General features: G+C 40.7%; 2 protein-coding genes and 1 non-coding gene across 4 annotated transcripts; 2 read left to right on the forward strand and 1 right to left on the reverse strand.

Moving 5' to 3' along the window:
* Positions 1-46,504: 46,504 nt before the first annotated feature.
* Positions 46,505-128,161, forward strand: LOC126187328 (importin subunit alpha-3). Its single transcript, XM_049928345.1, has 11 exons — positions 46,505-46,812; positions 52,401-52,503; positions 52,759-52,954; positions 72,521-72,681; positions 76,884-77,110; positions 94,082-94,207; positions 101,407-101,541; positions 101,715-101,819; positions 110,680-110,914; positions 125,250-125,341; positions 127,548-128,161. The coding sequence occupies exons 1-11, from the start codon at positions 46,750-46,752 to the stop codon at positions 127,641-127,643; spliced, it is 1,539 nt and encodes a 512-aa protein (XP_049784302.1). The 5' UTR covers positions 46,505-46,749; the 3' UTR covers positions 127,644-128,161.
* Positions 127,889-188,548, reverse strand: LOC126187329 (uncharacterized). Of its 2 annotated transcripts, XM_049928348.1 has the most exons (6): positions 186,487-188,548; positions 185,896-186,088; positions 185,618-185,814; positions 185,405-185,546; positions 185,124-185,207; positions 127,889-129,064 (listed from the first exon to the last, which is right to left on the reverse strand). In XM_049928348.1, the coding sequence occupies exons 2-6, from the start codon at positions 185,965-185,967 to the stop codon at positions 128,861-128,863; spliced, it is 699 nt and encodes a 232-aa protein (XP_049784305.1). In that variant the 5' UTR covers positions 185,968-186,088; positions 186,487-188,548; the 3' UTR covers positions 127,889-128,860. The 2 variants fall into 2 exon arrangements, with proteins under 2 accessions (XP_049784305.1, XP_049784304.1); XM_049928347.1 differs by having other exon boundaries at positions 185,896-188,548.
* LOC126189823 (U6 spliceosomal RNA) lies at positions 145,307-145,410 on the forward strand. Its single transcript, XR_007538233.1, has one exon. It is a non-coding gene; the product is annotated as a U6 spliceosomal RNA (small nuclear RNA).
* Positions 188,549-210,104: the final 21,556 nt, after the last annotated feature.

Genomic DNA, 210,104 nt, shown 5'->3' on the forward strand with positions numbered 1-210,104 from the left:
AAGAATCATAAAAGAAGGTTTTATACCTGGAAGAATCCTGGAGATACTAGTAGGTATCAGATAGATTATATAATGGTAAGACAGAGATTTAGGAACCAGGTTTTAAATTGTAAGACATTTCCTGGGGCAGACGTGGATTCTGACCACAATCTATTTGTTATGAACTGCAGATTGAAACTGAAGAAACTGCAAAAAGGTGGGAATTTAAGGAGATGGGACCTGGATAAACTGAAAGAACCAGAGGTTGTACAAAGTTTCAGGGAGAGCATAAGGGAACAATTGACAGGAATGGGGGAAAGAAATACAGTAGAAGAAGAATGGGTAGCTCTGAGGGATGAAGTAGTGAAGGCAGCAGAGGATCAAGTAGGTAAAAAGACGAGGGCTAATAGAAATCCTTGGGTAACAGAAGAAATATTGAATTTAATTGATGAAAGGAGAAAATACAAAAATGAAGCAGGCAAAAAGGAATACAGACGTCTCAAAAATGATATCGACAGGAAGTGCAAAATGGCTAAGCAGGGATGGCTATAGGACAAATGTAAGGATGTAGAGGCTTGTCTCACTAGGGGTAAGATAGATACTGCCTACAGGAAAATTAAAGAGACCTTTGGAGAGAAGAGAACCACTTGTATGAATATCAAGAGCTCAGATGGCAACCCAGTTCTAAGCAAAGAAGGGAAGGCAGAAAGGTGGAAGGAGTATATAGAGGGTTTATACAAGGGCGATGTACTTGAGGACAATATTATGGAAATGGAAGAGGATGTAGATGAAGACGAAATGGGAGATAAGATACTGCGTGAAGAGTTTGACAGAGCACTGAAAGACCTGAGTCGAAACAAGGCCCCGGGAGTAGACAACATTCCATTTGAGCTACTGATGGCCTCGGGAGAGCTAGTGATGACAAAACTCTACCATCTGGTGAGCACGATGTATGAGACAGGCGAAATACCCTCAGACTTCAAGAAGAATATAATAATTCCAATCCCAAAGAAAGCAGGTGTTGACAGATGTGAAAATTACCGAACTATCAGTTTAATAAGTCACAGCTGCAAAATACTAACGCGAATTCTTTACAGACGAATGGAAAAACTGGTAGAAGCCGACCTTGGGGAAGATCAGTTTGGATTCCGTAGAAATGTTGGAACACGTGAGGCAATACTGACCTTACGACTTATCTTAGAAGAAAGATTAAGAAAAAGCAAACCTACGTTTCTAGCATTTGTAGACTTAGAGAAAGCTTTTGACAATGTTGACTGGAATACTCTCTTTCAAATTCTGAAGGTGGCAGGGGTAAAATACAGGGAGCGAAAGGCTATTTACAGTTTGTACAGAAACCAGATGGCAGTTATAAGAGTCGAGGGGCATGAAAGGGAAGCAGTGGTTGGGAAAGGAGTAAGACAGGATTGTAGCCTCTCCCCGATGTTATTCAATCTGTATACTGAGCAAGCAGTAAAGGAAACAAAAGAAAAATTCGGAGTAGGTATTAAAATTCATGGAGAAGAACTAAAAACTTTGAGGTTCGCCGATGACATTGTAATTCTGTCAGAGACAGCAAAGGACTTGGAAGAGCAGTTGAACGGAATGGACAGTGTCTTGAAAGGAGGATATAAGATTAACATCAACAAAAGCAAAACGAGGATAATGGAATGTAGTCAAATTAAGTCGGGTGATGCTGAGGGAATTAGATTAGGAAATGAGACACTTAAAGTAGTAAAGGAGTTTTGCTATTTAGGGAGTAAATTAACCGATGATGGTCGAAGTAGAGAGGATATAAAATGTAGAGTGGCAATGGGAAGGAAAGCGTTTCTCAAGAAGAGGAATTTGTTAACATCGAGTATAGATTTAAGTGTCAGGAAGTCGTTTCTGAAAGTATTTGTATGGAGTGTAGCCATGTATGGAAGTGAAACATGGACGATAACTAGTTTGGACAAGAAGAGAATAGAAGCTTTCGAAATGTGGTGCTACAGAAGAATGCTGAAGATAAGGTGGGTAGATCACGTAACTAATGAGGAGGTATTGAATAGGATTGGGGAGAAGAGAAGTTTGTGGCACAACTTGACTAGAAGAAGGGATCGGTTGGTAGGACATGTTTTGAGGCATCAAGGGATCACAAATTTAGCATTGGAGGGCAGTGTGGAGGGTAAAAATCGTAGAGGGAGACCAAGAGATGAATACACTAAGCAGATTCAGAAGGATGTAGGTTGCAGTAGATACTGGGAGATGAAGAAGCTTGCACAGGATAGAGTAGCATGGAGAGCTGCATCAAACCAGTCTCAGGACTGAAGACCACAACAACAACAACATATATACACTCCTGGAAATTGAAATAAGAACACCGTGAATTCATTGTCCCAGGAAGGGGAAACTTTATTGACACATTCCTGGGGTCAGATACATCACATGATCACACTGACAGAACCACAGGCACATAGACACAGGCAACAGAGCATGCACAATGTCGGCACTAGTACAGTGTATATCCACCTTTCGCAGCAATGCAGGCTGCTATTCTCCCATGGAGACGATCGTAGAGATGCTGGATGTAGTCCTGTGGAACGGCTTGCCATGCCATTTCCACCTGGCGCCTCAGTTGGACCAGCGTTCGTGCTGGACGTGCAGACCGCGTGAGACGACGCTTCATCCAGTCCCAAACATGCTCAATGGGGGACAGATCCGGAGATCTTGCTGGCCAGGGTAGTTGACTTACACCTTCTAGAGCACGTTGGGTGGCACGGGATACATGCGGACGTGCATTGTCCTGTTGGAACAGCAAGTTCCCTTGCCGGTCTAGGAATGGTAGAACGATGGGTTCGATGACGGTTTGGATGTACCGTGCACTATTCAGTGTCCCCTCGACGATCACCAGTGGTGTACGGCCAGTGTAGGAGATCGCTCCCCACACCATGATGCCGGGTGTTGGCCCTGTGTGCCTCGGTCGTATGCAGTCCTGATTGTGGCGCTCACCTGCACGACGCCAAACAAGCATACGACCATCATTGGCACCAAGGCAGAAGCGACTCTCATCGCTGAAGACGACACGTCTCCATTCGTCCCTCCATTCACGCCTGTCTCGACACCACTGGAGGCGGGCTGCACGATGTTGGGGCGTGAGCGGAAGACGGCCTAACGGTGTGCGGGACCGTAGCCCAGCTTCATGGAGACGGTTGCGAATGGTCCTCGCCGATACCCCAGGAGCAACAGTGTCCCTAATTTGCTGGGAAGTGGCGGTGCGGTCCCCTACGGCACTGCGTAGGATCCTGCGGTCTTGGCGTGCATCCGTGCGTCGCTGCGGTCCGGTCCCAGGTCGACGGGCACGTGCACCTTCCGCCGACCACTGGCGACAACATCGATATACTGTGGAGACCTCACGCCCCACGTGTTGAGCAATTCGGCGGTACGTCCTCCCGGCCTCCCGCATGCCCACTATACGCCCTCGCTCAAAGTCCGTCAACTGCACATACGGTTCACGTCCACGCTGTCGCGGCATGCTACCAGTGTTAAAGACTGCGATGGAGCTCCGTATGCCACGGCAAACTGGCTGACACTGACGGCGGCGGTGCACAAATGCTGCGCAGCTAGCGCCATTCGATGGCCAACACCGCGGTTCCTGGTGTGTCCGCTGTGCCGTGCGTGTGATCATTGCTTGTACAGCCCTCTCGCAGTGTCCGGAGCAAGTATGGTGGGTCTGACACACCGGTGTCAATGTGTTCTTTTTTCCATTTCCAGGAGTGTATTTGAATTACAAAAAACAAATACTATATATATATATATAATTCCCGGCCATAAGTTGCAACAATTATGCGTATAATAAGTTGTTGAAAGTCGTTTGTCGTGGAAAAACTGGCGACTTCGAACATCATTATGTTTTCCCCAAACAAAGTTGTATTTCACAAAGGTTATTAATTGTCTTCATAATGTTAACCACGTATAGTTAACGGAAGACGTAGAAACGATATTCCGAAACGAATACGTATAGCGTAAGTCAAACGTTCGAATTAGAATAGAGACCCCACGAACACAAACTTGCTGTGGCAGGTATGAAATATAAACTCCGTTACTCGCTCGTTACACTTGAAGGACAGATGTTGAATGGGCCGAAACGAGCCGCCGCATAACAGCGTAGTTGCAAGCTAACTTCGAAAGAAGGTAGATGCGGTCCCTAGCGCAACTTATAACATCGTCGAAAATCAGTGCGGACGGAAGAGCTTTGGTACACACTGTTAAACAAACGGAAAAATGGAGGCGGTACAATTGGAGAGCGATTCGCCTTCACCAACATGGATAAGCAATACATTAATAGTTCATATATATATATATTTGAATTATAAAAAAATAATAAGAAAAATAAATTGCATGGCGCGAGATTCGATCCGGCGACCTTCGGATTACGAACTCCAGCGCTTACCGCTGCGCCCCGACGCTGTAGAAAATCATTAAGCGTAGAGAGTATTTCACCGCAAACGTTTCTTTTAACTGTCGATTTTCTCGACAACAGCTGAGAAGTGCATCTTGGTGCTTTGCCACATTACACCTCTGGCCATGAGCTTTTGTTATGCGCAGTATGAATCGAATCTGAATTTCACAATTGGCGGCCTCCCCTTGTTAGATCGTGAGGACACATGATACCACACGTCGCACACCCTTAGCCCGTCTCTGGGTGCTTCCATCTATTGTACAATACGCATACATTTTGGATCTTAGACCCACAAACTCCACAATCGGCAATCCACCCACCTCATCTTTCATTAAGCCACTACCCTTCTTGTTCTGAGGAACAATACCATAAGGATTATCGGCTGCATATCCTGATGTGTGGAATTCATTACCGTGACACTTAATTACTTCATATGGATCGCAGTTCTTCACCCAATAGATGAAGCTATCTCTATCCATATAAAGTAACTTTGGCTCCACGAAATGAGTTTTAGCAAACTCATACTGGAAGCAGTACATGTGGAGTTTGGACATGTCCAGTATACACATACCCAAATAGATTGGTTTCGTTAACTCTAATGAAACCTTCGACATCTCCACAGCAACAAAGTTCTCATTGAAAATTGTGACCCCCTTTCAATTTTGGTCTGGCGATGCATTTTCTTGCGCCCCTCGGCCTATCCCATTCGGTCCTAATGAAAATATCGCGTTCATCTCTTACATTCTGCATGGTTTTACAGAAAATGGAATTATTCATTAATTTGGTACAAGACTTTTTCGAAATCACTAGTCGCTGCCGCCCTCTTTTCGGTATTTAATTCAGTATACTCCTTCAACCAGGGGAACTGTTTGAAGGAGATAGCCCGCGTTATTCTACCTAGCTCCATCCCTAAGCTGAGACACTGCTGGAGATTACAATAATGAATTACATACCTCTGCTTATGTCCAACAATGGTCATCAGTTTAGGGATAGTGCTTCCTCACAGAACTTGTTGCTCTGGACATAACGCCAAGTCGCTTGTCACTTCATGCAAGCTAACAGTGTATATGAGGTCTGCCTCCACCACATACAATTGGCCATAAAGGAGGTGGGACATGTTTTTGATACATACGTAATGATGATTATCACCTTCAGAGAAGAGCAGTGTGTTAACATGAAGATCACACTCTCCTGCATATTTCGAAAAATGGAGTGGTTCAGCTATAGTATGCTTGTCCTGCTCATCTGGCTTGCTTTTCTGCTTGTTCTTCAGGCCATAAACGTTAACCGATATTCCGGGACTTTGTGCCTCAAATTTTTCTATGTCCTGAATCTTTACAGGGAACTCGATACCATCAAAGTTATAACATCGACGAATGTTAACACCTATTTCATATCCAGGTGTGCTCTGGATGCCATTTAATTTTTCTTTCGCAAGCCAGGATTGACCATGCAAAACAAGCGTTATCTTTTTCATTTTGAACGTTAATGCAAGCCCGCTTCTTCTTAATATCCTCAAGGAGATCGATATAACTGGACCCTCCATTTAATGGATCATGGACATTAATATGGATGTCAGGCGTGGTATTTGGATGAGTGTTTTATCTGACCCTCTTACTTCCATCTCGGAAAACCGGGCCAGTATAGCACCCAAGGCACACTCACGATACCACTCGGCAGTTGATGTACTCCAAGGTGAACGCCATTATCACGCAAGGTGTAGTGTAAGGTTTTTATCTTCAGCAGCACCTTGCTGTTTGGGCGGGTGGCTCAACTCGCAGCAGAGCACTGCATTACATTTAATGGCACTATATCTCAGATAATATAGGGCTTTCAGGATCTCCGTCCCTAACACCAGGAGGCACACTTCTATAAACCTAGCTGGGTCACGATACCCCCCAGCTGGATTCTCTATTCTATTAAATGAGATACGCCCCTCAAAGGCCCTAGCAACTGCCAAGTAGTCTAGAGGGGTCATGATGCCGCTGACCTGATGTCCTTCACTATCAGGATGGGATAGAGCACTACTGCTAGCCACAGGTTCATTATCATTAATAGTACAGCTAGGTGACGACTGTCTCCAGCCAGTGGATGAGGGCGCTGGGGATGAGGCGCCTTCAGGGGGGAGGGGTATGCGCCGAGGTACACGTACCTTGCGTTGCCAGTGAGGGCGAGCAGTCGGAGCGCGAATAGTAGGATGCGGTGGTGGAGATCTCCTATGGGAGCACCCAGGCTCTGGTGAGGGCACTCTTTGATGCTCCTGCATATTGGAGCCTTCACTATCGCAAGCCTGGGGGATGGGAGATCGTTGCTCTGACTGAACCGCCCAAGGACGCCAGATGCTATGTGGTGGTTTGGGGGCAGGCACTGCAGCAGCCACGGCCACCTCCCATGCCTCAACGAGCAGCGCTTTGCATGGCGGTGGGTGCACAGTGCTTGGGTATGTGTTCGACACCCACTCCCAAAACCATCGCTCTAGTTGCATGTGCCATAGCAATCTCCTGTCGTGGCAGTGTTGGTGTTACCTCTGCAACATGTGAATAATGGGAAAAATTAAGCACAATGCTCAAGATATTTATAAATATAAGCTGTAAACAAAGAACGACAATTAAGTAAATCAGCATTCCTCAATAATAATTATATGCTTAAATGATAACAGTCACATTATAATCAACTTTTAAATTCTGGGTCCCAGGATTGAGCAGCTCACCCGATCATTCTGGTAGTTCTCCTACCCAGTCAAATATCTCCATCTCCTACTCCAGAAGGGAGGGATTGCACTGCCTTTCAGCAGCCACCATCTCACGTTCCCACTCAAGCATCTCACCCTCGCCAGAATTGTTGTTGTTGTTATGGAGCCATCGATCCATCTCACAGAAGTCGCCTACAACAAGATATTGATTATTAGAAACAACAGAAAAATTTGTACTGAATTAGACTAGAGCGAGATATTGATTATAACTACTAAAAATTAAATAACTAAGTAAAAAGTTGATACCAGAAGGAAGTGATGACTCCAGGTCATCATTCTCAATGCATACCCCTACAGGAATCTCATTTTCCTCTTGAGCAGTAGCAACATCTAAAACAATGAATTTATATATACCTCATACAATTGTATACGATAAAAATGTCTAATGGCAATATATTACAACTGTACTTACTTTCTTTGTGCATTTCAGACTCCAGCAGCAGCAGCTCAGTGTCCATCAGCTGCTGCTCTAAAGCTGCAACAGCGAGACCAAAAGTTTTATAAACACTTGTTAGGATCTGAATACATCAAGAGCTGTTTTCTGAACATGTAAATTACCTCACAGAATTTGGAGATGTGCTTACATGATGCTAGCAAAAGCTCTTCCACTTGACGAGGACTTTCAGTTTCCAGATGCTGCTACTCTAATGCTAGAACAACAGTAGAAATTTTATAAGGATACAGGATGCTGGCTCAACCTCTTCCACTTTCTGGAGACTTTCAGCCTCCAGCTGGCGTTCTTATTCCAACAGATTTTCGTGAATGAATGCTATAATAGTAAGAAAAAAGAACTTTTATAACCACTGGCTACGAAAATGTATCACAATCTCGAAAAATTTTGAATACTTTGCTACAAAATTTTATAACTGTCGCAATTTGAACTCATAATTTTTTTTATTAACATTTACATGGCAATTGACCCAAGTTTGGCTGTTTCACACCACCACTGCTGCTGGCATCACTGCTGGCTGAGTGTTTCATGGTGCAGTAAACACACTATGCACTGTCAAAGACTGATGATGATTGTGGTTTGGGGTTGGGCTTTATATAGCTTCAGACTCCACCCTCTATTTTGTGGAGGACCAATAGGAACTCAGAGTGCCATACCAGCAAGTTATAGCTTGCATTCTTTTTTTTTTTTCCAAGCAGGCTTGGTGCAGCTATTTAAGGGGCTCAAAATCATGAAAAGTTCAATTTTTACTTTTTTGCGTTTTCTGAATCTGCAGACTATTACCTTTTAATAGATATATAATGTATTCAATTCCGAAGACTACAACTATTTTTAAATTTTTTTTGAAATGTGTTCTACCTGGGCGTTACCCACTGTGGCGCTGTGCGATATGTTAATTACCTTGGTGACAGTGATTCTAAAAGTTTCAAACATGTTCAAGGACTGAAGCCCTATGGTGATGATGTTGTAGTGCAGAAATTTGAGTGTATTGGACACGTACAGAAGCGAATGGGAACAAGACTTCGGCGACTGAAAGCTTCGTACAAAAAACAAAAACTCAGTGATGGTAAAGGGTTGGATGGGAAGGGAAGGTTAACTGACAATGTAATTGACAAAATACAGAACTATTATGGAATGGCTATTAGGCAAAATACACAAAGTGTCGACGAAATGAAGAAGGCTGTTTGGGCTCTTTCTTTTCATACTTCTTCAACCGATGAAAATCCCCAACATAGCTTGTGTCCCAAAGAAGAAGACAGTTGGTGTAAATATAACAAAGGATTGCTAACTGGTGAAGTGTACACTCATAAGCATAGTCCGCCTCATGCAATAATGGAGGTGATAAAACCTATTTTCAGAGACTTAGCAGCACCTGAACTGTTGAAAAAGTGTATTCACGGAAAAACTCAAAACCCCAATGAAAGTGTAAATAGTGTTATATGGTCGAGAATCCCCAAGACTGTATTTGTTGGAATAGAAACACTTCACTTTGGTGTGTATGATGCTGTTGCGACTTTCAATGATGGCAACATTGTATGGTGCAAGGTATTTAGAAATATGGGAATGAAGATAGGTTCTAACATGATACGAGCGATGCTTGCTTTAGACAAGGAACGCCTTCGGGCTGCAGACAGGGCTGTAAAGAGTCTAGAAATACAAGCAAGAGTAAACAGGAGGAGGAACAAGAGGAAGCTGGAGGAGGAGTTTGCAGAGAATGAAGATAATCCATCCTATGGACCTGGAATGCACTAAAAAGTTAATCCAATCTTTGTCGCTCGATTCCCAAAACTTTTATTTTCTCATACTAATTACATGTTTTCTAAGGATCTTCCAAACATATTTGTTTCAAACTTTCAGTAAATGTTACACAGTACCTTCTGCATAATTTAACACAGCCTTTTTCCAAAAAACTGTATATTTTTGAATATATAAATAAAAAACTGCAAAAAAATGTTGTGAATTTTCATTACAATTGAAAAAAAATCATCTTTAATAACTGAACAAAAATTTAGTAAAATCCCTGTTTTAAGTTGTAGCTCATATTCCAATAAATAATCTGTAAAAAGTTCAACTTCCTACCTCAAATACTTTGTGAAGAAAGATGTAATTTATAAGCGTTATTTTAACATTGCAAGTATAGTGCGTTCCGGAGCCCCTTAAGGAAAATATCACATCTGTGGGGGGAGGAAAGAAAGATCTGAAACAAATATCCTGTGTTTGCCTGCAAGTGGGTGGAATATTTGATGCAGCTGCTAACTTTAGAAAAACACTCTTTGTTCATTCTGAGACAGATGGGTAGTCTAACACATCCATTCTGTGTTTGTCAGCAAGGAGATCGAGAAGTGGATGTGGTTCAAAATGGTTCAAATGGCTCTGGGCACTATGGTACTTAACATCTGAGGTCATCAGTCCCTTAGAACTTAGAACTACTTAAACCTAACTAACATAAGGACATCACACACATCCATGCCCGACGCAGGATTCGAACCTGCGACCGTAGCGGTCGCGCGGTTCCAGACTGAAGCGCCTAGAACCGCTCGGCCACGATGGATGCAGCTGATAGCTTCAGAAAAACATTCTTCGTTCAGTCTTAGACAGATGGTAAGTCTGACACGCCCAGCGCCAGCTGCATCCTTTTTAGGACAGAGCTGTGGCGGAAGACGCTAACCTTCGAAATCGGTAATGACCAACAAAGCGTGCCTTGAGAGCAGAATTGTATATAGATTCCAGCTACTGGCTACTGCCCTCCTGATTGAGGTAGACATGTGGTCATCAGTAGAGACCGCCGGCCACGTGGCCGAGTGGAACATGGTTTGCGTTTGCATCATTAGACTGCCTAACGACACTCGCATTAGCTCGCATGGCGCGGCACCTTTCATGTCGCGCGAGGCAGCCATCGTGAATGCCGGTGGGCTGACAAGCTGCTACCCGCTGGGAGGGGGCTGGAGACTGCGCGGAAGCTACAGTGGTGAAGTCCCTATATGAGGCGATGTTCCTACACCTGCGCAACAGCGTGTATACTCAGCTAAAGAATAGGAGGTAAAAGGACGTGATATGCAGTATGCCTTTGAGGCGACGGTCCTTGTCCACACAAAAGGGAAATTAAGTAGCATAGCCCCGCCCATCCAGAGGACACTCCAGATGGCTATTTCAAAAGTCGGCTGTTTGCAAAACAGAGAGCCCCTCCCACATAAAGCGAACGCAGCCATACACTGGCACCCTCAGAACCGTGATAAATGACTGCTATCCAGACTGAGGGAGAGCTATGGCCTCGTAGAGAACTCGCTCGCCATTCTGCGACGGGCTATTTAACATCAATACAGCTTCTATAATAAAGCAACTGTTAAAAAAGAAAAACACAATCATTTTACATTCGACAACAACAGTTGTATGTTATCGTCAGTTTTTGAGCTGTATTGCGGTTTTATGCTTTCCTTGTATAATGCTATGCATATAGTTGTGTAATTAGGACCGATCTTTGTGATTAATTACGTAATTAGGATAGATCTTTGTGTCAGTCTCCCGACCAAAATAAATAAAGTGCACTAACCCAACCCTCCTCTCCCGCATCTGGACAGTTTCCATGTGTTAGGGGGTGTACTTGGCATTCATCCAGTGGAATCAGGGTTCGAGTCCCAGAAAGGGCACAGCCATTTTTAATTTCCTGTCAATTTCAAGCGCCACTGGTGGTTTAATTGTGTTAGGGGGTACACTTGAGCTTTCCCCCCTGGACCAGTGTTCGAGTCTCGAAAAGAATACCACCGGTTTAAATTTTACACCAATTCCCGGGTGGGAGGTGGAGTGGGATGTCAGCACAGCCATGGAACAAAAAAATTCCCACGAAAATTCGAAATTCCCGTCAAATTTCGAAATTCCCGCCAATAGAGTAGGTTGGGGGGAGGGGACAGGGGGAGGAGTGGCTGGGGCACAAGTGCAAGCTGAGGAAAACACGTGACGTCATCTGGGAGTGGGGGTGGGTGGTGGTGGGCGGGGGCTGAGGTGATTAACTGATCAGTTTCATTAATTTACATATCAATTTGATATAAAAAGTGTCCTGACATTCCCAACTCCCTAGTACTCAGGTACACGTCTTCTTCCAAATTTCATTCAATTTCACGCCCTCATCCTTCCTAAATTCCTGGGGTATTTCACAATCTCTATGGCCTCTCCGTAAATTACATAACCACACGGTAGATCACCTAAAGTCGGCCAACATGCTCGCCAGCCGCTGGAAGGAACTGGAATTTATAGGATTCCGTGTAGTTGTAGGGAGGCGTACGTGGGTACTATAAAAAGAACTGTCAAAAAAAGACTCGAAGAGCACAAGGGCAATTGCAGAAAAGGGGAGACTGACGGATCAGCTGTTGCGGAACATGCTTTACAGCCAGGAGACCACCACATTCATTTCGATAGGACTCAAGCGGATACCACGAAAGGCTGTACAGAGAGCCCATAGAGATTGTGAAACACCCCAGGAATTGCAGTAGGAAAGAGGGGGCGTGTAATTGAACGAAATTTGGATTCCGGCGCTGAAGAAGATGTGTACCAGTCTTCCAGAATGATAGCGGGCGACGGCCGTCAGTTTCTCTTGCGTATTCAAAACATGTGACGTCACGCCACTGAGCGGAAGACCGCGGAGGTGGAATTTTGCTGTAGTCAGTAGCGAGCCAGGGTGTGAACTCGACATTCGACAGACCTGCGATCCCCCTTGGAAATTTCCTCCGCAGATGAGGACGAAACGTCGGGTTTTAAAGTGAAATCCCTTCGACCATGGCATAGTAGCCCGGAATATTTTATTAATTGTGACAGTTCCAGCCGTGAAAGTTTACATTTTACAATCAGAGTAGTCGTTTCCCTCTTTGACAGCTGATTCTTCTGGCGCAGGTTGAGGGAGGGAGGTTAATATTCTGCAGTTTTGTTTCACCATCTAATATTTTCCAGTGCTCCGCTGATGTCAGACAAAATTCCTCTGAACAAATATGACGCCAAAAATCCGCCAGTGTCTTCGACATCTAAGGAAGTTTCATTTGACATAGGAATGTTATCTTCATTGTACCCTACGAGTAGCAATGGAAATCGATATTTTACTTCTATTGGATTAGGATTCAAGAGCAAATGACCAATTCCTCTTACCTGTGAGAAAAAATTTCCAGTGTGTCTTGGTTCAATTGCGTAGTTAGAATATATTTCATCTGCAGCGGCCGGAGGTCTGAAAACAGTCCGACTAACGAGCAAACATATGTAATTATGCCTTCCTGGAATGGGAGCAAACGATTTGTACTGCCTAAGTGCTTTTTATGAGCACTCGTGCAGAGCCCTTAAAATATTTTTCTGGACACCCTTGTGCATGTCGTAAATGCACGACGACACAGCCTTGTTGTCAATCTTTTGGCATTCTGGATGTCAAATGAGTCACTTGCAAGTTGAAATAAATTTGCTTCTTCCTCTTATCTGTGCATCAGGTATCTTATGGCTTTAACCAAGGCACTCGAAAAAAAGTTGCATTACTCAATAAACCCTTTGACGTTCCCTCCCTTTGAAATTGAGGTGAATTTATAACAGTTTAAGACACACCTTCATTTCACTACTATCTAATGTGAACAATCTTTCTACAGTGGATTTACTAACAATTTTTCCACCTGGAACCCTTAGTCAGTAGTCCAGAATGTGATTCCTCATTGATTTAAGTAAATGTGGAACATCTGAAAACTCCCATGTTTCTTTATTTTCATAATGCAGATTGGAAAATAGCAATTTGTCTCTGTCACTTTAAGATCTTTCCACGCCGATCGATTCTTCTGTGCACACTACTGCAACACTGTAGCCAATGTACGATGGTAATCCCAAAAGTAAGGCCTCCTATTTTTTTTTATAAGTACAGAACTCTGTTTTTGTGGCAGTTGGTCACACTGTTATGAAGAGTGCTTCAATCGGTGCGTATAAACATATGCACGCCGCGCTGAGGCGCTCAGTCTTGGCTTGGCAATCGCTGAGAATGGAGCTCCCGTTGGATGTTACCGCAAAGTGCGCAAAGGGTACTGCGCCGATTCAAGTCCATGGCCAATTGACGGAAGTGTATGGTGAGTCATGCATGGATGTCAAAAATGTTCGTGAGTGGTGTAAAGAGTTTGCAGCTGGTCGGACCGAAATTCACTATGAAAAAAGGAGCAGGAGACCGTCAATTTCTAAGGAGACAGTGTTGAAGGTTGAGCAAAACATGCGTGAAGATCGGCGGATTACCCTGGATGATCTCTGCACGTTGGTTCCTGAGGTTTACCGAAGTACCGCTCACAGAATTTTAACGGAAATATAGAACTACTGGAAGGTGTGCGCAAGATGGATGCCACGCATGCTGACTGAGGACCACATGCGGCAACGAGCTGATGCTTCCCGCACATTTATTCACCGCCTTCCAGCCGAACAGGACAACTTTCTGGACTCAACTGTCACGGGTGACGAAACCTGGGCATACCACTTTACACCTGAGACCAAGCAACTATCATGCCAGTTAATAACTTTCTGAACAGCATGGCGGCGAGCTGGCGTGACATGGGCATACAGAAACTGCCACAGCGTCTACAAAAACGCATCGACAGAAATGGTGATTATGTCGAAAAATAGCTAAATAGTCAAGTTGTAAACTGATGTAAACCATTGTAGAAATAAACAGATCTATGTACTTATAAAAAGACAGGAGACCTTACTTTTGGGATTACTCTCGTATAAGTACATGATGAAAGCCTCCCAGCATGCTGCAAAGTTAATAGTTATCTAACAAAAACATATAAATGAAACCCCGATAGTAGAGGGATGATAGGGTTCCCAATCCAAATCCAAGATGGCGTCCATGACGTCACAGACACACCAAGATGGCGGCCGTGACGTCAGAGACACACCCCCAGTTGGCGGTCGTGTTGTTGCATGATGATGCAAGTACTGTTACACCTGTAAAGTCACAGACACACTGATACGGTTCCTACATCAAATTAAAGATGGCGACCGTGACGTCACTTGGTGGCGCAAGTACCATTAGACCTGTGACATCACAGACACACTGCTAGGGTTCCCACCCCAAAGCCAAGATGGCGGTGGCAGCAAATTCAAAAAGTGCCATGCCCCTCTCCTATAGGGAAATACAAATGTTGTCGGATTTTCGCGAATGCCACGCCCACCTGGACTTGGAAGGAAATAGTTAAAGTCTCCACCACGATCCTCAACCGACCGCTATGTCCCCCTACCAACCCATGTTTCGGGCTAACATATACTAACATGTACTTATGTGCACAGTGTATAAAGTCATCCAAGATGGCGGCTGTGACGTCAGTTGGTGACGCAAGTGCCACATCCCCCTGGCGGGAAGTTTGAATTTTGGCAGGAAGATAGGTCAATTGGGCTACCTCCACTAACCTAACCCCCTTCCCTCCCCTCCCCCAGAAAAATGGTGGGAAGTTCAAATTGCAACAGGATAATGCATCACAGCTAAGATAATAGTGGGAAAGAAAGGGCAATTTGGCTACCCCCACTAACCTAAGTCACTCAAATGCCACCTCTTCCTAGGAACTGGCGCCAAGTTTGAATTTTGGCAGTAATGAAAGGTCACTTGGGGTTTCTCTACCAACCTAAGAAAATCGCGGGAAGATAGGTCACTTGGAGTACCTCCACTAACCTAAGTCACCCAAACGCCACCTCTTCTTAGAGATTGGTGAGAGAAGACTCTGCCAGCACTGGGCTGGTGGAGAGAGTAAGGAGTGTACGTAATTTATATAGGAACAATTTATATATGGACGGAGTATATTTATTACACTGATACATAATATACGCTCTGACATGCTTGGAGTCACGTCACACAGTCTGCAGACCTGCAAACTACTCGTAAATAACGCAACAGACACGCTTGCTAATTGTAGACTGTCAAAATAATGCATTCCACAGCCTACACACATGCAAACTACTACACCGAAATAATTTCAGTACAGACTTTGCAAAGTGCTCCTAAATAATGCATCACACTGATGTGTAGACGAGCTCAGTACTTGTAAACTGTCCAAATAACGCATAGTACAACCTACAGACCTGCTAACAAAATAATGCAACAGATATGCGCAGACACCCCCCTCTGCCCCTGTCCATTGGACCGCACATGCTCCAAGAAGTCAGGATGCACTGACAGCCCCTCGAAGTGATGCGGGTGTCAGCTGGAAAATCCACACACAGGCACCTGTTAGGGTCCCGCATGCATGAGGTGACAGCGTCCCTTCCATACTCGACATCTGAGAAATTCCTCTCAAAATACGTTTTCACCTAGGCGCCATTGATGACGCTATAGGACGGGAGCGAAGACCTATATACAAAGCACAGACGCTCCAAGGTGGGCCACACGCACGTGTTCACCACTGCTGGCATGAAGCCTCCCTCTACCTGCGGTCCGGTGAAGGGCTTATTGCCGAGGAACGCTGCAGAAATCCGTTCCAGAATAGCACAAGCTGCTTTATCCCTAGCGATTGTAGCGGACCTTGCATGATATGTGGCTGACGCATCGCCACGGGTAGCTACATACCATCACAAGTGCATCTAGCAACATTCTCAATGTCATACTGAAGCCACACGGCTATCTAAAATAATAACCAAGTAGAACTCTAGTAAATTGTACAGTGTCCCAGAAACACTTGATGTGCACTTTTGTAGGAGTTTTCGTGATATCTCAGCTTGTATGGACGGAAATTCTTTCCCTAACAGAACCTGTTTACGAAAATAACGCAGAATAACATCGAATGCACTCTTTCTAGCGGTCTTAATGTGAAACCCTTCCTGCTCTCAACATACGCAAACGTTCTCACCACTATATAGCGCCTCCTATATCCCAGCACAAAGGATGTCTCGTGAATGAATCAAGCATTATGATTGGCTCTTATCGAATTTACCCACCGAATTACTGATACCGTCTATATCGAAACACGATCCATCTTTTCTTTCTTTCTGCAGACAGGACTTTCAGCGGTAAAATTATTTTGCACAGATCACTAAATTGCATTGACAGTTAAACCCTCAAAGTTGTCTATAGATCATCCGATACATACGAGACTCGCAAGAATATTGGAAGCCAGGAACACATTTACCAGTGTACCTACAATTAAAGATACGATTTCTGCTACAGTCTGACACCGATGGATGTACAGGTAATGTATCCTCTTGATGGCTGTGCTTCTGGAACGAATCTCAGTATCTATAGCGCACATAACTTTCTGTGTAAAAATCTCTCTCATACCCTCATGGTTATCTATGTGCAGAATATATACCTTCCTCACAATGGGACACACAGTCATCTTCTCCAGTCATGCCACAATATAAACCACAGTAACTTTACAGTGTAATATATACACATTTTACACAAACAGTGCAGTTACCTCTTATATCTGTACAACACCCAATAAAAACTGATCGCCATACTGCACGGACAACTAAATCTTGCAAAGTGCCATACATATTGTCAAATACAGAAAGACTCTTACTCATTTACACTGCTCTCCCACTGAGGACAGGTGCTTCAATATTAGAGTGTGAAACCAGTATCCAACCAAGCAATATATCACCGCATACTGTGTCGATGTAGTAACCATACAATTCGTATCCTCCTCCATACAAAATAATATCTTTTACATCAGAAAGCCGTCAGTGGATCGAAGTCACTCTGAGAGTGAATTGTTCTACAAATTTGGCCTCGTTTCCCACTCAGCACAAAGGCATTACTGTTCCTGGTCCAGACCTGCTTGCTTGCTTGCTCGCTTTTCTACAACCACCTCCAGATTCTGGGATTACAAGAACATATCTAATTTCGGATGGTTTGCTAAAATATCAAACAATTTTCGCAGTACTTCTCGATATCAAGCAGATATCAATGTCGCTTCGCTTGCCTAGCAGCACTGCTTGCGCGATATAATTCCGATGATATAGACTGGAAATTATTTCTCTAGAAATCCGAAACATTAGCTCGGTGGGGTGTGCTGCAGAACACTGACTAACTAGAAACCTATCACGTCAGCACTGGGACAACCTGCATACCACCGCAAAGTATCGTTGTCCAAGAAGGCGACAATGACGTCTACCAAGATGGCGACGACGACGTCAATCAAGATGGTGGATTTTGGCGGGAAGTTTGAATTTTGGCGGAAAAATGCCGCCCCCCCCCCCTCACCCAACAAAAATGGTGCGAAGTTCAAATTCCACCATGATAATACATCTCACCCCCGTTTTCTCTACTAAGCAAAGAAAAATTCAGGAAAAAAGGACTTGTCTTTATTATTTAACCAATTTAAAGCAGTTTCAAGCAGGTGTGTTCGCCACTGGGTCTTGACTCCAACTGGCTTAGTTCATATCAGTGCCAGCAGAGGCCACTCTCCTGATGTCAGATCATGACGCAAGTACCATCATTCAAGATGGCTGCACCCAGTGTATCCACCATGAGCTCCAGAACCCAACTGGCTTAGTTCATATCGTGGCCACCAGAGGACGCTACTGTGACGTCGGTCGATGATACAAGATCGTCTGCTGTGTCTTGCGCGTTCCACCAGTCCGCAGGCATCCGACTGCTTACATCAAACACCCTTGGCCGCCACCTCCATACATGCGCCATACATAGTCTTCTGTAAATATGCTAACTAAAATAACACCCACATCGTGCATCTAACCTATCAGTTACCTAAGGACTTAATTCCGTTTCAATTTTAATCATCTTCAATAAGTGAATTTAAAATTTCAATATTCAATTATCAGGTGAGAAGTTCGACATTTTCCCATATCCATTCAAATCAAGCAGCCCAACAGACAAAAATTACGAACTATAAAAGCTCATATGAATTAGAAGTCACCAAGGCAGCGATGCAGGCGCAGTGACGCATAGCTGCGCTCGCCCTCCAGTGCGGCGACATTGATTTCATAATACTTCCCACAATAGCGTAGTGTGCAGCCATCCAAGCATTCCTAACCGTATAACCCCTTCCTCACCACCTCTCATCTCAAACTGCTACTGCTACTGCTGCTGTATGTATGACACGATTCTATTAACTATACAGACACCGCTGAGGCCATTTAAAGTTTGATCACCTATACTCTACGGGGATTATCATATGACACGATCCCTCTGGTCCTGTTTAGTTGTCTCAAACACTGTTTTCTAACACGCTTTTGTACAACGCCAATCATTTCGTTTTTCTGCCACGACTTCGATGCCTGTCTCATCTTCTAAACTAACATTAAGACGCTCTGATGCACGACCTCTCAGAGAAAATAATTTGCTTACTGCAACTACCGTAACACGCCAAACAGCTGCTTATTTTAAATAAAAAAATCCACTTACAATATAACGAAAGTAGAAGACTTTTACAGTGTTGGCGTAGGTCTCCAAACTGATGTCTGAAAGCGAATGACGACCTATACATTTAAACTCGTCTCTCACACTGACGGAATAGCTCACGACTATGCGTTCCCTTTCAACTCATTCCTCATATTGCACTCATGTACGCAATCACTGTTTCGCTGCTAGCAACCTCCAGACGTTGCTGTCCATCCGTGAAATTTTTTTCCCCAACTCAAACAAGCCATATCAGTCAATCATTACTGCTAACCAATGCAGGGATGGGATGGAAAAGACACCATCCATGTTCTCTAACAATAAACATGGAACTTGACAGCATGACCAATTTTACACTAAGTTCAACACCAGCCAATGATGTGACAGCATGTTTTCACAATTTCAGTATCATAGCTAAATCATGCCCTCTCCACATTGCGAGTATCATTGCGAACATGGATAGATTACTGAGCAGTACGTCCATTCACTCTTGGTTCTCGAACACATAAATCATCAAAGTGTACCAGTCAGCTCTCCACATATTTCTACCACCTCGAACTTAGTCTTTAATTTACGATCTATTTCTCTGTGTATGGGGGTCACAGAGCATTCTCGCTGTCTTAGGGCAAAATTAGAGATTGAAAGATCCTCATCAAAATGTCATTGACCAACCAGCCCTGCAGCACAGTTAGCGAATTAATATGCAACCGACCAGAAGAAGACCGCTACACTCCACATCTCGTGAATGAATTGAGCTTTCTGAGTCCTAACGCGTCCAAGTGCACGACATTTCTCGAGATGTGACCATGTCGAGGAGCTTAGCACTCCTTATCGATCTACAGTAACAGATTTCAAAGTGCCGTCATGTAATAGCAGACAGTTAAGAAGAACAAGAAATTAAATTATTTTTATACACTATCGTGCTATAGACGGCTGGAGTTCGGGGCATTTTTACCTAATCCAACCAAGCTATCAACTCTAAAGTATTGTTCTAGTATCTAGGATCGGTATCTAGAAGGTATTGCTAAGAGAGAGAACATAAATACAGGCACTCCCAAGGCTACGACGTTTCTGCACTTAAAAATGGACTATAATGATAGATCGCCTGAATTTCAAACCTATAAGACGTATCGAATGTAGCGCCTTTAATGTTTCATTGTGTGAAATATATTTCACGCGCATGACGTACATCCTTCTTCACGGTTTCTCTACGCTGAACTATCTTATCGAATCGTGAAACGATAAAACTACTTCCGTAAAACATTATCATTGCATGATACCAGCACAATATAGCTTTCCGGAGTTGTATAATGCACACTGTTAACATAAAATCACGGTTCACTAATTATACGATGCCCGCATCATGCCTATATAAAATGATAGTTAGTAGCGGGGGATACCTCCAACAAGGAAACAGATAAACGCGTAAGAGCAGCGTCCGACATGTGAACATTACAAGTCTTTCCGTCACTAAATCTGTAAACAGCACATCTGTTGGGCAAATGTGTACACGGGGATTTCAACATCTTACAAGGTCCTATCGCTAACTTAGTTATTACGCTGAAGTCTCGATTTTACATCCAAGATGCGACATGGGGGGATCACATAAATCAAAGTACGTTAGAGGAATGTGTCAAGTTTCATCACACAAGAGATGGAAGTCCTCTGATGACAGACAGGCTTACCGTTAACGATCGCAAGTAGACAGTGCTTTAAAGCAAAGCACATATGGAACACGTATAGTGAATGGACATACTGCTCAGTAATCTATCCATGTTTGCAATGATACTCGCAACGTGGAGAGGGCATGGTTTAGCTATAATACTGAAATTGGGGAAACATGCTGTCACATCACTGGCCAGTGTTGAACTTAGTGTAAAATTGTTCATGCTATCAAGTTTCATCTTTATTATTAGAGCACGTGGATGGTTTAGATTAGATTAGATTAGTTTTTCGTTCCATAGGTCCGTGCTGAGGAGATCCTCGTGGATGTAGAACATGTCAGTTTTTCTTTTTGTTTTTTTCGGCTGAAGTAACAATACTAATAGTATGAATATATACAATACATCATTTGTTTCTATTAAAAAAATCGTCAATGGAGTAGAAGGAGTTGGCCACTAGTAAGTCTTTCAGGCTCCTTTTAAACTGATCTTTATTTGTAACTAAATTTTTTATGTTTGCAGGCAAATTATCGAAGATGAGTGTTCCTGAGTAGTGGACCCCTTTTTGAACTAAAGTAAGTGCTTTTAAGTCCTTGTGCACATCATTTTTGTTCCTGCTTTGTATGTATGAACTGAGCTGTTTGTTGGAAAGAGAGGTATATTACTTAGGACAAATTTCATTAAGGAGTAAATATACTGACAAGGGAACCTCCCCATCGCAACCCCCTCAGATTTAGTTATAAGTTGGCACAGGGGATAGGCCCTGAAAAACTGAACACAGATCAATAGATTCCTATTTTCTGATCGTATGCGACCTCGGACCTTCCCTCAATAGAGAAAACAGGAAGAAGGTATGTGGAACTACGAAAAAAATAAGTAAACTATACAAACTGCGCAACATAGGTAACATCAAGGTAAATATGGGCGCATGAGCGCCGTGGTCCCGTGGTTAGTGTGAGCAGCTGCGGAACGAGAGGTCCTTGGTTCAAGTCTTCCTTCGAGTTAGGAGTATAATTTTTTATTTTCAGACAATTATCAAAGTTCAGGCACTCACACATAATCAACCTCGCTCTCCAAAATTCCGGGACATGTTCAGATTTGCTTGGACATTTGCAGGATTTGACGGTCTACACACGTAAAAATTTGAAAACGTTAAAAACATACCTTTTGACAAAGCACAGGGAAAACTGTCCGACTGTGAAACTGTTGCATTCATTTGTTGCAGTTTAGTGACAAACTCTTATGTTTTCATTAATTTTTTGGAGTGATTATCAAATCCACATGAAAACCTAAACCGGGCAAGGTAGAAGAATCTTTTTACCCATCCGCCAAGTGTACAACTTAGGTGGGTCGACAACATATTCATGTCATGTGACTCACATGCCGTCACCAGTGTCGTATAGTATATATCAGACGTGTTTTCCTGTGGAGGAATCGGTTGACCTATGACCTTGCGATCAAATGTTTTCGGTTCCCATTGGAGAGGCACGTCCTTTCGTCTACTAATGCGGTGCGGTCGCAAAACACAGACACTAAACTTATTACAGTGAACAGAGACGTCAATGAACGAAGGGACAGGTCAAAACTTTGTCTTAAAATAAAAAATTAATCTTCTCACTCGAAAGGAGATTTGATTCAAGAACCTCTCATTCCGCAGCTGCTCACGCTATCCACGGGACCACGGCGCTCCTGTGCTAATACTATCCTTGATGTTGCCTATCTTGCTGATGGACTACTCAGTTACATATTTTGCTTATATTTTTCATAGTTCCACACACCTTCTTCCTGTTTCCTCGATTGATCTGTGTTCAGTTTCTCATGGCCTATCCACTGTGCCAACTTATAACTAAATCTGAGGGAGGTTCGATGGGGAGGTTCCCTTGTGAGAGGCAGTAGTTAGTATATCCAGTTCTTTGAAGAGGTTTCTACAGGACGTCCGTGAATTTACTCCACAAATAATACGTATTACACGCCTTTGGACACTGAAAACTCTTGTTTGACTTAAAGAGTTATACCAAAATATTATACCATATGACATTATGGAATGAAAGTAGGCAAAGTATGCAAGCTTTTTCATTTTCATGTCGCCTATGTCTGCTAACACTCGAATTGCAAACACAGATTTGTTAAGGCGTTTCTGCAGTTCCTTGATGTGCTCCTCCCAACTGAATTTATTATCAAGTTGCAATCCCAGGAATTTAAGACTGTCAACCTCTTCTACCTCTTGACATTGAAATAAGTGTCCAAGGAATAGAAAAGCAACTCGAATCACTCAACAGAGGAAAGTCCACTGGACCTGACGGGATACCAATTCGATTCTACACAGAGTACGCGAAAGAACTTGCCCCCCTTCTAACAGCCGTGTACCGCAAGTCTCTAGAGGAACAGAAGGTTCCAAATGATTGGAAAAGAGCACAGGTAGTCCCAGTCTTCAAGAAGGGTCGTCGAGCAGATGCGCAAAACTATAGACCTATCTCTCTGACGTCGATCTGTTGTAGAATTTTAGAACATGTCTTTTGCTCGAGTATCATGTCGTTTTTGGAAACTCAGAATCTACTATGTAGGAATCAACATGGATTCCGGAAACAGCGATTGTGTGAAACCCAACTCGCTTTATTTGTTCATGAGACCCAGAAAATATTAGATACAGGCTCCCAGGTAGATGCTATTTTTCTTGACTTCCGGAAGGCGTTCGATACAGTTCCGCACTGTCGCCTGATAAACAAAGTAAGAGCCTACGGAATATCAGACCAGCTGTGTGGCTGGATTGAAGAGTTTTTAGCAAACAGAACACAGCATGTTGTTCTCAACAGAGAGACGTCTACAGACGTTAAAGTAACCTCTGGCGTGCCACAGGGGAGTGTTATGGGACCATTGCTTTTCACAATATATATAAATGACCTAGTAGATAGTGTCGGAAGTTCCATTCGGCTTTTCGCGGATGATGCTGTAGTATACAGAGAAGTTGCAGCATTAGAAAATTGTAGCGAAATGCAGGAAGATCTGCAGCGGATAGGCACTTGGTGCAGGGAGTGGCAACTGACCCTTAATATAGACAAATGTAATGTATTGCGAATACATAGAAAGAAGGATCCTTTATTGTATGATTATATGATAGCGGAACAAACACTGGTAGCAGTTACTTCTGTAAAATATCTGGGAGTATGCGTGCGGAACGATTTGATGATCATATAAAATTAATTGTTGGTAAGGCGGGTACCAGGTTGAGATTCATTGGGAGAGTCCTTAGAAAATGTAGTCCATCAACAAAGGAGGTGGCTTACAAAACACTCGTTCGACCTATACTTGAGTATTGCTCATCAGTGTGGGATCCATACCAGATCGGGTTGACGGAGGAGATAGAGAAGATCCAAAGAAGAGCGGCGCGTTTCGTCACAGGGTTATTTGGTAACCGTGATAGCGTTATGGAGATGTTTAACAAACTCAAGTGGCAGACTCTGCAAGAGAGGCGCTCTGCATCGCGGTGTAGCTTGCTCGCCAGGTTTCGAGAGGGTGCGTTTCTGGATGAGGTATCGAATATATTGCTTCCCCCTACTTATACCTCCCAAGGAGATCACGAATGTAAAATTAGAGAGATTAGAGAGCGCACAGAGGCTTTCAGACAGTCGTTCTTCCCGCGAACCATACGCGACTGGAACAGGAAAGGGAGATAATGACAGTGGCACGTAAAGTGCCCTCCGCCACACACCGTTGGGTGGCTTGCGGAGTATAAATGTAGATGTAGATGTACCTGCTCTTCTTCATACTTTATGCATATGCTGGGTGGAAACCTCATACAGGTTTTGAATTTCATATAGTGAGTCTTTTCGAAGTTTAATGCCAGTGAGTTGGCTTTAAACCATTTATTAATATCCATGAAAATATCATTAGCAGAACTTTCTAGAAGCACACTCGACACACTATTTATTGCAATACTTGTGTCATCTGCAAACAAAACGAACTCTGCTTCTGGCAGTGTAACTGTTGAGAGATCATTAATGTACACAAGAAAAAGCAATGGCCCTAAGATGGATCCTTGTGGGACACCACATGTAATTTCTTCCCATTCTGATGATGACTGATGACTTAATTCACTAGTCCCTTGCACCGACACCATTTGTTTCCTGTTAGTGAGGTATGACTTGAACCATTTTGCAGCACTGCCCATGACACCATAGAATTCTAATTTATTTAAAAGGATGTTGTGGTTCACACAATCGAATGCCTTTGACAAATCACAGAAAATACCTGCTGCTTGTAACTTGTTATTTAATGAATTAAGTACATTTTCACTGTAGGTGTAAATAGCCTTCTCGATATGAGAACCCTTCAGAAATCCAAACTGTGTTCTTGATAATATGTTATTTGTGGTCAGATGGTTGAGAAGCTGCCTGTACATTACTTTTTCTAAAATTTTTGAGAATGCTGGCAAAAGGGAAATCGGTCTGTAGTTTGATGGTATCTCTTTATCCCCTTTCTTGAATAGAGGCTCAACATCCGCATATTTTAGCCAGTCAGGAAATGTCCCAGTTATAATTGACTGGTTACACAAGTAACTTAGAATCGTACTAAACTCACAAGAACATGCCTTAATTAACTTTGTTGATATTTCATCATAACCACTAGAGTGCTTTGTTTTTAAAGATTTTATTATGGAAGTTATTTCTTTTGGTGAAGTGAGTGACATATTCATGTACCTGAAGCTATTTGTAAAGGCTATTTTCAGATATTCAAGGGCATTATTTACTGATCCTGACAACCCATTCTATCAGTAATGGATATAAAGTACTTGTTAAATAGATTTGCCACACTATGCCCATCGGTTACTAATGTATCATCTACCCGTAGTGCTAATTGCTGCTGTTCCTTTCTGGTTCTACCAGTCTCCTGTTTCACAATATCCCACACTGTTTTTATTTTGTTCCCTGACATTGCTATCTTCTTCTCGTAGTGCATCTGTTTAGATGTCTGAATTACTTTTTTTAATATTTTAATAATAATAATATTTAATAATATTTAATATTTAATAATAATAATATTTTTAATATTTTACAGTATTCCTTGTATTTAGCTAAATCATCAGCATTGGAGCTATCCTTGGTCGACAGATATATTTTCCTTTTTGTCTTTTCCATCCCATCTCTGCATTGGTTAGCAGATCATGATTGTCTGATATGGCTTGTTTGAGTTGGGGAAAAATTTTTGCGGATTGACAGCAACTTCTGGAGGTTGCTAGCAGCGAAACAGTGATTGCGTACATGAGTGCAATATGAGGAATGAGTCGAAAAGGAACGCATAGTCCTCAGCTATTCCGTCAGTGTGAGAAACGAGTCTAAATGTATAGGTCGTCATTGGCTTTCAGACATCAGTTTGGAGACCTACACCAACACTGTAAAAACATCTGAAAAACCAGCGGCATGTTTTCCACAATTAGTCATATTAAATAGTTCAGAGATGAACATAACCGAAATGATAAGTGATAGTGAACTTTGACAGAGTTCTAACTTTGATGATACGTTGATGACACTAGATGAAACTACATCACGTATCTCTGTGAGCAACATACTGTTCTCACAGGAAAACATAGAAGGCGCAAATAAAATTATTATTGATTTGCAGAGAACAGTTTTCAACAACCAAAGTACATTAAATAGCAGCCAAAATGACGCACTTGCTGCGATACTTCAAAAACTGGATAGTATGAACACCAATTACACCAGTTTGCGTGCAGACATAAAAAACATATAGACTAATTTGCGAATGGACATAAATACAAAATTTGACAGTTTGTCACAAAGCTTTACCATAGTCACACAAGACATAAACCACATAAAAAAAACAAAAGAGATTAAGGGAGTTTCAGGATACAGTCACACAGCAGATCAGTGATTTGACAAAGGATTTTCGCAAGGAGATGAATGTAAAATTTAAAGACATGGAAAAACAACTGAAACAAGATGTACTTTCCGAAGTAGACAATGACATTACGGGTTGTTGTTGTGGTCTTCAGTCCTGAGACTGGTTTGATGCAGCTCTCCATGATAATCTATCCTGTGCAAGCTCCTTCATCTCCCAGTACCTACTGCAACCTACATCCTTCTGAATCTGCTTAGCGTATTCATCTCTTGCTCTCCCTATACGATTTTTACCCTCCACACTGCCCTCCAATGCTAAATTTGTGTTCCCTTGATGCCTCAGGACATGTCCTACCAACCGATTCCTTCTTCTAGTCAAGTTGCACCACAAACTTCTCTTGTCTCCAATCCTATTCAATACCTCCTCATTAGTTACGTGATCTACCCACCTAATCTTCAACATTCTTCTGTAGCACCATATTTCGAAAGCTTCTATTCTCTTCTTGTCCACACTATTTATTGTCCATGTTTCACTTCCATACATGGCTACACTCCATACAAATACTTTGAGAAACGACTTCCTGACACTTAAGTCAATACTCGATGTTAAGAAATTTCTCTTCAGAAACGCTTTCCTTCCCATTGCCAGTCTACATTTTATATCCTCTCTACTTCGACCATCATCAGTTATTTTCCTCCCCAAATAGCAAAACTCCTTTACTACTTTAAGTGTCTCATTTCCTAATCTAATTCCCTCAGCATCACCCGACTTAATTCGACTACATTCCATTATCCTCGTTTTGCTTTTGTTGATGTTCATCTTATATCCTCCTTTCAAGACCCTGTCCATTCCGTTCAATTGCTCTTCCAAGTCCTTTGCTGTCTCTGACAGAATTACAATGTCATCAGGGAATATCAAAGTTTTTATTTCTTCTCCCTGGATTTTAATACCTACTACGAATTTTTCTTTTGTTTCCTTTACTGCTTGCTTGATATAGAGATAGAATAACATCGGGGAGAGGCTACAACCCTGTCTCACTCCATTCCCAACCAATTCTTCCCTTTCATGTCCCTCGATTCTTATAACTGCCATCTGGTTTCTTTACAAATTGTAAATAGCCTTTCGCTCTCTGTATTTTACCCCTGCCACCTTTAGAATTTGAAAGAGAGTATTCCAGTCAACATTGTCAAAAGCTGTCTCTAAATCTACAAATGCTAGAAACGTAGGTTTGCCTTTCCTTAATCTTTCTTCTAAGATAAGTCGTAAAGTCAGTATTGCCTCACGTGTTCCAACATTTCTACGGAATCCAAACTGATCTTCCCCGAGGTCGGCTTCTACCAGTTTTTCCATTCTTCTGTAAAGAATTCGCGTTAGTATTTTGCAGCTGTGACTTATTAAACTGATAGTTCGGTAATTTTCACATCTGTCAACACCTGCTTTCTTTGGGATTGGAATTATTATATTCTTCTTGAAGTCTGATGGTATTTCGCCTGTATCGTAAATCTTGCTCACCAGATGGTAGAGCTTTGTCAGAACTGGCTCTCCCAAGGCCGTCAGTAGTTCTATTGGATGTTGTCTACTGCCAGGGCCTTGTTTCGACTCAGGTCTTTCAGTGCTCTGTCAAACTCTTCACGCAGTATCGTATCTCCCATTTCATCTACATGTACATCCTCTTCCATTTCCATAATATCGTCCTCAAGTACATCGCCCTTGTATAGACCCTCTATATACTTTTTCCTCCTTTCTGCTTTCCCCTCTTTGCTTAGAACTGGGTTTCCATCCTAGCTCTTGATATTCATACAAGTGGCTCTCTTTTCTCCAAAGGTCTCTTTAATTTTCCTGTAGGCTGTATCTACCTTACCCCTGGTGAGATAAGACTCTACATCCTTACATTTGTCCTCTAGCCATCCCTGCTTAGCAGTTTTGCACTTCCTGTCGATCTAATTTTTGAGACATTTGTATTCCTTTTTGCCTGCTTCATTTACTGCATTTTTATATTTTGTCCTTTCATCAATTGAATTCAATATTTCTTCTGTTACCCAAGGATTTCTACTAGCCCTCGTCTTTTTACCTACTTGATCCTCTGCTGCCTTCACTACTTCATCCCTCAGAGCTACCCATTCGTCTTTTACTGTATTTCTTTCCCCCATTCCTGTCAATTGTTCCCTTATGCTCTCCCTGAAACTCTGTACAACCTCTGGTTCTTTCAGTTTATCCAGGTCCCATCTCCTTAAACTCCCACCTTTTTGTAATTTCTTCAGTTTTAATCCACAGTTCATAACCAATAGATTGTGGTCGGAGTCCACATCTGCCACTGGAAATGTCCTACAATTTAAAACCTGGTTCCTAAATCTCTGTCTTACCATTATATAATCTATCTGATACCTTTTAGTATCTCCGGGGTTCTTCCATGTATACAACCTTCTTTTATGATTCTTGAACCAAGTGTTAGCTATGATTAAGTTATGCTCTGTGCAAAATTCTACCAGACGGCTTCCTCTTTCATTTCTTCCCCCCATTCCATATTCACCTACTATGTTTCCTTCTCTCCCTTTTCCTACTGTCGAATTCCAGTCACCCATGACTATTAAATTTTCGTCTCCATTCACTACGTGAATAATTTTTTTTATTTCATCATACATTTCTTCAATTTCTTCGTCATCTGCAGAGCTAGTTGGCATATAAACTTGTACTACTGTAGTAGGCATGGGCTTCGTGTCTATCTTGGCCACTATAATACGTTCACTATGCTGTTTGTAGTAGCTTACCCGCACTCCTATTTTTTTATTCATTATTAAACCTACTCCTGCATTACCCCTACTCCTGCATTACGGGTATGAAACAGAAATTAGACACTCTTAACGAGCAGAATGATACAGTAGAGTGGCAAATAAAAGCGATGAAAGACACACACACGAACCTGGAAGCTACATAAACACAATTAACTTCCACAGTAAAGAACATCTCTACTGAAGTAAACAAAATGCACAAGGATTACGAAAATATACCAGCAGCAATAGATGAACTCACTTTAAAAGTAACATCACTTGAAATCAAATCAGTCTGTGCCAAAAATGAAAGAGACAAAATTAATGAAAATTTATCTGACGTAATTTCACGAGCTGAAGCAGGTACTTTAGACAAAACCAGTACCGCAGAGCAAAAGGTAGTGAAGGAATGTAAATTAATCAATGATTTGGTTGAAAGGGTTATTCAACAAAAGGAAAATGACATTATCAACAAAGTAACACCAATTTGCAAGCTACAGAGCACAGGATACGCAATAACTTAGGTGAAACTGATATAGAGACACCAGTTGTACACATAAACAAAGTGCCAGCCACAGCAAACCAAAGTAATGTGTGCACACAGATCATTGCAAACCCTACAAACAATGCCAAAAGTAATGACAGACCACAAAGCGTAAATTTACATGGCATAACACCAGAACCAGTACCTACGAGAAGTGCAAATAATAATGACAGCTATGTAAACACAGCACAATATGCAAACAACTTGTCCACTATAGTTGCTGACGAAGGTCTATTAAGACACCGTCAATTCCCAATGTTTACGAGTGAAGGTAAGAAGATGAATCATGTTGTCTTTATTAGTGCTTTTCGACATGTGTTTCCTAGAAATTGAAAGATTTGTTGTTGGGTACACGTAAGGCGATGTACTTTTGTGGGCTACTGAGGTAGCTGAGCGTTGTACCACATACTTACAATTTGAACGGGCATTTCTTGACAAATACTGGCCAGAAGCCGTACAGGAGAGACTTAGGCGAGAGGTTTTGACCCCCCCCCCTTTAATAGCAAATATGGTAGCTTGCGAAGATATTTTGAGAAGTATCTCAACAAAACACGTAATTTGACGAATCCTATTTCTTATGTGGAAGTTTTAAAAATTTTAAAAAGTTGTCTGCATCACACATTCCTGAAAAATTAGTTACTACACCTGAGCACGACACAGATTATTTTCTATCCATTTTAGATTCAATCGACGTAATATATGAAGAGAAAGTAGTAACAAATAGGGCGTCAGACAGCCAAACACCACAACAACGTAACTTGAATGGTCAATAGAAAAAGCCAGACACGAACACACTGCAAAGCTGGTACGCGCAACTTAAAGGATACATTAACCATAATAGTGGATACGGGAATGGAAATGGTAGGAACAAGAGATTTAAACAAAACTTTCCGTGTAACAAGAACGATTACCATCCACAACCTAATTTCAATCCCTCCTCTCAAAATTATGCACCGCGCGTAAATGAAAACAGCAGCCGCATCGGTGGCCGGCGCGCGGCAACAACAATAACATACAACACGCCATACAGCAGCTAATCTTTGCGCCGCAAAACCACAATACGGCAACATTTCACTACAGCCACATGAACACACGAGAAAGCATTTTACGAACTGGAAATGATCCACTCTGGAGAAACAATCACGCAATACAACTGACAGAAATTGTCGCGTGTACCGAAGTAGATCAGACTACACCGCAGGAAAACCCGAATCGGTCGTAATTGAGCCCCATACTATAGACCTTATAATCGATGGGGGCAAATCAGATTTGCAGACATGTTTCGTAAGATTCGATTAACAAGGAGACATAAAATACGATCTATACCAACATGAACTAAAATCTGTGAAAAATACACTGGGAGAACAAGTGCAAGCAGTAATCAGAGTGAAAATTTTTGGTATAGACACTCAGTTAATACTTGATACAGAGTCCACAACTAATTTAATGTCTGAAGCGTTTCTCACTGAATTAAATAATGGAATAAATTTCCTGTTCTGCTAGTGCAAAACTGCAAAGTACAAACCGCTACAGGCAGCAAGACCAAATTAGTAAAACACCAAGCTCTTATCACCACGAACAATGAACAATTCTCTGTGCAGTGTAATTTTTTAATAGTAGACAAACTTATAGTCAACTGCTTGATAGGTATGGACACATTTCGAACCCACAAAACTGAAATAGACATAGGTAATGGTAAGTGCCATTTCTTTGTGAAGGACCAAAGATTTTCTATCAGCCTGACTACGACACCGGAGTGGTATGACAAAGTAAATCCAGAACCCCATGTCACTGCACAGTATTCATATCCCACCGTGTATTTTGTGAACAAATGTGATAACGAACACAACAGTGACACAGAAGTTAACCAGGAAATAGTAGAACAAAAATTGAACGAATCAAATATTCTAGATGCTACACAACGACAAGAACTTTCTGAATTACTTTTTAAATGTGCAAGTGTTTTTAATAAGAATCCAGGAGTAATAAAAGATTATGACCATAATCTTAATGTCTATCCTCATGAAAGATTTTGTGTTATGTCTTACCCTATACCGTGGGCAAAGCGTGAAGCAGTTAAGCAGGAAGTCAATAGAATGTGCGAATGGGGAATCATACAGCCATCATTTTCTCCATATTGCAGCCCAATACTACCAGTTAGCAAACGTGATAAATCAGTACGACTAGTTTTAGATGCTAGAGGCATAAACAAAGTTATAGTACCAGTAAGAACAAAACCAGATAATTCAGATGAACAATTGCTAAAATTTCATAACACCAAATATTTCAGCACCCTTGACCTTAACAAATCTTACTGGCAAATAAAGTTACATGAGGAGAGTAGAAAATACACAGCATTTGTCTTCAATGGCAGGAGTTATGAATTTCAAGTTCTACCCTTTGGCTTAAACATTAGTGCAGTCGTATTTACATCAGCCTTGGACAAGGTCTTAGGACCCAAATTGCTCAGTAAAGTTACCATTTATGTTGACGATATGTTAATAGCCACATCGACTTGGGCAGAACACATCAGTATAATAGAAAAGGTATTTAAGAGATTTACAAAGTTCGGAGTAACAGCAAATCTAAAGAAATCTAACTTTGGCAAAGAACAAGTGAAATTTTTAGGACATATCATATCAGAACAGGGTATATTAACAGAGCCAAAGAAACTAGATGCCATATGTAATTGTCCACCCCTGAGGAACAGAAAAAAGTTGAAAGCATTTCTAGGACTAACTTCCTTTTTCTGAAAATTTATACCACAGCAGCTTATGAATAGCGATGCCCTACTTAACCTGTTAAGAAAGAATAAGCCTTGGTTATGGGATGAGAGATGCCAGGAGGACTATCACAATTGAAAATCCATTAATATCAGCAAACATTTTGAGTAATACTGACATGTCCAAAGGGCTGGGGGCATGTTTGTTCCAGATACAAGAATAAAAAGGAAAAACCGGCCCCAAAGTCATCAGCTTTGCCAGCAGAGCGTTATCAGAGGTGGATAGATCATATTCTGTATCAGAACTGGAACGTTTAGCAGTAATTTAGGCGTTTAAGAAATTTGAGCATTTTCTTTTGGGGAAAAACACTTAAGTCGAATGTGATCACCAAACATTATCTTTTCTCTTAACATGTAAACTGTTACCCCAAAGACTAGCAAGGTGGTGTTTGTACCCACAGGAATTCAGTTTTGAAACGGTATACATAAAGGCAGTCAGAATATTATTGCAGATGCATTATCCATATTACTGCAGGGAGTAGACAAGTTCAGTGAACTGTCTGAACATGATTCAGAAATCTGTACATTATTGATGCAAAGTAGTACACAAAAATCAGACTACAAAAAACTTTGTAAACAAATGGAAATAATACAACAGCAAGACAACAGGTGGATAAAGGTAATACAAAATCTTAACTGGAATGCAAACCACAAGGTAAGTAAATTGTATCAGTTATACAAAGGCTTTTTGATCCACCAGAAGCACGAAAGTTCTAACCATTGGTGTGTATACCTTCCAGAAGAATATATTGACGAATTTATCAAACACACACACGAAGTATGGGGACACTATGGAGTAACAAAATGTACAGACAAGATTTCTAAACTTTGTTACTTTCCTAATTTATGATGATGTGTTTCACAAATATTGAGAAAGTGTGCTATTTGTCAATGAACAAAACCATGCAATATGTCAAAGTTTGCAGAACTACACCCTATACTAACCAAAGCTCCACTAGAAATGGTTTCTTTGGATATTGCAGGGCCATATCCTAGAGCAAAAGATGGTGTCAAATACATAATAGCTCTTTACAATATTTTCACAAAATACAGCGAACTTTATGCTATCAAAACCACTACAGCCAGTAGCATCATAAGATGAATTGAAGAGGATTATTTATGAAGAGTAGGGAAACTCAAAGTCATATTAACAGACAATGCAGCCTATTTTGTAGGAAGAAAATGCAAACAATTCATGAGCACACAGGGCATTAAACACATCTTGGTTAGTTTTTTCCAGCCAGAAGCAAGTCCCATGGAGAAGGTGTTTAAAAAATTCAATAGATTTATAAGGACATACACTCATAATAAGCATTCATGATGGACTGAATACGTGACTCCATTTATGCAAATAGTAAACAGTCTCCCCCGGTCTTCCACAGGTTTCACTCCTAATGAACTGTTGTTTAACACAAAACAAACTGACGAATGGGAATCACCCATACCAAAATTACCTACTAAAGAGTTAACTTTACAGAATAAAATCAGACAGGCAGTAACTACACTTGCGAATAGAGCAGAATACAGAAAGAGAATATACAACAAAAAGTTAAAACGAGTTACACATTTTTTTGAAGGGCAACGAGTCCTCTTGAGAACACATCCCAAATCGACAAAGATCGGTAAGTTGAACAAAAAGTGGCAATTACTATACTCAGAGCCCTATATTATTGCAAAAATGGCTTATCCTGAAACTTATAGGTTGGTATATGAAAGAGCAGGGAGAGACAAAGGTCTCCACCCTCACAAAGACTTAAAAGCTTCTCACGAGTAGTGACACAATGTCACAGCAGTTTTCTTGCCATAAAATATACGGTATATGACATTACTTATAAATACACTTCTTCTCCCCAATTCTATTCAAAACCTCCTCATTAGTTATGTGATCTACCCATCTAATCTTCAGCATACTCATGCTTCTTCATAAATTAAGTCAATGGAGTAACATGTACGTGGGATATAAGTTTGCTCCAATACCTCGTTTTAATTATGTGTGTCTGAAAATCTTTTCGCAATCTCCCTTGTTTCCTGTTGAATGGTTATGGGTCAAACATTTTTTTGTTGCAATTGTTCCTAAACACTGATAGATCGAAATTTGTCTCACGTTTTTCTCAAACTGATCATATGACAATGTCCTGCCACATTCACTGACCAGAGCAATGCGTCTGCTTAGGAGAATCCTGTAATGTAGCATATTTTTTTATGATTTGGTCTAGCTACATGGAATTATGTTAACGAATGCTCTTATAAAAACTACTGGGTATACATTACTTGACTCTGTAGAAAACACCTTAAATTGGTGTTGCTTTAAGAGGCTTTCATCCACCAATATTGATGAATGACAGGGTCCTGTTCCCAGTGAGTATGGTAGTGATAGGTGTGCAATGCAAGGGAAAACTCGTTTGGTTTGTCGTTGGGGTCAGCGACTGATTATACATGCTCAAATCTCTCTTTCAGTGGCGTAGTGAAACTATGGAAGTGGAAAGGTATTCGCCTGTTATTCGCTAAACGCTTCTCCTTGTTTCCTATGTTAAAGCTAGTCGACTCATTTGAGCTAACTCTGCCAGTGGACAGTTCAGAATGAATGCGTTGTATAGCAGCCTTGAGGCCCACATATACTTTGGTAACAATTGTAAGTTCCTTTTTGAACATCAAAATTTCGACTATATCTACGTAAGTTCAGTATTGCAGTACAAACTACTCTATGAGTGTGGTGCCACTATCATACACCCCCACTTGGTATGCAGCTATTGAAGTTCTTAACGTCAGTCTCTTCTAACAGTTTTTGCACTTTGTCAGGGAGTTTGTTGCAAACTGATGCAATAATGTCGCTTAAGAGTGCACTGGTACATGTTGAAAATAAATTGATGATTCAACTCCTTATTGCCATTATTACATCACTTACTGTTGTTAGATTATACTAGATGTGGGTACTGAAACAAAAATATAGATAATTCGTAAAAATAGTTTACCAAACGTAATTTCAATTTTGGCTGCATAGATATTCAGGTGTCGATTTTCTGTATTCATTTTTAACTGAAGGAAAATATCAAAGATCATGCTGGAGTTGTTTCAGCAAATGTGTAAAGATTTTCTAATTGTAAGCACTTTCGAAAATCTTTGCATGCTGAATATCATACACCGTAGTAGCTCTGAGATGGCTATGCAACAATTTTTGTACTTTTCAAAGAATGAATTTTATTGCAGAAGAACATAGCCAAATTAAATTAATTGTTCTTTTCATAATTTCAGTTTCAGCTTACCATAAAGTTTTTCATTTTGTAGTTCATTTCATAACTCACTTTAAATATGTTTTATATTAATTTTTTCTGTGTTTTCAGCTCATTTCTCAGGTGTTTTAGGTCATAAACGTCTGAGCCTTGTCATTACAAGTCCTTTTTCATATTTGTGAACTAAATAAATTCTCACCAGGGCAGATGCCCCCACTGGCATCCTCCTGTTGGTGCCCCTGAGCCAGATCTTGATAAGATTTTAAAATGATGCAAAGACTGGCAACTTGCTCGAAATGTTCAGAAACATAAAATTGTGCACATCACAAAAGCAGAATACATTGTATTTTATGACTGTAATATCATGGTGTCCCAACTCTACTCTGTCAACTCACATAACTACGCGGCTGTAATGATTTGTAGGGATATGAAATGGAATGATGAGATAGGCTCAGTTGTTGGTAAAGCAGATGGTGGACCTTGGAGCATTGGGGGTATATTAGGAAAAATTAAGCAGTCTACAAAGCGAATTACCTACAAAACTTTCATGTGACCTATCGTAGAATATTGCTGAATTCTGCGGAACCCATGCTAAATAGAAATAACAGGGGACATTGGACATACATAGTGAAGAGCAAACCAAATGATCGCATGTTTCTTTGGCCAATGGGAGAGCTTCACAGAAATTCTGGTAAAACTGATCTTCCAGGCGCTTGAAGATATATGTAAACTCTTGTTAAAGCATACTTACAAAGTTTCAAGGACCAGCTCTAAGTAAGGACCTCTTATGTATCATTCCCATAGGCAGTCACTCTTCCTGCTCTACATATGTGAAAGTAACTGGATGAAGCTCTAATAACTGGCATAATAGCAACTATCCTGTGCTACACATTTCTCAGTGTTTTGCAGAGTATAGATATACATGTAGATGAAAGCAGTGGACTACTCTGTACTACATTTAATTAGTAACATAAAAAAATTATGTCTTGCTATGAAGTACTTTTATTAATATGTTTGAAAATTTGAGGGTTGTTCAGCAAGTAAGACCTCACAATTTTTTCTCAGAACATATTTGTTCTTAAGAGTCAGAATTTGTTGACAATATCAATCAACATTTCTTTTATATGTACTACTTTTCTACATAGTCTCCACCATGTTCTGTGGTCTTACGCTGGTGTTGCGTAAGGACATGTATTCCCTGTTGGTAAAACCTGTTGCCCTGTACTTGCCATGTTTTCACAGTATAAATTATGCCCTCATTTTCTTCAAAGTGTGTCCCATGTAGACAAAACTTAAGTGGCCCAAACAGATGGAAGTCCAAGATCGCTAGGTCTGGACTATAAGGTGGAGGAGGCAATGATGCCCAACCCAGCTTGGCTACGATTTTTTGTGTTCTGTATACGTGCGTGCGTTTTCGTGTTGGAGTAAGATTTCTTTTGGATTCTTTGTCAGACCGAATCTGTCGCAAATCGTTCTTGTGTTGGTTCAGAGTCATTACATAGATCTCTGAATTAATTGTTGTTCCTTTTCGCAACATGTCCATGCATATGACATTGTCACTATCCCAAAAGACTGTCATAACCATGACTTTGTCAACAAAGGGAGCTGCCTCGTATTTCTTATTCCTGGGTGATTGCAGTTGGTGCCACTATAATAGCCGCCTTTTTGTCTCTGGCTCAAAGTGATACACCCAGGTTTCGACAGCCAGAACGATCCCTGACAGAAATGCCTCCATTGGCATAAAACTGCTGCAGTAGCTCAGATGAAATGGCTTTGCTCTGAATTTGGTGGTCTGTTTGAATTTTTTTGAAGCTCCTCTTAGCACACATACTTCCAATACTCATTGATAACAATAAAGCCAATTCTCGAGTTGTGATGCGTCGGTCTGTATGAATTAAGGTATCTGCATGGCTGACCATGTAAAGAGCAATGGCTGATAGCACATCCCGAATGTGGCGTGTCATGGAGCTCAGTACTGCACTTCCTGATGCCTTAACTCTCTTTTCTTCCATAGCCCAACAACAATCTTATCTACGGCATCATTACCTAATGGTGCACACAAACATTTATGGATGTCCTCCATGGTTTCTTATTTCGCAACCAGTAATCCAGTTACAGCATGTTGGTTGTAATGAACGTCTTGGCAGACGCCATGATGGTTTGTTACAGGTCTGCTGTAATCATATCGATTTAGCTATTCCCACTCGTGCCGAGTGTCTTCAAGGAGTGTGTGAATACTATGCTTCAAGGCTGTGTATGATGCTATGCTTTGGGACACTCATCTTGTACAAGGACCCATACTTCTCTGTACAGGATATAATGTGATCTATATCTACATCTACATACATACACCACAAATCATTGTTTTGTGCATGACGAAGAATACCCTGTACCACTAATACGGTACACATTTCCATTAATTTTCCACATGTGCTTCCCTCATCGATCTTTTTTTACAGATGCGTGAATTCTACTTACTATAGCCTTTCGTCATTTGCGGGTTCTCTTTTGAATCGAGAGTGCAACAGCATTTACTTTCTCAGAATTTTCCGAATTTCGTTGTTAAACCATGGTGAGTCTTTCCCATCCTTAATCCACTTACTCTCCAGAGCACTATTTACAATCCATTTAAACTTTCTCCATGATTCCTGTCTGTTCATCATACTGGAACTAAATTATGTCCGTTTGTTTTCTAACAGTAAGTGGGATGCTAACGACTGCTTATCTGCTCTTTGTAGCAAACACACTCTTCTAGCCTTCTTAACTGAGTTATTAACTTCAGTTACCAACTTCACTATGATGACATCATGGTCACTAATCCAGGTCTCTGCAATGAAGCCTTCGATAAGGTCAGGTGTATTTAGAGAGCCAGAAGGTCTAAGATATGTCCACCATGCATGGACTGTCGAATTAGCTGCTCAAGTCAGTTTTTGGTAAACATGTTAAAAAGTTCTTTCCAAGACTATCAGTCTGTACCTTCTGCAATGAGCACATATAGGCGATATACATGTGTCACTGTGACACTTTGTGAGGGTAATTTCACCTGGATACAAACAGTGAAAGGGTTGTATCATAACCACTATTGTTCAAGTGACAAATGTCAGACTGGCTGGATATGAAACATGTATTTTTATGTTGTACTGCTATTGAACTATATCTACGACGATATATCGATAATTTAAAATGTTAATGAGTGTAGCCAACTTTTCAGAGGTGAAAGATAAAGCGAGACACAGTCGCACCTCATACTCAGCTGAGGAAGATTTTGCATGTTTCTCACTAGGTAATGATGTCGTTAGTAGCTCACAAGGAAACAGATGATGCTTCTGCAGTGTGAATAAAGGTTTTAATATGTGGTTTACAGGCTTTGTTTTATGTAGGCTAGACTATTTATTTAATCGTTATGTCTTTCTTTTGGGGGGGGGGGGGCTCTGAGCAATTTCAATGAATGATAGAATCATGACATTCTTTACTATAATGCATTAGGATTTTTAATCCTTTAAAATGAGCAAAAGCCAGAACTCATAAGAATAATTAATTTTGGTTGAATATTCATATAGTTTCATTATCTGTTATACATGATTCAGTATCTTAGAAGACACCAAGGTTTGAATCCTGTTGCATCATGGAAGATTCAAATCCATGACAGCCAGCTGCTGTCACTATATGTGAAACGTATCCACATATAGAATTGGTCATTTCTATTATGTTAGGTGTTTACATCCATTAAACAATGAAACAAAACTGTGTTTTGTAATCATGTGTTTGTACCTGTCACAATTTCTCATGGGCAGTGTGCCAGCTTATCACGATATCTACTTAGGTTCACCTAATATTAACAGAACTGTGATTTTTAATCATGTGTTTATACCTGCCACAATTTCTCATGGACAGTATGCCATCTTATCACGATACCTTCTAAAATGTGTAAAAATTGTATGTGACGATTTGAGAAAAGAAACCAGGTGCTCTTTTTGACTTACACTGCTACTTTATTCACACTTGTTTTTCAGACACACTATAGATATAATGAAACTCTGAAACTTCCACATCTGCCAACAATTTTTGAGAAAATGATTATTTTGAATACTGCTGTCATAATGATACCTGTAAGGTACAAAAGATAAATTATTTGAATTTTCTGCAGAGAATTATGGTTTGGGAATAGGTACTCCACTGGACTGTCTGACCGATGCCATTGGATTGTCATTGTGGGCGATTTTAGTATCACATGTCCTTCCAGTCTCAATATAATGCAGACTGTCTAGTCTTGTGTTATTAATGTCCTATATTTTTTTACTTTAGATAGTTTCCATTTTGCATCCAATGAATTAGCTTGATTTGGGTGTCGTCTAGACTGCTGCCTCAGTTCAGAAACAGTAAGTCCGTACAACACAAAAGTGCCCTGGATGTCAGTGAAACCAAACCTAGCTTGGTAGGACCATCTCTGCTAGATGCATGAGCACTATTTTGAATCCAAGAAATTAAATCTTATGATAGAATTTAATGAAGAAGGTGAGTGTTACTTCTGTATTAGCTTTTCTCTTCTTAATTTGTTTGTATCTCTAGTGTTCCAGGAGACCAGCGCCACCCAGGTAAGAAAATATCACATTCTGTCACGAGGGAAAGATATGTTTGGTTTGTGTAGAGGAGAAAACTGATGAAGGAAGCAAAAGTACATTGACTGAAGCTAGCATTTATTACATTATTTCTTGATCAACGTTACATCTAAATCTGTACAGAAAGTCAATGGGGAACCTACCTAGGGTGAAATCATGTTGGATGGCAATTATATAGTGATCACTGTATTTCACAAATATTAATTACCATATTTTTACTTGCACTGGAGTGAAGCATTTACACAAAAATAGAGTGACTGGGAGCACTAGTTACAAGACAATAATTAGATTATCACAAAAAATTTGACAGTTATAAATACTTAACAAATTCATATTACGGAATACCTTATCATTTTCTAGTATTACCAATGAAATAAAATAATAATGTGTCCACTAACAACAAAAAAGATCTTAGGGATGTTATGAGTGATTTAATCGTAATTGTTAAGAGAAGATGGAACTGGCAGGCAGACTGTGATGGAGATGCTACATTGGACAGTAAGTGGGCAAGAGCACCATACACTTTATATTGTACTAAAGAGAAATTAGTGCAGACTACCAATGAGTGACACGTTAATCTTAATTTGTTATGTTATTCTAATAAAATACTTAAATGAAATAGTATTGTAAAAACCTTTATTTCCTGAAAAAAAAATAAAAGTAAATTCTGTAGACCCTTCTTGATGCTCATTTAATAAAAAATCTTACCCTGAATCGTTGAACACATTACATCATATGAGAGTTATGTTACTGAAAACATTTAAAGCCTCAGTCTGGGAATTGCAGCAGTCATAGTCAGCTGCAATTGAGAGAGGTAGGAGACCTGATCACTACTGTTGTTATGCGCACTGCTACTTCTGCTGATGCTTTCTGTAGGCTGCTATTGACAGGAATGAAAACACTGATAATTACTTAACTCATTGTGAATCCTTGTATTAATGAAAGTGAAGCTTCTAGTAGATTTCTTGAGCAGACATACTAAGAACCCTCAACGTTTAGTATTTTTAAGTGGTAGAGAAAACAGATTATTCTAATTCATAGATTAGAATGCTGGAACCTGTAGAGTATATAATGAAGGAGGGGGTGTGGGTAGTCCAGGGTGATTAGAATTAAAGTTAAACTTTCAAAACGCTGTAGAAATAATACCACTAGTTAGAATGACATCAAATTGCAACGGAATATTATTGGAGAAGGGGGAAAACGTACGGCAGAAGAGAAAAAATAGTGTGATAATTGTTCAATAGATGGCAGAATATGTAAATGAAAGCACCTGTCATGCGCATGACCCACTGAAGTTGGTATAAACACACTCGGTACACAGCTTTTCCTCCTTTCGCATTTGCAACACTCGCCATGGCTGCCTCATTGTTGTGTCGCGCTCTGCTCATAAAGATGTGTTACAAGAATGATGACTCTGCACACGTCGCTCTGCAGAAGATCTGGACACTGAAGGGTTTGAAAAAAGGCGTTGGTGTGATGACTGCCTTGAGTCTGGAGAAAATGGTTCAAAAATTCGAAAAGACAGGTTGTTTTGGAATGCAACCTGGTAGAGGGAGGAAACTAATTGAGTCGATGTCAGTGGAAACATTCGCCACAGCAGTGCAGGAGGAGACAAGAGATGGCGTACAAACGTGTAGTGCACGGAGAATCGTCTGAACATTGGACATACCAGTGAGCATGGTACGTAAAATCGTTACCCGTGTGCACGAGTTGCTTCCTGTTCACCTGCCAGCAAGAGAGACCATTGCATTGAAGTGGACAATGGACTGGAAGATTTTGGACTGGACTGGAAGATTTTGTGGACAGACTAAGCCCACTTCCATCTGACAGAATATGTCAATACACAGAAATGTCGAATACGGGCAATGGAACATCCACACGCAAATCAACTAGTACCATTTCATCCTCAGAAGATCAGTGTGTTGCTCAGTTTTATGGCATCAGTTATCATAGTGCCATATTTTTTCGAAGAGACAGGTACTTCAGGCCCTGTTACCTGTGCCGTCACTGGTAAGTGCTATATGTGTCTTCTGCGCAACCACATCATTCCAGCTCTCCAATGGCGTGGATGTGTGGATGGGATCATTTTTATACAAGATGGCGCACATTGCAAATCCAGTTAAGCAGCTGGTGAAGCGCCGTTTCGGAAATGTTAGAATTATCAGGTGCCATTTCCCTACAGCTTGGCTGTCTCGATCACTTGATCATAATCCATGTGACTTCTGGCAGTGGGGCTATCTGAAAGGTGTTGTGTTCAGTGTTCCAATTGCAAACTTAGCTGCATTGAAGGCACACATTACACAATACATTCTGAACATGACCCTGGAAACACTTCGATCAGTGACGAAGCATGCAGTTTGTCGATTTCAACTTGTTGCAGAAAACATTGGACGGCATATTGAACATATTTTGCGCCAGTCACACGTAAATTAATAATCCGATTTGATTTTGATTGATGCTTGCCTCAAGACAATTAAAATTTGAAGTGATTGATGCTTTTTATGTGGTTTTTGGCTTCGGGGCAATTAAAAAGCGATTTTTCCCATCCTATGTGATATGACCTTGCCATGGTGGATGGACTTACGTAACTAACAGTATCACACCTGTACTCCCAAGTACACTGAGTTGAACAGTTTGTTTAATGTCAAACGTACACCTTAGGCATTGTTGTATGATTCATTTGTCATTTGTAGTTGACCACTATTAAATTATAATGTTTACAGCGGCATCTATTGCTACATTTTGTAATTATTTATTTTTCTTCTGCCATCCTTTTCACCCTCTTCCAATGACATTCCGTTGCAATTTGACGTCATTCTGACCTGTGGTGTTATTTCTACAGCGGTTTGAAAGTTTAACTTTAACTTCAATTATAATCATTCTGTATATCTTGAAACATGCTGAAGAGTTATCCCCCAGAGGAAGGGAAGGGAGAGAAGTAGAATCTACCCACTGTGATAGACAGACTTACACCACGATTTGAGCCCGATCTAGAAGACCCATTGTCATTTTCTCTTGACACAACAGAACCTAAATTTGAATTCCTCAACAGCTCTGCCCTCAGTTTTATTTTTAGGAATTGGTTATTTTCTTAAATTAGATATTAAGCTTCTTTCATCACCTGCAGTTTAACATAGTAGAACTGAGATATTTCTTCCAGCACAAAAATATGGCAATACTGCACTTTGTGGATGGGAAACTGGCATTGACATCATGGCGGCAATCAGTAATGGTGGACCTATGAGATGTTTATGAATGGACCATAACCCATTTATTCTACTGTTCCAATCATTGACTGGTTGTTATAAATCACGTATTTTTTGCTGCATTGATATGTGAATCAAACCCATATTTAATGATTAATTTTTATGTTTGCTGAATCTCCATAAAGGAATTATTTCTTATAATTTAGCTTCCGATTTAACATTCAGTTCTTCAGCAACAGTGTATAACACTTAGAATACAAAACCGATAGCTTCTTTTCTTGAAGTAATTTGTACCATTGAAATCCATGATCTTACTGAAGCTGAAAAAATGGTTCTCGAAATACCTTCTGACATTCTACCAGTTTTAATTGTAGATGTTTTTACAAGTTTCTCTGGTGCTGTGGTCTGTTATGACATGTTTTCTTTTGCTTATATTGCAAAAGACAGTTACATTATGTGGATATGTGTTTCAATGATTAAAATGTGATGTTAAGTTATGGATACAACAAAAAATTGAGTAATTAACTCATGCTAGTTGCTACTGTTACTTGGTACTGTAATTCACATTTTATTGTTGTTTATTTTAACAACGAGTGGGTCTATCATTAAATAAACTACAAATTTCTGTCACCACTATATTCGTTTATTCATGCTTTTCAGCAGCCTATTTCAGATTGGTTGTTTGTATCTGCATCCTACAAACTACTGTTGTGGGAGCTCCTCAGTGCTGTGATTAAATGAGTAAACTTTGAGTTCGTTTGACTGAAGATGAACGATAACAGTTGTTTGGATGACAGTGGAAAAGTACAAAGTACTAATTGTTACAGATATACCACAAGGCTTCTTCCTTCTCTTTCCTTGTGTACATAAATGACATGCCTGCTTTTTTGCCTCATAAGTCCATAATATAAGCTGATGAAACTAAACTTATTTTTGTGGATAACAGCTTGAAGGAGCAGAAGAAAAAAACAGAAGCAAAGCTTGACAAATCTGTCATATGGCTCTATAATAACAAGCTTTTCCTAAACAATAGCAAGACTGCAACTGTGCATTTCTTCCTGCACAAGCTAAATGAAAAAGTTAATGTGTCTGACTCTGTTAGACCATGCTAATGTAAATTCAAAATTGGAATCCACCTGGATCCAAAAATGAATAGCAAAAGCCCCACTGACCAGATATGTACCAAACTATCTTGAATAATATTTTTGTTAAACAAATTAAAAACCTTAGCTAGCAAATGACAACTACTATCTTTTTACTAAGCTTTGTTTCAGTCACATCTTCAATATGCAATTAAACTGTGGGCAGACTCCTCTGGTGCTCAAACAGTGTTCATGTGACAGAAGAAATCTGTAAGAACAATTACAGGAATTACAAGTCGAGAATCTTGTCAAGAGCGTTGTAAAGATCTAAACATCTTCACTGTACCTCCCCTTTATATTAAAACGTGTTTTCTTTAAGGAGCATTACCTCATAGAGCAGCTATCAATTCCTGTCAAACTAGAAACAGAAATAACCTAGATGTAGAATTTACAAGACTGTGCAAGATCCAAAGTAATTTTAAACACACATGTATGTAGCTATATAATGTATTATAATAATAAAAAATATAATTAAAGGAAAGAATGAAGGAAATTTGATTGGTAATTTTCCTTTTGCTTGCAATGTAAAGAGAATATTGTTATGAAATGTTCTGCGTGTACGAAATTGTGCTATTGTTAATTCACTTTACCTTGCGTCGTTTCTTTTTCTGTTTCCATCACTATATATATTTTAATTGTATTTGTCGTCTTTTGAGGGCTTCTGCTTCTCTTAATTTTACGAAAATATGGCCGTGGACTTCTTTTCCTCCATTTCTATTGTAGATGCAGGCAGCCAACTCCATGGAACACCAGTGCCTCTCAAGATGATATAAAATATGTAGGAATTCTTCTTAACTTGGTTCTATTTAATTTTAATAAAAATACTTATAACTGTTATTAATATTTCTGTTATTCAGAAACACATATAATACAAAACACTCGTAGCCTGTCATACTCCGAGCAATAGGAGAGAGTGAAACAAAATCATGTACCAAAAAAATGAATGATGTTTTATGGTCATTTGTTCACGCATTACAGCACATTCATAATTAATGTCTTTGCCGACGCTTATGGTCGTTCTTTGATTCCGTCGTTATAGCTGTTTCATTTTTTAATGAATTTTAGCCCTACCATATCCAGGGGGAAGGGGGCTTTCACCATGTACCTACACAATAACAAGCTACTATCTTCTATGAAAGAGTTACTTGACGATACCTTCGAGAAGCACTATCATGAATTGTTATTTGAAACGTGTGCTTATAGTATTAAAAGATTTCAATGTGCGTGGTAAATCGCCTCATCCCTTTGTATTGGTCAAACCTACCACTTGCTGTAAAAATTTAACTGAGGAGGAAATGAAAATTCACTATTGTGTATTCCTCAAAATGTTGAAGTGCATGCAAAAACTTCAGATTTGTGTAACATAGCAGTGTGTATAGTGTTGCTCAACAGTTCAATTGTACCACATCAATTTGACAGTTCGAAAGCTAATTTTTTTGCAATTGGATGGTGAACTATTAAATGTGATGTAGAAATTGACATTTAAAATTGCCTGTTTTAACATATGTTGGCGAATGACAAATAAAGTGTGTTTATTAGACATGTAATTTATTTCAGCAGAATTTGAACGTGTAATAAAGTCACGCTTTTTTAAGGAAACTGAGAAAGGTAAAAAAAATTTGTGAAGACGGCTTATGCCGCTGTACATTTCGCTTCCCTCTAGGCCGACCAATAATTTAATCATATTCGAGAGCTGTCGTGTATGAATGACCATCTTTGACGTGTCTGTTTCGATTACTGACTTCTTCGATCAGAACCACATGAAAAATTCTTTGCTGTCCTATTTTGTTCAGATTGTCGTAACCACTATAGTAAGGGTTGGCTCTAATGACATGCGTGTGAATATGGGGGAGTATGGTGACTTTTGAAGATAGGGTGTTTATTCATGTCAGCCAGTGTGACGTCATTGAAGTTTTTCTCTAGTGAGACACCGGCATTTTGAACAGAGGCAGGATTGGCTATCGAATTTGGTTAAAAATGGCGTCTGATTCAGTTAAAAATCGAATGCAAGTTTTTAAGAACAAAGGCAAGGATCAGGATGTAAGTATCTAAAATTAGTTGCGTTTTCGTAGTATTTCACTTGTAATACCCCGTATGTGGCTCACAAGTGGGACGAAAATATGGAGACAACCCAACATCTATACACTATAACTCGTGCAACTGTGTACCTGAGAATGTAGAATATATTGTAAAAGTTTTGTAATAATTGTGGATTACTTCTGTTCACATATGCAGAATATTTTATAGGACTGGATATCGTTCGAGTCTTTGCAACTGGGCAATATAATCTACACGTTTGTAACAGTTGATAGCGATTTATATGAATGCCATGGAAAAGTCAGTGTCAGCTGATCGTAGCATAGTGAAGCGTCATGTGCGAATGGAAAGCTAATAGTGGCTGCTATTATGTTTCTTATTTTCGAAGACAGTGAAGTCACAAATACCTAAACTATTAATGACACTGAGTCACTAAAGCCCCCATATTTCGTTCCCAGTTTTGCAGTGTAATATAAATAATGGAGTTGTTATGACGTAAATGGACTGATCTTGTGGAAATAACTTCGTTTTTCTCAAGAAGGTATAGTTTACGTATCCAGTAGTTGAGGAATTAGCCCCTTACGGCAGAAAAATGGAAAAATTCCAGTGGCATGTGAACAGTAACAGTAGGAGGCCCTAAACCAAGTAAGGCGATACTGTATTTTCGAATGCAGTTGAATGTTAATAAATGTTAACTATTGTGACAGGATGTCTACATCCTGATAACCTCTTAATTTCATGGTTGAACATTTTCAGTTATTTATAGTTAAGAATGAAATATCTGCATAAATAGGTGTCATGAATTGTATAACCATTATTATTAGATATACTGAAATCAGAAATATATGTTTAAAATTGGTATTTCATTTTTAAAGTGGATACTTCATACTCTATCCATATTGTGTGTGCCAAATCGTTCGGATGTCGTTATATGGATTTAAGATCTAATTTTTGTGTAGCAGTTTCATGGGTAGGCCTAATTTCCTTGCAGTGTGCTAGTCCATAAAGAGAAGACATGTTATTCATATACAGGAATAGATCAGTAAACATTTGTGCTGATACTGTATGCTCCATTAATATTTTTGTCTTACCAATATTTAATTAAACAGCAATGGCATAGGTTTCAAGGCAGTCCATTGAAACAAATCATTTGTGGCATGTACAAAGCAATATTATTTTCAGACTGTCAAGAATATTATAGATATTAAGTCAAAACCTGATCACTCCCTGTCAGGCAATTTTTTTGTGTTGAAAATATGGTTTGTTTCATTGGAAAAATACTGTTGACACTTAGTTTAAAATACATCTGAGCTTTTGTAAATGGGCTCAATGAGCAGACAGGTATGTAATTCTTTGATTGTTTGGTATAGGTGTCTCAAGTGTTAAAATATTGGGCATTTTGTTACTTTGAATGTTTTCAGCATTGGTTAATGCTTTAAACAGTGTTCTACCATGATTCGTGTGGCACAGTGTTCACCTTTAATGATGCTTTTAAAGGGGGGAAAGAAGGGTATGGGGAAGAAAAAGCTACCTCAATGTTCATTCACTGTTGAATTGTCAGTCTCTCCTGACTATATAAATATGTAGGCCTACTAGAGTTAAAGGAAACAGCACACCACCTCTAAAAGGGCTACATCTAATTAGTGTGATAGTTGAAGTCTCTACTTTCATGTATTGCTGTACTTTATTGTAAACCTTATAAAGAAAAGAATTAGCAGTGCAGCTGTATCTGTGGTCTGAATAGATAGACTTAAAAAAACCAAATATACCTTTAGTAATAGCGTACCTTACTTACTACTTTGTATATTCACTTTTGACATGTCAAGTATACTGGGGGAGGTGTCCTAAATATTAGACACAAGCACAAAATTTGTTTGTACTGTTTCTTTAAACAAAATACCTGTTAAGGAGAATCTCCTTTAAAATGACAGTATTCTTTATAGTTACAAGTATAGAGTAGGAAAACTATGTATTTTGGACTGAAAATGTTAAATATGGTATGGTTGGTCCAAAATAAGGAGTACATGAGATTTTGTATACACAAACAGAATGTTGAGGTATTAAAAATTAGACAAGAGAAACAAAAAATGTGACATATGTATAACTGGTATTTTTTCTGGGGATATTTATAATATGAAGCTTACACCAGTGAACTGCAATAATTTATTTCTTTTTTTAATGATATTACAGTCAACCAGCATTGGTAGGGGGGCTGTTTTAAAATTACTAGGCCTACCTGCAATGTGAAACTATTATAAAAAGAAGAGATACGTAAAAGAGATTAGCTTTTTTCTTTCTTTCCATGAACATTAATAAAACCATTAAGCACAAAGCAGATTACTCATCTGACATTTCCCATCCTGGAGGCAACATTAGGAATTGGCAATTTTGCCATCACATCACTCTTAACAATCAGAAGTCTTTAATTTAATTTGAAAACTGGTTTGGATTTCTCTAGAGGCTCTGCAGACATAACTTGGTTATTTTAGAGTACTTTCTGCGTGATGCAGACATATGCAGCTGTATGAATTCCTCTTTCCACCTTCAGATTTATCCAAAGTGTTAACTTCTCCACTTACATGTGCTGGTTGGTGATTACAATAGGATGTTGTGGGTCCTGCAAAAGCATTAACATTATCCACACCGAGCGAGGTGGCGCAGTGGTTAGCACACTGGACTCGCATTCGGGAGGACGACGGTTCAATCCCGTCTCCAGCCATCCTGATTTAGGTTTTCCGTGATTTCCCTAAATCGTTTCAGGCAAATGCCGGGATGGTTCCCTTGAAAGGGCACGGCCGATTTCCTTCCCCATCCTTCCCTAACCCGAGCTTGCGCTACGTCCCTAATTACCTCGTTGTCGACAGGACGTTAAAAACCACTAACCTAACATTATCCAGACTGTCTTCACTCTTCAAAGAGATATGTCGGCCTTATTTTCTGAGCCTGACTTATGTAACTGCCATAGCTTTGGTCAGTAATAGCTCTCTGGCTCTTATTGTTTTGACCATCCTCCTCATTTTTTGTTTGGTGACTTTTCTTTTTCAAATGTGAGTTTGCTATATTTGGATGAGATCATTATCTGTGGCAATGGGTGTGTCTGCTTGGTCACAATTTTGTTTTTTAATTTTATGGAGGTGTAACTTCATAAAAACTTTATGAAGATTCACTGCTGTAGATAAATTTGCATTTCTACCTTTAGAATCAGCCTGAAGTTCACTTCCTTCACAGCAAGGCAAAATGCAATCTTTAGAAATGTGGCACAGCTGAAGACTATCGCCAGTGACATACATGGGTTCATTCTTTTTTTAAAATGCATTACACCTGTGAACTTTTTGGGATCAAGTTGAACGGCATACTGTGATCTATCATAGGGATGGAGTGTGGTGTTCTTGAAGCCTGAAATTTGTTTTTAGGCTTGAAAGCATCTGGCAAATTCTGACTTGGGGTTTCTTCTTTGCCACTGAATCAACACATTATTCAGTGTTCTTGAACGGCTTTAAGGAAATTACCCAAAGGTTGCAATTAATCAGTTATGTATTGTGACTGTTACATAATTGCAGCTGTTGTACTTCACTTTCTCAATTGCTTTGGGATCTAAATGACTAAGGTGTCCAACTGGAGGCAAAAGGAAGGGTCTTTCTTTTACAGTAGCACAGAAATGACTTAAGTAGCAGGACAAGAGAGTAATGTCATCAAACCATGAACTGTATTTAAATAAAATGTGCCAAGCACTTTAAACTTGAAAATCTACAGTGTCTGTATTCTTTGGTGCACTAATGCCAACAGCTGCAAGAAATAAGTCTGTATTCTGTGCAGTGTGCATTATTCTCAACAGTAGGAAAAAATACACATTTTAGTGTATGGAACTGCATGATAATAAAATTTAATTTATCTTGTTTAGGAATCAACTGTCATGTTTTGAAGCAGTCTATCATGTTTAAGCAGTAGATTGACTTCATAATTTTATCCGTGTAGTAAATGTAGAAGTAATGAATAATCCAGCAGACAGAGCTGTTATCTGTGAAAAAACTAATTATGACTAAATTTTCCCAAACAAAGGCAGTGTAAATAACAGTAGGAATATTCACGATATGTTAGGTTTACACATGAATTGACTGGGTGTGTAATTTTTTGGAATAATTATGTGTATTAATTTTAGGACACATTACCTACATGCTGTGTTTTATTGTGTGCTCTTGGATATAGAGGAATGTACGATAAGTAGCCAGCTTTGACCAGTGATACAGGAAATGACAAATTCTGTAAACAATATGACAACAGTAACATGTTGTTGATCTTGAAATGGGCTAAGCTACAGATCAGTTTGTTACCCCTACCAGGTTTATTTAGATTCATATTCATTGGCTTTGCCAACTCAAAACGAAACTGCCCTCTCCCAGCCTAACCAGTATGTCATGCTAGACTGCATATTGGTGTGTCACTGCAGCAAGTTTCTTTCTGCCAGCTAACAACAAAACTGTGAGTATTTGCACCAAAAGATGTCAAGACAGCAGCCATTAACATTGTTTCATGAGTCAAAGTCAACAGCTCGTATACTATATTCCTCTTGACATCTCTTTGTTAGTCACACGTTGACTGGACATAATTTAGGTGATTTTTTTTTTAATTGCTCGCCTACTAGAATTGGCAAAAGCTGTTGCTTGCTTTTGGTAGGTGACCTGTGTAATTATGTACACACAAAGCTTATCATTACTGTTGAACCTAGAAAGTGTTTCAAATTTTAAATACAAAGAAGTTCAATGAAAATCTTACTGTTTCATTGCCTCCTTCCTTTTGACACAGTATTGTTACTACAGATTCATCAAACACTTAACTTTCACCTGTATACATTAATATTTAACAATTATACTCGTAGCATAACTTAATGCTTTCCTGGGATCAGAGGAATCTATGGAAACTGGATGACTTTGGGATGGTTTAGATTGTTTCAGCTCATTACCAACCTTGTACAGTTGCAGTACAGCCTTTCAAGAGGCATTGTTATCCGATGCTGTTTCCGATGTGCTCCCTGCCCTTTCAGGTGAGGCTTGTTCGTCCATGCCTCACACCACACCCCATGGCAAGCCCCTACAGTAGTCAATGTCGTAAGTGGTGAACATGTGCTTACACACCCACCATCCCCTAAAAAAGTGCTAAATTATGTTGTGTATAGTAGTGGGCACATTATAAAGCAGTGCATTGCCAAGCTATCAAATTCCACATTTTGTGCCTATTATGTGGATAATTAAACTCAAGATTGGGATACTGAATGGCCCGACATCTGTGGTAGACTGTTTCTGCCTGCTGGTGTTTAGAACAACTACACCTGATAGTATGTAATTTATATCTTTAGTTTTTCAAGACACTACTAGTATAAGGTTTAGTATAGTTATATTATTATTATTATTATTATTATTATTATTATAACTATGTGCTTTGACACACAGTTTTCAAACAATGCCATACTTGCTAATATCATGGTAACTATGGAAAGAATGGAAAGAATTTGGAGTGTTTGTAAACCTGTAATAAAAAGGATTAATTCTGAGAAATGATTGTGATCTAATTTGATTTTTCACTATCTTTCTTAGGAAATGCGGAGGAGGAGAAACGAGGTGACAGTTGAACTGAGGAAAAATAAAAGAGAAGAAACACTCCAGAAAAGAAGAAATGTGCCAATAGCAGACTCAGCAGGTAAACATGTTTTATAACAGAAGGGAATTCATATTATGGAAGGATTTTGCATTTATTGCATTGCACACAGATTAAAGCATTAGGTGCAAAAATTCAGTTTAAGTGAATGGGAGGAAGGTGTAAAGAGTGTGTGTGTGTGTGTGTGTGTGTGTGTGTGTGTGTGTGTGTGTGTGTGTGTGTGTGTGTGTGTGTGTGTGTGTGTGTGTATTATATATATTGTGACTTTGTATTAATACATAGACTTCTTTATTTTAGATGAAGATGAAGTTGAACGACCAATTAATTTGTCACAGTTAGTCCAGAATGCAGCAAGTGACAATCCCACAGTACAGCTAAATGCTGTTCAGGCTGCACGTAAGCTTTTATCATCAGACCGCAATCCACCAATTGATGATCTTATTGACAGTGGAATTTTGCCTATTCTTGTTAGATGCCTGGAGTGCCACGACAAGTAAGTTGTGAGAACCTGATTGTCTGGCAGTATTATTGGTTAGTGTTCTAAAGTCACCAGTACAGGTATTTGATCATATAACTGTCTGAAGACTTTTTAAAATATTTGGTTATATACATTTTATTAATACCATTTTTGTCTGTAAATTAGTTGCTGTATTGAGTTGTTTCCTCCTAACATTACATGAAAAACATAAGAATAGGAACAGAATTTTAAAAAAATCATAGTCTATTAATTTATAACTGATAACATCCTGAAGATTTAAAAGAGCATAAATAACTGTTTCATCCGAAGTACATCTGCTGCAAAGAAAAAAGAGTAGCTACAGTGTTACTGGATTGGTAAACGTTGCCTGTTTTTGTTACAAAATTACTGTTAAGAGAGATACATGGAGACTACAATTTATATTCTGTGAATACTTCACTCCATTCTGTAGTTTTGTACCTTTTGAAGATTCCAGTTGCTTCATTTCATTGCTATCATGTCTGCTGCTCTCTTGGGTAATAGCCATTATTGATATATTTGTTTTTCCATCACACCTCAAGGCAACAACTGCCAACATTGCTCTGCAAAATGTATTTAAGTAATGGTGTGTCCTTTGTTTTAGGCTCTTACTGACAAATTAGTTCTAATTTGTTCCCAGTTTTTGGATACTGTGATCATTATAGTAGTTGATTGGCATGAGATGTTCATTAGCTAATCACACATACACAAGTCGTTCTCTTTCCAGAAATTGAGTTATGCTCTGCAACATTTTGTAAAAAGTGAATTAACCCAGTGTGACAAAGGTATCAGGAATTGTATGAAGTTTGAAATTATTTCTATGATTGTACAATGTAATGAGAATTACAAACTTGCAGATTTTCAGTGATTGTACTATTTAAATTCAGTTTCTTTCACATGTGGTGGCTTGATAAGTGATTCTTGAGATGGTTTTCATACAGTAGTGGAACAGGAATGAAAAAAGTTATATTAGTCATTTAGTAGATAACGATTGCTTTTGATTACTTTTATACTTACGCCGCAATGTGAATTATCCTGATTTTAGTTTATTCCTCCACAGCAAGCAAGTCAAACTTATCCTTTTGAGAAATAGCTATTTAGGGGGAACAAGTTTATTTTTTGTAGATCACACATTTTAGTTAAACTGTATTTATATAGTTAATGAATGGAGAAGATGAAAAGATCCGTACAGCCTGTCATTTCCCTATTCAGTGTTAGCACAAATCTCCTTTTATTATGTTTTCTTTTGATTCTGGGCCTTCTACAGGGTGGAATTTTTTAGAATTCTGGGAATTTTTTAGAATCTGAACATTATCACAGGGAGGAATACGGCTTTGTCATGTGTTGTCACAGGTGACAAAAGATGGTGTCACCATTTTGAAGTGGAAAGCAAGTGTCAAAGCAAGCAGTGGAAACATGCAACTTAATCACCTCCAAAGAAATCAAAGGCTGTGCACACCAGTTCTGGTAAGGTCATGATGTCCTTTCTTGACCACAAGGGCCACTGCTTGTCAAGTTCTTGGAACGGGAAACCACCATCAATGCTCAGCGTTATCAAGCCACTTTATAGAACCTTAGACGAGCCATCAAGTCGAAACGCTGAGGCATGTTGTTGAATGGCATTATCCTCCTGCATGATAATGCCTGCCCACACATGGCCAATGCAGTGAAGATGACACTACAGCAGTTTTGGTAGGAAATGCTGGAACATCCACTGTACAGTCCTGACCTTTCACCATGTGACTTTCATGTGTTTGGACCTCTAAAAGAAGCTAGTTGCAGGCATTGATTCTCAACGGATGAAGAAGCATGTGACTGGGTCCAGGCCTGGATCTGACAGAAGCCTACTAGCTTCTTCAAAAATAGAATTGCCTGTCTACTGTCGCAATGAGATGAATGTACCAACAGTTTTGGCAACTATTCTGGAGTATGTGTACTGTGTATAACTACATTTTTAAGTTTATAAAATTGTTACTATTACTTTACACTAGTGACTAGGATTCATTTGAATGACCCTTATATAAAGTTAATTCTCTGTGACAGGGAGAATTGCCACCAGAATGTTAGTATTGTTCATTTTTAATGATGTTGAGAGCTCTGGTAGTGTATATAATGAGTGGGAACAGCATCAAATGTTCAGTAATCACTGAAGGACACAGAAGCCACACTCGTCAAAGTCTTATCAGCAACTGACAGGAGCCTCATTGTCTGTCTCACTGGCTAGACAAACCAAGCAATATCCAGATTTGTGGGACATTGGGATGTGATAGTGGCCTGATACTGGACTGCATGGGAATATGGGGACATGCAGTTGTTGTCAAGGTTTGTCGACCGTGTCTGACCACAATGGAAGGTTGCTGTATTGTGCACCAATCACTTCATAACTCCCTCACTTGTCATTAGAGAAAGTGTTGAACTCTCTACAACAGTGTATCATCCTGCACCATTGGTTGGAGACTAACAGGACTAAGGAATTAACACTCCAATTGTAGGCTGTCATTAACACAACACCACAAACATCTGCATCTGGAGTAGTGCTGTGACTGGGAAGCTTGGACTGTTGATGAATGCCATTGCATTGTGTTCCAAAATGAATTGTGGTTCTGTGCTGTACAGGATGACTGTCATTGGTGAGTTATGGCAGTGAGGGGGAGGGGGGGGGGGCACAGGAGAGGCACAGCAGTGTAATTTCTAGTTTTGGCCATGAGAAGATTTAAGATTATGGCTGGTAGTGGTTGAAGAAACTGACAGGAAAATGGTAAGTTAATGACATCCCTTGTCCCCATGTGTTACCTCTCATGTGACAGTATCATTGTTTCATTTTTTGTAGAATAACGCTTATTCATACAAGGCACATGGCTCTATGAACAATATCTGGGATAAAACATAGGGAGCAGCTCAAATATAGAATGTGTCCCAGTGTCAGTATTCAGGATATTAAGAACTGTTTAAAACAGTTGTGGGCCAGATTACCTCAGGAGGAGATACAAAATCTTTAACACCCTTCCCAGTTGAATCTGTGCATGCATCCAGTCCAGATGCTGTATGTCATATTGATAAGTGGGCTCATACGTTAAAGTGCTGTAAATTTGACTTAATTTTATAATCACTGAAACATCACATATCCTCTCAACCTTTAAAGTTTCATTTTGTTTCCTTCTCCACTTCTGGGTTCTTTGGTTTATTGTCACACAATGTATTAGTATGCAAGAAATGGAGCAGAGGTGGAAAGGTTGTTCTTATTACATAGATGGACTCCACATCTGAAGGTGATCTCATTTCTCAGAAATGGTATTGTGCTTTCCTGTGAACTGTGTAAGCAAAACAGGGTGGGTGATGTGCAGAGGTTAGTCACTTTCCAAAAGACAATAATATAATGGAATACTTGAAGGTTACTCAGTAGGCTGTATCTAGAGTTAACTAATCTTTAAATTGGTGTTATTTGGCAGCTCCATTTGGACAATTAGAAAAGGCCACAATGATAATTTCCTGCAACACTGATTTGGTAAGACAACTGGGGATACAGACAAACAGTACAGGTAAGGGGAAATAACTGAGAGCTGCTAAACCTGATGTTCTTAGTTTTTCATTGGCTTCAGAGCAGTGCAGACCATTGGTGAAAAGGATGAGACCAATAAAATTGGAATCAGATTGATAGTATTGTAGAAACCAAGAAAAAGGCACCTCATAAAGCTTACACAAGGTGTACTGTATTTACTCGAATCTAAGCCGCACTTTTTTCCTGTTTTTGTAATCCAAAAAACTGCCTGCGGCTTAGAATAGAGTGCAAAGCAAGCGGAAGTTCTGAAAAATGTTGGTAGGTGCCGCCACAACTAACTTCTGCCGTCGAATATATATGTACCACTACACAGGCATGCTTTGCAGGCGCAAAGATAAATACTGGCGCCAAAACCTCTGCGTCAGTAAGTAAATTTTAAAAAAAGTGGAAGACGAGCTTTTTCTCCGTCCCGAGTTTCGACCACTGCATTTTCATACATTATCCAACGAAGTAAATACAAATTCCGTATTGTTCATCTTCGAATATAACAGCATTTCAGTGTACTACGAAAATCCGACTGGCAAGACTGTTTTGGATGTTTTTCAATATGGCCAACTCTACGTTCTGAATTTTTTCCTACCTGTTGGAAGAGATTGTTGCTAAAAGAAACTTTTATGAATTGTGAATCACATGCAGTATTCTCTTGACCATAAGAATAATATGAATTTAAACATTTTGCCATGTATTGTTTCGTGTTTATTGCTATCTCATTTAAATCCTGTCTGCCTAATAAACTACGAAACTAGAGTGAGAAAAGAGCAAATGCGGAAGAATATACATATCATGTCATGTTTATATTCGTATTATTTATAGTGATACAGTCAGAAATGAAGCACGGCAATTGACTAGATTTTTAAATCTAAGGTGACTCTAATTTCTGTGCAGAATGTAATGTACTAAAGAGGTGCCTGCAAAGATTTTCAAACGGAGAAAATTTTTCGCTAAACTGTCGTTCAGAACATCTTCTATCATACGCAGTCTATTATTTGGTTCTTGTTGATCATTATCAAAGAAAGAGCAGTGTAAGTAACAACAAATAGCAGTCTCTTGCCATTGTTTCGCTAATGAGACGATTCCTCTCTCTTTTTTTTTTTTTTTTAATTGTAAGCGGCGGTAGCGCGCACAAAAGCAAGCCATGCTGTGAGCGGCGACAGGCTGTAAACCCGTAAACACTCATTATCAGAATGTGACAAACAATGCACGACACAGTACAGTAATGCATTTTCAGCTTAGTGATGTAAACACCTATAACAAAGAGAATGGCACTTATCAGATCAAAGAAAAATAAGCAATCAATACAAACCAGACGAAGCATGTGAAAAAGGAAGGGTACCCGTATAAATACGGACGGAGTGCCTGACACATAGCAATGGCTACCTGGTAAAGCTTAACTGCTAAGCTTAAGACTCGAACCAAACTACTGTAGCTGTATTTTCATTCATTCAACCTAAATTGCCTCGTATTACAATGGACCAACTTTGTTTCTCTCCCCCCTTGAATTTTGAGTCTCAAATTTCAGGTGCGGCTTATATTCGGGAAAAATTTTTTTTTCCTTAATTTAAAGTGTAATTTTTCAGGTGCGGCTTAGATTCGAGTGCGGCTTAGATTCGAATAAATACGGTAGTTCTGAAAAGTGCACCTTTCATTTACGACAACAGCAAAACACATTGCATTCAGTGATATTACACAGCAAAGACGTTAATATAAACATTTCACTTAAACACCTCTCCTAAATGTAAGTATTGTTAAATAAAATACTTAACACATTCCAATTAATGACTTATAGATATTAAAGCCAGACATCTGGTAATGGTTTGGTGAGAATATCTACAGCTTGCTTATTGGCCAGCATATGCTGAATCGTTAACAGGCCTCCTTCAGTTCTTTCATGGGTATAGTAAATGCAAACATAAATGTGCTTCGACCTCTTGTGAAATTAGATTTTTGGTAAGTTTGGTGGCACTTGCATTATCTACAGGAACACTCTCCTGTGGTGAACTTCCTTGATAGAATTTGAATAGCCGTACTGCTCCTCTTGTTCTTTCACAGGCAGCCACATATTCAGACTCTGTTAAGTGATATGCATTGTCACTTACTAGCTAAGGTAACCACTGCTCCACAAAATATTGCATCTGCTAACTGAACATAGTTGCTGATCACTGGCATAATGAGCATCAGTAGATATCTCCATTCATGGCTAGTGTCACTTTATATCCATTGACACTGAACCCTTCATATACTTTAGAATCCTTTGTATCAAAGACCATTGATTTTATTGAGGATTTTCTAAAAATTTTGACACATACCTCACTTTGTAGGCACTAGTTCTGATATATAATTCAACTAAATACCATCAAGTGAGGTAATTTTGGATGATTTTGTGATTGTTTTCACCTTAACTTGAATAGGTATTGTTAGACTGAATTGTTTGTTATGGGAGTGGTTGGGTATTTGTAACAATTAAAATATCCTAAAAACAGTCTTATTTGAACCCATATTTGCCTGAGACAGACAAAACAAAATGTTTGAAATCATCCATGGATTGGGATGACTGACAGGTGTGGTTTTTAAATCTCTGTCTGAAGGTTTAAAATATATGATTGAATTGGACAAAATTTGATTTTTTTAAAATTCTTTAATATACTTCCTATTTGATTTTAATGACTTAACACCTTCAAAGGTTGTCTATCATCATGAATAAGTGATAAGGATAGATATAATGATTTTTATGTAGTAAAGCTTAATTTTAAAAATATAGGAAAAGGTGAGATTGCTACTCATCATAAAGCAGACACGAAAGCTGCAGACAGGCACGATTAAGACACTCACATGTAGCTTTTTCTCTCTCTCTCTCTCTCTCTCTCTCTCTCTCTCTCTCTCTCTCCACACACACACACACACACACACACACACACACACAAACTCCAGCATCTGTTTTTTCTAACAAAATACATTGCATATTTTTAAAGTTCTAAATTGAAATATTAGAAACACAACGAAGGTATTTTACTAAAAGAGCAAAATGAATTTTCTTACTTGTCATTCAGTATTAAGTTGCAAACACTTAAAACATTGTCTATAAAGTTACAATGGCCTAAGATTCTAATAGTACATCTTCTTTAAAAATAATTGTACATCTCTTGTCAACTGGTGTAGGAAGTACTTGCTAGCAGCACTACCACTTGTTTCCACACTATTTTCTTTTTCCTGGAAGTTATGGCCTTTAATTGATCTCCCAGGAGGAATGTCCAGTTTGAAGTAGTGGGAATTACCTGGCAGTGGCATATTTGGAGGATGAGGAACTTCTTCTAGCAACAAAGTCTGTGTCAATGTTTTGCTGGCTCCCCCTCATTGTCAGACAGTTTCTGTAAGACATGATATGGATGAAACAGGATTAGGCTTGTGGTGCGAAATCCACTCTTTGTTTTCAGTAGAGTTTGCTGAAGTCTTGGTGTCTGCTTCAGCAGAGATGGGAAAGCATCCTTGAAAATGGTCTTGCGAGTGTACCATGTCCTTCAGTTTCCTCATAGTTGATTATGTTGCTTGGTGGAAGATTTTCCAGAGTTGGCTTTATATTGGAGAAATAAATCTTAACTGTCCCTTTGTTTACTTCTGCCTGAGCTTTTTAATATTTTCATTTAAGTGAACGGAGATCTTCTCGATGTTGCTTGAGGAATAAATGCCACCATTCTTCTCCAGGTAAATTGTTTGCATAATTCTTCTCTTTTTGGTCAGACTTATTGAGGCATCCTTTCTCTAAATCTCTTTATAGTCAGTTTAGTGAAAGGAAATAACCAATGTGCAGCCATCAAGATACTTTGCTTGTAAACATTTTTTCTTCTTTCTCATTTAGTAGGTCTACTGGTTTCCTTGCAACTTTTTGGATATATTTCCTGCTCGTTATTTTGTAAAGTCAATCTATGTATGCCATACAACTCGCACACTTTTCTGTATGATAATTGGCCACACTGAATATCATGAGCAGCTTCATGTAAAAGTTCTGGTTCATAATTGCAACATACTTCACCTTTCTACTTTTTTATGTTCTCAGCATTGTCCAAAATCATCCTGCACAGTACAGTTTTGTAAAAACCATTACTTTATAACTTCACACAAAAAACTCGACAAATTTGTGCAGTACATGCATCACTTAATAAAAAGCAAGTCTCCTAGTCCAGACTGTATACCAATTCGGTTCCTGTCCGAGTATGCTGATGCAATAGCTCCATACTTAAGGATCATATACAACCATTCGCTCTATGAAAAAGCCGTACCCAAAGATTGGAACGTTGCACAGGTCACACCAGTTTTCAAGAACGGTAGTAGGAGTAATCCACTAAATTACAGGCCCATATCATTAACATCAATATGCAGCATGATTTTGGAAAATATATTGTGTTTAAACATTATGAATTACCTTGAAGAAAGGTCTATTGACACAGTCAACACCGATTTAGAAAACATTGTTTTTGTGAAACACAACTAGCTCTTTACTCACATGAAGTGCTGAATGCTATTGACAGAAGGCTTTTGACCCTGTATCACACAAGTGACTTGTAGTGAGATTGGGAGCTTATGAAATATATCAGTTGTGTGACTGGATTCGTGATTTCCTGTCAGAGAAGTCTGTTTGTGATGGCAAGTCATAGAGTAAAACAGAATTGATTTGTCATTCCCCAGGTAGTGTTACATGCCCTTTGCTGTTCTTACCTATATAAACTATTTTGGAGACAATCTGATCAGCCGTCTTAGGTTGTTTGCAGATGACGCTGTCATTTATTGACTAGTAAAGTCATCAGAAGATCAAAACAAATTGCAAAAAAGATTTAGAAAAGATATCTGCATAGCATGAAAATTGGCAGTTGACCCTAAATAATGAAAAGTGAGCTCATCTACATGGGTGCTGAAAGGAATCCATTAAACTTTCAAATAAATACCTAGGAATTACAATTACGAACAACTTAAATTGGAAGGAGCACATAGAAAATGTTGTGTGGGAGGCAAATCAAAGATTGTGTTTTATTGGCAGGGCACTTAGGGAATGTAACAGATCTACTTTAGGAAATGTAACAGATCTACTAAGGAGGCTGCCTACACTATACTTGTCCGTCCGTCCTCTCTTAGAGTACTGCTGTACGGTTTGGGATCCTTACCAGATGGGGTTGACAGAGTACATCGAAAAAGTTCAAAGAAGGGCAGCATGTTTTGTATTATTGCAAAATAGGGGAGAGTGTGTCACTGAAATATACAGGATTTGGGATGGGCATCATTAAAACACTTATTTCACTGCGGAGCAATCTTCTCATGAAATTCCAATCACCAACTTTCTCCTCCGAATGTGAAAATATTTTGTTGATGCCAACCCACATAGGGAGAAATGATCATCATGATTAAATAAGGGAAATCTGAGCTTGTACAGAAAGATATAGGGGTTTGTTCTTTCTGCGTGCTATACGAGATTGGAATAATAGAGAATTGTGAAGGTGGTTCGATGGACTATCTGCCAGATGCTTAAATGTGATTTGCAGAGTATACATGTGGATGTATATGTAGTTGTAGATATAGATATCAATGCCACAGGCTGTTGAGCCCATTGACCAATGCAGTTAAAATACTTTGTCACCAATCACAGCAATAGAAAATTTCCACATAACAATACTGTGTAAGTTTTCAACAATGAGACTGTTCATCAGATATTTACCTAGGTAAACAATCCACCCAAAATAAGTCGTGGAACATGATACATACAATCTTGTACTAAAATAACTGGCACACGGAAGTGAGTGGCAATTTATTGCTATGCAGGCAGAAATAGCAAATGAACCATACTGTCCAAAATTCACTTGAAATAACTCTGTTTGAAAGTACATAAGACAGCCAGCTGTTCCTCAATATGGAGCATTAGCTGGTTTATCATTGGTCAGCTCATCTGCCTGTAAATGTTGTTTGATTGCAGTTGACACTGGATTTAGTAGTAGTATTTAAGAAATATTCTACTGGCTTGAAAGTAATCTTCAACTCATCGTGGATTTTCCTCTGGAACTGGCTGGGATCTGCCTTATGTCAGTGAGCCGGGGATTAATTAGGAAGCCCATGAATTGTTGATTCCAGCACCTTGGAAATTTAGCCCATACAAACTTCTGTGAAGTTAGCACACCAAATCAGTTCCACCACTAAATCCCCCAGCTCAGTTCCATCACCAAATTGCTTAGGCTGCTCCAAATATCTCTTTTAAGAAGCAATTCAAAGAAGCAGATTTTACATCACACTGTGCCAAATGAAGATTCTCATTAACAGCAACACACACAATTTCTCATTGTATTTTATCAAGCAACATGTTAAGTTATAGTTAATGTCTTCTTATAATAATAATAAATGAAAAGCACCAGTTTGCTTTTGTAGAACAAAAGAACCAAGAACCGACGGAAGATTCTGTTAATATAATGTCTTCTTGTTGAGAAAATCTGCAAACAACTAGTCTTTCTTTATAGCAGTGAATTTTACCATGAGCTATATACTTAATTCTGTAAACACAACAGTCTGTAAACACAACAGTTTATAATGGCAAAATGTTCCAAAGTCCATGTAGCATTGTCTGCCATTTCTTACCACATTGCTTTTCTCCTTTGTTCTGAGCGTACAGATTTAGTAGCCTGTAGGCTCATTTGTTTCAGCCAACATTATTTCAGTAGGATGATCTGGTTTCTTCAGTTGTTGGCTATTTCTCAATACTCTCATTACAACTAGATTCTGCAGGTTCCTTAAACACACTACAGTTATCTTCATAATGACTCTTAGACTTTTCATTGCCCATTTTATTCAGGATTAATACCATTTTTCTTCCAGTTTTCTCGGGTTCAAAAACGTCCTTACCCTTAATAATCAGTTTTTCCGATTCAGTACAAATTCAAAAATGACAAGTGCTGTCAGAATAACCAACAAAGATTCCTAGTTTTCCTTTAGGATCACATTTCTTTCCCTTTTCCTTCTGGATATGAATTAAACTCTTCCTCCCAAAAACTTGAAGCTTACTTATATACAGTAAAACTTCATTATTTGTTTTTCAGGGGAGTAGTGGGTAGGGGGTGTTTTAAATGTGGAAAAACATATGAAAGGAAGTGCTATGCTCGCAAATTAACTTGTAAAAAATACCAATGGAAAATACAATAAATCAAGAGTTAAATTACAGAAAACCTTATATAGGCCTACTAGATACTTGAAAATTCAGAGAAAAAAGTAAATCTATACACAGAAGAAAATGTAATTTTGTAAAAATTTGTAATTTTGCTTGTTTTACTCTTTGCTGCAGCTATGGTGTTCACTCTACCTGCATAATGGGATAACTGTCATTTTGTTAGAAACATCATAGTGCATCAGAAATGTTTTTTTCTCTAATGCACTCACTGCATTGTTAAGTCACTAAGGAATGTCGAGGCCCTTCTGTATTGTCCTCATCAGAAGTATCTTCCTAATCAGTCCCCCGAAAAGTGCATTTTGAGCTGTCTCAGAGATAGTCATGGTTTTGGTAGTGATGAGATTTTTGTTAACATTGACGTAATCCTCAAATGATTACTGCCCTTAGTCGCTTCCATTCTTCATTATGTGAAATATCATTAGTATCGTTGTTCCCATCATGATCTGGCTTTTTAGAGAAACTTCCAAGCACTAATGTCCAAACCTGTGTTTTGAAGCTGTGATGTAGTGCTTGCCTTTCGGAAGAAACAAATTCAGTAATAATCTCTTGTAAGTGTTCTTTGGCCCCAGTAATATAGGTATTTTCGCTACTTCAGTTTTTATGATATTTACACATCTAATGGTGTGACACAAGAGCGTTGTATGATAATACAACTTGAAATTATGTATTATGTATATGTATTACTCAAAGGTCAAGTGGCAGGTCACTCGTGCAATTTACAGGAAAGAATTCCACAATCACATTTCTAAGATAGGAAGTAAGAGGAGGGTGTGCTACACATCTGCCTACGAACAGTAAAATCTACACACACTAGACCCATTTTTTGCAGCGATGCCTTGAATTCGGCTTTCACACTTTTAATTTATGGTTTCTTGTTATTAGCATATTTTTTGGGTGATGTGGCAATGTTCTCAAAACAATGTGGATTGTAAAGTTCCCCAATCATAAGTGGGAGGGAGCTTTTAACTCTTAGTGCACAACAGAACTGTTATGCATTGTTTACCTTTTCCTCTATAGTAGTTCTTTCCTTAGAATGCATTGTGTGGTCTGTCATTAAACTGTAAAAAAGGCTTGTCTCATTAATGTTGAAATTGTTTTTGGGGTCATATTGGGATGTCAGGTCTATCAGGTGGTTTTTTTCCAATCTTGCACTACCTTGTGATCAACACTATTGCTTTCGCCACCCACATTCTGACTTCTGATGCCATGTCTGATCTGAAATTTATGAAGCATTGAAACATGTTTTACCACCAATTCAGTTTCTTCCTTACAAAGCATTGGGCTGCTAATAGGGATGCCTTCTACTCTGTCACCTGAACAGCTGCAACAAACAGTATACACCTTCTTCTTTCCTGCTGCGAATGCATGTCCGGCTACTAGCAGAAATTCCAAACACATCTGCTATCTTAGATATTCTTTGCCGTTGCTGTGATAGAATTAAAGGTAGACAGCAGTTCCTAATTCCTTGGCAATATTCACTCATTTCCTATTCCTATTTTCCTTCACTACACTCAAAGTTAGTAGTTTTTCAGTGATTGTAATGCTTTCCTTCCTTCTTTCATTCACTCATGTTACCAGTTCTCGAAATAATCAGACACACAGAAATTACAGCACTGCTGCCCATACAGTAGGCCGGAATTAAATAGTTGCCTTTAATATGTGCATTACTTCAGTGAATGCAGTTAAGCTAATGAGCTGTTGATGTGCTTTGAGATTCCCAAGTGACATGCAACAACTCTTGACCAGTTGAGCCCTTCTGGTTTGTCAGAAATTGTATAACTTTGGGGAAAAATGGCTGCTACAGCTAACACCATCATTTCCTTCAGCTATTACCACTTTTAACTGTAAGTTTCAAACTTCATACTTTGTATACTGTACTTTTTAACATTTGGTTTTCGTGATGACTATTGTTGCAGTTTATACTGTTGTAATTTATCTGTCAAGTTATAAAACACTGAAGTCTGTCACATCAAAAATTAATCATTAGTTGGCTGCAAGTGCTTGCAACAATGTGATTTTTGTAGTTGCTAACACATCAGAGGCAACTGCTATTACACTCCTTGTACTACACCCATTCCATCTGCAGTGCCATGTTAACCCCTCAAGCCGGGAGCCCGAGTATGTACTCGCGTGCTGCGAATGTCCGTGGCGGCATCCCGACCATGTACTCGCCAGTTGCAGTCTCGGAGGTGAAACTGTATTGCTCTGCCATCTGTTAACGACAGCCGATGCTACTTCGCCAGCTAACTATAGACACATCTGTGCTGCTCTGCTTCAAATATCTTTGTCATGAAGTGAAGTGAGGCAGTCGGGAGAAATAACGTGTTGTATCTTACAGTCCGAGCGACACTCTTGAACGCATAACGATGCAGCCAAACACTTCGCGCAGTCTTACTTCAGATCAAATTCTCGCAATTCTCAATGAACCGACGAATGGTTTAGACAGTATAAATGACAGCAGGAGTGATCTAGATGTTGACGATGAAAGTGATTTTGACTGTTTGGAAGAAACACCCAAAAGAAGTGAAGAAGAAACGGCGGACAGTGATGACATCGAACAAGGTGCACCAGTGAAACGTGCACGGAATGAAGAAGACTGGAAATGGCAAGAAGTTGACAGCTCTTATGTCTCTCTGAAAACACCATTCATTGGTAAATGTGGACCTGTGACACAGGTAAATTCTGCAGCTGAAGCATTCAGGCTGTATTTCGGTGAAACCAAAGTAGAAACAATCGTGTGTGAAACTAACAGTTATGCTGCAGATTATATAGAAAAACAGACTGTTTTAAAACCTCATTGTAGGCTACGTAACTGGGTAGATATTGACAAAGATGAGCTTTGTGTTTTTCGCACTGCAGATGTTGATGGGAATTATTCAGAAGCCATCCATAAAGTAGTATTTTAGCGAGCATCCGCTTTTGAACACACCGATTTTTTTACCAGAGTATGCAACAAGACAGGTTTGAGCTACTTTGCAGATTCCTTCACTTTGTAAACAATGAAGAACTGAATCCGTTTGAAGGCAATAAGAGATTGTTCAAGTTGGGTTCCGTCATTCAGCATTTGAATGATACATTTAGAAATACATACATCATGGGAGAAAACATTTCTGTTGATGAATCTCTTATGTTATGGAAAGGAAGGCTGGCAATAAAAACGTATATACCTCTAAAATCAGCGAAGTTTGGTATAAAGTCCTATGAGATCTGCGAATCTTCCACAAGTTATTTATGGCAATTTGTTATTTATGCAGGAAGTTCCACAGAAATAAAAACGAAATTTCTTTCTGCAGATACCCTGAAAACCAGTCAGATTGTAGTGAAGCTTGTTGAGCCTCTTTTTCAACTTAGGCCATACGCTCTGGATGGGCAGTTATAATAACAGTGTCCTTTTGTGCCACTTTCTGAAGGAAAGAGGTATGAATGTAGCTGGCACACTTAAACTGAATAGGAAGAATGTACCTGATGCATTGAGACATGCAAAACTGAAGAAAGGTAACTCGTAGCATATCATTCACACGGTGTAATGGTACTGAAATGGATGGGTAAAAAGCAGGTTACCTTTATTTCTGTTTTTCATAATGATTCAGTTCTTATGGCAACCAAAAGGGGCAATGAGGTAACAAAGGCTCAGTGCATAAGAGTAAAATAGTTTTAGGGTGGTGTAGATTTGAAGGATCAGAAACTACAACCTTTCCCCGTGGAAAGGAAGAAAGTTGTTAAGTGGTATATGAAAATGTTTAGAAGGCTGATGAATGCTGCAGTGCACAATGCTTTTATTGTTTACAATGTTAGCGGAAAAACAACTGAAGAAACACATCTAAATTGAAGGCTTGTGCTCATAACACAATTGCTGGAAATTCACGGGAAGAATGTAACTTCACTTCGATGTGGGCGACCTTCAAAAACTCCAGTGCATGAACGGCTCACAGCAAGGCATTTTATTGAGAAGATCCCGCCCACAGAGAAGAGGAGTAAGCCTACAAAGAGATGTGCAGTCTGCTGCAAGAAGACAGGGAAACGTAAGGAAACATCGTTCTGGTGCAAGGACTGTGGTGTAGGACTTTGTTTCGAAGATTGTTTCAAAATATACCACACTCAAAATTCATTTTAAGTGACAATGTATGTTTTAATCATAATAAATGTGTATTAATACCAATTCCTGAAATTTTTGTAACATTTGAACAATTAATTCAATTCCCATCCTAGGGCAATTTCACTGAAACGCTGCATTCTGGGGCCAGGCAGCCATATAAACTACTGCCAGTAGGCTAGGCATGCGCCCGGAAACTACTGGCTTGAAGGGTTAATAGGCAGAGCTTACCGATCCCGATCCCCTTGCCTGCAACCAACCTTTGAAACCAGACAACATAAATTGTGCACTCTGTAGATATTGTACTGTGACCAGGAGGGGGGAGTGAGAAACATAAAAATGTTTTACTTTAGCTGTATCATCTTTGCAGTGAATACTGTTAGTGTGTTGTGCCATTCACAGATCTTGTACTACTAGTTGTGTGTAATACCTGGCCTTTGCAGCCAGAAACAGTGGTGGGCGTGCGTGCGCTCACAATTCGGATGAAGGCCTTTTTGGCTTACTTGTTTGACATTTTTTTTGTGTGTGTGCCTGTCTGTGACTTGACATCATCCACTATATGATGAGTAGCACTGTCCTTTTGTAATATTGTCATAATTCCTTAAAAGCTTTGTTTAGCACCCCTGCCCACATAAACTTGGACAAAGCTGAGCAAGCAACATGGTTTGAGCTAGTTTCACAACAGTTCAGTCATCGCAGATCACATGTTGAGCATGAAAAGTTGTATGCAATTGAATTTGGTACAATCTTTCACTTGAGTATTGTCAAATTCCCATGCACCGTCACATTAAAATTCTATTGATGGTAGAGCACAAAAGTTCTTCGCAGCCCTCAGCATTTCTGCCATTGTCTCGGCAGTGTCAGACTTCTGCCTGAGAGAATATACAATGCATTGTCTTGAATAATTACAGGTAAAGCACAGAAAATATTCAGTGATTTACATTACTTATGTACACATAGGTCAGCATGATTCACTTCTCCAGGTCATATATATTGCTGCTGTCATGACTGAAAATTGCTCCGATGCTGCTGCCCTTAAGACATGCCTCACAAAATTCACCAAAGTCTTCAACTTCCACACTACATTACTCCAGGGATTGTCAAATATGGATTTTGTTCTGATGAGCCAAGTGTTCTGCCAAATTTGCTGATTCCTTCTACCCAAAATTTACCTCAGAACTGAAAGGACGAATTGGTTTTGCCATCATATCTCTCTCTTCAATCAGTTATCACCTTTTACAATGGCATTGTTTTGGAACTCACTTTTGTTTCGATGAATAAAGATCTAATCCCTTGTCATAACAGAGGATACAGAAGACATTTTCTGCTCTTCTGGAGTATACTAAAAATTATCTATATGGCGTAACTTCCACCCTCCATCAACAAAAGCTTCAAAATAGTCCCACTGCATAGTGTATTAATAGTCAAATTATTGCCCATAAATATCTCCATTGGTTTTGGCAGACTTCTGCACACTGTTAGATTTTCTTAGTCGTGGGATTTGTCGCTCTGTAGTCAGCAATCAGTCTTTGTCCATTCCTGCACTCATTACTTCACTGATGGAAAGCCTGGTCAAACAGTTCACTTTGATATTGGTAGCAGACACCTTTTTAACATTTTTATCATCTTTTCATAGTTATTTGAGGAAGAAACATTCCTGCCTGTGGTGCCACCTGCATTTTTCAATGTTACACATTTGCTTTGATAGTGAACAGTACAAATAACTCGTCCGTTAAATGTTTTAATGTCTGTTGATCTTCAGATCTTGTCCATGATGACTGTCATAGACTTTTGTAACTATCAGTGTGTCAAATAGATGCACAAGTAATGATTTATCAGGTTTCACGTAGAGTTGCTGTATGTGAAGAACCGTGTTTTAAAAACGAGCTAGATGTGTCACAGTATCATTGTCTGAAGTCATGTTAAAATTGAAACACTCTGAACAGAATATGCATCTGGCTTTGTTTTTGTTTGAAAAATGCATGTAGCTTGTCCCACCTACCTTGCTCAATCACATGCAACCATTGCTTCAACAATGATGTGACGCTCTGCAGGATCAGCTGTCCCCTAAGTTTTTAGATAGTATTAGTTGTAGTGTGCTCCGCATCCCTGTTGGTACCTTCAAGTTATTCATATATGTCGACAGACTGTAAAAAATAGACAAAATTTTAACTGCATTTCCATTTTGGTAATTGAAATTCTTATATTCACATTTTAACATTGCAGTAGCTTTCGGTTTCAAATTGTGTTCTACAGTTTGTTTTTATTATGTTTTAAATACAACTGAACTATATGTGCTGCATGAGTGCTTAGTGTGCAGGGTTCACCAACTTTTGCCCTTGTACTGCTGCACTGGAGGCCGTTAAGAGCAGTCACAACACTTACTGTACGCAAGTTTTGATTTTGAAATTCCTATTTGGATTATGCTAATACAGTGTTTGGACATTTGTTGCAGTTGTGTAGTCTCCAGCTGTGTCATTTAACTTTGTCGTTAAATGGTATTGTACCTTACATTCTGCATATATTGTTGCATGTTTTTCTAGGTTTTTACCATGGAGTTTCCTGACATCTATGAGGATGGATATCACTGAATAAATTTAACTGTGGAGACTTTTTGAAAATTCTGGAAAAAGTTTCAATCAAGTGATTGAATAGGCTTGTCAGAAAGAAATAGTTATGAAAGAACAACAAAGGAAATGTAGGCAACTAAAACTGTTAAATTCCTAAATGTATTTCTGTTAAGAAAAAAACTATTTATTTCAGTGAAGGATAGAAAACTGTTAGAATATTGCTTAGGCAAGCAGTAGAAATTGTTGATGTTGTGCAGGCAACAAAACGGGACTTAGAATATCATCGTCTAGTGCGGATGACCGTTAAAGAGGTCCTGTGTTATGAAAAGAAATGGCATCTAGATAACTCCTGGTTGCTGTTATGGTGGGTGACAGCTGTGTTGGTATTCACCTCTTTTGGGGCATCTCCAGAGACATCTTCACTGGCAACAGGTCTGTCTGTAGCAGGGCTCATTGCTGAAGATAATTCTACTCCAGTCAATGAGATTATAGGCTGAAGATGTATCTGGAGGTGGCACAGACAACAATGGATACCAGCCTGTCCCCTGCCATATGGCTCGACAGCCAGGAGTGATGGTCTGGGTGTTATTTCTTTCCACAGCAGGACCTATTTGGTTGTTATCTGTGGACCCAAACAGCACGATGGCACGTCAATGTTTGCCCTTTGTGTCAAACCATCCTGGGCTTAAAAAATGACCACCTGCACGTGACGAAAGATCTACTGATTGTCTTCGTGCTTGCTAAACCCTAACTTGGCCAGCAAGGCTGCCTGATCTCTCTCCATTTGAGTGTGTTTGGTGCATTAAGGTCTGGTCCTTCCAGTCAGCTCGGGATTCTTATTATCTAACGTGTCAGTTGGACAGAGTTTGGCATGATCCGTTAGGACATCCAGGAACTCTGTCAATGCCAATTCGAATAGCTACATGCATAATGGTTACACACGTTATTGACTTGCTCAATTTGTGAAACTCACTCTCTCAAATAAATTGCCAATTTTTTCAGAAATTTTAGATTTTTGCTTGTCCATATGTGTACGTCACATCTACAAATTTGCCCCATTTTGGTAACTGCTTTGTGGTGTGACCTCCACCACCCCGAATGTGTTTGCCTAGATGCAGCAAGTATATAATAAAAGATGAATATTGCCTAGCAGATCTCAAGTTTCTTCACCCGTCTCCACTTGTTCAGATGCAAATCCGGTAATAAATGATGGTAGTAAAATGGTAACAATATAAATCATGATCAACGGTAACAATATAAATCATGATAAAATGAAGTTTAGTTAAAGAGAGAGAATTCATATATGAATTATGACTGAGTCAGTTAAAACATGCAGAGGGAGAACAAACAGAATGGACACTGAAAAGAGGTATAACACCACTTCAGAAACTGTTTCTCTTTTGAGGCTAAAATTGAGGCAAACTAAGAAACAAGGCTGTGTAATGTTTTGGGTTTGTTATTTTTAGCCAGGAAGATGTTAAAGATTCATAAGACACACCTGAAGCTTTGAGTGGTGATGTAATGTTTTCTATGCAATTATCAAAAAAGAAGAAAGCATGCTTGGTATTCAAAACATAACTTCAGAGATCTGTAGTATCAGTAAAAAACCTTATCAGTTTACACCTGTTGTGGAACAGAAAGACAAATCTTTGACCTCTAAATTACATTAACACCACAAAATTTAATGAATCCAATGAATCCACAGTCTGTCATTTTGTGTGTATTTTATTTACTCAAACCACATGCGCAATATTGATTGTAATGAGTAAATTACTTTCTGATAAAGCAGTTGAGAACTGAAAATGATTAATTACTTTTGAGTTTCGCTAGTAGACGATTAAAAATGACAACTCATTGTCTCGCGAAAGTATTGTTGGTAGTAATGCATTTGATCCCATTGTCATTAATCTGTAAATGAGTGAGAAGACTATAATATCATTAGTGACCTAGTTAAACACCTAGGATTTTTCTTATTAGTAACCTTTACAGAAACTGAGCAGTTCTTAATGAATATTTTGATGAAATGTGACAATTACCAGGTGTAATAAATGAAGGATTTTTAGCAAATGAGAGTATCTGTGTTTTGTTTGTTCCAGCTATCTTAAGACATTTAATCTCTCTAATTTATTGAAAAATTTTCTTATAGTGCTGCACTGCAGTTCGAAGCTGCTTGGGCACTAACAAATATTGCCAGTGGAACATCAGTGCAGACACAGGCTGTGGTTGCTGCTGGAGCTGTCCCACTGTTTTTACAGTTATTGCTATCTCCTCATCAGAATGTTTGCGAGCAAGCAGTGTGGGCTTTGGGTAAGTATGAAAACAACAAAGTTGAAAGTGATTAGTGGAATTACTTTGCCGGGGAGATTGTTTTTGTGTTAATTTTGGAAGTTCTGTTGTCTAAACAGTAAAATTATGCTGTATTGTGGTGTTGTAAGAAGTATGGAGATTGTTAGATGTACATAAATCATTCAAGAATGTCTGTCTGAAACAGTACTCCCAGTTACAGTATGTAGATAATCTATAAAAGAGCAGTGATGATGTTTTAAGAAGAAAATGAGATAGAATACAGTGGCAGAAAGTTGTAGATTCCCATATTAAATGCAAGGGCTGTTCAAAAAACATTTGACTGTCATTTATAGTATCAACCTTTATTCAGATCAAATTGTTTTATATTAGTCACCTTCTAAGTAGTCACCTTCAGCTTCTATACACCTTTCCCAATGCTGTTGCCACTGCCAAAAGCATTGCTGGAAGACATCTTTTAGTATGGTGTGCATCTGCTCCATCAAATTCTGTGTAATATCTTCCCTGTTGTGAAATCTGGTCACTTTGAGTCTTTAATTTTGAGGAAAAGTCGGAAATCACTTGGTACTGGATCACGGTAATAGGCAGGCTGACAAATCAGTCATGTTGTGCTTGGCCCAAAAATTGTGAATTAAGAATGGGTGCATTATGGTGAAGGGCCCATTGCCCACAAGTCTATGTCTCACTGCTTCATGAAAGTGATGCAGAACCTCTTGGTAGTGCTCCTTATTGACGTTAGTACCATATGGGCCATGGTGGTCCATGCCATAGGAATTACAAAAGGTGGACAGCATGATTGTCAGTGCTGTGCACCTGCCCCTCTTTTTTGGGAAATGGGATGAGGGATGCTTCCGTTATGATGACTTTTTCTGGGTCGCACCCATACACCCAGGACTCTTCACCAGTGATCATTATGTTAAGAGTATTGGGGTTATTGTTCACAAAATCCAGTGTGACCTATGCAATTTCTGAATGAAGTTAACTGTGAAGTTACTTCTGTCCAGTTGTTAGCAAAAGTAGCACAATTTTGCTGAGGTCCTACTGCAGTCAAAATGTTCTATTAAAATGCAGTGAATAGACCCAGTACAAATTTTAACCTCGTCTTCAAGTTCTCTGATCATGGTTAGTGTATTCTGCATGATCAGTCCTTACGTGATGAATGACATCCTCATTTGTGGATGTTGAGGGACTACCTGAACTGCTTCTCTTCGCTGATGAGTGGTCGTCTATGAAGAGGTTGTACTACATCTTTATTTTTGCAGTATCCATTGCTTTATCCCCAAACACTTGTTGATGTATCATTTAAACACGAGAATTATCAAGCTTAAAACAATTACTTTGTTCAAATTTTTCTGTCTTTTGCCCTCAACATAAAATCTGACTGCTACCACTTATACATGTTCACTTGTCACTGGCCAGCAGACTAGTTGTTTACCCAGGTGTAAAAAAAATCAAGCTGTGCACTACGTATGTCCACAAACGTAGAGAGCCCGTGTGACCAGATACAATTGTTGGTTTCAACAATAAAAAATATTGGATTTACAGGATAGTCCATCTGAAGTTTTGGATGAGATTACCTCGAAAACTATACATCGGGAAAAAATAGTGGGAAAGACAAGTTAGTAAGTTCAAAGGGGGACATCAAATGATACTACAGGTAACCCCCCCAGCCCCCATGGGTAGGGCGAGGACAACTTTTTAAGTCTTAAATGTAAACCCCCCATTTTTTATTGCAGATTTGGATTCTCCATAAAAAGTGCAAAAGTTTTGTCTGAGACATTTTTTAAACCATTGACAGATGGCACTGAAATTGAGAAAAATTAAAAATTCGGAAAGAATTCAGATTTATTTAGAATGATCCGAGAAGGATGCATCAAATCGATACAAAATGTGCACCAATTCTTTCATTGTGCCAAATTAAGCTATTTTTTTACAAAATGTGTCCTATCTGACACAGTTTTTGATGGAGGGAGGTGGAATGGTATTAAAATCTCATTAGGGAATTGTTCACAGTTGCATTATTCACCTGACTGGTGCTACTGTGGCCAAACTGCGAATGGTGGCTCAGTATAAAGGTTGGTGCAATGTGATCAGACATCACTTCACTTTCAGATTATGAACCGTAAACATCAACTGACGAAAGTAAATTATTCTTTAGCGAAACATAGCTCACTATCCTCCTACAGAGGTTGTTGATATGATTATAATTTTAGGTGAATGCCATAACAATTACGCTGCAGCTGCACAATTGTATGCAGAATGTTTCCCAAACAGACGACATCCAATTTCCCAAACAGATAACATCCAAGTGGAAACATTATTCAAAATTGCCCTCAGCAATGCACCGTCCACCTTGTTATTGTGAATACAACGAAAATGGCGCTCGTACCCTTACTGTTCTCACCTGTGTTCAACTGGATCCCGAAGGGAGTAGTCGTGCGATTCAGACAAACTGTAATACCGAAATAAACTGTTTTGAGGATTTTGAAGGCACATAAATATCATGTGTATCATATCATACTGACACAGGCATTAATGCTGAAAGATATGCAAATACACGTGCATTTCTGCCAGTGGGCCTTGGAAATAAGAGGTAACAATGATTTTTTATATACGTTATGTTCACCGATGAAGCTGTATTCAAAAACAGTGGTGAATTAAATCATGATTGTCATTATTGGTCCCCTGTCAGTACACACTGGCACAGACCCGTTGACAATCAACGCAAATGGTCATTTATGGGCTGGTGAGGAATTTTAAACGGGTACTTGATAGGACTGTATTTTTTGACCGAAATATTACTGGAGAATCTTATTTACAACTTCTCCGTGATGATTTGTTGGAGCTAATGGAAGATGATGTAGAAACTAGGCAATGGATGTGGTTCCAACAGGATGGAGCAGCTCCCCATTGTGCTAAAAATGTGCGGAACGTTTTCAATTTAGGGTACCCTTGTCGGTGGATAGGATGCAGAGAACCATTTCAGTGGCATCCACATTCAGCAGACCTAACATCTCCTGATTTTATTGTGGGGTTATTTAAAAAATATTGTTTATGAAAGACAGCCCGCAACTGGAAACAATGCAGCCATACCACAGGATGTAGTAATGAAAACTGTGGACAACTTTCGCAGACAATTGACTTTATGCACCGAAGCAAATAGGGATAATTTTGAACCATTTCTTCATGGCTAATTTCATTAATTAAGCACCCCAAATTTTGAAAGGCAAGGGACTCTCACTAATAAAGCACCCCATGAGAACATCATTCAGCTAGGTCCATGTTGTCGTTCCTGGGTAACACTAAAAGTAGGATACAGTAGTTTTTGTACAAAAATAGCTTAATTTGGCGTAATGAAAGAATTGGTGCACGTTTTTATCAATTGAATGTGTCTTTCTCGGGTAATTCTAAACAAATCAGAGTTCTTCCTCACATTTACTTTTTTCTCGATTTCAGTGTCATCTGTCAGTGGTTTATAAAAATGTTTCAGATAAAACCTAATTACTTTTTCATGGAGAATCCGAATCTGCAACACAAAATGGGTGTTTACATTTAAGATTTAAAACTTGCCCCCGCCCCACCCAAGGGGGTGGGGGCTGGAGGTCACTTTTAGTATCATTTGATGTCCCCCTTTGAGCTTACGGACTTGTCTTACACACTATTTGTACCCAATGTATAATTTTCGAGATAATCTCATCTGAAACTTCAGATGGACCACCCTTTATATGAACAGTTGTGTTCATTGTTTTAGCTCTAATCTGTTGTTCAAAATATGTGATGTGTTTGAATTTGCAGTAAGTACAAATATCCTGATCATTGTTGTTGGCTGTTGTGCTGTTAAATCAGATCAGATCTGAAATAAGGAAAATGCTGCTGAATATGTATTCTGAAGAAAAGTTCATATCATGCTTAAGCTATTTTCAGTTTCTTGTTTCATTTAAACTGCCTCAGGAATATGTTGATGACTTAATCAATATGACCTGACAGGCCTTTTCTATTTTGTCAGCAGATAAATTTTTAAAAACATTCCCATTATTTCCTAATTTACTAATTGATGTAGTACATTGTGTAGGTCATTATACCTGTAGTTTCTGGCTTTTAAGTAAGGCTTAAGAATTGCCCTATTAGTACATTTATTGCAACAAAGTTTGCCAATTTAGTGTACATTAGAAAATAAATTTTAATCATATTTTTCTCTTCCACAGGAAACATAATTGGTGATGGACCTAATCTCAGGGATTATGTTATCAGTTTAGGAGTTGTACAACCGTTGCTTCAATTTATTAAACCTGATATTCCCATTAGTTTCTTGAGAAATGTTACTTGGGTGATCGTTAACCTGTGCAGGAATAAGGATCCTCCACCATCCGTCCATACAATCCGTGAGATTTTGCCTGCTTTAAATATGCTGATACACCATAGTGACACAAATGTAAGTTATAGCATTAAGTGTGCCATCAACTAGGCAGTAGTCACGGAACTTTTGCTGTTATCAGTGTTAAGCCATTTGACAGGTAACTTACTTACTATTAAGTGTTGAACTGCTATTTACAGAATTGTTTCTACTGATAGTCCATATTAGAAATTATTGACCTTTACTCATAGACCACTTACCAGTTTGAGTTATGTGCATTGTAATATGAAACAGTGACTGAAATACTCCAGCTGAACTATTACAAAGATTTTCAAACATTAAATATTAATTGCCTCTCAGTATGATGGCCAAAAATTGCTCATCTATGTGCTACATAGACTCTCAGCTTATTAACTCATGATAATCTTCTCAGGTCTGTAGCCAGATCCTGGACATACTATTTCCAGGGTCCATCTGGCTGCAGTCTTCAGGTGGGAGCACTGTTTGCTAATCTTAACAGAAGTGATTCATATCATGAAAGGTGGCCAATTTATATGCTGCTGAAGGCCAACAGTGTGCTAATGTGTAGCCTCTGTATTATATTTATAGTTTTCTATTTATAATGGCTGATAGTCTAATTTCAGTGTATTATTTTACAACGGTTCCAATAGTGAGATGTGGGAGTAACAATTTGAGTCTTATGATAAAGCATTTTGTTGTGTTCCTTTGTGAAACAATGATACGCCACTGCTGATTTCACAGGCTGCAACAGTTGTAAGTAGTTGTGGTGCTCAACATGTCTACAGTGAATGGTACAAATAGTTTGTCAAAAATATTTTTTTCCTGTAGTGGTAAGCGATTTGATAAACTTGGACTTTCTAAATCCTGGGTCACCTTTACCAAGCCAAGAAGTGCAGTAATATATCCTACATTGAAAAGAACAGCAACCCAGTTCATTACAGAGGATCCAAATGTATAAACCATTCCAGCAGATACCACCAATCCCCTTTCAGTGTTCAAATGTTCATTCTTTTGCAGAATAATGATGTAGGCAAAATAAATTTTTACTTAAGGACTTGGGATACCGACGACTGTAGAATGACTCTACTGAACAAATGAAATGGAAGATGCTTCCACTTTCGAAGAATGTCAATGTACTGAAAAACTAGATCCTGATGTTGCTGTTCCACGAAGAATATAGATGACAGAAGCTTATGCAGAATGGGTTCCACTGCATCCAGCTGAGTAATTCAGGTGCACTCACTTGCAACATGGCCAACTATTTAGCATTAGTTCTAGCTCTAATGTCCGAAAATGTGAGCACCATATTTCCAATTCTATGATTTTTACCAGCAGTTGAAGTCTTTGTGTCTTGGTCTCATGTTTACCTGTAATCTTTGATGTAGTGTGTCCTACTTGGGTTCCCCATGAAGAATCCTTGATGTTAATTGTTGAAAAACTAGACATAGAAATGGAGCTGTGCTGTCGTGTGCTAAGGTCTACATATTATTTATTCAGTGAAAAATATTATGAGTGGTTATGGAGAGCCAATTATCCACCATAACCATCATTGTATTTTTGAAGTATTTTGAGGACATCACACTGAGGAAGACTTTTTAAAGCCTGCCTGCTTTTGGAGGTACATCAATAGTAAGTTGTTTGTGGAATGCCCATAAGGAATAGGAAAATTTAGTTTCTTTGATTATTTAATAAAGTTAACAAAAAAATTCAGAGGGATGGAAAACTTAATTTTCTAGACATATTGGTATACAGAAAGGACAAAGGGATTAGAGAGAGAGAGAGAGAGAGAGAGAGAGAGAGAGAGAGAGAGAGAGAGAGAGAAAGTGTTTATATAAACTGATGCACATAGACAGATATCTGCAGACAATGAGTTGCAATCCACCATACCAGTGCACAAGGTCCCTGCAGATGTCAGCAAAGAGGGTGTATGCCATCTCACATGCAGAAAACTTCACACAAAAGCACAAGCTGGACTGCCTTAAGCTTGTCTTAAAGCTTAGAGGCTACACACTCTTAAAGCTTAGAGGCTACACACACAGATCCATTGGGCATTAGGTTTTTCCAAATCCAATGAAAGGTGCATGTAATCAGTGACTTTCCAACCACATGCTGGGACATACCTCCAAAGATAAGACATATTTTAAAAAGATGTGTACTTCATCTGCCAGCCAAGTTTGGACCACCTTTTGGCTTGGTAAAAGGTGATTTGGAATTGAGGAAGCCCAGTGTTTACCAAATCCATTGCCACTGTGGGAAAAGTACGAGGGTTAGAACTTAAATAGTGTTAACTATTTATTCACAACAGATACAAAAGAGTTAAATGTTTTCACCTGTTACTGTCCTTCAAAGTAGTCACCAGTGTTTTGTACAACCCGATGTGGAAGGCGTAGTATACGGTTAGCAGAGTCTGTTCTGTTGATGGTGCAAATGAAGTGGTCTACTGCCTGTCGAATCTCTGGAACAGTCCTGAAGAGAAAGCCACAAAGTGGTTCCTTCATCTTCGAAATCAAATCAGTCACAAGTCCGGGGAGTGTGCTGGATGGTACAGTACTTCCCAGTCCTATTGACCGAACAGAGCAGCCACAGCTTGCGCTGTATGCGCCCGTGCATTGTCGGGATGCTCCAAAAACGAACAGTAATGTGACTTAAGTCCTTGTGACTTCGACTTGATTCCGAAGACGAAGGAACCACTTTGTGGCATTTGCTTCAGAAATGTTCCAGAGATTTGACAGGCAGTAGACCGCCCCACTCGCACCATCAACAGAACGCAGGCTTTGCTAATGGTACACTACGCCTTCCACATCGCCGACAACAGGTAATGCACAATGCTGGTGACTACTTTGAAGGACAGTAACAGGTGCAAATGCTTAACTCTTTTGTATTGGTTGTGAATAAATAGTTGCCACTATTTAAATTCCAACCCTCGTATATTGGCCAAAACTATTAGCACAATTCACGATAGATGTCTTGAATACACATGGCTGTTGCAGCCTGAGAAATGTGCAGTGGTGGAGTGTTGTTTTACTGTGGACACACACTGCTGTATGATAAGATATAAATGGTTTCCCCTGTTCTCACATTTTAAAAGAACCCATTAAAGTTAGACTGGCACACAACATAATACAGACAAGAGTTTCCCATTAACCCCATGACATTGTATTTAAATACCCTACTGGTTGCTATGAAATCAGATGTAATAAAAGAGCTAATATAATTATTTTACATATCAGCTAATAGGATAGATATAGCAAACACAAAATAGTCTTTCGTAATGTAGTGCAATACAGTGTTTTTACACTGTCTTGCACTTTCGCTTCTTTTTCCTCTTGAGCAGCATGCAGCACACCTTTTTGCGACATCGTTGTCTTCTCAGTTGGGGGTATCTGCATTAGATAATGAGTCCACATTTTTGCCTGAAGTCTCATAGGGATGATCCTCAATGAAAAAAGAGGGAGGATAGTTTCAGTGTCCTGTTGATAAAGAGTTTGAGAGATGGAGCACAAGCTCAGATTGTGAAAGAATGGGGAATGAAACTAGCTATGCCCTTTTTCCAGGAATCTTCCTGTCATTTTCCTAAAGCAATTTAGAGTAATCACAGAAAACCTAAATCTGGATGGGCAGACACGAATTTAAACTACCATATTTACTCGAATCTAAGCCGCACTTTTTTTCCGGTTTTTGTAATCCAAAAAACCGCCTGTGGCTTAGAATCGAATGCAAAGCAAGCGGAAGTTCTGAAAAATGTTGATAGGTGCCGCCACAACTAACTTCTGCCGTCGAATATATGTAGCGCTACACAGGCATCCTTTGTAGACACAAAGATAAATACTGGCGCCAAAACCTCTGTGTCAGTAAATAAAATTTAAAAAAAAAAAATTGGAAGACGAGCATTTTTCTCCGCCCGAGTTTCGACCACTGCATTTTCATACATTATCCAACGAAGTAAAATACAAATTCCGTATTGTTCATCTTCGAATTTCAATGTACTACGAAAATCCGACTGGTAATACTGGGATTTTTGTCAATATGGCCAACTCTACGTTCTGAATTTTTTCCTACCTGTGAGAAGAGATGGTTGCTAATAGGAACCTGATGAAATGTGAATCACATGCAGTATTCTCTTCACTACAAGAATAGTACGAATATAAACATTTTGCCATGTATTCTTTCGTGTTTGCTTCTATCTCATTTAAATCCTGTCTGCCAAATAAACTACGACACTAGAGTGAGACAACAGCAAACGCGGAAGAATATACGTATCGTGTCATGTTTATATTCGTATTACTCTTATGCCTAATAGTGATACAGTCAGAAATGAAGCATGGCAACTGACTAGATTTTTAAATCTAAGATGACTAATTTCTGTGCAGAATTTGATGTACTAAAGAAGTGGCCGCAAAGATTTTCAAACGGAGAAAAATTTTCGCCAAACTCTCGTTCAGAACATGTTCTATCATACGCAGTCTATTATTTGGTTCTTGTTGATCATTATCAAAGAAAGCAGCAGTGTAAGTAACAACAAATAGCAGTCTCTTGCCATTGTTTCGCTAATGTGACGATTTCTCTCTTTTTTTAATTGTAGGCGGCGGTAGCGCGCACAAAAGCAAGCCATGCCGCGAGCAGCGACAGGCCGTAAACACGCACTATCAGAATGCGACAAACAATGCATGACACAGTATAGTAATGCATTTTCAGCTTACAGTGACTGACGTAAACACCTATAACATTGAAAACGGCACTTATCAGATCAAAGCAAAATAAGCAGTCGATTCAAACCAGACGAAGCACGTGAAAAAGGAAGGGTACCCGTATAAATACGGACGGAGCGCCTGACGCATAGCAATGGCTACCTGGTAAAGCTTAACAGCTAAGCTTTCGACTTGAACCAAACTACTGTAGCTGTATCGTCATTCATTCGACCTAAATTGTCTCATATTACAATGGACCAACTTTGTTTCGATTTGGAGGTGCGGCCTAAAACTTTTCTCTCCCCTTGAATTTAGAGTCTCATATTTCAGGTGCGGCTTAGATTCGAGTGCGGCTTAGATTCGAGTAAATACGGTATTTCCTGGGTGTACCAATAGCCCTGAAGTAGGTGTTGCAGTTTTTTTCTTTTTCCTACTGACCTTATGATACATTAAAGAGCCATCTAACAGCTAGAAACTGAACTCCCTGTATTTATATAGTGAAGCATGCATTTGCAAGCTGAGCTCATCATAAGATTTGAATGTTACTATTTCATGTGACTATAGCTACTTGTTTGATGTGATAGGGTTAAGTAAGATTTGGAATGCTGTTTCATCTGACCTTGAAAAACAAGGCACTTGACTTTGCTGGCAGACTGTATCAACAGTGGTTCTCAATAATGATACATTGTTTTTGCTGCCTTTCACTGCTGGTGGCACTATAACTTCATTTTTAATAGGTGGCAGCAACAACAATTTCTGGCAAAGGTGCTGTGGGCCTTTTGCAGTGTATAAAAGGGCTGCCATTCAGGAATCAGTCTGGCGAGATCAGCAGACATTGCCCACAACTGAAGATGATGGCCAGGTGGACCATGGAAATATTGTCCAAATGATATCTGGTTGCAGACTGTACAAAAATAACTCGTGTAGTTTGAGACCAACTAGTTCTTCAAAGTGTTTGTGTTTGTATCACTTCCCGAAGGTTTTTCTCTGTAGCCTTAAAATGGACTTGAATAGCATACATCTCAGGGATGTGAACTTGTGAGTTTTGTGTAGAGATTCCACTAGTAAATGACAGATGGCAAAAAGTAAAAAATTGTCAGACTGCAAGAAATGTTGCATTCTGTGTGATTAACAGTATTACAATCTCAGTATTAGTCTGTTGCACCTTGTTAGTAGTTACAGAGGTAAGTGATCATGTCTAAAGATTTTTGTAGTAGTTGATATTCTCATGGGGTGAGGGGTTGTAGTGCTTTTAGTGACAGCCTCCTGAAGGCCATCCACCTATACTCTGCTTATGGTATCATATTACATTTGTTCCATTTATAGGCCATTCCATGCCAGTCTGTCTAATTTTGGAAAAAGTTCCTGCATGACTATTACAGATTTTGTTGACATTTTGTGTATTTTATGTGAACATTCACAAATGTTCCCAATGAATGTTGGTAAATATTTACTTTTACCAATGCAACACTTCCAGAGACTAGTTTGACCCCATAGTGTGGCTATCAACTGCACCTGTGAAATTTTGGCAACTTTGAAACATAATATCTCTGGCAGTATATTCTTGAAAGAAACAGAACTAGGCCATCTTGTACATATTTTTGCACTCTGTTAAACAAAATAATAAAGAAGTTGTCTTGAGCAATTCTCATAAGGATAATTTGAAGCAAAGCCTGTCAAAAAATAATGCCTGAAAAAATATGAAGTTTAGCTTTTTATATCTGAAGGTCTTAGATTACACAAAATTTCTTTCTCCTTCTGCTTTCCAGTAGTTTACAAATTGAGGGCATTTTTTTTGTAAAATGTTGTAAATGGGTATTTTTTGCCCAATTGTATACAGAAATCTGCTGCAAACTCTTAAATAGTTTTCATTAGTATTGCCATATTCTAAACCACCTAAAAAATATGTTCAGGCCCTAAAAGCAACGACAAGGTGGACCTACTTTGAAAATACAACTATGTTCTGCTAGTACTCAAATCTCGACATATTTCATGTTCTAAAATTGTTTAGTACATTCTGGGAAGGGGTGGGGGATAGTGGAGGAGGAGAGGAGCAAAGGAGTTGAGACCTGTGGTTGCATTGGCTGAGTGGTGCACAGTGAGGAGGAGGGGATGTGAATTTAGAGGTGGTGATAGGACAGAGGGAGTGGAAATTGTTGGGTGTAGTGTGTGGAGAGAGTAGGTTATTGTAGGTTGAGGCTGGGATAATTTCAGGAGTAGTGAATGTAAGGATAGCTCCCATCTGGACAACTCAGGAAAGCTGGTGTGATGGGGAGGATCCAGATGGCCTGGGTAGTGAAGCAGCCATTGAAATTCAGCGCATAATGTTAAACTGCGTGCTGTGCCAGCATGTAGTCAGCTTTATTTTTGCCCATAGTTTGACAGGACTGGAATAGGAAGTGGGTGGATGGGTGGATTGGGCAAGTTTTGCACCTGGGTCTTTTACAGGGCTTTGACGTCTGACAGTGGACTGGGAGTGGCATAGAGATGGACCAGAATGTTGTATAGGTTGAGTGGGTGGTGTAATACCACTTTAGGACGGGCAGAAAGGATCTTAGGTAGGATGTCCCTCATTTCAGGGTATGGTAATCGTAGTTGGTTCTAGGGGGTGGTGAGAAGATTGAGACTGTGTGTGATAGGATTCGGGATATTTCTTCCAGACTAGGTCTAGGGAATAGTGCCTGTCTGTGAAGGCCTTCGTGAGACCTTTGACATATCGGGCAAGGGGATTCTTGCCACCACAGATAGTGACCCAGTGGTCAGGCTGTATGGGAAGGATTTTTTGTGTGGAAGGGATGGTAGCTGTTGAAGTGGCATTACTGTTTGTGCTTGGTGGGTTTAATGTGAACAGAGGAGTGGATGGAGCCATCAGAGAGGAACCGGTCAACATCCACGACGGTGGGACACCGTGTTGTGAAGGACTAGCTGAATCAGATGGAAGAGGTGTAGGGAGAAGGGATGAGCACTGGGTTTTATGGCCCCGAGAGTGTCATGTTGGTATCACCAGTCAACCTGGAACCTCTTATGCCAACCTATTTGTGCCATCTATGAGGAACCTTTCCAGCCAAAAACCAAACGCCTGGCCTGGTTCAGATTGATTGGAAATATTTCTGTGATTTGGATTTGGGGCCAAGACACTCTACTCATTCCTTCACAACCTCAACACCTTCTGTCCCATCTGCTTCACCTGATCCTCCTCAACTAAGTCACCTGCCTGGCTGTTGACCATAGACTCTCTGATGGCTACATCAATACTTCTGTCCACATGAAACCTACCAACGACCAACAGTATGTGAATTTAGATAGCTGCAATCCCATCTACACCAAAAAGTTACTCCAGTACAGCCTGGCTATTAGAGGATGGCGTATCTGCAATGAGAACAAATCCCTTGTGAGTATACTGAAGGTCTCACAAAGGTCTTGACAGGCAATCGCTATCCCTTGGACATACTCCAAAATTTCCTGTGTACAATGGAAGTAGACAGATGTGTTTGATGATGTGGCCATTGTTCCACAACACAATTTTGTAAAAACATATCATAAACTGTTCTGCCTTTTCTTATCCTCCCCCACAACTGTTTAATCACTAAGCAACAACATAGACAGATTAACACAACCTATCATTAATGTTTACTGTACCTTAACTGCTAAAAACCAGTTGATTATGCTTTGAACAGAAGTTCTCGCACACTTTAGCTACTGTACTCTGTACATTGAGTGGAAAATTGTACTATCTTCCTGACACTGTGTGGTAGGAACTGGAACTGTCATAAGAATATGTTCAAAAGGAATCCAACACCTGTCTGCCAAACGTGGCCAATGAAATGATCTTGCTGGTCCTGCTGGTGCCATGAAGTTCACAAATACATCACCTTTTGCTTCACAGCACTCTGCACCACATCCTGAGTACCATTTATCATAAACAGCAATAACATAGCAACCTGGTTGTATGTTGCTGCTTTTGCTTCTGAATCTTGTTTCCAGTTTCTAAACAGTTTTTTCTTTTTTATTAGAAAATATGTAAACATGGCTTAGTTGGTTATTGCACCGATGCCTTCAGTTGTATTTTAATTATTTATCTAACTTTGAAAGATAATTAGTCTGGTAACAATTCTGTATTTCGGAAGGATGGGGAAAGACGAGAATATGAAAATTTTGCAGGAAAGTATTAGTTAGATGTACCGTGTAATGGATACACTGTCAATCTGTGTGATTTACCACTGGGTTTAATGTAAACCCCCTCAGGCTTTTAAGTTCTCTAATTCAGGCAGATTATTAATTATTGGCTTACTTGAATAAAAAAAGTGCATTATCTGATTCAGAAAAATTAGGGGATGCAAGTATAATGTCAAACTTGGGGAAATCGGCTTAAGGGATTAAAAAATGAAAGTATTTTTGGATGTGGCAGTACTTGCAGGTAATTACTTAATGAATTTTCAGAAAATAAACCATTTACTGAAAAGTGTGGAATTAGGGATGTTGACTGAGTTAGATCTTTTAGTGAATAAACTGTTAAAGAGCTCGCACCATATTGACAATTGCCCACTAGTGGAACAAAGCCTATTACGGATTTATACTAACGGAAAATGTGTAATGGAATGCTAACAGTGCCATTGGAATTTTAAAATAGTAATCTATATTATGAACAATATTACCTGAAATACTGCGTAAATAATTGAAAGTTTTGTGTACATATGCTTGTGTAAGTTACATAGGTTGAGACAAGAAAGGGGAAAAATTATTTTAGTAGTAGTAGTAATGTGGCAAATGTAGTCAATACATTTTGCTACATTTCAGTGTAGTAAATTTTGATTTGAAGCTGGATTTTTTACTTGTCTAGAGTTTGGTTTTGTGTTCATGTATGAGCGTCATTCAGTAATCAGACAAATTAGTTTGGGAAAAAAAAAACTGTTAGTAGGGCAAGTTTGGTGCTTTTATGGCTTTGAGTTGGCATCACTGGGATGAGCCCTGATCAGCTGATGTATCAACATTTTGATTATAACATCAAAAATTTATTTAAAGATGGAGAGTCCACTTACAACATTCTATTGTTCGTTTTTTACTTGCCGAAGGTGAGAAAACAATGAATATATACTGTAGAATGTCTAAAGTTTATGGTGAAGGTTGTATGAATCATGCAAATTTTTACAAGTGGGTAGAGTGACTCAGTGACAGACAAACGCCATTCTGGCCGACCAGTTGCAGTTTCAACTCCCTCACTTGAAAGTTGAATTGATGACATTATTTGTGCTGACTGCTGTGTGACTGTGGAGATGATAGTTGATAGGGCTCAAGTTAGTATTGGTACATATCATAACATTATCTGTAACATGCTGAAGTATCAGAAAGTGTGAAAGATTGGTCCCAAAGGAGTTGATGCAGCTACACAAGGAATCGAGGTTGAGAGTGTGCACAGAGCTAAAGAAACACTATGAAAGAGAAGGTGAGCACTTCAACAAAATTTAAATTGTGATGACTTGCATTTACTATTACATCTACATACATACTCTGCAATCCACCATAGGTGTGTGGCGGAGGGTACCTCATACCACAACTAGCATCTTCTCTCCCTGTTCCACTCCCAAACAGAACGAGGGAAAAATGACTGCCTATATGCCTCTGTATGAGCCCTAATCTCTTATCTTTGTGGTCCTTCTGTGAAATATAAGTTGGTGGCAGTAAAATTGTACTGCAGTCAGCCTCAAATGCTAGTTCTCTAAATTTCCTCAGTAGCGATTCACGAAAAGAAGACCATCTTTCCTTCAGAGACTCACACCTGAGTTCTTGAAGCATTTCCGTAACACTTGTGTGATGATCAAACCTACCAGTAACAAATCTAGCAGCCCGCCTCTGAATTGCTTCTATGTCCTCCCTCAATCCGACCTGATAGGGATCCCAAATGCTCCAGCAGTACTTAAGAATAGGTTGTATTAGTGTTTTATAAGCGATCCCCTTTACAGATGAACCACATCTTTCCAAAATTCTACCAATGAACCGAATACTATCCGCCTTACTGCCATTACATGTTTGTACCACTTCATATCGCTCTGCAATGTTACCCCCAAATATTTAATCGACGTGACTGTCAAGCGCTATACTACTAATGGAGTATTCAAACATTACGCAGATTCTTTTTCCTATTCATCTGCATTAATTTACATTTATCTATATTTAGAGTTAACTGCCATTCTTTACACCAATCACAAATCCTGTAAAAGTCATCTTGTATCCTCCTACAGTCACTCAACGACGACACCTTCCCATACACCACAGCATAATCAGCAAACAGCCGCACATTGCTATCCACCCTATCCAAAAGATCATTTATGTGGATAGAAAACAACAGCAGACCAACCACTCTTCACTGGGGCACTCCAGATGATACCTTCACCTCCGATGAACACTCACCATTGAGGACAACGAACTGGGTTCTATTACTTATGAAGTCTTCGAGCCACGCACATATTTGGGAACCAATCCCATATGCTTGTACCTTAGTTGGGAGTCTGCAGTGGGGCACAGAGTCAAACGCTTTCCGGAAGTCAAGGAATGTGGTATCCGTCTGATACCCTTCATCCATGGTTCGCAAGATATCATCTGAAAAAAGGGCGAGTTGCATTTCGCAGGAGTGATGCTTTCTAAAGCCTTGCTGATGCATGGACAGCAACTTCTCTGTCTCAAGGAAATTCATTATATTCGATCTGAGAATATGTTCAAGAATCCTGCAACAAACTGATGTTAAGGATATTTGTCTGTAATTTTGAGGATCCGTCCTTCTACCCTTCTTATATACAGGCGTCACCTGTGCTTTCTTCCAGTCGCTCGGGACTTTATGTTGGGCAAGAGATTCGCGATAAATGCAAGCCAAGTAAGGAGCCAATGCAGTAGAGTACTCTCTGTAAAACCGAATTGGAATCCCATCAGGACCTGACGATTTATTTATTTTCAATCCATTCAGCTGCTTCACAACCCCAGGGATGTCTCTCACTATGTCCTCCATATGGGAATCTGTAAGAGACTCTCACAGCGGTATGTTTGTACGATCCTCCTGCGTGAAAGATTTCTCAAATGCTAAATTTAAAATTTCAGCTTTCGTTTTGCTGTCTTCCGTTGCCAGGCCAGACTGATCAGTGAGCGACTGGATGGAAGCCTTCGACCCGCTTACCGATTTTACATAAGACCAGAATTTCCTTGGGTTTTCAGCAAGATCTTTTGCTAAGGTATGATGGTGGTAGTGGTTGTATGCTTTGCGCATCGCTCTTTTTACAGCAGCACAAATCTCTACTAAATTTCGCCTGTCCTCATTCTCCTGATCTTTCTTGTACTGCGAGTGCAACTGTCTTTGCTTCCTGAACATTCTCCGAATTGCACTGTTAAACCACAGTGGATCTTCTCCATCTGTAATCCACTTTTTCAGCACATACTTGCCCAATGCGTGATTTACAATGTGTTTAAAATTTGCCCATAATTCTTCCACGTCCATTGTACCGGAAATAAATGAAGTCGATTCATTTACTAAGTAGGATGCTAACAACTGCTTATCTACTCTTTCTAGTAAGAATACTCTCCTAGCCTTCTTGACTGACTTTTTAACTTTCGTAACCATAGTCGTAATGACATTATCATGGTCACTAATCCCTGTCTCAACACTGACACCGTCAATGAGGTCTGGTCTGTTTGTGGCTACCAGATCTAAAGTATTTCCATTACGCGTTGGCTGTCAATTTAGCTGCTCAAGACAGTTTTTGGATAATGTGTTCAAAAGTAATTCACAAGACGGCTTGTCTGTACCACCTGTAATGAATCCATAGGCATACCAGTCTATACTAGGTAGGTTGAAGTCGCCTCAGACTAATATAGCATGATCTGGGTACTTCTATGATACAGAGTGTAGACTCCCTTTGAATGATTCTAGAACTGTCATGGTGGAACCTGGTGGCTGGTAATAACAACCAACAATTAACTTTATTTCTCCTAGCCCTGTTAAACGTGTCCAGATAACTTCACAATCACACTTTACTTCGACCTCAGTAGACACAATATTTTTGTCAACTGCAATGAAGACACCACCTCCTACGGTGTCTAATCTGTCTTTCTGATACACGTTCCAACCCTCACTAAATATTTCAGAACTTCCTATTTCAGTTTTCAGCCAGGTCTCAGTCCCGAGTATAATTTGCGCGCCACACGCTTCCTGGAGGGCAGTAAATTCAGAAACTTTATTCGGAACACTTTGAAAATTTGCTGCTAAAATCTTGATAGCTGAAGTGTCTTTACACTGAGCGCGTCCTGATTTCCCTGCCTGCACGTCGACTGGTGAGTGTTCATCAGGACACCTCGCACTACTGCCTAACCTAAAAAACCCCCATGTGCACGCTACAAGTACTCTGCTACCCGAGTAGCCGCTTCCTTTGTGTAGTGCACCCCTGACCTATCTAGGGGCGTCCTACAATTCCCCACCCAATATCGCAAGTCTAGAAATCTGCATCCAAGACTGTGTCGACGAAGCCTCTGGTTGAGACCCTCCACTCGACTCCAAACCAAATGACCCCGATCCACTCTGGGAACAATGCTGCAAATAGAGAGCTCTGCTTGCACCCTGCATGCGAGGCCAGTGGTCTTCACCAAATCCGCCAGCCGCCTGTATGAACTGAGGATCGCCTGAGAACCCAAGCGACAGTCATCATTGGTGCCCACTTGAGCTGCTACTTGCAGAAGACTGCACCCCGTACGCTCGATAGCCGCAGGCAGGGCCGCCTCCTCATCTTGGATGAGGCCCCCCAGCAGACCGAGTGCACGTTGGAATTCTTTCCAGCCCTGTACGTTATTTCCCTAAGGGGCTCCATCACCCACCTAACATTAGAGCTCCCAATAACTAACAAGCCTTTGCCCCCATGTGCCTGCTCGGGCCCTGCTGAAGGAGCAGCCACCTGCCCACTGACAAGATGAACGGGCGGGGCCAACCTCCACATCGACCCTCTGCCTCGAGCGACGCGAACACGTTGCAGTCTGCCAGTCACCCTGAGGTGAGGGCGGCCCCAGCGCGCTGGGTACACTAGAAGGTGCCTTAGCAGCTTTATCAGCGGACGCAGCAAGCGACACCTGGGGTGTCTCAAGCGATGCGCCAGACCCTCCGCCGTCGCTGCATCTCGAGGCAGCAGCCTGAAGGCGGCCGACCGTGGCCAACAGCACGCTCAGCTGCTCGCGAACTGCGGCCAGTTCCTCCTGCGCCCGCACACAGCACGAAGACACCCTATCCATCCTACTCCTAATATCTGGACGTATAGAGTTGCGACAAATAAAACAGCAGTATGCGACTGCACAGTTGCGTCACCAGTGCCAGATTGAGCTGCGATATATGAACAATTACTTACGAACTAAACAATCAAATGACCACGACTACGCCACTACACAGGTATTCCAATGCGATCCTACCCCTGTCTTACACGATGTTACACTCTACCATTAATAAAATTTGATACAACCCCTTTCTAATTCGAAAATACACAAAGATCCAAAAAATTTCCCCATGCAAGCACACAAACACACAAAGTAATTTGAATTAAACCTGCAGAACTAATACGAAAAACTGAATATACGACTAGTTTCTGCTGCTACTGCTGCTCGCGCGCGTCACTCTGCAATCGCAGATGAAACTGTACTGGCCTCTGTCTGCTGCTGACTCACTCTACAAAATAAACAGAAAGCACTGGCTGTCCAAAACAAACAACTATCAACTCTGCGAATTTATACTTTACAGCTATCAATAAGCAATATTACTCCTCTCAAATACGAGAATACGCAAGGATTTTATGTAATTAAATATGCAAGCGCACAAACACTTGGGAAGAATGAGCCAGAATCAAAAAGACAAAGCTTGAAGTGGAAGCACACCAACTTACCTGTCACGGAAAATTTCAAAACCCAAACATCAGCAGGAAAAGTCATGTTGACGGTGTTTTGGGATGCTGAAGGTCCATTTTTTTGTGATTCTCAAAGAGCAGTGTAAGATGAACAGCCAGTACTACTCGGATTTGCTTTTAAACAAGGTGAAGCCAGCCATGAGAGATGTCGTGGATCTCAGAGGAGAGGTGTGATTTTCCAGCAAGACAATGCGCGTTCTTGTATTGCTCAACTATTCCATGAAACCATTGACAAAATGGAAGTACTGCCTCATCCTCATCCTCATCCTCATTACAATCCTGATTTAGCACCTAGTGATTTCCATTTGTTTGGTACACTGAAGGTGGTTTTCTTTGCAGCTGGAATAAGAAAGCTTGTAGCCTATTGGAACAAGGGCATAAATGTTCGAGGGGTTTATGTTCAAAAGTAGAAACAGTATTGTTTTGTAAAAATAAACATTTTATTCTCCAAATTTGTCTTCTTAATTATTGAATGACCCTCGTATATATTGTATTGTAATGGCTTTTTGGGCTTCTGCTAAAGTTTTGAGTGATTACAAACTTGACAACCAGATAGAAAAATTTACCAGAAGTCATGAAAACATACTAAAAGCCTAAATTAATGATGTATCACCATCCAATATTTTCAAGGAATGTAAAACTGTAAGCCCAAGGGTTTCAAATTAAAGTTATGTACAATTAATAAAATTTCTTATGTGCGTTTCATAAAGTATGTGCTTAAAAAGTAATTTGATACCATTTACATTTTCATTTTTAAAGTCTCTTAAAGTGTAAAAAGAGGAAATTTGATGTTTGAGTAGGATCTGATACAAGCAGTTTACTAGTGCTTAATTTTCCTGTTAGTATTCCCAGCCAGGATGGCAAGGAGAAACAATTTTATGAAATTTGTCCCATTTTTCACTCTTTTGACGTATGCCATTTGTTCTGAGAATTAAGGTACTGACTGGAAATTTGAGCCAAAGATAGAGGTTACCAGTGTAGTGAGTACAAAGTCAGTGTTGAATAACAATGCTTTGAAATTTATCATTCATAAATTCATAAAAGGTCTTCAACATAATTACTATATATATGATTTAAGCTTAATTACTAATCATTTCATTTAAAAATCTTTTTTCTCATATGTTACGTGCAAGTATGCTTGAGCAACTTCTTCTCTTCTCAAAAATAATGTAACTATAAATGCTTTGTGGGTGTACATGTTAATTCAGTGGATACTACTTTGGGTCTCAGATGAATACTATTATATGTAAGGTAGAGCTAGTTTGTTAATTCAGGAAGATTTGACAGAAGTTCTTAATTTGCACAAATTATTTTAAGTTACTTTGTGGCCAGCTGTACTTGAGAAGGCACATTGCTGGTAATCAGTATTTTGTTGTTGGTTGCAGTATTTTACAGCTTGTCATTTCAAAATTAGATGTCCTGTGTGATGTTTTGGTAGTTAAGAGTAATGATGACCACATCAACATAAGGTGGCCAGTATTAAGTATGTTATAAAATGAAACGCCTGCAGTTGCTTTAATGTTGTTTCAAGGTGTTTTGGTGACTCACTACACCATCTTCAGGCCTCAGCTGATGCCGGGGAGTTAACTCCAATCGGACATTCGCTCCCCCTGTGTGCCAAAAATTTGTGAACTGGCTTCAGTAGAATACTGCTAAAATGATGTTGTGTAGTTGATGGTGGTAGAGACATTGCTTTTAAAGTATTCTACGGAAGCCAGTTCATAGTGTTGGTCACTGATGGGATCATGTATACGATTGGAGTTCAGCCCCTCAGTGTCAGTTAAGACTGGAAGATGGTGTATTGGATCACCAAAACTGGCTGTAAAAAAGAAAAAAAATCAAAACAGCAGCTGCAGGTGTTTAATTTTATTACTTAAGTGAATGGCCAGTCCTGCAGACCATCAGTTACAAGGATGTACATACAAAACATATGTTAGTGTCTCATTTTGTATTGGGAAGACCTCTCTTGACACCCACAGGTGGAAGTGGAAATGATAGACATCCAACAGTAAATATTTTCAATGTAAATCAGTACACAGATGGGCCTTGCCAAGTGCATGTACATGTTGATACAGTATTATTGCACCTGGGAGTGATGCTTTGGTTGGCTTGTTTTGAGTTTTTATTGTGATATTTAATGAGGACACACTGATTGATTTGATAGTATGTGCAGAACTGTCTTGAAATCATTGACAATGCAATGGGTTTTCTTCAGTCAGACTATACTTGTTTACTGTAACTTCAGCAGGTTTCTGATAATGGCCATGGGAGGCCAAATGCAGTAATATTATGGTCAGGTAACACCAGATTTGTGTGAGAGTATTATAATGTATGGTAACATTTCTTCCTTATAAATCATTTATAGATGCAGAGAAATAGTTGTAAGACCCAATAAAATTAAAATAATAATCTTTCAGATCCTAGTGGACACTGTTTGGGCATTAAGTTACCTTACTGATGGTGGGAACGAGCAGATACAAATGGTGATTGACAGTGGTGTTGTACCGAAACTAATTCCATTACTGTCCCACAAAGAAGTAAAGGTGAGATACAGACATTTTATGTTCGTCTGCATAAATATATTTTATGATTTATATATGCAGCTGAGAAATTTCATAGTAGTATTTTGCACTTGCATCAAGTAAAATACTGTTTTTTGATATCTGTGTGCTTTACAGTTGCATTGTGTTAACAATAAATTCATGGTATGCACATCAATACTACTTAATCTCATTTTTCCAGCAACAAGTTGGTTTCTCTCTTTTATTACATTTTCTCTTTTTTGCTGTATGTTGTTAAGGGTAAAGACATTCACATAAAGTTTCTCATACTTCTACAGAGGTCAGTGGTAGGCTTCTATTGTGGGTGGTGGAAGGGGATGGTTTGTCAGGATGTCAATAGTCCAACAGTGAAGCAGAGTGGATGTCTGGTAGTCATCAGACCCATTGTCATAGAAATATCATTGCTAAAACATATAGTGTTCATCAACAAAAATTATTTTGCTGCTCAGAGCAGTCAGCATCCCAGGACATAAGCTGCATGCTAAGTGCAAGGTGGTGCAGCAGTGTCAAGTGGCCAGTGGTAATGACTGCATTCATCCAGCGAGGGTGCAGACTGCAGCAGCGTGTGAGAGATTACCCTATTTACTCGAATCTAAGCCGCACCTGGAAAATGACTCGAAATAAGGAAAAAAAAATTCCCGAATCTAAGCCGCACCTGAAATTTGAGACTCGAAATTCAAGGGGAGAGAAAAGTTTTAGGCCGCACCTCTAAATCGAAACAAAGTTGGTCCATTGTAATATGAGACACAATTTAGGTCGAATGAATGACGATACAGCTACAGTAGTTTGGTTCGAGTCGTAAGCTTAGCAGTTAAGCTTTACCACGTAGCCATTGCTATGCGTCAGGCGCTCCGTCCATATTTATACGGGTACCCTTCCTTTTTCACGTGCTTCGTTTGGTTTGAATCGATTGCTTATTTTGGTTTGATCTGATAAGTGCCGTTTTCTTGTTATAGGTGTTTACGTCACTCTTAAGCTGAAAATGCATTACTGCACTGTGTCGTGCATTGTTTGTCGCATTCTGATAGTGCGTGTTTGTTTACGGCCTGTTGCGGCTCGCGGCATGGCTTGCTTTTGTGCACGCTACCGCTGCATACAATTTAAAATAAAGAGAGGTATCGTCTCATTAGCGAAACAATGGCAAGAGACTGCTATTTGTTGTTACTTACACTGCTGCTTTCTTTGATAATGATCAACAAGAACCAAATAATAGACTGCGTGTGATAGAACAAGTTCTGAACGAGAGTTAGGCGAAAATTTTTCTCCGTTTGAAAATCTTTGCGGCCGCTTCTTTAGTACATCAAATTCTGCACAGAAATTAGTCATCTTAGATTTAAAAATCTAGTCAGTTGCCATGCTTCATTTCTGACTGTATCACTATTAGGCATAAGAGTAATACGAATATAAACATGACACGATACGTATATTCTTCCGCGTTTGCTGTTGTCTCACTCTAGTTTCGTAGTTTATTAGGCAGACAGGATTTAAATGAGATAGCAGCAAACACGATAGAATACATGGCAAAATGTTTATATTCGTATTATTCTTACGGTGAAGAGAATACTGTATGTGATTCAAATTTCATCAGGTTCCCATTAGCAACCATCTCTTCTCACAGATAGGAAAAAATTCAGAACGTAGAGTTGGCCATATTGACAAACATCCCAAACAGTCGTGCCAGTCAGATTTTCGTAGTGCACTGAAATTGTGCTACATTCGAAGATGAACAATACGGAATTTGTATTCACTTCGTTGGATAATGTATGAAAATGCAGTAGTCGAAACTCGCAGCGGAGAAAAAAGCTCGTCTTCCACTTTTTTTTAAATTTATTTACTGACATAGAGGTTTTGGCGCCAGTATTTATCTTTGTGCCTACAAAGCATGCCTGCGTAGCGCTACATAATACATACATTCCTGGAAATTGAAATAAGAACACCGTGAATTCATTGTCCCAGGAAGGGGAAACTTTATTGACACATTCCTGGGGTCAGATACATCACATGATCACACTGACAGAACCACAGGCACATAGACACAGGCAACAGAGCATGCACAATGTTGGCACTAGTACAGTGTATATCCACCTTTCGCAGCAATGCAGGCTGCTATTCTCCCATGGAGACGATCGTAGAGATGCTGGATGTAGTCCTGTGGAACGGCTTGCCATGCCATTTCCACCTGGCGCCTCAGTTGGACCAGCGTTCGTGCTGGACGTGCAGACCGCGTGAGACGACGCTTCATCCAGTCCCAAACATGCTCAATGGGGGACAGATCCGGAGATCTTGCTGGCCAGGGTAGTTGACTTGCACCTTCTAGAGCACGTTGGGTGGCACGGGATACATGCGGACGTGCATTGTCCTGTTGGAACAGCAAGTTCCCTTGCCGGTCTAGGAATGGTAGAACGATGGGTTCGATGACGGTTTGGATGTACCGTGCACTATTCAGTGTCCCCTCGACGATCACCAGTGGTGTACGGCCAGTGTAGGAGATCGCTCCCCACACCATAATGCCGGGTGTTGGCCCTGTGTGCCTCGGTCGTATGCAGTCCTGATTGTGGCGCTCACCTGCACGGCGCCAAACACGCATACGACCATCATTGGCACCGAGGCAGAAGCGACTCTCATCGCTGAAGACGACACGTCTCCATTCGTCCCTCCATTCACGCCTGTCGCGACACCACTGGAGGCGGGCTGCACGATGTTGGGGCGTGAGCGGAAGACGGCCTAACGGTGTGCGGGACCGTAGCCCAGCTTCATGGAGACGGTTGCGAATGGTCCTCGCCGATACCCCAGGAGCAACAGTGTCCCTAATTTGCTGGGAAGTGGCGGTGCGGTCCCCTACGGCACTGCGTAGGATCCTACGGTCTTGGCGTGCATCCGTGTGTCGCTGCGGTCCGGTCCCAGGTCGACGGGCACGTGCACCTTCCGCCGACCACTGGCGACAACATCGATGTACTGTGGAGACCTCACACCCCACGTGTTGAGCAATTCGGCGGTACGTCCACCCGGCCTCCCGCATGCCCACTATACGCCCTCGCTCAAAGTCCGTCAACTGCACATACGGTTCACGTCCACGCTGTCGCGGCATGCTACCAGTGTTAAAGACTGCGATGGAGCTCTGTATGCCACGGCAAACTGGCTGACACTGACGGCGGTGGTGCTCAAATGCTGCGCAGCTAGCGCCATTCGATGGCCAACACCGCGGTTCCTGGTGTGTCCGCTGTGCCGTGCGTGTGATCATTGCTTGTACAGCCCTCTCGCAGTGTCCGGAGCAAGTATGGTGGGTCTGACACACCGGTGTCAATGTGTTCTTTTTTCCATTTCCAGGAGTGTATATTCGACGGCAGAAGTTAGTTGCGGCGGCACGTACCAACATTTTTCATAACTTCCGCTTGCTTTGCACTTGATTCTAAGCCGCAGGCGGTTTTTTGGATTACGAAAACCGGAAAAAAAGTGCGGCTTAGATTCGAGTAAATACGGTATAGTTCAGACTAGATTGTGCAGCAGCCCAGAACGTAGGGCCAGAATCACATACTGGCCTCAGGGTGGATGAGATGGCTCCCAGCAACAGTGGTGGCTTCCCAGACAAGGAGTTTGCCTGCACAGGTAACAGTGGTTTAATGGCTGCACGGCCTGAGGCTCCAGCTGTAGACCTCCAGTGTAGGAGGCTGGCAGCAGTTGAAGTAGGCACCCTCAGGTGGCCCACAGGTTGGAGGGCAGCATTGGGTTTGGCACCAGCAGCTGGGCCATGGCTAGCAATGACTCAGGGTGACTGGTTGAGCCATGTAGACTTTGAGACTGCCATAGGTATACCCCCTCAGGAATGGTGGCTGTCACTGAGAATGTTGACCAAGTATGATAGTTTGTGCGGTCATTGCCCATCCTTGTTCTGCTTCTTCGATTGTGATTGTGGAAGCCAAAAAAAGTATGTGGCTTGGATGTGAAATAACCATGCCACCAGTGTTGTAGTGGCTTTCCATTCTTGCTGAGGTGGTGATATTTAAACTCCAGTCCTTAGGCTGTGCCTGGCGATGTGACAACTTCCCTGTGTTATGACAGCAGTTTCTTTCGTATCAGCAAGCATTCCCTGATGTAATAATGTTTGATCAGCTCTTGTCTCCAAATTTCTGCTCTTGTCTCCAAATTTCTGCTCTTGTCTCCAAATTTCTGCTCTTGTCTCCAAATTTCTGCTCTTGTCTCCAGATTTCTGCTCTTGTCTCCAGATTTCTGCTCTTGTCTCCAGATTTCTGCTCTTGTCTCCAGATTTCTGCTCTTGTCTCCAGATTTCTGCTCTTGTCTCCAGATTTCTGCTCTTGTCTCCAGATTTCTGCTCTTGTCTCCAGATTTCTGCTCTTGTCTCCAGATTTCTGCTCTTGTCTCCAGATTTCTGCTCTTGTCTCCAGATTTCTGCTCTTGTCTCCAGATTTCTGCTCTTGTCTCCAGATTTCTGCTCTTGTCTCCAGATTTCTGCTCTTGTCTCCAGATTTCTGCTCTTGTCTCCAGATTTCTGCTCTTGTCTCCAGATTTCTGCTCTTGTCTCCAGATTTCTGCTCTTGTCTCCAGATTTCTGCTCTTGTCTCCAGATTTCTGCTCTTGTCTCCAGATTTCTGCTCTTGTCTCCAGATTTCTGCTCTTGTCTCCAGATTTCTGCTCTTGTCTCCAGATTTCTGCTCTTGTCTCCAGATTTCTGCTCTTGTCTCCAGATTTCTGCTCTTGTCTCCAGATTTCTGCTCTTGTCTCCAGATTTCTGCTCTTGTCTCCAGATTTCTGCTCTTGTCTCCAGATTTCTGCTCTTGTCTCCAGATTTCTGCTCTTGTCTCCAGATTTACTACAGTACCAGAAATAGAGATTATTGCCATAAAAATGTTGTGGTGCTGCTCATTGCGATACTGCTGTAGATGTTGGAGCATTTGCTCAGTGGTAACTTGACTTTACCCTCTTGTGAGGCTATAAGCTTTGTAAACTGTCACACTGTACTATAGTGTGTGTTGCTCATCCATTGTACATAGTTAACAGTTCTGGACATTCTCGGTGGTAACACCACCTGGAGAAAGGAATCCACATTATTCTCCCTCACCCTCTGACAAAGCTGGGCATATGTGACCCATTACTATGTTACATTGTCAGAATAGCACACTCCCCCTCACTTATAAATTAAACACCTATGACAAGGACATAACAAAACTTGATATAACCCCACTACAATAAGATAGTAACAAAATTATTCAATGTATTTCATGTATCTTGCTCCCCACAGGTACCAATGTTACATTATCCATTGACTGATTCTGTTCTTGGGCAATTTACCAATGCGCCACCCCACTTGCCCTTTACATTAAAGCACTTTCATATTTGTTTTTCTTTGCTCATTTCCAAACAGCCAATAACATCTTCACAAAGATCAAACTCCCTATTTTTCCCCAATTTTATGTTTAGTCACATCAGAAGGCAATGGCATCTTTCTACTATATACTACCTTGTACAGTGAAAGCCCAATGCTTCTATCAGTATTATATACATCTAAGGTGTAAGGTAGGTAAACCTCTCAATAATTGTGATAGTTGTTTACATAACTTAGTATCTTGCCTGTAGTACAATGGAAATGTCCAATTCTTCTGTTTGACGAGGGGGTGGGAAGGGCTAGTTCGGAGCTTCTGGATTTACTGTAGCTGGCATAGCTACATAAAGTTGGAGCTCTGATTGTAAATGTTGTTGGGAATGCCAGACATTAATAATTAGTTGTTTGCTATGGCTCATGGCACTGTATTCACTTGTTGATTCGGGATTGCAGCCATTGAGCTATAATGAGAAAAGTGGTCTATGATGGTTAACATGTAGTGGTTACCTACCAGTATTGGGTCGAATGGACCCAATATGCCCATTCCCACTATATCAAATTCCTTGGTTACTTCCAGTAATATTTGCTGCAGTACTCGTTGAGGACAGAGATCAGCATGTTGTGCGCACAGTATAAAATTTTTTACATATTTGTCAGTGTCCAGCCTCCTCATCCTCCACCAGTATTGCTGAGGTATTTGATGATGAGTTGTCCTTTGTATTCTTGTAATCTACCCATACATGGTCATGTGCCTCCCTTAACACTTCGTCCTTCAAACACTGCTGTTTAACCAAACAGTTTAGATCACTTACTGTTACTTGTGTAGAAAGTACTCGCTGCGTAATTGTTTCATTAACGGACTTTGCCTCTGAATTTCAGTAGATATTATATGAGCTGGCAGAAAAAGCTCTAAACATATTGAAAATGCAATGAGTGTACATTACCCAAAGTGTGCTTATCATTCTGGGTTAAATTCAGGAGAGGTAGAACTAATTTTGAAGTTTTCACAAAATTTAACTGCAACCATTACATCATTGCTTACACAATTATATCATTTACAATAGTTTTGACTATTTGCTGAAAAATGAGAAGCTAAATTTGAAAGATATATTTGATATAGGTAAGTCTTATATAAATCTCGTGAACATTTAATCTGTTTCAAAATGGTTTAGATGTGAAGTAGGCACAATAAGCTTCCAGGTGATGACAGTTAATAGCAAGAGCTTATGGGAACAAAATGCTCCAGAAGAGTGCCGTAAGTAATGCAAATATGCTTCTTCTGAAGTTCTTTGATCTTTCTCTTACAGTTCACATTCACACTTTAACCTCTGATGTCTTTGTTCTGTTCTGCCATACCCTAACTGTACCATGCACACCTTCCAGGATGAACTTGGTCTACTTTCCTATTCTGTTCTGCTAATCTCCCCCCCCCCCCCCCCTCCCCATAAAGTCAGTTTTTTTGGATTTCCAATAGATTGTTCTGTTTCCACATTACAACAATGACTGCTCTGTTTCCTGTGTCCTCCAACACTCTTTTCACACCTCCCACTGCTAGTGCTGCCAGCAGCCACCAGTGATTATTGCACGCAGATGTTGGTCACTATGGTGGTGACACTAATGTGAGTGGATCATTTAATTTTGCTTGTTCTTACTATTTAACTTTGTCTTCCTTTGAGTAAATATGCTTATAATGTTTCCAGTGGCTACGGTGTGATTTTTCTGTCTTGTGCAATAGAATGGTTGTGTAAGCCATGACTTTTTTCCTGCTCCTACTACATTAACTTGATTGATGATAGAAGTACTTTTTAAGACCAGTAGGAAAAATTGTGCATATCATTTTTAGGTCCAGACAGCGGCTCTCCGGGCTGTTGGTAACATTGTTACTGGAACTGATGAGCAGACCCAGGTTGTTTTGAATTGTGATGCTCTTTCACATTTTCCTGCCTTACTCACTCATCAAAAAGAAAAAATTTGCAAGGTAACTAAGTAACTTATCCATAGGAAGTTTTTTATCTCCCTGAATTTAGTGAGGCAAATTCCTACTTTTAGGAGTAATTTAAGTTGTGAATTAAGTATGTCTGGTGGTTGTATTGAAAGTGTATTTTCTGTTGTGTTTAAGCAAATTTTCACAATCTTGAAATGTTTGTATAGGAAGCAGTGTGGTTCTTATCGAATATCACAGCTGGAAATCAACAACAGGTTCAAGCTGTTATAGATGCAGATCTTTTGCCCAAAATAATTAGAAATCTCAGCAAGGTAAGTGTTGAAAGTTTGGTGGTATTGTTAAATTTTTTTATGTTTCTGTCTGTAAACATGTCTTACCTCCTTCATAGAATTAGTTCCTATTGTAAACCATGTTACATCACTGTAATCATCATACTACGTACAGAAGGTTTCTCTGCCACTGGTCTGTAAAGTTCAGCATAATGTTGACTTCTGCCGTAGTCCAGTAATGATGATGTATTCTCACATTTTTATACTTGGTGGTCATTATTAAATTGGGTGTTCTATTTCACTTCAGTTTTTGTAGTAGTTCATGAATAAGGAAGCTAGTGGGAAAACGCTTACTCTTTCAAAATCGGATACTTTGCAATGTTCTAAGCAAGTGGTAATAGATAACCTGTACCAATAACTACTCTTGAAATATTTATAAGAAAAAGCTGCTGTTTTCTCCAGACCCAGTCTGGGTAAAAATCCATTAATTCAAAAAGAACTGACGTATTAAGTTATATATATATAACCTGGCAGGTCGATAGACACACAAACACACACACAAAATTCTAGCTTTCGCAACCAACGGTTGCCTCGTCAGGAAAGAGGGAAGGAGAGGGAAAGACAAAAGGATTTGGGTTTTAAGGGAGAGGGTAAGGAGTCATCCCAATCCCGGGAGCGGAAAGACTTACCTTAGGGGGAAAAAAGGACAGGTATACACTCGCGCGCGCGCACACACACACACCCATATCCATCCGCATATACACAGACACAAGCAGACATTTGTAAAGGCAGAGAGTTTGGGCAGGGATGTCAGTCGAGGCGGAAGTACAGAGGCAAAGATGATGTTGAAAGACAGGTGAGGTATGAGCGGCGGCAAATTGAAATTAGAAATTAGCGGAGATTGAGGCCTGGCAGATAGCGAGAAGAGAGGATATGCTGAAGGGAAAGTTCCCATCTCCGGAGTTCTGACAGGTTGGTGTTAGTGGGAAGTATCCAGATAACCCGGACGGTGTAACACTGTGCCAAGATGTGCTGACCGTGCCCCAAGGCATGTTTAGCCACAGGGTGATCCTCATTACCAACAAACACTGTCTGCCTGTGTCCATTCATGCAAATGGACAGTTTGTTGCTGGTCATTCCCACGTAGAAAGCTTCACAGTGTAGGCTGGTCAGTTGGTAAATCACGTGGGTGCTTTCACACGTGGCTCTGCCTTTGATCTTGTACACCTTCTGGGTTACAGGACTGGAGTAGGTGGTGGTGGGAGGGTGCATGGGACAGGTTTTACACCGGGGGCGGTTACAAGGGTAGGAGCCAGAGGGTAGGGAAGGTGGTTTGGGGATTTCATAGGGATGAACTAAGAGGTTACGAAGGTTAGGTGGATGGCGGAAAGACACTCTTGGTGGAGTGTGGAGGATTTCATGAAGGATGGATCTCATTTCAGGGCAGGATTTGAGGAAGTCGTATCCCTGCTGGAGAGCCACATTCAGAATCTGATCCAGTCCCGGAAAGTATCCTGTCACAAGTGGGGCACTTTTGTGGTTCTTCTGTGGGAGGTTCTGGGTTTGAGAGGATGAGGAAGTGGCTCTGTTTATTTGCTTCTGTACCAGGTTGGGAGGGTAGTTGCGGGATGTGAAAGCTGTTGTCAGGTTGTTGGTGTAATGCTTCAGGGATTCCGGACTGGAGCAGATTCGTTTGCCACGAAGACCTAGGCTGTAGGGAAGGGACCGTTTGATGTGGAATGGGTGGCAGCTGTCGTAATGGAGGTACTGTTGCTTGTTGGTGGGTTTGATGTGGACGGACGTGTGAAGCTGGCCATTGGACAGATGGAGGTCAGCGTCAAGGAAAGTGGCATGGGATTTAGAGTAGGACCATGTGAATGTGATAGAACCAAAGGAGTTGAGGTTGGAGAGGAAATTCTGGAGTTCTTCTTCACTGAGAGTCCAGATCATGAAGATGTCATCAATAAATCTGTACCAAACTTTGGGTTGGCAGGCCTGGGTAACCAAGAAGGCTTCCTCTAAGCGACCCATGAATAGATTGGCGTACGAGGGGGCCATCCTGGTACCCATGGCTGTTCCCTTTAATTGTTGGTAGGTCTGGCCTTCAAAAGTGATGTTGTGGGTCAGGATGAAGCTGGCTAAGGTAATGAGGAAAGAGGTTTTAGGTAGGGTGGCAGGTTATTGGCGTGAAAGGAAGTGCTCCATCGCAGCGAGGCCCTGGATGTGCGGAATATTTGTGTATAAGGAATTGGCATCAATGGTTACAAGGATGGTTTCCGGGGGTAACAGACTGGGTAAGGATTCCAGGCATTCGAGAAAGTGGTTGGTGTCTTTGATGAAGGATGGGAGACTGCATGTAATGGGTTGAAGGTGTTGATCTACATAGGCAGAGATACTTTCTGTGGGGGCTTGGTAACCAGCTACAATGAAGCCGCTGGGATGATTGGGTTTGTGAATTTTAGGAAGAAGGCAGAAGGTAGGGGTGCGGGGTGTCGGTGGGGTCAGGAGGTTGATGGAGTCAGGTGAAAGGTTTTGTAGGGGGCCTAAGGTTCTGAGAATTCCTTGAAGCTCCGCCTGGACATCAGGAATGGGATTACCTTGGCAAACTTTGTATGTGGTGTTGTCTGAAAGCTGACGCAGTCCCTCAGCCACATACTCCCGACGATCAAGTACCACGGTCGTGGAACCCTTGTCTGCCGGAAGAATGACAATGGAACGGTCAGCCTTCAGATCACGGATAGCTTGGGCTTCAGCAGTGGTGATGTTGGGAGTAGGATTAAGGTTTTTTATGAAGGATTGAGAGGCAAGGCTGGAAGTCAGAAATTCCTGGAAGGTTTGGAGGGGGTGATTTTGAGGAAGAGGAGGTGGGTCCCGCTGTGACGGAGGACGGAACTGTTCCAGGCAGGGTTCAATTTGGATAGTGTCTTGGGGAGTTGGATCATTAGGAGTAGGATTAGGATCACTTTTCTTCGTGGCAAAGTGATATTTCCAGCAGAGAGTAAGAGTGTAGGACAGTAAATCTTTGACAAGGGCTGTTTGGTTGAATCTGGGAGTGGGGCTGAAGGTGAGGCCTTTGGATAGGACAGATGTTTCGGATTGGGAGAGAGGTTTGGAGGAAAGGTTAACTACTGAATTAGGGTGTTGTGGTTCCAGATTGCGTTGATTGGAATTTTGAGGTTTTGGAGGGAGTGGAGCTGGAAGTGGGAGACTGAGTAGATGGGAGAGACTGGGTTTGTGTGCAATGAGAGGAGGTTGAGGTTTGCTGGAAAGGTTGTGAAGGGTGAGTGAGTTGCCTTTCCGGAGGTGGGAAACCAGGATATTGGATAGTTTTTTAAGGTGGAGGGTGGCATGCTGTTCTAATTTGCGGTTGGCCTGTAGGAGGATGCTCTGAACAGCCGGTGTGGATGTGGGAGAGGAAAGATTGAGGACTTTTATTAAGGATAGGAGTTGACGGGTGTGTTCATTGGCTGAGTTGATGTGTAGGTGAAGGATTAGGTGGGTGAGGGCAATGGCTTGTTCAGTTTGGAACTGGTGTAGGGACTGATGGAAAGAAGGGTTGCAGCCAGAGATGGGAACTTCAAGTGTGAGGCCTTTGGGGGTAATGCCAAATGTCAGACAAGCCTGAGAAAATAAAATATGGGAGTGTAATCTGGTTAGGGCGAAGGCATGTTTGCGGAGGGAATGTAAATAAAACTTAATGGGGTCGTTGTGGAGGTGTTGTAGGGTATGACATGGTATTAGAAGGTGGAAAGTGTAACATGAGGCTGAAATGAAAATGAAAATAAAATATATGGGAGAGATAACAGTACCTCCATTATGACAGCTGCCACCCATTCCGCATCAAACAGTCCCTTCCCTACAGCCTAGGTCTTCGTGACAAATGAATCTGCTCCAGTCCAGAATCCCTGAACCATTACACCAACAACCTGAAAACAGCTTTCGCATCCCGCAACTACCCTCCCGACCTGGTACAGAAGCAAATAACCAGAGTCACTTCCTCATCCCTTCAAACCCAGAACCTCCCACAGAAGAACCACCAAAAGTGCCCCACTTGTGACAGGATACTTTCCGGGACTGGATCAGACTCTGAATGTGGCTCTCCAGCAGGGATAAGACTTCCTCAAATCCTGCCCTGAAATGAGATCCATCCTTCATGAAATCCTCCACACTCCACCAAGAGTGTCTTTCCGCCGTCCACCTAACCTTCGTAACCTCTTAGTTCATCCCTATGAAATCCCCAAACCACCTTCCCTACCCTCTGGCTCCTACCCTTGTAACCGCCCCCGGTGTAAAACCTGTCCCATGCACCCTCCCAAAACCACCTACTCCAGTCCTGTAACCCGGAAGGTGTACACGATCAAAGACAGAGCCACATGTGAAAGCACCCACGTGATTTACCAACTGACCTGCCTACACTGTGAAGCTTTCTATGTGGAATGACCAGCAACAAACTGTCCATTTGCATGAATGGACACAGGCAGACAGTGTTTGTTGGTAATGAGGATCACCCTGTGGCTAAACATGCCTTGGTGCACGGCCAGCACATCTTGGCACAGTGTTACACCGTCCGGGTTATCTGGATACTTCCCACTAACACCAACCTGTCAGAACTCCGGAGATGGGAACTTGCCCTTCAGCACATCCTCTCTTCTCGCTATCCGCCAGGCCTCAATCTCCGCTAATTTCTAATTTCAATCTGTCGCCGCTCATACCTCACCTGTCTTTCAACATCATCTTTGCCTCTGTACTTCCGCCCCGACTGACATCTCTGCCCAAACTCTTTGCCTTTACAAATGTCTGCTTGTGTCTGTGTATATGCGGATGGATGTGTGTGTGTGTGTGTGTGTGTGTGTGTGCGAGTGTATACCTGTCCTTTTTTCCCCCTAAGGTAAGTCTTTCCGCTCCCGGGATTGGAATGACTCCTTACCCTCTCCCTTAAAAATATTACCAGATAGTGCTGATACAAGAGGTAAGCAGAGTATTGCTGACACGCTAATCCACATGAAATGCAAACACTACAAGAATGTTGCTGCCTTTCACAGAAACATTTGCAGCTGAAATTCAAAGAATACCCTTAGAAGACATATAGAGCACCATATTATTCCTTCCAGGTATATTGCAGAATAGACCAAAATGGTAGAAAAATGAACTTATTTGGAACAGTTATTGTTCACCATTTGGAATGGGAGATAAGCAAGAAATCAGTGTTTTGCAAAGTGTACTCTGACACAGTTGGTAGCTTTCTGGTTGTAGATGTAGGTTTCTAACCAAACAGCCCTGTTTTGAGTGTTGTCCACTTTGAAATTCAACTTGGTGCTATAAGTCAAAATTTAGCTGGGCAGTCAATTTCCAGCATCTCCATGCATTATCGTCTGCTTTGTTTATGGTCCTTTTGATGGAATGTTACTCTCAACATAATGGTTAACTGGTTATGTTAGACCTATTGTCCTATCTGGATTCTTGGCACACTTAAGGAATCATGAACCCATGCTTTCTGCTTACCTGACAAATCACTAGTTGAGTAATTTATTCATAGGTGAGGAATGTTTTGTCCATGTTGCAGTTTTGTCATGATTTAATGATCGAACTTCATGATATGGCTTCTGAGTTACCAAAATGGTTGTTAACCAAATTTATAAGAGCTGCCAAGCAGTTATTGTTAAAGATGTATGGATAGTAAACTTTGTTTTTGAGACATTAACTACAATTTGAAGAAAAAATTTCACATAAGCCCTCCAGTTCCTTTTACTCTTAGTTTTTTGTGCATTGTCCATCCAGTAGTTGCCTTAAAATGTCTAAACAGGAGATCATTCTCTAGTTATGACATTAGGTGTAAGTATATGCTATTTCTCTTCCATGTTATGTCTGTAGTATATTGTTTTATGGTTATTGAACTGAATTTTTAATCCTGCTCCGAAACTTGCTCTATAAAGTGCTTCTACCTGTTGTTGAAGTGTTTATTTGCACTAGAAGCAAACAGTAATGTCATCAGAAAAATGAAGGTGATTCTAATGTATTCCATTAGCACATTTAAATTCGTTGTATTCCCATTTAAAGATACAAAAATTTCCTTTGCTAAAGAGTTTAGGTGATAAAGAATTTTGTTGAATAACTCTGTACTTCAGTTCTGAACTACCATTATCCTGATAGTCTGTTACAGCATTGATGACAAAGTGAAACACCCAGAACACATGGTCAGATGTCAGTATGTAACTTTGTACATGTACGCACCATCTGTAGGTATGTAAATGAACAGAGTTGGAATTATCCGTGACAAGTTGAATGGCCACCAGTATGCTTTAGTGTCCTTGGTTAGTCTTATCAGGCCTGATAGGATATATGAGGCATCAGGCCTGATAGGATATATGAGGCATCAGGCCTGATAGGATATGAGGCATCAGGCCTGATAGGATATATGAGGCATCAACAATGTCAGATGTTGATCACTTTGACCGGTATGGACATGTCACATACCCATGTGAGAAACCATTATCAATAGATGATGGTTTGGAAGGGGGTCTTATTGTGGGTCTCCACTTGTATGGTGGGTCAAATTGTAAAATGTACACCGGCCGGAGTGGCAGAGCGGTTCTAGGCGCTACAGTCCGGAACCGTGCTGCTGCTATGGTCGCAGGTTCAAATCCTGCCTCGGGCATGGATGTGAGTGATGTCCCTAGGTTAGTTAAAGTAGTTCTAAGTTCTAGGGGACTGATGACCTCAGAAGTTAAGTCCCATAGTGCTCAGAGCCATTTGAACCATTTTGTAAAATGTACAAATCTGCTGGGTATTCAAAGCAACCTTGGCCAAATATTGGACAGCTTGGGAAAAGTAACAGGCATAATCATAAATGTTCTGCTCAGCCATGTCTAACAACCACCACAAGGCCCACCGTGTTGTGCACCTAGTGTATTGTTCCTCTTCACATCTGTACCTGCTGTCTGAGAACATGTAATAGACTTCATGCTACATGTCGTCATCCTGCAACATTGGTTGGAGACTTGCGGCAGCTGGACTAGGGAATTATCATGCCATATGTAGGCTGTCATTAACACACCACACAGCTGCATGGCCTGCTGATGAATGTATTGCATTGTGTTCAGCAGTGAATCGTGGTTCTGTGCTACCCTGGATGACCATTGTCTGCGAGTTTGGCGGCGACTTGGGGTGAGGTGCCATTCCTCCACTGTCTTGGAGAGGCACAGCAGTGTTATTCCTGGTGTGTGTGGAGTAGGACTGTTGATATGTTTAAAAATATTGGGAATTTGATATATCGATATTTTAAAAAAATCATTATTGGCTCTCGACATATCAAAAAAAGTATTGATATATCGATGGAAAAAATATCAACTTACCTGCCTAAAAAATAGTTGTTTTTAAGTATTGATTTATTATTAAATATTCTGTACGTCAACAAGCTAGCAGCCTGCCTGTCCCCCTTAAAGCAAGAATTGCAAGTCAAACGATGCACTTTCACACTTGGTGATAACCACTTCATTAACAGTAGTAACTGCATGTAAGAGGCACAGTTAAAGGTTTCCGATGGATCTGTCATTCAGTTTCATGACATATCAGATTTGTCCAGAAAACTCCATGTCGACTTCTGTGTTTTTTCCAGTTTCTGCCAATACTAGCAACATAGCAGTTGTAGTGCCACAATTGCTTGGTTAAGCTAAATATTGCAGTCTGTGGTAGTGCCAATTAAATCAGCATTTCCTCTCACATGTCTCTGCCCACTGTAAAGACCAGTGCTGTCATTTAGATTTTTGTTCACCATTTTCAGCAGCTGATTTTGAAGACTGCTGATGTGAAGAAACAGCGCACTAGATGCATTAAAAATTGTTTAACACAACAGGTATGCTGTTTCGTCACATCGGAAGTCTTGTTATTCCAGTCACACCACCACCACCACCACCATGCAGTGCAATTGGACTAAATCTTTCGCACTATATATACTTGATTCAAGTAGTCAGAGAGAAAGATTGGATGTGATGAAAGTTCAAAAAGTAGTAAGACTCATTCACACAGTAAAAGTAAAATTGTTCTTAAACTTAAAAAGAACAACTTCAAATATTTAATGAAAAATGTGAAAAAATGTAATATAAAATAAAAATACCGACAGTTGATATTGTCATTTTGATGTTGATATATCGGGAAAAAATATTGCTTTATATATCAATATTTTTTTGGTAAAATAAAGCAGCCTGTCACAGATTTCCTGCATTCTTATGTTATCTCTCGTGTGACAATATCATGGTACCATTTTTCTGCAGGGAAGTGATAGTCCACAAATGACACGTGTCTATGGACTGTTCGCATGATGTTGAGGTTCTTCTGTAGCCAGAAAGATCCTTAGATTCTGTCCCTGATAGAACGTGTGGGGTCAGCTCAGATATAATTTCTGTTCCAGGGCCATAACCAGGATATCCGAGGACCCATTAAAACAGCTGTAGGCCAGATTCCCATTGGCTTTGACACCCTTTCCCACTGAACCAGTGCATGCCTCCAGGCTAAAGAGGGTTTAAATGTCATTGTTATAAGTGGGCTCGCACTGCCAAGTTATTTGTAAATTTACTTGAGTTTATCACTGAAATAATGTTTTCCCCGTCCCTCAACTCGTGAATTTTCATTTACTGTCCTCCCCTGCTGGGTGCTTCACCTTATCAGGTAGTGTATATATTGTTTGTTATACTAATATGTGTTGAATCATTGTCTTGTTTCTCAAGAGGCTAACATGTAAGAAGTTTTCTGCAGTGCTCATAATGATTGTGTCGTATTAAGAGTTGTAATAGTTGTATTACCTGTCACAGAATTTTGTGATCATCTTCCGTAATTGTTGAAAATTATACTAAAATAAGTGTTAAATTTTTACACAATGTACTTTCTTTTAAATATAAAATTACAGGGTGAATTCCAAACCCAGAAAGAAGCAGCATGGGCCATTAGTAATTTGACCATAAGTGGAAATAGAGAACAAGTTGCCAGGCTAATTCAAGAAGGTGTTATTCCACCATTTTGTAATCTTCTGAACTGTAAAGATACTCAAGTAATACAGGTGGTACTAGACGGGATTAACAATATGTTGAAGGTCGCTGGAACCCAAGTTGAACAAGTAGCAAATATGATTGAAGAATGTGGTGGTAAGTACTGCACATTTTATTTGTTGTAATATGATTATCTGTTACAAGACAGAGTTCTGATTATCAAAAGCTTTACCCAATGGTAGTGAAGAGTGGCACAACGGTTATGACACTTCTCCTTCTGGAGCACTGTCACTCAAATTTACATGCGATATCGAGATTAAAGTTTCCTGTGTGATTTCCCTAAATTGTAACTTGAATACTGGAGTGGCTCCTTTGACTAGGATGTAGATACTTCAAGTTTCTTCCTTCTTTGGACAAAGAAACTTGCTTCCTAAAAAGTAATGCCTTTCAGAGAGATGGTCTTACAGTGTTCAGTTGATCAATTGAAAATACTAGCCTGTACTGAAATATTCCAGTGGAAGAATCCATGACATTTTCACAAAATAAGATTTGTACAATGTAATGGAACATGATGAAAGTTGCTACCAATACAAACCCTTGATATCGAAAATGTTCAAATTGTTTAGAGAGTGTAGAGAAAGTAAATAAGGAGAGAATATAAATATGCCAGATTGAATCTTTCAGTCTCTATCAATGTGTATGCTGTTTCGAAACTTCTTAGCAGATTGAGAAGCAGCAGATAAAAACCTTTTGCTGGAGTGGGGTTCAAACCTGGAACCTTGCTCTTCATAGGCAATGCTCTAACCAAAAGAACTATTAGAGCACAACTTCAGACATGCTATCACAGCTTCATTCCTTGTGGCATCTCTCCATTACTTTCCTTACTTAGCAAAAGCTCTTTTATATGCCATGCAAAAATTGCTCTCCCCATCCAGCACACAGTTTTAACCAGTCTGAAAGTCTGCAGATGTGTGCTGGATGCTGCAGTGTCATACGCAGTCTAGACTATGGTTGTGTGCTTAAGGATCTATGTGGCAAAGTTACATGAAGGTGTTGAATTTTGTGTGTGACCAAGGCCTGTGGACTTACCGAATGAGTCATTGCTAGCATCTATGTGGAGACTTCAGGCACATCTCTTAATAAAATTGTCCCTCTGTGTAAAGCTGCCTTCTGACAAGTAGTCACAGTGTAACACCCTGTAGCATGACTTGTCATTTACAGTTAAATTTAAATGGATATTGTAGATCTGTTCCAAGAGGAAATTCTTCTGTTTAGTGTAACTGAAGAATTCATTGCTAATAGCATGAGCTGCATCTTTGTTAGGTCCCTCTTAAATTTCTTGAACCCCATTGTGATGTTTACCGTATTTACCCGAATCTAAGCCGCACTCGAATCTAAGCCGCACCTGAAAAATGAGACTCGAAACAAAGGAAAAAAAGATTTCCCGAATCTAAGCCGCACCTGAAATTTGAGACTCAAAATTCAAGGGGAGAGAAAAGTTTTAGGCCGCACCTCCAAATCGAAACAAAGTTGGTCCATTGTAATATGAGACACAATTTAGGTCGAATGAATTAAGATACAGCTACAGTAGTTTGGTTCGAGTCGTAAGCTTTACCAGGTAGCCATCGCTGTGCGTCAGGCGCTCCGTCCGTATTTATACGGGTACCCTTCCTTTTTCACGTGCTTCGTCTGGTTTGAATCGATTGCTTATTTTGTTTGATCTGATAAGTGCAGTTTTCTCTGTTATAGGTGTTTACGTCACTCTAAGCTGAAAATGCATCACTGTACTGTGTCATGCATTGTTTGTCGCATTCTGATAGTGCGTGTTTACGGCCTGTCACCGTTTGCGGCATGGCTTGCTTTTGTGCGCGCTACCGCCGCTTACAACTAAAAAGAGGCGAATCGTCTCATTAGCGAAGCAATGTTAAGAGACTGCTATTTGTTGTTACTTACACTGCTGCTTTCTTTGAGAATGATCAACAAGAACCAAATAATAGGCTGCGTATGATAGAACATGTTCTGAACGAGAGTTAGGCGAAAATTTTTCTCCGTTTGAAAATCTTTGCGGCCGCTTCTTTAGTACATCAAATTCTGCACAGAAATTAGTCATCTTAGATTTAAAAATTGAGTCAGTTGCCGTGGTTCATTTCTGACTGTATCACTATTAGGCTAAGAATAATACGAATATAAACATGACACGATAAGTGTATTCTTCCGCGTTTGCTGTTGTCTCACTCTAGTTTCGTAGTTTATTAGGCAGACAGGATTTAAATGAGATAGCAACAAACACGGAAGGCCCCCCTGCGGGTCTGGGGATTAGAATAGGCCCGAGGTATTCCTGCCTGTCGTAAGAGGCGACTAAAAGGAGTCCATCCCCCTCACGGGGGTAGTTAGCGCCTGCGTCCGGAGACGGACGGTTCCACGACCTATAATCGTGGTCTTTTTGGTTTTTCACTTCTCGTTTCTTCCTTCCTTTTGTTGGTTCCTTTCTTTGCTCTTCTCCACCTCACTGTCTTCCTTACTCTTTCCCTTGACTTCTCCTTGCCTTCTCATTGCCTTTTTCTCCTTGCCTTCTCATTGCCTTTTTTTCCTTGCCTTCTCATTGCCTTTTTCTCCTTGCCTTCTCATTGCCTTTTTCTCCTTGCCTTCTCATTGCCTTTTTCTCCTTGCCTTCTCATTGCCTTTTTCTCCTTGCCTTCTCATTGCCTTTTTCTCCTTGCCTTCTCATTGCCTTTTTCTCCTTGCCTTCTCATTGCCTTTTTCTCCTTGCCTTCTCATTGCCTTTTTCTCCTTGCCTTCTCATTGCCTTTTTCTCCTTGCCTTCTCATTGCCTTTTTCTCCTTGCCTTCTCATTGCCTTTTTCTCCTTGCCTTCTCATTGCCTTTTTCTCCTTGCCTTGTCATTGCCTCCTCCTCATTGCCTCCTTCTCCTTGCCTTCTCATTGCCTCCTTCTCCTTGCCTTCTCATTGCCTCCTTCTCCTTGCCTTCTCATTGCCTCCTTCTCCTTGCCTTCTCATTGCCTCCTTCTCCTTGCCTTCTCTGGTCTCCGCCTTGGCGTTGGAGACAGTCTGTCCTCTTTCTCCCTCTCCCTTCTTTTTCCTCTTCTTCCTTCCTCCCTGTGCGTGCCTGAAGGCCGACCCACGCGTTCGCACGCGTAGCCGGTGACGGGGTAACGCGTAAGTCCCCGCCCTGGGTAGACATGTAAGGCACGCGCGTACCCCCTGGTAAAGGCCAGCCCCGGGGAGGGGTGATTGCCTGAGCTGATACCTTCTGACCATGCCGATTGGTCCCTCCGTCTGTTTCTCGGGAGGTGTGACCTGAGGTGTAAACATTCACCTAAGGCGGGAGTGCCCTCTGAGAGGGTCCCCACAACGAAGGAGCGCGCCATCGGAGACGCTGGCAATCATGGGGGATTCCTCCGCAATGGATTCTACTCCATCTCTCTCGACTTCGACCCAAAAACGGAAACGTGACCAGCCACCAGTGACAAAAGTACTGCCGCCTGCCCCACAGTTCCTCGTAGTTTCTCGATCTGAGGACGGAAAGGATTTTTCCTCTGTCAACCCTTTCATTATTCAGAAGGGCGTAGATGCCATAGCCGGATCTGTCAAATCTTATACCAGGTTGCGTAACGGCACCTTATTACTAGAAACTGAGAGTGCCTTTCAGGCACAAAAACTGCTTCGGGCCACCCTCCTGTACACGTTCCCTGTCCGGGTGGAGGCCCACCGAACTTTGAATTCGTCTCGTGATGTAGTCTATACTAGCTCCCTCGACGGATTGACTGACGAAGAGCTTCAATCTTTCCTCGCTGAGCAGGGCGTGACGGCTGTCCATCGGGTCATGAAAAAGGTCAACAATGACCTTGTACCGACCCGGACACTTTTCTTGACCTTCGATAGTGTTAAGCTGCCATCGCGCATCAAGGCGGGCTAAGAGGTTATTTCTGTTCGCCCCTATGTCCCGACACCTACGCGCTGCTACCAGTGTCAGCGTTTCAATCACACTCGACAGTCTTGTTCCAATGCGGCTAAATGTGTCACTTGTGGCAGGGATGCCCATGAGGGTGACTGTCCACCTCCATCTCCTTGTTGTGTGAACTGTCAGGGTGACCATGCCGCATCCTCCCGTGACTGTCCTGTCTATAAGGAAGAACGCTGTATCCAAGAAATTCGGGTCAAAGAGAAAGTGTCCACCTCGGCTGCTCGCAAGCTATTGGCTAGTAGGAAGCCCGCGCTGCTCCCAGCGGGGAAATACAGTACTGTCCTCGCCTCTCCTCGGACTACCCGGGAGGTAGCAACCCAGACATGCGATCTGACCTTCAGCACCACGGTCGTCCGTTCGGCCAGTGCTAAGATCGCGCGGTCGACGTCTCCTCTTCCTCCCATCACCCCAGACACCAGCCCCTTCCTCAGCTTCTGCTAAGTCGAAGACCCCGAAGTCAGATGCACGGGCCTTCAAGAAGGAACCATCCCGTGCATACTTCCTCCGTCCCTCGACCTCCCGGCCTTTGACCGGTACTTCCACCAAACGTCCTTCCAAAAAGGCGCATAGGAAGCACAGTTCTCCTTCTCCGCCACGGCGCATTTCTTCTCCTGCGCCACCCAGCGGTTGCCGCCCCAGGCCGTCATCCGTTTCGCCTGGCCGCACCGCTGGTAGCCGTACATCTGGCCGTTCACCGGCGGAGGAAGCTCCCCCTCCCAGCCATCCTCCCGAGATGGCCGATGACCCTATGGACCCCATGGACGATGACTGTCCGCCTACTGATAGCGGCGGCAGTGCTCGCTCGAAGCCAGGCCCTAAGCGGCCTTCGAGGTGACCCCTTCTCTCATCTTCCTTTTCTTACGATGGCACTTATTCACTGGAATATTCGCAGCATTCGCTCCAACCGAGAGGACTTGAAGTTGCTGCTCCGCTTGCACCGTCCGCTCGTCGTAGCCCTCCAGGAAACGAAGCTACGCCCATGCGATCAAATTGCCTTGGCACACTACACCTCTGTGCGTTTTGACCTACCCCCTGTGGTAGGTATCCCAGCTCATGGAGGGGTTATGTTGCTGGTCCGGGATGATGTTTACTACGATCCCATCACGTTGCACACCGGCCTGCAGGCAGTTGCCATCCGCATTACTCTCCCCACTTTTACGTTTTTCTTTTGTACCGTTTACACTCCATCGTCATCTGCCGTTACCAGGGCAGACATGATGCACCTTATTGCTCAGCTACCTGCACCATTTTTGTTAACTGGAGCATTCAATGCCCACCATCCCCTTTGGGGCTCTCCAGCATCCTGCCCGAGGGGCTCCTTGTTAGCATACCTTTTCAACCAGCTCAATCTTGTCTGCCTCAATACTGGCGCCCCTACTTTTCTTTCGGACACATCTCACACCTATTCCCATTTAGACCTCTCTATATGTACTCCCCAACTTGCACGCCGGTTTGAGTGGTATGCACTTGCTGATACATATTCGAGCGACCACTTCCCGTGTGTTATCCATCTCCTGCAGCATACCCCCTCTCCGTGCTCCTCTAGTTGGACCATCTCCAAGGCAGACTGGGGGCTCTTCTCTTCCAGGGCGACCTTTCAGGATCAAACCTTCACAAGCTGCGATCGTCAGGTCGCACACCTCACGGAAGTCATTCTCGCTGCTGCTGAATATTCCATCCCTCACCCTACTTCTTCTCCACGTCGCGTACCGGTCCCCTGGTGGACCGCAGCATGTAGACGCTTTACGTGCTCGTCGACGTGCTTTACGCACCTTTAAACGCCACCCTACAGTGGCGAATTGTATTAATTATAAACGATTACGTGCTCAGTGTCGTCATATTATTAAAGAAAGCAAGAAAGCCAGCTGGGCTGCTTTCACAAGCACCTTCAACAGTTTTACTCCTTCTGTTGTCTGGGGTAGCCTGCGCCGGCTATCTGGCACTAAGGTCCACTCCCCAGCTTCTGGCTTGAAGGTCGCCAATGAAGTCCTTGTGGCCCCTGAGGCTGTCTCCAATGCCTTCGGCCGCTTTTTCGCAGAGGTTTCGAGCTCCGCTCATTACCACCCTGCCTTCCTCCCCCGCAAATAGGCATAGGAGGCTAGGCCGCCTGACTTCCGCTCCTCGAATTGTGAAAGTTATAATGCCCCATTCACCATGTGGGAACTCGAAACCGCACTTGGCCGATCACGGTCCTCCGCTCCAGGGCCTGATTCTATTCATATTCAGATGCTGAAGAACCTTTCTCCTGCGGGTAAAGGTTTTCTTCTTCGTACATACAATCGCATCTGGATTGAGGGACATGTTCCCACATGCTGGCGCGAGTCTATTGTTGTCCCGATTCCTAAGACGGGGAAGGACAAGCACTTGCCTTCCAGTTATCGACCTATCTCGCTTACCAGCTGTGTCTGTAAAGTGATGGAGCGAATGGTTAACTCTCGATTGGTTTGGCTGCTCGAGTCTCGACGCCTACTTACCAATGTACAATGTGGATTTCGTAGGCGCCGCTCTGCTGTTGACCATCTGGTTACCTTGTCGACCTTCATTATGAATAACTTCTTGCGGAAGCGCCCGACCGCGGCTGTGTTCTTTGATTTGGAAAAGGCTTACGACACCTGTTGGAGGGCGGGCATTCTCCGCACCATGTATACATAGGGCCTTCGCGGTCGCCTCCCTCTTTTTATTCGTTCCTTTTTAATGGATCGACAGTTCAGGGTACGTGTGGGTTCTGTCCTGTCAGACACCTTTCGCCAGGAGAATGGGGTGCCACAGGGCTCAGTTTTGAACGTCGCTCTCTTCGCCATCGCGATCAATCCAGTAATGGATTGCCTCCCAGCTGATGTATCAGGCTCCCTTTTCGTGGACGATTTTACCATCTACTGCAGCGCGCAGTGTACACGTGTCCTGGAGCGCTGTCTTCAGCGTTCTCTTGACCGTCTTTACTCCTGGAGTGTCGCCAATGGCTTCCGTTTTTCTGCCGAGAAAACGGTCTGTATTAACTTCTGGCGCTACAAAGAGTTTCTCCCACCGTCCTTACGACTCGGTCCCGTTGCTCTCCCAATCGTGGAGACAACCAAATTTTTAGGCCTTACCTTTGACAGGAAACTTAGCTGGTCTCCACATGTCATATTTGGCCGCCCGTTGTACCCGTTCTTTAAATGTCCTCCGTGTTCTCAGTGGTATGTCGTGGGGAGCGGATCGAACCGTCCTACTTCGTCTATATCGGTCGATCGTCCGCTCCAAGCTGGATTATGGGAGCTTCGTATACTCCTCTGCACGGCCATCCATCTTACGCCGCCTCAACTCCATACAACATCGGGGTTTACGACTTGCGATCGGAGCATTTTATACTAGTCCCGTAGAGAGTCTTCATGCTGACGCTGGCGAATTGCCACTCACCTACCGGCGCGATATACTGCTTTGTCGGTATGCCTGTTGGCTACTGTCAATGCCCGACCATCCGTCTTATCGTTCCTTTTTTGATGACTCTCTCGACCGTCAATACGGGTTGTATGTCTCTGCCCTGCTACCCCCTGGAGTTCGCTTTCGTCGCCTCCTTCAACACCTTAATTTTTCACTCCCTGCAACCTTTCGAGTGGGCGAGAGCCACACGCCACCTTGGCTCCAGGCTCAGGTCCGCGTTCACCTTGACCTCAGCTCGCTTTCAAAAGAGGTCACCCCCGGTTCGGTCTACCACTCCCGTTTTTTGGAACTTCGTTCGAAGTTCATCAACATGACTTTCATTTATACAGATGGCTCTAAGACCAATGACGGGGTCGGGTGTTCCTTTATTGTCGGGGCACAAAGTTTCAAATACCGGCTCCATGGCCATTGTTCGGTCTTCACAGCTGAGCTCTTTGCCCTCTACCAGGCTGTTCTTTACATCTGCCGCCACCGACATTCTGCTTATGTCATCTGCTCAGATTCCCTGAGCGCCATCCAGAGCCTCAGTGATCCGTACCCGGTTCACCCTTTTGTACACCGGATCCAACGCTCTCTTCAGCAGCTGGTGGACGTCTGTTCTCCGGTTAGCTTTATGTGGGTTCCTGGCCATGTCGGTATCCCTGGGAACGAAGCTGCAGATGCCGCGGCCAAGGCTGCGGTCCTCCAGCCTCGGACAGCTTCTTGTTGTGTCCCTTCGTCCGATTTTAGCAGGGTCATTTGTCGGCGCATTGTGTCGCTGTGGCATGCCGATTGGGCTGCACTTACCGACAACAAGCTTCGGGCCTTAAAACCTCTTCCCGTGGCTTGGACGTCCTCCTCACGCCCTTCTCGGCGGGAGGAGGTCGTTTTAGCCCGGTTAAGAATTGGACACTGCCGGTTCAGCCATCGCCATCTGCTGACGGCTGCGCCGGCGCCGTTCTGCCCATGTGGGCACTTGCTGACGGTTAGACACATTTTAATGTCCTGTCCAGATCTTAACACACTGCGCCTCGATCTTAACCTGCCTAATACTTTCAATGCCATTTTAGCGGGTGACCCACAAGCAGCTGCTCGTGTTCTTTGTTTTATCAATTTGACAAACCTCGCTAAGGACATTTGATGATGTTGTTTTTTAATCCTATGCCTGTCCGTCTTTTATCGTGTTTTCCCTTTTAGTTGTTGTTGTCAACTTGTGCCTCGCGGTGCATTCTTAGAGTAGTCAGGGCGCTAATGACCATTGAAGTTGTGCGCGCTAAAACCACAAAAAAAAAAAAAAAATCACTGAAGAACACATGGCAAAATGTTTATATTCGTATTATTCTTATTGTGCATGGTGAAGAGAATACTGCTTGTGATTCACATTTCATCAGGTTACTATTAGCAACCATCTCTTCTCACAGGTAGGAACAAATTCAGAACGTAGAGTTGGCCATATTGAAAAACATCTCAAACAGTCTTGCCAGTCGGATTTTCGTAGTACATTGAAATTCTAATACATTCGAAGATGAACAATACGGAATTTGTATTTACTTCGTTGGATAATGTATGAAAATGCAGTGGTCGAAACTCGGGGCGGAGAAAAAAAGCTCATCTTCCACCTTTTTTTTAATTTACTGACGCAGAGGTTTTGGCGCCAGTATTTATCTTTGTGCCTACAAAGCATGTCTGTGTAGCGCTACATATATTCGACAGCAGTAGTTAGTTGTGGCGGCACCTACCAACATTTTTCAGAACTTCCGCTTGCTTTGCACTCGATTCTAAGCCACAGGCGGTTTTTTGGATTACAAAAACCGGAAAAAAGTGCGGCTTAGATTCGAGTAAATACGGTAGATTCCTGAGAAAGTTTTACTGATGATTCTCCCTTTTTTAAATTGCCACAGGGTGTGTATGACCTGGAACAAGCAGGAGATCGGGAAAAAACCTGGGAATTTTTCATCTGGGAGAAAACTGGAAAGAAACTTAGAATTTTTCAGTGTTTTAGTTTTCAGTTAAATTTTTGTAATTTTGACTGGTAACAACAAGTACTCCAACATAGGATATTACTGTATCTCACTACTGCAGAATAATATTGCAGCAATAAAACATAAGAGAGCAAAACAAAAATAAAACTTAAGTTGCAAAGGAAATGCGCACGCCATATACAACAAAACAGTGTTCAGACAAGTGTCTGCCAACAGCAAAATGTGTCAAAGGCTTTAGAAAGATTATGCAACGCTTCGTAACAACAAATTGCTGCCGAAGTGACGTCACAGCTGTTTACATTAGATTTGTTTGAGCAGTTGCAAGCAAACTCAAGCACATATGCAGTTGTCGCTTTTGAGTTGTAGCTTCTCCAGCTTCTGACTACAGAAGTGTGGCTTTTAACTGTATAAGCAGTAGCAGCAAGCAGCTAGGTGCTACCTGAAAAAATTTTACTGGCACACTCAAGCTGCTAGATTAATGCATATGCAACAGGCCCATATCTAGGGGGAGGGGGGGCATACCAAGGAATCTGCCCCGGGCAGCAGTTTGGGCTGGAGGAGGGTCATCAAATTCATATCCTGGGGGGGGGAGACCTTGTTTCACAAAGTACCTAGCATCCAGCGCACATTGGTCTATCAATTATGCATATGATTTTCAAACACATCCCTGTTGGTTTTTGAACACATCCTATGTTGGTTTCTAAATTAATGGTAAGTTGATTTTTGAATGCATGCATAGTTTGTGATATCTCTGCCAGGGGAATTGACCTTTTTGCTTGCATTGCCTGTCGCATCTACAAATAAACTTTCCTGCAGACAAATGGGGATGGGGCCATAAGAGATGAGTGGAATAAAGCCAAACAGATGAATGCCAATCACTGTTATTTGGTTGACAGGGTTTGCGAATGATCAGCATTGTTATAATTACTAGCGAAATCCATAGATTGATACTACCAGAGTGGGAAAAAAGACTAACATGAATAACAGGTAAGAAAGATTATGTATTATCTTCTCGGTGTATCCAAGAAAATTAAATTTTTGGCCAGAATGCTACACTAGTAAGGGCCAGCTGTTCTGTACAGTCCCCAGCTAGCAGCCGCTTACGTTCTATTCTGGGAGTGCTGCAGAAAACAGGTACGAACACTTAATAACGCCCAACTGGAGAATAAATGCGGGATAATTAAACTGGTGATTGTGGCAGGGTTAGCGAAGTTAACCGGAGAAAAAGTTTCGACATTAGCAGTAATAGTTACAGAATTAGTGATGATGAGATTGTTTGTTAGAATGAGGAAGGAGAAAAAGTTAGAATGAGGAAGGAGAAAAAATGGGGCATCACACACATTATGGAAGAATAAGATTCCAAATTTATGTAAAATTTCGTACTACTGCTTTCCGATCTCGTGTTCGAGATCTAGCAGACAGTGACAAAATACACGTAATCAGATTGAGAAACCATATCAGTCTTGGGCACTATTTGTATTAACAGCATTCCTCCCACCCCCCCCCCCACCCCACCCAATGTGGCAAAATGTTTGATGAACATTGAGGTAATAAATTCTTTCATGGATGTAAAAGTGTGCCATATAAAACTGTAGCAAGATTAGAGAGAAAAAAATGCTAAGACTTAACAGCCAAGTTATTAGCTAATAGGCAATAAAGAGTGCAAATTTTCTGAAGAGTTCTTCTTCTCCCAGTTAAAGATAATCCCATCCAGTATTTATAGTGAGGTTTTTTAAAAAAGAGGGGCAGGATGTCAAACTGGCCAACTGGGAGCAGGAGAGGCACCACGGGACATTTTAATTTCCACTGTCCTGAATATAATTTGATGGCATCCATTACAAAATATTATATGTTTGAATTCCACTGAGTGAAATACAGTGATGTGCAATAGAAGAATGCTGTGTGAAGAGGCGTGATGACGCACTGTGACACATTTAATATGAAATAACATTTCCTCGAACACACATTTTATGGATCAGGGTCTTCAGAAAGATACACACTACAAAATGAACATGTTTTTGAAGTCGATTTTTAAAATGTTTGGCGTCCTACCTCAAATGCTCCAAGGAGGGGGGGGGGGGGGGTTGTGCTATATCTAGTATTGCCCCGATTCAGAAATAATCTTAGGTCCAGGACAGATGCACGGAGCAGTCTGAGTTGTAGTGGGGAGGTGGGTAGTCTCCACATGGCCCGTGTTTACGTTTAGTGGTGTTGCTGTTTCCTATTCGTTTATTGCTCTCATGTCAAATGAAAACGAAATGGATTTTTGTGGCCAGGAGCTATCAAGTGAATTAAAATACATTCACCTAATTACAGAAGGCTAAAATAAGTTATTAATTTCAGATTTTATTTTATTTCCACTGTTCTGACAGTCATGCATTAATTGGCTTGCAGAACAATAGAATTAATTTTTGTTGGTTTGCTGAAGAAATTTGGCTTCTATTAATCTTCACTGCTGAAGCAGTCAATTTATTTGAAATGAAGTGTTTAATTCCACACTGTTGGCTAGTTTCAGCTGTTCGCTGCATTTCAAGTGCACATTTTCATCTTCTAGCAGGTACGGCATTAAGCCATAATAAAGAGCCAAACATTAAATAATACAATGCTGGTGCTCCAAGAAAATATATATCCGAATCTGAACATAAAAATGTGCGCTTTAAACAGAATTGTCCATTTTAGTATGGTTCACGAAATTCCGATGCTCTTGGAGTATTTTCTCATGTCTTGTTTCTCTTATTACATAATGTAAGATCTTACAGTGTTTTACACATACGAGCATATGAGCTTCCAGCGTCATTGTAGCTGTGCAAGCGCGATGACCCCTGACACTCTGGCAACTTCTGAAATGAACTTATTTCTAACAGGTTGTGAGAAAAAATTGCGAATGTTGTTTGAAAAGCATTACTTTCAAAGTAAATTTCCTTTTATGCAAGATGAACTATGTGCGAGAATGTATAATGAATTTCTTAAATCATAGAGCGTTCAAATCAACTCTTTGACAACAGCCATTTAGAAGAATTTCCTGACATTTATGATGCCGTTGAAAATTTTATTGGCACATTTGTGTGGTGTATGTTAAAGTGTAACACGGATAAAAAGATCACCATTATATGTGAGCTCTTAGCTTATCTTGCTGCTTATTAATCATGGAGACCAATATTATATGTAAAAGCTTTTATTTTCTTGTAGCAACACTATGTACATACATTTAGACCATTGACTTCTCCTATTTGTGTGTTCTTGCTGATTAACAATGCTGCTATTGACTGACTACATCACATGCCCTATCTTCTGAATATCTATCATCAGCTGGCGAGTTTGTGTGACATGAGCCATGACTGGCTTACAAAAGCGCATCACAATCTTGATTTCAATACTTCTGAAAGTAACATGTGGTTTTTGGTGGAATTCGAATTTATATGTTTGTAATACGAAAATATGCAGTGTACATGTTCCTGCACATCAAAGATCTGTCCAGAACATATCTTTCTTCGCCTGAATTTTGTTTCCTGAAGTGCTGGGAAATTCTGTGCCAGTGTATAAAACCATAACCATTCAAAGGATTGATAAGTTTTACGGTTCCAAGGAAAAGTATACTGTCACTTAACACGGAAAAAGTGTATTTTCACCCAGCAGAAAGTGTACTATTAACTGGGAAATCTGGGAAAAATTCGGTTGTTTGTTTTTTTTTTTTTTTTTTGTGACAGTGTATACACCCTGTGCCATAACTTACTGTTATTTTCGATCATTGGAACAACTTCTTCTACTACGTGATCAGGCCCAGTGGACTGCACGCATCTACAAGTTTCCTCCTCCACTGTATTCTGTCCATTGCTTCTATCTGCCATTCATCCACATCTATTGACACTTGGTTTAAATCTTCATGGAGTCCATCCCTCCAACACTTCTTGGGTCTCCCTGGCAGTCTCTTTCCTGTAGGTGTGAAATCCAGGAGCTTCCGAGGCCATCTGTGATCCTCCATCCGGGCCACATGTTCATTGGAACAACACATTTGTGTTTTGTCATCTTCCTAGCCCAAATACCAGTCTGTAATTTGGCAGTGATAAGAAATGTGATAGAAGTTAACACCATTGTCAACCATCAGTTTTAGAATGCATTCCTCCTCCTATCAGTGGTATTTTTTAATTTTGTATCAAGGCAACGCAATAGTTCTGGAATGAACCATTACAGAAGAAAATGTGAACCATCTTTTGCTTTCAGCTTAGAGTTGGAAATATTGACCTTTAGCAGCTAAGGAAATGACTAGGCAGACAGACAGGAAAATAGGCCACCACAGACATTAATAGGTTATGGTCTCTGCATTTAGAAGAAATGCGTTAAAACTGAAAAATATTTAAAGGGTGTCAGATGTTGGGATTAGAGCCTACATTGTCTTCTCGTACTAAAATGTGAGCCACTTACCTAATACTGTCTTCTGAATGAAAATATTCATTCTAATCATAACAAAATACTTCAGTCTCCCTCTCACATCACCTAAAAAAAAAAAAAAAAAACAAACACTTAACTATGCCTGGCATTGCACTCATCAGGTAATTGGAAGCTTATTGTATATATCACACATTAATCTTACTGCATGAAAATAGGAAAAGTTTATTTGCTAGAAGTCATGCTTGGGGGTTGTGAGGAAGAGCATTTATTCAAGTTACACGGCTCTTGGTCACACGGTTGTACCAAGCCCTTAATGGATAGTTGTTTTTTCATAAAAAATCTGTTTATTTGTTGTTGAGTAGGGATAGAGACAAAACACGGTAAATAAGTAGCTGATTTAGATAGAGAAATATCTGCTCAAGACAAGAACATACAGTAGTAAATTGTTTTAATGTGCTCAAAGCTAAAGCGTTAATTTTTCACTTAATCCTGTTACCAGTTGTCATTTGTTTGTAAAACTTGTAATGTGTTAAAAATTTACTTTCAGTATCAAGTTTTGTTAATGACATAAAAAACTGTCCTGTAACTTTTCAGTGAAGTGTGTACATCTGAGAACTTCCATCTCTTTGGCCCAGAACCAAGGTGTCACCATTGTTTTGTGTTGGTTTTACATGTATGTTTATCTGTCTACAATAGAAAAATCTTTTGCAGTTTAGTAACTGTTAATTTTTCAACAGGTTTGGACAAAATTGAAGCACTTCAGAACCATGAAAACGTTGAAATATATAAACTTGCTTATGATATTATAGAACAATACTTTTCAGAAGATGTAAGTATATATATTTATATATATATTTACTCAAATCTTTTTAGTTAGCCACAGCTTAATTTTCCTGTTAGCAACATTTGTACATGTCAAAATGGACCTTGATTCTTATATGAAAAATTTAACAATGAAAGGCAAATTAATATTTTTGTTGCTGAATATTTTAAATATTTTAGACATTAGTGTTTGTTTAAATGGTTACTTTAATACCTCCAAACAAAACTGTGTAAGAATTCTTTTATCTTAACATTTTTGAAATTTCGAAGTTTGACTTGTAATTAATAGTGGCATTGTAGTGGTGACAAAAATGTTCTTGCATAAACACAAAGGTTCCAAACAAGCTACACAGTATAGATCTTTTTTGTTTTTCTTAAGACAGTGCACTAAATAAAATGTTAAGTGAAGCCCAAGGAAACTTAACTATTCTTTAGTGAATTCCATGGGTTAAAATAGCAGAACAAGGAAAACTAAACTCATATATGCCTGAAGGCACTGTAGCTTCAGATATTTCTAAATAATTGTGTGTATTTCCATTAAAAATAATGTAAACCAGAGAAATCACTGCATTGATCACAGGCAAGTTGGGGACAAAGAAGCTAGGAAGATCCGTTTATTGTATTGGAATACGGGGAGAATCAGTTGGGAGGCTAATGGGGAAATTATGAGTTGTGTATTGTGGGAGTACATTAGGAATGAACTGTGTAACTCAGCAAGTGATTTTACTCTAAAAAATGTATAATAGCATTAAGTTATGCATGTTCAATCATTAAGCTCAAGACTTCATTATTCTCCTCTGGACCAACAGTAAATTGAATAGGTCTGTGTGGCACAAGATTATTTGCCTTCAAATAGATAAACTGTTATGTAGTAGTCTTGCATATAATAGAAATGGTGTTTTAGGTTTCTGTTATTAAGGTAGATGGGAGAGCTAAGTTGTTAAATCGTGTAACCACTTAAAACAGAAATATAGTAGGGTGATTATTTCATTTGCCTCAAAGATACAGAAAATAAAATTTGAGTGAACTATGAGTTAAATCATTAATTATATTAAGACTCAGTTGACTAGAATGCACTAGTTTTTAGTAGATAGTATTTAATTATAATAGTGACATGAATTAGGAGAAACAAGTGTGAACAGGGGATTTATCAAAATAATGTGGTAAAAATAGTAAAAACAGATTGAGTCAAAGCAGTGGAGTGTTATGTTGAAATCAATCGTGGTAAGTAGACAACCATGAGAGGAAACTTTAATTTCAGATGGAGTTAACGAATGAGGTGTGAAAAATTCAGCAGTAAGTGTTGGGAGAATACTGTAATGGAATGTGATAGAAGTTGCTACCAATACAAACCCTTGATATCAAAAAATGTTTAAATCATGTAGTAAAGTGTAGACAAAGTAAATGGGGAGAGAATGTAAATATGCCAGAATGACTCTTTCACTCTGCATCAGTGTGTACGTTGTTTCAAAACTTCTTATCATATTAAAACTGTGTGCTGGACTGGGCTTCAACCTTGGAACTTTGTTCTTCACAGGAAAAGGTCTAACCAACAGAACTGTTCAAGCAAATCTTCAGACATGCTCTCACAGCTTCTTTCCTCCCAGTAGCTCTTTATTACTTTCTTTACTTTGCAAAAACTCTTCTGCATACCTTGCTGCACACAGTTTTAACCAGTCTGGAAGTTTCCAAACTGTGCACCTTCCACTGCAGAGCGAAGGATTCATTCTAGTAAAAATCTTGTAGGCTGTGGCGAAGTCAGTTCTCTGCAGTATCCTTTCTTCCAAGAGCGCTAGTTCAGCAAGTTTTGCTGGAGAATTTCTGTGAACTTCGGAAAGAAGGAAAGTGGTACTATCAGAAGTAAAGCTGTGAGGCAGGTTAGAAATTGAGCCTGGTCAGCTCAGTCAGCAAGGTTGTTATATAGTTAAATATGACTCAAATTTAAATAAATAATTAAAACCAGCCTGTTCCTCTTTAAGGGAAGAGAATGAATAAAACAGAGGATGATATAGCTCACTCAGCATTTTCATGTCTCTCTCTTTCTGGCTTTCTGAATAGTTAAGTTTGCTATGAGTTTTAGGATATTTCTTCTTCAGATTGTGATTTTTCTCAAGAACTAGTGTGTGTGGGAGAGAGTAAGGAAAAGAACATATGTGCAGTAAATGTTATGTATAAAATATTTAAAATTTTTGATTGATTTATATTTGTTCTAGGCGGAGGAGGATCCAAATTTGGTACCTACATCATCAGATACTGGCTTCCAGTTTGATCCAAGCTCAAACATACCAAATGAAGGATTTAAGTTCTGATGGACATTTTATATATAAAGTCACAGTATTGGACTACATTTTGAACGGATTCTCTTAAAGTGCTGTGACTGCTAAGCTGTTGAAAATGCAAGCTTGGTGCAGACCCTGTTATAGTATGACTGCTTCCATCTGTACATAGATTCAGAAACTATTTATGACAGTGGTGTTTTTTAAAAGGCTGAAGAGCCATGGTTTTTACAAAGAAAATAACTTACATTTGTAAGTACTGGCTTTTTAGTGAGATACACTGCATACTTGAACTGCTTAAAAGTGCAGATGTATGGAAGTCGTATAATCATAATTAGCACACATTCATATGTGGCTGCAGATTATATGCCTTTGGTTATTTGTTTGACTAATTAAATATTACGAACTTCTTCACTGTTACGTGGCATGTCATGTAATGTCAGACATACTTGTGGCATATTACATTTTGTCTGGAGTGTTAATGAAGTACACTTGAAAATGGTGAAATTGTATTTGTCTCTAAATACAGAAATTGTGTGTTTGTAGTATGATGGTGCCTCTTGTACAAATGGTAACTGAATTAAATTGTGTGTCTGTAATAATAGAAAACACACACACAAACACACACACACACACACACACACACACACACACACACACACACACACACACACACTCACACTTAATTACTTACATGGTGCTTTCTGGAAGCTGTAAAATGTTATGCTGTGAAAGCAGATCATCAGACACAAGTGAGTATTACCATTTGTTGCTGTGCCAGTTTCCTGACTACAGGTTGGCGGGAGGATGTCGTCACTAATTTATCACACAGTGCTTAAACTAATTCATCTTGGAAAAAGAAACATTCTAAATTGTTAATTTGACCATAGGTATAACCTATGTGCAATTGGTATGTTGTAAATTAATGAGAGTTGTTGTTCATTATCAAATTTCAATTTGTTTTACAGATACTGGGAAAATAAAGTTCTCTAGATAGTGTACATATAATTCATGATAGTTACCTCTTAATTTTATTCTCTCAAAACACATGGTAATTACATATAATGAAATTAAAAAGAACATCAAGAAACTTCACAAAATTAGTTATATCGTACACACTTAAGGTTGGAACTGAAGTTAGTACTGAACATGCTGAAACAAGATTCATATTTGAAGAGTACAGTTACTGAAAGGTTACAGCTTTCTTGTGTAGAGAAGTTTATCTTGTGTACTGCTGAACGAAAAAACGACTATGTTGATTTCTTTATTGATTTACATTCACAGAATTCTTTCTGTAAAATTTTGTTTTGTTGACTGTTTTGAAATCTTACTGTGGTATTTGGTGGAAAATTTACAGAGAGATGTAATGGTCCTCTTGTCACCATTAGCTGTGAGGAGTTTTCTTCAAGAATATTAATTTTTCTTTCTTGGTTTCTTCTGTGTTTCTTTCTTGTCTGTATAAAAGAAACACAGCAATGTAAATTCTTTGAACAAATAGCAGAGATTAGATACACATGTTGCCAGTTGGGAATGACTGAAATTACAGAATCAAGAAGTCAGTCACGTTACATATTCCTAAAATGATAGTAGACTAGCTGTAATTGTTGAATATGGTTTGCTCAATAACAGTATACACACAAATGTTTATCAAACAATAGAGCAAATCTAATAGAATGGAATAATAATATGAGAATAATAGATTGTTCCTACCACATAGAGAAGGCACTCAGTGGCTGACAGGCACAGCAGTCTCCTAGCAATGTGCCTATCTGCCACTGCCTCCTCTGTGTGGTAAGTAGCAATCTATCTTTTAAATATTGTTGTCAAATTTATGTACGAATTACAAGTGCTCCCTGTTGAAGCTCAGAAATGTGACAGCTTTATTCATATATTAATCTGTAGTTCATACTTCTCCTAAAGCTACAAAGAAATTATTGTATGCCCTCGTTTAGTCACTAAATAGTAGAGATGTTGAGTTGCAGACAACAAAAGACAGCTAAAAAAGTGAACTTTTGGCCAGAAAGCCTTCTTCTGAATTATTTAATTCAGGAGGAGGCCTTTTGGCCACAAGCTTACTTGTTTAGCAGTCTTTCGGTTGTTTTTGTCTGTGACTCATTGTCTCGACTACATGGTGAGTAGCAATCTATCCTTTTCGTAATATTGTGTGTACTCAGTAAAATTTATTAATTGGTAAATTGAAGAGTAGGCAGATTCTGGTGTGTTAACATTTCTATTGAGATGTAGCTAGTGCCATATTTCCTTGTAGAGATATGGTTTAAAATGAGTCCTGAAACATTTCTTTTCATCTCTAACAAAAGTGTTTTCATTTGCTTGGACCACCTTGGCCTATACAACTTTACATGCAATTTTCTCAGGCAGAAAAGCCACAATGTGTGCAATCACAATGAAATTGTTTTTTGCCCGGAGGCAATAAGCACGTCAGTGTGTATGGCAAGCTTGTTCACAGCAGAATGTAGTCTATTATGTACCCATTTTATGTGAAATGCTTGTGATCATAACAACCTTTATGCTCGCTCAGGAAATGGATACTTGACAAGTGGTATAAATGTGGGATGTATATGACAAACATGTATAGCTAAATTCTGAGTGGCCAAATTAAAAATGTAAGGATTAGTTGCTCTTGCAAAACACACACACACACACACACACACACACACAGTGGTTATGCACGAGTGACTGAACTCACAAAAATGTATGGGAGGTGTCTAGAAGACCCTTACATCAAAACAGATATAAAAAGCTAGTTATGAAAACAATACAGTGAAACGTCTATATAACGTTTTTCAAGGAACCACAAATTCTGAACACTGTATAGAGGAAAATACTATAAAGAGGAAGGCTTCCAAATAATAATTATAGGACATTACTGAAGATCAGGATACCAGTAATCAGCTTTGACAAATGGTGCCATAGAAGACATTTTAAATTTTCACAACATATGATATTCATTGCAAATGATCAATGTATCAAATGATTAGTTTTTTAATTAAAACATGGGGCTCGGTAGGTGGATGGGTGAAAGTAAATGGATCATCATTCTCCAAAGCTGACAGGTGGTATCCCATTCTTCAGTTGACTCAATTATAGAATATGAGCCAAATTTTGTTTAATATATACTGAACATATTACATAAAAACACAGTAAATGGCACAGATTAAAAAAGAATTAGTTACAAAAAAATTACTTCAATAATTAAATTATCAAATGGAACTTAAATTTGCACAAAACTCTGGGAACCTAAGCAATCTGAAAATAACATGCCTATGATTTTTTAAAATATTCAAGCAGGCTTGCTTGTTTTTTTTTTTCCTCCTAGACTCTATGGCAATCATTTCTTGCTCCAAATGAGCAAGTTGAGCTACTGTTCTGTCCTCAAGTCTATGGGCCATCATGTATCTCCTGAATGTTTCAAAGGCTTCAGCTGCCTTAGTATATGAGGGCACAGGGTCATCTTCCTTGTCACTGTCACTTTCACTACCACTATTACTCTCCAAGCTTCTCTCTGCAGTCAGCTCCTCAATACTTTGTACTCCTGTGGTTGCCACGTTTTCATTCACAGCCACGAAGTACTCAAAAGTGACAGAATCACTGCCTATTAATTGGTGAAACTCTTGCAAATCACTTGCAACTTCTTCCACAGGAGCTGCCATCTCATTCTCACAGAAACCCACTTTTGTGAAACAGTTTTTAATAGTTTCAGCACTTAATTCCCTCCACGAGTACATAATTAAATTTATTGCCTGTAAAATATTCAGTTTGAGTTGTGAGCTTTGCTGGCTTCCCGGTTTTCTTTGGTCCATCAAATTCAAGGCCTTTTTTATTTAACCTTAAGGGCATGTATTATGCCCAAGTCCAAAGGTTGCAGACTGCTGGTGCAGTTGGGTGGCAGGAAAATTACTTTAACATTTCTCAGAAAGGGTACGTCTGGTGGATGTGCCGCACATCTATCCACAAACAGCAGCACTTTCCTTGCAGCACTCCCCATTTTGACGTCAAATTCTCTGAGAAAACGTAAAAATATTTCACTTGTCACCAATGCCTTGGCATTGTTTGTATATTTGCACGGAAACGTGGAAATGTTTTTGAAGCACCTCGGATTTTTTGGCTTCCCGATAACCAAAGGTTTCAGTTTTTCACTGCCATCAGCGTTTGTACACAACAAAACGGTAAGACGTTCCTTGCTCTTCTTACTGCCGTGGCAATTTTCCCCACAAAAAGTAAATGTCTTATCCGGCATTAAATTGAAAAACATGCCGGTTTCGTCAGTGTTATAAATGTCACGCAGTTTGTAGCCCTGTATCAGATTGGGGTGGGTCTGCATCCACTGAGCTACAGTTAGTTCGTCCACACTTTTACTTTCTCCACATTCCGATTTGTACACAACACCATGATGCTGTCGAAATTTATCAATCCATCCATTGGACGCCTTAAAATTGTCCATTCCTAACTGCAGTGATATTTGAAGTGCCTTCTCCTTCAAAATAGTTCCGTTTATAGGAATGTTTGTAGCACGTGCTTGCTGAAACAAAGTTAATAAAACTTTCTCCATTTCGTCGTAAGTCGATTGTTTCAAATGCATACGTTTCGAATTTCCACAATTCTCAAACCCTTCCATTATCGACGATCTGTTTTTCATAATAGTGTTGAAGGGGCCAGTCCCAATTGCTTCACTAGCTCCACGCGACTCACGCCAGGAGATGCCTCCACTTTTTTAATAGAAACTTCTCTTCGAGAGAAACATTCTTCCGCTTTTCACTCATGTGCACTGATGAGAGCAGTTGGAAGCAGCACGCCAAGGAGACACTGGCAATCATGGGATCTTTTCGTAATGAGCCACTCACCGTGTGTCTGTCTACTAAATGTAAACAGAACAGGGCTAATGATTCAACGACTCTCCCAGCTGCATCTTGGTCCCTTGTGGTATCATGTACCAAAAGAGATCAGTTCTTCACTATGGTTAATCCATTTATTATTCAGAAAGGTGTTGATGCAATTGTAAGACACGTGAAATCCTGTTATCGTTTATGTAATGGGACTTTGCTTCTGGAGACCATTCTTTTTCTCATGTCTGATCATATAGTGCTTCTATCGAAGATCAAAGCAGGCTATGAAATCATCAGTCCAACTGTACATTACAAACAGAATGAATTACTACTAGTATCACTTTACAACCACACTCAAATGTACTGTAAAAACACAGCCAAATGTCTTACTTGTGCTAGGGATGCTTACGAGGGTGATTGCCCGCCTCCGCCTCCTCCTCCTCCTTCTCACTGTATCAGTTGTAATGGTGACCGTGCCACCTCTTCTCATGAGTGTACAGTGTATCTTGATGAGCAGACCACCCAGGAGAAGGAAAAAGTATCTTGTCCTGTCACATGCAACTTGTTTGCTAGTTGAAAGCCCTGCATTTTACCATCCAGTGTAGTACTGTTCTTGCTAGGCCTCACTTCATGATGTACATTGTCACAGAGACTTGTGACCTTCAATTCAGCATTGCACTTGTGAAATTGTCCACTATCACAGTAGCAAACCTTCCTCCTCCTCCAGCTGTGGAATGAGCCACCAAATCTTCACCTCCAGTGCCCAAATTTCCTGCTACACAGTCGGGAAAGGATAAAACGAATACTCCTGCAAAGACTAAAAGTCTCTTCAGCCAACAAACATCTGAGACTTCATCTGCTAACTGCAAAGGCTCTAAGAAATCAAAGGCAAATGGTCTTCTTCCCTGACACGGAGATCCTCCTTAATCTGCATCGCCATGTGATACCTTCACCCAGCTGACCTCAATTTCACTGGTGTGCACCGCCTCCTACAATTTTTCTGCCCTGGAATCTGCTGGCCAACCCAGTGAGAAAGCCGATGCCTCTGTAGATCTCGTGCAACAGGATCTTCCAGCCCCTGTGCCCTGTAGCAATGAGTCTTTGAAGGCTGGCACTTAGCAGTGCCGAGGTGACTTACCTTCATTTGTTTCCTTCCTCCCCATTCTCCATTATGACTCTTCCCCAATGGAATGTTCACAGCATTAGATCCTACAAGGATGAATAAAGGATGCTCTTGGAATTGCAGCATTGTTTTCTGCCTTCAAGAAACAAAATTGCATCCTTACAACTGCTTTGACCTCTCGCATTTTCTCACATTTCACTTTGAAAGTCAAACCCCCCCCTCCGCCTGAGGATGGCGTTCCAACTCATGTGGGAGTCATGATAAACAGCCAACTTAAATGGCTAACATTACATTACAACATTCCTAAGGCTGACTGGAGGCTTTACTCTTTCCTGGTGTCCTTTGATGAATACCATTTCCCAGCTGTGGTGACCAACTAGACAGCTAATGAACATTACCCTTACAGCATTATCATTACAGCTGCAGAACATTCCTCACCTTACACCTTACCTTTACCATGCTGTGTCCAGGTTGCCGCCTGGTGGACTGAGGTGTGTTGCGACGCGATTCACACATGGAGACATGCTCTTCATGTTTTTAAAAGACATCCTATGGTGGTGAACTGTATTCATTATAAACAATTGCGTGTGCAATGTCATTGCATTCTTTGTGACAGCAAAAATGATAGCTGAATTTCCTTTACTAGTTCTTCTAACAGTTTGTCCCTCTTCTGTCGTGTGGGCCAACCTCTGTTGGCTCTAGGTCCAAGGTCAAATCCTCGATTCCCGGCCTGACCGTAGCAGATATCATTGTGGACCCTATTGCCATATCCAACAACTTGGACTGCTATTTTGCGGTGATTTCGAGCTCAGTGGGGATGGCTCAGATGATATCCTTCTCCTCATAGTCGTAATGCTACAGTGCCACCTTTACTATGAGAGAGCTATATTATCATGGTGTATACGAGCCGGGAGATCCGGGAAAAACCCGGGAATTTTTTCATCAGGGAGAAAACTGGGAGAAAACGGGATACTTTTAAATTCTGGGAATTTTTCATTGTTTAAGTTTTAAGTTAAATTTTTGTAATTTTGACTGGTAAGAACCGATACTCTAACAAAGGATATTTCTGTAGCCTGCAACTGCAGAATAATACTTAAACAATAAAACATAAACAAGAGAAAAAAACTAAAATAACTTGAATTGTGAAGGAAATGCGCCATATACAATGACGACATACAGTGCTCATGTAAGCATCTGCCAATTGAAAATGTGTCAAAGGCTTTAGAAGACTATGCAGTGCTTCATAACAACAAATTGCCTTCAATGAGCGTGAAGTCGCAACTGTTTACATTCGATTTGTTTTAGCAGTTATGCGCGGGCTCATGCGCATGCGCAGTTGAGTCGTGTTTGAGTAGTAGATTCTCCCACTTCTGGCTACAGGAATGTGGCTGTTGGCTGTGCAAGCAGTCGCAGCAAGCAGATGCTACCAGGGAAGGGGGGTGCCAAATTCATATTCTTGAGGAAAAAACTTGTTTCACAAAGCACCTAGCATCCAGGTGTCTAGCATCCAGCGATATAATGTATCGATTATTCATATGATTTTGAAATGCCTCCCATATTTGTTTTTGAACATTTTTGAACGAATAAGTTGACTTTTGAATGAATGCATGCATAGTGTACGTGATGTCTGTCAGGAGAATCCACGTCGCATCTAGAAATAAACTTTCCACAGACAGAAGGGGACGGGGCTATACGAGCTTGAGGGAGTAAAGCCGAACGGATGAATGCCAATTGCTGTCTGATTATGTGGTTGATTGGGTTTTCGAATGCTCAGCATTGTTATAGTTACTAGCGAAATACATAGATTCAGACTACCAGAATGGAAATAAACGACTGACAGGAATAACAGGTGAGAAAGATTACGTATTATCTTCTCGGTGTATCCAAGAAAATGAAATTTTGACAGAATTTTTGGCCAGATCGCTACACTAGTAAGGACCAGTAGTACAGTCCTCGGCTAGCAGCTGCGTAAGTTCTATTCTGGAAGTAATGCTGTTCGAACATGTAATAACGCCTAACCGGAAAATAATCGTGGGATAACTAAACCTGTGATTCTGGTAGGTTTAGTGAAGTTAATCGGCGAACAAATTTTTATAGTGGCAGCAATAGCTACAGAATTGGTGATGACAAGATCGTTTGTTAGAACGAGGAAGGAGAAGAAATGGGACATCACACAAATTATGGAAGAATAAGATGATTCCAAAATTTATATACAAATTTCGTAATACTATTTTTCGATCTCGTGCTTGAGAAGCTGGTGCATATGAATGAAATGTGAAACTATTTCCTAACATAAAGCTTTTTGCTGGTAGTAGGCCTAATAGGCATTTGATATTTGTAACTCATTCGATTATATTCTGCCGTGTTATAAAAATGGCCATTTGTGCCAAAACAGTCTCGTTTATTTGGTGTGTTACAATATTGCTGCTGTATTAGAAAGGCCTATTTTGTTTTATCCAATAGGCAGTGATAAAATAGATGTTATCAGATTGAGAAACCACACCAGTCTTGGGTATTATTTGTATAAACAGCTTTTTCAGTATTGGATAACGACATTTCGATTTTTCATGTTGCAAAACGTTTGACAAACTTTGAGGTAATGGATTCTTTCGCAGAAAGGAAAGCACAGCATGTAAGGCTGTAGCAAGATTGGAGAGGAAAAAGTGCTAGGAACTAAGGTTTGAAGAAATGTGTAATTTCTTGTTTATCTCTTGTCAGTATTGGTTATATATATCCTATATTTAATTTTGTCACAAAACAGCAAGTTATTAACTAATAGGCATTAAAGAGTTCAGATTTTCTGAAGAGGTCTTGTTCTCTTGATTACAAATAATCCCGTCCACTGTTAATTCTGAGATTTTTTTAAGAGAGGCAGGCTGTCAAACTGGGAGCAGGAGAAGCACCATACGACATTTCAATTTACACTCTCCTGAATATAGTTTGCATGTGTGGTAGAAAAATGCTTTATGAAGAGCTATGGCACTTCACTTTGGCATACTTAAGACCAAATAATGTCTTACATTTCCTCGAATACATATGTTTTATGTTGCAGACTTTTCAGAAAGTTGTGTGCTACAAGATGAACATATTTTGAAAATTCGACTTTTTTAGTATTGACCCGGTTCGCAAATGCCGTAGATCCGGGGCTGATGCGCAGAGCAGTCTGAGTTATAGTGGGTAGTCTCCACGTGACCCGTGTTTACATTTAGTGATTTTGCTGTCTCCCCTTAGTTTACTCTCGCATCAAATGAAAACAAAACTGATAGCTGCGGCTGGGAGCTATCAAGTGAATTAAAACACATTCACATAATTACAGAAGCCTGAAATACGTCATTAGTTTCAGATTTTATTTTATTTCCACCTTTCTGACAGTCAAGCATTAATGCCTTGCGGAACAATGAAGTTATTTTTGTCCGTTTGCTAAAGAAATTTGACTTTTGTTAATCTTTTCCGTAGAGGCAGTCAATGTATTTGAAACGAAATGTTTAATTCCACAGTGCACATTTTCATTTTCTAGCACCTAGGGCATTATGCCATAATAAAGAACCAAACGTGATATAATACAGTACTGGTACTCCAAGAAAATTTATATCCCGAAAACCACACTGAAAAGCTTAATATCAGGTCGAGGTCCACTTCATTGAGAATATGGACAAACAAATGTGCCCTTTAAGTATGCACGTTAAATGTGGACATTTAATTATATGGTTCACGAAATTCCGATGCTCTTGCAGTATCCTCTAATCTCTTGTTTCTTTTATGACATACTGTATGATCATTCAGTGTTTTACATGTACGTACATACAGGCTTCCTACGTCGTGATAGATACCAAAGTGCGGTGTTATCTGCGCTCTCTGGCAACTGCTGAAATGAACCTATTTCTAACAGGTAGTGGGAAAATATTGTGAATAGTGGTTTGAAAAGTGTTACTCTCAAATTCAATATCCTTTTATGTAAGTTGAACTATGTGCAAGAATGTAGCATGAATTTATTAAATCAGAGCGTTTTACTCTCATTTAAAAATCAACTCTTTGATGACGAGCCATTTAGAATAATTTCGAACCCTGAAGATCAGACATTTCTGTCATTATTAAAAATTTTACTGGCACATTTGTGTGATATATCTTAAGTGTAACAAGCGGAAAAAAGATCAACAGTATATACAAAAGCTAAGCTTCTCTTGCAGCTTGAGACCAATATTATAGTGAAAGCTTTGCTTTTCCTGTAGCAACACTGTATATTAATTTAAACTATTAACTTTCACTGTTTGTGTGTTCATGCTACTTAACAGTGATGTTACATCACGTGTCCTATGCTCTGATTATCCACTGTCATCGGCTGATGAGATCACGTGACATGAGCTACGAACTGCTTACAAAAGCGTATCGATATCTCAACTTCAATTATTCGGAAAGTAACATGCGGTGTTTGGTGGAATTCCCATGTATATTTTGGTAATACGAAAATACGCAGCGTACATGTTGCTGCAAATCAAAGATATTTCGAATAACGTTTCTTTTTCCACAAGTTTCATTTTCTAAAGTGCCGGGAAATTGTACACCCGTGTATAAAACCCTAACCATTCAAAGGATTGATAAGGGAAAATATACTGTCATCCGGGAGAAAGTGTATTTTTAACTGGGAAATCTGGGGATTTTTTCCTCTTGTTCACGTATACACTGTATGCTCTTACTTCATCCTGATCTTCTGCCCCAGAGCCGGACGATGTTAACACTCAGATGTTGCAGCCCACTCCTCTTGCGAAGAGGCACTTTCTCCTTCATAAGTGCAATAGCATTTGGGCAGATGGCAAGTTTCCCCGATTCTATCGCGAAGCCACTATCATACCCGTACCTAAGCCTGGTGAGAACAAACACCTTTTTCCCAGCTACTGCCCCATTTCTCCACCAGCTGCATTTGCGAGGTGATGGAACGTATGACTCATCAGTGGCCATACACGCTTTACTTCACACTACCTGCCACATTCCACCCTTCACCACCTTGGCTTTGTGTGGTGTCCCCTGTTCACCTTGAACTTCATTCACTTCCTGGGGCAGCTACTCTTGATCCGGTCTATTGCAGAAGTTTCTTGACCTTTGCACACGATGTAGCAATAGCACCTTTGTGTACACTGATGCCTCTGACTGTGGTGTCAGATGTGCCTTCGTCATTGGCACCGACCATTTTCGGTATCACCTTCTAGAACACTGCTCAATATTTATAGCAGAGCTCTTCGTCCTTACAAGATCACCCATTACATCTGGTGACAAAGGCTTTTTAATTGTCATATGCTCTGATTCTCTGTGCCCTTCAGAGCCTCTGGATGTTGTACACAGTCCATTCTTTAGTGCCACTTGCTGTCTGTTGAGAGAACTGTTGCGATATTGATGTGGGTTGGTCTGATGAGAAATGAGGCTGCTGGACGCTGCTGCCAAGGCTGCAGTCCTACCTCAGTCCGCTAGCTCTTCCATGCCTTTGGATGGTGTCCATGTTGTCATCTGTGGCAGGTGGTGGCGTCTTCTCTTCATGGGACCAAGCTCCAGGGAATTAAACCTCTTCCAGCAGTTTGGCCAACCTCCTCTTGGCTCTCTCACCACAAGGTAATTTTAGCTAGTTTATGTACTGGGCATTGTCGTTTCAGCTGTCACTATTTGTTAAGTGGTGATCCCCCCCACGACTTTCTTAATTGTGGTCAACCTTTGACAGTTTGCCATTTCCTGACTGAATATTTTCCTTAACCACTTAATTTCTAATGTAATGTTTGCCATTTAAGTTATTGGCCATTGTAGCGAAAGTTTACTGTTCCCCAAGAGGAAGTCGTTGGTCTTGGCTCCCTTTCCTTCCGTCAATTGGACTTAATGTGTATTTTAAGTTCTTTTACGTCTTGACTTAAGGTTATGACATGGGCAATTATGACCTCAGTTGTTTCTGTGCCCAAAAACAAAAAAATGCCAGCATGAAATGCCATTCTGACTAAAGAGAACTAAAATGTTTGGAATGTGGGTTGTTTGCTACGGGGCCTTAAAGACTTCTGCCATGTATCAAATGTGTATGATTAAAAGATGAACAAAGAAAAATAATAAATTTTCACATGAATCAATTTTTTTCCTGAAGAAAGTCAATTTTATTTTGGAGAATTAAACAGAATGTAAACTACTATAAATAACTTAAGACAATGAAATGATAAAATGGAAGGCTATTGAGTCCAAGAGACCCCTGTTATGCACCCAACGGTTGGAGACTTGAGTGCAAAATAATCACTGAAGGTAAGTGTGAAAGATTGGATGTAAAACAGGGTAATCAGGTACTATTACAGACAACTGACATCAGTAGCTACAGTGGCAAAACAATTCAGAGGTAAGGTTCCTCATGCTGTTGTAATTGGGAGACACTTGTTTGCAAGCTATAGAACTGGAGTTGTTTCACCTCTCCTAAAACTTGCAGAAACAATTCAGTTAAGAGCAACAATTGGATGTACATATTGCTGCAATAACATGAATGAATGTATTAGTGTTACAAGGGATGTTAGCAAACAGGAAAATATTTTTGTTTAGCAAGTGTGACAGTAAAGAAAATGCAGATTCTCAGGATTTCTGTAACATTCACACGTGTACAAAGATAGAGTATTAATAGAAAAAATACAAAAGTGTTGTACAACACAGCTTTAGATGTGTATTGAATAATGTTTCGAAGGACAAGACATGTATTGGCTCAATAGCAGTGTTTAGTTGCAATGAATGGAAAGAAATTTTCGTCATCACAAGGGTAGTCAAAGCCTTATTGACAACTAAAAGTTGAACAAAGCCAAAATGAGTAAGGGAGTTAATGAGCAATTTGTTCAGTGAGTTTGAAGTTAAAATTTCCACCATTGATCTGACAAAATAATCATAAGAAGTTGTCTTTCTTAAAACTAGCAAACCATCTACACAGATGCTCACAAATTGTGCTAGCACTGAAATGGAAGCTGATTGAATGAAATAGTGAGTTATCAGAAACTGGCTATGGAAGATGGTAATATGGATTTTTCTTTCCATTATCATAAGAACCCTGAAATGACATTGAGAAATAGAAAATTAACTAAACTTAACTAGATAGAACTGTTTATTGAAAAAGCAGATGCCAGTTTACATTTGCAGGAAGTATGTTAGGCAAAGGTAATTTGGCCTTGGAAAAACATATTTACAAAACTCATTAAGACCAGTAATTAAGTATTGCTTATATCCCAAGAGCAACAGATTTCATGCTAATTAAAGTGGCAGAAGAAAATTAATTTGAAGCTCACTGTTAAAATTCCAAGAACACATGTTAAGCACCAGGTTACCTCACACATGTATCTGGTAAAATGAACAAACCTATATAACAGGAAAAAAAGAGCTTCTAGGAAGGCTTACGTCAGCTCTTCCTGAATACCATGTATGTATGGAACATAAGAGGTGAAACAATTCTAGTCTGTGTACCTGCCATTTTTTCCAGCAAAACCTGTTTTTACGTTACCATATCTTGCTTTCCGCTCTTGTAGTGAACACAATTGGATTTAAAGTTAAGTTTGGGAAAAGCACGCAGGTCAATTCATTCAACTCTGCAAAGTTGGTCTAATTTACCTTTGTTGCAAAGGAAGTGTCATTGAACGCACTTTAAGTGTTTCTACTGTTATGTTGTGTAGCTAACTGTCTCAAGCGATATCGCCCCATTTTGGAATGTGGGTGTCAAAATGGGACTATGTTGCTTCAGGCAAGGTACAGAAGCTGCAAATGCTGCAGAACACAGCTATCTGGCAAATGTTAGATGCATCGCACTTAATATGGCGTGGTTAGTTTCGCATGAAATAGCATCCCACCATTCTTCCAGTGATCCAAGACACTGGGAACCAACTGTTATCTTTCCTGTTGTACTTGGCAAAACTGGCAGATCGGAATGAATCCTTGAAACACAAGTGGCCCTCATGGCTGCTAATGGGTTGAGCCCATCCTTTCCTAAGTCGTCATCTTTGCAACCTACTGCAGCCAAGCAATCGGTCATCAATCATCAGTAACTAATCAATTACTGTTATAAGTCAGTGTCTGGAAGGTTAAAAAATTACACAGGTGTACAGTATTGAAGTAAATGCCGAGTGGCAAAAGCCACTTCAATTTCAAGAAAATGTGCACACTTAATAATGCGGGAACTGAGAGGGCGACATTTTCATTCTCTAGGAATAGGCCGGCCATCACACAAACTGCAGATTCTGGACACCGAACATTATTTTCCCAGGCACATATAAGCTGTCAATAAGTGGACTGAAAGAAACACAACCATAAGTTAAAAGGTCTAAACAAATACAAATGATACAAACATATGCAAGTTTGTGTACTGTTGTATCACTATATAACTTTTGCAGTGCGAATGGTGGAATGAAACAATTGCACAATTGGCTTGCCTGAGCGTAACTGACGGGTGAGGAAGCAGTATGGTGCACGAGATCATAGCCATTTGGCCGCTTCTTATTGTTCACAATAAAGAAGTAAAATGTGTACATTGGAGAGGCATCGTAGCATGCTTGCCCCTGTTCTTTAAGTGTAAGGGGCAGACTAATGGAAACAGGACAAATGGAAGAAAGTAAATTGTTTATTTTAAAACTAATCAACATAAGTGTTAATACATTTATTCCATTGTGAGACGAGACCACCAATGTCTTCATGGAAAAATGTTTGAAGTCGCATATGGAACCATGATTGTACCTAGATGGTAACTTCGTTGTTTGAAGCAAATCAATGGCCACGAATGTGTTTTTTCAAAGCTCCACAAATATGGAAATCACATGGGAAGAGATTGGGACTGTTTGGAGGATGTGTAAGGGATCCCTAGTGAAACGTCTGAAGCAGAGTTAGAACAACCTTGGCAACACAAGGGTGAACAACATGGTTCCGTAAGCAACAGACATTTTTCCATGAAGGCATTGACTGTCTTGTCTCTGTGGGATAAATGTATTATGTTATGGCAACTACTTTCAAAATTATGAAGTTTACTTTTTTCAATCTGATTTTTTTCCCACCTGTCTTCACAGCCCCTTACATTAGAAAAAGGAAACTACATATATGCCAGTCTTTATCGAGTTTTTACTATGATTTATTAAAATCAATTTTCCAATCACCTGAATTTCTCCATACACGAAACACATTTATGCTAGTCAGTTGCATAAAAACCCCACCAGGATGCCCGCAAACACCCTTAAAACTAAGACAAATCTGGGGAAACCTAGGTATATGGGAGCCATACCTACGAAGGCAACACTTCACGAGACAGAATTCTCACCAAGGCTACCATTTGCAATGGGACTGCATACATGTGTAGTTTTGTCACTCAATCGGCAGCTTCATTTCTTTTTATAGCATATTTTTAATGCCTGGAATTTGTTGACATGTAAACTTTCCTTACCCCTAAGCATTAACAAGAAATGTAAATTTAATTTTGCTTTCTTTTTCATCTGTACTAGATTTAATTTTTAGAGGGTGATCTCTCTTTAAGACTCCACTTCATTTTGTACATGTTGTATTCAACTTTCATTTATGACACCACAATTAACTCTTTTTCATGTTGGCAAGGAGGAGGAATGAATGTTCCTCTAGGAAAAATGCAACAGGGGTTGCACAAGAGTGTATTTGTTGTCAAAAATAAATAGATGGATCAAAGTGTTGTTGTAACTTACTACCCTTGACTTGTACCAGGTATTAACACTGAAACAAAAATATCAATATTGTAGCAAACAATCCACTGGTGAAATATCAATATTCTTGTATTGATTTTTTAGCTTTGTTTTTGCGACTAAAGGAAAACATGAAAATGCACACTCCAATTGCTCCAGCAAATGTTGATTTTCTAACTACTAACACGTCATCCCAACAATGGATGTTCCTACATTTTCGAAAACATCTGCATGCTGTCACACACTGTAATAGCTCCAAGATGGTCATACAATGATCTCCAAACAATGAGACCCCCCCAAAAAAATAGTGATTTTAAATTAATTATGCCTCCTGTAATTTCAATCCCCCCTCCTCCTACAAAGTTTATATTACTCTAGTTCTTTCTTCTAACTCTTTTGTAAGTTTTGTCTAATTTTTATATCTTATTGTTATTTTGAGGACTTTCAGTAATAATTTTCCAGCTATTTTAAATTATAAAAATCCAGGCCAGTTGTTTGCAGCTCATTTTTCATATTCATAAACTAAATTATTTCTCACTATAGTTGGAGTCACGAACAATGGCGGTAAAGTTTAAGCTTGTTCTGACCCTATGTCATGCATTCTCCACCAACCAGTGAGCATTCAGCATGTTCTGAGCACTTTGCTGAAGTGCCGTAGCTAATGTGATCATAGTGAGTTGTTTAGCGAATTTCGATTCCATTTTTTGTGAGTTGTCATTGTTGAATGTGGTTGTCAAATTTTGCTTAAGCAAGTGAGAGACATAATTTGCAGGATATACACTTTCTTCAAGTGGAAAGCATGCCCATGCACACACCACAGCTGTTGCTTGGAATGGTCAACAATACAATCCGTGTTGTCTGTGCCTTGATATGCGCTAATCACCATCGTTTGTGGATCAGACAACAGTGACAATTGTGACCCCTCTCCACCTGAGTGTGCCACTGCATGGAGTATGGCAGTAGATAATGACACAATCCAACATATCATGCTTTCATGAAATTGTGACCATATATACAGAAGAAACTGTTGTCGTGTGTGTGGATGTCTTAAACTTTGTTTTCATACAACTATGTTTAAATACATTTATTTTGGTTGTAGTTGTCTCCATGAACTACCCCTCAATTCAGTATGCACCTGGGTCACAGCATAATTTTTAAATTATCACTGGTGTAAATACACAAATGTCATTTCAGAGCCATAGTAAACATCACTTACAGTGCTGCAAGTAAAAATTATTATTATTATTATTATTATTGGGTAAAAAGTGTGCACAAAACTGTCACAAGAAATATTCTTGGTACAAAGAAATTTCCCACAGTTGTGTACAAAATTATTAGTCCACTCTTACAGTTTCTCAACCTGCCATAAATGGTAGTCTAAAAATCCAGATTTTATATTTGTCTACGATAGCATACTCATGTCAATTGTGGTCATACCTCATGAGAACCATTGCTCTTTCAAGAGTTCATGTGTGGTATACTCAGAGCCCCAAACTATTGCTCTCGCATCAGGTCCTTGCTGCTTCCCCTATGCCCCCTCTTTACCATCTCAGTGCCCTTGCATATGTCAGTCGTCGTCCTGGTTTCTGCTATCTCACATAGTTTTGTTCCTCTTTTTCAGCATTTTTGCTCCCTCTTATGGGTTTTACATCCTTTTCTAAATTTTGTATCCGTAGTGAGTCAACTGGGGAACACCCTACTTAATGTCTTTGGTGTGTGGCCTTACCACCTCTTGCACCTCTTACTCAATCCCGTTGTTCTTTTCACACTATATAGCCAGGATGTCCCCCTGACAACACAGGAATCGACCTTCTGACACCTGAACTGCTTCCTCGCTATGTATGGGAAGGAGTGGTTGCTCGTCATTCTGGAGCATCAGAACGCCCAGCAACAGCCACTATGCCATGTGGCCTTTTCAGTGGCTAGTATGAAATTCATTAAGCTTCTACAAACTGGCTGTTCCTCTACGGCCGTATCTTTAGTTGGCAAAGGATCTTTCAATGCTGCTTCTTACGACCGTGTGGCCTTCCTTTCCCTGATTACTCCGTACTCGCTTCGGCGGTACGTATACTAAAACTGGAATGATACAGAGATTAGCATGGCCCCTGCACAAGGATGACATGCAAAATCGTGAGGCGTTACACATTTTTATCTCGTGCTCCTGAGACATCCATTCATGCCCTGGGGAGTCATTTCTTCTGTGTACAGACTCCTTGAGCAGTCTACAAGCTATCGAACAGTACTACCCTCATCATCCTTTGGTAGTAACCATCCAGAAGTTCATCTGCCCTGGAACAGTCGAGTCATTCAGTGGTGTTTGTCTGGACCCCAGGTCATGCAGATCAGAATCCCAGGCAACGAACGTGCCGACAGGCTGGCCAAACAGGCCACGCGGAAACTGCTTATGGAGATCGGCTTCACTGCAACTAACCTGCGTTCATTACTATGCCGCAAGGTTTTGTGGCTTTGGGAGGCGGAATGGCATAACCTCAGTATGCACAACAAACTGTGTGCCATTAAGGAGACTACAAATGTGTGGAAGACCTCCATGCGGGCCTCTCGCAGGGACCTCTGTGGTTCTCTGTCGGCTCCACATTGGTCACGCTTGGGTGATACATGGCTACCTCCTGCGCTGTAATGACCCACCTCGGTGTTGGTGCGTTGCCTGGCTGACAGTGGCCCATATCTTGGTGAGCTGTCCACCTTTGGCTGCTCTGCAACAGACTCTTCTGTTACCGGACTCGTTGCCATTAATTTTAGCTGACAACACCTCATCGGCTAATTTAGTTTCACGTTTTATACATGACAGCGGATTTTATCATTCTATATAAGTTTTCACGCATGTCCTTTGTCCCTTTGTGTTCTCCACTCTAATGCTTTTAGGCCAGATGTTTTAATGTATTGCAGAGTGGCTGGCTTTTCAGTTTTATTCTTGTGGTCGGCAAGCCACGGTCATCTGCTCTCTCTTTTTTTTTTATCCCTTCTACATGTTTCTTTCTTCTTTGTGTGGTTTTCGTTTCCTGTTTAGTACATAGTAGTGTTGGTTGTCCTGTCGCTTCTCCTGTTATCGTGCTGCACATCTCCCTTTTTTCCTTCTTTCGCTTGTGTAATTATTTTACCTGGAACAAGTGACCGATGACCTCGCAGTTTGGTCCCTTCCCCCTCTCCTTTAAACCAACCAACCAACCAACCTGATTACTCCTGTGGAAGGCTCGCCAGCTTAGGGTGAAACCTTTTCCCTGCTACCTGGTTCGCACCAGGATTGACGGGGACACTTTCACTACCAATAAAGTTATTTTTCATAGAAACTATCAAAGACAAGTTTGTTGAAGTGGATTATCTGAGTGAGATGCTGTTGGATTCACTGTTGACCAAAACTTCTGCAGCTCTTTATGCCTGTGACCATCTTGGTGACATCACTGTGCCCACTACTCCTCACTAGTCTTTGAATATGGCTCAGGGTGTCATTTTTCATAGGAACCTCATTCTTTAAACTAATGAACTCCAGGATAATCTGGCATAGTGGGGGTGTTTATTTTGTTCAGCATGTTCCAAAATGCCTTAAGAACAATCAGATCAATACTAGTGGCTTTATTCTGGCGTTTGAGGGTGATACCATTCTGGAGAAGGTAAAGGTTATGGTTTATTGGTGTAACGTGAAGCCATACTTCCTGCCATCCATGAAGTGTTTCTAGTGTTTGCATTTTGGGCACATTTCCCACTGTACAGTGGACCCTCTGTGTGCTGAATGTAGATGCCCACTCCAAGAGAGGAGCCCCAGTGTTCTACCACCCGTGCATGTTCACTGTCATGACCATCACTCTTTACACTTGCCAGATTGCCCAGTGTATAAGAAGGAAAAGAAGATATAGGAATATACGCCCTTTGACTTAATCCTGCACTGAGACTCATCAGAAATATGACTGTCTTCACCCTGTATCCACATCTAGCTTTGCCTCCATCACATCCTTTCCCCTTTCATCTCCCTCTTGAGGTACCCATGCCCTCCCCTCTGGGTGCTGCCCCTCTACTCAGCCAGGGAAGTGTCCACTTTCTTTGGCAACTGTCAGTGATGTGGGGGACCACTTCCCCGGCGTCTCCCAGACCAGAGGCCTGCTGCCACATGCCAGATACTGCTGAAGCCAGTTCTATCTTCGAGCCCTGCCCCCCCCCCCCCCCACTCCCTCAACCTACAAAGGGGAAAAGAAGAAACATAAGTGCTGGGACAAAGCCCTCTGGTCCCCTCGAAGGTACTAATTCCCCTTGCAACCTGAACCTGGCCTCTTGTTTATTGACGTTGCCTTGTCCTTGTGAATGATGGATGAACGGTGACCTGGCAGCATGACCGCTTCGACCTGTTTGGAAACCTGTTCTGCACTTATTCAGTGGAATTGTAATGGATACAACTGTCACCTACCGGAGTTGCAATCCCTCATTTCCTTTCACTCTGCAGCTTGTGTAATTTTTCAGGCAGCTTGTGTAATTTTCCAGGAATCTCATTTTACTGATGCTAGCTCACAGACACTTTCTGGGTTCCACACTTTCTCGGAACCAGGTCAGGCCTCTGAGGCCTTATGGTGTTGTTTGCACATTTGTCCATACAGACAATGTTAGTACATGGGTCCTGCTTCATTCCACATCATAATTGGTTGCTATCAGAGTTCACTTGGATGCTGCAGTCACAGTTTGCAATTTCTACCTCCCGTCTAGCAGTCCACCAACACCTGCTGCACTGCCTTCCTTCAGCAACTCCCTCCTCCTTGGGGATTTTTATGTCCACCATTCCCTATGGGGCAGTCCTTTTTGTACAGTCAGGGTCTCGTCATAAACAATTTTCTCGTGGATCATGGCCTGTGCCTTCTTAATGATGGTTCCCTACCCATTTTAATGTCGCTTATGGCACTTTCTCACCACTGATCTTTCGCTCACTTCCCCATCCCTTCTCCCTTCATTACATTGGTTGCTGCAATGATGATCTTTGCGACAGCACCCGTTTGTTCAATTCCCACCTCCTGATGGCCATGTTACCGCACTCGGCTTTCCATGGCACTGATTGGCCTCTACATACGTCCCAACTCATGTTTACCTCTGCTTCGTAAGGTTGTATTGATAAAGACAGATGTGATGTGACCAATAAAATTACTCGTGCTACTGGCATTATCATCCGTATTTCGACAGGCTCCTTTTGCCAGGTCCTGAGGTGGAGTGCAGCCACTGCCTTCACCATACATTATCACCATCAAACCTTGCAATGCCTTAAGCAGCACCCATCAGTCTTATTACCTACAAACATCTTTGCACCAAGGCCCATAATGTAATCAGAGCAAGGGAGTGCATTCTGAACACTTTGTGTCCTCCCTAGGTTCATCTATCCCTTCATCGCAAGTGCGGACTATGCTCCACGCCCTCCAAGGTGGTTCTTGTTCATCTTCTGTCCCACAGCTTGCCCTCCCAGGTGACCTTTGTACAACTCCACTAGTTCTTGTGGAACACATTGTGACCCCTTCTGTAGCAGTGTCAGTGCCTACCTGGCTGCCTTCTTCAGAAAAGAGTGGATTGAAGCTTCCCATTTACATTTTACCCCTTGTCAGGTGGAGAGATAGCTCTCTTTCCATTCTTAATATGATATTCTCTGATATTTTATCTGAGTACAATGACCATGTAGCTGTTTTTACGGGGGTACTCTGTTGGTTGATCTGTCATTTTCCCGGGTTATGTCATCAAGGTCAGACTGCCTCCAGAATTTACCACCTTCGATGCGGAATTATATGCAACCTTGCAAGCACTGGGCAGATGAGAGGTTCTCCCGGTGTCAGATTTCTAGTCTGTTCAGATTATCTAGTACCCTTTACTCTCTCCAACGTTTGTACCTAGTCAGGGTGTATACGTGGACAAGGAAAAAAAATTCCCGGATTTTTCCCAGATTTCCCGGTTAAAAATACACTTTCTCCCGGGTGAAAATACACTTTTTCTGTGTTAAGTGACAGTATACTCTTCTCGGCACTGTAAAACTCATCAATTCTTTGAATGTTTATGTTTTTATATACCAACGTTTTGAAAGACCTTTGATGTGCAGCAACGTGTACGCTGCATATTTCCATATTACGAAGGTATAAATTTAAATTCCACCAAACACCGCATGTCACTTTCCGAAGCATTGCAATCAAGTTTGCGAGGCACTTTTGTAAGCCAGTCATAGCTCATTGTCATGTGATCTCGCCAGCTGATGACAGCACGGACACGTGATATAGTAAGCCAATAGCAAGATCACTCTTTAGTAGCGCAAACACACAATTAAGAAAAGTTCATGGTTTAAATTAATATACAGCATTCACATATAATATTGGTCTCTAAGATTAATAAGCTGGAAGAGAAGCTAAGCTTCCACATATAGTGTTGATCTTTTTCGCGCGTGTTACATTTTAAGATACATCACATAAACGTGCCAGTAAAATTTTTAATAACAACGTAAATGTTTGATCTTCTGGGTTCGAAATTCTTCTGAATGGTTGTCCTCAAAGATCTGATTTTTAAATGAGAGTCAAACGTTTTGTGATTTAAGTAATTCATCGTACATTCTCGCACATAGTTCATCTTGCGTTAAAGGAAATTTGGTTTGAATGTAACGTTTTTCAAACCACCATTCGCAATATTTTCCCGTGACCTGTTAGAAATATGTTCGTTTCAGCAGTTGGAAGACAGCGCCAGATAATAGGCGTCAACGCGCTTACGCAGCTACGATGACGCACGAAGCCCATATGTTCGTACGTGTAAAACATTAAAAGATCTTACATTATGTCATACAAGAAACAAGACATCAGACGATACTTCAAGAGCATCGGAATTTTGGTGAACCGTGCTAAAATGCATAATTCGGCTTAAAATGCACATTAATATGTCCAGATTCGTATGTAAATTTTCTTGGAGTACCAGTACTGTATTATCTCATGTTTGGTTCTTTATTATGGCACAATGCCATACGTGCACTGGAAAGGCAGCGAACAGTTGAAACTAGCCAATAGTGTGAAATTAAACACTTCGTTTCAAATAAAACAGAAAAGATTAATGAAAGCCAAATCTCTTTAGCAAACCGACAAAAATAACTTCATTGTTCTACAAGGCGATTAATGCTTGACTGTCAGGAAGGTGGAAATAAAATCTAAAACTAATAACCTATTTTAGCCTTCCGTAATTATGCGAACGTATTTTAATTCATTTGATAACTCCGTTTGCTATCATTTAACGTGAGAGCAATAAACTAAGAGGAAACAACAAAATCACTGAACGTAAACACAGGTCACGTGGAGACGATACATCTCCCCACAACAACTCAGACTGTTCTGGGCATCAGCGCCAGATTTACTATATTTCCGAACCGAGGCAATATTAAGTAGTGGCGCCCAGCCGTACTTCTGTAACCAGAAGCGAAAGAAGGTACTACTCATATGCAACTCAACTGAGCATGCGCAAGAGACCGACCGCCACTGCTCAAACGAATCTAATTTAAACAGTTGTCATGTCACGGTCATTGGAGGCAATTTGGTGTTAGGAAGCATTGCATAGTCTTCCTAAAGCCTTTGACACACTTTGCTGTTGGCAGACGCTTGTATAAGCACTTTGTTTTACTGTTCTATACGGCGCATTTCCTTTGCAACTTAAGTTTTTTTTTTTGCCCCCCCCCCCCCCCTCTCTCGTTCATGTTTTGTTGCTGCAGTATTATTCTGCAATAGCGGGATACAGTAATATCCTTTGTTAGAGTGTTGGTTCTTACCAGTCAAAATCAAAAAAATTTTGCTGAAAACTAAAACAATGAAAAATTACCGGAATTCTAAAAAGTTCCCGGGTTTTTCCCTGTTTTCTCCCGGATGAAAAAATTCCCGGATCTCCCGGTTGTCCCGGGTCGTATACACCCTGCTAGTAGACACAGTAACCCAGAATATCGAAGACGCCCTCCTACAACTACAATGACTGGGGAAGGATGTGTCTTTATGCTGGGTATCTAGACACATTGGAACTGCGGGGAATTAAAGGGTGGATCGAGAAGCAAACAAGAAGGTGTGTCGTGATCCTCTGGTATTTTGGTGTGCTATCCCCCGCATGCTATCACCTCGCTGTTGAGGTACAAAGTCATGACGAGTGGCTGGCAGTGACCGATAACAAGCTCCATGTTATCAAGTCCACAACTCAGCCATGGAGTACTTCCTTCCAGCCACGTCGGCAAGACAAGGTCCTTCTAACTCGTCTTTACATAGGCCACAGCCCTATGACACACGTATTCTTACTCCAGTCAGAGGACCCTCTAATGTCTGGTGCTTGTGGCATGCAGATCATGGTGCGCTGCATTTTATTTGCTGACCAGCAAACTGTGGCAGGTATGCCGTCTATTTTATGTAATGGTCAAACAAATGTGGTTAGGGTTTTAAAATTTTGTGAATTGTACAACAAGATTTTAGGGAGATGTTCTTAATGTGTCAAAGGGTGGCTGGCTGATCCTAGTTTTTTGTAAGTGCTCAGCCAGTCACATTTCCCTGTGCTTTTCTTTTAGTTCTTCTGTGTTTTAATGCCTTGATTAGCTCTCTTCCCTCCGAATTGGTTATAGACCATGTGAGAGAGTGCATGTGATACGGAATGATGGTGTGGTCATTTCGAGTGCATGCGGGTACAAACTTTTAGTTCACCTTTCCTTTTTTTTGTTTTCATAACTGTAAGAGCACTGATGACCTCGCCGTTGGGTGCCCATTAGATCCAAACACATTTGTCATGTGGAATCCTACATTGAACCTTTAACTCAATGGGAACTTCTGGCCTTCTCTTCCCACAACGATCCAGCCCCTGGCCCTGATTCCATTCGTAACAAACTGCTCCAACAGCTCAGTCCTGCACATCCCCCAATATGTCCTCCGGGTTTTTAAGTATATAGCTTGAAGGTGTTTTTCCTTCTCAGTGGAGGGACAGTACTGTGGTACTGTCCTTGAGCCTGGTAAGGATCCATCATCGCTCAATAGTTACCGAGCAGTCTGTCTCTTGCAAGTTCTTTGAGGTGGCTCACTGGCACAGAACAACATGAGGGGTATTTATTGCAGAACTGAAGGTCATTTACTGGGTGGAATGCTTTATTAAATGGTCTTCCTCACCGAGTTTTGTTGTGTACAAAATTGATAAATGGCCTCCAGGCTACTGTCTAGTATTTCTCCTGCCTCCCCCTTGGTATCTGCCACACACGAACTTCTCACCAGTCGTGACTGCACTGCTTGTTTAACTGATTTCCTTTGGGTTCCTGGCTACATGGGTACCCCAGGGAATGAACTTTACGAAAGTCTCACTGGCCCCGGGGACAGCCACCACCGCCCCATTCTACGTGATCCCTCCAGAGCAGATTTGCATCATCTCATCAGATTCCATTTTCCTCTGTCATAGGCCATCTCTTGGGCGACAACCACCCTGTCTAATAAACTTCAAAGGGGACTCTCACCTATGTGACATTTTTTCCTCTGACGTCTTCATACCTGCTAATCAGACTGACCTGTGGTTGTGTAGTCTGTAACGAGCTGCTCTCCCTTTGTAGTTGCACTCCCCCTTCCCCTCATGGTAATCTTATTTTGCTGGGCTGCCTCCACCTTATGATCCTTCTCTCTACATACTCCCCCCCCCCCCCCCCCCCCACATTCTCCTTGTTACAGATTTAGCCCACATTGGCGCTGGTTTGCAAGGCCGTCAGCTTTGCCTCCACACACACATCAGAATCCAATGCGCCCCCCCTCCCCCCCACTTTTGCCCTATATTTTCTCTGGTCTTTTGTGCTGCTTTGTCTCCTCCTTTACTTCATCCTGTGGTGTTGTCCCAACGGTATCATGGCATGGTGTGGGAACAGGATGTGTCAGCAGTGGCACCTGCATGCCATGCTGCCTCTGCATACCCACTAATGTAGTCACATCCCATCTGTTGTTCTTCATTCTTCCTGCCACCGACATTCCTTACATTTCACCATTTTGCTTTCACCAATGACTTGACTGTGATGTTGGTGTTGTTCCCCCTTCAGTTTCTGGCACCTCTGATGACTGGACTGATGGCCATGGTGTTTGGTCCCCCTCTCCCCCACCCCCAACCAGTTTCTCTGTTGATGCTGGATGCACCCTACCACCATTCCCCGGCTGATGCTGGATGCACCCCACCACCATTCCCCGGCTGATGCTGGATGCACCCCACCACCATTCCCCGGTTGATGCTGGATGCGCCCCACCACCATTCCCCGATGCTGGATGCGCCCCACCACCATTCCCCGGCTGATGCTGGATGCGCCCCACCACCATTCCCCGACTGATGACGGATGCACCCCACCACCATTTCCCGGCTGATGACGAATGCATCCCACCACCATTTTTGCAGCTGACTCTGGCTGTGCCCCACCCTCTTTTTCCATTGGGTTCACAACTCGTTTGTGAGTATAGGTGCTTGGTTGCCATGGGGCCACAGCCTTTGCAGCACTACTTACCTTTTTGTACTGGAAGCCTATACTTCCACTATATCTTCCTCCCTCTGTGTTTTATCAGACTGTCTTTCTGGTGTAGAGCATGGTTTGACACAGTAAGTGATTTAGGACTCTGCTTTTCTATTTCACTTCCAGTACACAGTTTTTTTTTAAATAAATTGATGGTCTCCATTTTTGGATTTGCCCTGCCACCCCTTTTTCAAATTTTTGTGAAGTGTAGATTGTGCTGTGAAGGTCACCCATGTGGTGCCTGTCCACCTTAACTCTTCCTCTCCAATAAGATAGTACCCCCAAAACCCAGCACAGAAGCCATCCTCTTGTAGGGGGTCATCAAATACCTGCAAAGTAGCAGGCCTCTGACCATGCATCAAACGCACTGGTGGTGCCTGACCTGGTATCTCCCTATGTATGCCAAGAACTATATCCCGTCTAGTCTGGGGCATGGAGACTCCAAGCGATGGATTAATGGCCAGGTAACCATTGCTGAGGCTGGATGGTGCCCATGGCAAGAGCCCCTCTTTGGACTTCATCACACCATGGTGAATGACTTGCACATGAAGCAAATGAAGCTTTTCCTGCTGTTGGTTGTACAGCTTCAGCAGTCTCTTCAGAAGGAAAGAGCACGCGCATTCAAAGCAGAGATATGACCCCAAAATATTTCCTTCCCTGGCTACATTGTGGGAGTGTCGCGCTAAGTAACAAACAGAGGAATACCACATACCACATAACACCCCCCCCCCCCCCCCCCCCCGAACAAACAGAACAGGTGTCATCAGACGTCCGCCCTGAACATATATTTTTTTTAAGTGGTTAGTGTTCAAGCCGCTGGATCACTGCATCGAGTTCCATTTGTCAGTTTTTTTATTTTTAACACAGTCATTTTCTTTACTATTTATATTACAATGGATATAATGGGAAAAATACATGTAATCGGAAGAACTTTTATAAAATTTATAATGTTATTTATATAATATTCATAACTATCGACTAGTAAACGACACTGAAAATGTATGCAGGTCCGTGTCTTCAGAACTGTTCATATTTAATCGAAAGAGAACGAGAAATTGCTTCTCGGAAGGTGCTATTAAAATACACTCGATACTGCATAACCAATTATCAGCGCTGATTTTTAAGGAAATACTGCGCTATGCATGGTTTGCTTCCAAACTATCATCTGAAAGAGAGGTTTTTGAAAATGTTAACGAGGTTTGTTTTTCCACAGAAAACATCAAAAGACCTTGCGTATGTGGAAACATAGCATTTATTCAATGCAGCTGGTGCCATTTAACTTTGTTTTCCATGTTTTTATGAAAAATACCACCCTGCAACTTGTACTCGTAATGCAGTATAAATAATAAAGAAAATGAGTGTGTTGAAAATAAAAATAAACTGACGAACAGAACTCGATGCAGCGATCCAGTGGCTTGAACGCCAAAAAAAAAAAAAAAAAAAAATTGTTCTACATTGTTCGTGGAATTTGTTCAGGGCGGACGTCTGATGACACCCGTTCAGTTTGTTCGATGATCCGTTCGCTCAATTTTTTTACTGAACACGCTGAGCTACCGTGCCAGCACCACTTGGCTGCAGCCACTTCATGGTTAAAATGGCCACGCACACATATACAGGGTGATTCAAAAAGAATAACACAACTTTAAAAATGTGTATTTAATGAAAGAAACATAATATAACCTTCTGTTATACATCATTACAAAGAGTATTTAAAAAAGTTTTTTTTTCACTCAAAAACAAGTTCAGAGATGTTCAATATGGCCCCCTCCAGACACTCGAGCAATATCAACTCGATACTCCAACTCGTTCCCCACTCTCTGTAGCATATCAGGCGTAACAGTTTGGATAGATGCTGTTATTTCTCGTTTCAAATCATCAATGGTGGCTGGGAGAGGTGGCCGAAACACCATATCCTTAACATACCCCCATAAGAAAAAAAAAACAGGGGGTAAGATCAGGGCTTCTTGGAGGCCAGTGATGAAGTGCTCTGTCACGGGCTGACTGGCGGTCGATCCTACGCCTCGGGTAGTTGACGTTCAGGTAGTTACGGACAGATAAGTGCCAATGTGGTGGCGCTCCATCCTGCTGAAATATGAATTGTTGTGCTTCTTGTTCGAGCTGAGGGAACAGCCAGTTCTCTAACATCTCCAGATACTGTAGTCCAGTTACAGTAGCACCTTCGAAGAAAAAGGGACCAAAAACTTTATTGGCTGAAATGGCACAGAAAACGTTCACCTTAGGCGGGTCACGTTCATACTCAGTTGTTTCCCGCGGATTCTCGTCGATTCCCTTCTGCCGTACTCAATAACACAAAAAGCTTTCTGTTGAGCGGTCGCCATCTTAGCATCAACTGACGCTGACACCTAGTCAACAGCGCCTCAAGCGAACAAATGTACAACTAAATGAAACTTTATAGCTCCCTTAATTCGCCGACAGATAGTGCTTAGCTCTGCCTTTTGTCATTGCAGAGTTTTAAATTCCTAAAGTTGTGGTATTCTTTTTGAATCACCCTGTATATCTGACGACCGAAATTATCTTGCGATTTTCTAATTAACTCTTGAGAAATACGTGCTACTGCTTACACATTTTGTTGTCTTCATGGAGTACTAAGAGTGTACGAAGTTTGCAGTAAATTCGTGTTCCAAACGTCATGGCCTCCCCTTGTCAGAGTGAATCAAAGCGATGTTGTTTGGACATCGAGTAGACACAGAGAGACAGCAATTGTCAATGACATGCTTTGCTCAGGCCGCCCAAGAGCTACTACTGCAGTGAATGACTCCTACCTACAGATTATGGCTCGGAGGAACCCTGACAGCAACACCACCATGTTGAATAATGCTTTTCGTCCAGCCACAGGACGTCGTGTTGTGCACAACAGGCTGTATGATGTGCAACTTCACTCCAGATGTCCATGGCGAGGTCCAGCTTTGCAACCACAACACCATGCAGCACAGTACAGGTGGGCCCAACAACATGCCAAATGGACAGCTCAGGATTGGCATCACGTTCTCTTCACCGACGAGTGTCGCATATGCCTTCAACCGGACAATCACACGAGACGTGTTTGTAGGAAACCCGGTCAGGCTGAATGCCTTAGACACACTTTTCCAGTGAAAGGTGGAGGTTCCCTGCTGTTTTGGTGTGGCATTATGTGGGGCCGATGTACGTCACTGGTGGTCGTGGAAGGTGCAGTAACAGCTGTACGATATGTGAATGCCATCCTCCAACTGATAGTGCAACCAAATCAGCAGCATATTGGCGAGGCATTTGTCTTCATGGATGACAATTCGCGCCCCCATCATACACATTTTGTGAATGACTTCCTTCAGGATAATGACTTCGCTCGACTAGAGTGGCCTTGAAAAGAGCTGTTTATGTACGATGTGACCCACCAACCACTCTGAGGGATCTACGCCAAATTGCCATTGAGGAGTGGGACAATCTGGACCAACAGTGTCTTGATGAACTTGTGGATAGTATGCCACGACGAATACAGGCATGCATCAATGCAAGAGGACGTGTTACTGGATATTAGAGGTACTGGTGTGTACAGCAATCTGGACCACCACTTCTGAAGGCCTCGCTGTACGGTGGTACAACGTGCAATGAGCGATTTTCATGAGCAATAAAAAGGGTGGAAATGATGTTTATATTGATCTCTATTCCAATTTTCTGTACAGGTTCCAGAACTCTTGGATCCGAGGTGATGCAAAACTTTTTTTTGATGTGTGTAGAATCCAGTGATGTGGGGACCAACAGAATGTTCTGCTTCTGTGGCCATAGCAGTGAGCCCGGTGGCCCCTGAGATTCCAGATTGCACCGCACAACGGTATCTCAGAAACAGTGTCTCTTGATACCATAACCCCGCCCCAACCAATGGTAGCATGTGACCCTGGGACATAACCTGCCTCCCTGGTCCCTTCACAACCTCACAGTGTACTGAGAGCACAATTCTCTATTGGAATTGTAGTAGTTTCTTCCACCACCTGGCTGAGTCAAGACATTTCTTGAATTCCTCCTCTGCTTTCTGCATTGCCCTTTGGGAAACTTGGTTTCCGGCAACGCACATCCCTGTTCTTCATGGCTACTGGCGATATTTTAAAAATCATGCCAATTATGATAGTGTCATGTGGAGCGTGCACATACATTCTGGACTCTGTATGCAGCAAATATACAACTTAGGAGGCTGTGGCTGTCCAGGTATGGGCATTTCAGGATTTTACCATCTATAATATTTATCTCCCTCCTGATGGTGGAGTGCCTAAGAAAGTATTGTCTGCATTGGTTTCTTGGCTCACCCCACCTTTGCTAATCTTTGGTGACTTCAATGCCCATAACCCTTTGTGAGTATAATGGCAACCACTGGCTGCAGTAAAGACATCAAAAACTTACTGGTAGATCTCAACCTCTGTCTCATGAATGCTGGTGCCTGCACACACTTCAGTATCACACATGGAACTTAATCAGCCATTGGTCTTCCTATTTGCAGCCCTGGTCTTCTCCCATCTAGCTACTAGAGCGTCCACGATGACCTGTGAGCTTGTGACCACTTCCCAATCTTCCTGTCCCTCCCTCAACATCACTTCCCTGGGTGCCCACCTAATAGACTTTCCACAATGCCGACTGGGATGCTTTCACCTCCCTGCTAAATCGACACATTGACATGCCTGTCCAGAGAGGAACAGCAGCCATATTGGCAGCTGACTTAGCAATCCGCTAACCTTTGGGAACCTCCATAGGAACATAGTAGCTTGGTGCACCTCGGGAATCGCTGGGGCCCTCAAAGACCGTAAGTAGGCTCACCAACACTATAAGCAGCATTCTTTGATCCACCACCTCATTGTCTTTAAATGGCTCTGTGCCTAGGTCCACCACTTAATAGAATGATGGAAGTAAGAATGCTGGGAACGTTCTGTCCATGTATGCCTCTTTTGCAGGTTTGAGAGATCAGCTGCCCCTATGGATACCAGTCATCTGCAGATGTACGTCATAATTCGCTGAACGGTGCTGTTTTCACTGACCCAGATACCGTAGCCTAACATTTTGCTCTGCATTATCTTGAGCCTCTGTGTTTGAGAACTATCAACCTGCCATTTGTGTCCTTAAAAAGCAGATTGAGCAATTGCATCTGCCTTCCACTCCACACACCTGTAGGCCTATACTGCTCCATTCAGTGAGGGGAATTCTTCAGTGCCCTATGCCTTTGCCTTGACATAGCCACAGGGCCAGACATCAACAACAAATGGTCAAACACCTGTCAGTGGATTGTACCAGTGGATTGTCAGCATCATCTCCTTACCATCTGCAACCATATTTGGAGTGAGGGTAAGCTCCCACCTCAATGGCAGGAGAGCATTGTCATCTTTATGCTGAAACTGGCAAGCATTCCCTTGAGATGGACAGCTATGGCTCACTTATTCTCAACAATGTTCTCTGTATGTTGCTGAAATGCATGGTGAGGTGGTGGATGTGTTAGCTCCTTGAGTCTCGGGGTCTCATGGCTCCATTCCAGGGCGGTTTTCGCCAAGGTCATTCCACTGTTGATAATTTGGTTTGCCTGGAGTCTACCATCTGGACAGAACTTCTTGTCGCACTGTACTTTCTGCGTTCAATTTGTGCTTCTGACAATACCCCTGTTATCCAAAAGAATGGGGTACTGCAGGGCTCTGTATTAAGTGTTCCTCTCTTTTTTGGGGCATCAAAGGACTGGCAGCAGCCACAGGGTCTTCAGTATCACCCTCTTTGTATGCTGACGGTTTTTGCTTTTGCTGTTGCTCCTCTAGTGTTGGTGTTGCTGATTCGAAAGACGCAGTCATGAGCCCTCACCCACGGCTTTCAGTTTTCCTCCCTACTCAATGTGGCGGAGACTTATCACTTTTTGGGACTGATCTTCGATGCCCAGCTGATGTGGCTTCCCCAACTTCACCAACTTAAAGCAATGGTGCTGGCTACATCTTAAAACACTTTGCCGCCTCAGTAACACCAGCTGGGGTGCAGACTGAGCTACCGTTCTGCAGCTTTACAAAGGCCAGATCCTGTGTCATCTTGATTACTGGAGTCTGGCATATGGTTTGCATAACCATCAGCATTGCGATCACTGAACCCAATACACCACTGTGGGGTATGACTTGCAACAGGAGCCTTTTGGACCATCCTCACAAACAGCCTTCTCATAAAAGCTGTGGTCCCTCCACTATGGATCAGGTGCCAACAACAGCTACCAAATCATGCTATACATGTTCACAGCTCCCAAAGCATTCTATCTATCTTGTCCTTTTTCCTCGTCGGGAGGTCCACCTCACACAATAGAGACCCAGAACTGGGGCACAACTGCACTTAGACTACAGTGTCTGCTCTGAACTCAAACTTCCCCACTGTTGCCTCTTGTCAGGGAGCAATCAAGCATGCCCACATAGCACGTATCCCGACCTCGGATCTGTCCTGATTTACACTTTGGACTGAAAGGTTCAGTTGATCCCATGTTGTTTCTCCACCTGTTCCTGGCTCTCCTCAATACATTTCCAGGATCAGAAGTGGGATACACTGATGGCTCAGAGGTTGATGGACGAACCGGTTTTGCATAAGCGCATGCGAGCTGCACTGAACTAGGTTCCTTGCTGAATGTGTCTTCACTGCTGAATTAGTGGCCATGAAACAAGACCCCAGCCACACTCGTTCTTGCACTGGCAAGATGCTTCTAATATGCAGAAACTCGCTGAGCAGCCTTCAAGCTACAGATAAGTGCTACCCTCATCACCCATTAGTCATGACTATCCAGGACCTCTGACCTCCATCAAGCTAGACAGCCAGTCGTCTTTGTTTGGACCCCTGGATATGTTGGGATTTCAGCAAATGAACAAGCCAACCACCTGAAAAGTAGGCTACCAGGCTGCCAATTTTGGAAATGAGAGTCCCAGAACTGGACCTTTGATTGACTCTATGCCTTCTATCATTGGATGTGTTGAGTTTGGAATAGTTCGTCCTGACTCCCCAAAAGAACTGACGGCGATAAAAGAAACCACAACCGTATTGCAGTCTTTCCTTCGCACTTCTTGGGGGGATTCAACTGTCCTTCGTCGGCTACACATAGCTAAAGCAGCTGACCTGGTTTACATTTCATCTGCGAAAGTGGTTTCTACGTGGCTGTATAAGATGAGGCGCTTTGGTCTCACTGACTGCCTGAAAAGGTGGAGGCAAACTGCTCACGTGCTCTGGTCCAGGTGTTCCACTGTGACCTTACCCTTCCCAACTTTTTATTCTCCTTGTTCTTTTATACTTGCTATTTTTAATGTTTTATCTTTCTTAAACATTTATAATCTTGTCTATGTTGCTTGTTTCCTTGGGTAAAAGATGGTGACCTAGTGCTGGTAGGATTTAACACAGACAGCCAACCAACTAGTGGATGTAGGCCTTGCCCCGCCAACTTTTCCCAGTGGATTAAGCCCCTCTGAACTACCAAATTATGGTGATACTGACTGCTATGTTTCACCTGCTGTTATTTTGTACATTATGAAGATCAGCTGATTCAGTGGAGTTGAAGTGTGATATGGTACTTCATTGTGCATCAAACCAGGAATGTATTGTGCAGCACAGTGAACAAGGCTGTTGACATCTTGAGGGGTTGAAATCCCTGAAGCATACCCATGATGACTATGTAGAACAGGCAGCTCTTGGTCACCGAGAAGCTGACATAAACATTGTAGTTCCGTTCACAGTGACATGAATTGCTGGACTGAAATCAAAGTATCAACAGCACCCAAAAAACATCACAGAACCAATCTCAGGCATGAACTATGCATTCAATGTCTTATATGATTTGAAGAGGGACATAATCATATGAGTTGTTGGAACACACAACTATGTCCATTCATCTGTCAACTTTTTGTTGTTTGGCCTACTGAAAAATGTATTTTGTAATGGAACTACTTATATACACTCCTGGAAATGGAAAAAAGAACACATTGACACCGGTGTGTCAGACCCACCATACTTGCTCCGGACACTGCGAGAGGGCTGTACAAGCAATGATCACACGCACGGCACAGCGGACACACCAGGAACCGCGGTGTTGGCCGTCGAATGGCGCTAGCTGCGCAGCATTTGTGCACCGCCGCCGTCAGTGTCAGCCAGTTTGCCGTGGCATACGGAGCTCCATCGCAGTCTTTAACACTGGTAGCATGCCGCGACAGCGTGGACGTGAACCGTATGTGCAGTTGATGGACTTTGAGCGAGGGCATATAGTGGGCATGCGGGAGGCCGGGTGGACGTACCGCCGAATTGCTCAACACGTGGGGCGTGAGGTCTCCACAGTACCTCGCTGTTGTCGCCAGTGGTCGGCGGAAGGTGCACGTGCCCCTCGACCTGGGACCGGACCGCAGCAACGCACGGATGCACGCTAAGACCGTAGGATCCTACGCAGTGCCGTAGGGGACCGCACCGCCACTTCCCAGCAAATTAGGGACACTGTTGCTCCTGGGATATCGGCGAGGACCATTCGCAACCGTCTCCATGAAGCTGGGCTACGGTCCCGCACACCGTTAGGCCGTCTTCCGCTCACGCCCCAACATCGTGCAGCCCGCCTCCAGTGGTGTCGCGACAGGCGTGAATGGAGGGACGAATGGAGACGTGTCGTCTTCAGCGATGAGAGTCGCTTCTGCCTTGGTGCCAATGATGGTCGTATGCGTGTTTGGCGCCGTGCAGGTGAGCGCCACAATCAGGACTGCATACGACCGAGGCACACAGGGCCAACACCCGGCATCATGGTGTGGGGAGCGATCTCCTACACTGGCCGTACACCACTGGTGATCGTCGAGGGGACACTGAATAGTGCACGGTACATCCAAACCGTCATCGAACCCATCGTTCTACCATTCCTAGACCGGCAAGGGAACTTGCTGTTCCAACAGGACAATGCACGTCCGCATGTATCCCGTGCCACCCAACGTGCTCTAGAAGGTGTAAGTCAACTACCCTGGCCAGCAAGATCTCCGGATCTGTCCCCCATTGAGCATGTTTGGGACTGGATGAAGCGTCGTCTCACGCGGTCTGCACGTCCAGCACGAACGCTGGTCCAACTGAGGCGCCAGGTGGAAATGGCATGGCAAGCCGTTCCACAGGACTACATCCAGCATCTCTACGATCGTCTCCATGGGAGAATAGCAGCCTGCATTGCTGCGAAAGGTGGATATACACTGTACTAGTGCCGACATTGTGCATGCTCTGTTGCCTGTGTCTATGTGCCTGTGGTTCTGCCAGTGTGATCATGTGATGTATCTGACCCCAGGAATGTGTCAATAAAGTTTCCCCTTCCTGGGACAATGAATTCACGGTGTTCTTATTTCAATTTCCAAGAGTGTATATGAGGGAAACATTACACGTGGGAAAAATATATATAAAAAACAAAGATGCTGTGACTTAACAAACAAGAAAGTGCTGGTAGATAGACACAATAAAAAACACACAAACACACACACAAATTTCAAGCTTTCGTAACCCAAGGTTGCTTCATCAGAAAAGAGGGAAGGAGAGGGAAAGACGAAAGTATCATCCTTTTGTCTTTCCCTCTCCTTCTCTCTTTCCTGGTGAAGCAACCTTGGGTTACAAAAGCTTGAAATTTGTGTGTGTGTTTGTGTGTGTTTTTTATTGTGTCTCTCTACCAGCGCTTTCTCGTTTGGTAAGTCACTTTCGGTATAAATACTGGTGTATTAGACTTGAAACACTATACAGAGGTGGGCTGCAGAGGTATCTTTGTAAACTTGTAAAAAGTGCATCAATTCTTCATGAAAGTGGTGTGGCTTTTCAGTTACATGTTATCAACTCATGTCTGGAATCAAATCGTGGATGCAAGAATTTCCAAACATATAACACTGTGGAGTTTCGTGAGCCACGGCTGTCATTGGAACAATGGCTTGGTGGTGCATCACATTGCGTGGCATATATCAAGTTATTAGAGACATGAAGAGCCTGTGCGAGATCATCCACCACTACTACCACTGTTCCGACGACACAACAAAAATCACACTTCTGCTGATGCAAAGCACGGAAAAGGCACACCTTCAATTTTGTTCGGTAATGTATCACACGTTAGGTCAAAGTCGATCAAGAAATAGTTTGAACAGTTTATTTTATAAATCCATCACTTACTACCCTTAATCCTTTGCCATTTTATTTCAAATAATAATTTGAATAAAAAAATATGATCTTTAGAATCATGATAATAATTCCAGACTATTGTATTTCAGAGTACAATGCTAATAACGCAATTTGTTTAAACAGCAATTATAAGTATCTGTGCACAGGTCACCTTTATTTTTCTATTTGCCAAAGTAAATTCACTAAATGACAGTTTACAATCCAGTCAGTAATTTTCAATAATTAATTACATAAAACAATTTAAAGATGGCTGCCAAAACTTGGCATTAGAATCAATTTGGCTTGCTTCCATCTTAGAATTTTGAGTACATGGTACAATTCACAACTGTGCTTTCAAAATCAGAGTAAATTTCAAGCTTTATTACAATCAAATTAGCTCATTTAGAGCTTGGCAACTTTAAGAATCAATACATAAGGTTTGTTTGAAAGGGTTTCATATGGTAATGTACGATCATCTCGTTTCCTGCAGCTGCAATTTAAGCTGTTCAACAAATGGATGCACTTGCAGAATCAAACTAATACTGAAGGTTGGCAGTGCTACAATTAAGGCAGTGTTCTTGTAATAGGGAGTGAATTTTACAATCTAGCCCCTGCATCCCTCAGTTACTTTGTAAATGGCAGTTGATCATCTTCATTATTTGACAATATTCACACAGTCTATGAGTGACAAGATGATAAAATTGTGTTCACTGGTAACTTTTCCAAAGACTAAAATTATGACCAGTGCTACAGCCAAGGTCACACGCCTTGACTATGCAGGTGACAGCTACAGCACCCAATTTTGCCCACAATGGCTGATGATACAGAATGTTAGTTATCGTTAATCAGTATAAGAGTTTTGAACTCACAATGTTAACTTATACAACAAACAATTTTATGACTAATTTGTCACAAAATGCCAGTTTTATAATGGTTCAATAAGAAACTTGAAGCAATTGTAGGCAATTTGTCCCCTCTTAAAAGCACAGACTGAGCTTTAGGGGGCTCACAGTTCTTTCGTGAGTTTGTGTGTGGTGCACTCAGGGCCCCAAGATATTGCACCCCATTCTTCCTTCCCTAGCGGCATTTCCTTCACCTGCCCTCCCTTCCTATCCTCACTCCTTTCCTGATGGCCCCCCACCTTCCCCTCTCTAGTTGTTTTGATTTGTATCACCTTGGCTATCCACCTGGTTCCCTGTATTGCTTGCAATTTTGTTCCTTCTCCCTGTTCTTTCATCCTTTTTGGCATTTAGGTCACTGCTTCAGGCTTGACCCACACTTCTAAATTTTCTGTTTTTAGTGAGAGTCATTTGGTGAAGAACTCCCTTCCTAACAGTGTGGATTCCTCCCTCCCCCTCCCCATTCCTTCCCTGCTGTAGCATCCCTCCACACTGCTAGGTCACCAGCAGGTGTAGCCAGTCCATGTGGTGGGGCTTTTACGTACCTCTCTGGCTGAGCCCACTGACAACACAGGGATCAACGCTACTGATGCCTGAGTTGTTCCCTCCCCATGTATGCCAAGGATTGCTTGCTTGTCTTCCTAATGCATTGGAACTTCCAGCAATGGCTGCTGTGCATCATGTGGCTCTTGCTATGGCTGGGTGGCACCCATGGGGAGAGTCTCTGATCAGAGTGGGTGGTATCAGGGCAGAGGTTTGACACATGAAGTGTATAAAGCTACAAAAATCTGGCTGTTCTCAGACAGCACTCTCTTCAAATGGTGAAGGATCATTGAATGCTGCTTCATGACCTGGCAGAGCCTTCCCTTCCCTGGCTACACCATGGGAGAAGGGCCACGCTCGCTATCTTGGCATGAAACAATTTCGCCGCTACCTCAACTTCGAACTACGATGGATGGGGTCACATTCACTGCCACAAAGCCACTGTTTTTTTGTGGAAAATATTGAGGACAAGTTTGGTGAAGTGGAGTCTCTCAGTAAGATGCGGTCGGTGTTCCTGTTGATCAAATCATCATCTGCCGACCTATCTGCAGTTTATTGTGCTTGTGATTGTCTTGGTAATGTCCCAGTGTCTATTACTCCTCACTAATCTCTGAATACGGTCCAGGGAATGATTTTTCGTAGGGCTAATCTGGAGCAATGTAGCATTCATTTTGTTCGACTTGTGAAGAAGGGTTGCAAAGACAACCGCACCAATACTGGCGCTTCCTTTCAGACTTTCGAGGGGGACACCCTCCCAGAGGTGGTCAAGGTTATGTGCTCCAGATGTGATGTGAAGCCATAGTCTCACCACCCATGAGGTGCTCGCGTCTTGAGCATAGGCCTTCCTGCTGTACAGCAGAACTTCTATGTGGTGACTGTGGACACCCACTACATGAACGAAGTCCATGTGTCAATTGTCAAGATCACCCCTTCCTTCACTTGCCCATTTGCCCAGTTTACAAGTGGGAAAAGAAAGAAAATCCATGAGTAGAAGTCCCTAGATCACCAGTCCCATGCTGAGGCTCGCCAGAAATATGAGACTCCATCCAGTGTCACTTTCTTCAACTTTTTCCTCTGCTACACCCTCTCCCCCTTCTACCTCTTCTGTACCCCAGCCCCATCCCCCTCCCCACTCTGCCCTCCTCTCCCCTCCCCCTCCCCTACAGTTCCCATAAACTCCTGTCCAGAAGCCGCTCCCCCGCCCCGGCTGAAGAAGTGCTCCCTTCTTCAACACCTGCCAGTCATGGGGCTCCCCTCAGGGACCCCTATCCCCAGCGTCTCTTAGGCCGGAAGCCTCCTACCACAACTCGGCCATGGGACGCACCATCTGTACACCTCAAGGTCGCTGCTCTCTTTCGGTTCCAGATCTTGCAGATGCCTGTACTCCCTCTGTGGACTGCTGCCCTCCTCCATCTCCGGAGGAGGAGGAGAACAACAACAACAACAACAACAACTACTACTACTACTACTACTACTACTACTTCTTAAGTTCCAAGACAAGGCCCCCTCCGGTGCCCACAGAAGTCCAATCTCCCCCTCGCAACCTTAGCCTGACATCTTATTTATGGATGACTACTACTGACAGAGTGACATGACCTCCTCTCGGCTTCTTTATGTCTAACTTGGACTCTCACCACACAATCATCCAGTGGAATTTGCAACAAATACTACTGTCACCTACCGGAAATACATCATCTTGTTTGCTCCTATTCTGTGTTCTGTCTTGTTCTTCAAGAAACACACTTCTGTGATGACCCCTCTCCAACATCTTGTGGTTATTGGGCATTCTGTTGAAATCATGCCGGCCACGGGGTAGCATCTGCAAAATGCACTTTGGTTCACTCCAATGTCATTAGTGACTCCTTATATTGAACCGTTTACATTAATACAGCAACTCCCACCCGTGTTTCAACTCCTTGGGGACTTCAATGCCCACCACCTACTGTGGGGAAGTGTCACTTCAATGGGTAGGAATCTCCTAACTGACCAACTTATTACAGACTTCAATTTGTGTCTTCTCAATGATAGTTCCCCTACACACTTCAATGCCACTCATGGCACCTTTATTACTATCAATCTTATGATCTCCTCCTCTGCTCTCGTGGTTTCCCTACATTGATCATCCCATGATGATCTTACCAGTGATCACTTTCTGTTGATTCTATCATTCCCCTGCTGCCACTAGGCAGAGAGGCTCCCACATTGGGCATTCTGCAGTGCGACTTGGCCTTTATACACATCTACTGTGCACTTTGACACCTCCCTCTCGAAATGCTTTTATGGGGTCGTGCAAGGTAATTCTGCCACTAGTCTTGATGCTGCTGGCACTGCTGTCCCCCTATCCACAGGTCTGCCTCGTCATCGACCAGTACCATTGTGGACCAAGGATGTAGCAGTCGTCGTCCACAACTGCCGATTGTGTTCTGTAGCGATTTCAACAACACCCTTCACAGACCAACCTCCTCACTTTTAAGGGTCTCCATGCTAAGGCTTGTTACCTTATTAAGCAGAGTAATAAGGAATGTTGGGAGTGCTACCTTCCTCCCTGGGGACATATGCCTCTTCATTGCTGGTTTGGTCCAAGCTCCATAGCTTTCTGGGCTGCCAGTGACAATCAACTGTTCAAGGTCTTATCCTGCAGCATGCTCTGTGTACTGATCCATCAATCCTTACAGAACACCTCGCGACACGCTTTTTTATCTCACCAGCTTTTCTGATTTGAGTTGGCACTTCACTCAGCACTCTTCAGATTCAGGACAATGGTTCTGTGTTAAGTGTCACCTTCTTCCTCATAGCCACAATCGCCACAATGGGCTCGTAACCTCTGTTGGGCCTGTAGTCATCCCGGTATTGAATGTTGACAATTTTTGCACCTGGTGCTGCTCCCACTCGTTAGCACCCGCTGGGTGCTTGCTCCAAGGTGCCATCTGACGGGCCTATGTGTTGGCCATCTTCCATGACTTCCAGCTTTCTCCCTCCAAAACATGGCATAAGCATTTTTGTCACCAACCAACAGCACCCCCCCCCCCCCCGATCCAGAACTTTATTTAGGTGACCAGCTCCTCTGTGTTGTAACATAGTCCCATTTCTTGTGCCTTACTTTTGATAAAAAGCTGACATGGCTGCATCACAATCACCACGTAAAGACCACATGCATGTGGAAGCTTAATGCTCTCTGTCTCCTGGCTCACACATCTTGGGTGCAGACTGTACCAATCTTCTCCATCTTTACTATGCCCTGGTCTTGTCCAGACTAGATTATGGCAGTCAGAATTATGGCTCACCAGCTCCTTCCACTCTGCAAATACTTGACCCTGTTCACCACTGTGGGGTGCGTCTGGCTATTGATGCGTTTCGCACTAGTGCTGTCCCCTCTACAAATACGACGGAGCCAACTCCTGGTTCCTTACGCAATTACCATTCACCAGTTCCCTGACCATTCCGTGTACCCTGTCCTGTTTGCAAACGAGGGGTGTCTCCCTCCTGACAACCGCTCATGGGTGGGATTGCCGGTTGGAATGCGTCTCACTTCCCCCTGTCAGGATCTCCATCTCCACTCACTGGAATGAACCCCATGTATTTCATTCCAACCTCCCCTTGGATGATGCCTAGACCACGGGTTAGGACCGACCTATTCTAGGGACCTAAGGTCTCTGCCACCCCTGTGATTTTCCAGCATCTTGTGTCATCCAGGGTGCCACCATCTTCTACACTGGTGGTTCTAAGAGAGAAGGTAAGGTGGGATACGCTTTCAATCTCTTACTGGCTTAGAACACCATTTATTGCCGGAATCATGTAGTGTGTTCCATGTAGTGTGTTCATAGCAGAGCTTATAGCCATTCATACTATGTTTTGTTTCTCAGTCCTTCCTCCACAGTGTTTTTATTTGTGCTGACTCAATGAGCAGCCTGCACAGACTACTGATCAATGCTACTCTTATTACCCTTTGGTCTCTGCTATCCATGACCTCCTCTCTGCCCTTGGCCGTGCCACCTGCTCAGTTGTCTTTCTCTGGGTCCCAAGTCATGTGGGCATCCCAGAGAATGAACTGGCTGACCATTTGGCTAGAGAAGCAAATACTTACTCCCTTTCATGATTCCAGCTGTGGGTATGCGGATCTATGCCAAATCTCTATCTGCCTAAAAGTGGGATGACATCTGGTGTGCTACTGCTCACAGTAATAAACTCTGCACAATCAAGGAGTCTACTCTTCCTTCCACTCCTCTTGGAAGGAGTCCACTGTTTTATGCCGACTACGCATTGGTCATACCAGGCTCACTCATTGCTTCCTCCTACACAACGAACTGCTCCCACAATGTGGATGTGAAGTCAGACTGACAGTATTCCATACATTGGTGGAATGTCCCCTTCTTTTGGCCCTTCATTCTATGTACAGTCTTCCAGAGTCCTTAATTTTAATATTAACAGACAATTCATGGATGGTTGAAATGGTCCTCAGTTTTGCCTCTGAAAGTGAATTTTATTTCCAGATATAAGGTTTTGCTTTACTCCTGGGACAGGGGCAGGGTGGTTGTGGTTGGACCTCTCTTTATGTCTTCTGAGTCTGGGGCCCTGTGACCACTCCCCCATGGAAAGACCACCCTTTTTTTCTAGTTTTTAGATATGGTCTCACCTTTTATGTCTTTTACTGTGTGTTTTAATTTCATTATTTGCTCCCGACTGGATCCATTCACTTTTAGCGGATCCTATTTCTTCTGTGAGTAACTTCGGAATCGCAGGACTGACATTTGGTCCCATAAACCCTCTCATTAATAAATCAATCAAAATCGTTAGGGTTTGGTCACAAGTTTTATGTGCAACTGCATGGAATGGCCTTTCCCAAGTACTCACTTCCAGTGTCTATTGCATTCTCTTTGCAATGTTTGCTCAGAAACTGGCCAAGCTTCACCTGGAGTCACTGACAGCAGCAACTCTGGTTGGGTATGAAACTAACTGTCCGGTCCCTGATGGTTAGTATCTTTTTATGACAGCTGTTATTTCACCCTGTTAGCCCTCTAACAAGTGCATGGCTTACTTTGTATACCTCACAAATAGCTGTCTGTATGAATACCAAGGTAATCATGTATGAGCAAACTTGCAATTTAATCTGAGTTTAATTTAAAAATAACTTACGTAATATGAGCTAAAGCTCTGTTTAATTAAATAATAATAAAATAAACTTTCATTATATCACTCTGTAGCCACATACAAATGTTTCCTCACAGTTACTAGCCACTTGAACCATTAAACAGGGCAGTTGCATGAGATCCCAGCCATCTACTTGTTCAATTACTATCTCGTAGACAACTGTATAGTTGTGGGATTGTGCTGCTAGCTTGTAATCTGGGTCATTTTCTTGCACAGACTGTAAATTTTGTCCTCGTCTGTTTATTTTATATTACTATACATGTTTATTACTGTATATGTTTATTTTATATTACTGATGCTCACTTGGATGTATGAATGTATCACTGTGTTAGCTGAAGGAATAATGAAGAACTAGATATGGGCTTACAATTGTAAAATAACAATTGAATGGTAAAAGACAATGTTGGTGCACTTTATACATAGATGCCCCTGCTCAAGGGTGAACTTGGCTGTGGCTGTTCTAGACAACTAGTGTTGGGATACCAATAAATTAAGCATCTTCAAAGATGTTGTGAGCTTATATCATACAACCAACTGACACATACACACCACTTCACTGCCATGTTTTACATCAGTGGTGGAGGGTCATATGATCAGCTTGAACCAGTTCTTTATCATTTACAGCACTCCAAAACAACTAGTATGCTCTTTTAAGGCGACTTATCCTATAGCTTACCATGCTAATGCTGCCCCCCCCCCCCCCCCCCCCCGCAACCAATTTTTGTTGATTGTCTTGTTCTTTATGCAATGGTAATTTTAATTGGAGAGTGACTCCAATGCACCCCATTAAGGAAGCCACAAGGGCATTTTCAAAATTTTGTGGTAGTGTGCAGTCAAATCTTGTCTCATGTTTACAGGTCTGTGTGGTTTGGGACCTCAAAACTGTAACCACTTCATTAATGTGTTCTTATAAATGTACAGTCAGTGTGAATACAAAAAATATCACTTCATAGTCTAATGTATAGAAGAGAAGATGAGCAGCAGAGAAACACAGAAATGAGACACAGATGACCATGGCTCAAACATGAAACATCTTATCTTCAACAGAACACACACATACATAGTGCACAATGCAAGTTGACAGGTGAGATATAATTATCAATTAACTGCACCACACCAGGGTTCAACACTAGCGTTTTTACCTCACATCTAAACTCTAAAAATGGACAGTTGTAAAATTTCTCAATTCCTAACTACAATACTTGTCTATCAACAGCTATAGGCTAACTGAAGTATCTTATTGACAACTAAGAGTAGTAAGGTGTAAGGCAAAAATTGCTAGTAAGTACATATTGTGCTGAATTCTGTAGTGGCTATTTTCATATCCAAAGCAACAAGGCATATTAGAAAAGTACGGACTGTTAGCTTATTTTTAAATGTAGGTAGCTCGGAAGAAAGCTTAACAAATAGAGTGCCACCAACTGATTGTTTACGAAGCTACACAAATCATTGTCTTGATTATACATGTTTGATGGTGGGTGAAAGCAAACATATTGGACTGGACTGGAAAATTGTTCCTTCTGTCAATTGCAAAAGTCATGCTGTGTTTGTGTTCAAACAAATCTTCAGTTGTCTAAATTCAACACAAATTGTGCCTTGTTTATGGACCTACAGCAATGGAAAAAGGAAAGATTAAACAATGGTGCAAGCGTTTTAACAGTAGCTGTGCAAATGTGCATAACAAATGGCAGAGACAGGCTTAATATCTAGGCCAATGAAATTGTACAAGCAAGGCAAAAAACTGCAATCTGACTGATGATTGGTGTTCAGGCTGGTGAAACTTGGATATCGCAAACTGTGTAAGAAGGTTACCAAAAATGTTTACCAACCACTGCAAAAAGCAAAGAATGTCATGTGGATTCTTTTTCCATATTGTTGCGAGCACTGGGGACATAGCTTTCCTACACACCAATGCAATGGCCAACATTAAACATCTTCAAAAAACCATGCCTTACTTCAATTGAAAAATGATGGTTGTTATTTTACGGGACTAAAAAGACAATCTTTTTGTTGATTTCATGGAAATGATTCAATTACAGCTGATGAGATTGCGAATTGTTTACAAAACAGACTTGCCATCCAAAATCGATGGCGCAGGAAGCTAGTTCGGAACTGTCCTTATCAATGTCATTGATTATCCCCAAACTGCTACTTGCATGAAAATGTTGACTGCTGAACATCTAGTGATGAATATTTCACCATCAGGCCAGGTGCAATTCATAAGACACGAGGCTCGACTGTAACCATTGTCAGTCACATGGCGGCAGGTGTGCAGTTCTGCTTAGCAGTCAACGCGTTAAGGATATGATTTAAAATTCAGCTGTGTCCACTTTGATTCAAAAACAGGTGCAAGAGTCTGCAGCTGCCTTCCCCTCTTTAAAACGATATAATGTAAACATACAAATCAGTAGGAATGAATGAATGAATGAATGGGTGGGTGGTAGATAATTAATCTGTTCATGTGATATACTTAATCAACACATTGATTGCGATGAGGCTGCCGATGGACACAGCAGAAGTTCAGGCCGAGACACCATGTGCCCACCAGTGGTTGCACCCTCCACTATCTTTAGTACTGTATATAGTGCAGTACACTGTATCAGAGTGGAATGTGTAGCCACCAACAGGCACACGGCGTCAGGTGTGAACCTCTGCTGTGACCACTGTTGGCCTCACAGCCATCCACTTTCTAAAAAATGGGGTCAATTATATGTGATACTTATAAATTAGCAGAACAGATAGTCACCTCACAAAACAAGTCCCCCACTTTTACTTTTGTCCCATAAAATGTGACACTGCTGGTCAATTTATTTAAAATGTAGACTGCCACACACTTAGTGATGGACGTTTCACCACCAGGTTGGTCCACGGCATGAGGCTTCACTGCATCCAGCAGTGGGCACATGGTGTCAGGTGTAGTGCTCTGCTGTGACCACCAGTGGCAGACTTGCGGCAGTCACGTTAATTCAATAGTTACATTCCAAAAATATGCAGAAAAGCTGCTTCTAAAATCTTGGTGTAGTAAAAAGGGGCTAATTACTGACAGTATAGTGCCAGGGGTACAGCATACATGGACTGTCCACTAGTTTCAGCACTTTGTACCCATGACTTGTTCAAATGGCTCTAAGTACTATGCGACTTAACTTCTGAGGTCATCAGTCACCTAGAACTTAGAACTAATTAAACCTAACTAACCTAAGGACATCACACACATCCATGCCCGAGGCAGGATTCGAACCTGCGACCGTAAGGGTCGCTCGGTTCCAGACTGTAGCGCCTAGAACCGCACGGCCACTCCGGCCGGCCCATGACTTGTTAATTAGAGATGCTTGCCATTGGTTTGTGCCAGACAACATTAGGTGGTGGTGCCTTCAGGCTGCCCCTATTGAAGTTGGTATTCTAAACCTGGTGGTGAGAGAACCACTCAATGGCCAAATTTGAATGGCATCTTGTTATTGATAGACCTGTTACACAGTTGCTCATACTCTGACTTGAACAATGCCACTGTGCCAACATGTCAGCAATTTTCCCCGAAGGTGATCCTGTCTCGTCATTGCTTTCTTTGCAACATACTACATCCTCCCAGTTCTGAAATATTACTTTTTATTGTATTGAGTGACAGTGCCATGACGGAAATATCTTATCCATTGCAATTTGAGGTCATCAAAATTACAGGACACAAACTTCTCCTGAAAGTAGGCAAAGGAGTCCAAATTGCTTGTGCAAGGGATACAGTGTCAACCAGATAACTGAGTATGTTAATGCACCTCTTGTGAGACTTGGTTAGGCAAGCATAACCCCAATCAAATCCATTTCACAGGTTAACAACAAAGGATAGTGAGCCAGCCAGCCTGAACTTGGTTTTATGGCGTTTCCCCACATTTCACTGGGTAAATTTGGGGCTATACCCTCAGATACGTGCTACATAAACATTTGGATAATATTTTCACATTTGCACATAGGATTAACTTTAAACGTAGACAGATGGGGGTACAGATCCTACCCTTGGGGGTAATAAGAGACAGATGATTTTAGATGTTTAATCTCTTAAAACCCTCAAGGAACAGTGTGTGAAGTAATTACACATGCACAGCGAGATCTTCCAGAAGACTATGCCTTCCCCTATCCCCACCCCAGGTACCACCAACCATGTTGCAACAGTTGGAAGTTGAGCAGTACCTAAAGACTGCCATTTTCAACTGGTTACACTGTCATTTTCAACTGGTTACATTCAAAGACAGAAAACTTCTGTACGGAGAAGACGAAGAAAGTAATGCAATCATATGAAATGTGTTTGGAAGTAAATGGTAATTGCATAAAAAAGTGAAATACATTTGTAGGAAATGAACTGCCAGTAAAAAATTGTTCTAATGTGTTTGATTTTTATGACAACACAATCTTTGGTTTTGAAAATACACACATCAAAAAAAGTTTTGCAGCACCTCGGTACCGAGAGTTCCAGAACCTGGACAGAAAATTGGAACAGAGATTAACATAAACATCATTTTTGCCCTTTTTATTACTCATGAAAACCACACATTGCATGTTGTACCACCATACAGCGAGATCTTCAGAGGTGGTGATCCACATTTCTGTGCACACCGGTATCTTTAATACTCAGTAGCACGTCCTCTTGCATTGATGCATGCCTGTATTCATTGTGGCAATACTATCCACAAGTTCATCAAGGCACTGTTGGTCCAAATTGTCCCACTCCTCAACGGCGATTCGGCGTAGATCCCTCAGAGGGGTTGGTGGGTCACGTCATCCTAAATAGCCCTAAAGGGTTCATGTCTGGAGAACGTCCTGGCCACTCTAGTCGAGCAATGTCATTATCCTGAAGGAAGTGATTCACAAGATGTGCATGACAGGGGCACGAATTGTCGTCCATGAAGTCGAATGCCTTGCCAATATGCTGCTGATATGGATGCACTATCAGTCGGAGGATGGCTTTCACATATCGTAAAGCCATTATGGCACCTTCCATGACCGCCACTGGTCCCACATAATGCCACCCCAAGACAGCAGGGAACCTTCACCTTGCTGCACTTGCTGGACAGTGTGTCCAAGGCCTTCAGCCTGACAGGGTTGCCTCCAAACACATCTCTGATTATTGTCTGGTTGAAGGCATATGCGACACTCATTGGTGAAGAGAACGTGATGCTGATCCTGAGTGGTCCATTCAGCATGTTGTTGGGCCTATCTGTACTGTGCTACATGGTGTCATAGTTGCAAAGATGGACCTTGGGAATGAAGTTGCGCATCAAGCAGCCTATTGCGCACAGTTTGAGTCATAACATGACATCCTGTGGCTGCTGGAAAAGCATTATTCAACATGGTGGCATTGCTGACAGGGTTCCTCTGTGCCGTAATCCGAAGGTAGCGGTCATCCACTGCAGTAGTAGCCCTTGGGCGGCCTGAGCGAGGCATGTCTCTCTGTATCTCCTCCATGTCCGAACAACATCGATTTTTTTTCACTCTGAGAGGCCTGGACACTTCCTTGTTGAGAGCCCTTCCTGGCACAGAGTAACAATGCAGACGTGATTGAACTACAGACAACATGAGCTGCGTACCTCCTTCTTGGTGGAATGACGAACTGATAGGCTGTCGGAACCCCTCCGCCTAATCGGCGCTGCTCATGCATGGCTATTTACATCTTCAGGTGGCTTTAGTGACATCTCTGAACCATCAAAGGGACTGTGTCTGTGATACAATATCCACAGTCACCATCCACCTTCAGGAGTTCTGGGAACTGGGCTGATGCAAAACTTTTTTTGATGTGTGTAACTTGTGTAAAAGAAACAACATATTGGGTAAATTCACATGAAAGAGTAATGGTGATTATTTATAGCTGCCTGCGCGGGATTAGACGAGCAGTCTAAGGCGCTGCAGTCATGGACTGTGCGGCTGGTCCCAGCAGAGGTTCGAGTCCTTCCTCAGGCATGAGTGTGTGTGTTTGTCCTTAGGATGATTTAGGTTAAGTAGTGTGTAAGCTTAGGACTGATGACCTTAGCAGTTAAGTCCCATAAGATTTCACACACATTTGAACATTTTATTTAGAGTTGTCCACATCAACCATCACCTTCACATCAGCCATCACCTTAAGTAGTGGTCTCTCAGGTTTTCTTCGCACAATTGACTAATGACGCATTTCTGGGTTTTCTGTCAAGTTGTTGTTTCCATTTTATGACTTCTTCTTCAGCTTCTCAAGTTTCACTCTTCACTTGCTGCCTCGACTCCAACCAAACTGTGAACTATTGTTGGTCCCACATTGCTATTTATAGCTCAGTTCGATTACTAATGCTCACTGTGCCCTTTGACGCTCTTTTGTTTAACAGAGCTCTCACTGACATTCCATGAAATGCAAATTCTCTCAGTTTTCCAGTTTGGTGGACATGTTGGTCTGTAAGATTTTAATAAACTGAGTGCCAAACCCAAAGCATTATTTACATTGAAACTTCCATCTCTGTCCATTAGATTTTCTGACATATTCATTTTCAAAGGCTTGTTAATGGCAGTGTCCCAGAAACTTGATGTTTACACCATAGTACTGGTCTTGTATTTCAGTTCATATCTGAGGCAGCGCTGAGTGCCAGCTGACTTGCTTGGTTGTTTTAGTCAGGTGTGTTGCTGATGCTCCCAGACAGTCAGCTCCAAATAGGGTATGTGAGATTTGCATGGACAGCAATACACACCTGGCTTTCAGAGTCCTACATCATCTTTGACATTAAAAAGAATATTTTTTATCTTTGTTGATGAGAGTGAAATACACTGGATGCTATGTTTCTGTAGGAGTCTACCTATCTTTGCAGTTAACGGGCCAGCATAAGGTAGGCAAGTGATTTTTGGCTGTTCTCCCTCAATCTGAACCTCCTACTCAGTTTGATGATAACTGGTCCACAGCCTTCAAATGAAATCATTCCATTTTTGGCTATTAAAACATTATTTATTGCAATCACAATTTTGACATGTGGCCATTTTCAAACGTTGTGGGATGTTGTAACCCACTCAATAATATAAAGATGTGACACACTGTGTAAGAGCAGTTGCAAGTGGTGGTGTGAATTTTTCTGTTGTTCCATATACCACACACGTTAGAAAGCTGATGAAATCATGATATAAACATTTAAGTTTAACAGCTGTGGTAAATGGATCACAAAATGAGCAAAGATGTAAACAATTCTCGATTCTGACTACGTAGCCCATTCAATTTGATGATCTGAGTATCCATTTTTTCAGAAAATGTTATGAACAAACTGAAGGCATGGCAATGGATAGTCCATTACCACTTGTCATGGCTAACCTATACGGGAACACTTTGAAGCATAGGCACTAAAATCGGCCAGATAGAGCAGAAAACCTTTAAGAGTTCCTGGAACGTTTAAACACAATCTATTAAATTCAAATGGAACCTGAAAAAGATGGTCAATGACTTTTCCTTCATATGTTAGTTAAGAGAAGAATGAACAGATTCCCTGGGTCACAGTGTATACAAAAAACCTACGCACACTGACCTCTATCTCTATGCCTCGGCCATCACCATTCGTAACAAAGAATGTCAGCACTAAAGAATCTGTTTCATAGAGCTCAAACACTATCAGACAAGTAGAACCTCACTAAAGAATTAGAACACTTACAAATAATGTTCCAAAGGTATGGATACTCAGACCATCAAACTGAATGGCTGTTGTTGTTGTTGTGGTCTTCAGTCCTGAGACTGGTTTGATGCAGCTCTCCATGCTACTCTATCCTGTGCAAGCTTCTTCATCTCCCAGTACCTACTGCAACCTACATCCTTCTGAATCTGCTTAGTTTATTCATCTCTTGGTCTCCCCCTATGATTTTTACCCTCCACACTGCCCTCCAATACTAAATTGGTGATCCCTTGACGCCTCAGAACATGTCCTACCAACCGATCCCTTCTTCTGGTCAAGTTGTGCCACAAACTTCTCTTCTCCCCAATCCTATTCAATACTTCACCATTAGTTATGTGATCTACCCATCTAATCTTCAGCATTCTTCTGTAGCACCACATTTCAAAAGCTTCTATTCTCTTCTTGTCCAAACTATTTACCGTCCACGTTTCACTTCCATACATGGCTACACTCCATACAAATACTTTCAGAAATGACTTCCTGACACTTAAATCTATACTCGATGTTAACAAATTTCTCTTCTTCAGAAACGCTTTCCTTGCCATTGCCAGTCTACATTTTATATCCTCTCTACTTCGTCCATCATCAGTTATTTTGCTCCCCAAATAGCAAAACTCCTTTACTACTTTAAGTGTCTCATTTCCTAATCTAATACCCTCAGCATCACCCGACTTAATTCGACTACATTCCATTATCCTCGTTTTGCTTTTGTTGATGTTCATTTTATATCCTCCCTTCAAGACACCATCCATTCCGTTCAACTGCTCTTCCAAGTCCTTTGCTGTCTCTGACAGAATTACAATGTCATCGGCGAACCTCAAAGTTTTTATTTCTTCTCCATGGATTTTAATACCTACTCCAAATTTTTCTTTTGTTTCCTTTACCGCTTGCTCAATATAGAGATTGAATAACATCGGGGAGAGGCTACAACCCTGTCTTACTCCCTTCCCAACCACTGCTTCCCTTTCATGTCCCTCAACTCTTATAACTGCCATCTGGTTTCTGTACAAGTTGTAAATAGCCTTTCGCTCCCTGTATTTTATCCCTGCCACCTTCAGAATTTGAAAGAGAGTATTCCAGTCAACATTATCAAAAGCTTTCTCTAAGTCTACAAATGCTAGAAACGTAGGTTTGCCTTTCCTTAATCTTTCTTCTAAGATAAGTCGTAAGGTCAGTATTGCCTCACGTGTTCCAGTATTTCTACGGAATCCAAACTGATCTTCCCCGAGGTCGGCTTCTACTAGTTTTTCCATTCGTCTGTAAAGAATTCGTGTTAGTACTTTGCAGCTGTGGCTTATTAAACTGATTGTTCGGTAATTTTCACATCTGTCAACACCTGCTTTCTTTGGGATTGGAATTATTATATTCTTCTTGAAGTCTGAGGGTATTTCGCCTGTTTCATACATCTTGCTCACCAGGTGGTAGAGTTTTGTCAGGACTGGCTCTCCCAAGGCCGTCAGTAGTTCCAATGGAATGTTGTCTACTCCGGGGGCCTTGTTTCGACTCAGGTCTTTCAGTGCTCTGTCAAACTCTTCACGCAGTATCGTATCTCCCATTTCATCTTCATCTACATCCTCTTCCATTTCCATAATATTGTCCTCAAGTGCATCGCTCTTGTATAGACCCTCTATATACTCCTTCCACCTTTCTGCTTTCCCTTCTTTGCTTAGAACTGGCTTTCCATCTGAACTCTTGATGTTCATACATGTGGTTCTCTTATCTCCAAAGGTCTCTTTAATTTTCCTGTAGGCAGTATCTATCTTACCCCTAGTGAGATAAGCCTCTACATCCTTACATTTGTCCTCTAGCCATGTCTGCTTAGCCATTTTGCACTTCCTGTCGATCTCATTTTTGAGACGTTTGTATTCCTTTCTGCCTGCTTCATTTACTGCATTTTTATATTTTATCCTTTCATCAATTAAATTCAATATTTCTTCTGTTACCCAAGGATTTCTACTAACCCTCTTCTTTTTACCTACTCGATCCTCTGCTGCCTTTACTACTTCATCCCTCAGAGCTACCCATTCTTCTTCTACTTTATTTCTTTCCCCCATTCCTTTCAATTGTTCCCTTATGCTCTCCCTGAAACTCTGTACAACCTCTGGTTCTTTCAGTTTATCCAGGTCCCATCTCCTTAAATTCCCACCTTTTTGCAGTTTCTTCAGTTTTAATCTACAGGTCATAACCAATAGATTGTGGTCAGAGTCCACATCTGCCCCTGGAAATGTCTTACAATTTAAAACCTGGTTCCTAAATCTCTGTCTTACCATTATATAATCTATCTGATACCTTTTAGTATCTCCAGGGTTCTTCCATGTATACAACCTTCTATCATGATTCTTAAACCAAGTGTTAGCTATGATTAAGTTATGCTCTGTGCAAAATTCTATCAGGTGGCTTCCTCTTTCATTTCTTAGCCCCAATCCATATTCACCTACTACGTTTCCTTCTCTCCCTTTTCCTACACTCGAATTCCAGTCACCCATGACTATTAAATTTTCATCTCCCTTCACTATCTGAATAATTTCTTTTATTTCATCATACATTTCTTCAATCTCTTCGTCATCTGCAAAGCTAGTTGGCATATAAACTTGTACTACTGTAGTAGGTGTGGGCTTCGTATCTATCTTGGCCACAATAATGCGTTCACTATGCTGTTTGTAGTAGCTTACCCGCATTCCTATTTTCCTATTCATTATTAAACCTACTCCTGCATTACCCCTATATGACTTTGTGTTTATAACCCTGTAGTCACCTGACCAGAAGTCTTGTTCCTCCTGCCACCGAACTTCACTATTTCCCACTATATCTAACTTTAACCTATCCATTTCCCTTTTTAAATTTTCTAACCTACCTGCCCGATTAAGGGATCTGACATTCCACGCTCCGATTCGTAGAACGCCAGTTTTCTTTCTCCTGATAACGACATCCTCTTGAGTAGTCCCCGCCCGGAGATCCGAATGGGGGACTATTTTACCTCCGGAATATTTTACCCAAGAGGGCGCCATCATCATTTAATCATACAGTAAAGCTGCATGCCCTCGGGAAAAATTACGGCCGTAGTTTCCCCTTGCTTTCAGCCGTTCGCAGTACCAGCACAGCAAGGCCGTTTTGGTTAATGTTACAAGGCCAGATCAGTCAATCATCCAGACTGTTGCCCTTGCAACTACTGAAAAGGCTGCTGCCCCTCTTCAGGAACCACACGTTTGTCTGGCCTCTCAACAGATACCCCTCCGTTGTGGTTGTACCTACGGTACGGCTATCTGTATCGCTGAGGCACGCAAGCCTCCCCACCAACGGCAAGGTCCATGGTTCATGGAGGGGAAGCTGATGCCATCAAAATTCAAGAACGCCTGAGTATGAGGTTTGGACTGAGAAAGCTGAGCCAAAAATAGCTTATCTGCCTTACGCTGGTCCAACATCCAGTAAGATTGGTAGACTCTTTCATATGGCATACATTGTATTTTTTTGCTCCCTTCGTAAAAGATAAAAAGTATTCTTTGTAATGTTAAAGTCAATATAGGTCTCCAAAAGCCAGGTGTATATCGCTTTCTGTGCAAATGTGGCGTGTCCTATAAGAAAAGTCATGGAGAGATGCATAGGGATCAGCGACACACTTGAATGAAACAACGATGTAAATCAGCTGTCACCAAGCACAGCCTCAAATATAATCATGAAATGAAACACGACGACACCAGTATTGCGGTGCAAACACCAAGTTTGTAGAACAGTGTGATTAAGGAGTCTACAAAGATAAGATATCAGATAACCTAATAAACAAGGATGGAGGATTGAATTTAAGTAATGCTTGGGCTCCCATGCTCAATTTATTAAAATCTCAGCAACCAACATATCCCCCAGAGCTGGAAAACACTGAGAGAATTTGTGAGATCTGTAAAACAAAAGAGCATCAAAGCATGTAGAGGGAATTTAACTCTGTTATAATAGCGATGTGAGACCAACAGTAATTAAAAGTCTGGTCGGAGTCCAACAAGTGAGTACACATAAAAGCAAAACTTGCAGCACCTGAAGAAGATGGTTGCATCAGTCATCGACATTGTGTGCATTAAATAAAAACAGTAACTCAGCAGGAACACTGGAAAGCACACCATTAATCATCTCGAGTTGCTTGAACTGAACTACAGAGCGGCTGCATAACTAATATATTTCTCAGCAGCAGCATATGTTATACGAGGCACATAGTTTTACAAGATTTTCATTCTCTATGACCATTACTGGAGTAAGGTGCCCTACCGATCTGCTGGAAAGCAGTCAGTGACACTGACTGGTGTTTCCAGTGGCTAAGACACCATCTTGCTGTCTAAGACCTCTGTGATTTCTCACAAATCAACATCGATGAATTCTGAATGATTCAATTGAAAATTATGTGCTAAATTCATTCTCCATCCTTGTTCTATCCAGCTTTGTGCTTTGTTTCTAATGCTCTTGTTAGCAATGGGATGTTAAACCCTAATCTCTCTTCCTACTGAAGATGAAACTACAGTTGCCACCTAGCAACAAACTTTGGAGATTCTGAGTTGTATAGTAATTGGATGATGAGTCATGTGTTGTTCTACATGTTAAGTCAGTTTTATGAATGCATCCTAAAGGGAATGTCACATGAAGAAAGATTGGGTTTAACATCCTCTTGACAATGAGGTTATTAGAGATGAAGCACAACTCTGATTGTGTGTCAAGGATAGGGAAGAAAATTGGCTATGCCCTTTCAAAGGAACTGTCCTGGCATTCGCTTGCACCAATTTACGGAAATCATGGAAAACCAAAATCTAGATGGCTGGACACGGATTTGAACTGTCGTCCTCCCATGTGAATTTCACGATTTTATTTAAAAATCTTGGCAGATGATACAAAAAAAAATTACCTCTAGACCTATTCTGATGCCTGTAGCTATGATTGAACCTCTCATTTTTAGTGTCAATTGCTTAAGGAAATATTTCTTTCACAACTGCGTATATTTAGTAATTTTAATGACACAAAGTAATGGACAAAATATGGAAGTTCATAATCATATTTTTCGTAGCTTTGCTACATGCAAGCTATTTTTTATCCATTGAACATATTGATTCATTACTGAATGGACCCATGGCTGATACCATGAGTGTCTCTCCCTTGATACTGACCACTATTTACTAACAGTAAATTGAAAATAAGTAATTTCTATTTGACGTCTTCTTTTGATAGCAGATTGTACTAAAACTGGTCTTGTGAATAAAAAAATACTTTGTTTGACAGTAAATTCAACCAATAAAACTAAAAGTAATAAGGATGCTGGTAATATTACATACTGAAATCATTACTTTTATTTAATTTTTGTTAAGGCAGTGTGTGGATTAATTTCATCAATTTCAGTTCTCCTTCTTGAGGAAAGGTTGCTCTATATGTAGTATATTTTGAGTCAGCAACTGAACTACATGTCCATAATGCTTATACAATGTGGTGCAAATCATTAATGCTGTGCAGTAGTGTTTAACAGTGAACACAATTGTATGTCATGCGTGTTACATTAGTAACTGAGAATGAATTCTGTCTGAATACTCTGTTTCTCGTGACAGGTACTTTTTATTTAAGAAGTCCTGTTCATGTCAATAAAGAGAGAATATGGGCTTGAAGTGATTACTAAGACAGTCCTTGGATGAAACAAGGGCATAGTATCAGCAAAACCATTTAAGAATGTTTAGCAGACAAACTTCTACTTGAAATGCACTCTTCATATGACAATGGAGTTAGTAACAATAATAGTTGGACACAAACAGCATGACAGCAGTTATTTCTTATTATTTTACAACCACTTAAGGCTAAGGAGATGACAATTTCTGAGTTTTTTTAAGTCTTTATCACTTAATAATAATTGTAAAGCTGTGAAATGTTGCAATAATCAATGTAAAACAATACAATGAGTAGATAGCAAAACATGAGGTGGCTAGTTTATCCCGTGTTGTTTGAAAACAGTATTAGTTGTTTGCTCCTTGACACAGCGACATTGATTTAACACTGAAGCATAATGCTGCAATGTAACATGAAATGGAGCAAGCTCTTAGGGAAGGCTAATTGTCTACTTTCGTTAATTGGGAGAATTCCTGCAAAGTGTAGTTCAACTATAAAGGAGACTGCACAAAGACCTCTCGAGTACTGTTTGAGTGTTCGTGATACCAACCAGGTCTGATTTAAGGAAGACACCAAAGCAATCCAGAGGTGTGTTGTTAGAGTTGCTAGGGGTAGATTCGATCAACACGAATATTATGGAAATACTCCATGAACCAAAATGGGAATCTCTGAAGGAAAGAAACTTTCCTGTCACTCCATTTATACTTTGAACAGGAAAAGGAATGGCTAGCAATGGTATAAGGCACCCTCCACTATGCTATATGGTGGCTTATGATGTAATGTAGAAGGATTATGATATTATGCACAATACAAGTTCAGATTAATATACTAAACAGAGTGGAGCATCTGGCCACCAGATGTGAATCCCTGCCATGTTTGGCAGTAGTCTCGCAGCAGCCAGTGTTAAACAATCTATTGACACATAACATAGATGCCGAAGTGATGCCTAAATTACAAAAGTGATTTTTATGCAGTACACATACGCAGCAAAATTAATGATAATTACTTGATCATTATTGCTGTCATTAAAGTTCATAAAAAAACTTGTCTGGAAGAAATTTTATGGCCACCTCAAGCAGTTTCTAGCCACTGCTAAAAAAAAAAAAAAAAAAAAAAAAAAAAAAAAAAAAAAAAAACCGAAAATGCTGCTTCCGCGTACCTAACTAATGTAAAAGTCATGTTATTGGTAAGTAACATATACGTTTCATTTGTTGTAGCATTTAGAGATATTAGGGCGAATTCTGGTTTCGATTTTTTTATGCAATGTAAGCAGCTTGTGCCTAGTAGACACTGAGATGAATTTATCTGGCTGCTTGTGTACGTTCTTTTGGTATTTAAATACTGTATTGATTCTTAACAATTACCTCAGATCTGGCACGCTCCGGTTTTAGAGGCTTCGCAAAATCTGTGTTCCGAACTTCCCATGCTAATGGCGTTTCTGGAGTTATCTATAAAATACAAGAGACGCACGTTACGGTGGCATACAATTCATTATTAGTATATTTTAACTGATATACAAGTGTGCTTATTTTGCGTTTTTTATTTTTTGTAACTCTTTCGATTTTACTGGATTCTCCATTTTAAAACCGAGGTGCTTCGGTCAATGTAATGTTACGAAAAGCTCTCATTTACCGCGCTGTCTTACCTTTCTTTCATAATTTTTTTCCGTGCTACATGCTTGACAGCGAACATTCTTGCGACTTCCATTTGGAGCAGAAGACGGAATCGACTCTCCAAAAGTTTCCTTCTTTGTTGGTTGGTAATATATACCAACACGATGAAGAAAACTGAAACAAAAGATAGGCATAAAAAGCTTATACTTAGTAATAAGATTAATCTTTACCAGAATGCGTGTTACTTAGGCGGTGTTTTCGTCCAGTGATTATCCAGTCGATTAGTCCTCATTATATGCCCCATTCGCTGTAGCAGCCTAAAATTATCCTCCTCGATACGCGCGCAGCGCTCTTCTTCCCACTGTAGTTTCTTCAGTTTGCAACACACGTGCTGTCGTGTTGGAGGAGGACTTGAATCTATGGCAGGGAGCGCGGACTGGACCTATGCAAGAGGTTAAAAGTTTGAAGCACCAAATCACTCATTTACAAATCCATCAAATGTCATTTATCAACGAATACCAACCTTGCGTCGATGATTGTTATATCTTCTCTGCTGCCATGGACGTATTAACAATTTCTCTCTTCTCGTAAGCATATCGCTTTTGACAGAAGTGTTTCGCGAACGTTATCGATCAAACCAGCGTTGCATAGGTAGTAGCTACGTGCCATGTATGTACATGAAACTGTTTAAGGCCCAGACCGCACGCCCATCACACCTACACAGACAAATTGTAGCCTATGGACCAAAACTTGCGCAGATATGATAAGACAAAATGGAAGGTGGAGGTTATCTCTAATACTAGTTAGTGACTTGATCGTCTGATGCGTCATTTACCAGAACGTAGTCTCTTGCTGCTAAAATTCCTGTCCTAGAACGACAGATGGCAGACCATCTTGTAACTGTCATGCAGACACACGAGATTTGTGGCGATTTATTGAATATAAAAAGCGCAAACAGATCCTAACGTGTATAGAGGAAATTCGAAGAGCTTTGAATATCTGCGCCAGTAAGCTTGCAAGTGGAAAAAGGTTGATTTTTTTTGTTCACACTTGATAGCAAATACTGCACCAGTGGAAAGTAATTTTTTTAAATAGGTAAAAATTAAGTAAATACCTTATGTTACTAGGTTTGCTAACAACGACAAAATAATTCAGATGAGTTTCGATCAGGGGGACTTACAGTAAGGCGACTTGGTTCTCTCTGAGACCACTTGGAGCGTTGCACGTTTATCAGTAGAGAGCCTGTATCCCTATACAGGCTCTCTAATCAGTCCATCATCTCACTTTGTTATTGGCTGACTTTTAGCCTTTAGCCTTCCAGATTTCTTTTCGTTTCATAGTTGATACAGTTATTTTGAAGCCCAAACAGCAAAACTCGTCTACTATATTAAGTGTTTCGTTTCTTAATCTAATTCCCTCAACATCACATGAATTAATTCGATTACATTCCATTATCCTTGTTTTCATTTTTTTTTATATCCTCCTTTCCAGATGCTGTCCATTCCATTCAACTGCTTTCCCAAGTCGTTTGCTATCTTTGACAGAATTACAGTGTCATTGGTAAACCGCAAAGTTTTTATTTCTTCTCCTGGACTTCAGTTCATACTCCAAATTATTCACTTGCCCCCAGTACTAAATTGGTGATCTCTTGATGCCTCAGAATGTGCTCTACCAACCGATCCCTTCTTCTAGTCAGGTTTTACCACAAATTTCTCATCTCCCCAGTTCTATTCTGTACCTCCTAATGAGTTACATTATCAACCCATCTAATCTTCAGCATTCTTCTGTAGCACCACACCTCAAAAGCTTCCATTCTCTTCTTGTCTAAACTGTTTGTCATCCATTTTTCACTTCCATACATGGCTACACTCCATACAAATACTTTCAGAACAGACTTCCTGACACTTAAATCTATACTCGATGTTAACAAATTTCTCTTCTTCTGAAACGCTTTCCTTACCCTTGCCAGTCTACATTTTACATCCTCTCTTCTTCGACCATCATCAGTTATTTTGCTCCCCAAATAGCAAAACTCATTTACTACTTTAAGCATCTCATTTCCTAATCTAATTCCCGCAGCATCACCCGACTTAATTCGACTACATTCCATTATTCTCGTTTTGCTTTTGTTGATGTTCATCTTATACCCTCCTTTCAAGACACTATCCTTTCTGTTCAATTGCTCTTCCAAGTCATTTGCTGTCTTTGTCAGAATTACAATGACACTGGCAAACCTCAGAGTTTTTATTTCTTCTCCCTGGACTTTAATTCCTACTCCAAATTTATTATTTACTGTTTGCTCCATATACAGACTGAATAACATAGGCGATAGGCTACAACCCTGTCTCACTCCCTTCTCAACAACTGCTTCCCCTGTGTGTCCCTTGACTCTTATAACTACCTCGGAGGGTCAATATTGCCTTGTGTGTTTCTACATTTCTCCAGAAACCAAATTGATCTTCCCCAAGGTCAGTTTGTACCAGTTTTTCCATTCTTCTGTAAAGGATTCGTGTTAGTATTTTGCAACCGTGACTTATTAAACTGATAGTTCAGTAATTTTCACACCTGTCAGCACCTGCTTTCCTTGGAGTTGGCATTGCTATATTCTTCTTTAAGTTTGTGGGTATTTCACCTGCCTCTTACATCTTGCTCACCAGATGGAAGAATTTTGTAATGGCTGGCTCTCCCAAGGATATCAGTTGCTCTAATGGAATGTTGTCTACTCCCAGGGCATTGTTTCGACATAAGTCTTTCATTGCTTTGTCAAACTCCTCACGCAAGATCATATCTCTCTTCTCTTCTTCATATACGTCCTCTTCCATTTCCATAATATTGCCTTCAAGTACATCTTCCTTGTATAAACCCTCTATATACTTCTTCCACCTTGCTGCTTTCCCCTCTTTGCTTAGGACTGGTTTTCCATCTGAGCTCTTGATATTCATACAGGTGGCTCTCTTTCCTCCGAAGGTCTCTTTAATTTTCATGTAAGCACCACCTATCTTACCACTAGTGATATATGCTTCTACATCCTTACATTTGTCCTCTAGCCATTCCTGCTTAACCATTTTGCACTTCCTGTCAATCTCATTTTTTAGACTATGTATTCCCTTTCACCTGACTCATTTATTACATTTTTATATTTTCCACTTTCACTGATTAAATTCGGTATCTCTTGTGTTACCCAAGGATTTCTACCAGCCACCATCTTTTTACCTACTTGCTCCTCTGCTGCCTTCACTATTTCCTCTCTCAAAACTACCTGTTCTTCTTCTACTGTATCCCCTTCCCTTGTTCTTGTCGGTTGTTCCCTAATGCTCCCTCTGAAACTCTCTACAACCTGTGGTTCTTTTAATTTATCCTTTTTTCAGTTTCTTTGGTTTTCTCTGTGATTCATAACCAGTAAATTGTCAGAGTCCACATCTGCCCCTTGAAATGTCTTACGATTTCAAACTTGTTTCCGAAATCTCTGTCTTACTGTTGTATAATCAATCTCAAACCTTCCGGAGTCTTCTGGTCTTTCCCACATATACAGTCTTCTTTCATGATTCTTAAACCCAGTGTTAGCTATGATTAAATTGTGCCCTGTGCAAAATTCTACCAGACGGCTTCCTCTTTCGTTCCTTTCCCCCAGTCCTTATTCACCTACTACTTTTTCCTCCCTTCCTTTTCCTACTATCGAATTCCAGTCCCCCATGACTATTGAATTTTGGTCTCCTTTAACTATCTGAATAATTAATTTTATCTCATCATACATTTTCTCAATCTCCTCCTCATCTGTGGAGCTAGTTGGCGTATTAACTCGTACTACTGTGATGAATGTGAGCTTCATGTCTATCTTTGCTATAAAATGCATTCGCTATACTATTCATAGTAGTGTACCCATGTTCTTATTTTGTTATTCATTATTAAACCCACTCCTGCATTATACATATTTGATTTTGTATTTATAGCCCTGTATTCACCTGACCAGAAGTCCTGTTCCTCCTGCCACTGAACTTCACTAATTCTCACTATATCTGACTTTAACATATCCATTTCCCATTTTAAATTTTCTAACCTACCTGCCTTATTAAGGGATCTGACATTCCATGTTCCGATCCGTTGAACGCCAGTTTTGTTTCTCATGATAACGACATCCTCCTGAATAGTCACTGCCTGGAGATCTGAATGGGGGACTATTTTACCTTTGGAATATTTTACTCAAGAGGACACCATCATCATTTAACTCATACAACAAAGCTGTATGCCCTCGGGAAAAATTACAGCTGTAGTTTCCCCTTGCTTTCAGCCATTTGCAGCACCAGCACAGCAAGGCCGTTTTGGGTGATTTTTCTGTAAGATGTAATATTTTTAGCAATTTATTAGATGAGCCAGTTACTGTGCTATGGTCATCAGACTGTGAAGGTATATATGTATATAGATTTATATTTGAGAAAAGATTTATAATAGCTGTAGAAAGAAAGGAAGCTAAATCACATTGTAGCAAAAAAGTGTTTTTTCCTTGGTAATAAGTTAGATAATAAGACTCAATAGATAATGACTTTGAGTGATTCTAAGAGCTCTAAAAGACATGTAATTAAAATCAAATTTTATTGTAGTTTAAACTGGATATAAAATTTCATACTTTGTCAGTTCATATTACTGAGCAGTTTTTTTCTTGCTAAGCTTGGCACAGATGGGTGTAGTGGGAAATTATTGATTAAGGGACATAACAGTAACATGTCCACTTGGTGCTGAACCACTGGCTGTTAGCATAAGAAACACTGGCTAAGGGTGTCTTAAAACCAGCTATAAAACAGAGGCACCTACGAAACGCATTTATTCTTAGATTAAAAATTATTATTAGATTGCTAAAGAATGACTTCATTAATGATAAAATAGCACAGTCATGTAGGATTTGTGATAGCAGTCTAAAACAGCTATATTGTGAAGATGTGAAATGGTCTAATAGATCAGTACATGCAAATTGACGATGTAAGCAGAAGCATTATCAAGCCTAATGACACATGTATACGCTGGTACTACGCCATGTACACGATAAGAAAATTGCAGTGGGGAACTGAAATAAATAGTGCAATGAACTTACCTAAGCAGTGATTTTGGTGACGAAGAACTCTCTTCAGACATTTTACATGACGCATGTGAACTGGAGTCACTAGCACTGAGACTTGGGGTGACAATCAGGCTGCTTGGTAGTATTATTAAGAAGTAAACTGTGTGCTTTTGGCCACTTAGGGAAACCTTCGTAATCTGTGCAAATGACAGTAAGAATACAAGTGGCTGACCACATGAATGTGCTGTATATGATATGTAGCAGTCATGATCAGTGTTGTACAGTTATAGTTATAGAACACATGACAAGTAAATAGTTGATAGACAGTGATTGTGTATCAAAAGGACAACTTCTGCTACCAATATCGATCCTGTAAACTGTCCTTTCCTAATCAACAGAACTATGAGTTGCATGTAAATAGAAGATAAAATATGTGAAGTTTAATTAAGAAAAATATTTAAGTGTAATTAAGAAAATGTTATTCCCCTTAATGAATTTTTCTTTGTATAAACCTTGTAAATTTTTTTTCTCATCTTTCATGTAAAAAGAAGAGAAAATATGTAAAGTGTAACTAACAAAATGTTATTTCCCTTAATTGCTAAAAATATAAATCTTGCTCTCTCTCTCTCTCTCTCTCTCTCTCTCTCTCTCTCTCTCTCTCTCTCTCTCTCTCTCTCTCTCTTTCTTTCTATATCACAATTCCTGTATCGTGTATATGATAAAATGGATGATAATAAATTGAATAGAATAGAATTGAAGATATTTTAAACAACAGATAGCTATAGTTATTTGTTTCTTCCTGATACTCGTGTACAGCTGTTTTTTGTGATGATAGCACCAGGTTCCTACAAGCTGTACCCTTTGCTGTAGTCTTGAGGGTCCCCCTTTTAAAGCCTGAAACCATACACCCTTGACCAGAACAATTGGTTGTCCACCGATGAGCCAAGAAACAAACAACAAGAATAATGTAAATTTGTAATGTGTAATTAAAATTCTTATGAAACCCGTTTGTAAATCCATCATCTCTCCATACACAGAAGTGATTGAAATAATGAAAAAGACAATTTACCGAAATATGCAAATTTAAAAAATTATGTGATCCATAAATACAAACACAATCTTATGAACAAAAAATCTGTATGTGAAAGATCTTCCTTCAGATATTTTTTGTATCAACATTTGAAGACTTCACCCTGTGGCTAAACATGCCTTGGTGCACGGCCAGCACATCTTGGCACAGTGTTACACCGTCCGGGTTATCTGGATACTTCCCACTAACACCAACCTGTCAGAACTCCGGAGGTGGGAACTTGCCCTTCAGCATATCCTCTCTTCTCGCTATCCGCCAGGCCTCTATCTCCGCTAATTTCTAATTTCAATTTGCCGCCGCTCATACCTCACCTGTCTTTCAACATCATCTTTGCCTCTGTACTTTCGCCTCGACTGACATCTCTGCCCAAACTCTTTGCCTTTACAAATGTCTGCTTGTGTCTGTGTATATGCGGATGGATATGTGTGTGTGTGTGTGTGTGTGCGAGTGTATACCTGTCCTTTTTCCCCTAAGGTAAGTCTTTCCGCTCCCGGGATTGGAATGACTCCTTACCCTCTCCCTTAAAACCCACATCCTTTCGTCTTTCCCTCTCCTTCCCTCTGTCCTGACGAAGCAACCGTTTGTTGCGAAAGCATGAATTTTGTGTGTATGTTTGTGTTTTTGTTTGTGTGTCTATCGACCTGCCAGCACTTTTGTTTGGTAAGTCTCATCATCTTTCTTTTTAGATATATTTTTTCCATGTGGAATGTTTCCCTCTATTATATTCATATCATTAATTTCTTTTTTAGTTATTCAAGCAGCAATTATTAATCAGTTACCATCATTTTGCCCCTCCCCTCCCTCCCCACTCATGTATGACATTATTCAATGGTGACCATTTAAAGACTGGCACTGAGTGGAATATGAACAGACCTTTCAATTGTTGAGATAATTTTTTTAGATTAATGATTCATTTTATCAATACAAGAAACTAATGAGACTTTTGTTGTATTTGTTATACGTCAATGAGATTGGGACCAATAAAAACTTGAAGGAGCAAATTATAATTAAATTCTGCCACAAACGAGACAAGCGCCAGGATTGATGATTTCAGCGGTAAAGGTAGCAAGCTGCTATGTTGTATGCTTATACGAGGTCTGCCTAAAAGGTATCTGACCTTCGATTCAAAATAGAGATGATAGTGTGGTGCCACTGTACACAGTAAAGGGAGAGACCTTTATGCGCATGCGTGAATTCCCCCCCCCCCCCCCCCCCCTCCCCTTCCAGCACATCAGTCACTGCCTGTCAGTTGCTGAGTCAGGTGCTACACAATGTGTTCATCGGATTACCGATTCTCTCAAGATGACTGACTGAATGTGTTGAACAAAGATACTGCATCAAATTTTGTCAAAAGCTTGGTGATTCTCAAAGTGAAACAATTCATAATATTAAGCAGATATTTGGAGAAGATGCGATGGGTGTAACACAAATTAAGGAGTGGTTCAACTGGTTCAAAAGTGTCTGCTTCGATGCACTTGATGCAGGATTCCCGGCATGGGCGAAATGATGAACAGACAGGTGTTATTGGCGTAAATATATATAAATAAACTTGGTCTTGCTAATAACTTTTATAACACTTTTTAATATATGGTTGTAATCCACATCAGCACATTAGCATCCTGCAGGCGCCAAACTGTTCAGAGTACATCTGTTGTGGAGAGGGTGCAAAATTTGGTGATGGCAGATCATCGTTTGACCATGCAGGAGATTGCCCAAGAGGTTGGAGTGAGTAAAGACTCTGCACATGCAATTTTGTGTGATGATTTGAACATGCACCAAGTGGCTGTTGAAATTTGTGCCCAAGTTGTTGTCACTGGAACAAAGAGACCTCCGTTTTGATGTTGCACGGACCTTCTGGACACCACCAACACTGATCCTGGGTTTCTGAACACCGTGATAACTGGAGATGAGTCATGTGTGTACAGGTACAACCCAGAAACAAAAAGACAGTCATTGCAATGGAAGCATCCCAAGTCTCCAAGGCCGAAGAAAGTATGGCAGGTGCAAAGGATAATCAAGGGGACGCTGACTGTCTTCTTTGATGTACAATGTTGTTTGGCACAAAAGATCAGACATGTGGACAGCGAAAAACTGGCAACTACATCACGACAATGTCCCCACACATTCATCCCACTTGATCCAAAATTTCTTGGTCAAACATGGAATTACAGCCATTCGCCAACCTTCCTACTCTCCACACATGGCTCCTTGTGACTTCTGGTTGTTTATGGACCAACAAGTGAGCAATGGATTCATAGTACAACACAGATAGCAACGTTACTCCACACAGACCTATGGTAACAGTAACAGTAATCACAATGGCAGTGGACAAAGCCATAAATTTAAGGGCAGATATAAAAGAAATGGTCAAAAAGTTAACAAAAACAACTACAACAGGCAAGTGTTATATGGCCAGGCTGTACAATATGTACAGACACAAACTACCGACAATAATCAGCCGATCGCTTGGCAAACACAAAACAATACCAAATAGCTGAATAATCCACAGACAGCGGGATTCGGCCAGAAATATAACACACATATGCCGAATAATGTGCAAAGGCAAAGAGAATTTCAGTTGAGAGCCTCACAGGATACTAACTGGCATAATCAAACACCAACAGTCCATATAGTGGAAGTTAATTCTTGATCTTGCACAAGAGTGGGGGCACGAGCTTGAGTGACGCTTGCTTTATCAGATATGCTCAAGGTAGGTATAGCCTCTAAGTTTTATATATATATATGTGAAAATGTCTGCTTGTGTCTGTGTATATGCGGATGGATATGTGTGTGTGTGTGCGAGTGTATACCTGTCCTTTTTTCCCCCTAAGGTAAGTCTTTCCGCTCCCGGGATTGGAATGACTCCTTACCCTCTCCCTTAAAACCCATATCCTTTTGTCTTTCCTTCTCCTTCCCTCTTTCCTGACGAGGCAACCGCTGGTTGCGAAAGCTAGATTTTTGTGTGTATGTTTGTGTTTGTTTGTGTGTCTATCGACCTGCCAGCGCTTTTGTTTGGTAAGTCTCATCATCTTTCTTTTTAAATATATATATATATATATATATATATATATATATATATATATATATATATATATATATATATATATATATATAAAATAGAGGGAAACATTCCACGTGGGAAAAATATATTTAAAAAGAAAGATGATGAGACTTACCAAACAAAAGCGCTAGCAGGTCGATAGAAACACAAACAAACACAAACATACACACAAAATTCTAGCTTTCGCAACCAACGGTTGCCTCGTCAGGAAAGAGGGAAGGAGAAGGGAAGACAAAAGGATATGGGTTTTAAGGGAGAGGGTAAGGAGTCATTCCAATCCCGGGAGCGGAAAGACTTACCTTAGGGGGAAAAAAGGAAAGGTATACACTCGCACACACACACATATCCATCCACACATACACAGACACAAGCAGACATTTGTAAAGGCAAAGAAGAAAAGAAACTCTTTGCCTTTACAAATGTCTGCTTGTGTCTGTGTATGTGTGGATGGATATGTGTGTGTGTGCGAGTGTATACCTTTCCTTTTTTCCCCCTAAGGTAAGTCTTTCCGCTCCCGGGATTGGAATGACTCCTTACCCTCTCCCTTAAAACCCATATCTTTTTGTCTTTCCTTCTCCTTCCCTCTTTCCTGACGAGGCAACCGTTGGTTGCGAAAGCTAGAATTTTGTGTGTATGTTTGTGTTTGTTTGTGTTTCTATCGACCTGCCAGCACTTTTGTTTGGTAAGTCTCATCATCTTTCTTTTTAAATATATATACACACACACCTAAAAACAAAGATGATGTGACTTACCAAATGAAAGTGCTGGCAGGTCAACAGACACACAAACGAACACAAACATACACACAAAATTCAAGCTTTTGCAACAAACTGTTGCCTCATCAGGAAAGAGGGAAGGAGAGGGAAAGGCAAAAGGATGTGGGTTTTAAGGGAGAGGGTAAGGAGTCATTCCAGTCCCGGGAGCGGAAAGACTTACCTTAGGGGGAAAAAAGGATGGGTATACACTCGCACACACACACATATCCATCCACACATATACAGACATATACAGACATATGTGTGGATGGATATGTGTGTGTGTGTGCGAGTGTATACCCGGCCTTTTTTCCCCCTAAGGTAAGTCTTTCCGCTCCCGGGACTGGAATGACTCCTTACCCTCTCCCTTAAAACCCACATCCTTTCGTCTTTCCCTCTCCTTCCCTCTTTCCTGATGAGGCAACAGTTTGTTGCGAAAGCTTGAATTTTGTGTGTATGTTTGTGTTCGTTTGTGTGTGTCGACCTGCCAGCACTTTCATTTGGTAAGTCACATCATCTTTGTTTTTAGGTATATTTTTCCTTCGTGGAATGTTTCCTTCTATTATAACCATATATATATATATTAGATATAGCGTCCTGGAAAATCACATTCCAGAATTTGTGTTGTTAGTTGATAAGAAAAATTTTTGGTTTTGGTTTTGTTTTTTCTTATATGCCAAATGTGTAAACAATAACATGAGTGGATGTAACAAGGAAGAATTTTACTTTTATTTGTCTAGAGATGACAATACCCCAACACTTCACCTTGCACGTGGCCCAGTTGTAAACAAATAAATGAACTTGTGAAATGCATGGTAGTGCGCAATGCAATACACAACTCGCTGTGCCGTAAGTGATATCAGAGTGATGCACGCGCATTGGGGAGCAAGCTAGTCAACAAACCACAAGCTCGTGCACGCCAGACAGACACAGCTGAGAGTGTTGGAGCACCCAAAACAAACAAACCCAATGAACTAAGCCTGTACTAGCATTTGTAAAGCCTAGTGCATAAACAAGGACATAGAAAATTAAGGGAAAGTCTACACTACAACTACAATACACACACACAGAAAGGGATCCTAAACTATGAAATATTTACTGAAGTTACACTACTATGTACATTATATCTATATATTTACAACTTTTACTATGGAAAGTACATGTACTAATTACAGTTGATGGACCAGAAAAGTCTTGCTGCAGATAAACATATGAGTACAGTATAAGTGGCAACTGGGAGGAGCACACCACAGAACTGCTGAAGTGTCTTAAAAAATCTCTGTTTGCAATGCGAATTTTGTCAGACATAGGGGATATAAAAATGAAAAAGCTGGCATACTATGCTTACTTTCATTCCATAATGTCATATGGGATTATTTTTTGGGGTAATTCATCAAGCCAAGCTAAAGTTTTCTGGGCACAAAACGTGCAGTAAGAATTATATGTGGTGTGAACTCAAGAACATCCTGCAGAAGCCTGTTTAGGGAACTAGGGATACTAACTACTGCTTCCCAATATATTTATTCCTTAATGAAATTTGTCATTAAAAATATATCACTTTTTCAAACCAACAGCTCAATTCATGGAATCAATACTAGAAATAAGAATAATCTTCACAAGGATTTAAAGTCATTTAGTCTTGTACAAAAAGGTGTGCATTATTCAGGAACACACATTTTCAATAACTTGCCAGCAGCCATAAAAAGCTTAACAACCAATGAAATTGAGTTTAAGAGAAGCCTAAAGGATTTATTGGTGGCCAACTCCTTCTACTCCATTGATGAATTTCTTAGTAAAACCAACTGATTTGTATATAAGTACAACATAACTTCTGCACAATTTCAGTGCAGTGCAGTAATATATATGTGTGTGTGTGTGTGTGTGTGTGTGTGTGTGAGTATGTGAGTATAATCTAACTTCTGCACCATTTCAGTGCAGTAATGTGTTCATTGTAAATAAGTATTACACTAGTTGTATTACATGTTTATTACCTTATAAATAAATAAAAAACTTTTTTTATTTTAAATTCAGTGCATTAGTATTTGTAAAATGACTCTTAGTGTTCATTAAAAAATGACGATCATTCCACTTGGGACCTGTGGAATGGTACACTAGCTTATTTGTTTTAGTTGTAAATATTTGTCATGTATTGTTGTTCTCCTGACATGTTCCACATCCTGGAGGACCTCCTCACTACAGATCAATTGGAATGAAAGTGAATCTAATCTAATCTAAACTGAAAAAGAGGTCGCACCACGCCTATAATACACTTTATCTTTCAGATTTATAAGGTAAGTAGAGATGCACACATAACATTAAATAAGTTTTGTGATAGCACAACTATGCACTTAAGTGAATGAATACATAGTTGAATATATGAAAAAGGTATTAGTAGACATCAAACCACTATACACTTACCTATGAAGATTTAGGTTTAAGTTAGAATCCTGGGAGCGATGCATCAATATGTCCTAAAGTGAAGAACGATAAATGCTTGTAAAATGATAGGTTCGATATAAAAATAAGAAAGGACCGCACCACAAGGTAAATATAGTTATAAGTTGGGGATATGTATGAAAGTGGTAGTGTGAAAGTATGTGAAGAGGAAAACAGTTGCAGTACATCATATATTATGATGCTGAACTAAGGTTGACCACTACCAAATAATCAAGGAGTCAAAACCAAACTATTGTGAATGTCAAATACCCTTGAAAGTGTCAAACACCTGATTTATATTGAAATTTGTACACTTGTTTGTTACTTATGTAAACACTGTTTTATGCTCATTGTACATAACATGATACAACTCTGCAGATGAAATGGTTATCCTTTATACAGTGAACATAACAAGTAAATATTGAGCTGCACTTTTAAATACCAAATAAGTATTTGATATGATTGGTATCATCAGGTTTGAGTTGTGTTTATAAACAACAAACTATTTTGTTCTTGGAATCGCAGTTAAGTCTAATAATGAGATGTAACTGAGCACACAAATGCCTTTCTGTGGAATTTCCTCAACCCTGTAGTGTGTAGATCCTTCCTGGAGAATGCTAGAGAGGCAAGACCATGCATAGTTATCTGAGCAGAGCATAGTACCTATTGTAGTGACTGTTGTTTACTTCTTTAATTCTTTCGAATTGATAAATATGCTCTGATGAAAAGTCACTGTAAACTGAAATGAAATGTATTTCAATTAATGCCATAAAAGAAAACAGTATCTATTATTGTGTGAATGTTACAGAAGAACTTATAACCAAAGGAGCGTAAAATGTATACTCTTGAAATCAAATAATGTAACGAAACTGTAATTTAACAAAATACACTAAAACAAAATGATGAGCAGTGAAAAGGGAAGAGAATATGTTAGAGACTATAATTTATCCAATGTATAATGATAATGGCATGTCAGCAAATGAATAGGATAAGCGTATTTTGCAATTGTATTTGTATTTTTTTTTTGTGTGTGTGTGTGTGTGTGTGTGTGTGTGTGTGTGTGTGTAGTATGTGGAAAGGACACTGCAGAAACTTTATCTAATGCAACTGTATGAAAGACACTCAAAACCAAAGTGCAAAAACATACCAAACCTGGCTACAAAGTGTTAAGTGTGTGTGTGATATTTGTGTGTGTGTTTGTGTGTGTGTGTGATAAACTAAAGATAGCAATACCTCGTGTAACTTGAATTTTTTCTGCTCGATGTTGTCGTGAAAACATGAATTTTCTGTGCTCAGGAATGTAATACAAGCCACAAGAAACTTACCTTGTCGACAGATGTCGGTTGTATGGCTGGTGCCCCCACTTACTAAGTGAGAGTGACGAGGTGAAATAAATTCCTCGGGTGACTGGTGTGGAAACCAGTTGTCACCGCATCGAAGATTTCACAAAGAATCATGCCACTGAACACGAGCTGCATGAATCTGTGCTGTGAAAGTGACTGTAAATGCATGACATGGACACACTGTCTTTATACTAAACATGTGAGCATGAACTGGGATGATAACAACCACTGCACTGCGTGCATATGCTTTGTGAGCTAAACACTGGGCAGATACTGACTGACAACAATGGGACTAAGAGGTTACAACAAGCACTTTCTTATGAAAGAAAACTTATGTATGTATGCATTAAAAGAAGCTGACATGCCAATACAAGTTGATAAGCATACAGGATAACTCCAATGGCCAAAAATAAAGGCTATGCTCATAATGGCCAGGGTTATCAACACTCTAAAAGAGAAATAAGCTCAGACACTGTGCATCTCCATCTGACATCAGTGCACAGTGTGGGGCAATTGTAATGGATCATATTATTTTTTTCTTCATCCTTTTCTTTTTATATATGTAAAGCCAAATGTGAATTAACAAATTGTCTTGTGCCAAAGATAATGTCTTCATACAAAAAAGAGAGGAGATACACTCTGCAATTGATTAATTTCTGTATCTTCACCTGTTTGTTTCTAGGTATGGCAGCAGGAAGACATATAACCGGCTCGACCATGCCAGTATTGTTTAAAAATGTGTATTACAATCATATACTAAAAAGTGTTATAAAAGTTATTAGGAAGACCAAGTTTATTTATGTGTATTTACACCAATAACACCCATCTGTTCATCATTTTGCCTGTGCCAAGAATCCCTGCATCAAGAGAATCGAAGCAGACAAGAGGAATTTCCATGAGCAGCGGAGGGACGATCCGATAATAGCATTGTCATAAGCAGCACTACACACAATGGAATTAATGTGAATAAGTACATAAATTTAAATGATGAATGTTGAACTTAAATGTATTGACATTGAAGGTCTGTTGATATTAGTGCCAGTTAATGTTCACCCAGTATATGTGTATCTTCCAATTTCTTTCAATTATTATTTCCAATTTATTTATTTTTGTTATTCAATCAGCACTTATTAATCAGTTACCATTATTTTTCCTCTCCTCTATATAAACACTATTCAAGTCACTCCGAATGTCAGACAGTAATAATATTCATGGTAGTGAGTGTTGCAACTGTATATGTCAGACTGTGACTATATTTCAGAACCATTATGATTCTAATACTGTTATGAAAAAAAGTATTAGGTGCAAGTGTATAAGCACATTATTACAACTATATAAGAGTTTTAATTAATTTGAAATTTTTTGTCATAACCAGAATATGGTACATGCAAATGTGAAGACACATTCTTTCAGTTATAATAGAGTTATCATTAATGTGGTGATGATGATCCAGAAAAATCAGTGAGATGCGCAAATGAAAGCACATTTGTTATCCAATTAAGATAATCATTGTGTGATTTATAAAGTGTAAACAATTAAAGAGAGACATAAAAAAGACTTTTTATTACTGATATACAAAGACTTGAAAATGGTACAAACTTTACATATTAAGTAAGATAAATAGCTATATTTATAATGAGAACACACATCTAAGTGGAGTGGTATGTGGAGATATATACCATTCCAGAGGAATGATGTGTATCCCTACACCTTCTTACCAATGGATGATACTAGTGAATGATAACTACACAATAAGGTATTGTAGGTGAGAGCACTGATATTGTGCAGAATTGTTATATTATCTGTGTGTGTGGTGTAACATGCTGAGGGACGACGTGAGTCTTCAAGATGGGATGGTGATTGCAGCAACTTTGCAAATGAAAATACCTGCTCAGATGCAAATATATGAGTTCTGGGGATCAGTGATCTATTTTGAAGAGGTGCATAAGTAAAGAGACAAAGGAACTATTCTTTTGATATGTTCTTCTAAGTTCAGGATCCTTGTTGTGATGTTGAAACTGACAGTAGCTACTGATGTGATAAGTACAATAATGTACATGTTTGATGTCAATATACAGTTTATTAATAAAAATGTGTGTGTGATGTTTTTAAAAGAAGTTAGAATTGTGTGTTTGAATTTCCTAATAGCAATAAAATTGCAGTGGAAGAAGGCATCTGGTGCAGACTTTCAAGAGTTCTTGGTCAATCACAGGAAACGGTAACAAAGAAACTGCATTAAATCATACAACATCCAGAAGAACACCCCTCTGTTACTATAATGGTTTTGTCTATAAGAAGTTTTGGTTCGATCACAACACAATGTTGGCTGACTTGCAGAGAATCAGAGTGAACTCGTGGCTGATTGTACTTAAATCCGCCACCTAGTTCAACTCATGTGACTGGTCAGTTGAAGATGTGTTTTCCATGCTGATAGCATCCTCACTGGACATAGATGTAATGAAGCTTTCAAGAACTCTGTGTCTTCCATCAATATGTCCAGTGGTGTTACAAGATGCCTCCCTCCTTGAATTGGCATGTAGTGCCGTAATCGGCAAGGCCAATGCAGGGGAAGGTTGCATGGCAAAGCATTAGAAGAGAAGCTAAAAGGGTATTAAGAATTGAGTCTGATTTAAATGGCCACAGAGATTTGCCATATACATTTTAAAAGTGAGACCAAAACATTCTACTGAGCCATTAGAAGCTAGATGAGAAGATGGGGACATAAAATGCTTCATCCTGTGGTGAGTGCAGAATTGCCTGAAGTTAGATGCTGTGTAATGCCATCAGCTGTCTGTTTCCAAGCTATAAGATGCTTCTTCAATAGCAATTTGTTTTTCTTCCCCCCCCCCCCCCCCCCCTCACTATTACTGTTGTTGGCTGCAACCCGAAGATGTAAGGAAAATGAGAAAAGGAGTTGACCATAGTCATTCCAAGGAAGGGTCTGGCGAAATCCACATTTGCGTGATCCTCTCAATGAACAGCTGCTGGCTATGAAGAATTAAACTCTGGAGGGCTAACTGAAGTGCTTAGAAGGCTGTACAGTGACAAATGACCCTTGTGATGGTGCCATTCCTGTGTGTCCAGTAGACTTAATGGCAAGCCAGTTGCTTCATACAGGTAGTCCCCCAATGCTACTGCTGAAGTAGCTGCAATTTCTGGTGCTGCAGAGATGTCAGTACCACCATATAACGATTTGTCATTTTCTTGCATTAATAACAGGACACCCTAATGAATCTGACATTGGATAAAGAAACAGCGGAGCCCCAGAGTTGTAACGGTTGACAGCTGGGTGAGCCATCCTGTGCGCACATGTGGAGGATCTGCTACAGAAGTACGTCTTGCCTGGATGTGGCTGCAACATGTTGAGAACTGATTTGAGGAGTCTTTCATGGATTGCTCTGTTCAGGTGTTCTGACTTTCCTTTCTCTCAGAGTCAGGGTCCAGGGCCATTAGAAGTCAAGACACTGCATCTACATATGATTGTTGGATGGATGGACAGTAGTCTATAGAGTACTGAGAGTTTTCTAAATTCAAATCTCACAAATGCAAGGAACTGGCACTGTCTGCTGGGAGCCTAGCCTTGAGCATGAACAGTGCCAATAATGATTTATGATCCATAATGAAATGAAACTTCTAGACACCCAAAAAAGTATGAAGTTAGAGCTTACTGAAAATGACAGCCAATGCCTCTCTTTCAATTTGAGAATAATGTTCCTGAGCCTGATTTAATGTTTTGGACACAAACCTATAGGTATTTCAGTACCATTGGCAAACTTATGATCCAGGTTGGCTCCGGTACCATACAGTGAGATATCCATAACCAGAATTAATGCTAAATGAGGCTGGTACATCATTAAAGAGGGCATAGACTGAAGACATAATTTCAACATTTAAAAAACCTCCCAAGTGTCCAGCCAATGAAAGCAAACCTCTTTTCAGTGTAACTGATTCAATGGGTAAGCAATAGAAGACACATGTTGGATAAACTGAGCACGAAGTTAACTTTGCCTAAAAGCACTTGGAGATCTTTTACCAACTCAGGGACTGGCATTTTGTGTAGTGCCTCTTCCAGAGGCTGAAAACTTTCTTTACTGAGAACATAACCGAGGTAGGTAACATACAGCTTGAAAAAAGAGCAGTTTGAAAAAGTACACTTGTGGCCTTTGTTTGCAAAAACGAGTTGGAATCACAAATTGTGTAAACACTCTTTGTTAGTATATTCCAGTAACAAAATGGATCAAGGTAGTTTACACAGTAAGGATACCTGTAATGACCTGTTCTGACAATCTTTGAAATATGGCTGGTGCACAAACAACTCTTAATGGTAATCTGCTGTACCAATACATGCCAAAGGGCTAGTTTAACACCAAAATTTTTCAGGACATGTTGTGTAATAGAAGCTGACAATAAACGTTCACAAGATCAATTATGTAAAAAAGTTGATCCAAATACAATTTAGAAAAGGACGCTTCAGGATGTGGTAACCGGGAAAAAGTCTACTTGTGCTTGTGCAGTGACTGTTAGTTTAAAATTGCCAACATGCAAAGGGAGCCACCTGGCATTTAGACTACCACCAAAAGGTGGCCCATTATTTAAAAGAGAGGTTACAATATGACCAACTTCAGCTAACTTCATCTTGAGGTGCTAGCGGAATTTTATGCATCTTAAAGAACTGTGACACTATCAAAGGCATCTAAACTATGTGGGCTTGAAAGTTCAAAGCCTTTCATAACCTTAACTGAAACAGAACTGCAAATTGAGATTGGATAGGGTTTATTCCATCAAATGGCACCAAAGGTTGAATAGAACTCACAGAATATTGAACAGAAAACCAAAATGCAGAGTATCCATCCAACCTTCAGGAAAGGCAGTGTCAGACTAACTGTACCCGACTGAAAGTTGCCAGTGAAATATCAAGATGTGGATAATGCATGTAATTTTGATTGCAGATTATCCAGTGGTGGAGCATCAATAATGTGTGAACTGATTTATTTATGTTTTGGATATGTGTTTGTGTTTTAGAGGCATACAACTGTGAGGTTATCGACATCCTTGTGAAACTTAGTAGAACTGAATGTGGTTAAAATGTCAAAAATATTGTAAAAGAAGTAAGAGGAAAACTAGCAAAACATTGCATTCACTCTCTTCCAAATTCACCCACAGCAACACGCACAATCTCACCATCTCACATGTCATAGTTATAGCATAAAAATGGTAAGATGTTCTAAAACTGTCAATTAAAACATAATTAATACAAGAGGAAAGCTAAAATGATTACACAAGGGTATGTGGCTGAATAATCATGTACAAAAGACATGGATGAGTCAGCCACCAGAATAACTCATTAATAACTTCTTCCAAGAATTTTAGGGAACAAGTTGGAGATTGAACAGAATTTTTTAAGGTATTTGTATTGTTGTCAGTCAAACAGAGGGCAAATCACAGGTAAATTAGCTGTTGGTCTCTTGCCTGGATATAAAACACACTCAACTAAAAAATGGCATACTGTGATCTGTATGCCACCAGCACCACACATTGGAGAGTCCTTCCGTCATAGCAACATACCATGCATCATAGAGCTGTGTCCTATGCGAAGATGAGTGAGAAGGACCTAATCCTGTCTGCATGGCTGGAAGGAGGTATACCATGGCCAAGTTGTTGACTTTACTAGACGTTTACTATTGTCTGTCACTTCCAGTCACACTTCTTCCTGTCTACACACAACTTTGTACATCAACAGTGAGTTGATAGCACATAGGGGGATGACACACTGAACTATCTGACTGTCACAACATACTTCCTTGATTGCTACATATACTACTTTGTTTCCCTTGATACTCATGTGCTCTGATACCAGCAGGCAGACTCTTCCTTCCCCGGCCTTTGTACTGGAGAGCTGCATCCCAGATACTCTGGACTACTTTATCTGCTAGATACAAGTTTTGTAAAAAATGAAGCACTCAGGAAGTCAGAACAGATGAGGAATTTAGCAGTCATAGCACATCTCATCTGCTCCAGTGCCCTCAAGATCATGTATAATTTCGCATCGATCACAGTGAATTCTTGAGGTAACAGGACTTTGAGGACACAATCAGGGCAAAGTAACATGTTATATCAATGAGGCAAACTAAGTACGACATTAAAATGTTAAGAACAAAGTGGGGAAAATATTAGTAACCTGGGCAGCAGCAAAGGCATAAAGGCATAGCCACAGTGCTGGAAGTTGACTGGTCATGTGCCTGGCAGATTGGAAGCTGCATGTGATAATGAGCTAAAGAACTGTAAGATATCAACACACAAAAGGGGGCCTTGTGTATTCTGATGATGGAACCATTGACACGGACCGCAATTAAAAATAATAGGAAGACAGCACTTCTGGTTAAAGATAGAGCATGGGACGAGAGGGAGAAAGAGAGCTAGCCTTCTGGTGCAGACAGCACTGTGTCATCTGAAACCAATGTAGGGCTTAGGGCACAGCATGTAACCAAGTTGCGAAGAGTGTCTCTATCCCTCCACCCAGCCTCTGACAAACTGTTGAACAATAGTGCAAACATACAGCCAATAAGATGGTGAGTTGCCCTTGACACTAAGTCATGCCAGGCATCGGTGGGGTCAAAGGGAAAATGTAACAAAACACAGGTGCTCAGAGTGGTGGCAGGGCTGCGACAGCAGGGAACAGATCCACAGGCCACTGAGGTACCTGAGCAGCCAGTGCTTCATATGTCTGAGACTAAGGATCCAGCCTCTTTATAGCAGGTGCAGCAGAAGCAGCTGTTGCAGCAGTGGCAGCCGAGTCAAACGATGGGTTCAGCGCAGCCAAGGAGGACAGTGGCCAACGCATCACGACATCATTGGCACATGGGCAGCGCATAAGCACCTAGCAATGCAGCACAGTATGACTCAATGCACCACAATAAAAGTGGTACTTATCAAAAGTTGTTATAATTATACTGTAGCTTTAAAGTGTTAAGATTGTTAAATTTGGTAAAATGCCCTAACATAACGAAGCTGCTTCATCCCCAACAGTGTTAGAATGTCAGTTGAGGATGCTGTGCATATCATTTCAAAAATATTTGAGGAGAATAAATGAGATCTTAGGTAGTTTATCAAGAACAACGTAGAGGCAGCGTTTGAACTAGTTAAGCCAGAGGAACTTGAAACATTATTGAAATTTGTTCAATCTAAGATAAATGATGAGGCCAGGTCATGACTGCAAGACCACAAAAGAATGGTTACATGGGAAGGAGTAAAGTGCATTCTGGAAGAGAATTATGCAAGTAAATGCACCAAAGTTTGTAAAATATTCCAAGCAAGGCAAGGACAAGGAGAGCAAATCTCGTTGTGGGCAAGCAGAATTGATGAGATCCAAAGAGATTGCCGGGAAGCTGTAAGTTGGGTTACAAGTTGGGAGAACTTGAAAGGTGCCATAAAATTGGTCCCTTTGAGGAGAGCTTGTTTTATTCAGGGCCTAAGTCATGACAGAATTCAGACAATAGTGTGAAGCTGAGGAGATGTAATTGGTGTGGCAGCAGCAGTATAGTTAGCATTGTAAGAGGTATATGCAATATTACCAATGAAAGGGAGAGGTCTTGCCCTAAGGATAAGGTTTAACCATGGAACAGAAATGGTAAAAAAGGATTTAAAATGTTTTAGAAGCAGTTCGAGAGGGCATATTGGAAGTAAATGTAGGAAGAATAAGCTAGAGGGCAGAGTAATGGTATTGACAGGTAAAGAGTTCACTAATTTTTGTTATGTATGTTGGACAAGATGGAGGAAAGTAAATCCTATAGATGTCAGAGAATTTAGGGGAAATCACTGATAAACTGAGGAGATTTATGTGAATGGAGATATACACAATGTAACCTTCTGGGTAATTGTGGTGTCCTGTGCAAGAAGGTAAAAAATGTTAATTGCTTCCAGTGTAGGTGATTGGAGCATTATGCAAAAGATTGCCATGAAGGCCCATGGCACGCACAGAGAAAGTGCAGAATGCTAATGCCAACAAAACTGACAAAGATGCAGGGAAAGTAAAAGACAACAAAGCCACACAGTTGGGCTTTGTCACAGTAAGTAAACCCACAGTTAGGGTGATAGACTGTGCAACAGAGAACGATGTTCTAGGGTTATACTGTGTAGAGTTAAGAGAGTACTTAAAGTTATTGATAGACACAGGAGCACAAGTACAAATACATTTAAGTGTGGCAGGTGTTGGAAAAGTCGGACAGAAGTTTGATCTGTATCGGTCAGAACTAGACATTCCATATGATGGACTGATAAGTAGAGACTTCCTAACAGAGCATAAGGTCAAGTTAGACTATGCAGGGAAAGTTGTATGACTAAAAGGGTAGGGCATACCTCTGAAAGTAGAAGAGGAACCAAAAGGTTATGAGTTTGAAGCGGATCAAGAATCTGATGGGGAAATAGGTCCCCAAGAAGATAAATTGTTGTTGTGAGTGGCAGCAAGGTGCCAGGAGAAAGCGAAAGGGGAATGGTCATCCCAAGATAGAAAATCCCACAAAAAGCACATGTATTTACATTGCTGGTGAAAGTTTGAAAGGGTAAATGGATAGTGAGTGCATTGAATGTGTCGTCAGAGAACAGAGTTCAGCTGCAAAATATCAGGCTACTATCAGAGGAACTACAACTACTAGTAAAAAATACACAAAGCAGATTACTGACAGAGGAACTAGAACCACTAGTAAGAATATATGAGCAGATGTTACAGAAAGAAACTCAGAAGTGCTACTGAGGTTGGCAAAAGAGCAAGTGGCAGTGGTAAGGGCCACATTGGCAGGAGTGAACAGAACTGTTTACACTTTAGAATCAAATGAACATGCCTTAAAGACAGGTATGGAAAGACTAGAGTGTTTCATGAAAACACATGTGAAAGAAACTGACATGGGATTTAAAAGGGTAACTTCCTTTGTAACTGTAACAGAACAGGTATTGAAACTGTCAGCAGTATTTGGCCAGATGGAGGAGGAATATAACCAGATGATAAATGCCACTGTGAATGCACAAAAACACATGCTACATCCTCACATAATCAATCCTATACAAATTGTAAAGTATTACATGATGAGCTAAAAAGTGTTGTTGCCTGTTCCTCTAGCTGAATCATCTGGTTATTTACTGTTAAGAATAATTGACTTATGTGTTTTCATTTCTGGTAGTAGAAACATAACTAACATTCCACTGATAGACAGGAATAATTTTAAATTGTATAGAGTAGTTCCACTACCAAGAGAGATTCCTGAAATGAAAGGAAATTGTGTTTACATACAGCCAGAAAGTTTTTGCTGATAGATGAGTCCAAAAGGCAGTATGCGAAACTTTCAATGGAGCTAGGAATTTAGTAAGAAATGCAACTGTGCAGACAGTCCTTTGCATTGTTATCAACTTTTGATCATGGAGAGTGCGAAGAAAAATTATTGCAAGCACTGAGAGAAATTCTGGAAGAGTGTGTGTGAAGAATAGATGCATGAATCAAAGCATCTTGATGCATCTAAAGAGCAATGAAATGTTTTAAGTAGCTCACAAAGAAAGACTGACAGTTTTTTGCAAGAAAGAAGCTCCTAAGGATATAGTAATGAAAGGTGTAGGTAAAATAAGCTTTTATAATAAATGTAAGAGTTACAGAACAACAGTATTCATACAAACAGACAGAGTGCCCCCAAAATAACATAACCAAAAATGATACAATACCACAAATACATTTAGCATTTGATTGTTGTGTTGTAAGTGAGGAAAATAAAAACATTATAGTGTTAGATTTACTGTTAGAACATGCAGTAGCACAAGTCAATGATTTAAAAATTGCAGGGAAACAACTGGATAATGTCCAGAGAATGGCTGACATACAGGAGGAAGAGCTGAAACACTCCAGATATCTTCCACATTGTTCCATATATGTAAGCATGACATTAATAATACTAGTTAATAAGATGTTTTTGAAATCAGTGTAAGTGTTGTAAAGAATGTTTTAAGAGTATATCGAAATATTTTGATGATACTGATTATTGTGGAAAGATATGTTTATGAAATAATTTTGTGAATCATTGGCCCAAAATGAGTTTGGCTTGGAAACAGACGCTAAAATGAAATTGTAAAATATGTAAGTAAAATGTAACTGTTTAAAAGAAACAATAAAAGTAACAGTAAAAATTTAGAAACAAATGAAATAAATGTACTTGGGAGATAAATAAACGTAGCTTATAAAATGAAATGTCAATGTCAATATTTTAATGTCATTATATTAAGGTCAATTTGTTAATTGGCAGTGTTTTAATATCAACATTTTAATGTAAATGTCTTAATGTCAATGTGGTGATGCAAAAGTAATAATGTCAGTGTATTAAGACAAGGGATAGTGTGCAATTCAATCAACATATGTAAAAGAACCACAACAAATGAAAGAAAATACAAAATCTGTAATGTAACTCTATGAAATGTAAATTAAAGAATCTGAACTGATGCTACTCTGAAGAGTAGTGCCAATTTCCCTGGCAGGGGAGGTGTTACATCCATGAGGCAAACCAAGTCTGGCACTAAAACTTTAAGAACAAAAAGGTAAAATGTTAGTAACATGGGCAGCAGAGAAGGCATAAAGGCATAACCACAGGGCCAGAAGCTATCTGGTCATGTGCCAGGCAGGTGGACAGCTGTTTATGATAATGAGCTAAAGAGCTATAAGATATCAACACACAAAAGGGGGAATTGTGTATTCTGATGATGGAGCCATTAACACAGACCATAATTAAAAACAATAGGAAGACAGCACTTCTGGTAAAAGAGAAAGCATGAGATAAGAGGGAGAAAGAGTGACAGCCTTCCGGTCGGGACAGTTCTGCGTCATCTAAAGCCAATGAAGGGCTTAGGTCGCAGTGTGAGACCATATTGGGAGAAGCATCTGTACCCCTCCACCCAGCCTCTGAAGAACTTCTGAACAATAGTGCAAAAAACAGCCAATGAGGTGGTGAATGGCCTTTGACACC

This window comes from Schistocerca cancellata, chromosome 5 (assembly GCF_023864275.1).
Source record: "Schistocerca cancellata isolate TAMUIC-IGC-003103 chromosome 5, iqSchCanc2.1, whole genome shotgun sequence".
Classification (NCBI taxonomy): Eukaryota; Metazoa; Arthropoda; class Insecta; order Orthoptera; family Acrididae; genus Schistocerca; species Schistocerca cancellata.

Bases quoted from the DNA above. Each gene is read 5' to 3' on its own strand.
- LOC126187329 (XM_049928348.1), bottom strand. From the start codon at position 185,967: ATGCTTACGAGAAGAGAGAAATTGTTAATACGTCCATGGCAGCAGAGA. The intron at 185,815-185,895 runs GTTGGTATTCGT...CCTCTTGCATAG, and splicing joins ATAACAATCATCGACGCAAG to GTCCAGTCCGCGCTCCCTGC. The intron at 185,547-185,617 runs GTAACACGCATT...CTTTTGTTTCAG, and splicing joins TGGACGAAAACACCGCCTAA to TTTTCTTCATCGTGTTGGTA.
- LOC126187328 (XM_049928345.1), top strand. From the start codon at position 46,750: ATGGCGTCTGATTCAGTTAAAAATCGAATGCAAGTTTTTAAGAACAAA. The intron at 52,504-52,758 runs GTAAACATGTTT...TCTTTATTTTAG, and splicing joins GCCAATAGCAGACTCAGCAG to ATGAAGATGAAGTTGAACGA. The intron at 101,820-110,679 runs GTAAGTGTTGAA...ATAAAATTACAG, and splicing joins TAATTAGAAATCTCAGCAAG to GGTGAATTCCAAACCCAGAA.